The sequence below is a fragment of the Natator depressus genome, chromosome 4 (assembly GCF_965152275.1).
Source record: "Natator depressus isolate rNatDep1 chromosome 4, rNatDep2.hap1, whole genome shotgun sequence".
NCBI lineage: Eukaryota > Metazoa > Chordata > Testudines > Cheloniidae > Natator > Natator depressus.
In genome coordinates, this window is record NC_134237.1 from 111327365 (window position 1) to 111550662 (window position 223298).

General features: G+C 41.9%; 2 protein-coding genes across 4 annotated transcripts; one reads left to right on the forward strand and one right to left on the reverse strand.

Annotated features, from left to right (window-relative positions):
• Nucleotides 1–1786: 1786 nt before the first annotated feature.
• FBXL5 (F-box and leucine rich repeat protein 5) lies at nucleotides 1787–65549 on the forward strand. Its single transcript, XM_074951659.1, has 11 exons — nucleotides 1787–2003; nucleotides 19349–19564; nucleotides 23575–23670; nucleotides 25214–25379; nucleotides 28800–28982; nucleotides 30291–30416; nucleotides 36137–36285; nucleotides 36476–36558; nucleotides 45730–46449; nucleotides 49404–49552; nucleotides 58227–65549. Exons 1-11 carry the CDS (start codon nucleotides 1920–1922, stop codon nucleotides 58301–58303), a joined length of 2049 nt encoding a protein of 682 aa, XP_074807760.1. The 5' UTR covers nucleotides 1787–1919; the 3' UTR covers nucleotides 58304–65549.
• A 13450-nt stretch (nucleotides 65550–78999) lies between these two features.
• Nucleotides 79000–210870, reverse strand: CC2D2A (coiled-coil and C2 domain containing 2A). 3 transcript variants are annotated; one of them, XM_074951661.1, is made up of 38 exons: nucleotides 210815–210870; nucleotides 209476–209532; nucleotides 207918–207998; nucleotides 207389–207491; nucleotides 188446–188534; nucleotides 186201–186296; nucleotides 183476–183574; nucleotides 182279–182425; nucleotides 180973–181129; nucleotides 177467–177603; nucleotides 176225–176356; nucleotides 170837–171046; nucleotides 168998–169104; nucleotides 163436–163576; nucleotides 162472–162628; nucleotides 158508–158746; nucleotides 155356–155533; nucleotides 153743–153899; nucleotides 152297–152444; nucleotides 149803–149941; nucleotides 146507–146710; nucleotides 137311–137403; nucleotides 134255–134346; nucleotides 130657–130824; nucleotides 122191–122296; nucleotides 121220–121329; nucleotides 120992–121088; nucleotides 117497–117595; nucleotides 110560–110736; nucleotides 106315–106335; nucleotides 104782–104985; nucleotides 97835–97924; nucleotides 95655–95768; nucleotides 92512–92646; nucleotides 86471–86593; nucleotides 82138–82196; nucleotides 81392–81569; nucleotides 79000–79752 (listed from the first exon to the last, which is right to left on the reverse strand). In XM_074951661.1, the coding sequence occupies exons 2-38, from the start codon at nucleotides 209512–209514 to the stop codon at nucleotides 79564–79566; spliced, it is 4815 nt and encodes a 1604-aa protein (XP_074807762.1). In that variant the 5' UTR covers nucleotides 209515–209532; nucleotides 210815–210870; the 3' UTR covers nucleotides 79000–79563. The 3 variants fall into 3 exon arrangements, with proteins under 3 accessions (XP_074807762.1, XP_074807761.1, XP_074807763.1); XM_074951660.1 differs by having other exon boundaries at nucleotides 182243–182425; XM_074951662.1 differs by lacking the exon at nucleotides 183476–183574 and having other exon boundaries at nucleotides 182243–182425.
• Between the last annotated feature and the right edge of the window lie 12428 nt (nucleotides 210871–223298).

Below are 223298 nucleotides of genomic sequence, written 5' to 3' on the forward strand. Positions count from 1 at the left end.
TGGCACTTACCTCCGGCGGCTCCCAGTTGGTGTTGCAGCGGGGCTGCAGCTAAGGCAGGCTCCCTGCCTGCCCCTGCCCCATGCCACTTCCAGAAGGGGCCAATGCACCCCTGCGGCCCCTGTGTGTGTGGGGGGGGGCGGGGGGCACCTGGCTCCACGTGCTGCTCCTGCCTGCAAGCACTACTCCTGCAGCTCCCATTGGCTGCCGTTTCCTGTTCCCAGTCAATGGGAGCTGTGAGGGTGGTGCTTGCAGGTAGGAGCAGTACGTGGAGAGCTCTGCTGGCCACTTCTGGGAGTGCGCCGCCAGAGATTGCGACCGACTGGGACAGTCTCCAGGATCGACCAGTTGATCGCGGTCGACCAATTGGTGACCACTGTCCTAAACTGTATCAGGGACATCTCAGGGACCATTGCCAGTCCACGGACCAGTCGTTGAGAAACACTGACCCAGATCACTTTGTACAACTGACCCGTCCTTATTAATCTCTCTACCATTTTTTTTGTGTTATCTGCTCATTTGCCAACAATGATTTTATATTTTCTTCCAATTCGTCGAAAAAGATGTTGGCTAGCACTGGGATCTCACTCGAAGCACCCCAGTTGGATGATGACTCCACATTTAGTTACTTTTTGAGATCTGTCAGCCATTTTTAATACATTTAATATATGCTGCATTGATTTTTTTAGTCAGTGGTGGACAGTACTAAGTCAAATGTCTTTAAAGAAGTCTAAGTATATTATGTCAACACAGTTCGCAAAAGGTAAGCTATTGCATCTGTACCTCCTCTCGTGGGTATTAAATATGATTAGCATTCACCTTGCTTTGTCCAGTCTTATGTGGCATAGAAATACTGAAAAGCTGTGGGGCTGGGATCTGCATTGGATCCCTCACTCCAGTTGAGGAAAAAGGATTGTCCCTTCCAATCATCCTGTGCATGTCCTCTACATCCATCTCTTGTATTCAGGTATTGGTAACCATGGTATTGCACCCAAGTTAATAATGCAACTTCTAAGCTTTCACCCAGTTGAATGAGACTTTGCAAAACAATGTCTCGTCCAACTGACGAGAAAAAATGTAAAAAAGAAAGGGGGGGGTGGCAGGCTCATGTACTAGGACCTGAAGGACTGGATTCCGCGGTATGAGTGCCTTCTGCTCCCCTTGAGTATCTCCCAAAACGTTTCAGAAGTGACCCCTTAACATAGATAGTACACTTGACTCCTGCAACTGGTTCTGCATAAACTCCAGGGCCGTGTGGCCTCCTTGATGTCAGCAGTGCAGAGATGCGGGCTGCTGTTCCCAACGTCAGCAAAACTTGCTAACACTCCTATACTTAATTGAGGGCCAGCTGTTACCCGTTCAATGCCTGCGGGGCGGTTCCCCTGAGCCTGAGGCTCTCCTGCACGGACTGTGGGGAGAGCCAGGGCAGCAACCCTTGCATGGTACGCCAGGGGACCCATGGGGTGGGAACAAGTGGGATTCCCCCTCCCCTCCAACCCTCCGCGGGAGTAGGGGCTGGCCGGAGATGGGGCCCGCAGCCCGGCGAGGCAGCCCCGCCAAGGGGCGCAGGCTGCAGCCGGCCCCGCCCGCCCACGTGCGTTACCACCCCCTAGCGTTAGCTCTTTGCGGAGCCTGGTGCGGACGGGGCCTGAGCCGGGACCAGGGAAGCCAGCGGCGGGGGGCGGCGCCCCAGTGTTGCCCTCACGGCTTAGCGCCGCCCCCCCCAAGCTCCTGGGGAGCGGCCCGTCAGCAAACAGGCGGCTCACGCTGCGAAGCGCGAGCACGGCCCCTGTCACGTGCCGGGGGGCCAGGGCTGCTCCCAGCGCGGCCTCGGCGGGTTGGGGCATGCGCAGAGCGGTTGTCGCTGCCGCGGCGAGTGCTGCTGCTGGCGCTGGGCACGGCGAGTCTCTATGGGGAGAACATGGCTCCCTTCCCCGACGAGGTGGATGTCTTCACGGCTCCGCACTGGCGGATGAAGCAGCTGGTCGGGCTCTACTGCGACAAGGTACCGGGCGGGAGGAGCGGGGAGTCAGCGGCCGGAGTGGGGTGGGACCTACACGCCCCCTGGGGAGGATTTACTAACTGCGCAGCTGTCACCGCCCCTCCCCCCGGGATAGGGCAGGGGCATGCGGCCCTCGCGGGCTGCCGAGCCCCTCGCTCCGGCTCCGTCCCCAGGCGGCCGCTGCCGCTTCTTGCGCCAGCCCCGCGAGCACGGCAACTTCCGCCTGCCCCAGCAGAAGTAACTGCGTCTGCTTCCCGCCGGCTCCTCCTCCTCCCGGCAGCAGGGCTGTCCTGCCCGCGGGGGTGGGGGGCGGTGTCCCCGTCCCCGTCCCCTTCCTTCCTCCTCCTCCCCCCCCCGCATCAGCTCTCTCCTCCCCAGTGTGCGCTTCCCACCCCCCGCTCCCCGAAAGCCCCCAGCAAGACTCTGCTGGTGTTTCCCAGCCGGGAGGAACGGAGCTTTTCTTGGCGCCTCCCACCCGTCTCGCTTCATAAGAGGAGGCGACACACGTACCAGGGTTCCAATTTTGGAGTTGGGGCTACAGGGCCCTGTGCAGGTATCCGTGTCCCATGCGAGGACCCACTGCAGGATTAGGGTCTATTTGTGACATGTCTATGAAGTGAACTTCTCAAAGATAAAAAGGCTCACTCTTTACACTGAAAAGCTTTCAGTTTTATAAATCTGAGGTTCCCAAACTGTGGTCTGCCAACCCAGGGGCGGCCTGCAGAGCAGCTGCTGGCATCGCTTGCTGGTGATGTTGACTTTTCTCATTTGATGCTGCAAAACTCCATTCATGGTCACTTTAAGAATACATTAAATACTTTCTTAATGTTGTTTCCCCGTGTAAGTAACCTCTCTAGTTTCCACGGCCATGTTATATGGTCACAATTGATCTGCCTGTTGTGAGAGGCCAGTCTGGTGGTCTGTACTATTTCAGGTACAGGCCGTGTGGAGGGGGAGGGGGTTTGTGAGACAATCTCTAAAATGTTCTCCATGCTATGAAAAAGTTTGAGAACTCCCTACTGGAAAACACAGCCTTTGAGTACTGTTGATGTAGTAGACCTTAACACTCTTTTCTATTGGTCTTGGAATGTTCACACAATTTTATTAATGTATTTGTTTTTTCAAGATTTCTACAAAGTTTTTACTAAATTAATCAGACCGTCCTAAAAGCAAGCTGTAGTGATGCTGAACTGGTTGGACAGGAGTGTAGGTTGTCAAATATTGACAGAATCTTGAATTCAACTGTCCTGTCTTGTGCGAGTTTACTTTCTAATTTTCCAACATTTTCATGCAATAAACCGTGGCCCAACTTTTACAAAATACATATGGAGGGCAAATCTGGATTTACCATTTTAAGTGATAGAAGAGAAGGAAGATATGTAAGATTGTGTCCTGTTAGCCACATTTCAGCTGCTTCTTTATCTGAACTCAACCTCTGACCTTTGTATTTGCGATCAGTCATGTTGGCTAGATAGTGGAAAAGTTCCTAGCTGCTCAGAATTGTTTTTTGACTTCTGCTCTTATGAGGTTACAGATCTTTGTTAATCAGATCAGATAAGGCTTTGCTGTATGGATTATTCATAATTATTCTCAGGTTGTCTTTCATGTTCTACCAATCATGTCAATTTTGATTCTTTTAGTTTTCACTAATATTTGTTTACATTATATGTTAACCTGTACATTTTTAAATCTGTCTGGAGGAGCACATTAGAGGAAAGATGCTTTGATCATTTCTTTAACTTAATAAATTGCCCTCAATGTAGTGTCTTTACTTTTAGTTCTTACAACATAATCACAGGTTAATCTTTGCCAAATTTTGAGGTGAAAAATGCTCCTGACTGAAACTGAAATGCTGCTGGAAGGCTTGGATTAGGGATTTTCATGATTAAATTGTGGCTACGTTTTTGTGGCAACAGAAGCATTGAAAATATTTCACTATTAAGGTTATCAAAATAATCAACATTCTGATCTTCTGTTTCAAAAGACAAAATTTTGTTGAATGACACACCTTGATTGTGAAGAAACTGATTTTTTTTCTGCACTTGAGATGAGCCCAAATCATTTCTGTCTTGCTGCGTAACACATCTTAACAATATTTGCATTTTACTTTAGAAAAATTCTTTCCATTATCTTAGTTCTCACTCACTTCCTTTCATTTCATTCAACTGTAGGCATGTTGAGTCAGAAACTCATGCAGTGATATTTGGTAATAACTAAACTCTCTAAGCAAGAGAATACAGTGTTGATCAGGAGCTTTCACACTTAACTGGTTTTAGAATGAGAAACAACCGCCAAGCAAATTCAATGCTACTAAGACAGAAAAATAATATGAGTTAACTATATAGAATGATGTTTATATAAAACCACATTATTAGGTGTCCTGCAGTCCTTACAGAAGATTCTAGCTTTAAGTAAATCGGGCCTCCTTACAATTCACAACTTCATTTGTTATCCCTTCTTCAACAGCCCAAGACTGTTGAATCCACTCACTAGCCATGTCCCTTACCATTCTCAGTGACTACATTAATTCCTTTTCCCATCTTGGTTTCTGGACCATTCTAAAACTTCTCATTATGCTTATTAGAAAATAACACTGATTTCATCATTTCTCTTTGATCTCTTTAGAATATTTTCATTCACACATGAAAATTGCAGCCAGTTTCTAATATAAAATGTGTTGTTCCCCTGTAAGTCAGAGGTCTAGAACATGGGAGAAACCAGCGAACCTGCTGTAATCCAGTGTTTCAGAGTAGTAGCCGTGTTAGCCTGTTTCCACAAAAAGAAAAGGAGGACTTGTGGCTCTAAGGTGCCACAAGTCCTCCTTTTCTTTTTACTGTAATAAGTGTTTCAGAATCATCCCCTTCCCTGGCTCCCCACAACCCTGTCTCCTTCCACCCTCAAATCCTCCTAAGCAGCAACTGGTACCTCAGCTCTCTTCTCCCCCTCCCTCCAAAGCTGTCTAGCAGCAAAAAATGTTCTCACCTCTTTAGATCCCTTTTTCCTCCCCACTCTATCATTTTCTATCCTTCCAGCCCACCTGCAGCTCTAGATTGTCCTCATCCCAGCCACAGCAGTCTCTTGTTTTCTCCTATAGTCACTCAACATTTCATTTTCCCCCTGCCTTTTGCCTTCCCTGGCTCTAGCCTCAACAGCTTCTCCTTTGCCCAGCTTCATTCCCAGCAGTTATAGCTTTAGCAGGGCCTCCCTTCCTCCATAACCACCCTACTTCCAGTAGTAATGGCCTCATCGCGATCTCTGCTTCTGCCCTCAGTAGTAGTAAGAGGAGAGAAGAGAAGCTGCAGTCCTCTAAAAGTGGGAGGGTATAATTAGTGTCTTGCAGTATTTATTCAGTTATTATGCAATTATCCCACAGCACCTGCATAATCTCTGCAAAGTAAACCCTGACTTTAATGAGTTATTTCAATTTGTTAGAGTATCTTTGTTTTCAGTATGTTTTTGCAGTTAGTGTCTCCCAAAATGGGAGATTAAGCAAAAGTGGGGTATTTTCTCAGTGTCCCCTTTCAATATGACTGACTATCTTGGAGACCTGCATTAGGGAATTGTCTGACAAAGGGAGACAGAAACATTCTTGCAGCTTCTGTAATGGTGAGTCACCATAGCAGTGGAAACATGCCCTGGTACTGCTTTCTTCTCACCCCTGATCCTCATCCTTCATACACATTCAATATAGAGACTAAAAGCTTTGTCTATAAATTATTAGATCTGTTAGTTACTAGTGTAGTTCCCCCAGTGAAACTATAGTGTAGACAAAGCTAAGGCATCACAGTGGTAAAAATAGCTGAGCCATATGTTCACTATAGTTTCCGCTGTTAGAGCGGCACCTGTTGAGAATTAGGCCTTTGCAAAATCCTTGTGTAGACACATCCCAATAGTCTCTCATGCTACTGAGAGAGGTTCAAACATGAAACCAAAATGAGTTGCTGTGCTGGATTTTCAGTGCAAGACTGCACCCAGTTGATAGTTACTTTGCTTTGGGTAGTTCTGTCCAACAGCTGCATTGGTATATGATGCAAAATATCCTCCTAGAAAATCAGCAGACTTACTGAAATGTTTGTTTCCATCTCTGCTGTGCTCCACCCAACCTTTGCAATTATCTGCATGATCATCAGCCCTTCTAAAACAACAATGTTGTTTGCCTTAATCTTTATTTGTTCAAATGTAGTGGCTTTTTATTAAACTTTACTAAAGCCTTTAATGGAATCGCAGAGCAATTGATAATTTTATGTGCAAAAGATGATAGCCTTGTATCTACTGAGTTACAGGCTGTGAGATTGTGAGTTCTATTTAGAGTTCTGTCATGGACTTGGAACAAATCCTGTCCTGCATATCCCAGCATGCATAGCGTAGGATGGGCTGCTTTGACTTATGGTGGCTTGTTGCATCTGAATAGTTGGGAGTGTTAGGTGCATTAGCCGGTTCTCTTACCATTCATCTGGCACCAATGTGCTTGGGGATGGGGAGGTAATATGCTGTCTTAGTGCTCCAGTTATTTCTGATGACTGGTTAAAGTGGCTTTGCAGCCCCTAGAAGTTGAGCTACTGTAAAGATTCCACCATGGAGCCCAGAATCAGGCCCTTTGTGTGTGACCTTGAGCCTTGTCCTTATTCTGTTCCTCAGTTTCTTCATCTGTAAGATGGAAATAATAGTATTTAGCCACTGCACAAGGGAGTTATGATGATAAATTCACTAATGCCTGTAAAGTGCTTTGAATTACACACACATTCTAGTGTTTCATAAAATTAGAACATTGAGAATTATTGAATATGTTAAAAGGCTAGTTGATAGTCTAATGACTTCTAAGATTTAAGATACTGTTCTACTATGAGAAGTAGTATGTTAAAATTAGGCTTGGTAGAATTTGATTTAATGTATAGCTGTTGGTAAAGATCGATTTCAGCTGACACACACAACCCCCCCGAACAGTTGATAACAGTGGGCGTACCTACGGATTGGGTGGCGTTGGCCATGGAAGGAGCCCTCTGTTGCCTTGCTGTCACAGGAGTGAGGGAACAGCACCATTACAGTGGAGTGGCAGAGGGCTCCCTGCATGGCTCTGGGGCAGGCACAAGGTACTGGGGAGGCTGCAGTTCTCCTGGCCTAGTGGGGCAGAGGCTTCTGGCCAGGACTGTGCAAGGAAGAGTCCTTGTTATCCCTGGCCGCAGAGGAGACCACCATCGGCAGGAGTCATTCAGTAGCAGGGTGGCTTCCGTGCAGCTGGGGATTTGTCCTCCTATTCACTCATTCAGCTGTGCCCTGCCAAGACCCCAGCCTTCCTCACACCTTGTGCCTGGAGGGAACCTGTATCACCAGCCCTGTGGCCTGGCAGGCACACCTCTGCAGTTCCGCTGTCATGGCCCCACTCATTCATTCATTAGCCATGAGTGTGGGAGCTGTCCCTGGGCAGGAAGAGTTTAGCATTGGTATGGCCTCCACCCTGGCCAGGACTCGTCATCCTCCTTCAAGTCCTGATTGGGGGGTCTGTACTCAAGGCCAGAACAACTGCAGCCTCCCCTGCACCTTGTGCCCTGGTGTCTTGGGCCCCTTGGCTGCACAGGGAGTCCCCTGCTGCAGCATTGTCAGCATTGCCCTAACCCTGATCCCAACTCTACCCCCCACAACTGTAAAAATAAATATAGTTAAAAACAGGAAAAAAAAAAAACCCTTAAATATAAATTGATAAAAATAATCTAAATTAGAAAAAAAATCAAGTTCTGCCAAGACAAAATTCTAGTTTATTCATAACTGCTTGCTGGTTGTATCAAAGCTGTATCTAGCTATGGTGACTAAAATACGCTTTTACTGTTTTTTTAAATCATGTTAAGTTTTCTGAGCCAACAAGCGTAGTCAGAGTAGTTGGAATCCATTCTTTCTCAGTCATTGGCAGTATAGTTATTTACTAAGTTTCAGTTGCAGGGCCAATCAGTTATATCTGTAAAAATTACTAAGAGCAAATGTATTGAGCTCCATGGGTGTCAATAGGGGCATTATTTGGTCTATTGAAAACTTTAATTGTGGTGATATGTGCGAAGGAAAGAACACAGCCTTGACTTTCAGATTCCAGGCTGAGTTTGCATGTCTGCTGCTTAGTTCAGAAGTAAAAAAGTTTTTGAGAAAAAAATCTACTTCATATGAAAATTCAGACAAGAAAACAGTGTCTTATGATGCAATCTTTAGTCACTTTTCACACTTCAGCTGCACTTTACATAATTCTGTTCTGGGGTAAAACAAAATTTATGGAAGAATAAAGTAATCTGCCCATCTCTTTTCTTCATATTTTTATTGTTTTACCTGAACTGGTCAACTACCAACTAGAAGAAGATCTTTTCTTTTTAAGATCAGAGCAATGTGTCTGTGTCTAGATAATATGACCTACCCAATTTAGGCTTTGGGAGTGTTGTAATAAATTGCATGACAATATTATTTGGTGATAGAAAAGCAAGCTTTTTCTTCTTCCCTTCCCCTTCCTGCTGTTGGGATTGGAAATAATAGCTCTAAGGATATGTCTACGTTATGGAGACTGTACTGGCAAAGCAATGCTCGCATAGCCCTGTAGTGTAGATGCAGCCTCTGCATAGAGAAGCGGTTTTTCTGTTGCTGTGGGAACGTCACCTCTCCAAAAGTTAGCTACATTGACAGAAGCACTTGGGAGTATACTGGCATAATTATGTTGATTGGGGTGGGGTTTTTTCACTCCCCGACTGATGTAGCTGTGCAGATGTAATTTTTAAGGGTACAGTAGGCTTGGTTTATGCTTAAACTTTAGATCGACCTAGTTATGTCATTTAGGTGTGTGAAAAATTCACGCTCTTGAATGCCATGGTTAGGCTGATGTAACCTCCAGTGTAGATGTGGCTAGGTCGACAGAAGGGCTGGTCTACGCTGAAAACTGACATCAACATAGCATGTGTCTCAGGGCTGTGAAAAATCTACACCCCCTCAGAGACGTAGCTATGTCCACCTAACCCCTGGTATAGACAGTGCTAGGTCAATGGACGAATTGTTCTGTTGACCTAGCTAACACCTCTCGGGGAGGTGGATTAGCTACAGCAATGGGAGAATCTTATTCCTGGAGGAATTCTGTGCCAAAAAAATTAAAAATTCTATGCACAGTATTTTAAAATTCTGCATATTTTGTCAGAATAACACAATATAATCACACCAGTTTCAATTATTTGGTAATTTATTTCAAAATACCTCTCCAGGTATGTTTGTAACAATATAGACGACAAAAAAGATTCCGGAAATGATTTTTGACACACATTCCTTACTAGGCATATTAATACAGAACTTTGAGAAATAATTCATTTAAACTACAATACAGAAACACGTTTCGTGCACCTCCTCAGAAGCAGTGCAGAGATTTGGGGGAGTCAGGGCTAACCGAGGAGCTGAAGGAGAGGGAAGTAATTGCTGGGAGTCTGGGTGTGAACTTGGAGGGTTGTTGGGTGGGAGGGAGAAGTGGGGGGGGGGATTGTTAGAGAGCCTCCCCCATGCAGACCCCGGCCGACCAGTAGCCCCTTTCATTCAGTCAGACACGTGTCCCTGCACCCCATTCAGCTGCCCCTCCTGCCCCCGGCCCCATGTGTCCCTGCACCCCTACTTAAGCACTCCTCCCCCCTCCCGCTCTCTGGCCCTGCACTCCCGTCCCTGTCCCCATGTGGCCTTCCACCCTTGCTCATTCAGCCTGCACTCCAGTCTGCCCCCCCAGCCTGTCTGAACTCCAGTCTGTGACCCCTCCCCCAGCAGCCTCATGGGCCCCATGCTGTCCGTCCCCTCATATCCTGTGCCTCTTGATATGGCCCCATAGGTAGAGCGCTGTGAGGAATGCAGCCTCTTCTCTTCCCTATCCGCAGTTAGGGCTGCTCTTGCCAGGGAGCAGCTGCTCTCTGTTCTGGTGCAACAGCAGCCCCTGGTCGGTGAAAGGCATAACTACAGCACTTCTCCAGCTGAATGTATTTTCTGCCGGGGTGGGAGGGCAGAGAATCTGTGGGGGACATGAATTCTGCGCATACGCAGTGGCACAGAATTTCCCCGGGAGTAGAATCTCTCCTGTTGTTGTAGTGTGTGTCTACATTGAGGCGTTACAGTGGCACAACTGCAGTATAGTAGCTGTGCTTCTCTTGGGGTTTAAGTGTGGACATACCTCTGGTTACCACTGCTCAGGGACGTTGATTACCTACATTGATGGAAGGAAATCTTTCTGTCAGTACAGGAAGCATTTACACCATGGGCACTACTAGTTAAAGTTGCAGCTATGCCGCTGTACTACCCAACACTCTTACAGCATTGTGAATCGACCTGTGTACTTATCTGGCCTCCATCACTGTATCTGAATGCCTCTCAAATCTTAGATATGTACATGGTATTTATCCTTATCAACATCCTTGTTGGGTAGGGAAGTGCTGCTGTTCCTATTTTACAGACGAGGGAACTGAGGCACAGAGATAGTAAATGACTTGCTCAAAGGAATTCTGTGGCAGAGTCAGAAATTGAACCTAGATTTCCTCAGCTACCATCCTAGTCCAGTGCCTCAACCACAGGGCCATCCTTCCTCTCTGGTGAGCTTATGCCATCACTACTACCTTTTACTAACACATGACACCCAGAGTATGAAATTGACTAGTCTGTCTTTGTCATCCAAGATGAATGAAATGTTGAAAGTGTAAGGAAAATCCTCATTATTTAAGAATCCACTTCATAAATTCAGGTGGTGCTAGAGGACTAGGTAAGGGAAAATTTTAAAATGAGTTCAGTGCTTTTTCAGCTTGGAGTGCTATACTCCTTTATCTAGGAGAAGTGTGGTTATTAGAGAGAGCTCAAGAAGGAGAGACAGGAACTGCTAAATTCTAATCCTGGCTCTGCCACTGACTTGCTGTGTAGCCTTGTACTTGATCTCACACCTTCCCCTCTGTAAAACAGGGATAATAATTCTTTACGCTGGGATGCTACTAGGATTATCTTCCTAATTGTCCAGAGTCTTGATATGTAGAGTGCTACATGCATTTTAATTATTGATCTTACCGGCATTGTTTTGCATTGAGTCATCCTCCTTCCAAGTGCCAAAAAAAGGTGTGGTGACTATATTGTAAGGAGAAACGTAGCAGTTTTCTTACAAAAGTTTGTGTGCTAAGGGTCTTTGTTTGGTCTTGCCTTTTTATCTGTTGTATTTAGATAGTCTTTGGATTTTGCCCATCTTCTCCCAACCTTATCGTGAGATTGACTTTGACATCTAAATGAACTAGATGTCTTTCTGATGACTGGTTTGGAGAAATCCAAAGGTTTCTAGGGTTTTTGTCTCCTATCCTGTCTACTGTCAGTTTTTGAACTGGACAACTGGGATATGTCTATACTGCAGCTAGGAGCAATCCTCCCAGTCCAGGTAGATGGACTCACGTGAGTGTGCAGTGTTCTCTCTAATTTTTCCCTCGCACGTGCGGAATAAATTTTGTTTTGTGCACCAATATGGAGATCATGTGTCATACATCACCTCCATATTGGTGCACATAATAAAATTCAAGTGGCGGGGGTGGGGCCGAGGGGTTTGGAGTGTGGTAGGGGACTCAGGGCTGGGGCAGAGGGTTGGAATGTGGGGGGGTGAGGACTCTGGCTGGGGGTGCGGGCCCTGGGGTGGGGCCAGGGATCGGGGCTTTGGGGTGCAGGTGGCCCCAGGGCTACAGCGGGGAAAGAAGAACCAACCCCCCCCCCCCCCCCGCACTCTCTCCCTGCAGCAGCACCTGGGTTGTGGGGGAGAGGTTTCTCTTCCCACTGTGGCGGGGCTGTGGTCATGGGATAGGTGCCACTCTCCTGGCTGCAGCAGGTCCACGGCTGGGCTGGGTTGGGTTGGGGCCAAGGGAGGGACGCCTCTCCCCCCTCCAGCCGCAGCAAGTCCAGGGCTGGGTTCGGGCCAGGGGAGGGGTGCCTCTTGCTACGGCCAGTCCGGGGCTGAGGGAGAAGCATCTCTCCCCCACCACAGCCTTGAGCACCTGAGCAGCATGTAATAGGTTGCTGTGTGGCCACGCAGTGTACAGCCTGGGGGATCTCAAGTCTTTGCAAAGGGTAAAAGGTGGTATAGCCCATGGCCAGAGTGAAAAGTCCTGAGACTACCCTGGACTGAAAGAAATACTGCAGTAGACAGGGAGACTGATTCCCTCCATCCCCTAATCTCAGAATTTTTCTAAAGAGAAGGGTTTCTAGGAGCCAAGATCTCATTTTTATTTGTATTTGGGGCAGCCACCTTGTAATAATGTAGAATGAAATGTATATATTTCTGGTGTACATATTTGTCCTTAATCTGTTCAGCTAAAATATATTAAAAGAAGTTTAACTTTATCCTGTTGTCTACTTCTATTGAGGTTAGGTAAACTTCAAATATGTGACAGAATCAATGCGCTCATTTCCACACTACAGCTTGTAATGCATTGAAGGGGATGCTGACCTGGAGTTGCATAACTAGTCAGGCACTCAACATGTTTCACTTGCATCACTAGTGGTTGCCAAGAAAGTGACAATACGGCGCTGGAAACTAGAAACACATACGTACCACTTTTACAGAATTTGAATTGCCTTGTAAATTATGGGAAAGATTGCATACATAAGAAATAACTATTAGTTTAGGTGTGACAGTATCATCATTACTGTTGCATATGTAGGCTCCCCTGTACCTATTTCTCATGATTAAGTAAATATTTCTGTTGTTGCTCTTTTCCCCTAAAGTCTTGATCTTTTGTTATCGATGTCGTGCAGGAACATGTGCTCAAGTCTCATGCTGGGTAATATATTATTAAATCTAAATAAAACTTTATGCAGCATTATGATTGCATTTCCTTTTATGAATGTAAAATCTTCTGTGTTATGACTCGCATAGCAATTCTAACACAACGTATATGATATTTAGTATGTTTCAGGCTAACTTTTTTGGTTTGATAGCCATCAACCCACCAGAAATCTTAACTGTCATCTCTAAATATTTGATGTTACAAGCCTCAAGTCCTTCCAAATTATCACATACTGACTACCCAGAGGAATAAAAGCTCTTTCTGAAGTAAATTCAAAGGACGAGGATGCTGAAGCCTCATCAGTGAGGTCTGGGACAAATATTAGATGAAGGGCATAGATCAGTTTCCTGGCTGCTAGGTAAGGAAAAAGTGTAGGGATTTCTGCCAGGAATGCTGGCCCAGAGCCCTGGCTGATGGCTTATATTGGTTTCTGGCTGATAGATGTCCGATGTCCACACTAGTTGATTGAAGGGAGAAGAAACTTCGTTGTCTTTTTTTGTTGCTCCAAGGAGGAGTCGGGCTCAGATACTCTTCCTTGTGCCTAGCGGCCAGGAGGATATCTACCCATCTCCCAGCTTTTTTTTTTCTTTTTTTTTCTTCATGGAAAGTAGCTCCCATGAATAACTCCATTGCCTGTCTCTGTAACTATTCATAGCTTTCGTAGGGAATAGCAGTGTGTGTGTGTTGACAGTTTTATTGCTTCCTATAGGATTTTGAATAGCAGCACTGGTACTGACCAGTCGATTAATTTCGTTGTGCAATTGGCAAAACTGAGATAAATGTCTACATTTTACATGAACAATCTTTTAAAAACTAGAACATGTAGTTTTTATTAAATGAAAACTTAAACTGAAAAAAAAAAAATTGGCTTAGTTTCCACAATTTGCTAGGGAAAGCTTTCAACTTACCACTTACAAGTACAGTCCCCCTCTGCTCCTGTGTCTTTGTTTAGGATTACAGTTGTCTAAGAGAATCAATGTATTTCTTGCATCCAGTATATGATGATGGAAGATATTAAAATAAAAATGCAAATGTCCTGAATGCTTAATAATACTTCCTTCATTAAAAGTTTTTTTATCAAAAATGTTTTCATTGTTAGGATGATCTTAATTGTTCATTTCCAGACTCCACAGGATTTGTACTTTTTTTTTAAAAAAATTTTAATTTTTATTTTTCCCTTTAAATATAATTTTGAATGTGCTGTCTTTCTCGCTCTCTTTGCTAAAACTGAAAATTTGTTATTTCAAGGGATTTTCCTACTATAGAGTTTATTCCAAGGGTTCTCAAACTTCATTGCACTGCAACTCCTTTCTGACAACAAAAATTGCCAGAAAGGGGGGACCGAAGCCTTGGGCGGCGGGGATTGAGCAGCCTCAAGACCATCCCTGACAGGTGTTTTTCCAGCCTGCTCTTAAAAATCCCCAATGATAGAGATTCCACAACCTCCCTAGGCAATTTATTCCAGTGCTTAACCACTCTGACAGTTAGGAAGTTTTTCCTAATGTCCAACCTAAACCGCCCTGGCTGCAATTTAAGCCCATTGCTTCTTGGCCTATCCTCCGAGGTTAAGAACAACAATTTTTCTCCCTCCTCCTCGTAACAACCTTTTATGTACTTGAAAACTGTTATCATGTCCCCTCTGTTTTCTCTTTTCCAGACTAAACAAACCCAGTTTTTTCAATCTTCCCTCATAGGTCATGTTTTCTAGACCTTTACTCATTTTTGTTGCTCTTCTCTGGACTTTCTCCAATTTGTCCACATCTTTCCTGAAATGTGGCGCCCAGAACTGGACACAATACTGCAGCTGAGGCCTAATCAGTGTGGAGTAGAGAGGAAGAATTACTTCTTGTGTCTTGCTTACAATACTCCTGCTAATACATTCCAGAATGATGTTTGCTTTTTTTTTTTTTTTTTTTTTTGCAACTGGGTTACACTGTTGACTCATATTTAGCTTGTGATCCACTCTGACCCCCAGATCCCTTTCCGCAGTACTCCTTCGTAGGCAGTCATTTCCATTTTGTATGTGTGCAACTGATTGTTCCTTCCTAAGTGGAGTACTTTGCATTTGTCCTTATTGAATTTCATCCTATATACTTCAGACCATTTCTCTAGTTTGTCCAGATCATTTTGAATTTTAATCTGTCCTCCAAAGCACTTGCAACCCCTCCGAGCTTGGTATCATCCGCAAACTTTATAAGTGTACTCTCTCTGCCATTATCTAAATCATTGATGAAAATATTGAACAGAATTGGACCCAGAACTGGTCCCTGCGGTACCCCACTTGTTACACCCTTCCAGCATGACTGTGAATCACTGATAACTACTCTCTGGGAGCAATTTTCCAACCAGTTATGCACCTACCTTATAGTAGCTCCATCTAGGTTGTATTTCCCTAGTTTGTTTATGAGAAGGTCATACAAGGCAGTATCAAAAGCCTTACTAAAGTCAAGATCTACCACATCTACCAATCTTCCCTTCTCTCTTCCACCCCCCTGCCCCCCGCCGGCTTGTTACCCTGTCAAAGAAAGCTATCAGGTTGGTTTGACACGATTCTTGATAAATCCATGCTGACTGTTATTTATCACCTTTCAGAGTAACAGCCGTGTTAGTCTGTATTCGCAAAAAGAAAAGGAGTCCTTGTGGCACCTTAGAGACTAACCAATTTATTTGAGCATAAGCTTTCGTGAGCCACAGCTCACTTCATCGGATGCATACTGTGGAAAGTGTAGAAGATCTCTTTATACACACAAAGCATGAAAAAATACCTCCCCCCACCCCACTCTCCTGCTGGTAATAGCTTATCTAAAGTGACCACTCTCCTTACAATGTGTATGATAATCAAGGTGGGCCATTTCCAGCACAAATCCAGGGTTTAACAAGAGCGTCTGGGGGGGAAAAAACAAGGGGAAATAGGTTACCTTGCATAATGACTTAGCCACTGCCAGTCTCTATTCAAGCCTAAGTTAATTGTATCCAATTTGCAAATGAATTCCAATTCAACAGTTTCTTGCTGGAGTCTGGATTTGAAGTTGTAATATCGCAACTTTCATGTTTGTAATCGCATGACCAGAGAGATTGAAGTGTTCTCCGACTGGTTTATGAATGTTATAATTCTTTTACGTAGAGACTGTCCAGTTTGACCAATGTACATGGCAGAGGGGCATTGCTGGCACATATCACATTGGTGGATGTGCAGGTGAACGAGCCTCTGATAGTGTGGCTGATGTGATTAGGCCCTGTGATGGTGTCCCCTGAATAGATATGTGGGCATAGTTGGCAACAGGCTTTGTTGCAAGGATAGGTTCCTGGGTTAGTGGTTCTGTTGTGTGGTATGTGGTTGCTGGTGAGTATTTGCTTCAGGTTGGGGGGCTGTCTGTAGGCCAGGACTGGCCTGTCTCCCAAGATTTGTGAGAGTGTTGGGTCATCCTTCAGGATAGGTTGTAGATCCTTAATAATGCGTTGGAGGGGTTTTAGTTGGGGGCTGAAGGTGACGGCTAGTGGCGTTTTGTTGTTTTCTTTGTTAGGCCTGTCCTGTAGCAGGTGACTTCTGGGAACTCTTCTGGCTGTGTCAATCTGTTTCTTCACTTCCGCAGGTGGGTATTGTAGTTGTAAGAATGCTTGATAGAGATCTTGTAGGTGTTTGTCTCTGTCTGAGGGGTTGGAGCAAATGCGGTTGTATCACAGAGCTTGGCTGTAGACGATGGATCGTGTGGTGTGGTCAGGGTGAAAGCTGGAGGCATGTAGGTAGGAATAGCGGTCAGTAGGTTTCCGGTATAGGGTGGTGTTTATGTGACCATTGTTTATTAGCACTGTAGTGTCCAGGAAGTGGATCTCTTGTGTGGACTGGACCAGGCTGAGGTTGATGGTGGGATGGAAATTGTTGAAATCATGGTGGAATTCCTCAAGGGCTTCTTTTCCATGGGTCCAGATGATGAAGATGTCATCAATGTAGCGCAAGTAGAGTAGGGGCATTAGGGGACGAGAGCTGAGGAAGCGTTGTTCTAAGTTAGCCATAAAAATGTTGGCTTACTGTGGGGCCATGTGGGTACCCATAGCAGTGCCGCTGATCTGAAGGTATACATTGTCCCCAAATGTAAAATAGTTATGGGTAAGGACAAAGTCACAAAGTTCAGCCACCAGGTTAGCCGAGACATTATCGGGGATAGTGTTCTTGATGGCTTGTAGTCCATCTTTGTGTGGAATGTTGGTGTAGAGGGCTTCTACATCCATAGTGGCCAGGATGGTGTTATCAGGAAGATCACCGATGGATTGTAGTTTCCTCAGGAAGTCAGTGGTGTCTCGAAGGTAGCTGGGAGTGCTGGTAGCGTAGGGCCTGAGGAGGGAGTCTACATAGCCAGACAATCCTGCTGTCAGGGTGCCAATGCCTGAGATGATGGGGCGCCCAGGATTTCCAGGTTTATGGATCTTGGGTAGTAGATAGAATATCCCAGGTCGGGGTTCCAGGGGTGTGTCTGTGCGGATTTAATCTTGTGCTTTTTCAGGGAGTTTCTTGAGTAAATGCTGTAGTTTCTTTTGGTAACTCTGTGGGATCAGAGGGTAATGGCTTGTAGAAAGTGGTGTTGGAGAGCTGCCAAGCAGCCTCTTGTTCATATTCCGACCTATTCATGATGACAACAGCACCTCCTTTGTCAGCCTTTTTGATTATGATGTTAGAGTTGTTTCTGAGGCTGTGGATGGCATTGTGTTCCGCACGGCTGAGGTTATGGGGCAAGTGATGCTGCTTTTCCACAATTTCAGCCCGTGCACGTCGGTGGAAGCATTTGAGTATTTGCTTCAGGTTGGGGGGCTGTCTTGGGAGACAGGCCAGTCCTTGCATCCGATGTATGCATCCGATGAAGTGAGCTGTAGCTCACGAAAGCTTATGCTCAAATAAATTGTTTAGTCTCTAAGGTGCCACAAGTACTCCTTTTCTTTTTGCGAATACAGACTAACACAGCTGTTACTCTGAAACCTTTAGATAAGCTATTACCAGCAGAGGAGAGGGGTGGGGGGAGGTATTTTTTCATGCTTTGTGTGTATAAAAAGATCTTCTACACTTTCCACAGTATGCATCCGATGAAGTGAGCTGTGGCTCACGAAAGCTTATGCTCAAATAAATTGGTTAGTCTCTAAGGTGCCACAAGGACTTTTCATTTATCACCTTATTATCTTCTAGGTGTTTGCAAATTGATTGCTTAATTATTTGCTCCATTATATGGTTCAGCTTCTTTAGTTTAGGTCAGGGGTGGCCAACCTGTGGCTCCGGAGCCACATGCAGCTCTTCAGAAGTTAATATGTGGCTCCTTGTATAGGCACCGACTCCGGGAATGGAGCTACAGGTACCAACTTTCCAAGGTGCTGGGGGGTGCTCACTGCTCAACCCCTGGCTCTGCCACAGGCCCTGCCCCCACTCCACCCCTTCCCACACCCTCCCCTGACCCACCATTCCCCGCCCCAGAGCCTGCTGCACACCATGAAATAGCTGATCGGGAGGGAGGGGAAGGCGCTGATTGGCAGGGCTGGCAGCCAGTGGGAGGCTCTGGGAGTGGGCAGGGAAGAGCTGATGTGGGGACAGCGGGTCTACTGACTTATTACTGTGGTTCTTTGGTAATGTACATTGGTAAATTCTGGCTCCTTCTCAGGCTCAGGTTGGCCACTCCTGGTTTTGGTGTAACGGGTTATTTACCCACTGAATTTAAAGCTGGGATGAGGGACAAACAGTGCATATGAGTAGAGCCCTACCAAATTCACGGTTTGGCTCCTGACCCAAAAAGATGTGGTGTGGGGGGGGGGTCGGGTCGGGTCACAAGATTATTTTGGCGGGGGAGGGTGTTGCAGTACTGCTACTCTTACTTCTGCACTGCTGCTGGCGGCGGTGCTGCCTTCAGAGCTGGGCAGCTGGAGAGCAGCGGCTGCTGGCTGGGCTTCCAGCCCTGAAGGCAGAGCTGCTGCCAGCAGCAGTGCAGAAGTAAGGATGGCATGATATGGTAGCGCTACCTTTACTTCTGCGCTGCTGCCTCCAGACCTGGGCCCTCAGTCAGCAGCCGCCACTCTCCGGCTGCCCAGCTCTGAAGGCAGCAGCGCAGAAGTAAGGGTGGAATGGTATGGTATTACCACCCTTACTTCTGTGCTGCTACTGGCAGGGCGTTGCCTTCAGAGCTGGGTACCTGACCAACTGTCACTGTTTTCCGGTTGCCTAGCTCTGAAGGTAGTGCAGAAATAAGGGTGGCAATACTGTGCCCCCCCCCCCCCAGATAACCTTGCAGTCCCCCTGCAACTCCCTTTTGGGTCAGGACCCCCAATTTGAGAAACACCAGTTCCCCCCCGCCCCCCCCCCCCCAAAATCTGTATAGTATAGGGTAAAAGCACACAAAAGACCAGATTTCACAGGGGGAGACCAGATTTCACCGTCGGAGATGCATTTTTCATGGCCATGAATTTGGTAGGGCCCTACATATGAGAAATGGGAGTTGCATATGCTACTTTAGATGCTAACTTGACTTGCAAGGATTTAAAAAAAAAAGAGGGAAAATTAGCCTCTCTTTCTTCTAGCTTTCCAAGACCAACTTCGCCAACAACAATGATTTTCGGGCTCTTCTGCAATCACTGTATGCCACATTCAAGGAATTTAAAATGCACGAGCAGATCGAAAATGAATACATCATTGGCTTACTTCAGCAGCGCAGTCGGACTGTGTATAACGTTCACTCGGACAACAAACTCTCCGAGATGCTTAGTCTCTTTGAGAAAGGGCTGAAGAATGTGAAGGTAAGCTTCCAAAAATAGGCTAAAAGAAATACTTGTTTAGCTTTTAATTGTGTAATAAGGGAAACTTGCTAAGAGTAGTCATTAGTCTGCTACTTCATTTATTTGATGAGAAACTTTAGAAAACAAAGAAGTAGATTATACTCAGGCTTTCTTAGCATGTTACTACAACTTTATGGTCTCAAGAAAAAAGAAAAAAGAAAAGGAGTACTTGTGGCACCTTAAATAAACTGGTTAGTCTCTAAGGTGCCACAAGTACTCCTTTTCTTTTTTCTTTTTACGAATACAGACTAACACGGCTGTTACTCTGAAACCTGTCTTTATGGTCTCAGTAAGCAGAAACTGCAGTGCAAGTTTCATCATTTAGCATAGCTGTTAAATGAATCTTTTTCTCTCTCTGATTTTATATATATAACTTGAACATAAATTATAAAGATTGTTAGAATTAAATATAAAGGAAGATATCGATATATTAGACAGATAAAAGATTAAAATGCTACAAAGCAAAACGCTACTGGCATGATATTTTTGTTGTAAAGAGAATAGTTATGAACACAGAGGAAAGCCTAGAAGATTACTAGTAAGTATTATCTCGGAGAAATTTTGGAGCCTTTCTTTGAAATCACAAAATGCAAACTTGAAAATTTAAAATGAGATTAATTTAACAACTATGTTACTTGATTAAATATACACTTCAGTTTCTGCTTACTGACACCATAAATCTTTTCATAACATGCCCCAAAAGCCTGAGTACTCTAATTCTTTGTTTTCTAAAGATATATATACACATCTCTTGTATGGAGGTAATTACATTTGTTATGGTCTTTTACTTCTGCTGTACTTGGCCCTCTAATCCATTTTGCACAGGACTGCTACTAACATTCAAATGCTGAGTAGCTGTAAATGCCATCTTTTTGGTTTGTTTTCAAATCAACCTTTGATAAATATTTTTTTCATTCCAAATGTGGAATTTCCCCTGCTGCGCCCTTCCCATTCTTCTTTTCCTTTAGCTCACTTTTTGGAATGAAAACTTGGGTCTCTATTCCATCATTTGACATCCTGTATTAAACTTGCCAAAGCAGATGCTCTGTAGTTATGTTAAAGATGTTAACTTATCGCTGTTGATCATAGTCACTAAATGTCGGTCTGGATACTCGGTCTCAGTAAAAGGAGTCAAGTAGACTACGTTTTTCTCTCCTTTTGTGTTTTTGTTGCTACAGTGTGTCAGAAAGGTAGACTTTTAGAACTCTGAACAGTATTTCTAAGGTTGTCATACTTTGGGAACTCCTTGTCCAATTCACCTCACATTGTGTAGAAATAGTTTACTTTGGCCCCTGGTGTAACCTGCCAGTGGAGGACAGTACATGTCACTGTGAAGCTGGGGTGGAGAAGGGTAGAATTGGGCTGATAGTGGAAACTCAGTGCAGCCTGTCCTAAGTGACCCTAGTTGTTTGATGCTGTTAAACCAAGCTCAGATTAAACAAAGTTTCATCTCTTACTTCTGAGTTTTGCCTATATAGGAAGTTGTTGTCAGACATATGTAACCTACATGTTTTGTACTACTGACTAGAGCTGGGAAGAAAACGTTTGTTTTGGGGGGGGGGGGGTGGGAATCACTGGCAGGTCTCAAAGATCGAAGGAAATTTTTTTTCAGGTGAACCCAAAACTCTTCTTTTTTTTTTTTTTGAGTTTTCAGTTAATCAAAAAGTTGGAAAACTTCAATTCATGTAAAAACAAAACAAAAAGCCCCTTTGATCCCAAATGAAACATTTTGTTTAAATTTTGGGCAGTTTTAACTATTTTTCAATAAAAGCATATGTAATGAATGGCTAGATTTACCAAAAAAACAAAACAAAACAAAAAAACAGAAGTGGGAATATCCCCACTATACCCAGTATCCTGGTGTTTAGGTCATTCACATGAGATGTGGGAGACCTACATTTGAAACCCTGCTCTGAAACAAGGACCTGAACCCAGGTCTTTCACATCCCAGGTGAGTTCTATACCCACCAGGCTATTAGCTCATTCTCTTGTGAGAACAGTTCCACTTAATATCAATAATTAATCATGAACTGGTCCAGAGAGAATGAGAAAATGGCTGTGTAACCTGGTGGTTAGGGCACTCACCTAGGACGGGGGACACCCAGGTTCCAGTCCCTGCTCCAGTGAATGTTTGTTTATACAGAGTGGAGTGGCTTCTACAGGGGAGACTGAGAAGGACCTACCCATAGTCTGGTGGCTAGGGAATTAACCTGGGATGTTGTAAATCTGGCTTCAAATCTCTCTGCTTCAGGATGGGGATTTAAACTTGCATGTCCCACATCCCAGGCGAGTGTCCTAACCACTGAATCTGAGGGCTATGAATCTAGCCTGACATTTCTGAAACAATTTGCTGAAATTGACATGACAAAGTAAGGAAATAACCATTTAACAACCAACCCCCATCTTCATCTTCTTGCTTCTCAGATATTGTCATCAATTTTTACTAGCTTCTCATGTAGAAAACTAACCTAAAAGGAGAAACGGGATTTTTGGGACAATTTTGGTAAATACTTTCCTAGAGCTATTTGATCTGGTTTGAATTAAACAGGTTGGACTGCACTTATGTTTTTCTCTGCAGTATTGTTATGTTAACTTTGAATAGATGCATTTGTTTGTAGAAATCAGTTTTAAGAAAAATGTAGAAATTAAGATTTCAGCATGTTTTCTCTCCTGTGTTAGTTTTTTTGTATTTGAGTCCATGACCACATTACTGATATTGGTTATCATACACTGTACTAGAAATTTCTCAGTCCACCTATTGGGTATTGTAGCTCAACAGAACAAGAATATTAGCCTTGCATTGTTTACTTTTCATTTCCAACAGAGGGAAAAAAACATACATAAATGGTAAAAATAAATAAATAAATAAATAAAAAATAAAAAAAATTTTTTGATGATGCAAGGTTGGGTTACTGCCTCCTTCCCGTACTATTGCGAAATGCACTGCAAAGAATTTCCTTCTGTCACAATCTGGACAGACTCCAGGGCCAGATTCTTATTACCGGAATACAGAAAGGGTAACATTCATAGATGAGAAAGGTCTGTTAGCAAATAAGCCACAACGTTTAAAGTAAAGTATTTATTTTAAAAACTGACTGTTTCAAAGTAAGTTTCTATATGGCACATTTAGTTAGTTATAAACTGCAAGTTGTGATTTAACTGGGATATTTGGTTAATTCATGTAGAGTTTATATAATTTAAAATACAAAGCTAAGCTAGTATATAACTTGTGCAGAATTTCCCATAGAACATGTAAATTTTTAGATTAAATTTATTACTTTAAACTTTTTTGGTGTGGCTGATTGGTAGGCTTTAATCTATAACAATCTTAATACTTTCATGTAAACCTTGCAATTACTTCAGAGTAGAAGTCAGATAATTCATGTGATGACAAAGTAGATTAGAATTACAATAATATAGTATTTGTTAATTTGACTAGCGATGGATTATTGACTTCTTATGAATTATTGATGTGAAATAGCAAAGAAGTGAACAAACAAGGTTAAAAAAATCAAGGATGCTTCATCACAGAATGTACTTTATTATGTTGACTAATGTAGTTTTGTTTTATTTGTGGTACTTTGCACAGTGTACTATGTTTTTTAAATAATGAAATTGTTAATATGAACATATAGCGTCTCTGAAAATTTTATGTGATCTGTTCTTCAGGATTTGTAGACCTTGGGTTAGCAAGGTTCTGCTATTTCTGATTAATGACATAATGCATTTTAGATTGCAACAGCAGAAATAAATTACAATTTTTCTAGTGCAGAAGACATCTACGAGAGTAAGAAATACGCAAATGATCTCTATACTAAAAGTTTTTAACCATTTTTAGTATGTTCTAAAAATTAACTCTGCCTTTCCAGAAGTGGTTGTATCTTGAGATCTATGGGAGATATGGGTCTACGTTTCAGTTCTTAAACCCTGTGGAGAGCTTTGTTGGTTAAATCATACTTTTTTCTTTTCAGAATGAATATGAACAGCTAAACTATGCTAAACAGCTGAAAGAGAGGTTGGAAGCCTTCACCAGGGATTTCCTTCCTCACATGAAAGAGGAGGAGGAGGTGGGTAGAACTCATCTCTTAAAGCTAAACCAGTTTTCTTATCTGAATGTTTTGAACTGCTGGTCTTCAGGTCCTGAGAACTGAAGAAGAGGTCTGTGTAAGCTTGAAATCTTGTCCCTTTTACCAATTGAAGTTGGTTGAATAAAAGATATTACTTCACCCATTTTGTCTCTAATATTTATTAAATAATTTAAAATTCCATGTATAGTGGAAGTCAAGTGGTTTTGGCATGACGAGTCTTTTTGATAAGAAGTATTTACACTGAGTGAATTGTACAGGATTTCACCCTAATTTTGGGTTAGAAATGAAGAATACATGGCATCTACTATAGAAGTTCAAGGCACGCTTACTTTTTATTTTATGGCTGATTTGATATATAGGTTGCCTCTTTTCCTCACTAGTAAATGGAACATGGAATTTTAAAGATATTTGAACAGTTTCTATAATTTAAACTTTCTGTATAAAATTATGGGAATAGTAAGTAACGTATTTGGACCATTTTAATTTGACAGTTTTGCTAGGTATTCATACTATGACTGGTATCTTAGGAATGCATTCTTTGTGTGTTAAAAAATATAACTATTTTTTCTTAAGGAATACCTTAAGTGTAATGAGAATATTTCATACAATGTGTATTTTTCTTTAATTTTAAACATAATGTCCAATTATTTTAAAATAGCCTCTCTAAAAGAAGATCCAGTAAAACAGGCCAAAGATCTACAAACTTTAAAATCAAAACCAAAAAATGTTTGATGCAATAAACCAGTGGCCCATGAATTAAGCAGCTTCTCTCAAGCTGCCATATATATTTGACATATACAGACTGGTATTGCCAATATGATTCTGTTTTATGTGTATCCAAAAATTGGGAAACATCCTCTGGAGAGACTAAACCTCCCAAATCTGCTCAAGAGAGTAGACCTCTCATGTATTATTAATAATAATACTTTAGTGTCTTCTACGTGAGGATCTTAATAATATCTTCTGAGTTAAACACGTACTCTTAGCTCCATTTAATATATGGGGAAACTGAAGAAACAAGACAGGTGTACACTAGAAATATAGGCCAACCCAGATATATCACTCAGGAGTGTGAAAAATCCACACCCTTGAGCAACGTAGTTAAACTGGCCTAAGTCCCCATGTAGACAGCACAAGATCCACAGAAGAATTCTTCCGTCGACCTAGCTGCTGCCTCTTGGGGAGAAGGATTACCTACACTGATGGGAGAACCCCTCCTGTGGAAGTAGGTAGTTGTCTGTACTGAAGTACTACAATGGCACCACTGTAGCATTTTAAATTTAGACAAGCCCACAATTTTACTTGACCAAGGCCATGCAATCAGCTGTTTGCAGATTTGGGATTAGAATTCGGGAATTTCAGATTCCTCACCTGGCATTCATTACCGTGCATCATGTTGCTCCTTTTGTAATTCCTGTTGTAAACCTTAAATAAGAAAAGTTTTATATGTATCATTTTGAATACATTGTGGCAGCAGTGTGGTTTTTGTTTAGTTGCGGATAACTGGCATTTATTGGTTTAGGTTTTTCAGCCCATGTTGATGGAATATTTTACTTATGAAGAATTGAAGGACATTAAAAAGAAAGTTATTGATCAACACTGCTCACAGAAGGAAGCTGCGGAACTTGTTAGAGGTCTTAGCCTTTGGAATCAGCTGAAGAGCTCTGTGGATGAGAAAACAGATCAAGGTGAACCATTTTTAATTAAACTGAATGCAATTTTAAATTTGCAAGTATAATCCACTAAAATCACTCCAGTGAAGAGTTGTCACTGTACATTTGTTGAATGCTTTTACATGCTTAGTTGTTAGAAAACGGTGTCTGTCTTCAAAATTGCAGTGATATTTTGGGAAGAATATTGCTGTTGTAGATTTTTAGAAGTTTCGATGTGGGTGTGTACTCAAGCATATCTCGTTCTTCCCCTGGCGATGCTTTGTCCAAATTATAGCAAACATGCACAGTCTGGTGTTTAACTTTTATTTTCACGCTTCAATTTCAGATTGTATTTTCTTTTTCCAGACCCTGCTTTCACTGCCCGGTTGAGGGCAGGGGTCTGGAGGTTTCTCAGTGTATATCTTCAACAGAGCAGAAGTTAAGTCAGCTGACAGTATCCCAGGTAATAGAACTCCCCCTTGGCCTTCCTTGTCCAAGGAGCCAAAATGGGAGGATAAGCAGGGAAGGAGAGGGTCGGAAAAACGTTTCTGCAAGATGAATGACCGAACAAAGTGAAACTTCATCGTCACTTTTAGAATGAAATTCGGACAATTCTGAAACACCACCTTGCTTTTCCTTTATGAAACTTAGTATAGGATGGTTCACTTGATAAGGGCCTGTTGCCCATTTAATTTGAATGTTAGAGCATCAATACAATTTTCAATGTAAAAAATACTCATAGCTGAGAAGGTGGCCTAGTCAGCTTGGTAGGAGGCTTTTGTTGTTCCACAACATCAGGAATATTGCAATGTGATAGTAAATACAGCACATACTCATGAAACTGACTACTAAGGGTAACGAAGGTACTGTTCCAACTTGAATCTGTTCATGAAAATCTAACAAACTTGAATTGAAGACTGTAATCCAAACAGTGACAAGATCTGAGACTTCCTTTGAACCACTAAACTGATCAATTTCTACTTTTATAGGCAAAGCTGACAGAAAATAAGATAGTGGGTCAGAATGCAAAATATATCGTGGTCTCTGACCAATCCAATATGGCAAACACATAGCCTGCTGGAATTAGCTCCTGCCATCTCTGAGTGGAAATTTGGGGATAGTAAGACTTCTACAACTTTTCTGTCTTGAGTTTAGTTTGCTTTGGTATCAAAGTGGATTTGTGGGGGAAGCATATGTGAAGGTATGTGATTTTTTTGAAGGAAACATATAAATTCCACCCATTTTAAAAAATGGAGAAAGTATCCATCGCTGATGTCTATTTCTTGTGCACTGCTACTTTCTTTTGAGAGAAAGCAAAATATAAATATTTCATCTGAGGAAGATTTGCTGAATAACAAACACCTTAAATTAGGCAATCAAGTGAACCTGTGCATGATTGCATTTTCCTTTCCTGCCAGAGAAATGGCAAGCAGGACATTTTGTTCGACAAATTCCTTGTCTTGTCCTGCACTTACTTCGGAGGCTTCTTGACACAGGAAAAGAGATTTTGTCCCTCTCCGAACAGTCATATAAAACCTCATGGCTTGATTTTCATTTTGTCAGTTTTCTGGGATACCATTTGTCTGAAGTCTTGTATGCACTTCAGGTTTGAAGCTCAGCTCCAGGCATACAAATAAATTGGTATTCCTAAAGGGACCAAGATACTAAATGTGGAACCCTGCAAGGTGATCTCCCTTATTGTGCAGTCATTATGGGAGACTCTGATCTTAGCCACATCTAGTATGTCTTCTAGATACACAAATTGTTTTATGGGAACAAGTTGGAAATTTGGGTAGCTTGCAGAATATGAATGCCAAGTTAGAAAGGCCTAACTTTGACACCAGCAGTTCCTATGGTGAATTGATCAGTTTCGTGGATCACTTCCCTAGTAATGTCTTTGGTTGACCAGTTGTCCAGATGAGAAAACACATGCATTCCTATTCAGTATTAAATGAAATATAGTATATTCAAACAGTTGCTAAATGTTTGCAAGCCAACATCATGAATTGAGGGTACTATTTCTGTGCTTACTTAATTAGAAATCTGGGATACAACCTGAGACTGGGCTCGATCCTGATGTGTAAGAATCCATAAGGTTCAGAAGTTGTAGCCTGCTTCCGGTCTCTGGAAGCAAGTCACCGACTACTGGAAAAATCACTTTGACTTTTTCTTTCATAACAAACTAGTGTCTCTGATACTCAGAATGGTAAGGTAGTTGAACTGTTTTTGAAATCTGGTCTATGAGAATCAGTCTTCTCACATTCTGGAAGCACACATGTAAAAATGGGAATCCATTATAACACACTTACCGTTGGAGAAAATCTTATTCTTTTGATGTAATGGGAAATAGCATTGCCTCTATGGGTCTGGTGTCTGAAAGATCTATTTAAGGTGAGTATCGCTTTCCCTTTCTGACTAGAGTTAATGAATAGAAGAAAAAAAGACAAATATTTAGCCTCCAAATCATTTGTACCACTTCTCATGGTCTTTTTTTGTTATGAATGTTCATTTTAAAAATCTGATTCCTTACTGATTGAATTTTTCACACCACTACTATATATTTTGTAGCAGCTAATGGTTATGTACAAATTATTTTAAACACACTTTACGTAAATTCACCCACAGTGAGGCTTGTTAAAGCTACTGCTTGTTTGCTAGGCATGAACAGAAACTAAAAACGAAATATGATACATGTGCTTCAGAGCACTGTGTAAGACACTTACTTGGTTTTGTTTGTTAGTCTTGACCATTCAGAAGTTTAAAAAGGTATTACCTATACTAGTTAATTGCACTTGGCTCCCCATTCTCTTCTGGGTGCAAAGATTTGATGCTTAAAGCAAAGAGGATGTGCTTATGTTGGCTTTCCCGAGTCAAGAAAGCTGAGTGCTTGGAGGTAATAAAAACACGATCCTCATTGGACAGGACTAGTTGCAGCTTCCTTGCTAGCTGCAGATGAGAAAAGTTCCTGTGGCTTAGTACAGTATCCTGAGAATCCAGGAGCAGCCATGGTTTATGTTTTGGCAAAGGTAAGCATACATGTTGTTAACAAGTGCAAATGCTGCTTCTGCCCATTTCGGTAAGTTTTCACTACCACAAAGTATTGCTTCCATTCCACCTGGCTTGAGTAGCATCCAGATTCCTTTCTTGGCCAGACTTCGGAAAGGAAATTAGACTGTATACTCGGTAAAGGAAATGGTAGGGGTTGAACTAAGTTATTGTGATCTTCAGTGGCATTTATAATATAGAACGTTTAACACACACACCCCCCTCCCTGAATATTTTTATGTGAAATATTCTTTTAGGTCTTATTACCAAACAAATCAAATGTTTTCTTATGTTCACTTTAATGCATTTTATCATTGCATCACCTTGGGGAAAATGAGTCCAACCATTATCATGTAACTGCAGAAGTACACACGCATACCCCTTTATTAACACACATGTTTTATATTTCAGAAACTGAAGTGACAGGGCATACCACAAATGTTACTCATCTTCCTCCTGAAGTAATGCTGACCATTTTCAGTTACCTTAACCCTCAGGAGTTGTGTCGATGTAGTCAAGTAAGCACTAAGTGGTCTCAACTGGTTAAAACGGGATCTCTTTGGAAACACCTCTACCCTGTTCAGTGGGCCAGAGGTAGGTGGTTGAATTTTTCATCTGTTTTAAAAACATTTCAAGGATCTGACTTTGGAGATTGCAAAATATAACAAATTAGTATTTTGCGTGACTAATCTAGATTAACTGAGTGTAGGTGCTCCATTTGGTCATGGTGGCATTACACAGCTTAATTTGATGTGATAGAAGTTGATTTTGATAGAGGGAACAACTACAAGCTTAGTTTAATGTTTTATTTTTTGGTAGTCATGAAAAGACAGTATATACAAGAATGGACCCAAGTTAAGTGAAACGGTAATATGCGAACGCGTATGTGATCTAACAATTACGTTAATTGGTACTACAGCTTAGTAATTGGAAGTAAGGTTAGTATATAGTGTTCTCTATCCTTGTGTTCTAAATGGTGATATTGTGGCTGCATTAGTAGTCTTATTGCAGCGGATTCAGAGAAATTGGTTAGTAAAAGTGAAATATTTCATATTTTTGTTATGTTGCAGGCTTTTCGTATACAGACAAAGCTTTTAGAGGCTCTTTACGTATTGTAAGACTCCAGTAAAGGGTACAAGCCACAGCAGCAACAAAACCCCTGTTCTTTTGCAGTTAGCTACATTCGGCTAGTTGGCATTTCACTGTTTCCCCACAATTAGTAAGAGAAACTTCATATCCAACTGGTTGTCCATTGGAAAAAGCTTGTTTTCTACACAACTGAGTCACGTGTGCAGTGTGTAATTGTAAACTCATGATCTATAGCTGTTGGAAGTATTTTTTTTCCAAACTGATCAACTCCTGACTAGGTGACATGACCAGTAAATCGTGAGAATTTCATATTAGAAAGGAAATTTGTTTATTTCATGCAGGTTTTTTTGCTTAGTAAATCGATAGTTGGTTACACCAATTGTTAAATGAACTGTGTATATATAAATATACTTATTTTGTTACAGAATTTTAGAAACGGGAAATCAAAATTTTTCAATGAGATGCACCATTATTTCAGTCCTACTTTGCATTTTCATACTGGACCCTAGTGGGGAAATATGAAAAAGAGAGTCCTCATTAAGAAATATAACGATAGTTAACCTGATGGAGATATTGAAATTGTCTCAGGGAATTCTAAAAGCTTTTGAACATTCACTTTAAATGTATTATAAACATCAAGAAATGTATATGTAACAGCCCAATCCAACTTCAGTTGAAGAAAATAGAAAATCTTTTACTTATATCATTGGATTGGATCCCAATATATAACAAGTAATTTCTGGAGTTTTCAGTTATAAAGATAAATGTTTCCTGCAGTACTTTTTCATTTATTTCCTTTTTTTGGCTGAGTAGGTGACTGGTACAGTGGTCCTGCAGCTGACCTTGATACTGAACCTGATGAGGAGTGGGTGAAAAATAGAAAAGATGAAAGTCGTGCTTTTCAGGAATGGGATGAAGATGCTGACATAGATGAATCTGGTAGGCAAAATCTAATCTAGAATAAATTGCTATGCAAAATTCCTTTTCAGCTTTTCATGAAGAAGATACAAAACCCCCCTGTAGATGTAATCGTATAGCTATAATTTTATACAGAGGCAAATGTAGCTACTTTTTAAAAACAGTTTTTCTCTTAATTGATTTTAGTACATATATTACAATTATGAAGAAACATTTAATCTGGAATATGTACTTTTACCTTGGGCTAGCAGAAAATATTTTGAATTTGGACAGTTTCAACTAACAACTGTAAAATTAAGATTAAACTAATATACTTACAATTAAAGGAACACAGGCGCACTGGCTCTTGAGCAGTTAGTCGATGTCATCTACATATTACATGGATATAAAATGTTTCCAAATATGGTACTTTTTTTTGTTAGGCAACCACACTTTTTTTTTACTAGAGCAAAGTAGTGGCAACTAGTCATCCTAACCAATGTCCCATAATGTTCAATCTCTGTGAAGTATGCAAAACACAACACACACAGACTTCCTTTGCCCACAATTTAATGATAGCGACAACATCTTACCTTATTTGTGTTACTAAGGCTTGGATGAATTATGCTCCTATCTCTGTTTTGGCTGTCCCATTTCCAGCTCTGTACTCAGTTCAGCATGAGCTGAACATTGGGGAAGGGCAAGACCATGTTTTTTTTTTTAATGTGGTCTGTTGGTCAGAAATTCCCCATCTTGAAGACACATTCAGTAGAGTGTGTCCAATTGGTATGTGAGTTCCAAGATAAAACTGACTTTAAAAATATGTTGCTATTTTCAAGTTTTTAGTCTTAGAATCCTGTTAGATATAAAGGTGCTCTTGGATGCCCAGTTGACTTCAGTAACACACAATAGTTTTCCTTTCTCTACTATTGGCCCAGAGTCTGCAAATTTATCTCTTTGTAAACCACATCCAGGATCCTTGCTGTTGTAACCTGTAACTGATTCCTGTAACGTCTTCTACGCAGTTACCAATGGAAAAAGTAATTGGCAGCTTCAGCTAGTACAGAATGCTGTGCTGCTCTTTGGAATGAGGTGATCTTTATGACCAAATAACACTCTGTATTCTGAATTTCACCCGTTCGTGTCTTTGTACGTTTTGAATTTTTGGTAGCAACCTGTAAAACCCTAAATGGTGCAGAATCTGAAAGAAACCTTCTTCCTGAGCAATGTTGTAATAGCTTTCTATTGGGTTGGTTGTTCTGTTCGTTTCTGGGGTTTATCTCTATAGGACAGCTAGCAAGATAGACAAGTAGAAAACCACACCTCTGGAATCTACTTCTCAGAGCCGAGCAAATTTTAAAGTGCATCATTAAACATGTGTTGTGTTTAAACTTTTCATTTACATCCATATTCTTTTAGGCACAAGATATGTAGATGTTTTAAATCTTAGTTTAAACCTTAGTGGTTCTTTCAGTAGTGTCCCTATGGGTGCTCCATTGTAGATGTGTATGCGTCCCTGTGCAGCCCTGACTGAGATCCCGCAAGGACAGAGCTCCACCAGAAAATTATCTTCCTGGAGGCAGCTCTGTGACCTCAATCTCCTGGTGGACATGGGTCTTCCCCATAACTTTCGTCTTCTAAGGGAAAGGGGTCAAAGAAACAAGCTGGGGAGTCCTCTCTTAAGTTCTTCAAGAAGAAGGTGGGGAAGTCGTAACTCGTAAGTGAGTGTATGGATAGCCACAAATGATCTCTCTCTTGCTCAGTATCCTCAGCACCAGTGCAGGGCTACACCATATGACAGGGACTAGTAACACCTTGATCCCTTTGGCAGATGGCATATTCCTCTGCCACCTTGCAGTTCTATGTCGCCAACTACCAGGCGCTCACGACCAAATATAACTATATAAATTATAACAAACTCAGTGACTGTATTGGCACATCGGGAATCCTTTAAAGGCATCATACAAGAGGATCAATTAGTAGCAAAACCAAAGCTACAATTGGCCTGTAGTGCCAGACACACAGCAGCTAGGTCCATCTCCACAGTGGTGATGTGATGGGCATCCATGACTCCACTTGTCGGTATTCCCAAAAGAGGCACAGTCCATGGTGGAAGATCTTCCTTTTGAGGGGATGAAGCTCTTCGCCGAAAAGACCGACGCCTCCCTTCATATCTTGAAGTATTCCAGGGCTACCCTCTGGTTACTGGGAATCTATACACTGGGGCAAAAGAGGCGTTTTAGTCTCCAATCTCAACACAGACCATATGTGGCTCAATATCAGCCTCAACATCATTACGAAACGCAGAGGAAGAAAGGGAAATTCCTGAAGTGCAAACTGTCTGGTCTCGTCCCAACTCCCTGCATCTAAACACCACATTTGACAGGCAGGTCGAGGCACCATGAGACTACTCCCCACAACTGACTGTGATTATATACCCTTCGGCCACCGATTGGCAATATTCTGTACTGCCTGGGAACATAAAATGTCGGACTGATGAGTTTTAGAGATTGTCCAATCTGGGAACTCCATTGACTTCACCTCCATAGCCCCGCCACAACCCCCTTTCTGTCCCTCATCAGGGACCCTTCTCATGAGAGTTTACGATGACAGGAGATGATTTATCTCCTCCAGTTAGGAGCCATAGAACTGGTACCTCAGCGTCTGTGAGGCAAGGAGTTCCACTCTCATTACGTCCTAATTCCCAAAAGAAAGGGAAGTTAGAGACCCCTACTGGACCTCAGAGCGCTCAACAAGTTTGTCAAGGCTCAGAAGTTCAAGGTGGTCACCTTATTGACTATCATTCCAAGTTTGGAACAGGGAGAGTGTTTTTATGCCCTCAATGTCCAAGACACCTATTTTCACATCTTGATCCTATCAGCTCACAGACGATTTCTCAGGTTCACTCTGGGACATGACCATTATCAATACAGAGTCCTCCCCTTCGTGCTGTCATTAGCCCTGAGAGTATTTTCCAAAGTTCTCTCAGTGGTAGCCACTCACTGATGCTCTCAAGGGATAATGATTTACCCATACCTAGATGATTGTCTCCTGAGAGCCTGATCTCTCCAGGAGGCCCACAAAGCTGTCAACACTACAATACACTTGTTCACAGAACTGGGTTTACAGGTCAACACCCAGAAGTCAGCCCTTACCCCAGTGCAATGCCTGGAATTCATTGGGGACATCCTAGATGCCATACAGGCCAAAGCCCTTCTGCCTCACCACTGGTTCCTATCCCTGGCTTTGCTCATAGACACCGTTCAATACAGTCCAAATTCTGGCCGGACTCTGCCTCCAACTTGGAACACATGGCAGCAGGCACGACCGTGATACCACATGCCAGATTCCACATGCCATGCCTTCAACTATGGTTCAGTTTGGTCTAACCCCACCAGAATTAAAAATTCCTTAAACTGGTGGAAGGACCTGACAAATGTGTCAGGGGTCCCCTTCTCACACATGTCACCATTGTTGGTCCTTACCACGACTCATCACTCATAGGGAAGGTAGCACATTTAAATGGCCTCATGATGCAAGGCAAATGGTCATCTTCAGAGATGTCTCTACACATCAGTCTCCTCAAACTGAGAGCTGTCAGCAAGTCTGTGCCCATTTCCTCCTGCTGATCGCAGGATCACATACAAAGATCATAGCAGCTGGGAGGGCTGAGGCGCAGCTCACCCTCTCTGTGCATGGAGGCAATGAGACTATGGAACTGGTGCATATCTCACAAAGTCACTTTGCCCGCGACTGACTTCCTGGGTATGCAGAATTTGATAGTGGACATATTTCTGCACGATTACAAGCGGGAGATGCACTCGTCAGTACTCCACAACTTGTTATACAATGGGGAACACTATCCATAGACCTGTGCACCACTTACCAGAACAAGAAGTGCCCATGCTACTGCTCCAGGGCAGGGATGGAACTGCACTCTCTGGGTGGTGCTCTTCTTCTCCACTGGGACAAGAACCTTTTTTTACGCCTTTCCTCCATTTCCTCTTCTGCTGAAGGTCCTGCTAAAAATAAAAAGAGATGGAGCTCACATCATCCTGATGTCTCCTACTTGGCCGAGACAGATCTGGTGCCCTTATCTGACACAGCTCATGACATGCCCGCTCTCTCCTGACCTTTCCACACCACCTCTCGCAAGCCGAAGGGTGTACCCAACATGCCAACAGGGGGATTCTCTGTCTCAAAGCATGGCTTCTGCTTGGTTCCAGCACCTAGAAATTTCATGTGCAAAGGTAGTACAAGAGGTTCAGTTACACAGTATAAAGTCCTCCACCCGATGTACTTACCTGCAGAAATGGTCTAGGTTTCAGATTTGGTGCACATCCCAACAGATCTCTCCAATATCAGCAACTCTTCCACATGTTCTCGAATATGCTCTGACCCTGAAAAAGTCAGAATTATCCCTAAACTCTCTTAGGGTCCATCTAACAGCTATTACAGCCTTTCACCATCCCGTAGAGGGATATTCTGTGCTGTCATACCCAACCACTAAAAGATTCATTTAAGGGTATAATAAACCTCTTCCCTCAACCTCAACTCCCTACCTCCATGTGGGAACTAAACCTGGTACTGAAAGGGCTGACTAGGCCCCCCTTTGAATCCACGGCCACGTGTTCGCTAACCTACCTATCAGTGAAAACAGCCTACCCGATAGCAATTACCTTGGCCAAAAGGATAGTAGAGATAGCAGGTCTGATGGCACATCCTCCTTACACAGTATCCTTTCCAAACAAGGTTACAGTCAGGCCGCATCCAAAATTCATTCCTCAGGTAATCTCCCCATTTCACATGAATCAATTCACCATTGAATTTTCTACTCCAAGCCTCACCAAGACAATAGGGAGGCTATAGTACATATCCCAGATGCTAAGAGAGCCCTGGCCTTTTACCTTGATAAGACAAATGCCTTCGGGAAGTCCCCTAGACTTTCCTCTCTGTGACAGGAAGATACAAGGGCTCAGGAATATCTGCCCAAAGAGACTCTATGTGGGTCTTGAATTGCGTCGGACAGTGCTACCAAATTCATAACGTGATCCCCACCTCCTAGACTTGATCTGTACACATTCCATAAGATCAATCTCCTCATCTGTCACCTTCTTCAAGGATGTCCCTATCTCAGAGATCTGCAGAGCATTGACATGGGCATCAGTCCACGCTTTTGCAGAACACTATGCCATTGCTGGAGAGACTGTCTCTGATGCCATACTCTGCTCCACAGTACTGTCATCTGTAATTGACCTGACTCTGAAGTCCCAGTCCTCCAGAAGAGATACTACTTGGGAGTCAAGTACTGTGGAGCATCCATAGGGACACTACTCGAAGAAGTTGTTACTCACGTTGTGCAGTAACGATGGTTCTTCAAGATGTGTGTCCCTATAGTTGTCTACAACCCACCCTCTTCCCCTCTACTTTGGAATTCTCGTTTATGACTCTGTGGTAGAGAAGGAACTGGGGATGGTTAGCCCCACGTGCTGACTAGCCTTGTGACACAGCACAAGGAGAGACCGTGCATATGCTGGCCTAACAGACACTGCTCTGAAGTTCTCCAATCAGTACCATAGGGATGCAGACACACCTACAGTGGAGCACCCATAGTGGGAGACATCTTGAAGAACCATCGTTACTGCATAAGGTGGATAACTTTTTTTGTAAATCTTGTATTTAATGTGATATGAGGAGATGAACTTTAAAAATCTCTCTAAATACATGGTAAAATCTTACTTTCTGTTTGATTTATTTTACAGAAGAGGCTGCAGAAGAATCACTTGCAATTAACATAGCGCAGATGGAAAAGCATTTACTCCATGGCTTAATTCATAATGTTCTCCCACATGTAGGCACTTCAGTGAAAACACTGGTACTGGCCTACAGTTCTGCAGTTTCTAACAAAATGGTATGTATTGTCAGCACTAATACGTTTGAGTGTGTAGGCTATAATTAGTAATAATATATAATTGGTGTGCTTGAGTCTGTATTGTCAGTGAAGTTGAATTGCAATTCAAATGAGCATTCGTTTGCATCTTGGCTGTGAGACTCTTTAATTGTCTGGTTTTTGCATTTTCTTTTTTTCATTCCTTTCCTAGGTTAGACAGTTCTTGGAACTTTGTCCTAACTTGGAACATCTGGATCTCACTCAAACTGATATTTCAGACTCTGCATTTGAAAGGTTAGTTATTTGCTTTTAAAAACTTTGTATCTGTAGCTTTTCCAGTAAAGAACAAAACCAAACCTAGAGCATACTGTGACTAGTATAGTAATTATACATAGAATGTGCATTCAACCATAACCAACAATCAAACTAAAGCAACATTAATATTCTACTTAATATGGCAGGCAAAGCTTATAACTATGGAATGGAACATTTTGAAAAGGTTTCAACTGTTTCAGCATTGCACATAACCCCAGTGAGTTGCAACCCTTGCATAATAATCTTATGGGTGTAATGTTAACACTTAATGAATGTAATCCATACTACTTGAGCGCAAGACTCTGTTGGGCATTTGCTTTGGGTGCGGATGCGCTCCGTGTGCCAGTGACTGGAAGTTCTTCAAAAATAGCAGCTGTTTGCGAATGCGCCCTCGCTGCTTGCATGATCCCCACCAAGAGCTTTGGGGTCTGTGCAGGCCAACAGCCTCTCCGATTCCATTCTACCACTTCCAGTCTGGAATGGAACCATTCTCTGTCTAGCCTTTCCAACTTCCCTGCTTGATGATCGGTTCCTTAAATAAATTGTTTTTAGGTGTTTTATATTCGTTAATTTGAGGGTAGTGGGTTCCTCTCCATTCATTTCCCCTATCATTTTAGGGCACCTATTATGCCCAAAGTTCCAGATTTCAAAGCCTGGCTGGCCTGCCCACAGAGGTTCCCTCTGAGTGACTTGCATGAGAGCTGTCTGTACTGCCTTGGGGAAGCACAGACTCCCTCAGGTATGACATCTGCCATGCCTTTCCTCAGTGTACTTGGCAGTTTCAGGAATTCAGACTTGTAGGTGTCTTATGGAGTTCTCTTTGAGGCCCTGTTTGGACCTGGGGCTCTCCTGCTCCACATCTATCAGATCTGAGCCTCCAGGTGGCATCCCTCCAGAACCGCAGCCATTCAGTTGAGTCTTTCAAGAAATCTAAGCACACCACTAAATGGAGGTATGAAGAAGCCCAGGGTAAACACCCTCACAAAAAGAGGGATAAATCACCTCAGAAATCCTCCAAAAAGAGGTTTATTTCTCCCCTTCCTCTGGCGCCACCGGATGCCCCAGGAAGGGTAAATCCAGACCTTGCAGGGAGCAGGGGCCATTATCGACAGTTATGAGAGGTACCAGCGTCCTGAAATTGTCTGCTGAATGGGCAGGACCAATCCAACACCACACAGAGGCAGAAGGGACTGTTTGCCCTCTGCACTGTTAACACCAATCCAGCAGAAGTCTGCTGCTTCAAAGAGAGCATTGACAGATCCAACCAGGATGCCTGCCAGCTCTCCTCTGGTGAGATCTCTGTATGCTCTGCTTGAAGATCTGGCATTTTATGTGTATCCAGAATTTCTGATCCTCTTGGACCGATTCTGCTGAGAGATGTTCCAACACTACCAACTCAACATTTGCCAATCCCAAGCTCAAGCCATAAGGCGGAGGCTCCAGCACTGTCAATGTACGATTCATCAGCTCATATCTGTGGTTGGTCAGGGTCAGGATACACACCCATTGGTTTGTCCACAAGAGCCTGACCATTCCTACTTGTCGGATGAAAATGACCCAGTACTCATGGTTCTCCTGACAACATAGTTAAGAGCTATCCCTAACAGGGCTTCTAAAGTCTTCCAAATGTGTTCATGAACCACAGTGTTGCTAAGGGACCAACAGTACCCCACATGGGGCCCACCTTCACGCTCTTATGATACCATCCACTGACTTTGTTGGGGCCCTTGGGATTAATATCTTCATGTGCCAGCGTATGAGGATCCTGGATATCACTGCCAATAATAGCCGAAGTCCCCACAGAAGCACTTGTTAAGGAGGAACAGTGGGAACTACTGGATCCCCTGGCAGTGCTTTCTTCATCCTCCCAGATGAGGCAGTGACAGTAGCTTCTCCCTCACCACCAGATGATTACAGGCAGTGCCGTGGCCTCCTGAGGAGGATAGCTTAATCTCTTCAAGTCCCACTACAGTTGATTCAGGATCTTACCCAAAAATTCCTGTATTTTCTCCAAGCTATGGCTTCCTCTAAAGTGGTGTGCCCCATGAACAGGGTCATATTGAAGCTTTGTAAAACAATTTGGCACATTCCTGCTACTTGTGCCCTGCCCCTGAGGAGGGCTTAAAAGAAATATTTTGTTCGTTCCCAAGGGAGCAGAATATTTGTTTTCCCACCTTTTAATCCCAACTCCTTAGTGGTACCAGCTGTCATGGAGTGTCAGCCTGGTTCCACCCCTCCTGACAAAGACACCAAGAGATCTCTTTAGCAGAAAGAACTTTTAATTGGCTAGCCTACTATTTGACGTAGCAAATTACTAGGCATTGATGTCCAAGTACAACTTCATGAATTGCAATAAGCTGTTAGAATTCTCTTAGTTGCTGAAGGAATTTAGGTCCCAATTCCGGGCCATCCTGGATGAGGAAAATCTGGTTACAAGGTTGACCTTCCAAGCACTTCTGAATGCAGTGGACGCAGCATCATGTTGCATGCCTGCCTCAGTAGTTATGAGATGGGCTTCAGGTTGCAGTCCTTGGGGCTTCCCTAGAATGTTCAGTGATGGTACAGGATTTCTCCTTTGTGGTAACAGTTTTTTGAGTGAAAAGATAGGAGTCACTGCACGCTCACAAAGACTTCTGCTCTACCCCAGAGGTGGGCAAACTACAGCCTGCGGGCCACATCCAGCCCGCGGGATCCTCCTGCCCGGCCCCTAGGCTCCTGGCCCGGGAGGCTAGCTCCCAGCCCCTCCCCTGCTTTCCCCCCTCCCCCGCAGCCTCAGCGTGCCGCCCAACGCTCTGGGTAGCTCGGCAGCACAGTTTCAGAGCCACAGCCTGACCTGGTGCTCTGGGCGGCGCGGCTGTAGTGCCGCCAGCCACCAGTGCTCCAGGCAGCGCGGTCAGGGGGCAGGGGGGTTGGATAGAGGGCAGGGGAGTTGGGGGTGTTGATAGGGGCCGGGCGGTCAGAGGGCGGGGAACAGGGAGCTTGGATGGGGCATGGGGGTGGGGGCAGTCATGAAGGGGGGCGGTTGGGTGGGGCGGCGGGGGTCAGTCGGGGTGGGGGGTCCAGGAGGGGACAGGGAGCAGGGACTGGTGGATGGGGTAGGAGTCCTGGGGGCGAGAAGGGGGGCGGGGGCGGCGTTGGATAGGAGGCGGGAGCTGGGCCACGCAACCATTCACACAGCCTCCCCTAACTAGCCCTCCATACAATTTTGGAAACCCGATGTGGCCCTCAGGCCAAAAAGGTTGCCCGCCCCTGCTCTACCCTCTGCTGTTTGGGGATATATACCCTGGCACCCCTGAGGAAATATTCCAGGCTGCTGCTCCTGGTTAGCACACACCACCTCAGTCATTTTTCCATCAAGGGATCTAGGAGCCTCTTAGAAAATGACAGAGGGTGCATCGTGGGCAGGCACTCCACACCACCGCCCTCCCCTCTTCAGTTCCCAACTGCCTACCAAGAGGCATTTTGATGGGATACTCGAGAGCCATCAACTAGTCTCCATACCACCTGTTATCTCCACTCCTTTTGGTGGATGCCTGGCCTGTTGTGGCAGCTTATCACATAGGACAAATGGATTTTCAACATCACCTCAACTGGCTGCATCCTAGAGTTCTTGTCTGACCCCCTGCTCCTGGCCCCCCCTCCTCATCCCTTTTCAGGGACTCCTCTCATGAGAGGATTCTCAAACAGGAGGAGGACTCCCTAATCCAGTTGGGGACAAGACAGCCTGTGCCCTCTCCTCACAAGGTGAAGGGCTTTTACTCAAGATACTTCCTCGCCTCCCAAAAGAACGGGGGCTGGAGACCCATCCTGGACCAAACAGGTGAGTGTCTACTTCATTCAGTGACATTCCCTGGCCTCAGTAATCTCCTCCACAAACAAAAGTGACTAGATTGTTGCTCTCTATCTGAAAGATGCATATTTTCATTTGGACAGTCGCCTAGCTTGCAGGAGATTTCTTCATTTCACTGTAGGTCCAGAGCACTTTCAGTACAGTGTGTTCCCCTTTTGCCTATTGATGGTCCTGAGAGTTTTTGTGAAGGTACTTAGAGTGGTGGTGTGTACCTCCACAAACAAGGCGGCCCAATATTTCCCCACCTGGATGATTGTATCAGGAAGTGCAAGCAAAAGTCACCTCACTTGAACTATCTTATGCTTTTGGGCTTCAGGTAAATTCAGAAAAACCACCTTACCTCTCCCCTGCCCTCACAAATTACACAACTTAGTGGAGTGAAACTGAACTCGATCATGGCAAGGGCCTACTTACCTCAAGACTGATTCCTCACAGTGAGGGACCTGGTCACCCAACTTCATCTCAGCCCTCAGAGGGTGGTCTGTTCCTGTTTAGGCCTACGGGTTTGGCTGAGGTTGGTCTATGTACCAAGCAGGGACTCTTTGGACAAGAAGGTCTTGCTCCTCCAGAACGTGTTGCCATTACTTATTTGGTGGGGGACCAAGAACAAAGTGTGTGTTGGGGTCCTCTTTATTTCTAAATCACCTACAAAAACACTCATCATGGATGTCTGCCTTCTGGGATGGGAAGCACACTTATTCAACCAGACAGCTTGGCATTCCTGGTCCCTGTAGGAATCCAGGCTACATCTCAATCTTCTTGAGCTTCAGGCGGTACACGAAACATGCAAGATGTTCCTACCCCTTATTTGGTTTGCTCATATCCAGGTAAACTCAGACATGGCCATTGTCTATTATATAAACAAACAGGGAGGCTCAAGATCCATCCCAGTCTGCAAAGAGGGTGTCCAGCTCTGGAACTGATGTATACCTCATCAGATTACCCTCTCAGCAGTACTTATTGCAGGTGCAGTGAACTCCCTTGTGGACAGCCTCAGCAGGTGTTTCCACAGGGATCACAAGTGGGAGCTCCACCCATCAGTAGCGCAGTACATCTTTCATCTATGAGGTGTCCCATCCTGGGAGCTTTTTGCAATTCAGTGGAATGAAAAGGGCTTTACAGAGTGGCTCTGGGCCTCAGCTCCAGAGGGGATGCCTTCCTAGTATGGGGGTTGGACCTGCTGATGTACTGCTTCCCTCCCATCCTCTTACAACTCTGTGTCCTCAGAAGAATCAAGCTGGACAGGGCTGCAGTGATCCTGATATCTCCCTGGTGCCTGAGACCGTTCTGGTTCACCACCATCCTGCAGTTGGCCTCATGCCCATGCATTCACATACAACTGTTCCCGGACCTACTGTCTCAGAAAAATGGCAGGATCAGCCACTTCCACCTGCACCTTGGCTTCTCTCTATCTGGTGGCATAGTTTTTGGATGGACAATTCATAGGATGTCCAATCTGTCCTTAACAATAGCAGGAGACTATCTACAGAGAAGTGATTCTTCCTGTGGAGTGATCAGCACCACTTAAAATCTTGAGGAATCAGGAATCCATGTAATCCTGGAATATCTTCTCTCGATGAAGACAGCTGGCCTATGCATCAGTTCCATAAGTGTATGTTTGGTGGTTATTTATATATACTTCCTATTCTTTAGTGTTTACTCCCCACTACTGTGACGTTCCTGTAGGGTATCATAAGGACATTCTCTCTAGTATCTAAATCTCCTCATACCTGGGACCTGAACCTCATCCTCACTTACGAGTCCCCATTTGACTCCTGCTCCGTACTAGGAGGACAGGATTAGAATTCAAAATGATCTTGACAAACTGGATAAATGGTCTGATTTAAGTAGGATAAAATTAAAAAAGAATAAATGTTAAGTATTACTTTAGGAGGGCATAATCAATCCCCACAAATACAAAATGTGAAATGACTATCTAGGAAGGCATACTGCAGAATAGGATCTGTGGGGGTGGGGAGGGGAAGGAGGTGTGTTAGTGGGTCACAAACTAAATATGGGTCAACAATATAATACTTTTTCCACACAAAAAAAGCAAACATCATTCTGGGATGTATTAGCAGGAGTGTTGTAAGCAAGACATGAGAAATAATTCTTCTTTTCTACTCAGCACTGATAAGGCCTCAACTGAATTATTATGTCCAGTTATAGACACCACACTTCAGGAAAGATGTAGACAAATTGGAGAAAGTCCAGAGAAGAGCAACAAAAATGATTAAAGGTCTAGAAAACATGACCTATGTGAAAAGATTGAAAAAATTGTGTTTGTTTAGCGTGGAGAAGAGAGAACTGAGGTGGAGACATAAGTACGTAAAAGGTTATTATAAAGAGACAGGTGATAAATTGTTCTTAACCACTGAGGACAAGGCAAGAAGTAATGGGCTTAAATTGCAGCAAGGAGAGATTTAGGTTAGACATTAGGAAAACTTCCTAACTGTCAGGATAATTAAGCACTGGAGCAAATTACCTAGGGAGGTTGTGGAGTCTGTCATTAGAGGTTTTTAAGAACAGGTTGGACAAACATCTGTCAGAGATGGTCTAGATAGTACTTAGTCCTGTCTCAGTGCAGGGGACTGGACTAGATGATCTATCAAGGTCCCACCCAGTCCTACATTTCTATGAAGGTTGCCTTCCTGAAGGTGATTACCTTTGCCAGGAGAATAGGTGAGCTTGGGGCCCTTCTGCTGATCATCCGTACATGGTCTTTCACAGAGATAAAGTATCTTTGAGGTTGCATCCCAAGTTCATCCCTAAATTGCCTTCTGAATTTCACCTCATCTTCTGGTGTTCTATCCCAAGCCTCAGCATAGCACAGGGGACAGATAGCTCCACTCACTGGATATATGCAGGACTCTAGTCTTATCCTCGCATGGGACAAGACCCTTTCTTTGAAGTCTTCAAGATTGTTCGTCACTATTGCTGAAAGAACGAAAGGGGAAGTTTTCTTTTCCCAAAGACTTTCAAAACTGCAGCCTCCCGTTTTTACGGTCCTATGGAAGCCCTTCAAATTCAGGCTGTCAGGAGCCACTCAACTAGACCCCAAGCAGCTTTAGTGGCTTCCTTACTGGGAATTCCTCTCTCAGAAATATGTAGAGCAAGGGCTCCATTCACACTTTCACCAGGCATTATGCCCTAATTTAAGCTTTGGCTGAAGATATTTCCTTTTGGTTCAGCAATCCTTCAGTCTGTGGTTCAGAAAGTTTCCTGCAACCCTCTTCCTCAATGAGCACTTCTTGGGAGTCACGCCAGTGAATAACCATAAGCACCAGCATTTAAAGAAGAAAGGAAGGTTACTTACCTTATAGTAACTGGAGTTCTTTGAGATGTGTGTTCCCTATTGGTATTCACAACCTGCCCTCCTTCCCTTCTGCTTTATTTTCTTGTGATTCGCGGTTGAGAAGGAATTAGAGAGGTGGTTGGTCCACTCCGCCCCTCATGTCCTCGTTGGGAGGATGAGGAGGCATAGTGTGCAGGTGTGGACCAATGGACATGGCTATTGAAGAACTTCTGGGCGCATGGAGCACATTTGCACCCACACTGAATACACATAGGGCCTATACATTTCAAAGAACTCCAGTTATTATAAGGTAAGTATCCTTCCTTTCATGTAGTAGTCAAGAGTGTCTCGGGTTTTTTCCCTGTAGCTCTAGAGCTGATATAGTTTGTAATGCTTAGAGCACTAATTGTAAGAGGGTTCAAATACTGCATTGTGATCAGGTATCATGGACCCCTTTGCTTGGGTGGAGTTCTGTTGATTTCAGTTTTACAGATGAGGCTGTAGAAGTTCCATTGGCGTCATTGGGGCTTTGTTTGGATGCGGGGCCTGCACTAATAGATCCTGCTACAGTATCGGGCTAAAATTGCATGTTCTAACAGCATATATGTCATAAGTGAGGGGCTAATGAAGGTTACAAGCTCTGAGAGTTATGCTGGTGGAACATGTAACGTCTGAGCGAAAGATTCTTTAGCACAACATTTAAAGTCTGTTTCAAATGTCAAGCTGGTGGCAATACTCTGTCACGTGCTAAAATATGTCATTGCTTCTTCACGGCCATATAGAACTTCCATGAGGGATGCTGACCCTCTGGAAGTTATTCACTTGCAGAGCTTGTAACTCCTATGAAATTTTGTCAAGCATTTGATGAAAGTTACAGTCCTTGCCAAGGTACTTGGAAGGTTTCAACTTACATTTTTTACCTTTCCTAATTTTTAATTAGGAAACTATATTTGTACTAGTCCTAAATGTGATTTAGTACATCTAAATAAATTTGAGCTTTCAGGGCAATTTATTTTTAGTTATGGGTGGGCAAAAAAGAACATCTTTACTCCAAAAATGGAAAAAATAAGCACATTTTTAGAAGTCCATAATTCAAAAATGACTTCATTAATGTAAAAAAAAAAAAATCTTTTGTTTAAGACTAAAGTTGAGAAATTTCAGGCTAAAAGGTGTGGGATTTTTTTTGTTGTCAAAAGACCAAATTGTTTCCAGTGCAAGGTCTAATCTTTCAGCTTCAATTATGGAGTCGTATTGTGACGCTGATATGCTCCTAGAGCTTCTGGAATCCAAATATCCTCTGTTTTAAATACTTTACTAAAGTGGAATGCAAGGGAATCGAGAGGAGGATATACATTAAATACACTAATACAAACAACAGCCAAGCTTGAAAAACTGTAACTGTAGGAATTATAACAACTAAGAACTATTAGTGCTAAAGACTTAAAAACAAGGGCCCAATCTCATATTTTCCGATGTCAGAGTATATCTCTTCCACGTTCGCCAGCTCGCTCAAGCCATTGCATGATCTTGCAGTGTTCAAGTTGCTTGCGAATTTCCAGTAGATTAGGACAGCTCTTTTGGAAACTGTGTCAACAAGAACTGCTTTTGAGAATTGTTCAACCACAGAGATTTCCAGTAGCTTCACTTCGTCTTACAAATCATTTTGGAAATTATTAAACAGTTGTTGTGGACCTCTTACTTAGTGTTTTAAATAACATTACTGTGCATGTTTCATTCCATGTTTCTTTAGATATCCTTACTCTTTTTGGGCATTTATAAAAGTACTTCTCACTGTAGTATGAGTGCCAAATCATATTTTTTAATTTAACTGTTTTCTTCTTTCCCTTCAGAGCTGAGGCACGTGTAGTATAAACAGTTAATGAATTAATTTCAATATCTAACTTCTCTACAAAAGTCAGGAAACTACTTACCTGCCTTTGTTCATTAAGAGCCTTTACAAACATACATAGAACTGTATGTTCAATTAATCCTTTTCTGATTTCAGTTGGTCGTGGGTTGGTTGTTGTCAGAGTCTTCGCCATCTTGATCTGTCTGGTTGTGAAAAAATCACAGATGTGGCCATGGAGAAGATTTCCAGAGCTTTGGGAATCCTATCAGCCCACAACAACAAAGGAGTTCTGAAAAGTTGCAGAAACCGAAGTGCAAAGACTGTATGGAGAAATAAAGACATTACCATGCAGTCCAACAGGAAGTACAGTTTGCATGATATAACTAATGAACCGCTTATCAAGGAAGAAGGAAATGAGCACTATTGGACTAAACCTGTCAGCTCAGAAAGTTTCAGCTCTGCCTATGTCTGGATGCTAGATGCAGATGATCTGGCTGATATTGAAGATGCTGCTGTGGGGCGACGCAGAAATATTGAGGGACTTTGTGTGGTGGAACCAGCATCCAGTCTTAGTTGTTCAGCATCTTGTTACAATAAAGACATTGTTGGACTAAGGACTAGTGTCTGTTGGCAGCAGCATTGTGCTTCTACTGCCTTTACTTATTGCAGTCACTCATTTTGTTGTGCTGGGATGGCACTAAGAACTATACAAGCACTTCCAGAGTCCTCTGCACTGTGTAAAAAAACAAGGACTAGGCAGTCAGAGGGAAAAGACTTTGCATACTCTGGGAGTGAAAAATCAGACCAAGAGACTGCACGAGTTCTTCAGTTCCTCAGCCTGTCTGGATGTTATCAGATCACAGACCACGGTCTCAGGTAAGTAGCCGTTTTTGAGCTACTGCAGTCATCAAAGAGAATTTCCTAGCTTTTTCTTCCTTGAAAGCTATCAAATGTGATGAGGAAGGCACCAGGGTCAAATTAGGCGTGCAAGATGAGATCGTATGTCGTTCTTATAAAAATAAGAAACATTATGAAATGTATTAATTCAAAGTGCTCCCTGTTCAGAGATATATAGCAATAGTTACATGATGACTGAATTTTAATAGCCTGATGTACATAATATTTTCCTGGTAGTGATTGTGGGAGAGGTTTAAAGCTTAGCTTTTATGTAGTTACTTTTCATGTTTTATGACTTAATATAATTTTGGCTTCGTGGCACTTGATCTAAGCGGTAGCTTTTCCCTGGAAGAAAGAATTTTTGAATCCTCAGAAGATATGTAATTTTATCTGTCTGAAGGTGCATCAGCATTTTATGGAGCAGTTTTAGGTAGGTTTTGGAATCAATCCTTAGAAGTATACATATCTTCAGCAAGAGATTCATGGCTGGTTCATTGGTTTACTGTGTGAAAACCTGAAAAGCTAGAGTAGTGTCTCCTTTAAAAATGTTCATGTATAGTATTGGGCATAATTCTGTATGTAAACAAGAACAAGTTGTGTATGAGATGATATATAGTGCATAGCAAATGAAGCTTGACATGGACATTAAGGACTTGGTGCCAATAGTTTAGTGAAGACTTAAAAAAAATCATTTCTGAACGTGCAGCATAGCAGTCTCCTAAGACTTTCAGTCAAACAAGGCTTGCCCTCTGTGGCATCACAGTACATATTTCCAGACTCATGAGCTGCTGTTCTCTCTGAGCAGAGGACAGGGTAGGGAAAGGAGCTCTTTCTCTGTTTTCATGAGGAACATCAAAACACATAATATTATTTAAACACAAACACTCCTTGCTTTGGAGAAGACAGAAAACCACTGATGTGGCAGAAGACTGTAGATCAGTCATTTTTTTATAAGGTTTCTGCAATTTTTGTTTTGTCTACAACATACTGCACATTTAAATATTTATTATAAAGTATCTGTCGAGTTTGAAAATTTTCCCATTGGCCTGATTTTCAGAGGTGTGAGCAACGCATTCCTCTCATTGGTTTCAGTTTGCATGTAGACTCTTAAATACAGGTTTAGGAATCCAGGTTTTAAATCTGAGTGTATAAAGGCTCGCATTAAGCAGATAATTAAACACTACAACCTAAATGAATGTAGCATTAAGAATGCATTGTTTAAAATAATTAAAAGTTGGGTTTGCAATAGCCACTTTAATTTAGTCTGACTGCGTATGTGTAATATTTTCTATTCTTGTTTAAAAACATACGTAAAATTTCAGTTTTTACTTAAATTAAAAGGAGCACTTATCATTTGCTCTAGCTATCTTTGACCATATCACCATAAATGTGTATATATTGAATGAAACATTTACACAATACCTAGAGAAGGCACTGAATCAAAACTCTTGATCTTATTGTGCCTGGCTTTAGGACAAGTTCAAATCTGGCCCTGAACTTTGCAGTGTGGTACTGTTTCTGCACCAAACAAATGCAGAGGTGAATCTAATACACAGTGGCTAGTTTTGTGGTACTTATTCTGCAAAACATCCGTTGAGTTCATTTTTTAAATGCCTGTCATCCAATAACGAAGTATAAAATAGCACAAAGATCAACTTTGTTATAAAATGTGGAATCACCTGTTCTTAAAATTAAAAAGGTGTGCTTATTAGGGAATAGTGCCACATTGTATTACAAAAAACAGTACTTGAGTTAAGTTCAGTCTTGCAACTTTAAAGTTAAAAAGAACAGGAGTATTTGTGGCACCTTTGAGACTAACAAATTTATAGAAGATTGTATGTGTATATGTATAAGAAGATTGTGTTTGTGTGTGTGTACACACACACACACACCCCTTCTTACTATATGTTCCATTCTATGCATCCGATGAAGTGGGCTGTAGCCCACGAAAGCTTATGCTCAAATTTCTTAGTCTCAAAGGTGCCACAAATACTCCTGTTCTTTTTACGGATACAGACTAACGCGGCTGCTACTCTGAAACCTAGTTTTAAAGTTGTTCTCCTCTGTAAAAACTAGAGACTACACCAATGTTAAATGAAGGTTCTGTGTGCAGATCAGTGGGCTCTGTAGAGGAACTGCACCTTTCTCTTGTGTAGCGAGAGGACCTGGACACAATCTAAGTTAAACTTCTGGAAGTTACTGTCTGGAGATAAGGAATTGGGAACAGTTCCACAAGTTAGGGAATTGAGCATCTCTGGCTAAAGTAATATGTGTTTGGGGGACATTGTTTGGCTCTGGGTTTTCTGAAAAAGTAAGTCTGACTTCTAGCCCCAACTGGGCAACGGACACTTACTATCTGGATTGAGCCCTGGTAGGAGTTCAGATGTTTGTGCAGAGCTGAGGAAGGAATTTTGTTCTGGTCTGTGCTGGCTCTAATCTTATAACAGGCAGAACTCCAACCGACTCAGCCTAGTTACTTGGGCAGTCTGGAGCTTCCCTTTCAAAGGAAAAGAGTGGCAAAAATGGGACCTGATGTAAGGAGGAGAAAGAAGAAGCTCTAGTTTCTTGTTTTTCTAATTGCCTTACATAATAACTTTGCTTTAGCATCTGCAGTAGGCACTCCTTGTAATAAGCAGGGGGAAGCTCAGGTAATAATATGAATGCTAAAGTAAACGCATCTAATTATTGAATACAAAATTGGCAAGTTCAAGGCTGACCACTGCATTAGTGACTCCTTTGATTTTTATAAAAAGAATACTTGAGCATTGACGTAGGAGTGTTGACATAGGGCATCACCTTCCTTTGTGTCAGTGCTAATATTGCTTGATTTTAGAAAATCCATGAACTTGGCAACGCAGCTGAAGCATCTGCGTTGACTGCAATCCAGTTCTTTGTTCTGTCTTAACACGTTTTGACTTTCTCTTTGATCATAGGGCGTTGACCCTGGGAGGAGGACTGCCACATTTGGAACACCTTAATCTCTCGGGTTGTCTTACTATAACTGGTGTGGGCCTGCAGGATTTGGTTGCTGCATGCCCGTCTTTAAACGATGAACACTTTTACTACTGTGACAACATTAACGGTAATGTCATTTTGTAAAGTACATGATAACCTTTGGGGGCTCAAAGTTGTTTGATCTGGGGAATTTTTAAACTTTTTTTTTTTTTTTTGGTATAGCAGTGAGTTCTGTGGTTTATCAGGTTAGCCTTTGCCTCAGTTTCTTCTGTGTTACACTGGATTTTTAAAAATTTCAAATCGTTTGTGAGCATATATATTGTATAGGTGAATATTACTTAAGGAAACGTATTTGTGATTCCTTGTATCTTGCATCTAAATTAAATGTAAGTAACAAAGGATGGAAATATCTCTCAGGTTTATCAGTTATCCTCAGCACAACGAACAACCACAAATAAACCCCAAACCCTCAGTGGGACTGCTTTCTTATGGTAGTGACTGTAGTCATGTGGGCCCATGAGACTAAGGCTAAGTGCTAGTAGCACGGAGGAGAGAGATCATGTTGGTCAATGTGCAGAACAATCCATAATACTAGAGCATTGATGTACGTGTGTTCACACAGGGCATCTCCTTCCCTTGTGGTCAGTGCTAATGTTGCTAATGCTGAGATCCTTTGTACATCCCACTTCCTCCTTTGTGGAAGATGTGGTGCTCTTTGCCCCTTACTAGCTCACAGCTGTACCAAGATCATGAATTAGGCTTTGTACAGAGAATTAAGTTCCAGCTTCACATCAGAGAAACTGGATGGTTGGTTTGTAACTGAGTATAATTGAAGGGTTTGGGTTTCTCTGAGGGGAATGTTTGACTTTCCCATTTTTACTTTAGTTATCCCCCTTGCCTGTTCTCAATGCTGACTCCTCTGCATCCACTTCTACCCTCTTTATGCTAATGAGGAGGCAGAGAAGGCACATTGAATAGATGTAGGCTACCTTCAATGACCCTATATGCCCACTTTGATAGCATTGAGAGGTGCATTGCCTAGGAGAACAGATGCAGCTATTGTTATGCATTTAGTGTAGTAGAATGAGTGTCTTATGACCATTTTTTTTAAAAAAAAGCTTTTGTCATCTTCCCTGAACTTTACAAATATACCTTGTAAAGATTTCTTCACCACTACTGTCTTTGTTAGATGCGGATTTTGAGGACATGCTATAAAGGACAGGTCCTTAGATAATACATAGAGGAGTGTTTCACTTCTCTAAAATGTGAGCAGTTATTGTCTCAGAATGATAGATATATACTTGCCCAATCCTCTAACCCTTCTCTTGGTACTACCTTGATTGATGGGGCTAAACTGGGGGGGAAATCTTGATGGTTAGATGAACTAGTGAGTGGATATACTATATTATTTATATTTTGGTAACCCCCAAAAACTTCACTCAGAATTGAGTCCCACTGTGCCTGATGCAGTACAAATTCATATGAAGTTCCTGCCCCTAACGACCTGTATTCTGATATAGTCAAGATGCAACAAGTAAGTGTAACAAAAGAGGAGGGCAGGAGAGGAGAATGAGGGTAATATTGATGAGATCAGAGTTATATAAGCTAACTGTGCATGATTTGATGGTTCTGAATTATTTAAATATCTTCAAAAATCAACAATCCCCACTGGCTCGCTGTCTCTTTTGTATATGTAACTTCATCTGTATAGTGCTTTTCATCCTGAAGGCATGTTACTTTAGCTCTGAGGTGGAACTTGGCAGAGCTTTAACAGTAGAAGCAAAGCTCAACTGACAAGTTGAGGTTCTAATCCAGCTGCCATTGAAGTTGATGGAAAGACTTGCATTGACCTCAGCTGGAGTTGGATTGGGCCCTAATGCTGGAGATGAAGGTAAATATTTTAAGAAACCCCCCCCTTGCTCACTATTCCAATACTTACTTATGCCCTGCGTCTCGGCTACTGCACCCTCTTTTCTCAGGCTTCCTCAGTGCTCTCATTGCTTCCCTCCATTGGATCCAGGATGCAGCTGCTCAAATATCTTCCTTGTCAGTTAATCTGATCATGTCAGCCTCCCCCGTTTAAATTCCTAAGCGATTTCCTGTTCTGCACAATGTCTTTTTCAAAGGCCTGTGCAAACCTGGCTCCTACATCTCTAGTTGCTTATGTCATTCCCCTCTCTTCCTCCATTCTGCCAGTGATGCCAGCCTTGATGACCTGTTCATGTGCTTTACCTGCCACTGTTTCCATGTCTTCTTCCACTTCCACCCCAGTGCATGGAACAACTTCCTAAATCTAGTCTACCAAGACACAACAGTCTCTTCAACTCCTCCCAGGCCATTAAGTCTTGGTTCTTTTATGATGCCCACAAGAAATGAGTCGTCTTATTTAAAAAAGAAACAAACAACAAAAAAAACCACCTGAAAACCAAAAAGTGCTGCTTATTGTGACAGAGATGTATGTACATGCCCAAGCTTGAGTAATTTTGCAATCCTACTGCTCTAGTACTGGTCCTTACTCTCACTTACTGCATCATACCTAAAATTAGATTATAAAATCTTCAGGGCAGAGACTATGTCCTTCTGTTTGTTCTGTAAAGCATCCAGCACGTTTTTGGAGGCTGTGTAAACAATTACTACATCAGGGGTAATTTAGGGAGACAAAATGTAATTGCCTAAATTGCTCTTACTCTTAGGAGACATGTCATAGAATCTTTAATGATCTCCTATACCAGTGGTTCTCAACCTTTACAGATGACTGTACCCCTTTCAGGAGTCTGATTTGTCTTGCATACCCCCAAGTTTCACCTCACTTAAAAACTACTTGCTTACAAAATCCGACATAAAAATACAAAATGTCACACTATATTACTGAAAAATTGCTTGCTTTTTCTCATTTTTACCATATAATTATAAAATCAATTGGAATATAAATATTGTACTTGCATTTCAATATATAGAGCAGTATAAACAAGTCATTGTCGGTATGAAATTTTAGTTTGTACTGACTTCGCTAGTGCTTTTTATAGAATCATAGAATATCAGGGTTGGAAGGGACCTCAGGAGGTCATCTAGTCCAACCCCCTGCTCAAAGCAGGACCAATCCCCGACTAAATCATCCCAGCCAGGGCTTTGTCAAGCCTGACCTTAAAAATATCTAAGGAAGGAGATTCCACCACCTCCCTAGGTAACGCATTCCAGTGTTTCACCACCCTCTTAGTGAAAAAGTTTTTCCTAATATCCAACCTAAATCTCCCCCCACTGCAACTTGAGACCATTACTCCTTGTCCTGTGATCTGCTACCACTGAGAATAGTCTAGATCCATCCTCTTTGGAACCCCCTTTCAGGTAGTTTAAAGCAGCTATCAAATCCCCCCTCATTTTTCTCTTCTGAAGACTAAACATCCCCAGTTCCCTCAGCCTCTCCTCATAAGTCATGTGTTCCAGTCCCCTAATCATTTTTGTTGCCCTCCGCTGGACGTTTTCCAATTTTTCCACATCCTTCTTGTAGTGTGGGGCCCAAAACTCGACACAGTACTCCAGATGAGGCCTCACCAGTGTCGAATAGAGGGGAACGTCCCTCGATCTGCTGGCAGTGCCCCTACTTATACATCCCAAAATGCCATTGGCCTTCTTGGCAACAAGGGCACACTGTTGACTCATATCCAGCTTCTCGTCCACTGTAACCACTAGGTCCTTTTCTGCAGAACTGCTGCCTAGCCATTCGGTCCCTTGTCTGTAGCGGTGCATTGGATTCTTCCGTCCTAAGTGCAGGACTCTGCACTTGTCCTTGTTGAACTTCATCAGATTTCTTTTGGCCCAATCCTCCAATTTGTCTAGGTCCCTCTGTATCCTATCCCTCTCCTCCCAGTTTAGTGCCATCTGCAAACTTGCTGAGGGTGCAATCCACACCATCCTCCAGATCATTTATGAAGATATTGAACAAAACCGGCCCCAGGACCGACCCTTGGGGCACTCTGCTTGATACCAGCTGCCAACTAGACATGGAGCCATTGATCACTACCCGTTGAGCCCGACAATCTAGCCAACTTTCTATCCACCTTTATAGTCCATTCATCCAGCCCATACTTCTTTAACTTGCTGGCAAGAATACTGTGGGAGACCGTGTCAAAAGCTTTGCTAAAGTCAAGGAACAACACGTCCACCGCTTTCCCCTCATCCACAGAGCCAGTTATTTTGTCATAGAAGGCAATTAGATTAGTCATTTATGTAGCCTGTTGTAAAACTAGGCAAATATCTAGATGAGTTGATGTACCTCCTGGAAGACCTCTGCGTTGTACACCTGGTTAAGAACCACAGTCCTAAGCTGAGCATAATCAAGACCACAACCTCTTTAGCTGGTTTAAGGCCTCAAAGAGTTAACCATTGTGTCCCAGCAGCATTCTCATTTGGATAATACATTCTCTTTCATTAAATCTGATCTGCAGTTTCAGTTGGATATTGTATTCTTCATTGTTTATTGAAAACTGGTTAGCGGTGTTGCAGTGTCCTACATTCCACTCCAGAGGCAGCTGCATTCTGTGATTGCTGAAGTTATTCTTATATCACTTCAGTGTTTCTCAAAGTAACTGCAGGAAAATTAATACTTGGCAATAAACTAAACTGTTTGTTTAAAATAACTTAAGTATTTCATACTTTCTCTTCTCATCACTTTATCGTGGATTATTTTGGGGAAGATGTGTTCTGGAATCGTACTGGGGAAAAATCCTCATTCTCAGTCTATTTCAACACACAAAATGGACTCTGAAGTATGGTATTTAGCACATTGTGAATGATGCAGACTTCTCTTTGTCATTTATGGCATTCAGAGGCCTTTACTTTCAACCACAACCAATTTTCAGATCTTTTTTTCGTAAATGATGCTGCCTGTCCACTGCAGGAGAGTTCCACTCACTTGATTTGGGGGCTCTTTATAGAGGGCCTAGTGGGTCAGTTCTGTAGACGCATTTGGAGTTTTCAGATTCTCACTTTAAGGCCTGGTCTACACGCAGATTTTGTATTGGTATAATTGCATCCACGCTAGCCCTTGGGGTTTATACCACCAGGAAAAAAATTGTATGGTTAAATGGCAAGATTCAAGAAGCTATTTGAGCCAAACAGAGATCCTTCAGAAACTGGAAATCCAACCTAAATTAAGCCAACAGAAAGGAACATAAACTATGGAAGATAAAATGTAAGATTGAAATTAGGAAGGTAAAGAGGGAATTTGAAGAGCAAGTAGCACACATAAATGGTACTCAGATACAGTGATCCTAATTAAAGAAACAAACAAGAAATTCTTTAAGTATATCAGAACCAGGAAGAATGGGAGAGAATCTGTGGGTGGTTCTTCCAGTGCTTGCTCATGTCAATTCCATTCTAGGGGTGTGTGCTCCCATGTGCGCGGCTGCTGGAGATTTTTGCCTTTACAGTATCCATAGGGTCGGCTGTAGCACCCTCTTCAATGTCACACCCATGCATCAGTATGTTAGGCGCTGCCAGCCTTACGCACTCTCAGTTCCTTCTTATTGCCCGAGGTGGTTAGTCGGAGCACCTTTCCTTTGCCTCGCAAGAGCTATCATCAGTCTTTGAGCCTTAAGGCTTTCTAAATAGTTTGTTTACAGTAGTTAATTAATTAGTGTAGTTTATAGAGTCCCAGCAAGGACTTCACCCCAGGTGGGGTGTGCCCTGGTCTCTGGGTTTTAAGTCCTGCTCTGATTGTAACAGGCTTATGCTTAGTGACCCCCATAACAGCTGCCTGAAATGCTTGGGGGAATCACATGTGAAGGAGAAGTGTCGCATCTGTAAGAACTTTTTCGTCCCGGAACTCAAAGAGCGAGACATCCATTTGAGGGCCCTCCTCATGGAGGCTGCTCTCTGCCTGGCATCCGAGCCTTCCCGGCCAGACTCTGCCCTGAGCAGCTTGGCCTCGGTGCGCAGTGTCTGGACCCAGTTCAAGTCAACAGCCCACGGAGCCCCATGTCAGCAAAGAGTCAGTATAGGAGGACCGACTAAATATAACTTAACTGGAATTTCAGCTGTTTCACTTTGTCAAAGACCTTCAATAGACTATGAAGTACTTACAGTGTTAGAGGGAAAATACTGTCATTGATTAGGAAATGGCTAAGAAACAGAGTAGGAAAAAACAGTTAGTTTTCAGCATGGCTTAAGGTTAGTAGGGTGCCTTAAAGTTACTGGGACCAGAGGTGGATTATGGTTTTGTGGGGCCCTAGGACAGGGCAAGTGGGGACTCCTCCCCATGTCTTCCGCCTGCAGTCCCCATCGGCCCCCTGGCACTTCTGCCGGGGAAATGGGATCGGGGCATGGAGGCTTTCCCTGGTCCCCAGCAGGAGCTATGGGTGGGATGCGGGGGTGCCCCAATTGGCCGGGGGCCCTAGGCACGGGCCCTGTTGCCCCAGGGGCTAATCCACCACTGAGTGGGACTATTCTTGTTTTTAATATAGTTGCTAATGATTTGGAAAATAATGAGGTGGTAAAATTTTCAGATGACACTATTTAAGTTAATCAAGAATAGAGGAGATTTTGAGGAACTTCAGAGGGACCTAACAAGGCTAGGAGAATGGGGGAGTGCAGTATCAGATTAAATTGTTTTGACAAGTGAAAGATAATGTACTTTGGAAGCAACACTTGGAACTACTCATTTATTTGCTGGGTTTTTTATTAACTGTAACCACTCGGGGACAAAAGCAAGCAGTGTTAACATGCATGAAGAATAGGCTGGAAAACAATATTGAAAGTATATTAATGTCATTTTATAAACTAATGGTATGGTCTCACCTGGAATCCTGTGGTTCTGGTCACATTCTCTCAGACAAGGTCTAGCAGTAATAGTAGGGGTTCAGAGATCATCTAAAATGATGTGTGGCCACAGACTTTACCTCGGGGCAGTGGCAGGAAAGCAGTGGATACATACTTTAAAGGTGTTGCTGCCCAGAGAATGTTTTCTTCTTCCCCCAACCAACTATCCAAAAGGCACTGTGTTTCCCTCTTCCACTGCTAAAAGCTAGAGGGTCCCTCACAGTAAGTGCTTAAGATTCAAAGGTCAAGATATGGCACAGTGATTAGGAAGTTTACATTTACTGTAAAATGGCTCTTTGTCATTTTACCTTTTCAGGTCATTGTCTTCCCAGTGATACCTGTTGTTTGTTGATGAACACAAGTTTTTGTTTTCAGCACCGTGGAGCCAGTATCCTGCAGACATGTCAGGTGGATTTTATTCTGCCTTATGCATGAATAAAATTGCTAGCTAAACTCTTTACTCCATATTCTTGATTGTTGGCGTACAGTATGTAGCAGAAAACAGATTTCTAGACACCAGGTTTTGCTTTCAGTGCTGGAACCTACAAAAATCAGTTTACTTGGAAACTCGTTACTTTTGACTTAAGTTACTGCTTGAGAACAAATGGTGTCAAAGACACTCAAATGCTGCTGTCAGTGCATAACTTTTCTGACTGTAATCACATTCTAAAATGTATTAAAAATACATATCTCGTGTTTTTGTTTATATTTTCAGTGTATTGAGGGGAAGAGGTGGGTTGTTCTGGAGAGCTTTGCACAATCTCACACTATTTAAACTGAACGTGTGTGGTTGCGTTATGTTGGAAGCCAGACTTAAGTGAATCTCAATGGAAAAAAAAAATTGTACATGTCTCTGAAAGGGTAAAATAAAATAATACAGCCATCTCAGATGAAATCCTGTAGTGTGAAAGGTAATGCAGTCAGATTGCTTTCTGTGTTATATGCTATTTTTGATATTTTAATTTAAAGGTGTAATGGTAAGTGAAAGTAAGTGATGTTGGGTAGAATTTCAGTAGTAGTGTTTCCTGTCTGAATTCACGCAACGTCTGCATGAGAGAAATACAAATGTATAACTTATGAACAAATGACAGATTCTTTAGTTTGGGTAGATCTGAAAATCCATTAAGATCAACAGTACTACTAGTTTGCATTTTTTTTATTCTACAGTTTTTGTATGACTACATATGTTTATATGTTAGCTGTAAGGTTATTATTTTTCTTGCAAGGTTGAGTAAAGTTACATTTCAGGTTTTTTAAGTTTATTGAAGTTGACCAGGGATACATTTTCAATTTATTTTTGCATTCTGACAGTGCCCTAGTTTTTTTTCTTCTAAAAAAATTAAATGTAACTTGCAAATAATCTTCTGTATACTTTGATATGTTTGGAAAAGAAATCATGATCTAAAAGCATTCTAAAGGGTGAGGATGCTTTCTGTATGGTCTTGAATGTCAAGTGAGAATTCAGAGGTCTAGCTAATTATGGAAGCATTTCCCAGAAAAAGTTCCAGGCTAAAATCTGCATCCACATAAACAGAACAGGTTTTGAAGAATATGTATTTGTATAGTGCCACAAGGTTAACAAAGCTGCTTGAGTGATTTAAAAATGGAGGTTAAATGTGCATTCTGAAAATATCCCACTCCTGGCTGCTCATTTTTGGCAGAATGGATATTATTAAATTTGCTGACCCAAAAATGTTGCACATTTCAGCCTGCAGTTTGTGATCTCTGAATGTATGTTATTTGGGTGGGACTAGGGCACCGGTGAAGGCATTGTGTGAAGATTTTTCCAGTGCAAAATCCATAGTATTCAGTGAGATGCATTTAAACAAGGATACTGATGAGGATTTTTTTGAGAATTCTTCAATTCTAAATCTACATTCCTTGGTGCAAAATTAGCTAATTCATAAATAACCAGGTTGCCAGGACAGTCCGAAAGATGAACAACCCTATTTTCCTCCTTTCACATTTGTTCTGTTTTTATGCAGGTCCTCATGCTGAAACCGCCAGTGGATGCCAGAACTTGCAGTGTGGTTTTCGGGCCTGCTGCCGCTCTGGTGAATGACCCTTGACTTCTGATCTTTCAGTCTACTTCATTTAGCTGAGCAGGCTTCCTTTCATGCACTTTACTTACAGTCCACATATTGTGTTAACGATCCCTTTTGGAGTGTGATTTATTCTACTAGACCCACCCTCGCCCCACAATTTACAATCTTAATTCTGAGTAAACTGTACAGTGTTGTAACAATCTCTCAAGTTTCATTTTGGTTTTAAAGGTGTTGGGTTTTATTTTACTAAATGTATTGGGGATGGGGAAATGCTCATCAGATTTTTTTTCACAATGCCACTTTTCTCAAAGTTTGGCACTTATACTTCGTTCATTGGATTATTTTGTATTAAGTGAGTGGGATTTACAGTCTTTCATTTTTTAAATCCACAAGTACAATATAAAGCTTTGCAAATAATTTGAAATGTATTTTTTTGCATTTTGATGATGTACATCTTTAGATGTGTTGTTGCTTCCCATTTCCCAAAATCCTTCCTTTATACTGCAAAATTAGGGGAAGATGCTCTTTCCTGTAGCTGCTTATTTTTTTTTTTTTTTTATTTGGGCTTGAAAAGTATATTCAAATAAAACATTCCCATTGACACCACAGTTTTACTTAGCATTTGAAATCTATATAATTTTAAAATGTAATGACAAAATGTACAATGTTGTCAGGCCAATGAATACTGCCCACTTTATGTAGTGGCTCCACAAATCATTTGTATATGTGCTGTATTTACAGAGCAACCCCTTGGGACCCCACATCATCTCCCATTATAAAACCTGTTAAGATGCTGAATTTTGAAAGGGATTTTCAAAGAATTAAATTTTTAACCATATGAACAAATGTAAAAATAAACAGAGCTTTGAGGATTTTGATGGTGATGAATAATCCACTTTGACTGGAATGCCGGGAATCCAACTGCTGACAAGTGTACATTGGAGTGAGGTTAGGAACCAAATCTTCTGTTAGAAACAAGATCTATAATTTTTATTAATGTGTTACAGGAAAAGATAAAGCATTAATAAATACACTATGTTCTGTATTTACTTACTGCGTATTACTAGTACCCAAGATTTGAAGGAAGTCTCTCTCTTCGCCCCCAAGCAGCTCAAATAAAGAGGTTACTTTGACTTCTTCATTTAAGTCACGTGTTAAATGTAGGTAGGTGGAAGTGATGATTTAATAATTCCTTGGAGCTGGTAGGCAGAAATTCCCAAGGAGTCAGTGTGTCTAGTGGTTTGTACAATCATGTTGTTATCTGAATTGTGCTGCTGACCTACAGTGTGAATTTCAATAACTCATGGACCCTCCATACATCCCAATTTCCCCATCTGTTACTATAGGAGGAAGGTACTTACCTTTATAAAGTTCTATTAGAGCCTTTGAAAAAATCCTGTACAAGTTCAAAAGGCCCACCATAGTTTATAAATGACCATTGACAGATGATGAGGGAGGGGGAAGATGGTTAGAACCATAGATGGCAGAAGTCTTGTACAGTTGTACAGATTATGAATGAACAATTTTTGAAGTCTTCTCCTGTGCACCTCTAACAACCAGAGAGGTTTCTTTGACTCCACCGTAGCATGCCCTTGGCTGGTGAAGGCTGGCAGTGAGGCAGTGGTTCCATTGTTGGCTGAGATTGTAAATACTTTCCTATTGGAGAGGGAGGGAAGAGCAGGTTATCAGCATTTTTAAGGAAGCTATTGGGAAGCCTTTGTTCAAGAAACCTACTCTAGGCTGACAGCTTCTCTAACAGTGTCATTTATAGCCCTTTTGGCTGGCCGGGCTGCTGAATGTTTGGGTCCTCAGCACTGCACCCTGGTGTTTCCCTTCCGCAGTCAGTGGAAGTGGGGCAGGTGCTGTTGCATTCTGCGCTCCCAGAGCTCATCACTCTCCACTTCAGCACCGTCAGCTACTTTGGTACTTCTGCGGACCTTGGGGTCAATGCTGCTCCTGCCACTGGGAACAACAGATTTATACTCTGTGCCATTGGCACCATTTCCACCATCTGGCACCACTTCCTCCCTTATTTTGGGTGTTGTGAGCCACACTGTTTACTTGCACCACTTAGAGCTCGCTTCACTTTTATTCCTGGAAACTCGAGACTCCTTGGGGTTGAGGTTGGGATCCTCCTTCTCCTGCTCTCCATCGCCTGGTCCACATCACAGGCCGTTAATGGAGCACCATAGGTCCAAGATTGGTACTCGTCTCACAGTCAGAATGGGGGCCCCTGGCCTAGCACCTACTGGCCACCAGTGCTCTATTCATATGCCCAGTAGCCCCCATGGAATCCATGGCATGCTCCTCGGTCACAGAGGTTGTACTCTTCATAGTGCTCTAAGGTGAGATCACCGGGCAGGTCAGTGGTAGGGACAGTTGATCCACTGCAGGTTCAGGCATCATTGAGCCTTGCCTTTGCAGAGCCTCTGGAGTTGTTCTGTCCAGGTCTGCCAGTCCAGGAGTGGTATCTGGCCCTGGCACAGTTAACTGCCACCTCTTCACCTCCAGATGATTCAGCAGAGCCTGGTTCTTCCTCTCCTTCAGTGCCTGAGGACTTAAAGGCCTACCAGGACCTTTTATGGCATGTGGTTACTTCCTTGGACCTTCAGTCAGAGTCTCTGCAGAAGTATTCCCCTGAGTTGTTGGATATTCTGCAGCCATCTCCCCTTGGGAGAGTCAACCTCCCTATTAATGATGTGTTCCTAGAACCAACAAAGGTTCTTTAGAGCATGCTGGCTTTGGTGTCCTCTACTGCATGGTGTTTGAAGAAATGTTTTGTCGCCGTGCAAAGATCTAAGGACTTTTACTCCCATCCAGCGCCAAATTCCCTGGTTGTAACTGTGGTGAACGAGGCAAGGCAGGTTTAAGTCCACTGCTAAGGACAGGCACTCTAAGAGGATGCACTTAATGGGTAGAAAGATCTATACCTCCTCTTCCTTGCAAATGCATATTGTGAACCGGCAGGCATTGTCCAAAGATGATTTTGTGAATAGGACGTTTGTCTAAGTTTGTCTAAGACCTGAAGCCTCCAGGGTGGAATTTTGGGCATTCATCACCAAATGCTGCTTGGTGGCAAAGACACGATTGAAGTCCATGCTAGATGTCATGGACATTTCAACCAGAGCAATGGCCTTGGTGCTGACTGACCATGAGAAGGACATCCTGGATGCAGAATTCAGGCATTGCAGCTGATATGCAGCAGGCTGTAGAGGATTTGCCCTTCGACAGCCAAGCGTTCTCTTTGGACAAGACAGATGAGACTCTGCGCTCCTAGGATTCTAGGGCTACTTTACGTTCCTTGGGGGTTTATACACCAGCAGTGCAAAGGCGCCACTATGCTAGTCAGCAGCAGCAGCAATACTGTTCGTAGTGCACCTTTGGGCAGCCTTTCCCTCCGCTGAGACAGCAAGACTACCCCAGAAAGGGGCTTAGGTCCCAGAGGAGGAGACATTCAGGTCTGGGGTTCAACCATTCAACACACCCTTCTACTGTATCCCCAAGTGCCCATTTTGACTCCTTTGTCCAGAGCAGTGGTTCAGTCGCCACACTCTTTTCTCCATCCCTTCAGTTCAGGGACAGACTGGCTAGTTTTCACAATGCTTGGGGCTTGATTGCCACCGACACCTGGGTCCTAAGCACCGTTAGATCGGGCTGTGCGATCCAGTTCCTCTCCACCCCACCCTCCCCATTCCTCTTCAGGCACCCCTCTCAGAAGATACTGCTCCTCAAGCAGGTCTGCTCTCTACTGGCTTTGGGAGCTGAGGAGGAAGTTCTTCCAGAACACTGGGGTCAAGTCTTCTATTCTGGTACTTTCTGGTTCCCATATCTAAAGGAGTGGTAAGACCTATTCTCGACCTTCGCAGCCTCAACAAACGTATCAGATACCTGAGGTTCCAAGTAGTCGCCCTATCGATTATCCTCCCCGCATTGTCTCAGAATAACTGGTTTGCTGCTATGGGCTTTCAGGAAGCCTATTTTCATGTGGCAGTTTTGCTGAGCCACAGAAAATTCCTCCAGTTCATTGTGGCCGAGCACCGTTTTCAGTATATGGTGCTTCCTTTCGTCCTCTCTTCTGCCCCCCAGGTTTTTACACTATGCATGTTTGTAGTGACAGCATTCCTCAGAAAGAAGGGAATCCATATCTAGACAACAAGGGGCAGGTCCGGGGAGGAAGTTTTCTCACATACAAACTACACTACACTGCACTTGACTGTCTAGGTATTCTACTAAACACTAGGAAGTCAACTTTGGTTCTCACTCAGAAAATTGAGTTAATTTGGACCTAATACTCTAAGTTTGAGAGTGCATTTTCTGGCAGTTCATCACCTTTCCTTGGGTCTGCAGTCTCAGCCTTCCACAACAGTTCAGATATGCCTGAGGTTCTTGGGCCACATGTCCACTTGCATGCAGGTGGTCCAGTTTGTGTCTTCGCCCCCTTCAGATGTGACTCAAGACAGTTTACCATCTGACTCTTAACCCCTTAGACAGATTGGTGGTCTCCCTCTGCTGATCCTGGACTCCTTGCAGTGGTGGACGCTTCCAGAGGATGTATATTCATCTGGTCCTTACCAACCAGGTCTCTTGTCACTGACACCTCCCTTATGGGTTGGGGAGTGCATCTGGGGTCACTGAAAGTTCAGGTTCTGTGGTTGGAGCAGGAGGCCTGACTGCATATCAGTGTGCTGGAGCTTCAGGCCATCTGCGATGCCTGTTGCACCTTTCTGGACTGTGTCAGGCTCAGTGGTTCACATACTTACCAACAATACCTCTGTAATGTATTATGTGAACAGGCAAGTGGGAGCATACTCCAGGTTCTGGCAGTTCTGCTTTGAGGAGAGTATCACTCGGATAGCCAGTCACTTGCCCAGGCTCCAGAATCATCTCGTGGACCATCTCAGCAGGAATTTTCCCCTGAGTCAGGAGTGGTTCCTAAAGGCAAGTGTCCTGTGGGTCATCTTTGCAAGTTGAGGCATTCCAATAATCGACTTGTTGGCTACAAGAGACAACAGGAAATGTCTGTTCTGCTCTTGAGGGAGCTTCAGTCCAGGCTCCCTGACAGATGCCTTCCATATCAGCTGGCATTTGACTCTCCTGTACACTTTTTTCCTTCAATCCCAATCATTCACAGGTCATCCTCAAGCTGAAAGTGGATTGGGCTCATTGCCCCAGCATGGCCGAGGCAGTGTTGGTTCTCCGATCTTCTCACACTGTTGATTCAGTCTCCTATATCCCTTCCTCTCCATCCCAGCCTACTCTCACGGAATCACACCTTGCATCCCGCACTTGGCTCCCTGCATGTCACTGCATGGCTGCTTTGTGATTGAATGAGGAAGAGCATTGTTTGGCGGCTGTTCAACAGGTGCAACTCCATAGTAGAAAGCCCTCTTGAGAAAGGCCTATTTGGTGAAATGGAAGTGGTTTTCTGTGTGGTGGTTGGCCCACAGAGTTTAACTGAACCTGGCTCCTATCCAGGACATGTTGGAGTACTTGCTGCATCTTCAGTCGTTGGGCCCTGCACTTGGATCATTGAGGGTGCATCTGGCAGTGATTTCAGCTTTTCATTCCCTGCGCTCTTGGAAGATGTCTTTTTTTCATAATGCCATGGTAGCAAGATTTTTCAAAGGGCTTGTCTCGATCCTCTGGTCTGAGAGCTCGTTCCTCTGTAGGACCTTAACACAGTCCTAGGGGCCTTGAAGGAACCTCCGTTTGAGCCTCTGGTATCGTTCCTTTCTGCTTTTGTGTCAGAAAACTGCATTTGTGGTGATAACATCTGCAAGGGGAGTCTGTGAGTTGCAGCCTCTGATGGCAGAGCCTCCTTACACACAGTTCTCCAAAGACCAAATGACTTTATGACCGCACCCCAAATTTTTGTCTAAAGTGGTCTGTTTCATTTGAACCAAGTGATATATTTACCTTTGTTCTTTCCTAAGCCTCATTTATCTCCAGAGGAGCTGCTTCTCCATAGATGTCAGCACTAAAACGTTCCACACTTTGCCTCGTCTGTTTAGGTCATATGCTGATCATATGAAGTGGCAAGCGGTCTCTTCACAAATGATCTCTTAAGTGGATAATATCCTGTATCAAAGCTGCAAATGAAATAGCTTAGACTACGCCCTGTCAGCGGGTGTGAGCTCATCCTACGAGGGAGTAAGTTACATTAATAGCATTCTTCAATGACATCTCAACATTGGACATTTGCAGGGTTGCCACGTGGTCGTGAGTACATATATTTACAAACCATTATGCCATTACTGCATCATCCAGAGCTGATGCAAACTTTGGGATGGCAGCCCTGCAATCCTTGTTTAGATAGACTCTGAGCCTCGCCACCTGTGAGTACTGCTTGTGAGTTACCTAAGTGGAATACACTGCTGCATCTACTTGAAGAAGAAGAAATGGTTACTTGCTGTAACTATGGTTCTTTGAGATGTGATGCAGATGTCTATTCCACAACCCACTCTCTATCCCCTGTGAAGACGTGTATTCCACAACCCATCCTCCATCCCCTGTGTAAAGGAGTCTAGTCTTTGGGCGTTCAGTGCAAAGGAACTGAGGGGGGTCAAGGCAGCGCTACCTCATGTAGCTAAGGGAGGGGCTATGAGAACAAGCGCCACCTCTTGCACTTTATTTCATAATTAGATGGTAAAAATGAGAAGGTAAGCAATTTTTCAGTAAGTGCGCTGCGACACTTCTTTTTGTATTTTTATCTCTGATTTCATAAGCAAGTAGTTTTGGGGTACACAAGATAAATCAGACTCCTGAAAGGGGTACAGTAGTCTAGAAAGGTTGAGAACCATTGCTCTGGCTTACTGCCATGCAGTGGAAATCACCTGCTGTGCTTTGATGTACTCCTGTCAGCAGTAAGTCAGTGCATACTACAGAACTTCCAGTGTGAGGCAGTAGGGTCCAAACAGCTAGCTAGTACACAGCAGGCTAGAGTGCCATAGCTTTACACCCCAGCTTGCCATGCACTTAAACTGCTGTATAGAAGACTCCTCAGTTACCCCTGGGGGAATTCTGCACCACTGCACACATGCATAATTAATGAGCTGCGCATACTTTTAATTTTTTGCGCAAAAAAACTTCTGCTGAAATGTTGCTGCAGTTCTGCCTTTTGCCCACCAGAGGGTGCTGTGGCAATAGAACACAGCAGTCGCTCTCAGCCAGCTAAGGAAGAGAGAGAGCCTGCAGAGCCTTCTTCACAGTACCTGTAGAGCCAGCTCAGGAGACGAGCTATTGGGAGACAGACAGTGTGGGGTGCTGGGGGATCAGACTGGCTCATAAGGGCTAGTGGGGGAGAACAGAGTGGGGCAGGGACTGAATGGGAGTGGAGGCGCAGGGTCCCATTGTGATGGGGGGAGTGACTGAGTGGGGGCACAGAGACACAAGGGGACGGGGGTAGTGAGTGTGTGACTGGGGGTGGAGGGACACATGTGCTTGACTGAATGGGAGAGGATGGGAGTCAGCCTGGGTCTGCATGAGAGAAGCTTCCTAACAGTCCTGTCCCTTCCCACCTCCTCCCCCCAAAAAACCTGTTCCATACTTTTTCTCCACCCATACCTAACAGCCCTCATAGTTCACACCCAGGCTCCTCTTCTCCTTCTCCTGACTCTCCCCAGCCTTTGCACTGCTTCTGTAGGATGTCGTAAATATGGTTCTGTATTGTAGTTTAAATTAATTATTACTCAAAGTTCTGTATTAATATGCCTAGTAAGGAATCTATTCATCTAAAAACATTTTCTGAATCTTTTTTGTTGTCTGCATTCTTAGACATACTTGCTGCCAAGTATTTTGAAATAAATGACCAAAAATAATTGAAACAGTTGTCATTATATTGTTATTTTGACAAATAAAATATGCAGAATTCGAAAATATTGTGTGCAGAATTTTTAATTTTTTGTTGCAGAATTCCCCCAGGAGTAAACTTAGTGTTACTGCAGTACTTAGGCTATAAATATCACAAAAATATTTCTAACAAGAACTACAGGCTTATGGAATGCTTTCCTCTAGGAAAGCTCTAGAAGGCCCATTGTGTGGTATATTAAAATCTACACGGGACAAAAACCAAAATTTCCCTGGAGTGAGGAAGAAACTCAGCAGCTAGTTTATTCTATAATTGCCCATTTTGGAGATTCTTATGCCTTCTCTGAAGCATCCGTTATCAGTTGCTGGATACTGGACCACTTGGCGGATACGGGACAACATAGTGATTCCTATGTTCCTAAAATACTAGGGAAAAAATCCTGTGTTGGCAGGGAGGTGGATTATCGCATCCCTGTCCTTTTAGATTCTGCGATATCGTCAGATAAAATTGCTATATTTGGCTTCTTGACTGCCCTGGTTTGTTTCTGATGAATATATGTTCTCGTTTTAGTTGATGTCTGGGTTCCAACCTCACTTCCTTTCATCTGTAGGTTTAATTACTAGTTTATCTGTTCTTCATTACAGCTAGTTTAGCAGAAATACTAAAAAAAACAAATTCTCTGGTTCAGAAGGGATTTTTATCATTTGAGTGGCTCTGTGTATTCCCACTTACGGATTTCTGCCATTGTGCCTTGCAGTTAAACCTTCAAGGTGTGTCAGCTAGAGCATTCTTACATCCTTTTCCCTCCCCTCAGCATCACCAGTGTTCTGAGGGTGAGACTGTAAATGGGGTGGAGCACTCTCACCATCTCAGTCCCTTCCAACTCTGTGCCCCAAACAGATGTGAATCTGTCTGGTCTTGCTGGAGCTGCCTCTTTTTTCTTAGATAGTACTAGCTGTTAGCAATTCTTTTCATTTTTGTGTTATGTTGGAATTGAAGAAATATTAAAAGCAATGATTTAAGATGATGTGCTTCTTGCCCAGCCATCGTTCTGGCATCCACCAACCACGTGCAGTGCCTTAAGTGCCTGGGAGAAGGTTGTTTGCCATCTGGGTGTTCAGTCTGCCAAACCTTTACTCCCAGAGCCTGTAAGGAGAGGGAGACTTACCTGCAGTTCCTCCTCCTGCAGGAATTTCTCAAGGCCAGACCCACTGGATCCAAACAGTAATGTGATCCAAGGTCGAAAAATCCAGTTTCGGCCCCTTTGGCCTCCAGCAGCAAATGACCAAAGAGTTCCAATAGGCCACGTGGCCTATCAGGACTGGATCAGTCCCTTATCATTCCATCTGCTTAGTCTCTGAGGCCACACGTGGCCAAACAGAGGGTCAAGTGGTAAGATACAATTGCCTTGGTTCTGGAGAAGAGATTGAAAGACTGTTTGAAAGATCCTAGCCAGTACTGTACCTCATGCCTCATAACTTTGTGATCCTAGAAGAACGCCTGTTGCAGCAGGATCAGAGTTAACTTCAACACCCTCTTCCAGATCTAGGAGGATGTATTGCAGCACTGTGTTGGATCTGGGATCGCCAGTGCTGATCATCATAGCACCAAAGAGAGAGAAACATAAGGATGAGGCAGCCACCATTAGCCCTTCCGGTTCCTGTGCATCAGAGCTATGGTATCTGTCTGATTTGCACAAGGATGTTCACAGCCCCAATAATCTCCAGTAATAATGGAGATGAACTTGAATACAGCATTGGATCTGATGTTGTCTCAATTATTGGATTTGCTGTCAGTTCCTGTTTTGGCTCTTGTGCCAATTCCATCTGCTTCTTTGGTTCTAGAGTTCTGTCATGGCAGCCCAGGTTCACCTCTCTATGCCACTGCAGGTGTCAGAGCCAAGTGTGAAATGCAAAAGTTCTAAGAGGAGACATGCTTCCCCAACTCCAGAGATCCTTTTCCTCATCACCTGTCAGAAAGAAAAGGATAGAAGGTGTGAGGGACCCTTTTACAGATCTTCCTCTAGGGTCTCCATGAGGAGCCAATTCCCCATTTCCGGCAGCAGATCTGTTGTTGTCCCGGGTTCACTGTCTCCGATCCAGACTTTCACTAAGAGTGAGAGAATGCAGAGACTAGTGTTGTCATTCAAGCCACATTTTGGACCTCCCACACGCAGCATGTTCCTGAACCACAGATGCTGTCCTGGGAGCTGTCACAGTTGAATACTTCAGCTATTCTCCCTATGGATGAGCCTTCATCTGCTAAGGTCCCAACATGCCAGAGATCCTCAGTTTCAGCTCTTCAGATTCTGCTGATGTTACAGGCAGTGATGCCTGAAGTTTTGCCCGGGGGAGAGGACGAAGAGGTTGCTCCACTCTTTGAACAGGAGTGGACAGACACTGATTATGAACCAGCCCTGTCTCCCAACAAATATGGGAGGTGACTTGAGCCTCCTCTCTATCCAAGGATGCCACAAGTTCTGTGATCATAGAATCATAGATCATAGAATCATAGAATATCAGGGTTGGAAGGGACCCCAGAAGGTCATCTAGTCCAACCCCTGCTCGAAGCAGGACCAATTCCCAGTTAAATCATCCCAGCCAGGGCTTTGTCAAGCCTGACCTTAAAAACCTCTAAGGAAGGAGATTCTACCACCTCCCTAGGTAACGCATTCCAGTGTTTCACCACCCTCTTAGTGAAAAAGTTTTTCCTAATATCCAATCTAAACCTCCCCCATTGCAACTTGAGACCATTACTCCTCGTTCTGTCATCTGCTACCATTGAGAACAGTCTAGAGCCATCCTCTTTGGAACCCCCTTTCAGGTAGTTGAAAGCAGCTATCAAATCCCCCCTCATTCTTCTCTTCTGCAGACTAAACAATCCCAGCTCCCTCAGCCTCTCCTCATAAGTCATGTGCTCTAGACCCCTAATCATTTTTGTTGCCCTTCGCTGGACTCTCTCCAATTTATCCACATCCTTCTTTTAGTGTGGGGCCCAAAACTGGACACAGTACTCCAGATGAGGCCTCACCAGTGTCGAATAGAGGGGAACGGTCACGTCCCTCGATCTGCTCGCTATGCCCCTACTTATACATCCCAAAATGCCATTGGCCTTCTTGGCAACAGGGCACACTGCTGACTCATATCCAGCTTCTCGTCCACTGTCACCCCTAGGTCTTTTTCCGCAGAACTGCTGCCTAGCCATTCGGTCCCTAGTCTGTAGCGGTGCATTGGATTCTTCCGTCCTAAGTGTAGGACCCTGCACTTATCCTTATTGAACCTCATCAGATTTCTTTTGGCCCAATCCTCCAATCTGTCTAGGTCCTTCTGTATCCTATCCCTCCCCTCCAGCGTATCTACCACGCCTCCCAGTTTAGTATCATCCGCAAATTTGCTGAGAGTGCAATCCACACCATCCTCCAGATCATTTATGAAGATATTGAACAAAACCAGCCCCAGGACCGACCCCTGGGGCACTCCACTTGACACCGGCTGCCAACTAGACATGGAGCCATTGATCACTACCCGTTGAGCCGACAATCTAGCCAGCTTTCTACCCACCTTATAGTGCATTCATCCAGCCCATACTTCCTTAACTTGCTGACAAGAATACTGTGGGAGACCGTGTCAAAAGCTTTGCTAAAGTCAAGAAACAATACATCCACTGCTTTCCCTTCAACCACAGAACCAGTAATCTCATCATAAAAGGCGATTAGATTAGTCAGGCATGACCTTCCCTTGGTGAATCCATGCTGACTGTTCCTGATCACTTTCCTCTCCTCTAAGTGCTTCAGGATTGATTCTTTGAGGACCTGCTCCATGATTTTTCCAGGGACTGAGGTGAGGCTGACTGGCCTGTAGTTCCCAGGATCCTCCTTCTTCCCTTTTTTAAAGATTGGCACTACATTAGCCTTTTTCCAGTCATCCGGGACTTCCCCCGTTCGCCACGAGTTTTCAAAGATAATGGCCAAGGGCTCTGCAATCACAGCCACCAATTCCTTCAGCACTCTCGGATGCAACTCGTCCGGCCCCATGGACTTGTGCACGTCCAGCTTTTCTAAATAGTCCCTAACCACCTCTATCTCCACAGAGGGCTGGCCATCTCTTCCCCATTTTGTGATGCCCAGCGCAGCAGTCTGGGAGCTGACCTTGTTAGTGAAAACAGAGGCAAAAAAAGCATTGAGTACATTAGCCTTTTCCACATTCTCTGTCACTAGGTTGCCTCCCTCATTCAGTAAGGGGCCCACACTTTCCTTGGCTTTCTTCTTGTTGCCAACATACCTGAAGAAACCCTTTTTGTTACTCTTGACATCTCTTGCTAGCTGTAGCTCCAGGTGCGATTTGGTCCTCCTGATTTCATTCCTACATGCCCGAGCAATATTTTTATACTCTTCCCTGGTCATATGTCCAACCTTCCACTTCTTGTAAGCTTCTTTTTTATGTTTAAGATCCGCTAGGATTTCACCATTAAGCCAAGCTGGTCGCCTGCCATGTTTACTATTCTTTCGACTCATCGGGATGGTTTGTCCCTGTAACCTCAACAGGGATTCCTTGAAATACAGCCAGCTCTCCTGGACTCCCTTCCCCTTCATGTTAGTCCCCCAGGGGATCCTGGCCATCTGTTCCCTGAGGGAGTCGAAGTCTGCTTTCCTGAAGTCCAGGGTCCGTATCCTGCTGCTTACCTTTCTTCCCTGCGTCAGGATCCTGAACTCAACCAACTCATGGTCACTGCCTCCCAGATTCCCATCCACTTTTGCTTCCCCCACTAATTCTACCCGGTTTGTGAGCAGCAGGTCAAGAAAAGCGCCCCCCCTAGTTGGCTCCCCTAGCACTTGCGCCAGGAAATTGTCCCCTACGCTTTCCAAAAACTTCCTGGATTGTCTATGCACCGCTGTATTGCTCTCCCAGCAGATATCAGGAAAATTAAAGTCACCCATGAGAATCAGGGCATGCGATCTAGTAGCTTCCGTGAGTTGCCGGAAGAAAGCCTCATCCACCTCATCCCCCTGGTCCGGTGGTCTATAGCAGACTCCCACCACTACATCACTCTTGTTGCACACACTTCTAAACTTAATCCAGAGACACTCAGGTTTTTCCACAGTTTCGTACCGGAGCTCTGAGCAGTCATACTGCTCCCTTACATACAGTGCTACTCCCCCACCTTTTCTGCCCTGCCTGTCCTTCCTGAACAGTTTATGATCATGATGGACCTCATAGTTTCCACCTTGAATCTACCTGTAGTGCCTGTGGAAGAGCCTTCTCAACCAGTATTCAATATTCTCTGTGCAATAACTGTGAGTAGGATATTCCTACCCATCTTGGATGGACTGCTACAGTTGGGTAAATCTGTGTGGTTCCTTACTGCATCCTGTCCACCTTTCTCCAGAAAGGTGAATAAACTGTTTCAGACAACCTTTGAAGTTTTTTCTTATTTTCACACTCATCTTGCGTGCAATTCCTTGGTGGTAGCTGTTGCCAGCAATAGGGCAAGATCTGGGCAGACAGTCAGCACCAGCTGATAAAGAGGGCAGAATAAGATCAACTTGGGGAAAAAAGTGTTCTTTTCCTTGTCCCTCGCTAGTAGGGTGGTGAATTACCAAGTGGTCATGGCCCATTACCAGCTCCGTCGATGAGGAAAAAATTACGTTATTTTTACAAGACTTGCTAGACAGAAGAAAGTTGGCTAGTGCCATCTTAGTAGATAGTCAAAAGGTAGTTAAGCATTCCCTCAGGGCCTCCTTTGACACTTTGTATTAGCATATGCTGTGATAGTTAGGAGGCACGTTTGGCTCCGTTCATCATCCTTAATTGTGGACACTAGCTTTATGTTAGAGGATCTCCCCTTTGAAGTGGAGGGACTATTTAGCGAAAAGACAGATGAGTTGTTGGGAAAAACTGAAGATTGACTGCCCGTTCTCCAGGTTTAATTCCATCTGTAAGGAGGCCCTCCTCTACCTACTGGTATTGGAGGCAGTCCTACCTGCAATCTGAGTCACTATGGCCTTTTAAACCAAGGTCTAAACCTAAACAACCTGCTTCATCATCAGCATCCTCTTTGTGAGGCAGCAAGGTGCTCTGGAATCAAGAATTGGTCAGTCAGAACTGATCCACTCTTTTATTTGGAAACAGGCTACCCTACTTCATCAGCACATAGAGGCAGATTACCTGTGACCAATGCGTCCTAGAGAGTGTTGAAAGGAGCTATCCTATATAACTTGAAATATTCCCCCTACTCTTCCCTCTTCAGGGACAACTCTCATGAAGCGATTCAGAAGTGGAAAAATTGCTTCTGATACGACCAGTCGGGGCAGTGCCTGAATACATGTAGGGTCATGGTTTTTACTTCTGTTTTCTTGTGCAGTGGGGTGTGTGGCTCAGCATATATTAAACCAGGGGTGGCCAGCCTGAGAAGGAGCCAGAATTTACCAGTGTACATCACCAAAGAGCTACAGTATTATGTAATGATTGTGTGTGCGTTTGTCCACACACACACTCATTTTATAATTTGATAATGTATATTTATTATGCATTTATAATGTATAGTTAACAATAATAACTTGTCTTAACATTTTACTTAGTGGGACTTCTGGCAATCTTTGCTTTCAACAATTCCCTTGAAGTTTGATTTGTGTTCAGTTGTGCTCACACGCAGCAGTTCTTAAGTGGCTGTCTGTCAAAACAGATCGGTGCTTGGATTTCACGTTTGAGTGTTGAGAAAACACTCACAAAGATAAGGCAAACATCGAGATTAATTTTAGGGCCGCACTTCTGAATTTGGGATATTTATCCTTTGGTACAGATTTCCAGAAAGTAAGGGTCTCCTCTGTGTTCTGAACAGAGTTCAATCTGTCATCTTCTATCTGGGATGTTGCTTCGTCAGTAACTAAAGGGGGCTTCAGTCAATCGGCTTCAGCACTAAAAGGATAAATCAGAAATCTGATCTGAGATCTTTTCTGCTGCAAATCTTGGAATCTTTCCTCAAAACTGTCCTTAAGATCTTTAATCATGCTCACATATCTAGTTGTGCTCCATTTTAGGGGTTCTGCTGCATCTTCTTTTGATCTGTCTGGAAGTTGTGACATTGAGGGAAAGTGTGCCAGCTCTCCCTCAAGCATTTGTCTGTGAAACAACTTCAGTTTGTTCATGAACGCAAATAAACTTTGCACTAGATCAGACAGCAACCGGAATTTTCCTTGTAAGTCCACGTTTAGTTTATCCAAATGCAGCAGCATGTCTGCAAGAAATCCCAAGTCTAGAACCCACCCAGGATCCGTAAGGTCAGGGTGGGTTCTTTGCTTCTCCTCCATAAACAATTTTAGTGATTCCAGGAGATCAAAAAAACCAGGAAAGAACTTTACCTCTCGAGAGCCATCGAACTGCGCAGTGAAATGGCAAATCGCCAGGGACGTCGTCTTCATTGAGTTCTTTGATTTAGATTTTGAAATTGTCTGTGAGTGCATTTGAACACTGAGTGCATTTGAGCCCCATCTGTTGCAATGGCAGTGAGCTTCTGTAAAGGGAAGTGGTGTTTTGCAACTAACCACATCAGTGCCTCCTTTAGATCTCTTCCACAAGTTCTGTTCTTTAGTGGGACGATATCCAGGCGTTCTTCCCTTACAACACAGTCCAGACAAATACCGATAATTGAGGTTTATCCTGTACATCGCACGACTCATCCAAAACGATGCTCAAATACTCACACTGGTGAAGTTGCAAGTGCAGTTGCGATTAGATTCTGTGTTCTGTTATGTGGCATGAAAGCTGCAGGCCAGAAATTTTCTTCTGTAGATTCTCGTTCTCTGGTGACAGGATTGAAATCACATCGGTGAGGCACATTTTTATAAACTCGCCTTCAGTGTAGGGCTTTTTTGCACGGGCTATGTGCCAAGCCACATAATAGGAGGCTAATGTTACAGTCTGCGATCGCTTGGCAAATCTGGTGAAGAACTGGACTTCTACATCTGTTCATTTTTTCAAGATTTTCAGTTTTAAAGTGCAGCGTTCAGAACCTTGTGGGAATTCTTGATCCATGTGTGCATGGCTAGAAGCGAAATGATGCTGCAAGTTTGAAGTTTTGAACTGAGAGATACATGTCTAGCAACAAAGACACATGGCCTTACCATTACGTTCAACGAAAAAGTACTTACCCTCCCACTCCTGTTGGAAGCCTCGATTTTCATCCGTGTATTTTCTTTTCCGTTTGTACTTGCCTTCCATCGTTGATGGTGTAAGAGAAATTTTGGTTAAAAATTTCCACACTAGCTAGTCACTGTGTACTTTTATTGAAGGGGACCAGGCTCCAGCCAGGGGTTGCTGGACACCTGGCTCTGCCCCAGGCCCCGCCTCCCACTCCACCCCTTTCACCAAGTCCCCTGCCCCATTCTGCCCCTTCCCCCATGAGCCATGTCCTTGTTCCTCCCCCTCCCCCTCTCCCTCCTAGAGCCTCCTGGTGCTAAACAAGAGCAGTAGATAAGAGGACAGAGGGGGAGGCTACACACCAGGTCCTCGCTCCTCTTCTCCCCTCCCCCCCCGGCCTCCTGCTGTGATCAGGGAGGGAGGGGGAGGGGCGAGGATGTGGCACCTAGCCCCCCTCCCTCCTCGCTAGAGCCGCCTCAACCACACGAAACAGCTGATCGCGGCAGGAGGCACTGGGGAAGGAAGGGAGGCTGGGCGCTCCTCTTCCCCCTCCCTCCCAGAACTACAGTGCGGGGAAATAGCTGATTGTGGTAGCAGCGGGCAAGAGGGGCAGGTGCTGATTGGGGGTGGGGGAGAGCTGGCAGCTGGGAGGGGCGGGGGACTGATATGGCTGCCGGTGGGTGCTGAGCATGCACCATTTTTCCCCCAGAGTTGGCTCCTGGCAGGAGCCATATATTTTCTTTTGAAGAACCGATGGTTGGCCATGACTGTATTAGACTTACAGGACTTGTTCAAGCAGATTGGGTTCCCTATGTCGACTCTGGCCACCATAATCCTTTCCCTGTTCAGGCTGAGCAAGAATGGGGCAAGCTGTGCTGTGCGTAACCCTTGTCTGCCTGCTGTGCACACTGCTCAGGGAGGAGGCAGAGCGCGGAAGGAGAAAGGCCTGTGGGTTAGGCCCCATGTGCCAGGCTCTCCACATTGAAACAATCCCAAACTGGAGCTGTGCTGTAAGGCATCAACAGCTGTTCTCATGTCTTCCTGTTATCCAGTCCACACAGGGACTCGGACCTAGCACTGTGAGCAAGAAACTGATCTGGGCGCACAGCGAAGGTCAGGTTTTGCAACCGCTCGGTGATCAGAAGGTTGCCTTCTCTCATGCTAGGTCCTACTCCCTGAAGTGCTGATGTAGCAGGGCAGAGCAATGGTGTGTCTCCTTAACTAGCTGCTGTGGTTTATTGAGACATGGGCTGTGAGGCAACGCCATCTGATGGCCGGGGTAAATCACTCTTCTGCAGTGATGCTGCACTTTTTGGTTGCACCCCAGCCCCAACCCAGACAGGCTGGGTGGCCCCCTGAGGTGACCTCAGGGTGGAGTTGATGCAGGCAGGAAGCATCACCTCAGCAGGTCACACAGCCTGTCTCGGTTTCGGGGGGAAGGAGTGCAACCTGTGTAGTCTCTAAGGACCCTAGTTTGAGAACTGCTAATCTCAAGAACATGTATTTTCATATATCTGTTTACTAAAATCATTACAAATACCTCCCATGGGTGATGGCTGGCTGCTGTTTCAGTCCAAGGTGCTCCCACTCTGCCTCTCCACAGCTCCCAGTGTTTTTACGACATTTGTCTCTGTGGTAGCAACTCACCCTGATGAATCAGGGTATTTTTGTGTACGTCGATGTAGACTAGCTACTGAAGGCTGGTGTATGCGAGGACCTGTTAAGCCATAGTGTGTTTACAGCCAATCTCTACAGATGTTTGGCTCCTCCTCACCCACCCAAAGGATTCCCTTCATTGGCACGGTGCTGGACGTGGTAGAGGGGAGAGCTTGCCTGCCAGAGGATTTTTCAAAATGAGCCACTACTGATTTAAGATTAGGTGATGTCCCACTCCGAGAGTAAAATTCTTTGAGTCTCATGGATCTTATGGCAGCCCCTACCTACATGATTTTGCCTGTCTGAGAACGAGATATCCCAATTCTACAGGCCAACCGGGGACAGTCTTCACTTGATCACCGGGCCTCAGCATATCATAGCTGCTCTAGACTGGTGGTTAGTCGGAATGAATGTACTCAGTGAGGTACTATTCAATCCCCATGCCCATCCTGGACAGTGACTTCAGACACATCATGCATGATCCCTGAAGGATCAGTTGGTTCAGGCTATGTTCTCCAATTGGGGTCAGCTAGATGTGGATTTCTTCACAACACAGGCCACCAAGAAGTGTTGCCTCTTCTGTTCTAGAGAAGGCAGGAACAGTCAGTTTGAGTCAAATGCCTTCCTTCTGGGTGGGGGGGAGGAGCTGATGTGTACACTTTAGTGAGGAAGACACCCCAGGCCAGAGCAAGGCTGAGTCTCCTTGTCCAGGTTTGGTCACACCAGCAGTGTTTACCCATCTCCTGCAACTGTCTGATGGTCTCCAGATATGTTGTCAGAGCAGGAGCTTTCGTCTGGCCCCACATCTCTGCCTGAAAATGTGGGTGACCAGACTTGGCTTTGTCTGCTCTTGAAGAGGTGATGTACTTCATCCATGCAAGACCTACTTGTTCACTCTAGTAGTCCAGTTGAAGTGGTCCTGATTTCAGGCATGGATGAAGAAAAGTTCTTACTGCCTGTATTGGCTTCCATTCTTTGTGTTCTGAACTATTTATTTCACTTCCAGAATCAGGGCTTATCTAACTAATCATTAAGTGTTTACAAGCATGTAATACCCAAGTGGCTGCCAAGTAGAGGGTAGACTTGTTCGTCATGCTTCAGTTAGAGCTCATGCCTGCCTTGAGACCTTAATTTGGTTTTGGCTATGTTGATGAAATCACCCTTCAAACCCCTGTCTGAGTGATCTCTCAAAATGTCCTTCATTGTTGCTGTCAGCAGGCAGGAGAATGACTTAAGTGCACTTATGGCTGATCCCCCTTTCACAAGCACAATGTAGTTCTAAGAGCCAGTCCCAGATTCTTTCTTAAGGTAGTGTCTGATTTCCGCCCCCTCCCCCCCCCAAAACTGCACTCTAATAAAGGGGAATCTGTCTTTTGGATCCTAGACGGGCTCCTAAGTGGACAGAATTAAGTTTTTGTAAATCCATTTCAACTGTTTGTATCTTATGCTAAGAATGACTTGGGTTCTATGGCCCCACCCCCACCCACCAACTATGTATTGCTGAACATAGTACATAGTAGTGTTCCTACTTTCAGGTGAGTTTTTAGCACTGCTTATTAGTGTTCCATAAGTGGGAATATGCAGAACCACTCAAAGAAGAAATGAAGGTTACTTGCCCATAACTGCAGCTCTTGAAGAGGGTTCTGCATATTTGTACTTTCCACTTGCCTTCTCCTGTGAGAGGATTGCTTGTTCTGTGTCTGGATTTGCTGTGGAAGACACGGAGGAGGTAAGGGTACTCTGCCCCCTTGTAGCCTTGCCCTCAGAACATGAGAAGGTGGGGCCATAGAAGTGCTCTAGTTGCCTCTGCCAGAAGACGGTTCTAGTACAAGTTACCACCCCCTAGCTGGCAGAGCCATTTTAAGAACAGGTAAGTAACCCTCATGTGGTGGTGGTGATGCTGGCATCAACAACCCCCTGTAGGAGTGGAGGTGGGGAAATGAGACTCAAGTTGGTTTTTGTAACAGTACCTTACATTTGTAATAATTTTTATTTCTTGTATGTAGTGACAGCTGAAGACTTCATCTTTTAAGTGACTATTAAAGAGCTGGGAATGTTTGTACAAAGATACTTCTCAATTAGCTTTTGTTATGAAACACAATGGTAGAAAAGACACAAAATTAAAAAAAAAAAAAAGCAAACTCCCCCATTCTTTACTATCATGGATGCAGAAGTGATCTGCATTAATTTGTAACAGGTGTTTGTCATCAGAAAGGTAGCATTTGTTACAGTGCAAAGGAAGACCTCACCACCTATGAAGTTACAGTAGAATTAGTCTTTGTGTGCAAAAGATGCCGTAATTCTATGCTTAGCACTAGCTTTTGTATACAAAACAACTGTTTAAAAGGACAAACATGTTGGCTCTTTAGACAATTCTTCAGGTGCCAAAAGGGCCTGATTAAGTCACTGTAGTCATGGAAGCATAAGGAGAAACACAAGTCCAAAATGTTCATTAGTCTCTGTCACGGAGTCACCAGGCCTGTGCTCTGGAATTCCTCCAAATGAAGCCGGTCAGGACTCTGGTGTAGCATGCCTCCTCTCGCTGAGCATATTGTCGCCAGGGCAAGATGCTTACGTAGTTTCAACCTTCCTGGGTCTGACCTCAGAGCATTCAGCATTCCCTTCCTCCTATGTGCTTCCCATGACAAGTCCACTCCTGGGGAAGCCTGAGGCCCTTCACTGCACCTCCTGCAGTCAGCAGTGACTCTCAGCCAGCATGTAGAACAGCAAGCTCTGTGTTCCTGTCAACTAATAAACTTTCTATTTTAGTGACTTTCAGCCAAGTCCATCTTAGGGAGTCCTGAGCCAGACAGCCTTGACTCCCCCTCTTCCAGTTTCCCTAAGCAGATTGCCCAGCTTCCAGGGAGTTGACCTCCCACACACTTGCTCCTCCTTTTTGTCCTGCTTCCTGGGCAAAAAGTGTCACCTGGTTGCACCCACCTCCTCGGTCTCAGGTTATGATGGGCACTGTCATAGCATATGTGCAGATGCTGGGCCTCACCTCCCCTGAGGGCCTGAGCAAAAATCATACACCCAATTCCCACCACTGAAATATTGGTGCAGTACAGAGGGAAATGGAGGTACACACAGTATTAACATAAGACAGTAACATAACTGAAGTAAAGTGGGGTTTTATTCATCTTGTTAAGAGACTCTGACAATTTCACTGGACAGAGTGGAACCATCAACATAAGATGCATACACGTTGGTGTCAGCTGAAAGTGGGTAGGCAGAGTTAGTTAGGTATTTTACCCAAGCTGCTGCGGCCATCCCGGGATGGGAGGGAGGGTGTGAAGTAATGTCTACAATTAACATTTGTGGGGAATCTCCCAACAGCAGCTCTGAAAGTACCAGTGCTGGGAGGCTTAGTGGGTACAGGCTGCCACTGTCTACTAGTATTTTTACCCTCACAGCTGTGTACAAGCTGGAGAATAGCTCTGTTCCATAGGTAATGTTTCAGTCTACAGAGGCAAAAGCCAACATGTACACAGTCTCTTATGTAGGCACAAACCAAAGACCGAAAAGCTCCTCAAAGGCAATAGCCAGAATGCTACTATGTTTTTCATCTTTACTGTTAAGGGAATTGTTTTGTTCACACCCCCTACGTACAACTGGATGCAATGTTTTTTTTACACCAAAGCATTTATCTGACAGGAAGGTGCTGTCTTGTTGAGTGTTTTTATCGATTACGAACAAGTGAAGCAATGTAAATCCACACAGAGAGAACATTTTTGGGATAAGCATGGATGTATACTGCGAGAGCAAATTCTGCACTTGAAACATCAATGGTATGGACTCCAGTACTGTATACAGCCTCTATTAAAGGTTTCACTTCAGAAAATGGCATATGAATAGGAAATCCAGAAACCTGGGAAATTTAAGGGAAAAAAATCATTAGTGAGAGTGAGAAATGACTGTTTCTCTCTCATTAGTTGAGGTATTGAATCAGAGTATAATGAGCTTTACACCAGGTAGGGAAAATAAAAAAAAAGCTACAGCAATTATGGCTATTACGTGTAATTTCACGGTGGCTGCAAGTTCAGCTTTTCTTTTAAGAGCACTTACTTATTACTGGACTGAGGCTGAATAACCTGCCTATTTCACATTAAAATGAGTGCCCCTCTCCAACTTCAAACTATGTTTCAGCAAGGCATAGCTTCCTGAATGGATGTTTGTTTAATTCCTGTCAGCCCGTTGGCCCTATTTCAAGACAGGCCCACTGCCTCTCTACTGTGGCCACCCATCTGCACCTGCTGTCTTCTAGAGCGCCAATCAGTTTGTCCCTGGGCCCTAGTACTTGTATGCTGCTACAGCTGATTGTTGTGCTGCCCTGCACTCCAGCTACAGCATTCCCAAGCTGTACAACAACTGCAGGGTCAATTTCTAATTAAATATGCCACCTCAATAGCTGCCAACTGAATATGGTACAATATGATGGATAGCAATTAAAGCAATAGTGCATATTTGCAACCAACAGGGCCCCGCACTAACAGTAACCCTGAACCAGCTTTGGTTGGTGTCACAAACCTTTCAATAGAAGTAATTTGTCAACTGGTTATCATTCATCTGAATTTACGATGACGTGGGCGCCAGATGATTTCCCCCACACAGTTGCTAGAGCAGAGTGCACTTGGGTATGGTGATTCTGAGCTGAGAGGGTGGGAACACTGTCTCTGCAGCATTTGTACCCACTTGCTGGTACAGTACAGAAGTTCCTTTGCCAGAGCTCTCAGGGGGTGGGTGCTGGGGTAGAGTCACACTCTATAACCGAGAAGCTGACAGTACTGCAGTCAGCCATCTTGTACGTTCAGCCACTGCCCTTTGAAAAACCGAACATCACAGTCCTAAAAATAATTTTTAGGACCCTGAGAGGCAAGACCATGCAGCTGCATGCTTGCCGTTCTGCTATCAAAATGGAAGGACTGTTTGGACAGCTGACTTTGGGTTTAGATGTTTCTGACAATTTTTTTATTATGAAGAGAAATGCTTTGCTAATAAGAATAATGAATTGTTATTGGCTGTTGCTAGGAAAATTGTTAGCCTATTAGGGGCTATTGAGAGTTATGTGCTTTGTTGAAAAAGTTCAGTGAGAAACTGCTTCGGGACGCTCTTCTTTGTGCAAGGATCTGAGACTTACAATTCCCCATCAGGTAAACAAAACAAAAGGGAGGGCTGTCAGAAGCCTGGCTAATAATCACTCAAAACCATTTCAAACTTTAATAAATATAAATTTCCCAGAAACATCAGAACAACTGCAACTCTAGGAGAACAGAATTGCCTAAGTTTATTAGGGTTGGTTAGGTTGGTTTTTTTGTTGCTGCCTAAAGCATTTACTATTAGTTGGCCTTGTATCAAAGGCCTAGCAACATATGCCAGTTCTTTGGATATTAGGTGACTTTCTGTTAATTAAACCTCAGTGATTTGATTTACTAATGTAATATTGGACTGTGAGGAACATCTACTAGTGTTTCATTACACAAGCTCTACATAGGAGTTCATTATAGTACCCTGTAATCTCCGAGCTGTTTTTGCAATTCTGCCTGGTGGTCATCTTCTACAGCTTTTCCTTGGAACTGTTCCAGGAGAGGGAGGAAATGACGAAGCGTGGAGGTACAATATCTGTTCCAACGAGTTAGATGCCTTGGCCTCCACTCCATAATCTTCTCTTTCAGTATCTTTTCGATCCTGCAGTATAATACAGCTACTTGTTATAACTACCTTACCGGTTGACTGTTCAAGGTGTGATTCTGGCTTCACAATTTTGGATGACTCACTCAGAAAACAGAACTCAACCTTTTTTTTCCTAGACACGCTACCCAAGTTGCAGAAAGCACTGGGGATCTTAAGGTAGTAAGTTTGCCACTGTTCCCAAAGCAGTTCAAAGATAAACACAACAGCAGTAATGCCACAGTGTTCTGGTTTACAAGAAACCCTCCAAAAATCACATGCTGGAGGACTGATTTTTAAGATTTCTCGGTGGCACCTGAACTTTTAATTCTTATTCTTACAATACATAGATACAGTGAAGGGAGAGACCACTCTGGCTCAAGAGATCAAAAAGCCACTATGAGCATGCTTAACAGAGTGCCCGAGAAGTAGTTACACTTTTCCAACTGCAGCTCCTTACAATCTAGATTGGAGGAGAAAGATCACTGAATGTTCCATTCTTCGGTGGTGAATCAGACAGTGGAGCTGCTGCTGCTGCTCACAGTGTTTAATGGAATTACGTAGATATTTATAGAGGCAAAGTTACCTGCCCTGCAGTTCTAATGCAGCAACCTTGTCTGTACGTTGGTAAATTAATTCTTCAGGCTAATAAAAAAAAGAATTGATTAAAACATCACTTGGAATGTAAGACTTCTTGTTATCAAAGATGAAAAAACAGGACCACATTTTCCTCTCATGTGGGTTCACACCAGTGTACATCTACTGGAGTTGTTCCTGATTAACAAGGGTGTGAATGAGATCAAAATTAGGCCCATAATGTTTCACCATGTACTACATGAGGTCAGAAAAATGAATTACTGAAAAACATTTAGAAGTTAGAATTTTGTACACAAAGTTATTCTGTCCCTTCTGACCGTAAGTTTCAACCACTGATGTTTGATTAGATAAGGAGCGCGCGCTTGGTGTGGGACATGAAATGAACGTGACCTCTTCACATTTTAAAGACAAATTTGACATTTTCCTTAGATTTCAGAGGCTATATTATTTGGATTTCACTTGTGACTAAGCTAACAGAGGAATGTCACAAATCATATTTGGCTTCAGACCGTCTGTGGGTGTTTTTAGGACAAGAGAGATTCATCCATTCTGAATGAAACCAGATCAATTATAAAATACTGTCACTCAATATACTGTCCTGTACGCTCCTGAGGGAATTCTGCACCAGAATATAAAATATTGTGCACAGAATTTTTAAAAATTCTACATATTTTGTCAATATAGAAATGTGGAGGCTACAGCATGGCAATAGGGAGCACAGGCCACAGGCTGCACAGAGGTGGGAGAGCACCAGCCACCCTCCCCCGGGCATGGACTCAGCAGTGAGGCTGCACCCGACTCTGACACGGTGCTAGGGCTGGGCCTGCCCCAGAAACACCCTGGGGTCCCGCTCCTCCGGGCCAGTTGCACCAACATAGCAAGTGAGAGGGACAAAGTCTCACAGGCATGCCCAGCCCTGGCCCCCACTCAGGTGTGGGGTGAGGGGGTTCAGTGTGGGGCCATTTGGGTGCAGGGAGGATCTGGATGCACAGGCTTCTTGGGTAGGGGGGTTCCAGGTGCAAGGGGAATGGGATTCTTTAGGAGGGCTCGGCAGGGGGGAGGGTCTGAGTGCAGAGGGAGTCAGTGGGGCGTAGGTCTGGATGCTGGGGGAGTGGTGGGGTGGAGGTCTGAGTGCAGCTGGTTGGGGCTCAGTGGGGTGGGGGGCTCAGTGGAGTGCTCAGGTGCAGGGGAGCTCATTATGGTGGGGGTTCAAGTGTGGGGGGCACATTGGGGGATGGTCTGGGTGCCAGGGTGGGCGTCCAGATGCAGGGGGTAAGGCTTGGCAGAGTGGGTGCAAGGAGCTTGGTGATGGGGTTCTGGGTGAGAGAGGGTGAGGTTCACCGGGGGGTGGGTATGGGGGGGGGTTCAGCTGCATGGGAGTTGGACTTCCCATACAGCGACCCCTCCCCTGGTGGCTGAGGCACAATGAGTGCAGCAAGCTGGGTGTGTGTGTGTGTGGAGGTTTCTGGGAGTGGGTCTGATTCTGCTCCAGCCCTGGCTGTTTCTTGTACAGGAAGATTCAGGAAGAATTAGTAGGGGAAGCAAAAGTGGATGGGAATCTGGGAGGCAGTGACCATGAGATGGTCAAGTTCAGGATCCTGACACAAGGAAGAAAGGAAAGCAGCAGAATATGGACCCTGGACTTCAGAAAAGCAGACTTTGTCTCCCTCAGGGAGATGATGGGCAAGATCCCCTGGGAGAATAACATGAGGGGGAAAGGAGTCCAGGAGAGGGGGCTGTATTTTAAAGAGTCCTTATTGAGGTTACAGGAACAAACCATCCCGATGTGTAGAAAGAACAGTAAATATGGCAGGCGACCAGCTTGGCTTCACAGTGAAATCCTTGCTGATCTTAAATACAAAAAAGAAGCTTAAAAGAAGTGGAAGATTGGACAAATGACCAGGGATGAGTATAAAAATATTGCTTGGGGATGAAGGAGTGAAATCAGGAAGGCCACATCACACCTGGAGTTGCAGTTAGCAAGAGATGTTAAGAGTAACAAGAAGGGTTTCTTCAGGTATGTTAGCAACAAGAAGAAAGTCAAGGAAAGTGTGGGCCCCTTACTGAATGAGGGAGGCAACCTAGTGACAGAGGATGTGGAAAAAGCTAATGTACTCAATGCTTTTTTTGCCTCTGTCTTCACAAACAAGGTCAGCTCCCAGACTGCTGCACTGGGCAGCACAGCATGGGGAGGAGGTGACCAGCCCTCTGCGGAGAAAGAAGTGGTTCGGGACTATTTAGAAAAGCTGGACGAGCACAAGTCCATGGGGCCGGATGCGCTGCATCCGAGAGTGCTAAAGGAGTTGGCGGATGTGATTGCAGAGCCATTGGCCATTATCTTTGAAAACTCATGGCGATTGGGGGAAGTCCCCGACGACTGGAAAAAGGCTAATGTAGTGCCCATCTTTAAAAAAGGGAAGAAGGAGGATCCTGGGAACTACAGGCCAGTCAGCCTCACCTCAGGTCCTGGAAAAATCATGGAGCAGGTCCTCAAGGAATCAATTCTGAAGCACTTAGAGGAGAGGAAAGTGATCAGGAACAGTCAGTATGGATTCACCAAGGGCAAGTCATGCCTGACTAATCTAATTGCCTTCTATGACGAGATAACTGGCTCTGTGGATGAAGGGAAAGCAGTGGATGTGTTGTTCCTTGACTTTAGCAAAGCTTTTGACACGGTCTCCCACAGTATTCTTGCCAACAAGTTAAAGATGTATGGGCTGGATGAATGGACTATAAGGTGGATAGAAAGCTGGCTAGATTGTCGGGCTCAACGGGTAGTGATCAATGGCTCCATGTCTAGTTGGCAGCTGGTATCAAGCAGAGTGCCCCAAGGGTCGGTCCTGGGGCCGGTTTTGTTCAATATCTTCATAAATGATCTGGAGGATGGTGTGGATTGCACCCTCAGCAAGTTTGCAGATGGCACTAAACTGGGAGGAGAGGTAGATACGCTGGAGGGTAGGGATAGGATACAGAGGGACCTAGACAAATTGGAGGACTGGGCCGAAAGAAATCTGATGAAGTTCAACAAGGACAAGTGCAGAGTCCTGCACTTAGGACGGAAGAATCCAATGCACCGCTACAGACTAGGGACCGAATGGCTAGGCAGCAGTTCTGCGGAAAAGGACCTAGGGGTTACAGTGGACGAGAAGCTGGATATGAGTCAACAGTGTGCCCTTGTTGCCAAGAAGGCCAATGGCATTTTGGGATGTATAAGTAGGGGCACTGCCAGCAGATCGAGGGACATGATCGTTCCCCTCTATTCGACATTGGTGAGGCCTCATCTGGAGTACTGTGTCCAGTTTTGGGCCCCACACTACAAGAAGGATGTGGAAAAATTGGAAAGAGTCCAGCGGAGGGCAACAAAAATGATTAGGGGACTGGAACACATGAGTTATGAGGAGAGGCTGAGGGAACTGGGGATGTTTAGTCTGCGGAAGAGAAGAATGAGGGGGGATTTGATAGCTGCTTTCAACTACCTGAAAGGGGGTTCCAAAGAGGATGGCTCTAGACTGTTCTCAGTGGTAGCAGATGACAGAACAAGGAGTAATGGTCTCAAGTTGCAGTGGGGGAGATTTAGGTTGGATATTAGGAAAAACTTTTTCACTAGGAGGGTGGTGAAACACTGGAATGCGTTACCTAGGGAGGTGGTGGAATCTCCTTCCTTAGAAGTTTTTAAGGTCAGGCTTGACAAAGCCCTGGCTGGGATGATTTAATTGGGGATCGGTTCTGCTTTGAGCACGGGGTTGAACTAGATGACCTCCTGAGGTCCCTTCCAACCCTGATATTCTATGATAAGATGAAGTCCCATCCTCCTCTGCCCCAATCCAGCTGGGACTAGCAGCTAAACCCGGCACAGGGTAAGAGCCACGGGGGAGGGCATCCCCATCCCACGGTGATTTACCTCTATGGCAGTTGCTCCAGGTGCCTGAAACCATGCACCCACATTGTTTGGGGGGGGGAGAGGGGGAGTAGGGGGAGAATGTGACCGCTCTTGCGGTTTCCCTTTGCTTCCCTGTCAGAAGTCATTTTTGTGCAAGGAAGCAAAGAAATCTGCAGGGGATGTGAATTCTGTGTGTGCAAAATGGCCCAGAATTCACTCAGGAGTAAGTCTGTAAAGATCTAATTATTACAGAGGTGTGGTTGGCCTGCTGTACTAACATAACAACAATACGTTTACCCTTAAATTGCAAGATAAAGACTTACAAAATGAGAGAAAAACGGCATATAGTGAATTAAGATTTCATGTCACACCTTCCATCCCTTAAAATAATCTAATAATTGTTTTAAACTACAAAATGAGTCTTAAGTAGGTACAATAATACCTGAACACTGGAGAGGCCAGGGTATGGTAATCTTTGTGAAAAGAAAGATTTCCATAATTTGGGTTTGCTGATGTCAAAATTTATCCTTACTGGGGAATCATATTGTTGGATATTAAACCAGATCTAAAAGAGAAGAACTTTGTTAACAGCAAGAGCCATACTACATGTATCACATCTTTTCAATGCAAAGCTAAGACAGTAGGAGTTACCCTTATAAATTCACATGAAACAAGAGCCTTCCTGTATATTCATTCTCACCTCAAGTCTCTTTATAAAGAATCTGATATGTTCATGTACTTCATGTAATTGCAATATATTACAGTTGATGAAGGCTGCACAGTTAACAAAAATCACAAATGTTTAACATGGAATACATGACTTTCAATGAAAGATGCAACTTTCAGAAAGGTATCATTGGGATGCCTTTTCATTATTATATACTTTATTTAGAACCTTAAATTCTCTCATTCACCCTTTGTTTTTAAATTTAAAAAGGTTAAAAATGAAGAGACCATATGATATAATACACAAAATTTCAAACAGCTGACTTTTCTGATACATTTTCCAAATATTCTTATACAAGTTTGTTATGTTTTGGACTGTCTGCATGTGTGTGTTTTAGATTTTGCACTTTAATGATGCTTTTAAGTATGTGCAGAAGCAATATTATAGGGACTTTTTAAACCTAGGAACGTATGAATTGCCAGACTGCATCAGATCAGTATTTCATCTAATCCAGTATCTGCTCTCCATCGTGTCCAGCATTAGACATGTCAACGTAGGTGCAAGAAGCCCTACAATACAAAATTGCAGAATAATCTGTCTATAAATGAAGCCCATCACTTAGTGGCTGGCTTATATCCCTGGGTTTTTAAACAGTAAGATTGTTGGATCATATTAAAGAAGTTCTGTATTAAAATCACAAATGAGTTTGATTCCCCATAGTTTAAATTCCAGGGTATTACTAATTAAGAGGTCTCTTGGGTTTTGGTACTGTTTCTCTCCCTCTATGTGTGAAACTTGCAAGCTGCTAATTGTGTTAGTACATTCTAAGACAGAGTCTGTTCTCAAAGCAATTCACAGAGACTCAAAGCAATACTCTAACAACAGAAACAGCACCCAGAGACTCCTCGCCCTTTTGTTGTATTAACAATTGTGATTAAAATAGAGATAGAGGATGTATGTGGATGGATGCTTGGTGTGGATAATAACTGAATGATCAGGGAGGTGCCAGCCTAAGAATCCAGTGTCCATCGGCTGAAGAAGGCGTCAAGTGGAAATAACCAGAGGACCCCCGGAGGGCAGACTGGAATCCACCCAACAGCCTCAAGAATGGGAGAACCAAAGAACAAGATAACATCTAGCAGCACGGAGCCGTCAGGAATGTGCCATCTGCTGATTGATTCAGCAACAGCATGATGAAGCAATTCCCACAGACTGGCCTAGGAAGAAATTCCTATAAAAAGAGACTCTAAAAAGTGAGAACTTTGGGGTCTGATTCTGCAAACCAACTTCCAGGAGCATCAGATGAGCATCTGACAAGGCCCTGCTCCCTCCTCATGTCCAGGCCACCTGGCCAGTGGCTTGGCATGAGCAACTCTAAGGCTGGTAACTATGATGACAACCTTGCAGAACCTCTGTGTGTGTGTGTGTGTGTGTGTGTGTGTGAATGTGTGAATAAATATGAGATTGAATGGAATGTTATAGCTATAACTAACTGCTTACTATGATAACAACCTTGCGGAACCTGTGTGTGTGTGTGTGTGTGTTTGTATGAATGAATGAGTGAATAAAGATGAGATTGAATGGAATGTTACAGCTGTAACTAACTGCTTACTATGATTCTTTCTGTATTCACAATAAATGTGGTATTTTGCCTTTTTCCCTTTAATAAGATCCTGCTGGTTTTTAATTTATTGGTACAACAAGATTTATATCATTTTTTTATCGTACCTACTATAGCTGTGGGTGTTGATTCAGAAAAGATTATCCAGTCTTGGCCTCAGTGAGGTACTGTAGCAATATATTCCACAAGTTAATTATATGCTGTATAAAAACTATTTCCTTTTAACAGTTTTAAATTTGTTGCTTTTCAATTTCATTGACCATCCCCTTGTTTTTATATTATCAGAAAAGGTGAATCAGAGCATCAGCTACTAGTTAGACTATCCATTTATATAATGGCATTGTATTTTTCAATATAATTTTCTATCACAGTCCTTATCTATCCTAGTATTTTATTTGTTGTTTGACCACTTCTGCACATTGAGCAGAGGTTCTCATTCAGCTGTTCATGACAATGCCCAACACCATGTAGGAACAGTTCCAGTTATTCCTTCCAATGTGCATTACCTTAAATTTGTCAACACTGAATTTAATCTGCCAAAGTGCTTCACAATCACCTCCCTATGTTAGGTCTTTCTGAAGTTCCTCAGTTTTCACTAGTCTTGACTAACCTAAATCATTCTGTGTAGGGCTGTCAAGTGATTAAAAAAATTAATCTAGTTTAATTGCGTCATTAATTGCACTGTTAAACAATGACAGAATACCATTTATTTAAATTTTTTGGATGTTTTTCTACATTTTCAAATATATTGATTTCAATTACAACACAGAATACAAAGTGTACAGTGCTCACTTTATATTTATTTTTGATTAAAAGTATTTGCACTTATTTTTTGCACAATAATATTTTTCAATTCACCTCATACAAGTACTGTAGTGCAATCTCTTTATCATTAAAGTTGAACTTACAAAAGTAGAATTACATACAAAAAATAGCTGCATTCAAAAATAAAACAATGTAAAATGTTAGAGCCTGCAAGTCCACTCAGTCCTACTTCTTGTTCAGTCAGTCGCCCAGACAAACCAATTTGTTTACATTTGCAGGAGATAATGCTGCCTGCTTCTTGTTTACGATGTCACCTGAAAGTGAGAACAGGTGTTCTCATGGCACCATTGTAGCTGGCGTCGCAAGATATTTACGTGCCCAATGCACTAGATTCATATGTCCCTACATGCTTCAACCACCATTCCAGGGGCATACGTCCATGCTGATAACAGGTTCTGCTCGATAAGAATTCAAAGCAGTGCAGACTGACGCATGTTCATTTTCATTATCTAAGTCAGACGCCACTAGCAGAAATTTGTTTTTCTTTTTTGGTGGTTCGGGTTCTGTAGTTTCCACATCGGAGTGTTGCTCTTTTAAGACTTCTGAAAGCATGCTCCACACCTCTCAGATTTTGGAAGGCTCTTCAGATTGTTAAACCTTGGGTTGAGTGCTGTAGCTATCTTTAGAAATATCACATTGGTACCTTCTTTGTGTTTTATCAAATCTTCAGTGAAAGTGTTCTTAAAATGAACAACATGTGCTGGGTGATCATTCGAAACTACTATAACATGAAATATATGGCAGAATGTGGGTAAAACAGAGCAGGGGACATAGAATTCTGCCCAAAGGAGTTCAGTCACAAATTTTATTCACGCATTATTTTTTTAAGGAGCATCATCACCATGGAAGCATGTCCTCTGGAATGGTGGCCAAAGCATGAAGGGGCATACAAATGTTTAGCATATCTGGCACGTAAATACCTTGCAATGCCTGCTACAAAAGTGCCATGCAAATGCCTGTTCTCACTTTCTGGTGACACTGTAAATAAGAAGAGGGCAGCATTATCTCCTGTAAATGTAAACAAATTTGTTTGTCTTAGCGATTGGCTGAACAAGAACTAGAACTGAGTGGACTTGTACGGTCTGAAGTTTTACGATGTTTCGTTTTTGAGTGCAGTTATGTAATGTTAGGATATAGATATTCAGGCCTGTCTGTAAAGGCCTCTACTTTAAAAATTTAGGTGTATTCTTATCACCTAGCTAGTTATAAAGGTATAAAAGAAAGAATCAAAATCACTGTCAGCTGGTGTAAGGGTCTTCTCTTACTGTGACAGTCTGAGGCCCTGTTCTTAGGCTAAGATCTCTGGCTAAGCAGCAGAGGCAGCCATAAGCTGGGAAGCAAACGGTCACATCCTCACATTCCAAACTAGTCACATTAAAATAAGGCAATCTGGGGCTGTTAGAAAGGTAACTCAATCTACCGCCTTCAGAGAAACAGAAGAGCCTAGAGGATGTAAAAGGAAGTTTAGTTTAATAGTTTTCTGTTCGGTAAGAACTCACTTATCAATAGACACAGCTGGGAAACCCTTATGTCTTTATAAATGTAGTTGTAAAATTCTTACTTCTGTATTGTTTTGTCATTAAAGTTTTCACTTTGCTATTGTTTATTTGCATGGTCTCTGTCTGGTTCTGTAATTGTTTCTGTCTGCTGTATAATTAATTTTGCTGGGTGTAAACTAATTAAGGTGGTGGGATATAATTGGTTAAATAATCATGCTACAATATGTTTGGATTGGTTAGTTAAATTTCAGAAAAATAATTGGTTAAGGTATAGCTAAATAAAACTCAGGTTTCACTACATAGTCTGCAGTCAATCAGAAAGTAAAAGGGGGGGGAATGGGAAAAGGGAATGGGGGTGGGGAAACTGGAATGATGTTTTGCTAAGGGGGGGGGAATGGGAACAGGGACACAGGTAAGGCTCTGTGGTGTCAGAGCTGGGAAGGGGAACACTAAGGAAGGAAACTGAAATCATGCTTGCTGAAAGTTCACCCCAACAAACATCAAATTGTTTGCACCTTTGGACTTCGGGTACTGTTGCTCTCTGTTCATGCAAGAAGGAGAAGGGAAGCAAGCGGGTGAAGGAATAAGCCCCCTAACATGTAACAAACAAACAAACAAAAATCTACATTTGTAAGTTGCACTTTCACGACAAAGAGATTGCACTACAGTACTTGTATGAGGTGAATTAAAAAAATACTATTTCTTTTATCGTTTTTACAGTGCAAATACACCAGACCCTTAGTAGAATGTGCATCTATATAGGGCAAATTCGCATATAACGCGGTCGCAGCCATGGATCCCAAATTTAATTACTTTAATTGCAATTCATTTTAATGCGGCCCCTGCCACAACGCAGTACTGCGCATGGATCTCAAATCCCGTGTTCTAGCGAGGGTCTGGTGTATTTATAATAAAATATAATATCACTATGATTTCAACTAGAGCACAGAATACAACATATATGAAAATGTAGAAAAATATCCAAAATATTTAATACATTTCTATTGGTATTCTATTGTTTAACAGTGTGATTACATTTTTTAATTAAATCCCAATTAATTTTTTTGAGTTAATCACGTGAGTTAACTGTGATTAAGCAACAGCCCTAATTTTGTGTCAATTGCCACCTCACTGTTCACACTGTAAAAAAATCAATAACTATATTAAACATTATTCCTACAGGGAATCATGGGGCCCCACTGTTAACTTTTTGCAATGGTGAATATTGACTAATTCTACTCTTTGTCAATGTCTCAGCCAACTTCCAATTTACCGCAGTACTTATCTTTCACATCATGACTATTTAGTCTTCTCAGAAGCTTCTTGTGACAGACTTTGTCAAAAGCTTTCTGAAAGTCCTCCAAATAAATTGTTATTCTGTTCTCTGTTATCCATTATTTTGTTAACACGTTTAAACATTTAGTAGTTTACGAGTCACCATTTCACTTTGCTGATTTGCCTCTATCATATGCTGCTCTTCCTGCTGTTTGTCACAAAGTTAAGCAACTATATTAAGCAAGAGTAGGTAAATTAAATCCTACAATGCACAGGTTTTAGATGGTTGGGTTGCTTTGCTTGTGTATGCTATATTTATATCAGTATTTTATAATTTATAATCTGTTTAAACTATAGTAAAAAGCCATTTTATACAACAGTTGAAACAGAACTTCTTAAGTTGCTGGAAACCTAATCCAAGAATGGCATAAATCACTATTTGATAACATGACCCACTAATAATAAAGTATATTGGCATGGATACAGGAACTCCTGATCCACTAGGAAACAAGAGGTTAAGGGAGAGGATGACAAAGGTAAGCACCATTTTGTGTGTGAGAGAGAGGGAGAGAGAGAGAGAAGATGGAAACACTTACATTATCAAAGCTAATCAAACAGCCCACACTTTGCAATGGACAGAAAGTATCAAACTGTCCATAACAACGTCCACTGCTGGGATTCCAAATCACATACTGATTTTGCTCCCAAGTTAATACATATACAGTTGGCCCCTAGGAAGAAAAAGATTGAAAAACATTTTTTTAGAAGTTCTGCTAAGATAATATGTATTGTATTGTATTTTAAAGGCCAGTAACCACTTTATTATTGAGGCCACAGACAAACTGCACAATTGAACTATTTTCCTCTAGCTGGTTGGAGTAGTTTTCTTCAAAACAGCCAACTCATCCACTTCAACCACCATAACCAATGTTCAAGTAACTCTAAGCCCTTAAAGTGGTGTGTAGTTTTACTTTGGCTTACATCAGGATTGCACAAATAACTCTTCCACCCCAGCACTTTAAAAACTAAAATAAAGAAGATACTTTCCTCTAAATTTTCAAGTAAATGTAGTGCTGATTAAAGTTGCCATATTGAGAGCATAACAAACTGAAGTTCTCTGTTTACTCACAGAACAATCGTGGCAAGGGCATACTTTTCCACACTGCCCAGTCAGTAGGCCTGATCCTTGTGCTGGATGTCTGAGACTGAGAAACTCATTAAGTCTCCATATTCACTCAAATGCCTAGCCTCCTTGCTGAGACTGTCAGCAAGAGTTTTATTAGTTCCCTAGGAACAGGTCTGAGACCCTTAATTGATTCCATAGAGGGTACTAATCAGCCTTCAGAGGAGTAATGTTTTTTGGTAACTCCCAATTTGGGCTCGATTTTAGTGAGTCTTACACAAACACAAAGAAGTGCAGAGTTGAGGGTCAAACTAAGCTTTATAGCATGTGTACTCCAGCATATAAAGTCACCAACTTTTAGGGCACCCCTACAACACCGTTAGCACAACACGGTAAATTATCAGGGAAGTTTTGGTATTCATTTTAACTGAGACACTCTGCTCATAGTCCCTTTTACACAGACAGCTTCAGGTAAGGATCAGTAAGCATCTTTTTAGAAGTTATTTGAAAAAATGTTTCTCCAGTATGTAAAAAGTAGCTCTATATGAAAGACTAATTAGCAGAGCAGCTGTGCTGCATATTGCATGATATGCACATTTGGCAACCCCGTAGCTTCCCAGAGCCCTGCTGGAATTGCATGCATTCCAGCAGAGCTAAAGGGACTTCTCCACAATAACTCTACAGCCCCACACAGCACTACTGGGTGGCCTCTTTACCTTCTCTTTTACTACTCCCTGCTTCTGCTGGATCCCAGCCAGATTAACAGTCAGCAAGAATGGGGAGCTGCTGACAGCATCAGCAATACAAAGAGCAAGGCAAGGCAGGGCAAGAGCATGGGCCTTATCAATACCAGGCATCCCTCTGCTTTACCATAAACCCCATCCCGTGGCATGCACTCACATCCATAGACAGCTGCCCCAGGCACCCCTCTCACTTACGTTTCCAGCACCCATCTCTCTCTCATACACAGAGCTGCCTTAGATATCTCTTTTGCTTATCCCAACAACAATCCCTCATACACAGCTAGTTGCCCCAGGCATTCTTCCACCTTCCCGATGACCCATGAACCCTATCTGGCCTTTCTGGGTTTCAGCACTTTCCCTGGTAACATGGGCTGAATGTCCTGTTGGGGCTGTCATCATCAAATTCTGAAAAGATTAATTGGATTTTGAGTTCCAGGATCTCTTCCTAATACTGCTATACTTGGGAACAAACTAAAGGAGTGAAATTCTGGGAATGGATTTCCCAAGACTCAGTTTTGTAGCTTTTCTTATGTTGAGGACCCATGTGTCTGAGGGTAGAATGCCTGTAATCTTCCTTCAGGGAGACCCTCTAGGACATTTATAGACAGTTTGGCCACTGGCCTTGAAACCTGTTAGTAGTGCTGGCTGCTTATAAATCTGAGCACTTCAGTGGGACAAACATGACCCATGCTGCTAAAGGAATTTAACTGCTTTAGAATTAGAGAGCCTGATTCTCCAGTGCCTTTAACCTGGTGGAGTCATTTACACCTATGCAAAGTGACTTCTAAGAGGATGTGATAGACCCTGGCCAGTTGGGTACAGCAGAATAGCAGAAGGCAGATATACTGGCCACTGGATTAACAGTTTTCTGTTCCCTGACTGACCAGAGCAGGGGCTGCTCCAAGTTAGGGTCGACACATGACTCCAATTAGCCTGCAAAGAGTCAGGTGAGACCATTAAGCTAATGTGAACACCTGACTCTAATTAAGGCCCCTCTGATACTATAAAAGGGCTCACTCCAGTCAGGCCGAGGAAAGCCAGGGAGCGGAAGTGCGGCTGAAGGGCTGGGAAATGAAGACACACTCAAGCCACTGGAAAGGGAGCCCTAAAGTAAGGGTGAAGAAGAGAGAAGGGGGAGGGAGAGCTGTGGGGAAGCGGCCAAGGGAAATGCAGCAACTCTGGCAGTGAAAGGTCAGCTGCCAACAGCTGCTGTCATTAGGGTCCCTCAGCCGAAACCCGGAGTAGAGGACGGGACCAGGTTCCCCCCAACCCGCCACTACAGAAATACCTCCTGGGAGGGGAAGACAGGCCCCTGTCAGGACAGGAGGCTAAACTGTTTGGGAGTAAGCCCGTAGGGACAACAGAGACTGTGGGAGTTCTCTCACCAACCTCCTTCGTGGCTTATGATGAATAGGGCTCAGTAGACTGTAACTCTGGCCCTAGACAGAGAAGGGCTATATGGAGGGTTGCTGTGAGCCTCTGAGGCTAGCATAAACCGCCTGGAAGGCAGGACCCACGGGGACAAGGTTGGAGCTCTGCCACAAGGATTTACAGGTGGTGGACAATGGAGAAAAAGGACAAGGGAGAATAGTTCCCACTACTCAGACATGGAAGCATGGATCCAGGAGTGGGGATCTACTAGATTTATACTTAACTAATGGAGAAATAAGATGGTAGAATGCTTGATACCAGAACAGGGTTCCAATGGCACTAATTTTTAAACCCATATCTTCATTACTTTAAAATCATATCTGCTAGAGAAAATTCAGTCCATTTCTTGGAACATAATCATTTTTTGTTTGTTTATGCTCTATTTATGTAAGCATTTGGATATTATGTTCACATTCAAATCAAACAAAAACTACTGTCTTACCTCAGGAATAGCATTTCCAATTATCAGCCAGGCTTTTTTGCCCATAGCAAGAAAGTAATTACACAAAAGCACAGCATGCTCCTCCTCATCACCAGCCAGAAGATCAAGAAATTGCTGATTGAGAAACAAATGTTACTATTTAGAAATAAATATAGTTGTTAATTCTTTTCCTAACCTGAAACATTTACGAATTTTTCCTAATAGCCAAAGCTATTAACCAATAATAACCAATAGCTGCAGCCAAAATTTTCCACTCAGATTGCCACTGTTTTATATGCAGAATGAGTGAAGAATATGCAGTGGAGATCTGCAGAGTAGATTAGAGAATTTCATCATAAGAGTCAAATTCTGTCTGAGTCACACTGCAGATTTCCAGAAAATGTTTTGAGATGCTATCAATACACTGCATGGCTAACCTATGATCCACAGGAATTCTATCACCCTCCAGATCCGTGTATGTCTGTCTGTGATGGTGAATGCCCAATGGAAGTAAGGTTTCATTTTTTTTAAAAACGGGTATTTGTATAAAAACATAGTCCTCTCTGTGTGTGTGTGTAAACTATAGTTGAGCACTACTCAAGTGTGAACTATAATTAAAAAATAAATTAAAAAATAATTTTAATGACAAGCTGGCATTGGAACATTTTACATTTCAAAGTTGCAATGTACCTTTTGAAAATTTACATTCTGGGGTTCAGCAAAATACATATATTTTACTCAGTTCTTCCAAAACCAGTGTTAAGTATCCCAGATTCAAATGGCAAAAGAATTAATCTCTAACTCATGGGCTTCATAAGAATGTTGGTTATTAAGTTTAGGACTGAATTGGAAGGAGGGCAGTATGAAAAACCAGACAGTAGTCATATAAAGCTATAACTACACTAAATCAAACGGTAAACTACAAAATGGGGACTAACTAGCTAGGTCGTAGTACTGCTGAAAAGGATCTGGGGGTTATGGTGGATCACAAATTGAATATGAGCCAACAATGTGATGCAGTTGCAAAAGAGACTAATATCATTCTGGGATATATTAACACAAAAGTGTTGCATGTAAGACACGGGAGGTAATTTCCTGCTTTACTTGGCATTGATGAGGTCTCAGCTGGAGTACTGTGTCCAGTTTTGGGCACCACACTTTAAGAAAGATGAGGACAAACTGGAGAGAGTCCAGAAGAGAGCTACAAAAATGATAAAAGGATTAGAATACCCTGTTTTTTACATCTTTCCTCAAAGGTCAGGTATGTTTAGTCTTGAGAAAAGAAGACTGGGGGGACTAGAGTTGATGATAGTCTTCAAATATGTTAAGGGGCTGTTATAAACAGAATGGTGATCAATCATTCTTCATGTCCACTGAAGAGAGACTTAATGTGCAGCGCACAAAATTTAAGTTAGATATTAGGAAAAATCTTTCTATAAGTATAGGTAAGTACTGGAATACACTTCCGAGAGGTTGTGGAATCCCTGTCATTGTCTAACATTCTTTAAAACCTCCAAACAGCTATCATGGAGGTCAAGGTATACTTGGTCCATCCCCATCAGCGCAGGGGGAAGGACTAGATGATCTCTCAAGATCTCTTTCAGCCTTCTATTTCTATGATATTAATGAATGGGTGTCACCTAAATTATTGATTTTGATATATTCCTGTAAAATATTGATTAGGTAAAATTGAAATGGTCTCACAAAACCTTAGGAAAAGTTAATATTTGTAATTCTGCCATTGTTTTCTCTCCTAACAAAGTATGAGAGGCTGGTTGAATCTGATAGCGCAGCTGACATTACAGGCAGTGCCTTTTTCCACACTAAGAAGAATTATGATGGTCCAGCTGAGGTAAGTGTACAAAATACTGGACTTTATCATGTTTCCCCACCCCCAACTGTGATATTTTCTTCCCTTAATTTCAGTGGGCACTTTAATTCCTCCTGAATGCAGAAATTGGAACTGCTTATGGTGTTCTTAGGTCCAATAGATTGCAGCCTATTAAGGTTAGAAACATTTTGGCTGATCTGTACAAATTATTTCAGGACAAGTGATTTTTTTTTTATAAACACTTTTTCTCAGATCATTGATAAAGAAACATTTCATTCTCTGAAACCATTGACAATATTGAAAATCTAAATGACTAGAAAGAAAAAACTCTCAGCAGAAGAGGAACAAGAAATTCTAGGCCTTTACTTACATCTGATGTACTCCATAAGTCACAGATTCCAGCAAATGACACACTATCTGGCAAGAAAGGAATCAAAGCAACATATCGAGCCACCAACTCCTACAAACAAAAATAAAGAAAAGAGCACAGTCACGTTCTCATTTACGATGTGGGATGAGAAAGGTATCGTTTATTAGATTATTAGATTTGTTATAGATGACTAGATTTGAAACTTACTGCTGCTCCCACTCAAGTCAAGGGTAATATACCCATTGACTTCAATAAAGCAGGAACAAGTCCCTTTTGGGGACTTTTGTAAAGGCCTGAGCTGATTTTTTTGACTTGGAGTCAGATCAGAACCATAAACCATATGCACAGATTTTTGTTTCTTTAAAGTAAAATGTACATTTAAGTTTATCGAATAATTTTTTTGATAAGCTATTGAACATTTATTTCTAATATTTATAGATAAATAGGCATACTGACAAATTAATTCTTCTGAGGCATGAGCTATATTTACAATTACATAGAGATCTAATAGCTGTTTTATTCTACTATTACATTCCTCTTTTGCCATTCATATGAATGGTTGCTGTTACTTACTCATTCACAAATTCAAGGTATCTAAGCCCTGGTCTACACTAGGAGTTGAGGTCGAATTTAGCAGCATTAAATCGATTTAACCCTGCACTCGTCCACACGATGAAGCCCTTTTTTTTGACTTAAAGGGCTCTTAAAATTGATTTCCTTACTCCACCCCCGACAAGGGAATTAGCGCTGAAATCGGCCTTGCTGGGTCAAATTTGGCGTACTGTGGACGCAATTAGATGGTATTGGCCTCCGGGAGCTATCCCAGAGTGCTCCATTGTGACCGCTCTGGACAGAACTCTGAACTCAGATGCACTGGCCAGGTAGACAGGAAAAGGCCTGCGAACTTTTGAATTTCAATTTCCTGTTTGGCCAGTGTGGCAAGCTGCAGGTGAGTGCAGACCTCATCAGCAGAGGTGACCATGATGGAGTCCCAGAATTGCAAAAGAGCTCCAGCATGGACCGAACGGGAGGTACGGGATCTGATCGCTGCATGGGGAGAGGAATCTGTACTATCAGAACTCCGTTCCAGTTTTCGAAATGCCAGAACATTTGTCAAAATCATGAAGTACAGAGGCCATAACAGGGACCCGAAGCAGTGCCGCGTGAAACTTAAGGAACTGAGGCAAGCCTACCAGAAAACCAGAGAAGCAATAGGCCGCTCCGGGTCAGAGCCCCAAACATGCCACTTCTATGATGAGCTGCATGCCATTTTCGAGGGTTCAGCCACCACTACCCCAGCCGTGTTGTTTGACTCCTTCAATGGAGATGGAGGCAACACAGAAGCAGGTTTTGAAGAAGAAGAAGATAGCTCACAGCAAGCAAGCGAAGAAACCGGTTTTCCCGACAGCCAGGAACTGTTTCTCACCCTGGACCTGGAGCCAGTACCCCCTGAACCCACCCAAGGCTGCCTCCTGGACCCGCCAGGTGGAGAAGGGACCTCTGGTGAGTGTACCTTTTAAAATAGTATACATGTTTTAAAAGCAAGCATGTTTAATGATTAATTTGCCCTGGCATTGGCGGCTCTCCTGGATGTACTCCCAAAGCCTTTGCAAAAGCCTTTCTGGGGAGGGCAGCCTAATTCTGTCCACCATGGTAGGACACTTTGCCACTCCAGGCCAGTAGCACATACTCGGGAATCATTGTAGAACAAAAAGAAAAGGAGTACTTGTGACACCTTAGAGACTAACCAATTTATTTGAGCATGAGCTTTTGTGAGCTACAGCTCACTTCATCGGATGCATACTGTAGAAACTTTCCACAGTATGCATCCGATGAAGTGAGCTGTAGCTCACGAAAGCTCATGCTCAAATAAATTGGTTAGTCTCTAAGGTGCCACAAGTACTCCTTTTCTTTTTGCGAATACAGACTAACACGGCTGTTACTCTGAAACCTGTCATTGTAGAACAAAGCATTGCAGTGTATGTTTGCTGGCATTCAAACAACATCCGTTCTTCATCTCTCGGTGTTATCCTCAGGAGAGTGATATCATTCATGGTCACCTGGTTGAAACAGGGTGCTTTTCTTAAGGGGACATTCAGAGGTGCCCGTTCTTGCTGGGCTGTTTGCCTGTGGCTGAACAGAAATATTCCCCGCTGTTAGCCATGGAGAGGGGCTAGCCACGTGGTGGGGGGAGGCAAAATGCAACCTTGGAACGAAAGCACATGTGCTATGTATGTAATGTTAACAGCAAGGTTTACCGTGAAAGAGTGTACCCATTGTTCTATAAAATGTGTCTTTTTAAATACCACTGTCCCTTTTTTTTTCTCCACCAGCTGCATGTGTTTCAAGGATCACAGGATCTTCTCCTTCCCAGAGGCTAGTGAAGATTAGAAGACGAAAAAATCGCGATGAAATGTTCTGAGCTCATGCTGTCCTCCCACACTGACAGAGCACAGACGAATGCGTGGAGGCAGACAATGTCAGAGTGCAGGAAAGCACAAAATGACCGGGAGGAGAGGTGGCAGGCTGAGGAGAGTAAGTGGTGGGCTGAAGAGAGAGCTGAAGCTGAAAGGTGGCGGCAGCATGATGAGACGAGGCAGGATTCAATGCTGAGGCTGCTGGAGGATCAAACTAATACGCTCTAGCGTCTGGTTGAGCTGCAGGAAAGGCAGCTGGAGCACAGACCGCCCCTCCTCCCCAAGTTCCATAGCCTCCTTGCCCAAGAACGTGGTTGGGGGGCTTCCGGCCACCCAGCCACTCCACCCCAGAGGATTGCCCAAGCAACAGAAGGCTGGCATTCAATAAGTTTTAAACTTTTAAAGTGCTGTGTGGCCTTGTCCTTCCCTCCTCCACCACCCCTCCCGGGCTACCTTGGCAGTTATCCCCCTATTTGTGTGATGAATTAATAAAGAATGCATGAATGTGAAGCAACAATGACTTTATTGCCTCTGCATGCGGTGATCGAAGGGAGGAGGGGAGGATGGTTAGCTTACAGGGAAGTAGAGTGAACCAAGGGGCGGGGGGTTTCATCAAGGAGAAACAAACAGAACTTTCACACTGTAGCCTGGCCAGTCATGAAACTGGTTTTCAAAGCTTCTCTGATGCGCACCGCGCCCTCCTGTGCTCTTCTAACCGCCCTGGTGTCTGGCTGCGCGTAACCATCGGCTAGGCGATTTGCCTCAACCTCCCACCCTGCCATAAACGTCTCCCCCTTACTCTCACAGATATTGTGGAGCGCACAGCAAGCAGTAATAACAATGGGAATATTGGTTTCGCTGAGGTCTAACCGAGTCAGTAAACTGCACCAGCGCGCCTTTAAACATCCAAATGCACATTCTACCACCATTCTGCACTTGCTCAGCCTGTAGTTGAACAGCTCCTGACTACTGTCCAGGGTGCCTGTGTATGGCTTCATGAGCCAAAGGGGTAGGCTGGGTCCCCATGGATAACTATAGGCATTTCAACATCCCCAACTGTTGTTTTCTGGTCTGGGTATAAAGTCCCTTCCTGCAGCTTTTGAAACAGACCAGAGTTCCTGAAGATGCGAGCGTCATGTACCTTGCCCGGCCATCCCACGCTGATGTTGGTGAAATGTCCCTTGGGATCCACCAGTGCTTGCAGCACTATTGAAAAGTATCCCTTGCGGTTTATGTACTCACCGGCTTGGTGCTCCAGTGCCAAGATAGGGATATGGGTTCCGTCTATGACCCCACCACAGTTAGGGAATCCCATTGCAGCAAAGCCATACACTATGACCTGCACATTTCCCAGGGTCACTACGCTTGATATCAGCAGATCTTTGATTGCGTTGGCTACTTGCATCACAGCAGCCCCCACAGTAGATTTGCCCACTCCAAACTGATTCCCGACTGACCGGTAGCTGTCTGGCGTTGCAAGCTTCCATAGGACTACTGCCACTCGCTTCTCAACTGTGAGGGCTGCTCTCATCTTGGTATTCTTGCGCCTCAGGGCAGGGGAAAGCAAGTCACAAAGTTCCATGTAAGTGCCCTTACGCATGCGAAAGTTTTGCAGCCACTGGGAATCGTCCCAGACCTGCAACACTATGAAGTCCCACCAGTCTGTGCTTGTTTCCCGAGCCCAGAATCGGCATTCCACCACATGAACCTGCCCCATTAGCACCATGATGCCCCCATTGCCAGGGCCCGTGCTTTGAGAGAAGTCTGTGTCTATGTCTTCATCATTCTCGTCACCGCGCTGATGTCGCCTACTCGCCCAGTTTTGCTTTGCCAGGTTCTGGTGCTGCATATACTGCTGGATAATACGTGTGGTATTTAATGTGCTCCTAATTGCCAAAGTGATCTGAGCGGGCTCCATGCTTGCCATGGTATGGCGTCTGCATAGAAAAAAGGCAGGGAACGATTGTCTGCCGTTGCCCTAACGGAGGGAGGGGCAACTGACGACATAGCTTACAGGGTTGGCTTACAGGGAATTAAAATCAACAAAGGGGGTGGCTTTACATCAAGGAGAAACAAAAACAACTGTCACACAGAATGGCCCCCTCAAGGATTGAACTCAAAACCCTGGGTTTAGCAGGCCAATGCTCAACCCACTCAGCTATCCGTCCCTCTAATATTTCAGGAAGGACTGAATCTCCATTAAAGTTTTCAAGGTGCCCCTGACAGACCTCACCAAAACAATTGTCAGCCGTTGATTTAACGGAGGGAGGGAGAGAGGGGGAGCAAATGAATACAAAACAAATCTGGCCTATTTCTTGTTTTGATCCACTCCATCTATCTTTTACATCTTGTTGGCAGCAAACGGTGCTGTAGGACTGCAAACCATCCACACCTCCTGGCTGCTCGGCAGAAGATGGTGCAATAGGACTGCTAGCCATCCTCATCTCCTGCCTGCTCACCATAAGATGGTACAATAGGACTGCCTGCAGGACTAAAGAGAATGACCTTGTCGAGTCACTCCTAATTTAGTCCCTGCCCTGTCTGCCCAGGCGCTCCTGACCAACCTTACCGAGGCGGCCAGAAGCACCTCGGACACGATGAGGATGGTTTTCAGGCCAATTGCACCATCTGCTGCCACAAGGCAATGGATTGCTGCTGCTGTGTAGCAATGCAGTACCGCGTCTGCCAGCACCAGAGACATACGGTGACAGTGAGCTGAGTGGGCTCCATGCTTACAGTGCTATGGCGTCTGCACAGGTAACTCAGGAAAAAAGGCGCGAAACGAATGGCTGCCGTTGCTTTCACAGAGGGAGGGAGAGAGGGCCTGATGACATGTACCCAGAACCACCCACGACAATGTTTTTTGCCCCATCAGGCATTGGGATCTCAACCCAGAATTCCAATGGGCAGCGGAGACTGCAGGAACTGTGCGATAGCTACCCACTGTGCAACACTCTGGAAGTCGACGTTAGCCTTGGTACTGTGGATGCACTCCTCCAAGTTAATGCACTTAGAGCATTTTGTGTGGGGACACACACAATCAACTATATAAAAACAATTTCTAAAAAACCGACTTCTATAGATTCGACCTAATTTCGTAGTGTAGACATACCCTAATACTGAGAACAACAATTTTGAAAACTGTTCTCCCAAGTTCCACTATTAGATCATCTCTAAGCTTTGGATTGGATTCAAGTCTTAGGCCATGTCCACAATAGGAAATCGGGGGGTTTAATACATTAGCTAACACGTGTGAAAAGAACAACTTTTTCCTAAGGAAGAAAAAGCCTTAAGATGCATGATATATGTTGCCACACAGCTTTAAAAAAAAAAAAAAATGAAGCAGCAAGGCATTAAGCTCACTTTCATGGTTAATAAAAAATGCAAAGTTCATGGAAAAGCACTAAATGCCAATTCTTATTAAATACAATTCTTATTAAAATGCAAAAATAAAATGAAAGCTAAAGCTCTAATTAAATTCAGGATATATCTGACATTGTTTTAAGGCTGTTTTAACTCAAATTTTGTAACTGAAGTATCCTTAGTTCCATCCCAAATCCTACACTGATTTCAGATCAATTTAAAAGTAAAGTGATAGTTTCTACTCTGAATTATCTTGTTTTGAACAGTATAGCTTATAATATGCCTTGAAACATAGGGTTTGATATAACCATTTCATTATGATGTCTTGTTTATATCTATAGTATAGGACTGTCACAGAGTTTTAAAGTATGTATTAAATATAACTGGACACCTGGGATTAAGAAAATTTGTAACATACAGATTATGGAAAGGTTAACTCCTCAACAGACGAAACCTTCACCTTTAGTTTGCAAATTGGCAACCATTTTTTGTTTATGCTGAAAAGGATCTGAGAGCTCTCAGATCTTCCCTTAGGCCACAATCAAGCAATGACTTCCAGAGGACATTCTTAATGTTATGCACATGTTTAAGAACTATGCTGAATCAGCACCTTACACCAACGGTAGGTCTATATTTCTGTTACCTATTTCCCCTTTTTGACTAATATTTAATTTTTTTCATCCAGGCCCCTGCTGCCTGCTATGACTCAGCTTCCTATTCATTGCAGAATTGCCATTGTTTAATTGTACATCCTAATTCACCTGAGCTACATACCTAATTTTTGTACTGCAACTTTCTTACAGAGTGTGTTTGTTAAAGGTGGTGCTTTATTGGTCTCTCTCTATTTGCTTCTCTTCCATTTTCTTTTGTTCTTTGTCTTTTAAACATATTTAATTCTTATACTACTTATTTACAGGCAAATTTACATCTGCCAGATTTTGAAATAGGTTTTTATTTTGTCCTTTTCTAACAGATGTTATTCAGTATCTTATCATTCGCTTACTTTGTCCCATGAATATTCAATATTTCTTTACTGTCTACCCATAGATTTTCTCCCTTGCAATCTAAGTTTTTGTACAAACATAAAAAATAACGTACACACACACAGACACAGTCTTAAGTTTATGTCTTGTGAATTGAATTGTCTTTCTTAAATAAAATACTTACTGCGGCTGCCTGAGAATTATTAGGGTGATCATTAAGGAGCTCCTGTGGTGGGTTCAGAGGTTTGATATATCTGGTAATAAAAACTGTTTTCCCATTTATGTCAACTACAGTTGTCAGGCATTGGCGGCTTGGAAACTTCAATGCACATTCAGCCTGATACTTCTCTGCTGCTTGGAGCAACTTCTCATCTTCTTGGGTATCAAACTTCAAAAGACAGTACAACTTGTATAAAAATACAGTTTTAACCATATAGTTTAGACTTAATTCTCCACTACCTTGTAACCTGTGTAGTTTATTTACACCTACACAAAGTGAATGCAAAGTGGATGTAAAATTCTGATCTGATATCATTTCAAAAACTTACCTTGCATTCTCTTTACACAGGTGTAAATTTAGTTGTAAGGTAGTGGAGAATCAGGCTTTTTGTATTTACATTTATATATGCACTCCCACGTGTACACACGTTGCACATAATAAGCATGATTGTACAGTCTTTACTCAGGTATTGAAAGTTCAGGGAAAGCTTTGCCTTACTAAGGACTGTTAGAATGGACACATCACCTAGTCATTCAACAGTGAGTAACTATGATCAGACACTTCAAGGAACGGAGTCTTATTTATACTCACAAAACAATAACTGCATTAGAACAACCATCGGGGTAAATTCTCAAAATGTCTGTCAGATTTATGATGCACAACTCCTGCTGACATTAACGGGAGTCTCATGGCTAAACCACTGTGCAGTGCTGAAAACTGATACACAGACATATTTATAAAAGCAAGTTATCCTTATAGTTCAGGCTTGCCTAGCAGTTAAAGATCTTAGGTGGGGTTTTCAAAAGCCCAAATTGAAAGTCAATGGAACATGTACTCTTAAGTCACTTAAGTTTTTTTAAAAAATCCTACCGTTCATCTATAACTCAATATTGTTGATTTTGTAGGTTTGTCCTAGGTACATAAAATTTTATGGTTATTTTCTGTTGTTTTTTTTAAATTAAGGCCATTTACACCACTCTGGCAGTATAAAGGGGCCTTAAAGTGTGTATAAATATTTTACATTTTTTTTAAGGCACCTGAATGTTCCTGACAATTCAGGCCTTTAACTTAAAATACTGCATGGTTTAAAAACAACCCCTTCATTGTGTTATCCTGTTCCCCAAGCCTCCTTGAGTTGGGATTGCCATGTACTGCTCAGTAACAAGCCATCCAAGCCAATAAAAAAGTCACCTTTTATGATGATTCTTCTCAACCAAAAATGGTGACCACAACATATAATTTGTGTATTGATGTTTATAGTTTCAGTTTTTAAATAATAGTCATTTCTTGCAAAATATTATTAATTAAATGATACCACCGATCTAAGATACTATGTCAGCCTAAAAGAGTTTGCATGCTAAATACAGTACATATATGGTCAAACACAGCAGAAGAACTGCTGCCATTAAAGGTAGTGGAAAAAGTTGCAGAGCAAGAACAAAATGAATCCTAAACAGCAATATCTGTTGATTAATTTAAAAAGCACATATGTTGTACCTTCTTAAGCATTTCATTCATCTATAGAGAGATTTAGGAAGCCAAAAAGAAAAAGAAAAAGATAATAAATAAAAGAGGGAAAAATGTATTAAAAATCAAATTGAAAAGCTTAACGCAATCTATAGACATTTCAAGCTACTTAGCTACAGCAGGAAAGCTTAGAAACATTAACAAAGGAGGGGAAATATTCAAGGACTTTTTTCATTTTATATTGAAAAATTTCTATATTAAAGAGGTTTAAAAGAAATAAAAGAGATGGGGATTGTTTACATCCTGATTTATGTACCCAAGGTGCAGCTTTTAAATAGCCACTGCTGAAATAGTAAAGAAAGGAAAAATCCATACCACTTTTGTAGTGAAGCAGATTTCTCTCTTACACATTGTATTACGTTTAATTCCCATACATGAATTCAGTGTTCATGAGAAAAGTGCTGGCAACTTGAGTCCTGGAGACTGACGTCCCCAACTGAGCCACAAAAAATGGGAACAGCACAGGGAATTCTAGTGCAAGTTTCCCCAAACTACCCCATAAATGAATCTCAACTATGACCTGGAGGACTTTCAGGGACTACTTTAGACTTGACCCTTCAATCCTTGCTCTCTCTACTAAGTTTGACAATTACACTGGTGATATGTGATGTGGATACCTGTTCACAAGGAACTGGACTCCACGCAATTCATACAGATTACCAAACAGCCACTGGTAATTTTTTCCCCCGACCTGTGCTGAACTGAGCGGGAAATCAACAAGGACTGGATCAGGCCCTACATCCCATTTGCAATACTTTGAGCTACGTACAAATTCTGTATATTAAATATTTGAAACATAGAAATTACACTACATTCTGGGGAGTCACTTTCAATACAAAATGCAATTGTGGTTCTTTTATTTGGTCAAGAAAGTTAGAAGACAAGCACATGAAAATGTATGAACTTGGCATACTCTGTCGTACATAAAATTTAATAACAAAATGTGCACTGCATGCTATAGAATAATCTGCTGTTTAATTTATTCCTTTCCTCATGAGCCTCTTCCAACATTGTAGATTATTTTATTGTTTTCCATTTACTATCCCACTCTTTTAAAATTGGATTATATGAAACCATACAAAATGTTTGTTAAAGTAATAATCTAGTTTGACTCAGTCTAAGTTAAATATGATAAATATAAAAGCTTTTGTTCACTAGCTACTTGTTACAATGTTTAAATGGTCTTAGATATTAAATAGACTTAAAGGCAGATGCAGCTGATTAAAGTCTGGCTCCGCTGAAGTCAACAACAAAACTCCCACTGACTTCAGTGGGGCCAGAACTTCACCTCATATGCCCGGTAAAAGTACTGGTGCAAGAAATTACTGAACCCCATTTGTCACACTCATCCTCTCTTTTTCTGCTATACTTAATTCTTCAAATGTTAGCAAATAGAAAATCTACACTGATAAGTTTCCTTACCTCAGTAGCATTTCTCTCGTCTAGTGTTAGTTACAATACATTTTAGTAGCACAGAGTAATTATGCTACAATTCTGTTTTGATAACTAGTGTTCTCTGACACTGAGAAAAGGATTCTCACATTCTTTCTTTGTCTATCTGTTCTTTATGCCTGATAAAGTCTTTGCTGCATCTTCACAGTGGATGATATTTCATTTCCTTTCTAGCTCTTACATCTGGAATTTTGACAATGGACAACTAGCTAATACTATCTCTGTAATCAAAGAAAACAAATGAAATCAGTGAGATCTAAAGCACTTATCAAAAATGTAAACTTTTGTATATCTAAAGTGTGCAAATTGGTCAGTAACAATTTTATAAACAGAGGGCCAACATTTCAGAATTTCATACATTACCATCAGAATAATATGTACTATTTTGGTAATTGGCCAGGCAAATTAATGTGTGCACAAAATTATAAAATTTGGCCACAATTTCTTTCAATAGCAAATATTAAAATTCATAATTATATAGTCTATAATATTTCACAATGAACTCTGAATTTCACTGATCAAGAAATACCTTTAGATAGGAATTTATTTGCATTGTAACTATATTTTATTCCAAAAAAATATCGGTGACATATATAAATAAATATAAAGGTCCATTTTTTTCTTAAAGCTAACCACATTTCACTCTGCAGTTAATTATTGTATATAGAATAGAACTGTGGAAGTGACCTGGTCTATTAATGATGCTTCAAGGCTGTTGTGTAAATCTTTACAGCTTCATATATTAGTGCTAATTTGCCATGTCACTTGGCTAATTAACCCTGAATTTAGCCATAAAACAATAAAATTACAAATTATATTTCCTTTTCTTTGTTTTCCATGGCACTACAGTGCAACAATTCTCTCAGAATGGCCTATGACCAGTACTGAACAAACAATATGAAATTTATGAGTTACAAGACTAATTCCACAAGAGGGAGAGCAAAGCTTGCTTTAGTTGTTTATGCAATTATCAGTGCTCTAAAAAAGGAATTATACTTCCAGAGTTAAAATTTGCTTAGTTTTAATTATGTATAATACATAGATATGATTCCCTCTCCCCAACTCCTCTTCATCTTCAAATAAACTGCTACTGGAGCAGTTAAATCCAAAGCAAAATATGTGCAGCTGCTGTTTGTGCAGAAGCAACATGGGTAAATCCTGACTGACTGTATCTCAGAGTATGTCTACATAGCAAAAACTGTGCACAAAATAGCATATGCACGGTAGGTTGAATCCAGTTAATGTGAACAACAATAGCAGTGAAGACAACACATCGTGGCCATTACATGCTCATATGCACCTCAGGTATGTAGTCAGCTCACTAGCCCACTCTGAAGCCTGTGCTGTGCTGTCTTTACTGCCATTGTTACCCACACAAGCTGGATTTAAGCTATCTTGGCTATGCCTGGATAGGCTAGCTTTTGCTGTGTAGACATACCCTCAGAATTAATTGCATGAGGGTATAAGAAGTGACAAGAGATTTTGGGAGAGGGGTTGTTTTTTGAACACAGACTCTTTCTGTTGTTGCACAAGCATGTCCTTTTAGTTTGGTGAAGGAAGCAAAAGAACTAGATCAAGAATGAAAAAAATCTCCTAGAAATATCTTCAAGAGATTTACAGGACAGGAGATGATATTAAATACTACATACGAATGGCATACTATAATAACTAGTGAACAGAAAATAATGCAGAAAAACCCCTCCAAGAATATTCATTCCAAGTTTTGAATTAATTCACTTTACAACCCTTTTGTGTTCGCTTTCCCCAAATATTTGTGTGATCAAGTTTTACTAGCAAGAATAGTTGTGGGAAGCAAATGTTAAGCTTGCATGTTCAAATACTTATAGAATGTGAAAACTAAGCTTATTTTTTAATGAGCATTCTAACCAGAAAACCAGTAAGAGTCACGCTCATCTAGATGAGGAAAACATACAAAATCATCTGAATTATGTGTTCAATCTCAACTAAGCAAGACAACTCAAATTATGACTATGAAGCCAGAGACATTATTACACTTGCAAAAAATGGCATTTAATTATGAATAACATGAGAGAAAACAGATCTGTTTGCACATAGTCTGTGAAGAGAAAAAGAGATTAAATTTATTAAATAAATTATACATCACAAATTATTCACTCAGATCTACTAAATAATGCATCTCCCAAGTTTGCCTGAGTGTTTGAATATCCATTTAAAAAAATAACCAAATTCTGTTAAAGACAAATCAGAAAGCAAAGATTTCATTACAATTTAAAAACAAAATTGTTTTAGCATTCCTTTTAAAATATAAAAAATACATGCAAGTGCTCAGAAACACTATCTAGTACTGGTCAGTTAAAAAATTACTGAATCAAGTTTAATTCAAGAGCAGGTTCTCAAACTGTGGGTCAGGACCCCAAAGTGGGTCGTGACCCCCATTAAAATGAGGTCACCAGTGCCAACATTAAACTTGTTGGGACCCAGGGCTGAAGCGAAAGCCTGAACTCCACCCCCACCCAGCGTGACGGGGCTCAGGCTGCAGTCCCCTCTACTCCTACCCAAGGCAGCAGAGCTCGCTCTCCACCACCCTCCCGGGGTCATGTAGTATCTTTGTTGTCAGAAGGGGGTTGTGGTGCAATTATGTTTGAGAACTCCTGAACTACACAGTAAAAGTGAAACAGTCAAGATCTGTATCCATGTTATACACCATATTAAAATTATTTATTTACACAAACATCAAGAATCATGGCACCAAATGCAAAATTTGAAATGAGGGTTAGCTACCTTTTCTCGAACTGGATCTCCAGGAATAAGCTGTGGTTCAACAGTAATGAACAGTGTTATGTAGGACCCCTCACTCAGACTTCGGACAGAATCATAACCTCTCTCAATTTCTAGGTTCTTTTCTTTACCGTAGCCAAGGAGTACTGGAGGAATATCTATCTTAAAGGTACCATCAATCTAGGAAATAGAGAAATATTAATCCATACACATCAATCGTTCATGACCAATAATGATGATAATTATTTCAAAATAAAAAAAAGAAACAATGCTTCCTCAAGTTTTAGCATTCAGAAAGGCCGCGTTGCCAATGCCAACACTGCTCCTGGCTTCTCCACCTGGCTCCTCCATCCAGACAAAGAACCCAACCATGGACGCCTCTAGCCAGGTCCTGGTGTGGATTTGCAGAGACTGTTGTCTGCATTTTCTTGTCACAGAAAATCAGGATGGGAAAACACAGCATGAGAGGTGCTTACTGGTAGAATCGCTCAGGAAGCAGATGCGAGTGCTACAGGAGGACAGTGAGGAGCATCCATGTACAGGAAGAGTTAGTTGAAAACGTGCCCCTGGAGACCTCTAAATTTGAGGAAGAAATCCAGTTGGAAAGGACTGAGATAGCACCACCAGGGGAGGAGGAAACTGCTCCTTCACAGGGACAAACCTGGAACCCTGCTTCCAACCCACTGTCCACAGAGATACCGTTGTGCTGCCCTGGCAGCAAAGGATGAGGAATCTCCCCCAAATGTGGAGGAGAAGCCATGTACCCCCAAGGCAGGGAGGATCATGGCCACCACTCCCAAGAAGAAACATAGGGTAGTGATGGTAGGTGACTTCCTTCTAAGGGGGATGAAGGCACCCATCTGGAGGCTTGACCTGGCCTCCTAGGAGGTGCGCTGCCTGCCAGGGGCCTGTTATCCAAGACATTACAGAAGGACTGATGAGGATCATCCACCCTCTGACTACTACCCCATCCTGCTCTTCCATGTGGGCAATAGTGATACTACAAGGCATGATCCTGAACAGATCAGAAGTGCCTACAGGACTCTAGGAGGGTGAAGGAGTTGGGAGCACAGTTGGTATTCTCATCGATCCTTCCTGGGCTGAGACAGACACATCATGGAGGTAGATACATGGCTGAGTGGATGGTGTCACCAATAGGGCTTCAGCTTCCTCAACCAAGGGAGCCTGGTCCGAGAAGAAGAGCGGCTGAGTAGAGATGGGAACCACTTATCATAGAAGGGGAAGAGTATCTTTGGACATAGACTGGCTAACCTGTTGAAAGTCTCGGTAAGGATAAAAGGGGTCAGAAAACAAGGGTGATGCCATGGTAGGTGTCTTCCGAAGACCACCTACCCAGAAAGATGAGATGGATGAGGCTTTTTTTAAAAAACTAATAAAATCATCCAAAATACAGGACATGGTGGTGATGGGGTACAGATTTTCAAACAAGTACTTGGAATGCACTAGAGACAACTTTTTTTTTTTTTTTTTTTTTTTTTTTACAGAAGGTGGAGAAGCGACTCGAAGAGAGACTATTCTGGATTTGATTCTGACAAAAAGGGAGGAATTAGTTGAGAATCTGAAGGTGGAAGGCATCTTGGGTAAAAGTGATCATGAAATGGTAGAGTTCATGATTCTAAGGAATGGTAGGAGGGAAAACAGCAGAATAAAGACAATGGACTTCAAGATGGCAGACTTTAGCAAATCAGAGAACTGATAGGTAAGATCCCATAGGAATCAAGTCTATGGGGAAAAAGAGTTCAGGAGAATTGGCAGTTTTTTAAAGATACACTATTAATGGCACACAAGAGCAAACTATACCAGTGCACAGGAAAGCTAGGAAGTATGGTAAGAGGGTGCCCTAGATTAACCAAGAGATCTTCAATGACCTGCAACTCAAACAAAAATCATACAAAAAGTAGAAACTATGCCAAATTACACAGAATTAATATAAAAAACAATATAAACATGTAGGGACAATTAGAAAGGTCAAGGCACAAAACAAGATTAAACTAGCTAGGGATGTAAAAGGTAACAAGAAAGCATTTCACAAATACATGAGAAGCTAGACGATGACTTGTTTAGCCTAACCAAAAGAAGGCTGAGGGGAGATATGATTGCTCTCTACAGATATATCAGAGGGATAAATACCAGGGAGGGAGAGGAATTAATTTAAGCTCAGTACCAATGTGGACACAAGAACAAATGGATATAAACTGGCCATCAGGAAGTTTAGACTTGAAATTAGACGAAGGTTTCTAACCATCAGAGGAGTGAAGTTCTGGAACAGCCTTCCAAGGTGAGTAGTGGGGAAAAAAGACATATCTGGCATCCAGACTAAGCTTGGTAAGTTTATGGAGGAGATGGTATGATGGGATAGCCTTATTCTGGCAATTAATTGATCTTTGACTTATAGCGGTAAATATGCCCAATGGCCTGTGATGCAATGTCAGATGGGGTGGGATCTGAGTTACTACAGAGAATTCTTTCCCGGGGGTCTGGCTGGTGAGTCTTGCACACATGCTCAGGGTTTAGCTGATTGCCATATTGGGGTTGGGAAGGAATTTTCCTCCAGGGCAGATTGGCAGAGGCCCTGGGGGTTTTCCACCTTCCTCTGCAGCGTGGGGCACGGGTCACTTGCTGGAGGATTCTCTGCATCCTGAAGTCTTTAAACCACGATTTGAGGACTTCAATAGCTCAGACATAAGTTAGGGGTTTGTTACAGGAGTGGGTGGGTGAGATTCTGTGGCCTGCGTTGTGCAGGAGGTCAGACCAGATGATCATAATGGTCCCTTCTGACCTTAAAAGGTCTATGATTCTATAACCAAGGCAAGAGTAGGCCCATTATTCAACAAGGCGGGAAAGACAATAACAGAAAAAGCAACAATGGCTGAAGTGTTAAATGTTTCAGTTTTCACCAAAAAAAGTTAGCAGTGACGAGATGACTTAGGGCTTGTCTACACTGGCAATTTACAGTGCGGCAACTTTCTCACTCAGGGGTGTGAAAAAACACGTGGGAGCTACCCCCCTCATGGAAGTGGTTTTTTTAGAGTGCTAGGAAAGCTCTCTCTCAGCACTGTGCCGTGACCACACAAGGCATGTTAAAGCGCTAGTGTAGACTATCCCTAACATAGTGAACATCACTTTAAATGGAGTAGAATCTAAGGTTAAAAAAAGAAAAGAACAAATTAAGAATTACTTAAAAATATTAGATATCTTCAAGTCAGCAGGGCCTGACGAAATACATCCTAGAATACTTAAGGAACTGGCTAAAGAGATCTCTGAGTCATTAGAGATTATCTTTGGGAACATGTGGAGGATGGGAGAGATACTTGAGGACTGGAAAAAGGCAAATATAGTACCTATCTATAAAAATAGGAATAACAACCACCCTAAGAATTACAGACCAGTCAGCTTAACTTCAAGTGCCTACAAAGACAAAGCAGCAAACAATCAAATAATCAATTGGTAAGCACCTAGATGAAAATAAGTAACAGTCAACACTGATTTATCAAGAACAAATTATGTCAAACCAATTTAATATCCTTCTTTGATCGGGTAACAACCCTTGTGGTTTGGGGGAAGCAGTAGATGTGATATATCTCAACTTTAGTAAAGCTTTTGATACTGTTTTCACATACTGTTTCTCATAAACAAACTAGAAAAATATAGCCTAAATGAACCTACTATAAGGAGGGTGCACAACTGGCTGGAAAACCATACTCAGAGAGTAGTTATCGATGGTTCACAATCAAGCTGGAAGGACATATCGAGTGGGGTCTTGCAGAGATCTGTCCTGGATCTGGTTCTATTTAATATCTTCATAAGTTATTTGGATAATGGTATAGAAAGTATACTTTAAGTTTGCAAATGACACCAAGCTGGGAGGGAGGTGCATAAGCTTTGGAGGATAGGATTAGAATTCAAAATTATATTGACAAGCTGGAGAAATGGTCTAAATCAAATAGGATGAAATTCAATAAGAGACAAATGAAAAGTACTATACTTAGGAAGGAATAGTCAAAATACAAAATGGGAAATGACTACTTAGCCAGAGTACTGCAGAAAAAGATCTGGGGTTATAGTGAACCACAAACTAAACAACGTAACACTGTTGCAAAAAAAAGCAAACATCATTCTGGGATGTATTAGCAGGAATGTTGTAGGCAAGACAGGAGAAGTAATTCTTACACTCTACTCAGAACTGATAAGGCCTCGACTGGAGTACTGTAATAGTTCTGAGCACTACTTTGGAAAAGATGTGAACAAAGTGGAGAAAGTCCAGAGAAGAACAACAACAAAAATGATTAAAGGTCTAGAAAACATCACCTACGAGGGAAGACTGAAAAAACTGGGTTTGTTCAGTCTGGAGAAGAGAAGACTGAGGGGGACATGATAACAGTCTTCAAGTATGTAAAAGGTTGTTATAGAGGAGGGTGATAAATTGTTCTTCTTACCCACTGATGACAGGAAAAGAAGTAATAGGCTTAAATTGCAGTAAGGGAGATTTAGGTTAGACATTAGGAAAAACTTCTCACTGTAAGGTGTGGTTAAGCACTGGAAAAAACTACCTAGGGAGGTTGTGGAATCTACATCATTAGAGGTTTTAAAGAACACAAAAACACGTCAGGGAGGGTCTAGGCAATATTTAGTCCTTCCTCAATGCAGGGGATTGGACTAGATGACTTACCGAGGTCCCTTCAGTCCTACATTTCTATAAAAATATGTATGTGTCATGTGAAATAGCAGTATCTAAAATGTTTATGACAAAAATCTGACATCTCAAAAGACCAGTTACTTCCTTTACAGTAACTGTGGTTCTTCTAGATGTTTAGTTCATGTGAACCCCACTCAAAGTGCACATGCACCCCACGTGCATGAGATAAGATTCTTTTGGATAGTAGTGTCCATTAGTTGGGTCCCACCTGAACCCTGAATGTTCTTTCACTGCACACACCTGAGAGCATAAAGGACAAAGCAGACCCAAATGTCCCTTAGTTCCTTTGCCATTACAGAATTCCAAAGCTAAAGGATTCTGCAGTAGCAGGGAAGGAAGGCAGGTCATGGGATTCACAGGAATAAAACATTTTAAAGAATCACAGAAACTGTAAATAACTTTCTTTCTACTTTGAGTATTTGTCTATGGCAATCACACTCTAGATGATTGGTTAGCAGTCATCTCTCCAAGAAAGTGGCTGCCAGAGGTCATATCAGACCCAAGGCTTCAGCACTGCTGTACCATCAGATCTAGCAGCCCAAACCAGAGAGTAGTCATGTGTAAACATGTACACTAATCTCCATGTAGCTACCCTGTAAATCTCTGATCACAGGAACATTCTTCAAGCATGCAGAAGTGATAACTTTGGCACTGGCTGACAGTGCTCTAATATGAGGGTAGTAATTTAGTTACCTCACAGAAAATCTTTATGTAATTAGACACCCATTTTGAGAGACTCTGGCTTGAAATGGCCAGTCTTCTAGACCTGTCCCCAAAGCCTACAAAAAGTCTGAGTGACTTGAAAAAGGGGTTTATTCTGTGGAAGTAGCAAAACAGTACCCTCAACACACCAAGTGTGTGAAGTCTGGCCTCCCAGTACCTGAACGAGGTTTAGGGGAAAAGATGAATGGACTCATGAGGTGAAAGTCTGAAATCACTCTAGGTAAGAACTTGGGGTAAGGTCTGAGAGTCACTTTATCCTTATGGAATGTAGTCTAAGGAAGTCCTGCACTCAACACTTGGATCTTGCTCACCCTCCAAGCAGAGATAATAACTACCCAAAATTATCTCTCAATAGAAAGGTAGTATCGGGCGCAAGCTGCTAAAGGCTCTAATGGGGGTTCCATTATGGCCAGCAGGATGATGTTAATATCCGTAACTGGGGCAAAAAACATAGACCAGACCTTTCAGGAATGTAGTTATTGTTGGGTGTGAGAATATAATGTGAAACTGAATCAGACAGTGATAGGCTGACATCATAATTAAGTGAACCTAAAGAGCTGATTGAGAACCCTGACTTCTTCAAGGTTAGTAGGATAGTCCAGAATACTAGAAATAGAGGTCTCTGGTGGTAAGTCATGTTGAGCAGTCCAGATAATAAAAATCTTTACTTAGATCTATATGTCAGCCTTGTAGAAGGCCTTCCTGATTTAAACTAGAATGCACTTCACAGGAGCAACTTCTATCCATAATGCTCAGCCAGCTAACATCCATGCTGTCTGATGCAGGGATGAAGGATCCATGTGAAGGACCTGCCTGAAAGGTTTGGAAGTGTGACTGGAGGCTGTGTTGACAGGCGCATCAGCTCCAAGTACCAAAACTGTCAAACCCATGCTGTTGCTATCAGTATTAGTAAGGTTTTGTTTTCTCTCACTTTTTTGAGGACTCTGGGGTGTAGCAGAAAATCATATATCAGGTCCCTCTTCCAAGAATTCATGAATGCATCCAAAAGGAAACCCAGACTCATCCCTCCAATGAAGCAAAACAGTTGGTACTTCTTGTTCATGCTGGTAGCACAGAGGTCTGCAGTGGGAAGTCCCACTTGAGTAAGATTTGTAGGAAGATGGAATCTTTGAGAGTCCATTTGTGATTGACATGCACTTCCTGCTGAGATAGTCTGCTGGGTTTTTCTGAATGCTTGGTAAGTGTAGAGCTACTGAGTAATCTGATTCTGCATATACCAATCTCACAGATGAACAGAGAGGGGATGCTCTTGCTCTGCCTTGTTTGTTGACATAGGATTGATACAGTTGTAATATTGTCTTGTCAGGACTTACATGGTAGCTCCCTGGACATATTAAATACAAGACAAGACTCCTATATAACAGGTATAGTTAAGAGGTAATGACATCAATGTTGTCAAAACTACAGGAGATAGATCAGATGTTCCACTACAGGCATCTTCCAAACTTATAATTCATACTCCACTTTACTGATACTTACCTTTGTTTGAAAGTATATGGTAGAAAATGGAATCCGAACACATCCCAGCCAATGTCTCTCAACACGAGTATAGATACCACTTCCTCTTTCACGATCATCCTAGAAAAAAAATTGCAAAATGCACATTATATCAACAATACAGTGTCACAAATTTACAAGCAGATTTCATTCCCTTTAACCGTCTTAAACTTTCTCAATGGCTTAGTCAAGTTATTAATGAATTTTTAATGAAATTTGTTATAAATACTAGTTAAACTATAATAATAATAATTTGTTTCTTGAAGCATCCAAATGTGATAGACACTGTGCAAACACAAAAGAAGGAATGGCCATTGCTACAATGAGCTAATGTTCTAGGGCCCTAGACTTGCAATGAACTCTGTGCAAGAGGACCGCTGTGCCTGCACAGAGCTCTATTAACTTTAAGGGGTTGCCTAAGCAAAGCACATTAAGCCCCAGTCCTGTAATGAAAAAGATTCAATTAGTATTAAAAAAGCTTTCTGGACTGACCAGTTGATAAGATATGTGAATAATAAAACAGAAAAATGGGTAGAGGAGATGACAAGAGATGTTGCTTTGTGGAATTGTGCATTCATGTTCCCTTATATGCAAAAATCACAGATTTACACTTGTCTAGACAGACAAATAACTAGCTCTGTGTTTGCCTATAAAAGACTTGTAGGTGGATATCAGGATGAATGGGTACAAAGCAGATACAGATCTGTGTACACACACAACCGTGTTTGCAAAGTGTGCATGCCAAGGCAGGTTTAGCCTGGGTCCCCTGGTTCATCAGCACCTACAGAAATAATGAAACTAGGAGTACCAAACTTGAATGGTGTTGTGACCTCGTGTGCTAAGTTGCAACACCACTCATTCTAGTATGACCCAGCCTCCCCGCTGATGGTCGGGCCGAACCTGAGTGGTGTTGTGACCTCATGTGCCAAGTAGCAATGCCATGGACTCAAATTTGACCCAGCTTCCCCGCTTGACAGTTGGGCCAAACCTGAGTGGCACTGTGACCTTGTGCACCAGGTCACAATACATGGAGCTGGAAAGCCTGGTCCAACTCCGCAGGACAAGAGCTGCCATTGGTGTGAGAGTGCAGGGTGAACTCACTCTAAAGCACACCCCTCTTCCCAGGGCTGCCCCTCTGCACTAGGATAGAATTAGGGTTGCAGTGACAAGGCAGAGGCGCTGCTGCCGCTGGCCAGTCCCCCCTCAACTACAATTCAAAATCATGTCCAAGAAGAGTTTAGTATAGTGCCCCTATTGAATCAGGAGGCTACATCCACCTCGAGTGCATGCATACTTTTTTAATTGAAGATCAAGCATGTTAATTTTGGCCTTGATTTCCAACTTCTATAGAAGTATACATTTTTGCTTATACAAAACCAGGCATAAGTGCTGTATATTAAACAGAGATGTATAATTAGCTATCTCCATGCACCCAATTTGTGTGTGCTCATCCAGCGACGTGGACATTTAAATGCCCAAGCCTACTTCAAAGGTGAAAATCTAGCTATAATGGTGTATGCAAACCCCACATTGGGCTGGAAGGGTTTAAAGGACAGTATTGGGCCCAAGTAGCCCTGTCCCTCCAACCCTGAAGAGCATGCTCCAACTTAAGATAGGATTGAAAAGGGAGGAACCCAGCTCAGAAGGGGAATGGCTGGAGAGGACGACAGACCTACCCTGAAAGCTCTTGACAAGGGTACGAGAGAAGTCTCCCTCAGGGATGTGAGACTACATGCTGAGGCTGGTTGGCACTGATGGTATGGCTACCTTTCATTTTTCTTTCCATCTTATCTGGGGCTGAAAGCTGGGAGAGAAAAGCAGTGGTACAAAATGACCCAGGGAGGGTAACTCAGAGGGCACCTTCGGGGGCCAGATACTGTTGACTCTCCTAGAGCCCTGTGTTGGAGCCTGGTGGAGTGGGTGGGCCCAGGCTCCCCTACCACTGCCTCCACTACAGGAGGGACTCGAGCCACCTGTACTCCTCACCATGCCTCTGAGTAAAGAAGAACCAGGACTGAAAGACTTAGAAGGGGGACATTTGGTGCACTAACCACTAGGCAACCTCACCCACCAAGGACACTATTACATTAGTTCTTAATACATCTATATTGAGCTAATGTATGGGTTCCTGTTGTTGTTCAATGATTTCCATATCAAACAATCAATATACAAGTAAAAAGATGATATTTTCCCAAATGCCAGCTCTGCAAATTCAGCCTGGGATCTGAAAGGCAAGCTGGGATCCTTTCTTCTCATTCTTCACCCCCTGCAATAGAAGTTTTGCAGACCAAATTCTTCCCTCTGTGACATTTGTGCATTTAATATTTTTCGCTGAGATTTTTCAAAAGTGCTGAGCACTGGCATAATTCCATTCCCATTGAATTCAACAGTAAAGCTCTCACTGACTTATGTAGAAGCAGAGTTAGGCCACTGCTGTGAGAGCTTTTAAAAATTCCATCTTAATTACTACTATTATTTGTTATTATTTATCTAGTACCTAAAAATGATAGGCACAATGCGAAACAAACAGAAAGACATAGATCCTGCCCCAAAGAACTTGCAATCTAGAATCTGACAAAACACGCACACACAAAAATCAAACAACAAAGCAACAGCTGTGGGGAATCCATCCCCTTCCATGGGTTTGGACAAGTATAACTTGGAATTGGAATTTAGCAAACAATTCTGATAATGAACAAGAAGAAATAAAATCCAGTTTACTCTCCATTAGCTATGTTGGCTCTGCACTCCTACCAGGATTAAAAAGCAGTAAAATCCTCATTTTTTGTCACTGAAGTCAGCACATATTACTGACTACACACACAAGCTCAAACCTTAGGAAGCACAAAACAGGCTGAGTACCTGGACTTTACACAGCACTGCTATGTTCGGGTTGGGTCCCAATACAATGGAACAGGGATCTTACAATCTAGATTGGACATAATATAGCTAGGAATGACAACGATGGGAAAAGGAAAGGAACATGGGAGGATGAAGGATGTAACAGTGAAAGTTCATGATATGGACTTACAGTAGAACCCCTATTTTATGAACTAACTGGGGATGGAGATCATAAAAATCAAAAAGTTCATACGATCCATCACCTTAAAATTATAATAGGTTCGATGTATAGGTTGCATCATGGTGCAAGCACGTTGCTTTCTTCTCACCCTTCAAACCACTTCAAAGCAATTTCAAATGCACTGAAGGCATTGGAATGTGAATGGATGTCGACTTGTTCTTCATTAACATCACTTTTGTCATGAGATTTTTCCCTCTCATCAGGAAAACTGGTTCGAATAACTGGTCATTCATAAAACTAGTGTTCTATTCTACTATAATTTACCTATATATCTCGATTACTCTTGTGATTATTTTTCCTCTACTCAAGAGAACCAGCCATAATATTCAGTGATATTTTTAATATCAAAGACATTGACATAAATGTAAAAATGGTCTTTCAGATGCCAAGCTCACCTCTAAGACATCATAGAGTACTTCATCAAAAATGTTAATGAACACTTCATCCTTCACTGACTGCAAACTTGTGGTGCTGTAGTCACCATTAGGAGCTCTATCAAAATAAAATATTCCTTATTACAGCAAAACTGTACTATATTAAATGTTACATTCATTTACACACTCAAACAAGAATGTTACTCAAGGACATACTGTGAACATTAACTTGTTTTCATTTACTCATACCTAAATGGAAGTTCAAGTTCCTCATTCCAGTTGGGGTTTGGCCCCTCTGCTGTTGTTGTCCTGCAGACTGTTCGCTGAAAAGAAACTTCTACAAAAGGATGGACTAAAACCTTCAAAATACAATTAAAATGAAAATAAAAATAGACAATTTGACAGAACATTTGCAAATTGTCAATTTTCAACGTATGTAATAAAATGAAAATAATATATGAAAGATATGTTAGTTTGTTGACTTCTGTGACAAACACAGAATTCTGCATTTCATGGGCTTCTAACATTTTAGGGTGTTGACTTTTTTTTTAAACTCTTACATTCTTGAAAAGAAATATATAGTCAAACTACTGATATGTGTCCAGTCTTAAATTTCACTTTAAGATTTTTGTGTAGAATTAATCCTGAATTAAAAAGGATCTATCAGACAGGTTTGAAATTTAACAACAGGCAAAGGCTGCTAGTTACCTGAACAAGCTATTTAAAACAGATTATGTGACCCTATCAGCCTGTTGAAAGATGTACATTTGTGTCTTACTGTCTGTAATCAAAGAACAAAACTTGTTGATAGTATCATGGTTCTCTCTGATTCTGGCCCTATCTGTTTCAGTTAAATTAATCTTGAACTAGAAATAACAAAACCCTAATATTATCTTTTAAAAATGCCAGAAAGAAGAATTTATCTAGTGTCCAAAAGTGTGATAGGAACCACACAAAACTTTAAAAAATCAGGACATTATATACTTCTAAAAAGGGCAACAAATGTAAAATCAAAACAAAAACAGAAGCAAGAACAGTGGGTCTCCATCCTCTCTCTTGAGGATGCTAAATTTGGGCTTCCAATTGCCATCAAAAATTTAATCTCAATTTCAACCTCACTGATCACATGATCTAACTAGTCGATGTTACTGCTTAAAAGAAAGGGAAACAACCCCGTATGACCAAATTACCATTCAATATATGTCAATATTATACTGTACCTGATTGAAAGCCCAATCAATGCTGTGGGTTGGGCTCTGAGGTGATGGAGATGCTGCAAACATCTCATTAAAGGACCTTGAAGATCTGGATGGCTGTTGAAGTTTGCTAGGAAGGAAAATATATAACTGTGACAGAGAACACGCAAGAGAAAGTTATTTACCTTATAGTAACCGGAGGTTCTTCAAGATATGTGATCCCTCTGGGGGAATCCATGTGCCCAATCAGAGAATTCTTGAAAGCAGTGTCCACTGGTCTGCACATGGACCCTCACTCTTCTCACGCCTCCAACTGAAGAGCTAAAGGGCAGAGTAGACCAACCACCTCTCCAGTTCCTTCTATATCAGGAATCCCACCATGATCTGAAGCAGAAAGGAAGGAGGGCAGGCAGTGGAATACACATAGGGACAACACATCTTGAATTAAGTAACTTTCTCTTCTCCTTCGAGTGCTGGTCCCTGTGTGTATTCCACTGTGGGTGACTGATGATGAGCAGTACTCAAGTAGGAGGAGGGCGTGAGGATGCAGGCGACAGAGCCAATTGAAGGATTACCATCCCAAAGGCTGCATCAGCAGAGTTCTGTACTAAACCATAATGTCTCACAAACATGTGGAAGGAACTCTATGTAGCTGCTTTACAAAAGTCAAGTAGAGGTACTTCTTGAAGTGATGCCATTGATGTCACTTGTTCTTTTGTAGAACGAGCTCTCAACCCCATAAAGGGGAGGAAGATTACACAGCTAAAAGAGTAAGATAGAGTACAAAATCCATTTAGAGATTCTCTGAGAGCATACAGATTGACCTTGAACTCTTTCTGCTACAGCGATAAACAATCTAGGAGGTTTTCTGATTGGCTTTGACCTTTGCAGGAAAAAGGCTATGGTCCATTGCACATCAAAGGAATGAAGTCTCCTCTCTTCTTCAGATTCATTTAGTTTCAGAAAAAACACAGGTAAGTGGATTGACTGGTTCAGGTGAAACTCCGAAGCTACTTTGGGGGTGAACTTAGGATGTAAGCACAATGAAATTTTGCCTCTATGGAACACGGTGTAAAGTGCTCCGAGCTCATCCACCCTCCTGGCTCAGGTGATGACTATATATCTGTGCAACTGTCCATGTAAACTCCCCAGCCTAAAAGGGAGGTATCTGTATTGATCATCCTGTCTGGTTAGGGGGAAAGGAAGGGAATGCCCATGCATACCTAGCAATGGATTCTTCTACCATAGTAGAGATGATGTTACCTTGATGGGAACAGTTACTATGGCGTTCATGGTGAAAACACTGTTTGATGCCATGCTTGCAGACAAAGATGGAGTCTGGTGAATGGTGTCACGTAAGTACATGAAGCCATATATCCCAGGAGGCAAAGACAAGTTCTCATGGTTGTTTGAGGGTTGTTCATGACCTGATCTGTGAGGTCATTTATCACCTGGAACTTGTCCATCGGCAGATAAGCCTTTGCCGTGATGGAATTTAAGGACTCTCCGATGAAGTCTAAAGTCTGCACTGGAGTGAGAACAGACTTTTACAAGTTTATGCTGATCCCTAGGGAAGACCAACTGAAGCACTGACAAAGTAGACTCTTAGGATTCTCTATGTGCTTTGCAACGAGAAGGCAGTCTTTGAGATGGGGAAGACAATGAAACCATGATGCCTGATGCTACCGAAAAGACCTTGGTAAAGATTCTGGGGGCAGAAGCAAATCTGAATGGGAGCTCTCTGTATTGAAAATAGTTGGAGCCCACGATGAGTATGAGAAAACGTCTGTGAGTGGGGTGAATGTTCACGTGAAAGTACATGTCTTTCACACTGAGAGCTGTAAACCACAAGCCCTTTTCCAGGGATGGGATTATAGATACCAACATGACCATGCAAAATTTCAGTTTGTGAATAAAGCAGTTAAGATGGCAGATCAAGATTAGTCTCCAGCTGTCCTTCTTTTTGGGTACTAGGAAGCACATTTAGTAAAAACTCTTTCTTTGGTACTGAACAAGTACTGACTCTGTTGCTTCTCACTATAAGAGGGATTCTACTTCTCATTTTAGAATCTCCTCACGAGAATGGCACCTGAAGGTCCCCCAGGCTTTGGAGGGGGCAGGGAGGTAAATTAAAATTGCATAGCCAGAATGGATATTTAGTACCCCCTTGTCTGTTATTGCACTTCAGATGTGGAAAAATAGGGCTACGCAACCCCCCCAGAGGGTATGTGGGAATCGGCAGGTGGTGGCATCATTGCTTTGCAGCACTCAACCTCCCAAACATATCATTTAGCTAGGTGCTGGGATTGGATTGATTATATTGCCACCGGAGCTGCAAGGAAACAGGACTTCTCAACCCTCTGCCTCTTATAGGGCAGCTCATAAGGCCACTGATGGTAAAATTATTGAGCTGTTGGTCTAGGCTTGTATGACTGCCTGTGGAATTTTCTCTTCAGGGCAGGTATAAATATTCCCAGGGAGTGGAGGGTGGTCCTAGAGTATACATACCTCATCTGTCTTTTGATTTAAAAAGATGAGTTTTGTCAAAGGACAAGTCCTCCATGGTGTCCTGGACCTTCCTGGAAACCCCAAAGTGCACAGTTGATTCACAGCACATCACAATGGCAGTAGCCATTACCCTGCTGATTGAAGAGCGATCCGGTCAACCAACTGGCTTTTTTCAAGGAGAGCCTGAAGTTGAGCTCTATCCTACTATTCAAACTTGTCGATGAAATCCATGAATTTGGAATAGTTCAGGTACTCATACTTAGTCATCAGTACTTGGTAACTAGCTATTCAGAACTGAGGCCTAGTAGAAGTGAAGAACTTCCTTCCCAATAAATTGAGTCTTTTACGCTCTTTGTCAACCGGAGTAGATATAGAATGTTGCTATCTAGATCTCTTCATGGCAGATTGAGCAACCATAGTTAAGAGCATGATGAAAAAAGAGAAATACAACCTCTTTGGCTGGGACAAAATAGCATTTTCTGCCCTCTTAGGGCAAGTGGCTGGGGTATGCTGGACTATTCTAACTTGTTCCAGAATGCCTTCATTAACAGGAAGCACTATTCAGCTGGATCCAGAGGATTGGATGATGTCCAGTAATTTATGCTGAGGATCCTGAACTTCCTCAAGGGACATCTGTAGCTCACATGCAACCCTACATAACAGTTCTGGAATTGCTTGTGGTAATCAGGAAAGGGTGTATACGTGAAGTTACTGGAGCAATTGCTTCATCTGGAGATTATGAGGACAGTCTCTCGGTACCAGTGGAGCTGGTGGATCCAGCTCATAATCTTCTTAAGAACATAAGAATGGCCATACTGGGTTCGACTAGTGGTCCATCTAGCCTGGTATCCTGTCCTCCGACAATGGCCAATGCCAGATGTTCCAGAAGGAATGAACAGAACAGGGCAATCTATCAAGTGATCCATCCTCTTTTGTCCAATCCCAGCTTCTGGCAGTCAGAGCTTTAGGGACACCCAGAATATGGGTTTGCATCCCTGAACATCTTGCCAATAGCAATTGATGGACCTATCCTCCATGAATTTATCTAATTCTTTTTTTGAACCCAGTTATAGTTTTGACCCTCACAACATCCCCTGGAAACAAGTTCCACAGGTTGACTGGGCGTTATGTGAAGAACTACTTCCTTATGTTTGTTTTTAAACCTGCTGCCTATTAATTTCATTGGGCAACCCCTGGTTCACGTGTACATTGAAGGGATAAATAATACTCCCCATTCACTTTCTCCACACCATTCATGATTTTATAGACCATCATATCCCCACGTAGCCGTCTCTTTTCCAAGCTGAACAGTCCCAGTCTTTTTAATCTGTCCTCATATGGAAGCTGTTCCATACCTCTAATCATTTTTGTTGCCCTTTTCTGTACTTTTTCCTAATCCTCTCTCTCCCTCCTCCCCCCCACCAGAACTTCAAAATGTTGGCAATGTATTTCTATAGTGGCATTATGATATTTTTTGTCTTATTATCTATTCCTTTTCTAATGGTTCCTAACATTCTTTTAGCCTTTTTGAATGCTGGTGCACACTGAGTAGATATTTTCAGAGAACTATCCACGATGACTCCAAGATCTCTTTCTTGAGTGGTAACAGCTAATTTAGACCCCATCTTTTTTATGTGTAGTTGGGATTATGTTTTCTCCAATGTGCATTGCTTTGCACTTATCAACGTTGAATTCCATCTGCCATTTTGTTGTCCAGTCACCCGGTTCTGTGAGATCCCTTTGTAATTCTTTGCAGTCAGCTTTGGACTTAACTATCTTGAGTAATTTTGTATCATCTGCAAATATTGCCAACTCACTGTTCTTTTTTCCAGATCATTTATTAATGTGTTGAACAGCACTGGTCCCAGCACTTGTCCTTGGAGGACCCCGCAATTTACCTCTCTTCACTGTGAAAACTGACCATTTATTCCTACACTTCCTTCCTTTTCCATGGGGTCAGAAAAAAGCTCTGACTGTCCTCTCAGGCCTGATCTACACTGGGGGGGGGGGGGTCGATGTAAGGTACGCAACTTCAGCTACGTGAATAACGTAGCTGAAGTCAACATACCTCGATCGACTTACCGCGCCGCAAGGACGCCGCAGGGTTGACTCCGCTTCCGCCTCTTGCCGCGGTGGATTACCGGAGTCGATGGCAGAACGATCAGGGATCGATTTATCGCGTCTACATTAGACGCGATAAATCGATCCCCGATAGATCGATAACTACCCACCGATCCGGCGGGTAGTGTAGACGTACCCTCAGAGAGGAGGGGTTGCTTGACTCCCTACCAGATCTTGTTGACTCTGCAGATTAGTACAGGTCTCATGGTCCCCAGTATGGCCAGTAAGACAGGTCAAAAGGTGGTTGTGGAGGTCCCCATGGCATAGCATACCAACAGCTCCAATGCAGGTGCTGAGGTGGAGCTTGATTCCAGCCAGGTCCTGGTCTCGTCTGGGAAATTATGCCTCAGAGGAGGAAACATCAGTTCATCAGGTGGTTCAGAGTCTCCTCACAAAGAAAACGCTGATTCCGTATTCGTCAGCAGTACTGATGGCTCCCCTGGAGCGAAGCCATGGCTGGACGATGGAATGGGAGACAGACTCCTCCCATAAAATACATCTAATGTGATGGAGATTGGGGATCCAGGAGAGCAAAAATATCATCAGGAGGGGTATAAGCCTTTGCTCTCACTAGAGTGGCAAGGGATCCTGTCCACTTGAACTGACGGAGCCAGAGTTGTTACAGTTTGTGCCACAGTTGAGTGAGGCAGAGCTCTACTGTTGGTGGCTGAGGCGCTCAATGGTTGCCTTTTATCGGTGCCATCAGTCCCCATTAAGGCTTAGTTGGTACTGGAGGCTCGGTTCCCACCAGACAGCAGTCCGGTACCAATGGAGCCCTGGACTTGTACACCTTCATGTGATGACCCTGAGACTTAGGGCATTCTAGGTCCTCAAGGACTGTGCAGGAAAACTTGATGTAGGCAGAGTTGTATCTAACTTCTTTGAAGAGGATTTTGAAGCTTGGATATTTATGGGAATGGTCTCTGCCCTCCCAACAAGACCCCGATGCGGGATCTGTGAGAGTAGATTTCCCCTCTCCTAAGTCAGACCTCGTGGCAGAAGGCACACTCCTTGCTGAGCATAGCATGGTCTCATGGCCTGGGTCTGACTGGCCTCATGGCTTTCTCCACTGAATGCTTGGTAAGGCAAAGTTCCCACCCCTCATGGGTATGGAAAGAATGGCAGATACTGCACTTTGCCACAAAGTGAACTTCCCCAAGGCAGTACAGTCAGCATTGATGATCATCACTGACTGAGAAGGAGTGTTTGCAAGAAGCACAGATGTTGAAGTCCAGTCCCATAATGGGGAAAAGAGGGGAGCTAGTGAATTCCCTGGGATGAGTAATTTAACTATTGAACTATAAAATTTAGCTAAAAACTATAGGATAAAATCCTAAAACTATTTACAAAAACCATCTATATATGTATTTACAGATTGAAGAATAAAGAAAGACAAAGCTCCAGACACTGGAGGTTCTGACCCAGGCCATCTGGTCATAAGAAGGAAATGGAGAGAGTCAGTCAGTCCACTCCGCCCTTTATCTCTTCGGTCGGGCGCAAGAGGACAGCGAAGGCACATTCATGGACCCTGCTTTCAAGAATTCTCTGACTCCGGTCACATGCGTTCACAGTAGACTACAGATAGGGACCAGGACTCAGAGAACTACTGAATATTAATCCTCACTTCATTAAATATGTAGTTAGCTGTACAGAACTTGGTTTGGCTCTAAAAATATTTTTGACATTTTCATGTTATGCCTCTACACCATGACTATATTTATTCAGTGAAAAGAAAGCTGTAAGGGTAGTGAGATAAGCTCCACAGTGGAAGAGAACTTCCTGCCTGGAGGCATTCTTTCCTGAGGCATTCATGTGTTCCTCAGAATGACAAGGCACAGCTTTCTCACTTCCCTGAGGAGTTTATATGGTCTGCAGGCTGCTCAGTTTAAACAGATCTATCCCAATGGAACTTCTAAATTGTACAGATTCCTTAACTTCTAAACAAATCCCCTGTGGGAAAATAAATAAAAATGAATATATAGACAGCAATTTAATGTGTGGAATGAACAAATGCAAATATAACTATATTTACCACAAAAAGTTGTATAGAAACACTGTACAAGTAAATGTAATAATAATACAAAAATTGAACAATAAATGTAAATAACTACTCAAGATCGGCAGAATGTCAGATCACAGTTCTTTTTTAAAAAGCTAGGGTTTTTTGGAATATTGAGGGCAAAATGTACACTGTCACTTTAATGCACATTCAACACTGATTAAGTGGATAATCAGCTAAAAGATAATCCTCTCTTCCTTCTCATAAAAAATCTTAAACTTTTACGATATCATAATCAAAAAGTTATGCTTTACACTTATTCCTCAAAGTGAGAATATTTATGAAAGGCCAATAAAACATATAAGTTATGTTAAGTAGGTAGAGTAGCAGAAGGGCTCAATTCCACATGTTCAATAACTGACTAACACTAATTAGCTCTGGTATGGTTCAAAAATTTAGTCTTACTTGGAAATTGCTCCTGTTTATGAGAGAGTTTTTTTTCAAGTTTTGAAGCCTAATCTAAGGCTTGCTCTTCAGTCAGGCTTTTGAGCAAGGATTATTTTACTTTTGTTTTACGTTCAGATTAGTTGGATCGGATGTCTTAAACCTACAATTACTACGAAGGAAAAGACTGTTTATAAGTTAGTTTTGAGTTGTGTATGTTTTCACTAATTAAGTGTAGAGTGGAAAGGTATGTTTGTTATAAAAGCCCCATAAAATTAGAAACATAATACAATGCATTCTTACAAAATTTGAGGTGATATTTAAGCAACTGTATCTGAAGGCAGGATTGAGCTTCAAAATTAGTACAATGGAAATTAGGTTCTTTCCACTGGCTAAATGCTTAAAATGAATACATGAAGGCAGAAAAGCAAGAGCAAATACGAAAGAAAGAACCTCGATTCTACAAGACCAATCTCACGAACAACCAGCTATACAAACCATTCTTCCTAAAAAGCGGGGGTCAGGGGAAACCACATAACAAAAGTGATATTAATGAACAAGTCGACATCCCTTCATATTCTGATGTCTTTAATGTACTGGAAATTGCTTTGCAGTAGTTTGAAGGACAAGAAGAAAGAGATGAAGTGCACCATACTACAATTTATGCACCTTACCTACTGTGATTTTGAGATGATAAATTTTATGAACTTTTTGGTTTTATGAACTACTTAATCCCCAATTAGTTTGTAACACAGGGGTTCTACTATGCATATAATAACTATTGATTTGTAGAAAAGACTATTTGGAATCTCTTTTATTACATCTAATCTATCTAATCTTATTTAATATAAGTACAAGGGATATATTATAAGTACTGGATACAATTAAAAGATATGATATTTACAAGTGTTTTAGGGATAGCATGTCTGATATTACCTGGCTGTTTATATTCTCAAAATCACAAATTATCCTCCAATTATTTTTTTTTCAGACAGCCTAATATGCACAATAAACCAGTGATCTTAGCAGGCACTGCTAGACAACAACATAATTCTAAGGAACTTGCAAAACAGCAATACTTATACTATTAAACAACATAATCAAATAATTTGTAAATGTATCTCTTTGTGTTAGTATCATGAGGATAAAAACAATCATTGCATTTAATACACAGAAAGCCAAATTTTCAGAACTGGCCACTTAATTGTGTTAAAAATATTTACTGACACATGCATCTGTACTCCAAAAACAGGGATTTAAACATACACCTTTTGCATACAAATTTCACAGAAGCAATTTATACAGCCGATTTTGAAAATGTAGCCTCCAGTATGAAAAAGATTTTTAAAAAGGCAATTAAAGAGCCACTAGAAAGAGAAAGAACATTTCCAACTAGAAGCCTTTTAAAAGGTTCATACCTTAAAACAAGTTTTCTCACTGGAATATCATAAGCTCTAATGATGTTCACTAAAAGATTTATGTCTCCATCTGATAGATTCTGTGCTGTAACTTTCTTCCTTTCCTTTCTTCTTGGCTTTAGTGGTCGCTTTGGCTCCGCCAGTTTAAAAAGACTGAGTCCTAAATTACTAGAAATCATAAGAGAGAGTTTCAGTCTTTTCTACACAGGATCCAGAGTTTTAATTCTCTCTTGACACATACACAAAACTATGCACTTACAAGAAAGAGAAATATATACTCTTGGTGCCATTTATTGTGAAATATGTTTAATTGTTTATTAGCACAGAAATGGCATTTTGTATTTTATAAATTTTTAACAAAACGTACCGAAGAATTATATCATAACTAAGTGAGAATATGAAATAAAATTAATTTAAAAACTTTAAAACGGATCTAACCTACTATAATTATATAAACAAGATGCCTATTAGATGACATTATCCAATGTATGTAATACACCAAAAAAATCAAAGCCCAGAACTATCTACGACAAACTGCAGGCTACAAAGGGGAAACAGAAATTAATGTGCCATGACATACCCTGGGTCATCAGAACTTATAACACAAGGCAAAGCAGAATAAAAAGAAAACAGGAAAAGAATAAAAACAGATGTGTGAAAAAACATACATTAATGATTCTAACTGTACAAACATATTTTAATTATAGAAAGCATTCCAGAACCAATTTTAAAAAGCCTAAACTGCTAGCCAAGGTCAACTTCTCATTATATGCAACTAAGAAAGTGCATTATTCTTGTAAAAACAGTATAAAAAGGTGAATTACTTTTTCTAAACAGGAAAATTCACTAAACGTATTTTAACATATTTCCCATGTTCCAGAGTATTGTGCGTATTTTAAATCTATTAATATAATCTGATTAGCAAACAATGCTCAGTACAAATCAGTATTAATCATGTGGAAATCAGTATCAGTCAAGCTAATTTCATTTTAAACAAATTGGGAAATTAACTATAAATGTTATTTCTCATTCTGCAACATGAAAGTACTGAACCAAAAAGAATGGTTTCTTTGTTGAAAAGCAGCAAGTCTCTGTTTTGCCAGCAGATGGGACTACTTAGGTTTATATTGTTGAATCAAAATAATATCTTAAGGGCACAATGGTGCAGTAAACAAAGTTTTCTAGTAGCAAAGAAATGAAAATCTCATTCATTATCTACCTGCTTAAACAGATTTAAAACAAACAAATGCTAGTTAATGTCATTTATGTGTTGGTGATGCAGAGTAAGGACTTGCCTACACTACTGCGTGGGGTCAATCTAAGATACGCAATTTCAGCTACATGAATAACATAGCTGAAGTCGACGTACTTAGATCTACTTACCGTGGTGTCTTCACTGCAGTAAGTCGACAGCTGACGCTCTCCCATCAACTCCACTTGTGCTTTGCGTTCTGGTGGAGTACCAGAGTTGATGGGAGAGCGCTCAGTGGTCGATTTACCATGTTTGTACTAGACGCGATAAATCGACCCCTGCTGGATCGATCCGGCAGGTAGCGTAGACAAGCCCAAAGACTTGAAATACCAGAGGCATGGAAACATAGTACAAAAAGTCAAAGTCACAAAACAACAGCAAACAAATACATATATAATATTCTGACAAGAAAAGAGAAGAGGTTTCAAAGATGAAAAATATGTTTGAGCAGAAGTAGAGAGACATATGGGAAGTGCCCAGCAGCAAGGTGTCAAGCCATATGTAAAGCACAGGGTAAACAAAAATGCACTTTTAAAAATTATTTCATGCTATTTGCAGGGCATTTCCTTGTGACTTTCCTCGAAGCTATCCCTCCACATCCTGTTCACAATTCTCTCTTCCCTCTGATCTGTTCGCTCATGTCTCAAAATGCCTTAGAACTGTGCAGCAAGAAAGGTTAGAAGTCTAAACTGCAACTTCTTCAGGATCAGTTTTTTTACTTGTCTGTGTTTCAAACTTTAAGTCCAAGATCAAGATCATAACAACATTATGTTAACTTATATTTTTACCTCCTTTCATTCAGAAAGGACTCAGTATCTATATTTATATATGCACATATAGATGCCTATTTATTATTGTTTTTCAAGCACATTACAACATTGGTAGGTGCCTCACAAAGTAAATAAAAACCGGGCCCCAGCCCCAAAGAGCATATCATGTAAATTAAACATGACAGAATATGTGAGGATCGTAACTTAATTAAAAGGGGGCTGAAGTACACAGAAAGCATGTGGGGGACAATGCTAACATGGCACAGTATTTCTTTTTATTTGTTTAGTTTTTTTGTTGCCTTTCTTTCCCCTGGACATTTCTTGTAGATATGAGGGCTGAAGTGACTTTTTTGGAGGGAACTAAAGAAGATGAGGAAAGTTGCAATGAACAGGGCTGCAGAGGGCATTCCAAGCATTGGGATCAGCACAGACAAAGAAAGTGAGATGATCTTAGGGAAGGAGATGACAGAAGCACCAAGGCGGACATCAGTGGTGGAGTGGACAGGGTAGTGAGATGTGCATAGCGTACTCTAGGAAGCCATTAAAAGAATACCAAAATTATATAGATATAGTATACATATGTACTTATCCATACATACTCAGATATACATTTTATATATGTTCCCACAGATACATACACATATGCACATATTACAGGAACTATTTCATCCATCAGCACAGTAAAGCTACATCTGGATGAAACATAGCAGCTGTTCAATACCTCACAGCAAAATTACAGACCAGTATACAACAGGAAGTAAAGAACATAATATCCAGCAGAAACTACACTGGGATTGAAAATGTCTACTCTGCAAATCATCAGGATTGTGTTTTTATATTTATAGCTTTCCTTTTAGAAGCAAAGACAAGGAACTACTAACACCTCCCACCCACCCACACACACACACACACGCACGCAAAATGAAGCAAGTCAAGCCTACTAGAACCCAGGAGAGGCGAAGAGCAGAATTCATTTTGATATCTTCTATGGAAAATATTAAGTAAATCTAATTTACTGGATTTAGCAATTGATGATACTCAACCAATTCCCATTATAAACAGATTTAAGTTTCATCTGAAACAATGCAATTCCAGCCTCACAGTCCCCCCCGACATCATGCTGAGACATTTGCTCAGCACTGATTCAGTGGGAAGAGTGCTGACTATTGAACCACCAAAGCCACCACATTTGGGTCTTACTTGGAGTCAGTCATTCAGGTACATACTAAGCTGGACTCTCCTTAAGCTTATGAGGTCAGCTCAGAAACTGGAGTAATATGACAGCATATAAATAAAGGTTACTGTGAATGAATACTTCTGCTGAAAATAGCATATGACCTTAAAACATTTATGATGCAGTTTTATTGCAGTTATTTAAACACTTGTGTATTTTGGCACAGATGAGCATGGTGCTTACAGAATAATATAGCATTATGCTAAATTTAAAACATTAACAAACAGGGAGTACAACACTAAACTTTTGTGGTAAAGAAATAATTATGAGCCTAGAAATAAGGATAGTTTAAAATTAGTTATTTTAATTATTTTAGATATGATAAAAACTTTTTTCCCTTACCCAAGACTAGGAACCTCCTCTTCATTTACCAGGTCAGAAAGAAGGAAATGATGCTTTGCTGTTAGAAACCGATTTATCACTGATTCTCTAACCTGGAAACACAACCAATTGTATGTCTTACTCAAATTCACTGAAAATACGTGTGGTTCAATTTATTAAAAAGAAGAATTATTTTTCTTAACACCCCATCATAAACAAAAAGGGGCATGTTCAGGGATTCTTGACTCCCTTTCCATAGATACTTCCTCAGCACAAAATACTACCCCATTCTAGAGTAACTGACTCCTCTAGAAGCAGTCTCGGTAGTTGTCCCAGACTAAAGAGCCTGGATCAAGGATCAGTACATCTGGTAAAGGGAAATGGAAAAAATAAGAGAGAAATTCTCTGTACACGCACTCTTTGTCTTTCCAGATTCAAGTGGAGAAGAGTCCATACTACAAACTCAACATAACTGGCACTAATTGACAATTTTTTTGGATACCTCAAAGAGTCAGAGTGAGGGTTAAAACACATTGATGAAACAGTGTGAAGAAGCTTGCACTCCTCCTATCTATATCAATTCTGTGGCGAAATAGAGCACTTCAGATTCCAGGACTATCAATGGGGCCCCTTTTCAAGCACTATATTTGCAAGAAAATATATAGTTTAGGGCTATCGATTAATCAGAGTTAACTCACGCGATTAACTAAAAATATTAATCGCAATTTAAAAAATTAATCATGATTAATTACAGTTTTAACTGCACTATTAAACAATAGAATACCAATTTATATTTATTAAATATTTTGGATGTTTTCCTATATTTTTAAATATATTGATTTCAATTACAACACAGAATACAAAGTGTACAGTGCTTAATTTATATTATTATTTTTTATTACAAATACTTGCACTGTAAAAATGATAAATAAAAGAAACAGTGTTTTTCAATTCACCTCATACAAGTACTGTAATATAATCTCTATCTTAAAATGCAATTTACAAATGTAGATTTTTTTGGTTACAAAACTGCATTCAAAAATAAAACGATATAAAACTTTAGCGCCTACAAGTCCACTCAGTCCTACTTTTCGTTCAGCCCATTGCTAAGACAAGCAAGTCTGTTTACGTTTACGGGGGATAATGCTGTCCGCTTCTTATTTACAGTGTCACCTGAAAGTAAGAACAGGTGTTCACATGGCACTTTTGTAGCCGGCACAGAAAGGTATTTACTTGCCAGATATGCTAAACATTCGTACGCCCCTTTATGCTTTGGCCACCATTCCAAAGGACCTGCTCCCATGCTGATGACGCTTGTTAAAAAAATAACGTGTTCATCAAATTTGTGACTGAACTACTTAGGGGAGAATTGTAGGTATCTAGCTCTGTTTTACCCACATTCTGCCATATATTTCATTTTACAGCAGTCTCGGATGATGACCCAGCACATCTTTTTTCAGCAAATCTGAAAAAGCGCAAAGAAGGTACCAATGTGAGATTTCTGAAGATAGCTACAGAGCTCAACCTAATGTTTAAGAATGTGAAGTGCCTTCCAAAATCTGAGAGGGACAAGGTGTGGAGCATACTTTCAGAAGTCTTAAATGAGCAACACTCCGATGTGGAAACTACAGAACCCGAACCACCAAAAAAGAAAATCAACCTTCAGCTGGTGGCATCTGATTCAGATTATGAAAATGAACATGTGTTGATCAAAATTGTTTTGGATCATTATTGAGCAGAACCCGTTACCAGTATGGAAGCATGTCCTCTGGAATGGTGGTTGAAGCATGAAGGAACATATGAAACTTTAGGGCATCTAGCACATAAATATCTTGCAACGCCGGCTACGACAGTGCCATGCGAACGTCTGGTCTCAATTTCAGATGGATTGTAAACAAGAAGCGGGCAGCATTATCGCCTGCAAATGTAAACAAACTTGTTTGTCTGAGCGATTGGCTGAACAAGAAATAGGACTGAATGGACTTGTAGGCTCTAAAGTTTTACATTGTTTTATTTTTGAATTGAATGCAGCTATTTTTTTGTACATAATTCTACACTTGTAAGTTTAACTTTCGTGATAAAGAGATTGCACTATAGTACTTGTATTAGGTGAATTGAAAAATACTATTTCTTTGGTTTTTTACAGTGCAAATATTTGTAATAAAAATAAATATAAAGTGAGCACTGTACACTTTGTATTGTGTTGTAATCGAAATCAGTGTATTTGAAAATGTAGAAAACATCAAAAAATATTTAAATAAACGGTATTCTATTATTAACAGTGATTAATCGCGATTAATTTTTTTAATCGCTTGACAGCCCTAATGTAGTTTAAAACTCCTAATTCTTTCAATTTCCAGTGGAACAAACATTCCTGTGCTAACAGAGGGAAGCAGAAGAATGGAAGGTGTTTTCTTGGAGGGTGGAGAGGGAGAGACTAATTAGTATAAAGTGCAGCTTAAAAATTATATTAATAATTAACAATTTGAGAGAGTCTGCAATATTTTCTTACTATAATTTTACACCTAATCCCTTCCTGCGAACATCCTTATACCTTTGTATTACAGTGACTGCTTTATAGTATTAATACAATACTAAATAGTTTCATCTAACAGGTCTCCCCATTTCTATTATTTTCAAAAGTTTTGAATTAAGCCATAAAAACTCTCTCTGGGCAGAAACTATAGCTATCCAAAGGACTCTGCTTTAGATCAATTTTTCAAATGTCATTTGTGATTACACCTGCAACTTTTGACATAAAAATGCAGTAAAAATGTGGTGCTTGGATTTTACTTGAAAAATTCAACACTGGTTCTCCACTTGTGAGGTAACTCCCCTCTCTTCATGTGTCAGTATATTTATGCCTGCATCTGTAATTTTCACTCCATGCATCTGAAGAAGTGTGTTCTTTACCCACGAAAGCTTATGCCCAAATAAATCTGTTAGTCTTTAAGGTGCCACCGGACTACTTGTTTTTGTGGATACAGATTAACACGGCTACCTCCTGATACTTAAATAGAGTAGTAACAAACAAACTAGTAAGAAAGATCAGTACTAACTCTTTTTGCATCTCTCACCTTCTGGAGATACTTGGCAACTAAAGCTCTGTGCGCATCTAGGTGATCCTTGCTGTCAATTACATCCCTCTCACGGAGCCTTTTCTCATAGTTCTAAGGGTAAATACAAAAATTATGTTTGTGATTTGATGTCCGTTCTAGTGTTTTAGGTCACATAAGGAAATGGTAATCAATCATTTTATTAACATAAACATATAGGATCAAAGTAAACCAATTTAAATGTTAGATGTTAGGAGGTACTTTTTTAATGCAGTATGTAGCAATTCATTGCACAGCCCAGTAATATAGATGGCAGTCATGTGGCTTTAACTACAACAAATAGCTTTCAAAATTTCCTTTAATCCTTTTCTTTATAAGGCTGAACTTTGATTTTTTGTATCAGCTACAGTATGGAGGACCCTCTATCATCACACAGGTGATGCACTGGGCCTTCCTGGGAAGAAGGGCATGAGCCAAATGTATTCAAAGTTTTATTATGTATTACAGTCAACGGAATTTCTGTAGAACCCACAGACTGCAAGGAACCATACTGGTTGCAAATTTTTTTTTAGATTAATTATTCAGACTTTCTATTCTGTTTTTGAAAAATGAATAAACATAGCAAAAGGGAAAGAAAGAGAAATACACAAAATGGCATGAAGGCCTAATAAAACATTTGTGATGTATAGAATCAGGGAAATTTAGAAATGAAGGTTACTCACCTGCAAGATGCACTCTGCATAACACTCATGGGGATGTGGCGATGGTGTAGCTGACAGTGAATTATTTCATAGCAATGCCTATCAGAGCACTCTCCTGCCCCTCTTCTTCCTGCACTTTCCAAGGGCAAGGGCATAAAAGGGGGTTGATACTCCGGCTGTCTCAGTTCCTTCTACAGCACCTTCAGGTCCAAAATTGTAATCAGGACTCTGGGGAAACTGGGAGGGGAATGAAAGTCCATCTCAGAGAATATTGGCTACAGGTAAGTAACCTTCATTTCTTCTTCAGATGGCCTTTGCAATTCCCATTAATGGGATAGCTTGATAAGCAGTGCTGTCATCTGAAGAGGGTGGGACATGGCATCCTAATTAACTCAACTGGGATGCTAGATATAGTGCATAATGTTTTGTAAATGCATAAACAGAGCTCCATTTAACAGCTCTGCAAACTTCTACAATGGGAATACACCTAAGGCATGCCAAGGAGGCCACTGTGAAAGATGTTATGAACACATGGAATATTCAAAGACCATTATATTGACTTTATGGTATACATATCACTAGGGGCTAACTCACAGTTGTATTCCTGGTTCCATGGGGAGTTACAGGGCTTTTTGCAGGAGCTAAAATAACTAGGGGGTAATTAATGCAAATCCCTAAGGCAGGTAAAAAGCCTGGGAAAGTTTTGCCCCCTGGGGGTAATTGCATATGCTGTTTGACCTGGTTTAAGAGGCCTGACAAACACAGAACTATAAACGGTCTAAAGCGGTCAGCCAGATGTAGGGAGAATGGTCATTTTCACGCAGTCAAAGAACTGACATGAAACTGTGACCAAGAGATACAGACACTGTGGAAAGGGCTGGAAGAACTTTAATCCTACCAGTGTCCCCATGTGGAAGATGGGTAACTGCCTTGTAAGAGAAGGTTACTCATCCTGTGCAATAACAGAGGTTCTTTGAGATGGGTGTCCCTGTGAGTGCGCCACATTAGATGAATCTGCGTTCCTGCACCTGCAATTGAAGAATTTCAGTAGCAGTGCCTGGTTGGTTGGCACATGCACTGTCCTGGTCTCAGGCCTCCTCTGGCGGTTACACAGCGCTGTGTGACCAAACCCCCCTCAGCTCCTTCTCTATCGCAGAGTCCCTAGCAGGAAACTCTGAAGTAGAGGGGACGAAGGAGGGTAGTGTCACACCCACAAGGACAACCATCTGGAATAACCTCAGTTACTGCACAGAGTAACCTTCTCTTCTTCTTCGAGGACGGTCACTGTGAGTGTTCCACTTTAGGTGACTGTAGAGCAGTCCCCTTCATCGGGAGGAAGGGGTTTTGGAATTGTATTTGTGGCACATGATAAAACCGTCAGTCCAAGCAGAGCATCTGATGTCGAGTCCTGCTGTATTGCATGGTGCTCTGAGAAAATGTGGGCTGACGCCCAGGTTGCAGCTTTGCAGATGTCCATGATGGGTACATTGTTGAGAAAGGCTGTTAATGTCGAAATCGATCTGGTAGAGTGTGTGCGGGTCCACAGTGATGGTTGTAGTTATTGTTGATGGTAGCAAAGGTCAATGCACCCAGAGATCCATTTCGAGTGCCTTTGCTTGGATATGGCGGCTCCTTTAGAACTTTCTGTGACAGAAATAACTTCAGTGACTTTCTGAAGGGTTTAGTCCTTTCAATGTAAAATGCTAGTGCCCTTCTGACGTCCAGCATGTGAACATCGTTTCTCATCTGTTCCCATGAGGTTTTGGGAAGAACGATGGGAGATGTATGGGCTGGTTATCAGCATGGAAGCATATGGGCTGGTTCAAGTGGAACGAGGAAGCTATTTTAGGTATAATAGAATAACTTTTGTGTATGTGGGAGTGCCATGAGAGCCTCAAGTTCTCCTACTCGTCATGTGGATGTGATAGCAATGAGAAAGACCACCTTCATCGACAGATGGAGAAGTGAACACATCATCAAGCATTCAAACGGGGGCCTAGTAAGGCATGATAGCACTAAATTAAGGTCCCATGGTGGAGTAGGGGCTTATATTTCAGGATAAAGGATACAAATACCTATGAGAAATCATTTAGTGGGAGGGTGGGCAAGACTGAGAACATATCAACTCTGTGATAGAAAGCTGTGATTGACGTGAGGTGCACGCTCATTGGAAGATCTGATTTCTTAAATTCTAGTATATAATCTAATACCATTGGTAAAGGAGAGGTAGTTGCCATTGTTTGTCTATTGTGGCACCATATGTGGAATCTCTTCGATTTGTGCAGGTAAGTATATCATTTAGTAGACCTTCTGCAGTTTAACAGTATGGTCCTTACCTCCTCTGAACAGCTCATTTCATTGCCCTAAAACCATGGGGTAGCCATGCCTTTAGGTGGAGTATTTCCAGGTGCAGATGGTATAACTAGCCTGCATCCTGAGACAGGAGATGTGGAAGAAGAGGAAGAGGGCGTGGTGGGCATACCGCCATCTTCAACAGGTAAGGGAACCATGTTTATCTGGGCCACATGAGTCTGGATTTCTCAGTCCATATCTTGTGTACGACCCTGGATAGAGAGGGGTTGGGGAAAAGGCATACAGTAAAGGTGCATCACATTTGAGGAGAAAAGCATTGCCTAGAGATTGGGGTCTGCTCTTGAGCAGAACTGTGGGCACTTGGTGCTCTGGGTTGTCATGAAGGGGTCTACAGTCAGGAAACCCCAGTGTTTGAACATCCTCTGTAGTACCTTAGTGTTTATTTCCTACTCGTGGTCCTGAGAGAATTTTCTGTTCAATGCATCCGCAGTGGTGTTTTGGAATCCTGGTAGGTAGGAGGCTGAGATATTGATGTTGTGGTGGATGCATCAGTTCCATAATCACATCACGTCTGTGCACAGAGATCAAGCAAAGTTGTCCATCAACACTTTTATGGTCTTGTTTCCTGATCATGGGCAAAAAGTTTGAGCATGCATTGCACACTGCTCGTCGTTCTAGTAGGTTTATGTGCATTATTGATTCTGAAGGGGACCACCTGCTCTAGACTGTGTGGTTTGCAAGTGCACTGCCCCCCCACCCTAGCAGAGAAGTATCATCGCTGGAGAAGTCTGGGAGAAGGGAACTTTTGCACAAAGGTTGTGTGGTTGAGTCCAGCACAGTAGAGTTTTTTTTTTACTTTGACTGGCATCCTAAGGCACTTGTTTATACTGTGTCTGTGTGGAATATATACAATCCTGAGTGAACCTTGAATGCTGCGCATGTGTAGCCTGGAATGCTTCATGACAAATGTTGTTGCTGACATATGGTCTAACAGTTGGAGGCAGGTTGTGGCAGATGTCAGCGGGCTGGTTTGTGTTGTAGAGATGAGATTGACTAGTCTGACAAATCTGTGTGGTGGGAAAGAGGCTGTGGCCTCCAGTGAATTGAGGTAAGCCCCGATGAATTCTAGTCTCTATACAGGTGTGAGCGTTGATTTTTGCTCGTTTATCTATGGGCCCACCTGTGTAGAGAGAGCTGTTGCCTTTTGGGTAGCTTCTATGGCCTCTTCTTGGGTGGAGGTTTTGAGAAAGCAATCATCCAGATAGGGGAATACTATGACTCCTTTTCTGCAGAGGTGAGCCACCACCACCATAAGAATTTTTGAGAACATCTGTGGAGCCCTAGACAGGCAGAAAGGGAGTACTTTATATTGTAATGATTTTATCCCAGAACAAACTGGAGAAATTTCCTGGGTGAACGGTGCATCGTAATGTGAAATTATGTATCCTGGAGGTCGAGCACCAAGAACCAGTCCCTTTGTTCTAGTGCTGGGATTATCATTGCGAGCGTGACCATCCTGGACCATTGAGTCTTGGTGAATTTGTTGAGTTTCCTTAGGTCAAGAATGGACCTCCATCCTCCATTTTTTTCTGGATTAAGAAATAATGGGAGCAGAAGCCCTTCCCTCTGTGTTGTGTTGGTACTGGCTTCTACGACACCCAGCTGCAGGAGATGGTTTACTTCCTGTTGTAGTAGGTGCACAAGAGAAGGGTCCCTGAAGAGGGACAGAGAGGGAGAGTGGGTGGGGAGGGTAGAGATAAATTGGATTGAATAGCCAGTCTCGATGATTTCTAGTACCCATTTCTCTGACGTGATGGCCTGTCGTGTTGGGTGGAATAGAGTCAGGTGGTCTCCAAAAGGATGGGAAGTTGCAGATGGTTCCAGCATTTGAAAATGCGGGAGGCATCTTCGGTCCTCGACCAAGCCCTTAAAGCTGCTGTTGAGAGGGGGGTTGCTGAGATGTTGATGACTGAGAGGTAGTGGTTTCCGTTTTGTGGGCCTCTATGTTTTTGTGGGTCATATTGCCTCTGTGGTTGTGTGTACGGCGCAGAATTTGTTCTTTGTGCCAAGCAGTATTCGCCTGCTTCTTTCTTTGTGTAGGCATATAGATGCCTAAGGATTGAAGAGTCACCCTGGAGTCTTTTAGTGTGTGGAGCAACTCATCTGTCTTAGCTGGGAACAACTTTGGTCCCTTGAATGGGAGATCCTCTATAGTGGACTGTACCTCTTTGGGGAACCCAGAGAGGTGGAGCCAGGAAGCTCACCACTTGACTATGGCCGTGGCGATGGACTGTGCCGCTGTGTCTGCTGAATCCAGTGAGGCTTGTAAGGCTGTTCGACAGGGTGAATTTGATTTAAATCGCTAGTCAGAAAGACTCGATTTAATCATGGATTTCTACATAAAAGTGCATTCTTGTTGGTTGTTATAACCTTAATACATATTCTTCACAACTCAGAGATAGATGTAGGTTTCATTTTTAGAAGGTAAACAGTATACATTTTAAAAGTGATTTATTTTGAAAACTTTTCAGATTAGTTTTACAGCTATATCAGAAAATGAATGATTGTTTGGTTATTTCATTTACCAAAGGCAACTGAAGTAGATAGTTCCCCTCCCAATGACTTCATAAAGATCTCCAATTCAACAGGTTAATCATTAATATTTGGAGGATTTTCTTGCCATGCGGTATTAGGAGGAGAACATCACCGGACAGACATTTAAATTATGTCATTTAACTAAAACAACAACGTTACATGTTCTGGATTTTTTCCTTCAACAACAAACGTATAATATTTTAACAAAACAAGCATATGAATTTTTGAATTTAGTTAAACATTATAGTTTTTTAAAATCAGGTTTGTTTTTGTTAAAATTGTTAACTAAAATAGTTAAAAGAAATTAAAAAAAAATTAAATTGACTAGGTCAGCCAGGTCAACACGAGAAACTTAAAATATTGGCTTCTACAGCTAACTCAGTCGTTATTTTTCACCTCTATATATTATTTATTTATTTGTTTATTTTAAAACATTTTTGCTGCTAACAAGCATGTTATCTCTGGAGACACAAATCCACAGTTTGAGAACTGCAAAACTAAGCATCTTCTAGACTGAGCACTGAGTCCCATTGGGTAGATAGAAAGATTAACTTAAATAATCTACTATACAGAAGCCCCTGGAACCCCATAAGATTGGGGATCCCTAATTCATGAACTATTGGAACTCATTTACAAAATATTGTCTCATACTATAGAATTAGAATTTATAATCCCTATTCCATGATGAGATATCTTTGAGCTATAATGTATATTAATTAAAACTATCTTTCGATAGGTTTTTTCCTCAAAAAGCAACAAAAAAATCAGATTTAAATTAAAAAAATCCTTTTTTTAAAAAAATTTTTAAAAAAATCATTGATTTTTATCCACCCTGCTGTTTGAGCTAGAAGATGGCCCTCCAAGACGACTGCTTTAAATTGCCTTTTTTTGTCCGCAGGGAGATAATCAATAAATTCAGACATCTATGAATAATTGGAGTGGTTGTATTTGGCCATTAGTACCTCATAATTAGTGATCCTTAACTGTAGGGTTGCTGATGAGTAGGCCTTATGCCCAAAGAGGTCTAATCGTTTCCAGTCCCTATCATATGGAGTGGATCTGGAGTGATGTTCTCTGTCCCATTCATTCAAGGCATCTAACCACCAGAACATTTGGTGTGGGGGGGCTAAAACAAAAATTTGATTGCCTTGGGAGGAATGTAATATTTTTCGTCTGCTCTTTTACAAGTGGATGGAATTGTAGCTGGGTTCTAGCAGATGGTTTTGGGTGGGTCCATGAGTGCCTCATGTATTGGGAGAGCAATCTTGGATGAAGTTGAGGTTTGTACAATGTCCAACAACTTGTGTCAAGATTCTGCAACTTCTTCCAGTGGTATTTCTAGTGAGTCTGCAATCCTCTTAAACACCTTTTGGAACGGTTTAAAATCATCACCCATCATGGATGGTGGGAGCACGATGGTTTCATCCCGAGAAAAGGAGTAAAAATTGGTAGGTGGGGTGACCTCCTCATCAGAAGTCCCTTCCAGTCTTTTGGATGGCTCTTTTGGGAGTTCAGAGGATCTGAGTATTGAGGGCAATGGGGAATGTCTTGACCTCTCCCTGTGGGTACTGGGAAGCTTAGAATAGTGGTATATGCATATACTTTGTCATCTTGGATATGCTCCCACCACAGATAGACAATTTGTAAATATGTGAAGACCAGCAGAAAGGCAAAAGGAAAGGATCACGTACTGACAGTATCTTCCCCATAAGGAAGTGAAGGGATTTGTGATGTGAAGCGAAGTAGAAATATGTGTCATGTAAACTGAGATCACCTCACAATCTTTAATGTATTTATCCTCCCAGGACCCATGTTAGATAGGGCAGTGCTGTTATCCCCATCATATAAATGAGGGAACTGAAGCACAGACACTCTAAAGGCTGAGGCTTTTCTTTTATTACCCTTATCAATGGGGATGCTGGTATTTGCACAACCTTTGGATCTGAATCTATCTGCAGAGCCAAGTGATTTATTTAGCATGTGCATAGTCCTCTAGCCAAGCAATGGCATCTTCAGTGGTGTGATGCAGTTCTTCTAGGCCACCTAGTCAGTAGGCATTCATCAACCATGTGCGTCATCATCTATGTTGCATCGCAGTTGCACAAAGGGCTATCACAAAGGCACCTGAGATACTGGTTGGCTGCACATAGACCTTCCCGGTCCAGAACCTGTTCAACAGGGACCATTGGCCATGGGGCAGGTCAAAACCAGGTGGGAAAATTGTGGCGTCAGCGACAAGGGACTGGAGCCAAGTGATGTACCTGGGCATCTACCATTATAGCACATGCTGATAGCACTGCGGAGTCGGAACTGATATCTGGAACAGCTACTTTCAGTCCATCAGGGACATGAGCCCTTCTTTAGAGATTTACCCAGTGCTGTGGCCTTAATTTTTGATGTAGATTCTGAGGGGGTTTTCAGAACCAAGCATAAGGGAACTGAAAGGGACCCAAAGCAGTGCTTGACCCTGCTAACAGGAGCTGTATCTCACACCTGTATCCAGAAGGGGAAATGATAGATTTGAAGAGGTGCTCCTACTAGGACTGGCTGCAGATCATGAGACTGTCCTTCCCCCAACCAAGCCAGACACCTTCTATGCCAGTCTGAAGTGGGGAATACAGAAGGACAAGAAGCACACCTCTTAAATCCTGGCTTCTACCTCTTTAGATCCACCATAGGATCTGTAAGCCAGTACCGAGGTATGGGAACAAATAAAAGAAATAAATTTTTTAAATAAAATAAAGCTAAATTTTCTAACGCTAATGTTAACTAATTAAGAAATTTAACTAAGGCGCAGCGTCTTTGAAGAGGTTGGGTCCAGGCTGGATCAGCCTGGAGAGGTTCCTGGTCCACCTGCTGACACATTTGGAAGGAACTGAGGTGGCTGGAGTGCAACAAACCCTTTTATAGCCTCATCCTCAGAATGTTCAGTAAAAGTAAAAGGAGGGGCAGGGGAGCGCTCTAACAGGCACTGCTACGAAACATTCCACTGTCAGCTACATCACCAGTGCATCCCATGAGTGGGAAGGTACAGAGGCCACCTGAAGAACCTTAAACGACATCAGAGACCCAGGATCATGGAAGAAGGATGGTTTAAAAAAAAAAATGAAAAAGAAAACACTATTGGCTTGATTGTTCCCCCCAATATTTGCTTCAATTCAGTAGCACTGTTTTCTTTAGACACTCTGAAAAGTTGGACAAAAGTTAACAAAGTCGTTGCCTCAATTAACTTTTGCACCTCTCTTGACTTTTCATGTTTGGAATTCTCCTTTAAAAGAGGATTCCAAATAGACTGGTGGATAGGGGAGATTGCTGAAGTGCAGTTCCACTTAAATCTTCTTCCTCCAGACTCTGTTCCAGCAACTATTTTTTTGGAAGGAGACAATCAAATTCTAGATTTAGGTAACATGACGTATATTTAAAGTGAAATACTTTTTTGACTTATACTCCATGTAATCCTTTTGGAGTCAATGCAGTTGAAGTCAGGGTAGAATTTGGCCCTCAAAGTAATGAAGAACTGACTTCATCAAGCCAAATATTACTGAAGATAAAACTGATAAACATTTTATTAAAGACCATAATTTAAATAATTTCAGACAACTTCCTACCTCAAAAAGTTTTTCAGCTATTTCTCTTTCATGTAAAGGGACTTGCTTATAATTACGGAACTCTGCCACCTCTCTGTGTCTGAGTTGTAGGAGTCGGAATCTTTTTGATCTGTTAAGTTCCTCATCTGAAACAAAATTAAACTCTTGCTGCAATTGCTCCAGTCTGAAGAAACCAGGAACACAGGCATCTCCACTAGTGGCAATCTAAATAATAAAGGTAAATATTAGAAGTTCAATTCAGAGTGAAAAATGTCCATAAAATATTTTTTCAATGGGTTGACTAATTCTATTAGATATATTGCCAAGAGCCTCACTGTAATCAAAACCAGCCTGAATATGCCAAAATATAACATATTTTAAAATAAGGTTTTTAATAATTCTTTGTTTTTAGTAAGAATATAGTGGAATTTAATTCATTCACAATTTAAATGTAATATAAAATATTGTAATAACTGTTAGAGTGACAACTGAAGCTATACATATTTCAACATATAAAGGAAAACTATGGTACAGTATATAATTTAGGCCCCAATCTTGCAAAGACAGTCATACGTAGGGCCCTACCAAATTCACAGCCATGAAAAACCCATCATGGATCATAAAACCTGGTCTCCCTCCGTGAAATCTGGTCTTTTGTGTGCTTTTACCTTATCCTGTATAGATTTCATGGGGGAGACCAGTGGTTCTCAAATTGAGGGTCCTGACCCAATAGGGAGTTGCGGAGGGGGTGGCAGGGGTCACAACGTTATTTTAGGGGGGTTGCAGTATTGCCATCCTTACTTCTGCTGCCTTCAGAGCTAGGTGGCCAGAGAGCGGTGGCTGTTGGTCAGGCACCCAGTTCTGAAGGCAGTGCCCTGCCAGCCCATGCCACCCTTACTTCTGCGCTGGGCAGCCAGATAGTGGCAACTGATGACTGAGGGCCCAGCTCTGCAGGCAGCAGCGCAGAAGTAAGGGTGGCAATACCATACCATACCATCCTTACATCTGCACTGCTGCTGACGGCGGCTCTGCCTCCAGAGCTGGGCTCCCGGCCTGCAGACAGCTGCCCAGCTCTGAAGGAAGTGCAGCTGCCAGCAGCAGTGCAGAAGTAAGGGTAGCAGTACCGCAACCTCCCCTACAATAACCTGGCAACCTCCCCACAACTCCTTTTTGGGTCAGGACCCCTACAATTACAACACTGAAGTCAATATTCAAAAAGATCCCAAGTCCTACAACTCACTAAAATTACTCACATGGATAAAGTTATGCACATATGTATGTCTTTGCAGGACTGAAGCTTGAGGTAGCTAAGAGCAGTTTGTGAATGCTTCATTCCCATTAATGAGCTGTTACTCACTTGAGCAGTGTCATCTCCTCCAGTGGGACTACTTGTGTAAACAACTGCTCCCCAGGGGAGAAGGGGTTCACAGTTTGGTCCGACATACATACTTATTTAATTTAAAAATATGGTTGGATTCCCTTTTCCATTTACACCAGTTTCACACAAGTGTAACTCCACTGAAATCAATGGGTTATATCAATGCAAAACTAGCTTGACATTTCAAAATCAAGTGCCCAATATTAAATTAATGTTTGTATTATTTATTAAAAACACCATGTTTCATTTTCTCCATTCCTGTGAATGGTTCTGTTTTATCTTTCAATCAGAGCTGCCAGTCCAATGATACTTCCAGCAAGAAGACCAGACTGGCCATATAGTGAGACACAGAAAATGCAGCTCAGGATCTGAATGCATTTCAAAATTGTGATGAGGTAGATTCTTTTTTTTTTTTCCTAAATAATTAATGTTAGTGTTAAATTAACTCCATCAAAATTTTTAAAAAGGTAACTTGTGTCAACTTTAAACACCTAATTTTCAAAGTCACACAACTGTATGTACATTATTGTGCCTGACTTTTGACAATCAGTGTCTTAAAATCATCTCAAATTACATCATCAGATTTTCAAGATTTTGATTTACTGTTTGATGATTTAAAGATAAATCTCTTGAACCAATCTAATGATCTGTTCTGGGAAAACAACCTGCCTGGAAAATCTTACTGAATAAAGGAAAATTAATTTTCATGCACAGGGAAACTCAACTAACTCAGAATCTCCATAAAGCAGACAGTGTGTAAACCCTGTACCATAACTTGATGGTGTTGATGAGCCCGCCTACGAAGATGGGGCGTAAAAACTAACCACACATTCACTTTAAAATTTTGATTGTCCTCTCATCTCTTCATTCAGATTATATAGAACCAGCCAGACTGGCTTGAACTCTGCACATTTTATGCTTACCCTCCTTTCTGGCAGTGACCAGGGGCTCTAGATATACATTTATGCTTCCTAATGTGATGGCATCTCGAATCTGTAACATTTGACTCGTTTACAAGCAAACAAAAAATCAACTGGGAGATTATTTTCTAAATGAAAGAGAAAGGTGAAGCGTACCGTCGACTGTTACTACTCATAGCTAAACAATCCAAAAACAAAGACCAAGAGGGGAAACTAAAACAGATCTAAAAAGAGCCAAAAAAGTGTACTTTCACCCTGGTTTCAATTATGAACCTGATGAGCTCATACCTCTAAACAAACACAACAGTATGTTGTTATGATCACTTAGAGCCCAATTCTATTTTTTTAAGTGAATGGCAAAATTCCTATTGACTTCAATGGGAGTAAGATAGGACTTTCAGCGAGTAACAGTAGGGAGAAATTAGTACTGGGGAAGTTAAATTTAGGTTTTGTAATGACCCAACCACTCCCAGTCTCTTGCAAACTGGATACCGTCAGATTAGGCCTGAATAGAGACTGGGAGTGGTTGGGTCATTACAAATCCTAAATTTAACTTCCCCAGTACTAATTTCTCCCTACTGTTACTCACACCTTCTTGTCAACTGTCTGTAATGGGCCACTCTCTCACCACTTCAAAAGTTATTTTTCCTCCCTTGGTATCCTGCTGTTAATTGATTTATCTCATTAGACTGACCTCACACTTGGTAAAGCAACCCCCCCATCCTTTCATGTATTTATACCTGCTCCTGTATTTTCACTCCATGCATCCGATGAAGTGGGTTCTGGCCCACGAAAGCTTATGCCCAAATAAATTTGTTAGTCTCTAAGGTGCCACAAGGACTTCTCGTTTTTGCTGATACAGACTAACACCGCTGCCACTCTGAAACCAACTACACGTAGAATTCAACTGTTACTTTTTGTGTTTAAAGCAGGATTATTTTCTTCACGTCCTTTAAGAGTCATAACATTTTTTGCAAATCCCAGATTTCAACAAAATGGTTTCATTAAAGCCTTCTTACCATTATCAGCTGCATCAGATCTGCATTTTTTGGGTCATTTGGATCCAGCTTTGTTTCTGCTGCCCACTTGGCTAGTTTCTTCATGTCAGTTAAGCCTGATGTGCCAATAGACGCAATGGCATCAATATTTTTTAAAGCACTGAAATGATAGTTGATACCAAAGGATTCAGATTTTAAAAACAGATGTATTTCTTTGGTCAGTGCAATATAATAAACATAAAGAATAATTTTTTGAAAAAAATATTTGGACTGCAAATTCCACCACTTGGAAATAGGAAATTTGATCATAGACTCACAATAAGAAAGCAAGCAAGCTTTTGGCATTTCTCTCTTCATGATTTGCGGTGTTTTTTGCTACAAATATTTATGACCTATAAAAGGACAGACAACGTTTTCTTTTGTGAAAAGGACAGTACAATTAATTACCATGACAATACCATGAAGGTTTTTTGTTATGGAATTAATCAAGCTTTTGAATTTTCAGAATGGTGGTTTATGAAAGTGTTTGGAATTAAATATATTTTATCTTTTGGAACGATAGATCCTCTGCGCAACAAAAGACAAACAGAGATAACTTCCATTAGCACTAAAGAAAGTTATATGTATGTATGTATGTATGTTCAGGTGGTTCCTCTATAAAACAGCAGCAAGAAGCTGCAATGAGAGAGAAGCTGCAATAAAGGGAGGTTGTGAGAGTTGTTGGGACTCCCAGAGGCAGGAGGCTTGGCAGTAAGCTGAGGAAGAGAAACCCCTGAGGACAGAGCGCAAGACTAGCAAGGTAAGCATTATGTTTTTGTTTTCGGTTTTGGTTTATGTACTGGGAAAACGGAAAAGGAATAAAAGCCTGGCCAGAAGGACCTAGAGACCAAACCCTGACCAGAAGGCCTGTGAGACTGCTTGTTTGGTGGCAACACAATGGGACAGCCCTGAGGAGGGGAGAAATTGTTAGCAGGGTACAGCAGACAAACCCCTGGCCACAAGGGGGTGCATAGGAGGCTACTGACCCTACCACACTCAGCATCAATGGGAAAAACAGACTCCGATATCCTTTAAGCATCCACTTCAGACAAAAATATCCACAGCATTCCAGGCTATACAATTCTAGAAGACCACAAGATATTCTGGCTCCAATTCAAGCTAATATTTTCAGGAGCAAAATTATGACAGCCCAAATTTAAGGGAACTCCTCCCCAACACCACAATTGGCCCTCTTTTTGAAAGTCTCCGCATAGGTCAAGCACTGACTGGATATATAGCCAAAAATATCCTCTCACTCCTAGATGTGAACTCTCCAGATCAGGTTTCAAGCACATGAGGGAAGGGAGGAGTATGGGAAGCTTGCACTGCTAGTTCCATGGTACTGGTAGGCATGGACCTTATCTGTTCTATGGGCAAACAAAGGACTTCAGCCAATGCAGCACTGTTCATGAGCATTGCATTCATTCATATTTTAAAAAACTCTGCTGCACAATTGTACAGAAGTAACAGAGACCATATAAATGAGCTGCTGCTCCATGCTGCTAATGATCTTTCAACCTCCCACCATACAGTAAGTATGAGCTAATCAATCTAGAATAACTTTCTTTCTTGCAGTTTGGGTCAAAGAGAGAACTGGATGGATTACCATTGGGAAGAACTATTTCCCAACTTAAGATGACAGGGAAAACTCACAGCATGCTCACCTCATACCAGTCACCCAATATAACTTCCAAGAGCTGATGGTAGAGTCAGAGGGCCATGTTTATCCATGGTGTAATGCCATTCAGTTCATTGGAATTACACAGAAGTGACCATAGTTGCCACCACTGGGAAGGGGCAATCCACTATGCCTAGTTTGCAACCTCAGGATAGGGGAGATTTTCTTATACAGACCAGGTATTACTTTCTGTAGCTTACCAGGCTTCCAGGGCTCACATGGACCAGTAGTTGGGAAGTAAATTTAGTATGAATTGAGGCCAGGTTTATTTTTAACCAATTAAATAAGAGCAACAGTGACAATACACCTGTGCTACCCTCTTTATCACTCCTGTAGTTTAGTTTCTCTCAACCCATGGTAAGAATGACATTTAAAGTAGACACACTGTATGCATAATATATTTTGTATAAGCCTTGCTTGCGGGTTGTATTTCTTGGGGATGATTACCAATAATGTTCTCTTCACACCTAACACAAAAAATAAGAAGAAAAAACTGCACTGACCCTAGTTTGCTATCTGGGCATTATAATAATGAAGGCATCAGCTGCCACTTCTTTCAGCATTTTATGCTGTCTAGCAACCAAATGTTAAAAGATTAAAATGTTAATTAAAATATTTACCTAAAATAATATCTCTATATCCTTTGCATTGGGATAAACTACATAAGAGAAAAAAGTTTCTGTATTTTAAAAAGCCATATGACAGTTATTGCTTGATTATTAAAAGTCACCTCTTTTCTAAATACTTTTAAATACCATAATATATTAAATTTTTCAACACATCACTGCAGCATATTACCTTGGAATCCCTGTTTTCTGCTGGGAAACTAGAGGAATTAAGGGTACTCCATTTTCTCCAACTGCCCAGGAAACACTATTGGACACTTTGCCAGAGGTCATTAAAGTAATCTTATTACTACCATCAGCTTCAAATGAAAATGGCACACCTACATGCAGGAGAAAAACAAAAAACATATACAATGATCTTTCCTGTAAGTTTCAAAATTGCAGTATCCTATTGTGATTTATGAAACACTAATTCAGTATCTGTGAAAACAATGTGATTAACACCAACTAGCACCAACACCTACTCTTGGAAGAATTTGTTTTCCTAACTGCACACTGAACCACTACTAGAAGGCTCTCACTTTTCCAAAAGGTGGTTTTATTCCTGAATGGTAATCAAAAGACATATGGTTGAAAAGTCAGCCGTCAGGGAACCATGATGTACAGCCGTATGCATATCCAGCATGCTCACTGGCCTTCAACCCACTCACTCTCTTCTGCTCAGCACCCACATCTTTCACCTTGCCTTCCACCACTGACTTCACTCCTATGTAGGCTGCTCCTGCTCTCTTGCCCTACCCTAGTCTCTATTGCAAAATACTGAAATGTATGAGTCGCTCACTTCATAATATGACTCTCAATATTATTTTTATTTTTACCTTAATTGCCCCTTTTTCTACTCCTCTCTTTAGTTTATCTTCATGTGCTAGATTTATCTAATTTAAGATTGGAAACTCCTTGGGATAAAGTAATTTGTTAATCTCTAAAGAATCTGTAAAACACCGTGCAATGTTATAGTACTATATAAATGTTTATTACTAAAATAAAAAATAATAAAATGGTGGAGTCTGGAGTGCAGGGACTTTGGGACCCAACTGAGAAAGAAGTTATTGGGATTTAATGTTGTTGGAAGTCAAGAAAAGGGATAAAGCATTTTTAAAGTGTGCAAGCAAACCAGTTAGGAAGAGTAAAACCTAGTACGCAAGAATATATTTTACAGGGCCAGGTTCTCAGCTGCTGTAAATCAATGCTGTCAGTGGAGCAATGCTGATTTTATACTAGCTCATACTGTCCCACTATGTATATTTCTTATAGTCAAAACTTTAGAGATGATTCTATTTTTAAATAGTGAAAAGTAACAATTAGAACGCCTTTTAAAATCATATAATTTTTTATTACATAAAAACTAAAAGTATTTCACAAAGTAGGACAAAGAAAAATCCCACCATAAATTTAGCTAATAATATGACCTGGGACCGTTTTATATAACTCAGTCTCAGAGGTTCTAAATGCTCGTGATTGAATTATACTTTATGCCTGAGACTAGCAGAACATTCTTAACATACGGAAATATATTTTATTTACTTGGGTAAAACTATGTCAAAGTAATATGTTGGGCTCAATCTAAGAGTAAAACATTCTAATCCAAGCACCACTGAGAGTAAGCAAGAATCCATACCACTCCCAACTCCTTCGTGGTCCAACATCACACGCTGGTTGCTGCTAAACTCTATTTCTTCTGTACGAGCATTATCAGTGTGAACTGTAGTCTCAGGGACAGGTATAAACATTTCTGCTAACAAGTTAGTGCTGCTAAGTCCCATTGTTTCATATATCTGAAATAAGCAATGACATAAGTAGTGAAATGCTACACTCAATTCTGGGTGCCTCATTACTACAAGATAAGAGTAAGTTGGAGGGTGTTCAGAAAAAAGCAGTTAACATGATTAAGATGTAGAGGAATATTAGATTGATAAGTAACAATTTAAAGATTTACATATGTACAGTGTTTAAAGCAATGACTAAGTAGTGGACAAGATAATTTTCTAAGGGAATACCCAGGAGGAATCCTTGCTGACTCATAAAAATCCCTTTTGTCAACTTTGGCTGCTGAGTGTCCCCTCTACATCTCATGTGCCTGATGGCATTTAGGGCAACATCTAGCCTTTAATGAAAATCCCCTACTACCTTCCTACACAATATGCAACTACTGACCAATTTGGTGGTGGCACAGACACCCCACACCAGGGAAGCTACTGGAGGGACTATGTCTCATAAGATACAACCCTTTACTGAGCTACCAGCAAACGAGAGCATGTACACTATATCAGCCCTTAGATCAGTGCAGCCTATTTTCCTCAATGTGCCTGGCCAGCTCCACAGGTCCATGTGCCATGGCCCTGTCTCCCCTCCTGGTCCCCTTCGGGGTGGTTTGCGGTAAAAGAGGTACTAGGAGGGTCAGTTTCAGCATTACACTGAGAGGAGGGATTGCAGCTACACTTTGTCCCTGTGCAAGAGGGTGGGTGGCACAAGTGGGCATGGAAGAAAGGAGGCTAGTGTGTACCTTTAACTGTACCATGAAAAGACAGCCTGGATGATAAATGTTGCATTAGGCACCCCTTAGACATAGCACTGTAACAATGTGTTATTTTAAAAGTGTGCTATTGTCTGCTTCATTACATTATTAAATTATCCTTTTCTGAGCGAATGAAGCAGTTTTCAGAATTCAGAGAGTGCACCCTTCCCTTTAACTCAAGTTAACAACTTGATCAAGAGACTAAATGTTTTCAAACGGTCCAGTAGTTTTATTCTGTGGACACGAGTTTTCCGAGTAGAACAGACGACAATCATATTCGTTTTACCTGTGCCGTAAACCACAGCTTCTCTAACAGTAAGAAAGGTGCTTCACTTACCAACGGAACCATATAATTTGATCATTTATTGATTTCCCTTTTGAAACCCGGAATAGAGCCAGAACCTATTAATTTAAGTGTATTTTTTTAAAGATATTTTAATTTCTTCTCTGAATCTCAGTCCACACTATCCAGACCAAGAGATAAGGGACAAATCTTGGCCCTCTCCCCTCCCAACACATGCCCAGGCTAAAAATGCGATTTGCCAAGTTAGATCTTTGTCACTTAGAGCTGAGGTAGGGGAACAATTCAGGCCCTGGAGGGCCTACGCTTCACAACCTTCTAGCTGTTATTAAAAACTAGAGCGTAAAAGCAAGTAATTAAAATGGTCTTTTTAATATTTGTTACATAGTGCAGTCCTTGCAAAAGAATTATGTACCTGAAGTTTCAAACTCTCTGGCCAATTGAATATTTTCAAATTGAAAATCTGTCCAAAGTGAACTCTGAAGTCTGAGCTTATTTGCCGGGTGACGGTCCTCGACACTTCTTTAGTGTTGAAAAGGACTTTTAAAAATACTGAACGTTTCTTTACATCTTCTCGTCTTAAAACTTCTGCCCTGTGAACATAAATTGTAGCAAGAGAGATTTTGTGCAAAATATCTTTGCTCTTTGGGGTATTTTATATGAGTCCGATTACTGAAAAGAAAGGAAGAGAAAAACCAAAAATATGCCAATTAATCACTCCATAGAAAAATCACTACACAGGAAAATGACTTGGGAATTCCAATTACTTTGGTTTCTCATGCATACAAAAAGATTTTAAAATAAAATGTTTCCTCTTACTGTTATATGAAGAAGCCTCAAGTGGAGATAAAATCTGACCTGTTCATCTAGTGAAAATTCTTTCCCCCCACACATTATAAACGACATCAAAAGCAGTCAGGATCTAAAATATGCTGGCAGTGTGAAAGATGAACAGCAACAGGAATGGTTTATGCTAAAGCTATTTTCTGCATAACCTTGATATGGAACAGTTTAAGAAATTGAAACCCCTTAAATAATCTGTGTTAAACTCTGAAATACTGACAATGTGTAAATTTCTTCTCTCTCTATCTACTGCTTGTCCCATGGTGTCTGAGCACCTTCCACATAACATTGATAGTGACAGTGAAGTTTCTAGTGGATTTCATGGAGTCTTTGACATTTCTCCCTTTTCAAGTATAAAAAAGTCTGCTTGTTTTTTTTTTCTTAAGATTTAAATAATTTTTAAAGGTTGGTTTCCTTCAGTGTAATTTTTTGTTATTTGTTGACTGGAGGTTTTTGGGGAGAACGGAGTGTCAATGGTGTGCGTGTCATTCTTATGGTGGAAAGGCCTTTTCAAAGCTGCCTGGGAGCCTATGGAAGGACTTGGGCTCAGGTGTGATGTACTCATGGTGGCCTAAACCACGGAGAACCAAGCAGCCTTAGTTTAACATCTATCAACTGTAAAAATGGCTGTTTATATACATAACTGATGTGGGGGAAAACAAAAAACATTCACATTTGGTGAAATTCTTCAACCTCCTCCATGGTTGCAGAAGTCCCAAAATTGCAGACTAACCACTGTAGCTCCACTACAAGAGTGAAGCTGGGAAGAGGCGAGCATAGGGGTGGTGGGTGTTGAGGGCAGGCAGGGGAGTAAGAGTTTTGCCTGCAAGTATCTACTGGCCACAAAATTCAACTGGGAGACTACAGAAGCTAATATAGTCCTTGGTCTGTAGTAATGCCTACATTCCAGTTGCACAGCTGCCCATACTGTGTCTTTGGTTTGGCTGTCTGTTACCACCAACATCCCCAAAACCCCAACAAAACCTCAGTATTGGGCTGTAATAGGAATAGGAAACAACAGAGGGAGGAGCTGGAGACAACCAGAGGGTCAACAATCTGTGAAGACTGTGTGTCTACACACTTTACATGGGATTGGCTAGGTTGGCATCTGCTACATTCCATGAGTTACAGATGCAGAGGTGCCTTGCCCTTTAACTTTGGGTTGTGAAAATGATTCTGTCACTAAGTATCTCACCCACAGCCTGAGATAATAGGACTTTGCATATGGGTTGAGTGGGGTGTGTGTGAAATTTTTCACGTGTGCAGCGAGGCCACAGATATTACAACAGCTCATAGTTGTACAGGTGTTCGTGGCCCACTGTCCTTCTCTAAAGGATTCATGGCCAGTGGATCTGTGCAGTTTGCTGATCCACTGGACCGGGGTAGGCAAACTATGGCCCACGGGCCGCATCTGGCCCTTCAGACGTGTTAATCCGGCCCTTGAGCTCCTGCCGGGGAGCGGAGTCTGGGGCTTGCCCCGCTCCACGTGTGCCATGGCTCTGCCTGCCTCCCGGAAGCAGCAGCATGTCCCTCCTCCGTCTCCTATGTATGGGGCAGCCAGGGGGCTATGCATGCTGCTCCCACCCCAAGCGCCACCCCCGCAGCTCCCATTTACTGGCAACAGTGGCCATTGGGAGCTGCAGGGGTGGCGCCTGTGGACAGGGCAGAGTGCAGAGCCACCTGGCCGCGCCTCCACGTAGGAGCCAGACAGGAGACCTGCCGCTGCTTCCGGGAGCTGCTTGAGGTAAGCGCAGCCCGGAGCCTGTACCCCAGACCCCCTCCAGCACCCCAACCCCCTGCCCCAGCCCTGATCCCCCTCCCACCCTCCGAACTTCTCGGTCCCACCATCCTGGACCCCAGAGCCCATACTGCCAGCCGGAGCCCTCACTCCGCACCTGCACCCCAACCCCCTGCTCCAGCCCGGAGCCCCCTCCCGCACCCTGAACTCCTCATTTCTGGCCCCAACCCAGGGTCTGCACCCCAATCCCCAATTCTGTGAGCATTTATGGCCCGCCATAAAATTTCCATGCCCACCCCTGCACTGGACCCACCACATTTCCCTGGCACTCCCTCAGCGCATCTGCAGATACTCGTCCTCATTCCCACAGGGAGCTGTCACAGAGCTGGACTCCATGATACATAAAGAGCTACCAAAATTCAGTGAATGGCCTCTCGACTTTGCACCTGTTCTTTCTAGTGACAGTGGTACTGCAATTCTTCTACTGCTTGTAGGGTCCTCCTTGGCCACGGAGGAACCTGCAGGACTTTATATAAATATATGCAGGATCTTAAATGTGACCTACAAAGGAACTTAATAAAGTTATAACAACTTTAGAAAGAAGATGCTGAACATTCCAATAGCTAGGCTAAGCAGGGTGTTCAGAATGTATTTCTAAAGTTTAATTAATTTAAATTAAATAAAAATCATGTTCAAACTAAAAATATAACAGAAGATTGATAATGACAAAATAATAAGTACTTGCAGTGTTGCAGCTGTGTTAGTCCTAAGATATGAGAGAGACACGGTAGATGAGGTAACGTACTTCTGTTGGTGGAAGAGAGAAGCTTTCAAGTTTCAAAGACCTGAGAAAGAGCTCTGTGAACCATGAAAATTTGTCCCTTCCACCAAAAGTTGGTCCAATAAAATATATTACCTCAGCTACCTAAAATTATAAATGACAAACTAATTTGTAGAGAACCACAAATGTCTCAGAGCAATCTTACCTGGGGCACAGATCATTAGGAGTTATACTTCCAGTCAGGCTCAACTCAGGAATTAAAACAGGTTCTCCAGGTTTTCTCCTGATGTTGATGGCTTTTTCTCTAACTTGTTGCTCTACCTCCAGCCTATCAGCCAGCTTAGGAGGGATGGGTTTTACTGGTTCCTCACCATACTCTGACTCCTCTGCTTCTTCTTCCTCTTGATCTTGACTTTGTTTTATTTTCTTTTTCTTTTTGGTCTTCTGCATATAGAAAATACCGAGTTTTCCTCCAAAGTGTTCTACTTGCAATTGTTTTGACCAAAACAGACACTATGTTTAGTTATTTCTGCTTGTTCTACTTTCCTTACACATTGCAAATGGTTAGTTGGAAATTACTTTTTATTATTCTTAAAGGATTACATAAAGTTCTCCCATTCTTTGGTCTGACTTCATTTATTCTGTGGCTAGTAGTTCTCTGCATTCATATAGCTAAACAACAGGCTTAACTTGACTATCTCAAAGAATACACTTACAAATTCTGAATTTGCCTGAGTAATCATTGTGAGGCTTTAGATTTTCTCTTTACCCTGCGCCACCAAGTTTGTCCTCTGTTAGGGTTGACAGCCATTCCCAGGATCAAACTTGACTCTTTAACTAACATAGGTAAAGACTGACATAATTACTATTGCAATTCTTCCAGTCCCCAGTGATCCAAAGTACAAGAAACAAAACCCAGATCTCCCACAGATCAGCTGTATTTTCATAGCACAGACCCACAGAAATTCTCCCTTTGACTTCCACATCTAGTCAAACTAGTTGTGCAACTGTTATTTCTAACACTCTTGTTTGCTTTTCTTTTGCCTTACTCTGTTCTATATTTTTTATCATCTTTCTTCCTTTTAATCTACTGCTTCCCTTTTCTCATTTTATTATGCCCACCAAGTTATCTAGAAACTCTTTAGACTATAATCTAAGATATCAAAACTCCAATAATGACAGTAAACTATCAGGATATTTGAGGCTAAAACAAAACAAAAAACAAAGCACCACAACCCACACAAACCAAAAAAGTGCTCTCCTGGCATGGAGTGAAGGTCTATATACTCACACCTAATTTAAAAAAATAAAATAAAAAAAGACCTGAGGTGGTTGAGGATCAAAGATCCTTTTATAATCTCAGCTTCAAACATGTAAGGCCTTGTCTGGTCTGTAGCCTATAGAGAGGGTTGTGGTGCTTATATTTATATAGAAACACCCAAAAATCTATTTTGTAAAAACAAGTTTGACGATAGTTAAGTGATGCTTGGTAAAATATGAGTAATGTAAGGTGAGACAATTTAGAGGCAAGTTGAAGATAAATCAGGACACAATCCCTGGTTATGCTGCAAACATGTTTTGGTCCTAACTGGTTTTTACACGTGTTTTAGATAAAATGTTAACGTTCTGGAAAATGTTATCTATACTGATAGTTACTGGTATGGTATTTACACAGATGTTAACTAAAATGACAATTAATGTTAAATAGCTAATGCGAAAGTAAAAATATTTAATTATGTTAAAAAGGTGGACTTAATGTTCATTAATTAAGAGGTATTATTATAATTGATTATAAAAACGGTAGCACATTAATTTTAGATTAGGCACGCCCATCCACCAACAAGGTACCATTAGAGAAAGGACTATAACCGTTCTCCTCAATTAGGGATTGATCACCCATAAATGCAGTACTTCATCTAAGAATGAGAGTATAGACAGAGTGTATGGTTATACTGTAATGCCTGTTTGCTGAAATATTTTATATTAAATAAAGTTTTTAATTTTATCACTTTGTGCCATTCACAGTCCTCCACTACATTAAATTTGCTGTAAATATTCTGGAGGCTTAAATAATTCAGTTTGGTTTTATACCTTATTTTTAAGTTACTAATTGGGAACTCACAAATCAAAGCTACCTTTTTAAACTCTCTCTTATGGTACCTCACATATCAAATAGGAACAGTTTTTCTCCCCTTCTTCATCCATTCAAAAAGTCACTGCAAAGAACATCCCGGCTTCTTGCTCCAACTAATCATCCCCCTTTCTGAATCCTTCAACTGGTGCCCCTTCTCCACTGCATCAAACACTAACTATTTGCCTTCACTTTTAAGGTTCTTTCTGGGTTAGCCTCACCCTACCTATTATCTCTTATATGTTATTGAGCTGCCAACCCCTACCTCTGCTCTATCATCTTTCATTGCCCAAACACAAATTTCCCCTCAACAAGCATTCCCCTTCATGCTTCCTCCAATTACAATCTTTATGCATAGGAGGAGTTCTCACAAAAATCAGCATAGCCACTACTGTATCTTCCTTTAAATCTTTCCTTTACAACTCAACTCTGCTATGAGATCTACAAGACACACTCAACAAAGACTAGGCAGCTCCTGTGTTGGATTACATTGATCGTAATTGTCTTACTGGTATCCTGCATTCCCCCCCCCATCTATTCATTATTTCCACCTGTTGTCTCTCATAATATATTTAGATTGTAAGTTCTTTGGGGCAAGATTTGTCTTTACATTATGTGTCTGTACAATGATTAGAACAAGGGGGCCCTTATTACTAATAATGATATCTAGGTACTATCATATCACAAATAAACAAACAACAACAGAAGGTCCCCAAACCCAGGACAGTTGGCACCAAGAGCGTTGCTGAGGGGGGTGTAGCCCATAAGCGGGAATATTTAGAGGCCACCTTGTAGAAGTGCTATTAAGACAAAAGCTAAAAGCATTCATCCATCTTTCTCCCTCCACCTTTCTATGGTAATAACCATGACATACTAAAATTGGCACTTCTCAGTTAGATTATTTTATTAATCCTGGGGACAATGAGTGGCCCTGGAAGAAACAAAGTGATAGCGGTAACAAAAATCATTTGTTATTAATGAAAATACATTAGACAGCTTAATCACTGCACGCCAATCTTAATTGACAAGGCCCCTATTAGTTGACACATGGGTTTTTCCTGAACAGAAATGATAAATAGTGCCTGAACAAAAATGATAGCTAGTGCATAAGACCACTAAAAGAAGCTGCATGGACAAAAGTACAATTGAAATCTTACACTACTCTGACACCTCCTCCTACTCCTCAGAGTTCCTAGTGCTTCCCAAAGGAAGTGTGGAGGGAGCAGGGCCATGACCTTTTCCATTCTGGGACCAGAGCTGCCGAGGCTTGCAAAGAGCACACATTGCACTCTTTAAAAGGATGATATTGTGGCTGAACTGCCAGGAAGCTCTGGAAAGTACTGTGGCTACTCGAGACAATCATCTCTGGCAATCGCAGTTGGTTCTGTGTACCTTGGAATCCCCTCCTCTTGCACACAGCTGTATCTTCAAAGAACAACGGAGCCCTTAATTTGTATTCTAAGACAAATATTAATAAAGCGCTGAAAAAGTGAAAAACTAGTACATTAGTTCATTGCATTTTCTAGTTTTAAATAGTTATTTGATGTAACTGGACATTTAGTATTGACTGCCAGTTCACCAGAAACATCTTGTTGCTTCACTGCTAACTCTGAGAAATATATTCATTTTAACTCCTGAAGTGACAAAGAAAATCATTCCCAATCACAAGGACATGAATTTAACATGCATACAGCAAAACTGTTTAATCTAATATAATGAAACCATTTAAGTGCTGAAATGTAAGCAAAGAAGTTTGAAAACCAACATCAGACAAAACAATCACCACTACAGAATAAAATTCTTAGAGAAAGTTTAACTTGTTCTACTCCACTACAGCTATTGCACTTAAATACCACTTATTTAACATAAGTTAATTTAGTAACAATCCTAAACATAAATAATTTACCCAAATGAACTCCATTACACTTAACAATTTGTGATGGCTATACTGATCTTTAAACTATTTCTACCATAAGAGATAGCTTAAAAATACACTTGGCAATAATTCAATTTTATATGCTGTGTTGTTTACACAAACCTTTGCCTTTTTCCAAGATTTCCACTCTTGTAGCTCAGTTTTATATTCTTCCATTTTCTTTTCATACTCTTCCATGCATTCTTCTAATAGTTCATTTATTTCAGCCTGAATTTCTGCTTCATAGATTTTTTTATCTGATCTCTGGTCAACCTCTTCCCTTCAAAACAATTAATTATAATTTACGAATATATTGTACACTACTGTTGGCTCCTTTCATTATAACAAAAATGTATTCTGTTGATAAATGCATTCACATTTAACCTATGCTTTCATGTACAGGTAAGTTTTCAAGCAATTTTCAGCATACAGGATAAAGCAGTATTACTAGGTTATCTTCTTCATAGTTTCTGAAGCTCTAAACACAAAGCAGGCTTTGGCATCCTAATAACCTTCTTATTACAAAATAACAAACCCTGTAGGGTCCTGGGCCATGCTAAGGGCTCCTAGGTGCTACAATAATACTAATAAATAATGAATAATAGTAATAATAATAAATGAAGGACATAAAATTATTTAAGACAACTTTTAATGGTCAGCAGTAATTAGCAATTATTTTTCCTTTGTCTTACACATTATAATGAATTTGTAATGCTAGTTACATGAGTGTATAAAATGTGAGAGATATTCTAAGAAGAACAATTTATATCTAGTATTTAGTTATAAGACTTCAAAATGGTGTGAGGGATGAGGTTAGTTTTAAGATTTGTGATAGATACTAATTAATAGCAGAATGTAACTATCTATAATGAACTAAACAATTCTGACTTTGGACATTATCCTCTAGTAATTTCTCTCAGGTATTGTAATTACTTCTTGTTTAAAAAAAATAGTAGCAAGTTCTGGTATCACCTAAAAGCTTATCATTGTGCCTTTTTCACGTTACTTGTGAACTCTCAAATATAGCAATATGCAATAAAATCCCACTGCTGGCACATGAAATAACAAAAACGTTATCAAAACATACTTTCTCAAATAGAGTTTCATGGGTGTGTTAGTAAACTTCTGAAAGTCACGCAGGGATTTCATTTCTTTCCAAACTTTTATAATAGTCTTCAGCAACGTTCGGTCTTTTTCTTGTTCAGCATCACGAAGTCTTCTGGTTTGCCTATAAATGTATATACGTACAAACTTAAACTTGCATAACTAGATGGAACAATACAGCGAGAACTTATAATACTGAAAAAACACATGGTGTGGTTTTCAATCTAACTGATGACTTCCCTACAATCCAAGATAGTATAACAAACTCAAACTTGAAGATGACAGGATGTGGCTTTCTTTAAAGCTCTGTATTCTATTCTGCTGAATTCTAGACAATGTGACTTTAATTACAGTTAATTATCTTGCACTCTTCATCTCTTATACAAAGGCTTATTAAAGCCATACATTATTAAAAACATTTTAAAGTCAATGCGTGTAAACAGCAACCCAGGAGAATTATACTTCTGCTATGAAGTAATGTAAATCAAGTCATGGCCCTGGAGGATTCGAAACACTAACAAAATTAACAACTTCTTTTGACTTGGAAGGGATATTTGACTTTTGGAACCACTTCTGTCTTCCATTGCATTATTTAAAGGATATGTGAATTGGTATTGCCTTTCCTTAAGCACTTACTTATACAGTATGCACTTCTTGATGACCAGACTAAACATTTCCTACGTAAATGACTATTTAGGATGAACATAATCTTTTATCAACACTGTCCTGGCTGTAACAATTGTCTTTTTTAAAAAATGATATAACCTAAAAGATATTATTCTGCAACAGGGATCTGCAACCTTTGGCACGGGGCCCGTCAGGAAAATCTGCTGGCGGGCCAGGATGGTTTGTTTACCTGCAGCATCCGCAGGTTTGGCTGACTGCAGCTCCTACTGGCCGTGGTTCGCCGTTCCAGGCCAATGGGGGCCACGGGAAGTGGCATGGGCTGAGGGATGTACTGGTCGCCACTTCCCGTGGCCCCCATTGGCCTGGAACGGCGAACCACGGCCAGTGGGAGCTGCAACTGGCTGAACCTGCAGACGCTGCAGGTAAACAAACCATCCTGGCCCGCCAGCAGATTTTCCTGACGGGCCACATGCCAAAGGTTGCCGATCCCTGTTCTATAATATGGTACTTAAAAACCCTCTAAGTTAAGACCTGGATATTCAGTAGCTTATATTCACTACTTGTACTAACTTTGCTTCTGCTTTTAAATATTTTTTATAGAAATTAAATACAGACTTTTGAGACAGTGCACTCCACAACCTGTATTGGCAAGTATGATTCAATGTCTTACACAAGAGGCCCATCAATTTACTAATATGGCAAATGAGATCACTGGGACTGGAAGTGCTGACTATCGAGGCTTGCCACACTCCAGTGATACTCCTCTCCGTTTGCCAGAAGTCCATGGCACGTTTCCAGTCAAGAACCAAAAATGTATCTTCCTTTCCAGTTTATTTTTATTACAGTGTTGTTTGTTTTGTATTTGTTTTGCTCCATCTCTTGGATCTCTTTGTGCTAGTTTCCTATGTTACATATATTGTTTTTAATGCATGTGTTACTATGCTCAAGTGGAAACATCTACATTGCTATTTTTGGCCACACAGCTTGAGCCCTGAGAGCTTGAGTCAGTTGACCCAGAATCCAAGACTCGCTGCCACAGGTTTTTTTTGCTGTGTAGATGTACCCTAAGTTTCATTTCAATAATATCTTTAATAAAATGTTTGTTATAAAGATGATTCTTTAAAAATATGTTTAATTTTAATATAATCAGAGCCTTTGCATTATTTTCTTGACACGGGCATATGTAAAAGCTAAATATGATTCAACACTTAAAAGTAGAGTGGCCCTGCGGCATAATGTAAACACCTCCTATTGCAGCAAAACACTACACTTTATAGCCCTATGATCTCATATGGTCTGCAGTAACAGCAACATATGAGAAACTAACCAAAGCATACTCAATGAGACCACTGACATCAACCAAAATGGAAAAGTTCTCAGAGTTTAACTGAGAGCATTTCAGCAATCAATTAGCTTCCTAGGGCCAGAAAGGCACAATACACTTTTCAAATCTAAAAGAAAGTCCTCTTTTCTATCCAGCAGTGAAGGATACCACCGATCACTTACTGATATAATGAAACAACATGCTTCCAAGTAAAAACAAGCATCCAAGGGACAAACTGGAGTTCATGAAACAGTTAATTTATCCAATTTCTGTGGTTATCAAGGACCAGTATTTGCAATGACTCTGTCATGTAAAGTAATGCATAGAGACTGAAAAGACTCATTTAAAAAAAATGCCTTCATGCACATTTGTTTTTGCACAGAAGACACAAATACAAATTGGATTCCACGGCCAATGGCATTTTCTTTTTCTGTAATGTATTTGTTCATAGTTGTCATAAACATACAGCTAAGGGTAGCATAAAATCCCTCCTTTACTTGTAAGGGATTAAGAAGCTCAAATAACCTGGTTGGCACCTAATCAAAAGGACCAATAAGGGAAGAAAATCCTTTCAAATCTGTGGGGGGAGGTTTTGTTTTGTGCTCTCTTAGTTTTTCCTACCCTGGTCCCTCTCTGTCCAAGAGAGAGGAACAATCTCCTAAAACCCTACCTGAAATAAGCATCCAAGATTACAAAAATTATAAGTAATAGCAAGGAAATGCGTTCGCTTATCTTTTGTTTTAACTTGTGAATTTTCCCTATGCTAAGAGGGAGGTTTATTCCTGTGTTTTCTGTAACTTTGAAGTTTTGCCTAGAGGGGAATCTTCTGTGATAATCTTTTGCCTAGAGGGGAATCTTCTGTGATAATAAATCTTATTATCCTGTAAAATTACCTTCCATCCTGATTTTACAGAGGTGCTTCTTTTACTTTTTTCTTTATTATGAAGTTCTGCTTTTAAGAACCTGATTGGTTTTTAGTGTCCTAAAAACCTAAGGGTCTGGTCTGTTTACCTATTTGGTTGGTATATTATTCTCAAGCCTCCCCAGAAAAGGGGGTGAAGAGGCTTGGGGGGATATTTTGGGGAAACAGGAACTCCAAGTGGTCCCTTTCCTGAATCTTTGTCTAACTCATTTAGTGGTGGCAGCAGAACCGTCCAAGGACAAGGAAGGATTTGTGCCTTGGGGAAGTTTTTAACCTAAGATGATAGAAATAAGCTTAGGGGGTCTTTCATGCTAGTCCCCACATCTATACTCCAGAATTCAGAGTGAGGAGGGAACCCTGACAATAGTAAATAAAGTCTAATGTGGCACTGAAAACCAGATGAGATCTTGAATTTATCCAGTTTTACAGACAGGATGACCGAGACAGAGGTCAAGTGATTTTCCACACGGTCTCACAATGAGTAAGCATCCCAGTATGAAATAAATTTTTTTTATGCAGAACCCTTCTGATTCCTAGCTGTAATCTGATCTCCAACCACTAGCATAGCGATCACCATTAAAAAGTCAACACTAACCAACACTCTGATATTTAGGATATCATCATTAAGTCATAATTATAAGTAGAGGGAAATACTGTAATCTCTCAGGTACAATAGTATCGTAACTGCTGGCAAATGTTAACTATTTAATGGTGACCACGGTACTCTCTCTACTTCTGTTAATGTATTCAATAGATTCAGAAATCCTAGGAATCTTTTATTGCGAGCTAAACATTAGGTAATTAAAACTACAGCATTAAATATTTTAATTAAAGGAGTATAATTTAAGAGACTTTAGCATTTAGACTAGTCCGTGGGTTTACAAAACCACACAGATACTCTAGGGTTTTCCTTTCATAATCAGCAGGCATTTTTTCTACCTGCAGAACAGTCACTAAGGATTAATCTTGCCATTCACTGCATGCAAGTGAACCCCCTGTGCCCAAATGCAGCTCCATTGACTTCATTAGGATTCTGTGTGGGTAGAGGGATGCACTCTTATGCTAGATCAGGGCCTAAGATTCAATCCTGCTCTGAGCTCCATGCAGGCAGGCTCTTACATCTGCAAAACGCGCCACTGATTCAAAAACAAAAATGTGTATAAATTCTTAAGGCCAAGGAATTCTACCTGAGAAGTGAGTGCTGAATGGGGCCTTTAGTTAGTAAAAAGACTCCAACTATATAAAATAAAGTCCCCCTTTGAACTGAATTAAAATTGAATTTGCCACAATTAGGCCAAACAGGAGGGAATAACAGCTGTTCCCAACTGATGACAGATACTGCTCAGATGTTGACAATTCTGTCAGAAAACCAAAAACGTCCAGAACTTTTTCCAGAAATACGTTGTTCCTTTAGGAGCAATAAAACATTCACAGATTGCACTAACACATTTTAAAAATCATTCTTTACAACAAGCAGAAGGAAAATTTACCATTTAACTTTGTATTATCACAGGCTAAATAAAAATTATGTAAATTTTGCTTGTAATAAATTGGAGACTGAAACCAATTACATCTAAAATTAACCCAAGTCCCCACAAAAGTGTACTATGGGGGAGGACAGGACGTTTAGTACACATGAAAAATGATAGCTTATTTGACTCCACATGAAAAATGCCAAATTGACAGGCCTGTAGACTGAAGTTGTCTTTTTTATCAACAAAGCATTAGTGACATCAGTGCATGTTTCCCTCACACCTTACCAAATTCACCACATAAAGGGAATTAAGAGTGAACCTTACAAGAATTTAGTGCAGTTTAGCTTATGTCTATGAGGTCTGTATGATCTAATACCACTTGGTCTCTGACTCGGGTTTAGGCTCTTAGAAACCTCACATGCTTGACAATGAGCTTTACTCCATTGGGATGCAACGTACTGACTACATGTAACACCAGCCTCTGTTACTACATGTAACACCAGTTGGAATCAGACTTGATTATGTTTGTAATTAAATTGCTCTCCAGTAGCTGGCCTACCAAGAAGAAAAATCCTTAGAGTAAAACTCCCACTGACATCAATGGGGCCAAGATTTCACCCTTACTGCTATAAACTGAGATTTTCCACAAGTGGAAGAAATCTGAATTCTCCATACTGCATAGTTGTAGTGTAGCTGACAACTGTAGTGTCTGCTGTTTGTGGCTATTAATTTTTTTACAAGAACATAGTAAAGTTAACAGTGAAAAAACAGCATAACAATAATTTCATTGCTTGGGTTTCCAGAACTACTATTTTCAGTAAGACAATGGAATGCTGGGAAGAAGGGCACACATCATGCATATTAAATTTGTACCACTCTGAAACTTCATATGCATTTATTAATCAAGTTAAATGGATATGGCTGTCTGGTGCTCTATATAAACTTCTGGTTATTCACCAACCAGAAAAAAACAACATAAAATTAAAATGATTTTTGGAATGTAATGTGAAACACTACACAATCTGATTTTGTCTACATATTTCTTTATTAGTAACCTGGGCTGTTTACTTCACATGCTCTAATACTTTACCATAAAGTGTCAAGTTTGGCATGGTTTTATAGTTCTGTACATGTGCAGAAATAAAGAAAAAAAGAATAAAATTCTGAAAAAAAGTGATCTAATGAATCTCTACCTACCTGATTTCAAATTTATATTCAGTTACGCTCTGTTGTGCTACAGGGTTAGGGACATTGGTTCCACTGTTGTCCAAACTACTCTTTACAGCATTCCTCAGAGCATGCAGCTTAAACAAAAAGCAAAAACAAACCTACAATTCATAGATGGTTTCAAAATTTATGGAGGAAACTGTACTGCACACCATGTAACCTGAAATGAACCAGGTAGCCACTGTATGATAGGAAACTGCTACTCCAAAAAGGTAATTGGAAACAGATTAAGGATTTAGTTTCTGCACCCACTTTGTATCTCCTCAAAATGATGATTTCAGAGATTCATGAGTGAAACCAAAAACTACAGAAACCTCACAGATCAGTATTCATGGTTCAACAGTCATGACAGGAGTGAACTTGAAACAAGGGCAACAGAATTGCAATCAAATATAGAAGAGGATCGCTTTTACTTATCTATAGAGTGATGAAACAAGCACTTAACTGCTTGTAAACATTTTGTCTACAGTGCATCGCCCTGATGGACAAAACATTCTATGATCACTACTCAACTGAAAAAAAGCAAACTTTAAATAGCAAAAAAGGCTAAATATATCAATGTGGCAAATAAACACACTATGAAAAATCTGTTCAGGATTTAAATCTAACCAAATATATTCAGCAGAAATGCAAAAGTATCTATTTACCTTCCCTCCATCGTGCTGGTATCTAAGCACCTCACAAAAATTCATTAATTTTTCTTCACAACATCCAGAGAGGACAGGGAATGATTGTTACCTATATTTTACAGATAGGAATCTGAGGCATAGTGAGATTAAACGACTTGCTCGATGTCACTCAGGTTGGTTTTGGCAGGCTGAACTAAATCTGAGTCCCCATCTAGTGACTTAACTACAAGACGGTTCTTCCTCTCAAATAAATTTATTCTTTCTGGTGTTTTCTTTCACCCTAATCTTGACAATGGGTAAAACTACAGTAAGCATCAGTTTGATAATTTCAGATACAGTACTAAACAAGAATGGGACAAGCAATTCCTATTTTCAGTTGACTGTAACTTTCTCAAATCATTATTCTGTAGCTTAAATTTCTCATGCTTGATCTTAAATTTTCTCATTCTCATGCCTGGAATAACTTCTTATACCCCAATGTCTTAATTTATTACACCACCAGGTTTTGGTGATAAATATATTAAGTGTGACAATATATAAATAAAATCAGAATATTTAGCACAGATATAAAGCTGGAAAAAAACCAAGTATTTATAAACATGACTGTTTTCCTTGAAAATGTCAAGGTAAGGAATTCTTGTCAATACAATGGAAACAAATAATAATTGTATTCCTTTTCACCTAGAACTGAGACTAATCTTTGTATGCTGTTTTTCCCTTTCTGCCTGTCTGAGTCATTGAACACAACTCGGTAAAGCCATATCTTTAATCTACCATGCACTGCAAAACATTTTTGATACTCTGTATAAAGGATGCTATGTAAATTCTATTGTATTATAACAATTATACTGACTTGTATCTCGGATCCCTTTAGAAAGCCCATTTTAAATAAATAACCTTAAACAGATAGGTCTGCACTGAACATGGAGTAATGTTTCACTATGCTGTTGGACACATTTTAATCAGCCTTCAATTGAAATTCATTTGATCTGATGTTAAAGAACAAATATTTGGGGGGAGGTTTAAACTTTATAGAAAAACAGGATTATTTTCAACAAAATATATTATTCATGGCACAAAGCTAGAAATTACATTGCTACATTTTAAAGACTCAAATTCAGTTTTAACCTTAAACTAGCTACTGAGTATCTCAACACGCTAGAGCATACAATGAAAATACCTTATCTGTAAGGAGTTTGGTAAGGTTTTGCTGTCTTCTTGCTAAATACTGATCATACAACTGAGCCAGTTTGGCTGCCAGAACATGTTCACGGCTAAAACAGGGATGATGGGTGAATATTAACCCAGAAATATCAATGTCCAGTTGAAACTGTCCCTGAGGGTCCCCAGATCCAACCATATATTGGTTGGCATGCATAGGTTTTATTGCCTGAAATAAAGAAAAGAGTGAAATATAAGACTATTCTGACGTGTGCATTAGCGCTTGTAAAGATGGTCATGTGACAGGCAATAATCCACTTGTCAATACCTAATCATAATGTGCCTGTACCTGAGTTTTTAAACAGAAAAAAATGTATCTTGTTTAATCAAAAAATTCCTTTATTTAAGAATCCAGATCCACAGACCTACCAACAGATCTTTTACACTACACTGTAAAAAACAAAACAGAAACACACACAGAACCAGATCTGTCCATCAATGGCAAACTCACCTGAAGGTCCTGCTCAGTAACTTCAATTACCCTAGACTAAAAGTTACATGATAAATATTACCCTAGCAAAACAGTATTCAAGAACAGGAATAAACTCATGCAGAGTAAATAGGCATAGCCAAACTAGTTAAATAGACACATATGAATAAAATTCAATTGCATCCCAATCAACACAGGATAGATTGAATCTGTGGATCTGGAGTCTTGAAAAAAGGAAATTTTCAGCTAGCAAGAAAAATTCTCCTATTCGTAAGATCCTACTTAACTTGTGATATTGCGGATTCTGCAATATTAGGCTTCCACCACTATTTTGACATGCGAGCCCCGCTGGGCGTAGGGCTGACAGTGGGAGCCCTGTGTTCCTGCTATAGCTTCAGGTAGGAAGAGGAAGCACCAACGAATTCTCCTTGAGTTCAAGGATGAACGCTTGAAATGCCAAATAGCCAGCAGCCTGCAAAGTGAAGTAGTCTGACTCTGAACTGGAGATTTTGCTCAGACTGGGCACTGAAGGAATCATATAGAGAAGCTGGAATTGAGAGCAGGAAAGCCCACAAAATCTCCTCCTGGCCAGTTGGTTTGGGGTGTGCTCTGCTTTTCTTCTGAAGGAGTGGCTTTCCCTCTAGTTATTTTGGTATGACCAGGAGAGGTGAAAAGGCCACTTTGCTTCCCCATAATGCTGCAGAGAAATACTCGTGTTAGTCAGGCCCAGTGAGATCTGTGATTTGAGTTCAAGGGGAAAGGACATTAGGGACAGTGTTTTGGACCTCGCATCCCCCTACCACTGTCTACAACGTCTTCTAGGGAATTCTGCTGCTTCACAACAGCCCTCCACAGCCCAAAGGGAAGCAGGGATGGATGATCAGATAGTCTTCATAGTAAAGCAATTGCAACCAAGACTGGCAGAAGAGCACAATGCGCTCCTTACTGGCCTCAGCTGATCTCTTCTTAAGAGCCTGATGCTGGGATGGCTGATTAAATATTCCATGTACAAGTACCATCACAACTAGGGTGGATGGTGATGGAATGCCGCTTGCAGCCTCTCTGTCAGTGCCACGAGGACTTCAGCTGCTGCACTGCTCCTCTCCAGGTATGGTGACAGGGAAGAAAAACCTCTGGCCTGGCCGATCATTATGCCCTTGCTACCTCCTGACAAAAGTCGACACAGCTTGAAGTACGTGCACTTGAAGTATGCAACAAGGGTCTCCAGCGCAGGACCAGATGAGCATATGCTTTATCCTCTCAACAAGCTTATTCACCATCTTATATAGCTGTTCTTACCAGGCAGAGTCCCTCAGGAAGAATTAATGCATCCTCCCTTTTTGGGCAGAGAATCAAACCTGAAATCAATTCAGGGATTGTAGAGGACAAGAGCCCTGGTTTTCCTACATTTTTCTTTTTTTTATTTGATTTTCTTCGGTTTGTCTTTGTTTAAGCTCTGCAGCGGGCGAGATATTGGGTAAAATTTTCAAAAGGCCATAAGTGACTTTGGAGCTAAAGTCCCATTGTCAAAAGTGACTTGGACACATATGAGCTTATGTCTCACCGAAATTCAGCAGGACTCAGGCTCCTAAGGGCCTAAGGTTTTTTTGCAAATGAGAATTAGGTATTTTTGCAATTTTACCCCTAGTCAACATGCCTGCACTGTGGAGGCAGAACAGAAACGGGAAAGGATCTCCAGATAAGCATGGATAGTCCTTCCCTGCCAATAGAGTGCAGATTTAGTTTTGCCTCTTTCTGCAGTGCAGGTCCATTAATAGACCTGTGGAACTGGATTTGATGGAGAATTATGTATTTGTAATTGTCACTAGGGCCAGCTGATAAGCAACTTTCAGACTGGTATTGCAGCAGCAGCCAGGGCCAGCTCCAGGCACCAGCGAAGGAAGCAGGTGCCTGGGGCAGCCAACAGAAAGGGGCGACACTCCGTCAGTTATTGGGGTGGCACGTCCAGGTCTTCGGCAGCAATTCAGTGGCGAGTCCTTCACTCCCTCCCTTCCACTTCAGCGGCACTTTGGCAGCAGCTCGATCAGGTTTTTTTTCTTTTTTTTTTTTTCGCTGCTTGGGGCGGCAAAAAAGCTGGAGTCGGCCCTGGCAGCAGATGGAAGAATTCTTAGTTCACAAAAGTGGTAGCCTTGTTATATTCTAATGCAGAGGTCAGCAACCTTTCAGAAGTGGTGTGCCGAGTCTTCATTTATTCACTTTAATTTAAGGTTTCGTGTGCCAGTAATACATTTTGACGTTTTTTAGAAGGTCTCTCTCTATAAGTCTATATATTATATAACTAAACTATTGTTGTATGTAAAGTAAACAAGGTTTTCAAAATGTTTAAGAAGCTTCATTTAAAACTAAATTAAAATGCTGATCTTACACCGCCAGCCCGCTCAGCCCGCTGCCAGCCTCGGGTTCCGTTCACCTAGGCTGGCAGCAGGCTGAGCGGGGCCTGCGGCCCGGACCCCGGCTGGCAAGAGGCCAGCAGCCTGAACCCCAGACCAGCAGCGGGCTGAGTGGCTCAGCCTGCTGCCGGTCTGGGGTTCCGTCCGCCGGCTTCTGCACAAGGGTCCCAGCTGCCGGCCCCGCTCAGCCCGCTGCCGGCCTGGGATCCTGGCGCTGCCCACATAGAGTGGGTACCTACCTTCTCCCTAGTTCTAGTCCATTCTCTTCCTCTCTCTCTGCACTGAGCTGAGGGTGGGAGTGCACTGAGCACAGGGCTGGGGGTTGGGGTGTAGGGTCTGGCCAGGAGCTAGAATGAGGGAGGGGGCTCAGGGTTGGGGCAGGAGTGCTTACCTGGGCAGTTCCCATTTGGTGCGAGGGGTGGGGGTAGGAATGGGAATGTAGGGGGTGCAAGAGTCAGGACATGGGGTGTGTGGGGGGGCTGGGTATGTGGGGGGGTGCAGTAGTCAGGGCAGAGGGCTGGGGGCATGTGAGGGGGTGCAGGAGTCAGGGCAAGAGCTGTGGAGGGGCTGGGTATGGGGGGTGCTGGAGTCAGGGCTGGGGTCGTAGTGGATACAGGTGTCAGGGCAGAGGGCTGGGTGCGTGTGAGGGGGGTGCAGGGGTCAGGGCAGAGGACTGGGGGGTGTGGGCTAGGGTCGTGGGGGTGCTCCCAGACCCCTTCCCTGAATGGTTCATGGCAGGGGGCTGGAGGGGATATGCCCTGATGCCACCCCCCCGTCCCCATGGCCCTGTCCCCACCTTGTTTCCGCCTCCTCCCCAGAGCAGCGAGCGCGTTGCGGCTCTGCTTCTCCCTCTCACTCGCAAGGGCCATCAGCTGATCAGCAGCAGGGAGGAAAAGGAGGAGGGGCAGGACCGCAGCACGCTGGGGGAAGAGGCTGGGGGGAGCTTGCCTGCTCTGCAGCAGCAGCCGGCAGGACCAAGCTTCTTCACCCTGCCTCGGGGGAGGGAAGGGGGGGAGGAGACAAGCGGGCCGGGGCGGGCAGGATTTTTAATGGCACGCTGCTGCCTGCTGGGGTCCCAGCCTGGGTTCGGCAGCGGGCTGAGTGGGGCTGGGACTCGGCAGGCAGCAGCGTGCCATTAAAAAAATCGGCTTGCATGCCATCTTTGGCATGTGTGCCATAAGTTGCCGACCCCTGTTCTAATGTGTCATGGTCTCTCCAAAGAAGGAAAGAAAGTTTTAAGAAATAGAGTCATTAAAGTGAAACTCAGCTTGTTTGAATCTGTCCACACTAGATTATTTTTTTCTTTGCACAAGCGTAGCTACACCAATGCAGCTTCACTGTGCAAATTCCTAGGCTAGATGTGCTGCACCAATGTAAAAAGACACTTGAACTGGTACAGCTTAACCCAGTGCAAGTCACTTTTTACATGAGGGCACCACATTTAGGGGCTTGGACTGGTCTAGCCATAACAGTATAAGACACCCATTGTAGACAAATCCTTGAATTAGTCATTAAATTTCATAATTAAGAATTCCTGAGTGTATAGTACCCAAAATGGCAGATGAAATTTAATGTTGAGAAATGCAAAGTAATGCACATTGGAAAACATAATCCTAACTATACATATACAATGATGCGGTCTAAATTAGCTATTACCACTCAAGAAAGAGATCCTGGAGTCATTGTAGATAGTTCTCTGAAATCATCCATTCAATGTGCAGTGGCAGTCAAAAAAGCGAACAAAATGTTGGGAATCATCAAGGGATAGATAATAGGACAGAAAATATCATATTGCCTCTAAATAAATGGTACGCCCACACCTAGAATACTGCGGGCAGACGTGGTCGCCCCATCTCAAAAAAGATATATTGGAATTGGAAAAGGTTCAGAAAAGGGCATCAAAAATTATTAGGGGTATAGAACAGCTTCCATATGAGGAGAGATTAATAAGACTGGGACTTTTCAGCTTGGAAAAGAGGCGACTGACGGGGGATATGACAGAGGTCTATAAAATCATGAGTGGTATAGAGAAAGTAAATAAGGAAGTGCTATTTACTCCTTCTCATAGTACAAGAACAAGGGGCCACCAAATGAAATGAATAGGTAGCAGGTTTAAAATAAACACAAGAAAGTATTTTTTCACGTAACACGCTGTCAACCTCTGGAAAGAGCCTTGCCAGAGGGTGTTGTGAAGCCAATACTATAACGGGGTTCAAAAGGGAGCTAGATAGATTCATGGAAGATAGGTCCATCAATGGCTATTAGCCAGGATGGGCAGGAATGGTGTCCCTAGCCTCTGTTTGCCAGAAGCTGGGACTGGGTGACAGGGCATGGATCACTTGATGATAACCTGTCTGTTCATTCCCTTTGGGGCACTTGACATTGGCCACTGTCAGAGGACAGGATACTGGGCTTGATGGACCTTTGGTCTGACCCAGTATGGCCATTCTTATGTTCTTAATACAAAATGGTGTCACAGTTATGGCATATATGAAATGCAACCTACCTTTCTATACAATGTTTCAAGTTCTGGTTCTATGTCTTCCTCCAATGAAAATATTGGAGGTCTTGTAGAAGATTGTTTAATTGGACTAGGCAACGCTAAGAGTTTGCCATCATCTCCAAACCACCTTTTCCCCTATGAATAATAAAGTGAGATAACACTTTTTGTAACTTTCATATGGGAATGACTTGCAATTATACTATTATTCCAGAAAACAAGATCCCACATTTCAGGAGACACTTAGCTTTTAAATCTTTTTCTTTAAGCAAGCAAACAAGCAAAACAATTTAAGCATGAGTAACTTGTGACTGGCATCCCCCATATGTTTTAGTTGATTCAAACAGAAAATTTTGAGTATACTGCAACCTACTGACAAGCCCCAGGCCCAAACGAGATACATCTAAGGATCCTGCCTGAACCTTGCCGATGCTACAATTTTTCTTAATCTCCCAACGCTGCACAATTTAAGAAACATACTAATGTAGACAAGGCATATGATGTAAACTGCATGCTTGTTGATATAACTAAAACTACAATAAATTTCATGGCTAGGTCCATCAATAGCTATTATCCAAGATAGTCAGAGATCCAATCTTGTGCTCTGGGAGTCCCTAGCCTTTGAGTGCCAGAAGCTGGCAGTGTATGACAGGGGAAGCATCACTCAAAGATTACCTGTTCTGTGCATTCCCGCTGAAGACAGGATACTGGGCTAGGTGGACCATTGGTCTGACCCAGTATGGCTGTTCTGTTGTTCTTAATCTGTCTAACCAAGATGTTATGCAAATCTTAAATTAAATTTTATAGTGCTCACTTTTGATTTACTTTAATTTTCTAATAATAACAATAACCAGCTCTTACATAACACTTTTCATCAGCAGATAGCAAAGCACTTTATAAAAGAGTTCATTATCATTATCCCCATTTCACAGATGGGAAACTGAGGCACAGAGCACTCAGTTTGGGTGGGAGGTACCTGGCCTGAAGCACTCAGTTGTTGCCAATTCCCCCCAAAATGCTTACTTTCTAATAAAAACCTTCCAAAATTCTGATGCTGCTCTCACTGCTGCTGTTTTTTTAAATATACATGGCCCATCTGCTAGTGTGATTATTAATGCTTCACCTGAAGGGTAACAAAATAAAAAAGTAATAAACATCATAAGGAAAGGGTCTGAATTTTGAACACTCCTGTTTGTGACATGAAAAGAACTTGAAACAGACACTGGTAATAATGTAGTGGTGACTTACCTGCTCCTGTCTCAGTATTCTGTTCTCTAGAATATTTTGATTAGATAGTGACACAATGGGCCTTTCTCCTGTGTAAAGACCCTCATCTTCTAGGTACCTCGGCTGCATGTTTTCAGGCACCTTCTGAGACATAGGCACTAAAGAGCAATCAAATATTCAAATATGCAAGATATTTTATAACTGGAGATATAATTTATCAGCTTTCTAAGGACCTATAGTGTTTTTTTAAAACTACCTTGATATTTTGCTGCTACAAAGGGAATACCCTAAAAATGCTGTCTGTGAAATTTGCCTGATGGCAATAACTAATATTGTTTATGTACAGAACCAAAGCAGCTCTTATTTCCATAATAAGGACAGATGTATAATTTACAACAACATTCTACATATTTATTTATACTTAAAGTAACTTAGTTTTAATGAATAACATAAAAATAATTACTATGCTAATTAATAAGTGTTTTTTGGTTTTGTGGTGATGGTGTTTTGGGGCTGTTTGTTCATTTTTGGGCATTGCCTACCATTATTTCCCAATATAGCTGATTCATACACTCTGAGGCATGAACTCAAAACTTTCTAGATAGCAGCACCCACTCAGGCTGTACACGCACACTATGTCCTCACACCTCAACTTTCTATACAATGGGGTATATATATCGGGGTGTATATAAGGAGCACAGGTCTAATTATCACTCTGTTTTCTCCATTAAATCAAGAATACAGTCGCCAACACTGAGGCAACTGGAAGCTGAAGCTGTCTGACGCAAAGCACCCAGAACTGAGAACTCGAGAATACCAACATCAAAGATGTTGACATTGAGAAAGATCCAGATATCAATGCTAGCACATACTGGTTATGGGTTAGAGAAGAGTTGAGAGACTGATGGCTCTATTTCTTCTTCCTCCTCCTTCATAGAATGAGGCTGGGAAGCAAAAGCTTTTGAGGACTTGGCAGGTCCAGTGAGTGGACTTGGCAATGGCTCCTGCCTCAATGCTGGATTTTGGGAAACATGACCACTAAGTTAGCGAGCTCCTATGGTTGGTTAGTGTGATTCTCAGCAAGTCTAAGGGGGAAAACAATTGAGGACAGTTGGCAGTTTTTCCAAGAGACATTATTAAGGGTACAAGAGCAAACTATCCCACTGCGAAAGAAAGATAGGAAGTCTGGCAAGAGACGACCCTGGCTTAACCAGGAGATCTGCAATTATCTGAAACTCAAAAAAGAGACCTACAAAAAGTGGAAACTAGGTCAAATTACAAAGAATGACTATAAACAAATAACACAAATTTGAAGGGACAAAATTAGAAAGGCCAAGGCACAAAATGCGATTAAACTAGCTAGAGACATAAAGGGTAGCAAGAAAACGTATAAATACATTAGAAGCAAGAGGAAGACCAAGGACAGGGTAGGCCCCTTACTCAATGAAGGGGGGGGGGGAAATAACAACAGAAAATGTGGAAATGGCAGAAGTGTTAAATGATTATTTTTTTGTTTCAGTTTCAGTAAATGCCAGTGAAAATGAGGTCGAATCAGAGGCTAAAATAGGGAAAGAAAAAGTTAAAAATTACTTAGACAAGTTAGATGTTTCAAGTCACCAGGGCCTGATGAAATACATCCGAGAATAATCAAGGAACTGACTGAAGACATAGGCACGGGAAATATGGGTGCGGGGGGTGCTGTAGCACCCCCGGGGTCCAGGCTGCCAGCCTCGTGCCCGAGGTCAACTCAGGGGAGGGGGGATGGACAGGGGTAAGGAGGCTGGCTTTCAGCACCCCCACTATTAAACATGTTCCAGCGCTACTGACTGAAGAGATATCTGAGCCATTAGTGACTATCTTTGAAAAGTCATGGAAGATGGGAGAGATTTCAGAGGACTGGAAAAGGGCAAATATAGTGCCCAACTATAAAAAGGGAAATAAGGATAACCTGGGGAATTACAGACAAGTCAGCTTAACTTCAGCACCTGGAAAGATAATGGAGCAAATAATAAAACAATCAATTTGCAGACACCTAAAAGATACTAAGTTGAGAAGTAAGAGTCAGCATGGATTTATCAAGAACAAATAGTGTCAAACCAACCTGATAGCTTTCTTTGACAGGGTAACAAGCCTTGTGGAGAGGGGGAAGTGGTAAATGTGGTATATCTTTACTTTAGGAAGGCTTTTGATATGGTCTCGCATGACCTTCTCATAAACAAACTAGGGAAATACAACCTAGATGGAGCTACTATAAAGTGGGTGCATAACTGGCTGGAAAACCATTCCCAGAGAGTAGTTATTCGTGGTTCACAGTCAAGTTGGAAGGGCATACTGAGTGGGTTCTGAAGTAAATAGGATTAAATTCAATAAGGACAAATACAAAGTACTCCACTTTGGAAGGAACAATCAGTTGCACACATACAAAATGGGAGATGGCTGCCTACGAAGGAGTACTGCGGAAAGGGATCTGAGTGTCACAGTGGATCACAAGCTTAATATGAGTCAACAGTGTAACTAACACTGTTGCAAAAAAAGCAAACATAATTCTGGGATGTATTAGCAGGAGTGTTGTAAGTAAGACACGAGAAGTAATTCTTCCGCTCTACTCCGCACTGATTAGGTCCCAGCTGGAATACTGTGTCCAGTTCTGGGTGACATATTTCAGGAAAGATGTGGAGAAATCAGGAAAATGTCCAGAGAAGAGCAACAAAAATGATTAAACGTCTAGAAAACACGATCTACGAGGGAAGATGGAAAAAACTGGGTTTTTGTTTAGTCTGGAGGGGAAGACTGAGAGGAGACATAACTGTTTTCAAGTACATAAAAGGTTGTTACAAGGAGGAGGGGGGAAAAATGTCCTCCTTAACCTCTGAGGATAGGACAAGAAGCAATGGGCTTAAATTGCAGCAAGGGAGGTTTAGGTTGGACATTAGGAAAAACTTCCTCTCAGGGTAGTTAAACACTGGAATAAACTGCCTATCGAGGTTGTGGAATCTCCATCATTGGAAATTTTTAAGAGCAGGTTTGACAAACACCTGTCAGGAATTGTGTAGATAATACTTAATCCTGAGTGCAGGGGACTGGACTAGATCAGTGGTTCTCAAAGCTGGTCCACCGCTTGTTCAGGGAAAGCCCCTGGAGGGCCGAACCAGTTTGTTTACCAGCTGCATCCACAGGTTCAGCCGATCGCAGCTCCCACTGGCTGCGGTTCGCCACTCCAGGCTAATGGGGGTTGCAGGAAGGGCGGCCACCATGTCCCTTGGCCCACGCCGCTTCCCCACTGGACATTGAGAACCACTGGACTAGATGATCTCTTGAAGTCCCTTCCAGTTCTATGATTCTATGAAAGTCTAACATATGAGACAACTTAGTTAGGTCTCTGTGCTTCAAGACTCCCCCTCAGGCACAGATTCCTCTGGCTGTACCTGCAGTACCACAGAGATCCTCAGTCAACAGGTGCTATTGGAGGTTAGAGTATGTTATATTCAGTTAAATTAACCAACAAAAGAAAAAAATGCATATCATACCTGTTAGGATGCTTGGAGTGAACAAAATTTCTTTTTCCTTCTGTAGTCGCTCAGAGTAGCTTTTGTAATCTGCAGGTTTTACTACTAGAAAATCACGAGCCATTTGATCAATAATGAATAAATCTTCTCTATCATTAACAAGGCAGTCCTCTTCATCCTAGATTTTAGATGTAAAAAATTACTAGTTCTTTTGTTCAGTACAAAATTCTGGTCTGGAAGACATCAATCTCACAATTTTCCATGCAATCAGAAAAATGGGTTTTATTTAAATTATGCTGTACAGTACATCCTTGCTATAACGAACCCCTCGGGAATCCAAGCCATTTATTCTTTGTAGCCAGGGGTTCGTTACAGCAAGAGAGACCCATCGCGAGGGATGCAGGGGCGACAGTTCCTCCAGCACTGTGCTGCAGCAGGGGCTGAAGGAGCCGTCAGGCCCTGCCACGGCAGGATCCAGGTACCAGGTTCATTATTATGAAAGGCATTATAGCGAGGCTGTGCTGTATTTGGTAAAGCTAGTTATTCACATTCATACACTGGAATGATCAAAATCAATATCATCACAATTTACTCAAGATGTTAGCAAGCTACTGTATGTTAGAGTATTGGAAATAGAAACTCCATTTCATCTTAACAAAATGTACAGTTTACTAAAAATATGTTAATTGGGACAGATTCTACCACCCTTACTGACACTGAGTAGTACACTAGTCTGCCAGTAATCCCTTTGGAATGAATAAGACGATTTGTGGAGGAAGATACTGCTCAATGTGAGAAAGGTGGAAGATTTAGGCCTGGAGTTACCACCTTGGATTATCAACTATGATCACTTTCCTTTATGTCTTGTCATCCTAGTTTCATATTGTCTTGAAAAAGTAGCCTATCATAATTTTTTTTTCAGTCTCTTTAATAAACATGCAATATTAGCCTCAGGTAAAATTGACATCTACTGATACAATGTCTACTGATTTGTTCAATTTACTATGAAACTTTATTTTCTCATATATGGCTATGCAGCTTTACAAGGCTTCTGCATCAAGAGTGTAAATTATTTGTTATATAATTGTTAAGCAAGAAGTACTTCACTACTAAAAAAAAGCACTAATTGCAAAGAAAATAAACTTCTAGCTCATATCTGTTTTGAAAACGTAATCCCAACGTTTTGTTTTTAAAATAAATTACAAAATAAGTCAGTTTTTATTAAATGGATAAGCAAAAGTTAGCATAAAAAGTCTGAATAAAAATATGAAAAAAAGTGTATGATTTGTACCATTTCATCCTCTATTAGTTCTTTCTGATAGCTTACTACAGATTCCTGTTCTTCCCCTTCCTCTTGATCTGATTCACTCTTTTTTTTGCTCTTAGTTTCATCCTTTATATTCTCTGGTTCAGGATCAAAATTGAAAGTAAAAAAATTATATGCTTCTTCAGCAGAAGGAAAATCAGTCTGGATCTAAGGAGAGAAAGCATCATTTATTTAAGATCATGTTGACCATTTGTTTAATACAACAACTAAAACTATCCTTTCACGAGTAACAGCAATAACGTTTTGAATCATTAAAAAAATATATCACACAAACACCAAAACATTGAAATCAAGCATCTGTTAAATAGTTTATATATCAAAACACTTTTACCATTCAAATCTTTACTACTTAATAAAACATTTATAGTAAGGTTTTTAAATATCAACTGCTTCAGTTTTAATTTGCTCATCTTTTTAAATACAAACATACTTGGGAAATGATCAGAGACCAGGATTATGCTGTGAAAACTAAAGCCTCGCAGGTGGGGGAGGCAGAAGGGCATCTTACATACAGCAGTTTCTAGAGATATTTTGCACACAGAAATCACAAGCAGGAACAATGCCCTTTGAGGGAGTTTAGAGGAGCACAATGAGATGTGACTTCTACACCTTCCATGCTGAAGGCCCCAGAGTCTACCAGACAGTACTGAGGGGGTGGGGGGCAGAGACATTGTCCAGTCCTGCCTCCTGTAGCACAGCTGGCAGTGATATGATGCCATATGTGCCGGCACTCAAGAAGCACAAGTTTGGGACTCTTCTGCCCCTGCACACAAAGTCAAAATCTGCCCCTAATAGGCAGAACTAATCTTTAAAATTTATATTTAGTGACTCAATTAACAGCAGTATTTTGTTACCACACATATAACATGTAGGAGTATTGTTGTGGCTGTCAATCAATGACAGAGGAATGTCTAACAAGAAGTGAGAGCTCCTATGGGCCCACATTGCTCTGATTTCACAATTCACGTTTTCTTTTATCAGAGATTTTTGTGGCTATTTTTAATATTTGTTGGTAGAGTTGCTATGGGTTTATGAAGATGATCATATTTTAATTGTTTATTACATTCCTAAGCACCCTGACAATGGGGAGGGCATTTTGCAAATTTAGGTCCCAATCCTGCCAGCTGCTCCACGCAGTGACACCGAGCCCCACTGAGGTCAGTAAAGGCTGCTGTTATTAAGGAAAACGATTCTTACGTGTGACTTTTGCTTGAGTTTTTTGACAGAATCACGAAACTTGACTTTAGAAGATGTCTGGCATTCATCCTCTTGCATGTATCTTGACTCATCATCAGACTGCATTAAAGTTATCATACAAGTTATTTACAGACACAGCAAAATGAAGGTGGTGAGTAGTTCAGTGTACAGATTAACTGTTGCATGTTTACAGTACAATTTTATTCTGATCAAATATTTATTAGAAAGTGGGTGTATTTGCCAGTTACAGTTAACTCTTTTCTCTTCTAAAGCAAAACAAAACTACTCAAACCATTGTGTGATCCTGATTATGAAAGGAGGGACAGAAACAACAATTTATGAAACCGGAAGTGGATACTACATTCACCCACCAACATGACCTACTGTTATTTCTATATATTTTGTATACTGGAATGACTGCATCCCATTGATTATCTTCATTTTACTAAGTTTCCATGATGCCTATTATATCAATATCCTCATTTAATGCCAGCCTCTCTAGTTCATCCATCTTAGTATTTAAATTTCTAAAATTTGCATATAAGCACTTGTACATTTTGTCAATATTCACTTGCTTGCCTTTGTGTGTTACATTTAAATGGAACTCCTATGTTCGACTGTCCTTATTAGCTCCTACTTGTACTTTACCAACTTCCTATCCTCTTTACAAGCATATAAAGTTCCCCCTTTAATAAATTCATCCCTAAGAGATGTCTCCACCTGAACCTTGTGCTCCTTTGCATCCATAAACTTTTCCCCAGCCTTTAGTTTAAAAAATCCTCTACAACCTTTTTCATTTTACAAGCCAGCTCTCTGTTTCCTTTTTGGTTTAGGTAGAGCCTATCCTTCCTGTAAAAGCTCTTCCTTTCCCAAAAGGTTCCTTAGTTTCTAATAGCTCAAAACCCTCCTCCCCGCGCCATTGTCTCCTCCACACATTGAGACCCTGCAATTCCGCCTGCTTTCCTGGCCCAGCAGGTGGAATTGGAAGCATTTCAGTTAATGCTATCATGGAGGTCCTGGACTTCAATCTCTTACCTAGCAGCCTAAATTTGGCCTGCAGGATCACTCTCCTACCTTTGCCTACATCATTGGTACCTACATATGCCACAACCACTGGCTCCTCCCCAGCACTGCACATCCGTCTGTCTTGTGAGATCCACAGCCATTGCAGCAGGCAATTTATTATGTGGTTCTCCGGGTCATCACAATCCCAACTATCTATGCTTCTAATAATCAAATCCCCCATTATTATCATTACCTTCTTCTTCCTAGTAACTGGGATTCCCTCCCCAGGAGGGGTATCCTCAATGTGAGAGGATACAGTGACACCATCTGCAAACTATGGGTTTGTTTCCCTCCACTCCAGCTTGATGCTCCTCTTCCCCAAAAATGTCATCCTCCTTTACAGCATGGAGCATGTCAAACTCAAGGGTGGGACCCATCTATTGTGCCTGTGAAAGTCTTCTCTGTGTATCTCTGTCTCCCTTAGCTCCTCCAGTTCACCCAGTCTGGTCTCAAGAGCCAATATTGTGTCTCTAAGGGCCATGAGTTGCTTGCACCATATGCACACATACACCATCTGCCCAAGACAGGTAATCGTATATGCTGCATTCAGTGCAATAAACTAGACTGCCCTCACTCTGATGCTGGACTACTGCCTGCATTACTTTTAGTCTTCAGGGGTTTTTTTGTTTGGTTGGTTAGGTTAGGGTTTTTTGGGGGCGGGGAGGGTGTTAGTGGTCTAAATTCAGAGTATTTTTGTTAGGTGTATCTGCCTCTCACACTCCTCAAAACTTCCGTTTGCTAGCTCCTCCAGGAGTTTTGGACCTGATTTTTTAAAAACTTCAGTTCTCCCTGAGTTAACCCCGCCCGCTTGTCAAGTGATTCTAAAGGAGTTAGGGATCAAAGGATAGCAGGCTAGAGCCTCATTATCTAGCCTAGCCTAGCATGTCAGTAGGCTCAGGACACAGCCCCCACAATACAACACACTGTAATATTTAATCAAGCAAGCACACAGCAAGCAAGCAAGCAACCAGACAACCTCACCTTGAGGATCATGTAGTCTCTCCTCCCTCACCTGGAGGACTGCCTCGCAAAACTCCCAATTGCTGCTCCTGCTTGCTAGCTCCCCTGGTGGCTTAGGAACGGACTTTTTAAACCCCGTTCTCCCTTACTTACCCCGTCCCCTTATCAACATAAAGGGGTTAGGAATCAAAGGATGCAAAATGCTCACAAAGAAATACGTCTAAAAAGTGAGAGTTCTTTAGCTGTTATAGCTTTGTACCTTTATATAAAGCTACAGCTTTATCTGTGTAACCTCTAACAGAAATAAAATATAAAAGCACACTATTTACAGATAAAATACTCTTTTTGGTTCAAGTATAGCAATTATGTATCTTAAAACATGGTAAATAACAGGAGCACAGAGCTTGGAAGGGCTAATCTCAAGGTGATAGAAGCCTCACTTGAAGTCTATGCTATAATGAAAGAAAATTTAATACTGCATGTATAGCATGTACATGAAATGCATTAATTGGAAAGGCTCCTGTTAACTAGAGAATTCTTGAAAAATTCGGGATGCCTGTCTTTCTGTCTAGCAGACAATATAAAAAAGAGCAATACAAATGATCTTACACAATGGCTTTCAAACAACTGACAGTTTTATTACCTTCTTGTTCAAATGACAGCATATGGCGCATGCACATGTACACATTGTATTTCTCACCTCTTTATCCCATTTAGTTTCTGATTCCCTCAGCCTGAGGCTTTTTAAGTGCCTTGGTCTTGGACCTTCTTGCAGTAAAGCACTTTCTGCTTTAGACTAAGAAAAAACAAAAAAGAAATTTTGGTCATATAACATATGAGTAATGTTATAACAATTCCTGGAAATTCAAGGTCTTACTACTAGGGCTGTCAAGTGATTAAAAATTATTAATCGTGATTAATTGCACGATTTTAAAAACTGCAATTAATTGCAGTGTTAAACAATAATAGAATACAATTTAAATATTTTTTGATGTTTTCTACATTTCAAATATATTGATTTCAATTACTATGCAGAATACAAAGTGTACAGTGCTCACTTTACATTTATTTTTGATTACAAGTACATGCACTGTAAAAAAACCAAAAGAAATAGTATTTTTTAATTCACCTCATATAAGTACTGTAGTACAATCTCTTTATCATGAAAGTTGAACTTACAAATGTAGAATCATGTACAAAAAAAACTGCATTCAAAAATAAAACAATGTAAAATTTTAGAGTCTGCAAGTCCACTCAGTCCTACCTCTTGTTCAGCCAATCACTCACACAAACAAGTTTGTTTACATTATCAGGAGATAATGCTGCCCACTTCTTGTTTACAATGTCACCTGAAAGTGAGAACAGGTATTCTCATGTCACTGTTGTAGCCGGCGCCACAAGATGCCAAATGCGCTAAAGATTCATATGTCCCTTCATGCTTCAACCACCATTCCAGGGGACATGTGTCCATGCTAATAACAGGTTCTGCTCAATAACGATCCAAGCAGTGCGGACTGACGCATGTTCATTTTCATTATCTGAGTCAGATGCCACTAGCAGAAATTTGTTTTTCTTTTTTGGTGGTTTGGATTCTGTAGTTTCCGCATCGAAGTGTTGCTCTTTTAAGACTTCTGAAAGCATGCTCCACACCTCTCAGATTTTGGAAGGCACTTCAGATTGTTAAACCTTGGGTCGAGTGCTGTAGCTATCTTTAGAAATCTCACATTGGTTTTGTCAGATCTGCAGTGAAAGTGTTCCTAAAATGAACAACATGTGCTGGGTCATCACCCAAGACTGCTATAACACGAAATATATGGCAGATTTCAGGTAAAACAGCAGGGGACATACAATTCTGCCCCAAGGAGTTCAGTCATAAATTTAATTAACACATTTTTTTTTAAACGAGCATCATCAGCATGGAAGCATGTCCTCTGGAATGGTGGCTGAAGCATGAAGGGGCATACGAATGTTTAGCATATCTGGCACGTAAATATCTTGCAATGCCAGATACAAAAGTGCCATGTAAATGCCTGTTCTCACTTTCTGGTGACACTGTAAACAAGAAGTGGGCAGCATTATCTCCTGTAAATGTAAACAAACTTGTTTGTCTTAGCAATTGACTGAACAAGAAGTAGGGCTGAGTGGACTTGTAGGGTCTGAAGTTTTACATTGTATTTTTTTTTTAAACATAACTTCACTCAAAAACAAAACAATCTACATCTGTAAATTGCAGTTTCATGACAAAGAGATTACATTACAGTACTTGTATGAGGTGAATTTACAGTGTAAATATTTGTAATAAAAAATAATACACACTTTGATTTCAATTACAACACAGAATACAATATATATGAAAATGTAGAAAAATATCCAAAATATTTCATAAATTTCAGTTGGTATTCTATTGTTTAACAGTGCAATTAAAACTGCGATTAATTTTTTAATTGCGATTAATTTTGGATTAATCACGAGTTAACTGATTAATCAACAGCCTTACTTAGTACAAGTAATATTAATGAAAGATTCTTTTTACTGCATAATCCTCTTAAATTATTATAAATAGCCAGATTCTGCTTCCCTTTATTACACTGTACAGTAGTTTTATGCCACAAGTAGCCACAATGATTTCAGCAAGACTCCAGCATGGAAAGTAGTACTTACTCAACATAAAAGTGGCAGGATCTGACTCTCAGTTAAAATGGCAAGGTTTTTCCAAACGTTACATTTTTCATATTACAAACAAGAATCAAATTAACTTGTTTAGAAAATAACATCAAAACCAACTACTGGGAATTAATCTGTACAGATATCAAATACTATATTAAACAGAGTTACAAAGGCAAATTTAATTCATTCAATTATATGCAGCACAAAACAAAGAAGATAGGATTTATGAGAATGTAATCAATCAAATACAATAAAATCCTTAATAAATGCATTCTCACCCTTGCAGCTTTTAATTTTTCTCTCATCCGTTCCCTAATGGAAAATTCTGCAAAGCTTGTTCTTGAGGTAGAAGGGACAGGAGGGAAGCCTGAAACAGGAAAATCACGATAAATCTAGAATTACAGTTTTTTGGTGGCAGAATCTAAAAATCATATAAAAGATTTGCTATTCAGAATATTTACAGGATATGGAAAATTTCAGTTTCCAACAGAAAGACCTTCTTCAACTGAGAAAACATTAAAATATACACATATTTGATTCTGACAATGAAAAATAAGTCTTGGTTTTCATGTTTCAAACCTTATAGGCTAGCAGTTGAACTCCTTTAGCCCAGCTAGATTTGCCTTCCAAAATTAAATTAAAATACAATTGATTAGATCTGACCATCCAGAGTACAATATATCAACCTTTCTTTCCATTAAATATCTCTTAATTATCTGATGTGCTCCATGTTCTGGTGATCTGAGCTTGCCATTTCTAATATTATATGGTATTATATAGAATCAATCGTGATTAAAGGAATACCTCCCCATGACAATTCCAAAATAAACATTAAAACAAGATACCCATTGTCTATGTACTAGTCTTTGTTCAAAGCTATTATATATGGCCCCAAAATGAAGTAAAACCTTATTTTTTTAAGTAACGCTATCAAAAAAATCTAGTTTCTCACTCTCACAGGGTACTTGGCCTTCTGAAGGGGTCAGGGGCTCAGCCCACCTCTGACAGACTTCATAAAGGGGAATTAGGCAATTCAGGTTCACATGGGATTAGTTATCTCACTGGGGCAGTTAATTAGGCAGTGAAGCACTTGGGCATGATAAAAGGCAGCTACTCACAGTACAGACTAGAGAACAGAAACTTCCGGTGAGAGGAATAGTCCCCAGAATGAGAAAGATCCCAAAGTGATGGGGCTCACCAGGAAAGGAAACTAAGGAAGAATGTTCCTAAGTGGGAGAGGCTCCAAAAGGGAAGAGCTATGAGTGCCAAGTCAAAGTAGAACCTGTCCCTTGTGGAAGAGTTTCACCAGATAGCAAGAGAAGCCCCAGATAAGAGGAATTATATGCTGTCCTAAGGAAGGATCATTGCAGTTTGACCTCCATGGGGGACCCTGACCCAAGTGGAGAACCACTTCCCTAGCTCATGAAAAGAGGCTCTGGCTCTAGAAGAGGGTTCCGTGTCAAGTGAGCCTTGAGGGTAGCAGACCTAGATGTAAGTGGGGTTGATGGATTAAAGTTAACTCAGCCCTCTCCCCCTACAGCTAAAGATGCTGGAATGAACACCTATTTGTATAATGTTCCACTTTTAAGTAAAATAAACTAGACCTTTGACGGTGTACTGTTCAATATACATAAGCCTCACTGGATTTATCGAAGCCCATTGGGGAAAACTGAGGCAGAGTCATAATTGCAATGCTACACCAGGCCACTGGGGGCACTCCAGGGGTGAGGACCATCACTATACTCATCTTTAGCCTTTGAAAATAAATTCAATAGCTGGCAACCATTGTATGTGCTAATCACAGTTCTCAGTATTTTCAGACAACACCTTGTTGGCTTCTTCACAGTTTCAAGCCCTTCATGTTGTGTCATTTTCCTTATTTTCACTGGAGCAGAATATGTTCAACCTTAAGGTCCAGATCCTGCAGACACCTGCATGCATGCTAGTAACATTGATGTCAGTTTGTAGATTATAAGGACACAAGGAACCACAACGATCATCTAGTCCAATGGTTCTCAACCTGTAGACAACAGGCTGCTTTCAGCCCAATCAGCACACAGCTGCCGCCGACGTGACATCTCCAGGGCCACACAGGTGGCATATATATCAAGTGGACGCAGCCCACATAACACATGGAGAGCTACGTATGCGGCCCACAATGGTAAAAAGCTTCAGAACCACTGATCTAATCTGACCTGTATGACATAGAAAAAAGGTTCTCCACCCCGGACTATCAGGGCCCACTGACCCACAGAAAAAATCAGTCTCAGGTCACAAACAGCCCTGCAGGGGGGCACGGAAGCTTGAGGATTCCCCTAGGCTTTGGGGTGGGGCCAGAAATGAGGGGTTCAGGGTGCAGGAGGGGGCTCCAGGCTGGGGCAGGGAGGGTTAGGTGTGGGAGGGGATGAGCACTCTGGCTGGGGGTGCAGGCTCTGGGGTGGGGCTGGGGATGAGGGCTTTGGGATGCAGGAGGAGGCTCTGGGTTGAGGTCAAGGGGTTAGGAGTGTGTACTGAGTCATATGTTTGCTTTAGTGGCAAATCAGTTTCTGTCACAGTATTTTTAACTCTTAGCACTATAGAGCCTGTACAATTATGAGAGGAAGATAGATTCTACTCTGGCTCATGCATCACCAAAAGAATAGTTAACTAACTTCTAATTTCATGGACATATTCTGCCCTCAGTTAGACTTGTGCAGTCCCATTGAAATCAATGGAGTTTCAGAGGTGAAAAAAGGGCTCAGCTTGATCTGGAGCATCTTTCATACTGGTGATGATGCACGAGTCGTTGAACCAGAAAGAACACAGTTTGACTTTTAGATTGCAAGATGAGTTTACATGGCTAGAAGTTAGAAAAACACAGTTTACTTTTAAAGTGAGCAAATTTTCTCTGAAATTAATTGAGAGACAATAAATAAGTAACCACATGTATGTGTAATTAGCATAAATGGCATGAAGCAGTACTTCCTTAGCAAAAGTCTCAAAGAGAGATATCAGACTAGGAAAGCAAAGTCAACAGGGCAAATGGGAACATGAATTACAAATTATCCAATGGTAAAATCATCTTTAAAATTATTACAATTTTTACTTTTCCATTAGAGAAATTCTGTGATTTGCAAGTGTTTGATTATTAACCAAAAGGGCGCATAAAGTGAAGTTCTAAAAACGATCATCTTTCATGTAGACTTAAAGTCTATGAATACTACATGTCCAAGAAAGAAATGCTGAATTCTGATTGGAGTGAAAGGCTGTTAAGTAAGAGAGAATTTCTGGGACACATTCAATGGGGCCAGGATTTCACCCTTAGTCCTCCAGGAAGCATCTCCATTTTAAAGTTCTGGGGAGCACCACAGGGTGCTACTCTACATTAAAAATAAGGGTATCTAATCTTTTTGGTTTTACACAAACCATCATATGGAAAGTGTAGTTCCTCTACTTAGAGGGGAAGGAGAATGACATCAAGAAAGCGGAAGTACTTAATGACTGTTTTGCGTCAGTCTTCACTAAAAAGGTTAATGATAACCAGATACTCAACACAATTAACATTAGCAACCAGGGGGGAAGGAATGCAAGCCAAAATAGGGAAAGAACAGTTAAAGAACATTTAGGTAAGCTAGATGTTTTCAAGTCAGCAGGAACTGATGAAATTCATCCTAGGGTACTTAAGGAACTAACTGAAGCAATCTCAAGGCATTAGCAATTATCTTTGAGAATTCCTGGAGGACAGGAGAGGTCCCAGAAGACTGAAGAAAAGCGAGCAAAGTACCTATATTTAAAAAGGGGAACAAGGAGAACCCTGGGAATTATTGACCAGTCAGCCTAACTTCCATACCTAGAAAGATATTGAAGCAAATTATTAAGCAATCAATTTGAAAGCACCTGGAGGATAATAGGGTTATAAGGAATATCATAGACTCTTTGTCTCCTAATGCCCAGCTGGAACTGTTTTGCAAGAGAGAGTCTGAAACAATAAAAAGGAGGGACAAACACCTCAAGGCTCCCCTCTCTCTCTGCCTATAGTATTTACTGCAAATGAAATGACAAAGGAAGCATCTGTTGGACACTGGGGGAGGGGTCCTGACCTACAGGGTTTGGTCAGTAAGACTGCTGAAAGCATGTGTTGATACAGTGTGCTTGAATCTGATACAGTTTAAATTAGGGATTAGTAAACATCTTTATTTTTCTTGTAACCATTTCTGACTTTTATGCCTGTTACTTATACTCACTTAAAATCTCTCATTTTTACTGTTTTATCTAATCCAGTGTGCTCAATTTGAAGTGTCTAGGTAACTCTATTTGGGGTGACAAGTTGTCATATTATTCCCTTAATGGAATAATGGACTCAGGAGATTTGTACTGTCCAGCCCTCTCCTGGACAGTACAGGATTTATGTTTCTAGGGGAAAATCTGAGATTAGGGGTGTGTTGGGGTCACCCAGCCACATAGCCAAGGCTGGTGAGGGCTAGAGTATAACCCAAGTATGGCTGGCAGGCTGCAGTTACATACAGACACTAGGGTGTGACTTGTATGCTGGAAGGCTGTCTGTTGGTGGTCTAGGTGGGAGCTACTTCAGCAAGGCGCTGTAAGGCACCCAAGGTTGCACGGCAGGGTTGACACAGCTGCTTGTTAGTCTGGATTGTACCTGGTATGTCACAGTGGGTGCACAACTAGTTGAAAGACCGCACTCAAAGAGTAGTTATCAATGGTTTACTGTCAATTTGGGAGGGCGTACCTAGTAGAGTTCTGCAGGGCTCAGTCCTAGGTCCAGTATTATTCAATATGTTCATTAATGACTTGGATAATGGAGTAAAGAATATGCTTATAGAATCTGGAGATGACACCAAGCTGGGAGGGGTTGCAAGCACTTTGGAAGACAGGTTTAAAATTCAAAATGACTTTGACAAACTGGAGACTTGGTCTGAATTCAACAAGATGAAATTCAATAAAGACAATGCAGAGCACTTCACTTAGGAAGGAAAAACAAATGCACTACTACAAAATGGGAAATAACTGTCTAGGTGCTAATGCGCTGAAAAGGATCTGGGGGTTATAGTGGACCACAAACTGAATATGAGCCGTCAGTGTGCTGCAGCTGCAAAATAGGCCAATATGATTCTTGGGTGTATGAACAGAAGGGTTGTATGTAAGACATGAGGGGCAATTGTCCCGCTCTACTCAGCAGTGGTGAGGCCCCAGCTGGAGTAGTGTTCAATTCTGGGAACCACAAATTAGGAAAGATAGGGACAAACTGGAAAGAGTCCAGAGGAGAGTAATAAAAGTGATAAACGGTTTTGAAAACCTGACTTATGAGGAAAGCTTTAAAAAACTGAGCATGCTTAGTCTTGAGAAACAAAGACTGAGGGGGTAACCAGCCACAGTCTTCCAATATGCTACGGCCTGCTATAAAGAGGGTGGTGCTCAATTGTCCTCCATGTCCACTGAAGGTAGGACAAGAAATAATGGGCTTAATCTGCAGCATAGGAGATTTAGGTTAGATATTAGGAAAAGCATTCTAACTATAAGGATAGTTAAGCTCTGGAATAGGCTTCCAAAGGAGGCCATGGTGTCCCACTCATTCAAAGCTTTTAAAAACAAGTTAGACGAACACCTGGCAGGGATGGTCTAGGTTTACTTGGTCCTGCCACAGTGCAGGGGACTAGACTTGATGACTTCTCGAGGTCCCTTCCAGCCCTACATTTCTATGATTCTATGCCAGGCTGCAAATGTGCTATGGGCTAGGTACAGTAAGTTTACTGGGTCAAATCCAGGAAAAAGTGTGCCCACAGTTGGTAGCTAAAAGACTTAGGATCTCTACCCAAGATACAGCACTGTATCAATAATGGAAAGAACTTTGATGTAAGGACAGATCAGATTCAAAAATGAAGATCAAAGGATGATTTCTAGAACAGTGTTTCTAGGTTGGTAGTGATCCCCTGGGAGGGAACATGAAAGATGCTCAGGGTTGTTGCAAGGCATTGAAATTATGCTCTAAAGCAAAGAAAATTTCACTCCTCTCACATCCTTACTCTTTAAGGTGACGTATTCTCTGTCAAGCTCTCAAAACAAACACACAAATTATTGTTACTACTGAAAATCATCTTGCATTTACTAAAAAAAAAAAAGTAAGAGGGGGTTGCAAAAACTTCTGACTCCAAATAAGGGACTGCCAACTTAAAATGATGGAGAAACACTGGTTTAGATTATTAGACTGCTGCGGAAAAGGAGACTTACTGTTTGTTTTCTGCTTTTCAATCCTTGCTTCCAAAGGGCCTGGGCCTCCCTTCTGACATAGCTACATTCATAACAAATCGACACACCTCTTTGTGGACCAAATTTATTAGAGGCTCCTTTTTCATATTTCGTGGTATCTTTTCTGCACCCTTCATACATTGTCTCTCTCAGACTGTAACTTCTTCATGCAAAGACTAGGTTTTTGGTATGAGATTGTAGAGTGCCTACTATGTGGTCCCCATCTTGGTCATGGCCTGTGGCTGCTACTGCATTAAAAGTATTAAATAATATATGCAAAGTAGTTCCACAATGTTACTGAAGGCAGGCTGTGTGAATTAAAAGACAAAGCACATTCTGTCCAAGGCCTACTATTGTATTTTTATACAGATGGGAAAAATGTTTATGGTTTTCATGATAATGGGCCTATTATGCACAACAGAAATGTTTCTTCATATGTACTGCAGTGTTTCCAGCTGGACTGGATGGTCAAGACTAGGTTTTCACCCTATCCTATACATTTGAGAGTCCACTTATCTCCTTTCACAGGTGCTCAGTTTAATGTAGCAATCATACCGTGTCAAAGAAGAACATAGCATAAAAGCCTATGGAATTTTATAACAGACAATATTATGTTTATACACCCAATAGTACAGATTTTTTAACATGTTTTCCTTTTTGTGGTATCTTGTTTCCCACCTACTTATGGGTCAGGACTTTAACTACATAATGTTCTTCACACCTTCACAAATCTCCCTCATTTTCATTGCAATTCTTGAGTTTCTCTGATGCTCTTCAGAGACTGTTTGAAAACATGGCATTGACTAATGTCTGCTGGTTTTTTGCTGTTTGAAGAAGCAAAGGTTTTTTTGTCCTTCCTCCATGTGAATTAACTATTTTCTTTTCCTGCTCTTTGAGAAGTAGCTGAATTATCCCTTATGTCCCATACCTCACAATTCATCTTTTCTACTAGAAAAGTAAACATTTTGTAAAATGATTGGCCGACAAAAGGTGCAGCCTCTTTGGCTGATGTTTTTTGGAGCGTGTGGCTTTTTTCTTTGAACAGCTGTGAACACTGACATTTCAAGTAAATATTTTTTTTCTAGCTATCTCCAATCATATCATTAGTAATATAGTCAGGTTTTTTTTTAGCTAAACATTGCTCTGCTTTCTCCTTTGGAAAAAAAATATTTCTTTGCCAAGGCCTGAGTACAGGGTGATTTCATATTTATATAAGGAATTAAATTAATAGAAAGGTTATAAAAATGAAAAGGCCAAGAGGATTGGGAGGAGTTTTATCACACAACTTACATAATGCAACACTGAGATTGATGATTAATCAAGACCCTTATACAAGAATATTGGTGACAGAAGATAACTAGAATATGCAATTAAAGCCATATATAGGTTACATATTAATATTATACTCAAGGTGTAAATTACCCTCCAGTATTAAGCTAGTCCCTCCCTTGTCATTTAAACAGAAAAAGGGTGTTGTGATTTAGCCATGCTGCTACTGGTTCTGCTCTCCTTAAAGGACAGTCCAAGGCTTTGTTTGAAGCTTTGTGCCCTTTAAAATAAGGTGTCTACCTACTTGGCATGGATATTTACCTTTAGAAACATCTAACATAGGTTTCAAAGCAAATAATCATGCTATTACTTTGCAAAAGTGTGTTCCGATTTGTTGGATCAAAGACACTTGTAACCTCACCTCAATTCCTCTTCATTGATTAATGCCAATGAGAAAACTGATGCACACAAATGTGGTTTGGGACTTCTGCAATACTGGGCAACTCCTTCTAAGCTTGGTCCCAGACAAACAAGGTTGTAGTGAACAGTCTTGTAAAATCAGTAGCGAAACTATTTGCAATGTATTCCTGACTCTTCATCATCAAAGGAAGAGCCCATGTGAGTAGTGACCCTCTCAGCTTGTTTTCTGTAACAAGAAGCTATAAGTATTGGATTCAAGGAAAGATCCTTCAACTCTGAACTGTTTGGATTCTAACAGGGTGGAACAACAGAACGAGAAGACGGAGATTCCCAGAGTCATTCTGGGTAGTCCTGAGAGACTTCTGGGAAACTGGCAGATTACTACATCTCTGCTACCATTTGGAATTATAGACTGTGACTCACCTATACATATATTTTACCAGCTTCAAACTCTCAATATCTCTCATTTCCTTTTGTTAGCTAATAGACCTATAGTTAATTTACTATAGAATTAGCTACCATCATTGTCTTTGGTGTAAAATCTAGGGTACCAACTGATCTGGGGTAAGTGACTGGTCTCTTGGGACTGGGAGCAACCTGAATGTGGTGTAATTTTTTATATAAATGACCTTTTATCACAAAGTCCTGTTTCTCTGGGTGGGACGACAGACTGGAGAGTCTAAGGGGATTGTTTGTGACTCCATGGTAAGACTGGTATAGTGATTCAGGAGTTCACATTTGTTAGTAACTTGGTAAAATCTAATTATAGAAGACACCACCAGTTTAGGTTATCTGCCCTTTTTTCTGATAGTCTCCCAGAAGGTAGGTGCTCACAGACGTGAGCCACTCCAGACAGCATGGCATCGTCCACTCTTGGTGACTAGTCTCCGACCCTGAGTGGAACCAATTGGCCCAGCTCTACCAGATCCAGTGGGGACTATGTGAGGAGATTAAGGATGAGCTAGCCTGTGGAGGCCTTCATCAACCTTGTCATCCACACTGACAATGGCTCAGCAAGCAACATGAGGAAAAGAAGGGGTCTGTGCTACTACCTGACCAGTGACCCTCAGTACCAATCTCAACCCAGACTCTGAACCCATGCAGCAGGATAGTGCCCGCCACCATGTGACCCCTGAGGAAAAACAGCACTGTCACAGCTTGTGTTTCTACTGTGGAGGATCAGCCAAACTTTTGCCAAGTGTCCACCCCGAGCTCTAGCACAACACAGTTCAGGAAGCAACCACACCCAGGCCTAGTAGAGGGAGTTGGCCTGGGTAAGCCTGACATAATGATCCCCCTCCCCCATTCCTCGCTAAGACATGCCCCAGGCATGGTGAGTCCAAGTCTGCCTCCATGTACCAGGGGAGCCTTACCAAATTCTGCCACAGCGGCCACTCGTGGATTCCAGGCAATGGACAACTTCATAGATACTGATACGGCCTAAGCCCTGAGTATTCCAGTTCAACCAAAGACTGTCCCCAACCCAGTGGAAACTATATATGGCTCACTCCTGTCATTGGGGCCAGTGACACAGGAGACAGTGGCGTGAAGTTGCCATTTGGGACCATCGGGAGGTTCTTCCCCATAATCCTGGTCATTTCATGCTGCTGGCTCATGGTCCTTTGGGATTAGCACCAAGTTAGCTTCTGCTCCAAGTTTTTCAAGCAAATCTGCCAACACACACTGTCTGACAAACCTCAGAACCAAGACATACCCTCCACCTGATCCTGCCTGTGGGTCAGGTGAAATACCATCAGAGTTGACTCCAGCACTGCCACAAGTACAGCAACTATGGTGATGTCTTCGAGAAGAATGCTGACACCCTACTACCACACCAGGATTATGACTGCCCGATCGAGCTGCACCCAGGAGCCAAGGTGCCAGTCAGCCGTATTGACGCGATGTTGGAACCTCAGATAGCTGCCCTGCGTTCCTCTCTCCAAGAGAATCTGCCCAAGGGTTTCATATGGCCATCTACCTCTCTCGCTGGGGCCCCAATTCTGTTAGTTAAAAAGAAAGATGGAACCCAGCACCTATGCGTGTATTACCAAAACCTACACTAGGTTACCCTCAGGAATTAGTGCCCCCTTCCACTCATCCTGGAACTACTGGACCATGTATTTATAAAACTCAACCTGCAGGGGCCTATAACCTGGTTCGGATCTGAGCCAGGGATGAGTGGAAGACAGCTTTTTCAAACCCAGAACGACCCCTGGTAATGCCATTTGGCTTCACAAATGCCCCAGAAACATTCCAGCAAATCATAAATGAGGTCTTCTATGACATCCTAACCCAGTATATCATAGTCTACCTCGATGATATCCTCATCTTTTCTGAGGATCCTGAACACCCAGCATGTTCGGTCAGTCCTGGAACGGCTCCATCAACACGGCCTTTAGGCAAAGCTGGAAAAGTGCAGCTTTGACCAGTGCTCCATGGAATTCCTTGGCTACATCCTGTCCCCTAATGGCCTCCAAATGGACCCCAAGAAGGCAGAGGTGGTTCAGACCTGGGTACCCCCCCCCAAAACACCGAAGAGCTACAACACTTCCTGGGGATTGTTTTTATCGAATGTTCATCTCTGAGTTTTCAGGCCAAATCACCCCCTGACAGCGCTTCCCCACAAAAACACCACCTTCACTGGTTCCCATAGGCCCAACAAGCACTGGACTTTACAAGAGCCCCAATTATGGTCCATCCCAACTCAGCACAACCCTTGATCATTGAGACTGATGCCTCTAATGTGGCAATTGGGGCCATATTCTCTCAAAGACATGGTCCACAAAAGCACCTCCACCTTTGTGCCTACTATTCACAGAAGCTCACTCCAGCCAAACAGAGTTAAGAAATTCTAGTTGAGGAGCTTTTAACCATCAAAGCAGCCTTTGAAGAGTGGCACCACTAACTGGAGAGTGCTCAGTACCAGTACAGGTATACAGGGATCATAAAAACTTTGAATATCTCCACTGAGCCAAAGCACTGAACGAGAGGCAGATTTGCTGAGCCCTGTTCTTCACATGCTTCAATTCACCATCACATCCCACCTGGGGCCCAGAACAAGACTGTTGTTACCTTGTCCCAACCAAACAGGGGAATATCTTGCCAGCCAGAAACACGCACCCTCCTCCCCCAAATACATTCTTATGTCCTGGAACTTCCTAAATGCCATGATTCCCCAAGACCTCATGTTACCAATCTGCTCAGCTAGAGAGAAGGAGCCTCCTCCCAAGGGGGTCAAGATGGCAAGCCAGGTCCAGGATGGCTTGCTCTATGTCAAGTGCCGCTTGTATGTCCCACCAGCCACCCAGTTAGAGGTACTAAGGCTTTGTCATTACTCACTATTAGCAGGCCATCTGGGGCACTTCAAGACCCTCCATTTGTCCACCCACTCCTTCTGTTGGCCCTCAATGTGCACAAAATCCACACATATGTTGATTCCTGTGAGACATGTGCCTGCATCAAGAAGCCAGACTCAAAACAGCTCGGCGCCCTAATGCCTTCCAAGACCCTGTCTAGTCACTGAGCAGCCATTACCCTGAACTTCATGGGCAAGCTCCCCATGTCTAGCTGACAAACTGTAGTCCTGGCTATGGTTGACCAGTTGATAAAAATGGCCAACTTCATCTCCACTGCACACCTGCCCTCTGCAGAAGAAAAGGCTCAGCTCCTGGTGACTCATGTCATCCATCTCCATGGACTCCCAGAGCAAGTCACAACTGATCAGGGTCTGCAGTTTGTGTCATTGTTTTGGCGCAAAACCCTATGATTGCTCTGGGTCTGCACTACACATCCACCACCCATCACCAACAGATGGTCAGTATGAACAAGCAAATCAAATGTTAGAACAATATTTGTTCTGGTGGAGATTTATGAAGCAGCGCAACTGGTCAAGCCTCCTACCCCAAGAAGAGTTTACTTACAACACTGACCAGTGACCATGAAGCTTCAGTTACCCACATCCCCCAAAATACCCCCAGTGTTTTATATATCCTTACTAAAACCCTATATCAACAACACTTTTGCTCACCTGGCTCAACCATTGCCCACTCCGGTATGGACCCAAGGACACAATGAATGCAAGGGCCATGAGATACGGGACTTAAAAATTATATGTGATTCCCTCTGGGAACCTCACAGACTGGGAGGGCTATTGTCACAATATGTGATCCTAGGAGTCTGCATCCCAAATCATCTCCCTGACCTTGTGGCAGCCTTCCATGCTGTTCATCCAGACAAACCTAGGTAGGCTATCGGAGGGCACCCCAGGAAGAGGTAACGTAAGGCCCTTTGAGTCTAGAACACAGGCCTGCAGAGCTGCCATGCAGCTAACATCTTCATGCCGCTACCCAGAAGCCACTGCAACCAGCTTGCGCTCCACTGCCCATAACCTGCTATGGACACAAAGCATGGAAAGTCCCACCTGAAGGGGACTAACAGGCAGCATCCTCATGGCTCCTCATTGGCTCCCCACCCATATAAACCCAAGGAGCATTCCAGGAAAATTACAGGCAATACCACGAATCTCCTACAGTTGTCATGACTATACTGCTCCTGAACTCCTGGCTTCAACCTTGGCTTGATTTGTACTTTGCTTCCTGACCCAGATCCTGAAATCTGACTCAGACTCTTACCCTTGGAATGGGTCCTGGACTGGAACCTTGGTCCCGACTGCCCTTCTTAAGATCCTGACATCTTCAGGCCTTGAGGTTTTGCTTGCTAACATCACTACTAATGAAAAAACTCCTGGACTGCCTCATGTATGCTAACATGTTGTCTGCTAGAAGTTCTGAAAGGTGGAGAATCTGGAAACGGGAGGCATGCACCACAGGTTCTAGCAGGGCCACGACTGCTCCAAGGGTCCCTGTCTCTGGACAGCTGGTGGGTACCAGGGTATTGGAACTCTCTTGATGAAGGAGAAGGGAAGTGACACCTTCTGTCACAGGAGCGAGGGGCATAAGAGCCTACATCAGGCTCTGAGGAGGACCCTGAGTCACACAACCACGGTGGTATTGTGCCAGTGGTGCCAAGGTCCAGGGATGTCGCTCTGGAGATATCAGTACCAGGGACTTCATGTTTGGTATACCCTGGACATCCATTGGTACCAGCCAACCTGTCTCCTGTACCATCAGGGAGTCCAATACCAAGATGCAGAGTATGTCCCAGGATGCTGCATAGGTCTCTTGCACTGTCAATACCAAAAGCTTTTCCTGGTGCTGCTGTTCTTCAGTGGAAGTCAGTACCATAGGAGGGGTCAGTCACATTGACCTGGGCGCCAGAGTCAACAAATGCTTGATAAGAGGTCTGTACCGTGCAGTGTCTTTTCGCAGATTATGTCCTCCCGCCCTCTCAAGCTGGTGAACAATAGTGAGGACGTCGATCGTCTAGTGGAGCTACGTCTTGGCTCCTTTGAGGATTCTGCCCTCATGTGCTTCTTTCTTGGCACTGGTTAAGGGGATCAGTGCTGGCGTTCAGAAGGAAATTCCAGAGCAGTATTCCTTACCTGAGCGGGAAAGTTCACAAAGGAGATGCCAGGTGGCCTCCATGAGGATGTGGCGCAGTCTCCCTTTTGTTGTTTTGTCTGTTCAGGTCTTAAAGTCTCTACAAATCTGCATCAATCTGTAACACAGACTGGTGGTCCCTAAACTGTGGGGCATCCCCCCCAGGGGGGCATGGAGGAAAGTTCAGGGGGGCCCCAGCCAGCCACCAACAGGGGCAGGGAGAGAGCGCCACTCAACCCTGCTCCGCCCCCAGCCCAGCTCCACTCTGCTCCCTGCTCTGCCCCCAGCACAGCTCCAGCCCCAGCTCCACTCAATGCCCAGCCCATCTCCGGCCCCTGCTGTTGCTCCACTCTGCCCCCAGCCACAGTTCCACTCCACCTCCTCTTCCACCTCCAGCCCAGCTCTGTCCTCATTCCCTCTCCACCCCCAGCCCAGGTCCACCTCTAGCCCCAGCTCGTCCCCCATCTCCAGTTCAGCCCCCAGCTCCACCTTCGAGTTCCTCTGCTGAGCCAACTGTGCAGTAATGGGGGGTGGGGGAGAAAGAGCATGGATAGATTCACTACTGTTGGTCGGGGGGAGGGGGGTTAAACAAAGTTTAGGCACCACTGCTCTAACATAATCCTCGCCGAGACAGTTTAGGCAGGTGGAATGAGGGTCGCTCACCAGCACAGATTTTTTATTACTATTTGCAGCCAGCACAAACCTTAAAGCCCAGAGACTTAGGCACATGCGGTACCAGGTATCAGCACCCTGAACATAAGGAGGGGACCAATGCTCCAAAACAAGCAAGAAAATAACAATGAACATGTATACTAATCTAATGAATACCACAAACTATTTACCATAGGGAAGATAATTTTTTTTTTGGGGGGGGGGGGACAGAAAGAAGGAGAGAGAGACAAAAACAACTTCCAGTAGCAAGATGATACTTCCCATGCTTGGTAGTCAGAGTGTAAGATGGAACTGAGGGAGGCATGGGGCACCTCTGCTGCCCAAGGGCCTAAAGGGCAGAGACCACCACCAACACCTTGACGAGTATTGCTAAAGGAAAAAAATCGCTGACTTAAACCTGAAGTGGAATGGACATGTGCAATCACAGGAAGCAGAAATTATTATTTTGAACTGGGAATGAGAACGAAGGAGGTGGACAGCAATTGTACTGTAAAACCAGTTACATATTCTTTGAGCTGAAAACTGGCTTGTAAAATATCAGTCTTACTTTTATTCTTTTCCTTACAAATTTTAAAATAATCTGTGTGACATTAAACACTGCAAAGAAACTACTGATTTAAGAAGTTTATTGCGTTATAAATAAAAATAATTGTTCACATTTACAAAGAACATTTAACAAACAAGTTACTATTGGAAAACTAGATTTTGAACATGAGGCATAATCTCCGCATTAAACAAAACTACTAACAGTGTCAAGACTCTCAACTGTAGACTGTTTTGTGGATTTTAAGGTAGACTTAGCAATACTAGGTCACTTCAACCTGATCGTACATTCTCTAAACACCAACAATTCACTAAAATCAACATAAATTGTGTGTGTGTGTATGTATGTATAGGGAATTAAGCAACAGGTCCTTTAGTTAATTGGTTGAGCCAACTGCCTTTAGTACATACAGATACTGGTTTACACAGGTTCTTAGAATTAAGGAGTGACTTTTCAAGACAATTTATCCTACAATTGTTCGGTATTTTACTAAATTGCTTAGTAATGATTTCTTACTAAACTTACTGATTTCTTAACTTTTCTTCATTTCCTTTTGTCCTGCATCCCCTCCCCCCAAATGTATTTTATAACAACTTCTCTCTCTTTATCATAGCATTCAGGATTTCTTTCACGTTTTGCAATTCCCAGTAGTTTCAAAACTGAATCAAAGAAATACACCAGCCTTTGTGCTGGAGGTGGAAAAACTGTGTGACCCCTTTTAGTAAATCAGATACAAATACTCATACTAAATGACCCCAGTACGCATGACAGAAAGAAAGAAACAAAGAAAGAAAGATCATTCCAAATAGAACCATCCTGGAAAGTAAAGATTTCCCAACTTTTTGATCTTCCAGCATATTCAAGGAAGGAACTACCAGATGCTGGGTTATTTCTTAAAAAGACTTCCTCGTTATTTGCACCTGTTCTCTATTCACTTATTAGTCTATCTTATTAGTGAATTAATATATAGCCAATTCCTTACAGTTGTTTAGTTCAGGATCAAAGAGAATGTAATATTAAATCAAGGGAAAATGCCAGATTTCTGCCAAGAGACTTTAAAAAAAAGCATGATGAGATGTTGAATAAATTAACACAGGTAAATAGGGAAGGAGGGAAATTTCTGTTCCAGCTGTTAGAATATTTAATTCTTTGGCTATAATTAAAAATAAAATGTAGAAACCGGAAAGTGAACAATTAAATATTATGTAAGATTAGCACAAAAGAAACTAAGTGAATTTTAGTGACATGAAGAAAATATTGAAAATGATGGGATTAAGGGCAACCCTCAAATGTCACTGCTGTTTTGAAAAAGGAGAGCAGATTCTCAACTATAAAAGACAACCATGTTTAAATTACAAGGATTTAGTAGAAACACTGAAGCAAAGTAAAGGCAATCATAAATCTTGTTCACAGGTAGGACTGTGGAATTCACTTAGACTTATTGAGGAGAGAGCATTTCACCAGAATCTAGGGATCAAGCTGTGTGTAGGAATGCCACCTTAGGACCTCGGAGTGGAACAGCTTCCTTTCCTTCCCTCCACATGATGTACTGAGGGAACAGCCCAGACCCACAAAGGGACTTAGGTGTTGCAACTCCTAACTTTTAAAAGGTTAAAAGCCTAACCACCCAGTGGAATCCAGAAACCCTGGGTTAAGTACCTCGCTCACTATACAACACATGGGGAGACAGGAATCTGACACTAGCACCACAAAGCCAGCATAGTAGGTGGGGAGCTACCTAAACTAGCCAATACCAGATACCAAGAAGGGTGTCCTAAGCGCCACACTTCTGGATTTAGACACCTAATTCCCGGAGGATAGAGGGAGGCACCTCTCTCTGCTTGGGATCCACAGACAGGAACCCTTTCCTCGAGTCAGGAACCTAAGCAGTTTCTTGCAAGAACAGCAGCAATGGATGCCTAACTCCTTACAAAATGGCACCTAATGAGTTTAGGGGCCTAGAGGAAGAGCAGTGCCTAAATCTGGGTCTTAAGCACCTACATTCCTTTATAGATCCGTGCCTAAATGCATTTCAACATAGAGCTTGGAATCAAACAGACAAGCCTGTGTTTGGAAAGGTACCACTGAAGTTTATTTTTTGTTTTAGGTCACACTTAAAGCTGGCAAAAGCTCCATTATGAAAGTAGGAGCCAAAGGCATACTTTCAAACATGCCTTTAGCATTTAGGAGCCAAAGACTCATTGAAAGTCAATAGATCAGGGCGGGATCCACAAAAGGAGTTAGGCATTGAAATGCTGAGTGTCACAGCATCAAACTTCAAGTCACCAAGAAAAATCACCACCACCTATTCCTCATCCTGATTTTGTACTGGACTCGATCTGATAGCAGCCTCTCAGCGCACCTACCCAATCAGGCCCTGAACACAACTTAGATGGCTGAATGCCTGTCTTTTTGTTGTTTGTGCATCACTCTGGAGCTTAGGTGGGAGACAGGCATCCCGACGCCTAGAGGGAGAAAGCAGTGCACATGCCCAGAGCCAGAAATTTTTAGACACCTAGGGAACTTTCACCCTGAAAAACCTGGGCAAAGAATTTAGGCAGCATCCCTAACCTACAGCACTTGGAAGCGGTTTTGGGGGTTGCAGTGAAGCCAAAACAGGGACTTCAGTGCTTAAGTACTTTCATGGATTCCCACCCTTTGTTCCTGAGTCACTTAGGAGTCTTAAATTTTTTTATCCCTCAATTTATTGAGAACAGATTGATGTTTTACTGAAGAGACTTCTAAAGAAACTAAGTAGCCACAGTGTGAGAGCAAAGTATTGTTACAGATCAAAACTTGTTATGAGAGGAAACAGAGTAGGAATAAATGTTTTCATCATGGCGAATAATGAATAGTAGGGGCTTAAAAGTTCCAGGTTAGGTCTCACATTGTTTAAGATATTTATTAATGATCTGGAAGGGTGTGCGCATGCAATGAAGTTGCAGAATTTGCAGATGACAAAGTTATTTAAGTTAGTCAAGTGCAGAGTGGACTGTGAGGAACTTCAGAGGAACCTAAGTACATTGGGTGAATGGACAATTCTATAGCAAATTAAATTCAATGTTGATAAATGCAAAGCATATTAGAGACAAATTTAAACTATTTATAAACTTTACAGGGTTCTAAGTTAGTTGTATCAACACAGAAACGGGACATGGGCATAATCAATTGAAAATGCTAGATTAGTGATCTTTTCACACCATCCCCTTGCTGATCTGTCTGCTGTAGGGAAATGACCTGCAGTCAAAAACTGCAGCTGGGTGGGAAATGGATTTCTGAGTTTGCAAATATTTTTGAGTTCACAAGTTTTTTGCTATCCCAAAGGGGGACAAAAAGTCAAAATCTTAAAAGTTTTGCAACCCAAAATAACCAATAGCAGTGAAGGAGGGTGTCAACTATAGTGTTCTGATAAGTCTGTATTTTTAACCTTTTTGTTTTTGAAGTTAAGCTAATTAGTTTGAGAAGTAGTTTCAAACTGGAAATTTTTCTTTACAAAATATCAAAATAAAAATGGTATTTTAAGAGTTTGTAACAAACATTGTCTTGTCAATAAAATTAGTTTGTTCTAATCACTTGTAATATATTTGATTTTATTTTAAAAATTTTCCCTTTTGATTCCTCTCATTTGTAAAATGGGTGATTTTTCTCATTTGTGCACTCTGTGAAAAATCTCAAAATAAAATTGATGGTACTACTATTCCCTAAAATATCTGACAGGAATTGGGTAAGAACAGTTTTGTCTAGCAAAATTTAAATTACTTGGTTTTGGATAGCATTTTCTGCCTTCACCCTCCCCAACTCCATGATGAAGTGTTCTGCTGCAACAGATTCAAGTAGAGTCCCTTTTGTGCATATATTTTTGAATATATTCTTCCATTCTTGCCCTCTATAGGCAGGAGATGAATGACAATAGTGACAAAATAATCCTGTCATCAAAATATTATTCATACACAGGGTGATGCTTAAGTGTCAGATATAACATTCAAATATAGTATAATAAATTGAGAGGTTGATCCTTGGAATATTCCAAAAATATTCTGCATATTATCTAATGTTCCTGAACGATTTAAAATGTTTATTTTAACTGAGAATTTTTTTAATACATTTCCAGAGTTTTAATCAGAGGCAGTTTTTCGCTGTACTGACAAAAATTCATTTGCTAAACGAAGAGTACACAGCACTTTCCATAATGGGTAACTTAGCTCTGTGCTGGTTATTTGCACCCAATTATCACGCGCTGGTTCGCCAGTTGTGCATGAAAACAAGATATCAGCACCTGCCAGTCACCCAATCGGGCAGAAGCAGCATCTGTCCCGCAGCGCCCTGCCCTGCCACCGCCGTCCTCCCCGGCCACCCCTCGCTGAGCGACGCTGCCGCCCCAGGACCTCCGCTAACCGCTCGCCCTCCGCTGTCCCCGACACGCTGCTCCCGCCCCAGGAGGTTGGGCCTCGGGCTAACAGCGCTGCGCAGCCACAGCTGCCGGGCCCGCTGCGTGGGGCTCCCCCAAGGGCTCTCCCCAGGACAGGTCATTCCCTGGGCTCCCGGCCAGCAGGGTCACTCAGACACACTTACTGCGCGGCGCCCGGGCAGTGGCTGCAGGAGCCGCCATCCCGGCTCGGTCCGCCTCCGCCTCCGCCTCCGCCAGCAGCACAGCGGGACCCACGGCCTCCAGCAGCTAGGGAGGAGGAGGGGGAGGGGAGAGAGCCGAATGTCAGGCAGGGCAGCACACGCCGCAGAAGCCCCTCCACACCCCCTCCCCCGTAACCCGGATGTACTCCGCTCCCGCCCCGCGTGCCCGCAATCCCCCCAGCAACAGCCTACACTCCAGATACGCATGCGCAGCATTCCGAACTGTCCCCTCGCCGCCAGGGAAGCTCCACCCGCCCCGCCCACCGTCTCCTTTTGAATCACCGCGCACGCGCGGTAGTGCTGCTCTCCTGGGGCCCTGCCCCCACCCTTGGAACCAGTTGCGTGGCCTGCGAAGGGCCCCGGCTGAGGAGGCGCTGCTGAGCCAGGACGGGGCGCCCGGTGAGGCGCCAAGCAGGGTCACCGTCCAGGCTCTGTGGGCAGCCGCTCTCCCCCTGCCCGTCCCTGAACTCACGGGCTGCTTTCTTCGCCGCCGCTGCGCTTTCAGAGTCCGCTTCAGCTTCTCCACTTGGGCCTGGTCCTCGCCTCGCATCTCCTGTCCCAGGGAGGAAGCGTTACAGCGGTTGAACAAAACCAGGCGTCCCGCCGACGTACCCGTACAGCGCCACTCTTGCTGGATTTGGTTCGGTTTAGGGCATATGTAGGCCCCAGTCCCGCCAGCCCTGCAGCACGGGCATAGTCCTATTGGCCTCAAGGGCGCTAAGTGTGCCTGCCCCCAAGTGTTTGCAGGATCTGGGCCTGAGCAGTACAGATTTAATATATCGGCTTATCGGTGTGACCTCATGAAGTTTTTATTTAGCAATATGTTTGCTCTTACATTTTATTTAGGAGGTCCGCTACTCCACTCTTGTAAAGGTACCTACATGCGATTTATTCACACATACAAACCATCTTACCTTCTGCAAAAAACATCACAACTCTCATAGGTTACTGCGAAGTATTGCCTCCAAAATTACATAAATAGTCATTTAATGGTTCAAAAACAGTTTTACAGTTTTGAAATCTGAGTAATTTTCTGATTTTGTAATTAACTCACATGATCATCAAAATGTACGTGCACATTTAATTTTTCGTGTAGTAATCAAGTTGACTTGTATATAATGTGCATATTGTTATTTCAGTTCTCTTTCCTGTGGTACTTGTCTATGGTATTGTCCGTAGACTATGTACTCCTCAGAGCCAGGACTGTCTTTTTTGAGTATTTGGAAAATGCCTGGCACATAGGCACTACAATAATTAATTAATGTAATGACATCGATATAGAACACATCACCAGACATCAGCAATACCAGGAGGGATGAGCTGGAGTGCCGATGAGAAGCGCAGTCAGGAAAGTAACTGAAATATTTTCCTCGTGGATTGTATTTTCTAAATGGACAACCTACCTAATTCTCAATTACTGAGGGGGACTATCTCTACTCATTGATATATTTTGCTTTCCACAACCAAATCTCTGTACAACTTTTCATGAGTGATGTACTCAAGTATTTGGATTCTAATATCTAAACTGTATTGTTAAATCTATTCACCTAAATTTGGGTTATTGCTGATTATATACTCTATGTAGCATATGACTTTTAAAAACACACTTTGTATTTGTGGATAATCTAAGCACTATACCCAGATATACCAGACACTCTTTTCTCAACCTACGTATTATATAATTTTTTTAACATTAGCTTTAATAGAAAGCAAAAGCATCTTATGATCAGTGGTTTAGCAACAAAACTAAAAACTGATAGTTAAAAAGTTTATAGCATGTTGTGTTACGTTTATGATTTATTTGCACCGAAAGAAATTTTCTCTTCTTAATAGCTACATATAACCCCCGTCAAGTAGAATGAGAGTCACTTGCATGTAACCAAGAGACAACTTCTATATTAAGAGACCCTTATATTACTATTTGGGTAACTGGCAAAAGTGTGATATGAACAAAACCTGATAATAATGTTTAAAGAAAGAAATGCCCCATAATCCATCTTTGCCTTAATAATTAAACTAATCAGACTAACCTCCATAGCTATCATCTGGGATTCTTCATTGAAATTCATGTTTGCAGCAATCAATACCTGGGTGTCACAAGAAATACAGGAATTATTAGTTATATTATAATCGGATGTATACATTTAATGCTTATGCACTGGTCATGCAACAGACTCCACTAAGGCACACTTCTGCACCCATGTGGACCCTATTAACTTAAAGTGACACGTTAAAATATTTAACACTTCAAAAAACGGTTTTACGATTTTGAAAACTGAGTAATTTCCTCTATTTGTAGCCAATTCACAAGACATTCAAAATATATCTGCAAGTTTATTTAATAATTCCCTATCAAAGTGAATCAAATTGACAAATATAAATTGTATACAGATTGCCTTTTGTTGTAAATCATATACAAACTGCCCATTGTTAGTCCACATAGAGTCTATTGCAAGATTGGCATCCCTTTCTTCTCCCTCTTAGCTAGGTTCACTTTGCATTTCTCTCTTGCCAAATCTGAAATTTACAGATGTGTCTAAAGCTTTGTCTACATGATGAAGTTGTAGTGATTTAACTCAAACTGTTTAGAAAATGATTTAGCTAAAGAGGTGCCACCTCCTTATGTTGTAACTACTATTTTGGTTTAAGAGCTCCTAATATCCATTCAGTTTATGTCAGCAAGGAATCAATTTCAGCTAAATCTGTTTAAGGCACTCTTAAACCCAAATGAGAACTCAGATTATATGGTTGCAAACTGTATCTTGCTCCATTTCTGCATAATCCTCAACACCAGATCAGAGATGAATTCCCTCCATAGTAGCTCAGAACACATTACTGCTAAGCATAATGACATAACTGAAAACTGCAACTTCTTTGCACCACTCACATGAAATATATTTCAAGGCCTACTAATATTACATTGAAAAGTTACAGCATTTGAATATATAGCACATAAATATCACTTTAGAAAACCAAATTAAAATAGTCCTGGGTGTAGGCAAAAGTGACTAGGGAATATCTTATATAAAAAGGTCCTTACCATAACTGTTCTAATATTTCTTGAAATTAGTTGCCATAGCAGATGTCTTTAAAAAAGTATAATGCATAATTGAATGCCTTTATCTATACTAGAATACAAGAGATTCAAAGTTTTTCAGTAGCATAAGGGTTGTCTGTCTAGACAATTTAAAGCTGAAAACAGAAATACACTGGAGTATCACTAACTGCACTTTTAAAATTAAATTACCTTGAGAATCCTTTATAAAAGTCACTTTGAGGATTTCTGTTTCTTATATTTCTCTCTTTAATGAAAAATGGAGAATGTGGGGATTTTTAAAAAGATCCAAAAGGGAAACAATTGAGTCATACCTGGGTTTTCCTAGGCAGTACTTCTGAAGTTGCAATCAACAGTCTGGCATAACAAAAATGCCCATCTTAGCAACAAGGTTGCTAAGGAAGGTCACTGCAATTTGTTTTTAAAGGGACAGAGTCAGGAAATCTTTTCCTGCTAAGAAATGCAGGAAAACCTATGCTTTTTAAAAAATTTTAGTAAATTCAGTCAAAGGGAAGGGAAAGTGGTAATATATATAGGAAATGATTATGCGCCCAATTCTGTACGCACTCACACGTGAATAATCATATTCACTTCAGTAAGACTATTCACTTGTACTTCCTTGCAGGATTAGAGCCAAATTGTGGACAAAAAAGTGACACCCCAATATAAATCAAGATTTGGGACTCCTATTTTCTCCCTAGTCCTTAAATTGAAAAAAAAAAAAAAGATTGTATGTTCCTACATTATCTCAGAATTGATTTTAACTGGGGTTACAATTATTTTTTTCAAATGGCAGAGATGAGAAAAGCTTGAGCATGCATATTCACCTATATCCTCCTCCAGGTCAAGCCCTACTGTTTTCAGATATTCATAGATTCATGGACACTAAGGTCAGAAGGGACCATTATGATCATCTAGTCCAACCTCTTGCACAATGCAGGCCACAGAATCTCACCCACCCACTCCTGCAAAAAACCTCTCACCTATGTCTGAGCTACTGAAGTCCTCAAATCATGGTTTAAAGACTTCAAGGAGCGGAGAATCCCCCAGCAAGTGACCCGTGCCCCATGCTACAGAGGAAGGCAAAAAACCTCCAGGGCCTCTTCCAGTCTGCCCTGGAGGAAAATTCCTTCCTGACCCCAAATATGGCGATCAGCTAAACCCTGAGCATATGGGCAAGATTCACCAGCCAGATACCCAGGAAAGAATTTTCTGTAGTAACTCAGATCCCACCCCATATAACATCCCATCACAGGCCATTGGGCCTATTTACTATGAATATTTAAAGGTCAATTAATTACCAAAATCATGTTATCCCATCATACCATCTCCTCCATAAACTTACCGAGTTTAATCTTAAAGCCAGATAGGTCTTTTGCCCCCACTGCTTCCCTTGGAAGGCTATTCCAAAACTTCACTCCTCTGATGGTTAGAAACCTTCATCTAATTTCAAGTCTAAACTTCCCAAAGACCAGTTTATATCCATTTGTTCTCATGTCCACATTGGTACTGAGCTTAAATAATTCCTCTCCCTCTCCGGTATTTATCCCTCTGATATATTTATAGAGAGCAATCATATCTCCCCTCAACCTTCTTTTAGTTAGGCTAAACAAGCCAAGCTCCTTGAGTCTCCGTTCATAAGACAGGTTTTCCATTCCTTGGATCATCTCTGTAGCCCCTCTCTGTACCCGTTCCAGTTTGAATTCATCCTTCTTAAACATGGGAGACCAGAACTGCACGCAGTATTCCAGGTGAGGTCTCACCAGTGCCTTGTATAACGGTACTAAAACCTCCTTATCTCTACCGGAAATACCTCGCCTGATGCATCCCAAGACCGCATTAGCTTTTTTCACAGCCATATCACATTGGCAGCTCATAATCATCCTATGATCAACCAATACTCCAAGGTCCTTCTCCTCCTCCATTACTTCTAATTGATGCGTCCCCAGCTTATAACTAAAATTCTTGTTATTAATCCCTAAATGCATGACCTTACACTTCTCACTATTAAATTTCATCCTATTACTATTACACCAGTTTACAAGATCATCCAAATCTTCCTGTATGATTTCCCGGTCCGTCTCTAAATTGGCAATACCTCCCAGCTTTGTATCATCTGCAAACTTTATTAACACACTCCCACTTTTTGTGCTGAGGTCAGTAATAAAAAGATTAAATAAGATTGGTCCCAAAACTGATCCCTGAGGAACTCCACTGGTAACCTCCCTCCAGCCTGACAGTTCACCTTTCAGTAGGACCAGGTGTAGTCTCCCTGTTAACCAATTCCTTGTCCACCTTTCAGTATTCATATTGATCCCCATCTTTTCCAATTTAACTAATAATTCCCCATGTGGCACAGTATCAAACACCTTACTGAAATCTAGGTAAATTAGATCCACTGCATTTCCTTTGTCTAAAAAAATCTGTTACTTTCTCAAAGAAGGAGATCAGGTTAGTTTGGCATGATCTACCTTTTGTAAAACCGTGTTGTATTTTGTCCCATTTACCATTGACGTCAATGTCCTTAACTACTTTCTCCTTCAAAATTTTTTCCAAGACCTTCCATACTACAGATGTCAAACTAACAGGCCTGTAGTTACCCAGATCACTTTTTTTTCCTTTCTTCAAAATAGGAACTATGCTAGTTATTCTCCAATCATACAGTACAACCCCTGAGTTTATAGATTCATTAAAAATTCTTGCTAATGGGCTTGTAATTTCATGTGCCAGTTCCTTTAATATTCTTGGTTGAAAATTGTCTGGGCCCCCCGATTTAGTCCCATTAAGCTGTTCGAGTTTCACTTCTACCTCAGATATGGTAATATCTACCTCCATATCCTCATTCCCATTTGTCATGCTACCATTATCCCCAAGATCCTCTTTAGCCTTACTAAAAACTGAGGCAAAGTATTTGTTTAGGTATTGGGCCATGCCTAGATTATCCTTGACCTCCACTCCATCCTCAGTGTTTAGCGGTCCCACTTCTTCTTTCTTTGTTTTCTTGTTATTTATATGGCTATAGAACCTTTTACTATTGGTTTTAATTCCCTTTGCAAGGTCCAACTCTACTTGACTTTTAGCCTGTCTCACTTTATCCCTACATGTTCTGACCTCAATAAGGTAGCTTTCCTTGCTGATCCCTCCCGTCTTCCACTCCCTGTATGCTTTCTGCTTTTTCTTAATCACCTCTCTGAGATGCTTGCTCATCCAGCTTGGTCTACAACTCCTGCCTATGAATTTTTTCCCCTTTCTTGGGATGCAGGCTTCCGATAGCTTCTGCAGCTTTGATTTAAAGTAATCCCAGGCCTCCTCTGCCTTTAGATCCATAAATTCTTCAGTCCAATCCACTTCGCTAACTAATTTCCTTAATTTTTGAAAGTCAGCCCTTTTGAAATCAAAAATCCTAGTTGCAGATTTATTTTTGTTAATCCTTCCGTTCAGTTTGAACTGAATTAGCTCATGATCACTTGAACCAAGATTGTCCCCTACAAACATTTCTTCTATGAGGTTCTCACTACTCACCAAAACCAAATCTAAAATGGCATCCCCTCTTGTCGATTCAGCAACTACTTGATGAAGGAATCTATCAGCTATCGCATCTAGGAAAATCTGAGCCCTATTATTATTACTAGCACTCATCCTCCAGTCTATATCTGGGAAGTTAAAGTCTCCCATGATCACACAATTTCCATTACTATTTACTTCATTAAAAGCATTAAAGAGGGCTCTATCCATATCCAGATTAGATCCCAGCGGTCTATAGCACACCCCAAGCACTATCCCAGGGGAGGCTCTAATAGTTTTCTTCCCCAATGTAATTTTTGCCCAGACGGACTCTATCTTATCCATTCCATCGCTTCTTATTTCTTTACATTCTACCTCATCATTGATATACAATGCTACTCCACCATCTTTACCTTAATTTCTGTCTTTTCTAAACAGCACATACCCTTCAATACCTGTAGTCCAGTCATGACTACTATTCCACCATGTTTCTGTTATCCCTATAATATCTGGTTTCACTTCCTGCACCAGTAGCTCTAGTTCCTCCACTTTGTTATCTAGGCTCCTCGCATTGGTGTACAAACATCTTAATTTTTGCTGTTTGGCCTCGCTCGCATTCTGTACCTTATTAGGCATGGTCATTCTACAGCCAATATAACCTATTAGACTGGTATCCACACTGCCCTTCCTCCTTATATACATTCTCCTACCCACGGCTGTATCCTTTCTTACTTCGTTTTCTTCCCTCTCAATGCTAAAATCCGGCGTGGAGATTACCTGGACATCTCCCAACCATCTCCCCCAAATTCCTAATTTAAAGCTCTCTTAATCAGTTATGCCTGCCTCCATCCTAGAAGTCTATTTCCTTCCCTACTCAGATGAAGTCCATCCCGAGAGAACTGTCCTCTGTCCATGAATGCCTCCCAGTGGCCATACATCCCAAAGCCCTCCTTATAGCACCACTGCCTCAGACATCTGTTGATAGTCATAATCTTGTCACACCTTTGTTGCCCTTCTCTAGGAACAGGCAGAATCCCACTAAAGATTACCTGAGTCTCGATTTCCTTACGCGTCTTCCCCAGCCTAGCATAGTCTCCCTTAATACTTTCCAGCAAGAATCTAGCCGTATCATTTGTTCCCCATGAAGGATAATTAGGGGATTCTTTCCTGCTCCCTTTAGGATCCTTTTCAACCTCAGGTCTACATCCCGTATCTTAGCACCTGGAAGACAGCACATCCTTCTATTCTCTGGATCAGCTGTGATTACAGACCTATCCATTCTTCTCAGTAAGGAGTCCCCGATCACATAGACCTGCCTTTTCCTGGTGGCGGTGCTATTCTCCAGTCTATCCCCTGTTCCCTCTGGCTGCTAGTTCTTTCCATTCCTATTCTCCCTTGTAATCCTCTTCAACCCATCCTGCATCCTCCTGGGGCTCACATTTGGTGTAGTCTCCATTGATTCTTCCCCTTTTCCTATAGGACTAGCCGCTCTTCTCTTCTTCCTTGCCCTTCCACCTTCAGTGACTACCTGCTGAGCCCCTTCTTCATTTTCCAACTCTGCAAACCTGTTCTTGAGCTCTATTTCTCCTTCACTAGCCCGTCTTTTCCTCTGCCTGGTTCTTTTAGTCACATGCTTCCACTGACCACTTTCCTCACCCAGTCTCCCCTCAGAATTCCTCAGTCCTGCTTCCATCTGCAAGTCTGAGCTTTTCCCTTCAGACACCTCATGTCTTTGCTCCATAATCTGCTCGATATGCAGTTTCCTGTTGTATGTCGGGGCGGGGGCAAAGATCTAAAACTCATGAATTAGAAGTGTTTGAAATGTAGGACCTGTTTCTGGCCACAGTCAAGAACAGGAATGTGCGAGGAAACCTGCTGATTTACTATGAAAATTTTTGGAAGAGAAAGTAGCGAAGGACATAGAGGTGCATGGTAATTGGGATAAAATACAACATTGTTTTAAAAAAGGTAGATCATGCCAGACCAACCTGATCCTTCTTTGAGAAGCTTACTGCATTTCCTTTGTCTAAAAAAATCAGTTGATCTAATCTATCTGGATTTCAGTAAGGCATATAATACAGTTCCACATATGAAATTATTAGTTAACTTGGAGAATATGGAGATTAATCTGAGAATTGAAAGGTGGATAAAGGTGAGACTTCACCATGTCATACTGAAAGATGAACTGTCAGGCTGGAGGAGAGTACTAGTGGAGTTTCGCAGAGGTCAGTCTTGGGACCAATCTTATTTAACATTTTTATTACTGACTTGGGCACAAAAAGTGAGAGTGCACTGATAAAATTTGCAGATCATACAAAGTTGGGAGGTATTGCCAATACAGAGGAGGATCAGAATATCATACAAGAAGATCTGGATGACCTTGTAAACTGGAGTAAGAGAAATGGGATGAAATTTAGTCATGCAAAGTGCAAGGTCATGCACTTTGAGACTAACAACAAGAATTTTTGCTATAAACTGGGGACTTATCAGTTGGAAGTGACGAAGAGGAAAAAGACCTGTGTGTATAGGTTGAACACAGGATGACTATGAGCCATCAATGTGATGTGGCCATGAGAAAGGTTAATCCAGTCCTAGGATGCACCAGGTGAGATATTTCTAATAGAGACAGGGAAGTGTTTTTAAGGTCAGGCTTGACAAAGCCCTGGCTGGGATGATTTAGTTGGGGATTGGTCCTGCTTTGAGCAGGGGGTTGGACTAGATGACTCCTGAGGTCCCTTCCAACCCTGATATTCTATGATTCTAAGTCACTGGGTGAAACCTCATCTGGAAGACTGTGTGCAATTCTGGTTTCCCATGTTTAAGAAAGATGAATTCAAACTGGAACAGGTGCAGAGAAGGGCTACTAGGATCATCCAAGGAATGGAAAACCTACCTTATGAGAGGAGACTCAAGGAGCTTGGCTTGTTTAGCCTAACCAAAAGAAAGCTGAGGGGAGATATCATTGTTCTCTATAAAAACATCAGAGGGATAAATACTAGCAAGGGAGAGGAGTTATTTAAGTTAAACGTCAACGTGGACAGAGGAACAAATGGATATAAATTGGCCATCCTCAAGTTTAGGCTCGAAATTAGGCGAAGGGGTTTTCAAATATCAGAGGAGTGAAGTTCTGGACTAGCCTTCCAAGGGGAGCAGTGCGGGCTAAACACCTAACTAGTTTCAAGAGCTTGGTAAGTTTATGGAGGGGATGGTATGATGGGATTGCCTACAATGGCATGTGGCCCACTGGCAATGGACAGTAGCAAAAAACCCCAATGGCTGGAGATGTGACACTAGACGGGGAGGGCTCTGAGTTATTACAGATAATTCTTTCCCAGGTGTCTGCCTGGTTGGTCTTGCCCACATGATCAGGGTCTAACTGATCACCATATTTGGGGTCAGGAAGGAATTTTCCCCCGGGTCAGATTTGCAGAGACCCTGGAGGTTTTTCGCCTTTCTCTCCAGCATGGGGCACAGGTCACTTGCAGGTTTAAACTAGTGTAAATGATGAATTCTCTGTAACAAAGTCTTTAAACCAGAATTTGAGGACTTCAGTAACTCAGCCAGAAGTTAGGGGTGGGTGAGCTTCTGTGGCCACGATGGTCCCTTCTGACCTTAAAGTCTATAAGTCTAATTCAGCCCAGATGGGCAAGAAACTATTTTATTATAATTGATCCTGAAGGGCAAGGAACGGTTTCTATTTGAGTTTGTTTGTTGTACCCTAGAAAGGATTTGAACTGTGTGATCCAGCCAGAGAGTCGAGTCAGAGAAGACCTGCAGAGACCAATTGATAGTCTGCAGGGTGTGTAAGGAGCTGAAGAAAACAGCAACACTGTGCCCAGGCATTGGGGGGCGCTCAAAGTAGTTAATGCAACCCACCACACTCTCCTATATATGCATCATCACATTGGTACATAAGGCCATGTGGCGTATTAGTGTCAGACTTATCCAATCAGTGGGGGAAGGGTGTGGCCTAAAAGACAGACATAACTGGTGAATGGATTGAAACTTACCTTGAGGAAGAAAGGCCATTGAATTTGTATAGCTGAGTAGGGCCCCAATGAACTCAATTCTCTGTACAGGAACCAAAATTTATTTTATTTGTTTAGAATAAGTCCCAGATGGTTGAAGAGACTGACCATGAACTGGACACACTGAAGAAACTGATGCTCGGATCTGCCTTACAGCAGCCAATCGTCCAGATAAGCGAAGATGTGAACTTCCTTCCCTAACTCCTCAAAAAGGCTGCCACAACTGCCATGCATTTTGTAAGTACACATGAGGCTATGACAGGCCAAAAGGAAGTACTGTATACCAATAATGGTATCCTATGAACTTCCTGTGACTTGGCAGCCCTGCCCATGGAAGTATGTGCCCCAAAGCTCGACGGCAGCAAATCAATCATTGAGATCCAGGGAAGGAAGAATCCATGCTAGGGAAACCATGCAAACTTTCATGTATTTGATTAATTGTTGCATTTCCAAAGGTTCTCTATGGGTCTTAGACCTCCCTTGGACTCGGGGATCAGAAAGTATGATAAAACCTCTTTCCATGATATTGAAAAGGAACTTCTTCTATGGTCCCTAGAGTGAGCAGAGTCTGAACTTCTTGAAAGAGCTCTGATTCATGAAATGGGTCCATGAAAAGGGACATAGTATCCTAGTCTCACAGTGCTTAGGACCTGCTTGTTCATCATTATGGCTTCCCAAGAATTGATGAAGTGGGACAACCTGTCCCCAGATGGTGGGGGGGAAGCTATCTGGAAGATCACAAACAACTGTATTGCTGTCCTCAAGAGAGAAGTCAAATGGGCTGGCTGCTGCCCAACAGATCTTTGAGGACAAGCCAGATGATTCGAATTGGAGCTGGAGGACCTCCTTCTTTGTATCTGTTTTCTCCTCGAAAAATCTTGATGCCTTGAAGCATAAAAGGACTGCCTGTAGTACTGTTGCTATACGGAGGCTATACTGATGTCTTTTGGGAGCTGGGTGGAGTGTAGCATGAGAGAAGGGTAGCACAATAATCCTTAAATGAATGCAGAGTCTTGCCTTTTTTGTGAGAAAACAAAAAATGACAATCAAAGGGGAAATCCTCTGTAGTTTGCTATACCCGAGTTATGTCACCACGAGGCTCTTTTCATTGTTATTGCACAGGCCATCACCCTAAAAGAAGCATGCACAACATCACATTCATGCAGTTTGTCCATAAACTTGGACATAGTATCCCAGTTCAAAAAATCATATTTAGCTAATAGTGCCTGCCGTTTCACTATACACATCTGGAGAGAGTAGGCAGAATAAATTTCTCCCCACAGCAAATCAAGAATCTTGGGCTTTTCGGGGGGTGGGGAGCTGATTTAAATCTTTATCGACACACCTCTCATGGGCAGCTGTAACTACGAAGAAGTTTGGGGAAGGATGCGAATAAAAGCACTCAAAGCCTTGCATCAGGACACGGTAAAATTTGTCTGTATACTTAGCAGTAGGAGCTAAGGAAGATGTTGTGTGCCATAGGGCAGTGATTCTCAAAGCTGGTTCGCCGCTTGTTGAGGGAAAGCCCCTGCCGGACCAGACCAGTTTGTTTACCTGCCGCGTCCGCAGGTTCAGCCGATCACAGCTCCCACTGGCCGCGGTTCGCCACTCCAGGCCAATGGGGGCTGTGGGAAGGACGGCCAGCATGTCCCTTGGCCCGCGCCGCTTCCCGCAGCCCCCCTTGTCCTGGAGTTGTGAACCGCGACCGGTGGGATCCGCGATCGGCTGAACCTGCGGATGCGGCAGGTAAACAAACCGGTCAGGCCCGACAGGGGCTTTCCTTGAACAAGTGGCGGACCGGCTTTGAGAACCACTGCCATAGGGTCTTCAGTGGCTCCAAAGGCCTCATTAATAGGGAGGGCTACTCTGCCAGGGTCCAGCACCTGAAGAACATCCAACAGCTTGTGGGTATTCTATTGGACCAGTTCAGCTTGTATGCCCAAAGCATTCTCCTGAGTAGGTCTTGATAGGATTAAAAATCCTCTGGAACTGGAGGAGATGGGTGAGGTCCCAGAATTGTCAAATGAGGAGGATGAGAAAGTAGCAGCAGCCAAAGTTTCCTCCTGAGGTAACACCTGCTCCTCTGGCAAAAGTTCATCCTGTAGGACTGGTTGCTCAGGGGCACCATTGTCTCTGCATCCTGCAACCCAGATGTTTTTTAAAGGTCATAGGCTTCCCTTAACTGGACTCAGGTGTCTATAATTAACCTGAGGTAACCTCTTTTCAGTTTATAGGAAAAAGGGCTTTAACCATTCAACGACCGATATGGTTACTCCTTCAGAACTGTCAGGTCTGACTGTGTCACATAATGCTCTACGGAACAGTTTCCATGATGAGTCAATATTGCCCATATCTCCAAGACAAATACATTACTGAGAACTTCCTGTCAATACAATGTGAGGAAGAATCATTTCTCTTAAAATTCAAAAATACTGTGACACATCTACAGCCTGGAATGTTGGTTTAAGTAACTGAATTTAATGTGTATTGCTCTTAGATGCATAGATCATACTAAAATAAATGAACTGCTTGGTGAATTTTAAATAGTTTATACTGAAATAGTTATACTGCACATTTGAAAAGAATGTAGTACTCATAGGAAAAGATATATCTATTAAATGGTATAGTGAAGTTCAGTGGGTGATATCACCTACTGATTCTGATATATTGCTTTCTCAACCATATTTATCACCTAATTCACATATATTACTTATTGAACTAGATACATTTCAAACAGATTTGTAAAAGTGAACTGGATGCTTCCACATTAAATCAATTCTTATCAATTCAAAGAAATTGCCTAGTCAAACATCAGTGTAGTCACATTGTATAAACAATATATACCAACTGCTAAATTAAATTTTTGAGTATTATATATATAAACTAACCAAACTCATGTGATTTATGGAATATACATACAAATAAAATACTGTACAAATAGTCACACCAACTATTAAAACATACACAATAAGGGATATGGCACATTGGTTCTCTTTAAGATTTTACACTATGTAATTTAGGGTTTTATACTGACACCCATCTAAGCACTTTAGATAGTTTTAAAACCGTTTGAAGAATGTATGTAATCTTTTGCACTATATGTTCACTATCAACTTTTTCCAACAGTACTGGGGAATGTTAGGTTTCAGAGTAACAGCCGTGTTAGTCTGTATTCGTAAAAAGAAAAAAGAAAAGGAGTACTTGTGGCACCTTAGAGACTAACCAGTTTATTTGAGCATGAGCTTTCGTGAGCTACAGCTCACTTCATCGGATGCATAGCATATTGTGGAAACTGCAGAAGACATTATATATACACAGAGACCATGAAACAAAACTTCCTCCCACCCCACTGTCCTGCTCGTAACAGCTTATCTAAATTGATCATCAAGGAGGGCCATTTCCAGCACAAATCCAGGTTTTCTCACCCTTCCCCCCCCCCCCCCACAGACACACATACAAACTCACTCTCCTGCTGGTAATAGCCCATCCCTCTTTGAAACCTCTCTTTATAATGCGCATGATAATCAAGGTGGGTCATTTCCAGCACTAATCCAGGTTTTCTCACCACCACCACCACCCCCCACACACACACACCCCTCCAAAAACCCCACACACAAACTCACTCTCCTGCTGGCATTTGGAGGGGGGTGTGTGTGGGGGGGGTGGTGGTGGTGGTGAGAAAACCTGGATTAGTGCTGGAAATGACCCACCTTGATTATCATGCGCATTATAAAGAGAGGTTTCAAAGAGGGATGGGCTATTACCAGCAGGAGAGTGAGTTTGTATGTGTGTCTGTGTGTGTGTGTGGGGGGGAAGGGTGAGAAAACCTGGATTTGTGCTGGAAATGGCCCTCCTTGATGATCAATTTAGATAAGCTGTTACGAGCAGGACAGTGGGGTGGGAGGAAGTTTTGTTTCATGGTCTCTGTGTGTATATAATGTCTTCTGCAGTTTCCACAATATGCTATGCATCCGATGAAGTGAGCTGTAGCTCACGAAAGCTCATGCTCAAATAAACTGGTTAGTCTCTAAGGTGCCACAAGTACTCCTTTTCTTTTTTCTTTTTGGGGAATGTTAGAGTATCATGTGAAATTGTTTAGGAATAGTCATATATTGCTGCTGAAAAGACTTATGTAGTAGCTATACAAGCCATATGGTTTTGACTACTAATAGGTACTGAAACAGTGAAGAAAATGAACTTACCTATGCAAATTAACTTATTCTTATCCATTAGAAGATTACTTTAATGAAGTCTTTTAATTTTGTATATATGTTAAAAGTGTCCAGCAAAGAAAAAGAGCTGGGATTGTGTATAAATATATAATATAGTTGGGATTGTGCCCTTTTTTGTTACTTGACATTAAATAAAGAATGTCTGAAAGGTTGTTTGTTTTAACAATCACTTTTTTCTCAGTTAGGTTTTTTTTAACCTTACAAATATTTGCAATACTAATTAGCTTTAGGCTAATACTTAGAGGCCCCAGCCAAGATCAGGGATGCAAAGTTTATGCCAGTGGTGGGCAACCTGCTTCCTGTCAAGGTAATCTGCTGGCAGGCCGCGAGACAGTGTTTACATTGACCATCCACAGGCATGGCTGCCTACAGCTCCCAGTGGCCGTGGTTCGCCGTTCCTGGCCAATGGGGGCTACAGGAAGCGGTGGCCAGCACGTCCCTGTTTGTTTACAAGTTTGTTTACATTTGAAGGAGATAACGCTGCCTGCTTCTTGTTTACGTCACCTGAAAGTGAGAACAGGCATTCACATGGCACTATTTTAGCCAATGTTACAAGATATTTATGTGCCAGATGCGCTAAAGATTCATATGTCCCTTCAGGCTGCACCCATCACTCCAGAGGACATGCATCCATACTGATGATTGGTTCTGCTTGATAATGATCCAAAGCAGTGCAGACCAGTGCATGTTCATTTTCATCATGAGTCAGATGCCACCAGCAGAAAGGTTGATTTCTTTTTTTGGTGGTTTGGGTTCTGTAGCTTCCACATTGGAGTGTTGCTCTTTTAGGACTTCTGAAAGCATGCTCCACACCCCATCCCGATCAGATTTTGGAAGGCACTTCAGATTCTTAAGCCTTGGGTCGAGTGCTGTAGCTATCTTTAGAAATCTCACATTGCTACCTTCTTTGCGTTTTGCAGTAAAAGTGGTTCTTAAAACAAACAACATGCTGGGTCATCATCCGAGACTGCTATAACATGAAACATACGTCAGTATGCATGTAAAACACAGAGCATGAGACATACAATTCTCCC

Excerpts from the sequence above, each read along its gene's own strand:
- CC2D2A (XM_074951660.1), bottom strand. The coding sequence starts at position 209,514 with ATGAATTTCAATGAAGAATCCCAGATGATAGCTATGGAG. Across the intron at positions 158,747-162,471 it reads AATCTTGGAAAAAGGCAAAG|AAGACCAAAAAGAAAAAGAA; the intron begins GTTTGTGTAAAC and ends TTCTATATGCAG. Across the intron at positions 92,647-95,654 it reads TTGGAAATGCTATTCCTGAG|GGGCCAACTGTATATGTATT; the intron begins GTAAGACAGTAG and ends TTTTCTTCCTAG.
- FBXL5 (XM_074951659.1), top strand. The coding sequence starts at position 1,920 with ATGGCTCCCTTCCCCGACGAGGTGGATGTCTTCACGGCTCCGCACTGG. Across the intron at positions 23,671-25,213 it reads ACATGAAAGAGGAGGAGGAG|GTTTTTCAGCCCATGTTGAT; the intron begins GTGGGTAGAACT and ends TTATTGGTTTAG. Across the intron at positions 49,553-58,226 it reads CTACTGTGACAACATTAACG|GTCCTCATGCTGAAACCGCC; the intron begins GTAATGTCATTT and ends GTTTTTATGCAG.